We start from the raw sequence: 288358 nt of genomic DNA on the forward strand, positions 1-288358 counted from the left end.
ACTGTGCTATTACTGGTTTGTATCAACAACTTTTTCATTTTTTCTTATCACTAAACACTAGGGTTTATGATTACAGTAATTTTACGTTAAGAGGAGCACACATTTTCAATATCAATTTAAATTGATATGTTCAACTTTTTGGCCCATAGCAAGGTCTGCAGAGAAAAAAGAAAAATATTGTATGGATTTAAAGTAAAAATAACATGTATACAATAGATACAACATGTGTATAATAGATACAACATGTATATAATAGATACAACATGTATATAATAAATACAACATGTATAAAATAAATACAACATGTGTATAATAAATACAACATGTATATAATAGATACAACATGTGTATAAAAATACAACATGTATATAATAGATACAACTTGTATATAATAGATACAAAATGTATATAGTAGATACAACATGTATATAATAGATACAACTTGTATATAATAGATACAACATGTATATAATAGATACAACATGTATATAATAGATACAACATGTATATAGTAGATACAACAGGTATATAATAGATACAAAATGTACATAATAGATACAAAATGTATATAATAGATAAAACATGTATACAATAGATACAAAATGTATATAATAAATACAACATGTATATAATAGATACCTCAGATACCCCTATACCTCGTTTTTTTTTCTCCCAAGTGCAGCAAGAGAAAAAGCGACACTTTTAAGGTTAAGTATGGGACTCGTTATTCAAATCGAACTTGAGACTTTGCACTATTTTGATGTTTCACGTTATATGAGATTTCTTATGAATTACAATGCAAAAACATTCCATAAATTTGTTACGTTAAGGGGAGTTTATGCAAAAGGATATCTACGTTATAGGAGCGTCTACTGTAATTAGTATCAGTGGTAGTTATTTAGTATAACTATAACTATTAGTAGCAGTTATGGCATTAGCATTTTTTACGTAATACTAATTTATGTAAACGAAGGTTTATGTTATAGGGGTGTCCACTGTACATGATATGCTGCGCATGACTAGCCTTTGTTCTTCAGTCATCATTTGGTTTGTGAACTTCTTGCAGGATTTTAGTTTGCTAGAAAACAATGTTTTGAACTCAGGTAAAGCAGCCTGTGTCAGGCCATTTTAACCCAAGCCTGCAGTTTGTACTAGACTTGGTGAAATATAACCAAACTTTTCCATAGCTTAAAGATCTATAAAATACATATTTTATGTTCAGTAGTAAGTTGGAATCATAAAACAATCATTTACTTTACTTTGTAAATACTATTTCTGCTACTCATCTAAACTTCTACCTTTCTTGACTTATCTCTTTGACACCTGCTGACAGCTGCTGACACCTGCTACTCGCATTTGGATATTTAAAGGATGAAGTCAAGCTTCAACTTTTATAAGGTGGACAACCTCAAATAAAAGCAGAGCTTAGTTTCACCAGCGGCTCATACCTGGCTGTAAATAAAAATTGCTGTTCGACACCGAACACTGTCATGTAATAAAAGATTTGACAAAGCCTTCATAATGTCTAACAGTTTATTTAAAAAATGCAAACTTTAAATCTTCATGTTACTACAAATATTATTAAAAATTTATATTTTTCGTTGCCAACTCAAATTAGAGAAGACATTATAAAATGAAAATAGGTAATGCATGTCATTTAATTCTCAGGAAATTTCTCTGTGGGATGGAATTAAAGGTTCAGATACTAATATTTTGTTAGCAATCTGCATTTAATTCATCTCATGAACCTCTAAACCTTTTGTTAAACACTACAGTGGTGGTCTAGTTTTATAAAATAAGTATAAACCTTTTAATATATTATTTATCTATACATTTCAATATTGTTATATATGTTCGTGCTATTGAACCACATGTTACATCCCAACATTTATCTTATTTTTTATTGAATAAAACTAAATAGCTACATAGAACACTCTTTAACTTAGTAAAAACTATCATAGAGTATCCGCTAAAGGGGCCAATTCTTGATGGTTTATGAAGCGATGTTACAAAGCTGTTCAAATAATAACGGAACACAACAGTTCATTGTTTCTAGCTAACGCTATACTATTATTTGAAGTGCACATAATAACTAGCAGAAGAAACTGTCCAGCTTAACTCGTTAGTGAACAATTATTATATACCTCTAATTATCTGCAACTACATGTACATAAAATATTTTAAGCAAAAGTTGTCTGCCCCTAGAAAACAAGTATACAATTCCAACTGGGAATTAAGCACCAATGAGCTATTAGCAAGCGCTATAGGACCGCCTCCTGCTTGTCATAAGCGCTTCTGTTGATAGTTTGTAAGAGTAATACAATTAATAGATATAGCATGCTTTATAGAACAAGTAGTAGTGAAAATAACAGAGCAAAATTATATTAAGACTACAAGGTATTATTGCAGTGCGTGTCGAATAGAAAGAATGTTCATGCTGTTGAAGCAGTGAGGAATACCAAGAATGAGAACATAGGAGAAGCCAAGGAGGTATCATTACGTTGCAAGAAGATAGTGGTGAGTAAAGACGACTTTTATTCGTCTAGAATAGCATGTTCATGCACTTTAGTTTAGTTATTTGAGGAATGAGAGAAAGCTTATGACCAATTCTGCATTTTTAAATGTGTATAACATAGAGTTTAACATAGCTGCTGACAGCCTATAAGGTATCAAAGTTTGCTGTTGCTCATAAGAACTGAAAAACTTGCTGGGAGTTGAAGTTATTTGGGAAGGCACTACATAAGGAATCAGAGAATTCTTATTTGGCTGTGTGATAATAGGTAGAGCATGTTTTTACCGTGTTTCTGGCTAGATAATGACACGCAGAAATTTGTTTCCTTGGCAACGAGTAAAAGATGACTACCAGCCCAGACTCTGCACCTGGCTGTTACACACATTAGTTTTGTGTTTGGTACACTTCAATCAGCTGGTGCCATGATAAACGAGGAGAAATTCACATCAACGGCTCATCTGTAGCCTAATGACAACCCAAAATATGCACATCTGCTTAAGGCTCAATTACACGCCGTCTTATTATTCTCTATTTCTCTTCCTTCATGTGGTCAGCTTGTTTTCACCTTTTCTTAGCACAGCTCAGCGGTGTGAGGTCTTGTGGTTACATGTGTCGCGCAAGATAATCAGATCATGGATATTTAACAACCACCTGCAGAGTCTGCCAGTATCATTAAGAAGCCTCTGCCTAGAGTGTATAAGAAAAAACAAAGGTGACTTGATTAACAGACATCTCGAGATATAAAAGATTTTTAGCCATAATTTATAAAAAAAACTTGCGACGAATAATCATCGCGTATGACTAGTAGAAAACTTATATTAGTTAATAACCTAGTGACAAGCTGCAGTCGACTTGTGTTTGAGTAAAAACAAGACTTAAAACTGTCAACTGGCTATTGATGTCTTAATGCTTACCCATAATTCATTTCTTTTTATGTAAGAATTTTAGGCCATCTACTAGGGACTATTGTGAAGTAACCCAAAGCATTATAACATATTTGGCGCCCAAATTCCTAACTCTGACTGTGACACGCTAGCGTTGTAAAATTTCCAAATGAAAATTTTGTGCAATGAGCTATATTTTTAACTGATAATGAATGCCTGTCAATGAGCATTACCGCTAATACTGTTATAATGAGGGATCAAGGCATTACTTTCAGCCTGTTCTACGCCGATTTGCAGCCACTTGCTGGCATGACATGATCAGGTGAAATTTGATACGCTTTACTCACTCATTATTACTCCCCATCGTTCCTATTTGTCCCACAATACTATCTAATTGAGGTAAGGCGCTTGTCAAACTCCTTCCTAAAATATGTCATACAGCACGCACGCTAGAGCACCTGCATTCTCATGCCATGCTAATGGAGTCGGCATGCAAGTACTGAAAGTAGGTAGTTTTTCATGTCATTCTGGATCACCTGCTAATTTTCCTAAAACTACGCATTAACCACTAGCAAACATTGAGGTCTCTTCGAGTTCTAGACTAGTGCACTCAAATACTATGATAATAAAGTTGGAAGATTTTTTGTGCAAATTTATTGCTGCTCGAGGCAGGGGATTAAGGGAAATATGCACCTAAGAATTGATGATTCTCTGCCTAGTTAATAGGTCTATGTGGTTTTATGATGCTACTTATCAGCTAGCAATCATAAATTTTCCTGCACAGGTGATAACTTATATTTGTTTTAATTAAATAGCTAAGCTTCACCTTGTTTTGTAGAAAGAGGAAGGTGAAAGATTTCTACAAGAAGGATAAGATGTGGCCGGCACTCGCACTACTCGCAGGTTAGAATGATTATCAACAATCATAGAGTGCTTTCACTTTTAGTTCTTTCGAGTGGTTTCATTTTAGTTTCATATTTCATTTGCTAAGAGAATTTTAACTAGTTGCTGACGTACGTAATTGAATGAATGATATGGAAGCCTACTACAAGTACTTACGTTACATCCCGTACTAATGGCATCTCGTCACTCAAAAATTATACTAAAATTTGATGATGATTAGACTGTTCCGGAAATGTTTTTAACAAATATGACCCAATCATTTATTTGGTGTTATATTTTTTGCACCTAGTCGGTTCCGCCTGATTGAAATATTTGTAATAAGACTTGGCTAGAGCAATTTTCTCTCTCATTTCCTTAGCACCACCTTTAAACCGACATCTGATAGCAATTACTACCATAATTACGACGCAGACACGAAGGCCTCTACCAAAGGGTGTCATGTACAAGTACCTGCTCACACTTCTTTAAGCTATAAACTCTCCTGCATAATCTGTCAGTGGTGGAGCAGCTGAGATTGCATCTACTAGGCATCATCTCAAGGCTACTAGTTAGAGATAGTCTAAGGAATAAGGTTAACTCAGTTGAATCACACGTCTGTGTCTGTTGCCTAGTCGCAGAGCCTGTTGTCTAATTCCTCTGTAAAACTAGCTGACACTGAGTTGGTGTCGCTGGATCCACTCCTGGTCTTGGCAGCTTGGCATCTGCAGGCTTAGTTACGCTAAGTGGCCCTTTTTTCTTTCTTTCATCAGTGCTATAGCTCCATCCAATTAATAATTACCCCTAAATCGCTCCACTCAACTCTCTCCTTGATTTTAGCCACTTAGAGACAAAACACTCAAAAATGCATCTTCTTCTAACAATCCTTTAATTAGCTTGTGCGTTGACCCGTCTTTTAAGCAAACATTTAATTTAGCTAACCAAAGAACGATCAGAAACACAAGCCAGAGACGGTATGAAAAAAGCTCATTATTAATAAACAATTTTGTAATAAATGTTTTTCCACTCAGCAGAAATACTAAGAGTTAGGTTCTAAATGTCATTGTTTTTGCTTTTGTAGAAAGGTAGAAACTACATTCATATTTTATAGTCATTTTGACACTTTGATAAATTTATAAATTTTTAAAATGTGAAGTTATAAACTTAACTTCTTAACTAGTCTAGTTATTTGCATGTGAGTTGCCTAATATGTATGTTCTAAGGAGCATGTGAGTTGGAATTGAATAGCATATGAATTACTTGACATGTGAGTTTGAATTGAATAGCATGTGAATTACTTGACATGTGAGTTTGAATTGAACAGCATGTGAATTACTTGACATGTGAGTTTGAATTGAATAGCATGTGAATTACTTGACATGTGAGTTTGAATTGAATAGCATGTGAATTACTTGACATGTGAGTTTGAATTGAATAGCATGTGAATTACTTGACAAGTGAGTTTAAATTGAATAGCATGTGAATTACTTGACATGTGAGTTTGAATTGTATAGCATGTGAATTACTTGACATGTGAGTTTGAATTGAATAGCATGTGAATTACTTGACAAGTGAGTTTGAATTGTATAGCATGTGAATTACTTGACAAGTGAGTTTGAATTGAATAGCATGTGAATTACTTGACAAGTGAGTAGTAGTGGGACATATGAGTTATTCAACAAGTATGTGTGTAGTATGAGTTACAGGAATTATGAGTTGACATGCGTCTGAGGTACTTGGTAGAAATGACATGATTTGCCCCTTAGTTGACATACAAATGTCAGTATCCAATATTAAAAGCTGTCTGGCATATGAGAATACTGAATGTAAGTTAGATATGAGCCTGGCAGGCACTCAAATAGAAAATCACATCACATGCACGACTGCTTTCTCCTTGTTCTTCAGCATCAACTGCTTTTGTGCTTTCCTGACTCATTTTAGTGAAAAGATTCACTTTCTTTGTGTGAATGCCGCAGAACAGTTTCCTTCCATAGAGTGACATCCGAGTGTCTCCTTGTTTAGCCGAGTCTAATTTACGTCTATTGTGAAGTTGACAGCGCTCTCTGTCAGCAGCCATGCTTCTATGCTTGCCAACTGCTGCCTCATTCAAGCAGTATCAATATTTGGGTGTCAGTAATGGTAGTGGCATTTTGCTGCCGTGTCTATTGGGTGGTCTGCTCTTGCTGGCAGCGTACATTACCCACTGACAGCTAATTGCTGACCTGACTGCTGCTTCTGGCAGCATTCAGGTGATGATGGATTGCAAATTGCAGTCAGTTTTATTGCCACATTATTTTAACAGAAAGGATGTGAAGTCTTATATGAACAGTTCGGTGAAATGAATCTGTGGTTACCCAGCTATATTTTTGGAATCTATCGCATTTTAGCAGCATTTTAGGCATGGATATTAAAGTGTTAAAGAGCTTGTTCCCTGCCTTGCTAAATACCGCAGCTCCCCAGGTCTCAGTACTGGCAGCATTCTCGGGTACAAACTGGTCATTGTTTTCTTCTCTAATAGTAGCTCAAATAGGGAGGCAGCGGGTGGCTCAAAGTCAGCTAGTCAACTAGTTTTAACTACAGCTCTCCTAAATGAATTAGACAACTTTGCTCTTTGTTGAACGGAGGCTGATCATAGCCGGATAACTCCAGTCTCTAATCTGTAAAAATACCTGCTACTCCTGCCCTAAAAGCCAATCGAATTTCTATTACCTGAAGTTGTACCAGACTGACTACAAGACAGCAGCAAATGCTTGGCATTGACTCAATGAAAAACATTCACTTATTCGGTTTTGAATAAGTGAAAAATAATACAGCTGAACAAATGAGGAGCGATTATATTGGAGGTTGATAGGAATTGTGTTGGCTTACAGGAAATTAAAACTGTACTCAGTTGCTCCGAGCTCATGGTATTTGTAGCAATTGAACACCTGATTGGCTTATTGATTCATTGGGGTTTCTTAATGCTGTTCCATTCATGTGCTAGTGTGTGGCGGGCAAAGTGATGGAGTTCCTCTCTCACAACCTAGTTTATATTTGTCTTACTGATAAAGCGACCCGTAATAACCCGAGTTCCTCTCCTACTACCTAGTTTATACCTGTCTTATTAATAAAGCGACCCCTAATAACTAGAGTTCTTCTCCTACAACCTAGTTTATACCTGTCTTATTGATAAAGTGACCCGTAATAACCCGAGTTCCTCTCCTACAACCTAGTTTATACTTATCCTATTGATAAAGCCACCCGTAATAAACCAACGTATCGCTTTTGAATCTCTAAGCCAGGTAGTTATTCTGACTTACCAGAGTGAAAAGTTGAGCCAAAACTAAGAGAGAAGGTGGGGAAAAGGGGTGGAAGAAAGGTGAACGAAAATGAGGGGGGAAGAAGAGGTAGAATGACTTGAGGACAAAGCAAAACTTTGTCATACCAATATTTGGTTTATGGCAGGAAAACATGATTGGAGTGGCCATATGGCTATACAAAACAATCAAATGTGCAGATGTTTCTCTTCACAATGTTTATATTAGATAACGACTTGTGTCCGATACCTGCATGAGTTGTATATTGGCCAATAAAACTATTGGTCAAGGCCAATGAAATTACTCGTATCTATTTCTTTGAAAAGTAGAAATTTTTTGTAACTTTGAAAAAGAACTGTGGTTCAAGTTATGGACACACTAAACCAGTAAGTTCCAACCAACAGGTTGGTCTTGTGAACGATTGTGTCTGAAGGGATTTTATGTATCCTCATACATCGCTCCTCCCGTCTGCCACCTCTCACTCTCCATACCCTGTCACTTCTTTATCTCACCGCCTGTATCAGTTACCTCTTCCCTCTGTAATATGCCACTCCATTTGCCGATCCTCTACCATTACTGCGCTATATCTCTCCGTCTCCTCTTCTACCCGTCATCTCGTGCCGGATCCATCTTATAATACCCCTCAGTTGTGTCTTTCTGCTTCAAAAAAGCCATGCGACGTAGATAACAGGCCAAATGTCATAAACCTAGCTCACACTCTCGTTCTGAGACATTTCTAATCACAAGGACAGTTTTAAACAAGCCAAAGAACACAGAGAGCAAAAGAGAGTAGTCGTGACTTATTCTAGAACTCCCAACCTGCAAACAACAGGTTGAGGTTCAAAAAGGGTCACTGAGGAATGACATCCAGCCTTAAATTCTGCAGCTGGGCATTTCTCCAGTCGTTGAGAACTCTGTAATGTCCAGCCAAGATCGCAGAGTCATTGTTTGTACAACAATGGCTCTTCAAAAACACACGTAGTCTCTGCTTGCAGTGAGCTAAGCAGTCATCATACTTGATCTACGAAGGCTGCTCACAAATATCAAAAGAACACACAAGTACTTTGTAACAAAAAGTGAAACGAAAACATTATATAAAGTACTAAAGCCATCATCCAGTTACTGAGTGTTGGTTAATTTGCGTTCTCACACACTTGTATAGCATCAATTACAGGTTTGCTGCGCGTTTGAGGCCTGCGGATTCTATTTGTGTTTTTCAATGGGTCTATTGTATGTCGGTGAATTGCCCTTTCTCATTAATAATGCTATCTGCATCTAATGTGGCATCAATTAGTCTTCAGCTGCTTCAAATGCTAACCACCTATTGCACAGAATCTAATCTATTCTCTCGTCTTCACATTCCATCTAGTATCTACAAATCTACATAAATATTTACCTTATTTTAGTCATGTAATCTCTTCAATATTATTGTGAAGTCACTGCCCAGATAGGTACCAATTTCCTTGTATGCCGTATTGCAGCTTCCAATTGCTCAACTTAAAATCCACAAAAATATTAACCAATTTTATGTCAACCATCTTTAAAAGCTACAGCCATGGACAAAACTTCACACAGTTACCAACGCTTTTTGTCTCACAAGAAATGCATGTTTTATTGAATGCACACACCGCTAGTACATAAATACCATGACTGAGCGTGGTAAACAGCCACTTTTTGCAGAAGGTATTAATTTTCTCTTTTATATTTAGCTAATATTTCTGCACAACAATTTTAAGCTTACCTTGACATATACGCGGCAGTGCTTTGTGTACGGACTGTCTTCTTGGATTCGCCGTGTGTCTCTCATCTATAGTTCCTTTTTCTAAAGCAAAGACACTATCTCAGCGTCATTTGAGATACCTTTTGTATTCTTGTTTTAACAGAAAATTGACATTTCACTTAGGTTTTAGTGAATGCGAGATAGTGTTGTTATTGCAAAGCAACTCAGAACAACTGTGTTATCGATTTCTCTACCAGTGGTCATCAGGTTACAAGCGTGGCAACCATAGGCCTTCCCTGCTCAGCCTCATTGACACCCTGCCTCACATCAAACGCATTGATTGAATGAATGTTTGACAGTATCTGCCATTTTTTTACTTTTAACTTTTTGGTGACTCGGGTTAGTTTGAAGGTGAGTTTCACACTCAAATATTTTAGCTTTGAAGAGTCAGCCTGAAAACAACATGGTCGTACATCGTATCAAAGTTTAGACAACTTTTGAAAGATTGCTAATAAACAACTGACAAATCTCACCTCTTTCATCTCTATCAGAAATAGTTACAAAATATTTTAACAACTTTTAACAAATCTAGTTTTCAAAATGAAATTCTTAAAAAAATTTTTAAAACAAAAAAAGTGACAGAACAGTTTTCAAAAACTGTGTAATATGTCTTAATTCAGAGAAATAAGCTGTTTACTGCATAGTACCCAAGTGCACAAAAATCAAAAAAGTTTACAAAACGATTTCAATAAAACTTTATAATTGAGGGAGGTATTTGGCCTTTTGCAGCTGTACGCAGTATGGATTACCACCAGACATTCTGATATTTTTGTAATTACAAAATAAAGGCCTTCGCTGTGTCATTGCCTCCTACTCATTTGTCTAATTAGCTGTGAACAGTGATTAGGCTGAGATTCTTCCTATGTCATGCTTTCCCTGGCGTGCTTGGCAAGTGAGTTCACTTATGCTAACCATTATTTCCTGGTTGACAAATGCGTGTAACCTTGTACCTTGAGAGACCAGATTCCGTTTGTCATACAAAGGAGAACCGAAGCTAGTCTGTAGGACAACGCTTGGATAATGCAGGAACTCAGGCTAAAGCGATTGACATAAAACCATTGACTTACATAATCTGCGTTAGATGATAGAGGATGTGTGGCATACCACTGCCTGTAAATGTCAATGTCATATAACAAGCTGCATCAAATGTGATATGGCTGTTAAAGGTGTACCTGAGCACCATGTTCTCATATATTTGCTAATTAGGTTATAAGGTTGAATTACGCAGTTGGTTTGTAAAAGCACCTATGTTGCCATAAAATACCATGTTTTACTTTTGAAAAATATATTTACCCTGTTTTATAGCTGATGGTATTTTTGCTGAATACTTTATAATAATATATAGAAAGGCCCATAAATTGAAAACCACAAAAATATTTTCATTTTATTTACTTTTTATTTTTATTGTAGGCCTACGTATGATTCGGGAACATGGTTTCCATAGTTCTTTGACTGGTTTCATAGTGAGCCTGGGTCCCATTTAACTACCAAGTTTTTACATAATTTAATACTACCAGAGCCCTTTTCTTAAGCCTGGTTTCCATATGACAGCGCAAGACGCGTGACAAGGCGCATGACGTCGTGTGTAGGCTGACTGTGATGTGGAAACATCAACGCACGACGATCGTGCGACGTGCGTACGTTGATCGCAAGGATCCAACAGAATGGATCCTTGCGATGGGTGCGCGCGATGATGTATCCCACAATACACCGCTCGACCTTTTCAACCTATCCCATAATTCAAACGGAGGACTGTTTTCCGAATAAATCTGTCTCCCGTACGAAAAAGTAAAAGAAGTTATCCACCCTGTTCAATGCAAGCATGGCGCTAAAAAAACACTGCATCGCAGCCCAAGAAATGCATTGCGCACGATCACTGGGCCACGCACGATCATTGCGCTGTCGTATGGAAACCAGGCTTTAGAATTTGTGCCATTCCTAAGTGCGCTGCTTTCATCTTAGACAATTCTCATTTCTATTACTTATATTGTTATTGCTCATGTTTTACTCTATCATGTACAAACCTTTTATCGAAATCTTTAATTTTTTTATAGAATATACGCTGTTCTTAATGGAGTAGATATTATTTATTATTATTATTATGCGCTGCAAGCCTTAACAAGGCTGTTGTTGGTGGCTATAACTAATTACTGTTAGTAGTTTTACTCACTTAGTGACCAGCCACCACATCGCTGATGACTTTTCTCATAATCCTCTTTGACTCCATCACAGTTCACCTTGACATCTCTCAGCAAATGCCCTCAGCATTGCTGTACTTTCTTCACCTGTCCCTCCAAGGTATTCACTCCATCACCCATACAGCCAACAAAAAGATGAGTTTTGGTTTTGGTCTTATTTCCTTACCTCAAATGCCATTATTATTATTATTATTATTATTATAAAAGTTTTTCTTCACAGTCGTGTGGTGGTAGGTGACTGGTTTTAGTCCATGTTGAGTCCGGGCCTTAACAAAAGGCCAAAGGATCCAACATCTTTCTTAATTCCACTAAGAGAGGACCTGCCTCAATATGGGAGCTGTTCTTAAGATGGCTGTCTTTTATTATTATTATTATTATTATTTCATTTAAAGGATGGGTCTTTTTACATACCTTGTTTACTATCATTATCTGAAGCAGTCAGAGTAGGAGAAGATAAGCCTTACAACCCTGAATGACACAGATATAGGCTCGATCTCATCTGCCACGCATAAAGCCTTATCATCTGTTGACTTTGTTGGCCCTTATCACCATTTGACACCTAATGACTAGCTTTGGCTATCGTGTGAGCTTTTTCATTTTATTCCGGAGTATTCCAGCACCTGCTGTATCATGGATACGCTTTATTTCATCACTCTTTGATCACTTAGAAGAAACAAATTGAGCCTACGGCTCTGCATTAACCATCTGAAATGCAAATTGAAAGCTTTTTGAAAAGTTTGTAAATTTCTAACCAGAATTGCATAATGTTAACTCAATAGCTATTCATGTTCTGGATCAAAGGCTTTTTGCACGTTGAAGTCTTTTAGATGTTCGTTTGCCTGAGGCTACTGTAAGCTGGTTTATTACCACTCTTAGAGTTTTTCATGCTTTAAGACTGAGGTCCTGAAAAAACTATATTTGGTCTAATTTTGTGAGCTAACTTTTGTAATGTTTTTAAGGTTAGACTTGAAATAATACCAAAGTATTATGGGTTCCATCGTTATGCTATCTGATATGGACAGTGTGTACGGCACAGATAAATGTGTAACTAGATATTTGCTGTTTAAAATACTCAAATTGTATCTCCAATCTGCCTTACTATTAATTACACTCCTAGTTTCCCAAAAAAAAAACAGTACACCTTATACCAGACACCAACACCTTACCAATTCACATTATAGAACAGCTTTATGCATTGGAGCTCTTTCTTCCAATACGCATCATTTACTTTACTATTTTTAATCTAATTTTTGTCTCATGGTCTAATTTGTTTTGAACAGCATTAGCCAATGATAATAAAGTTGAAATCTGTCTGTATTCATTTAAAAAAGCTGTCCTAAAATGTATTCAAATTATTTTCAAATTTTTAATGTGGGGGGATAACGCTTTGTTCTATAATATTTACTGACTATTCTCGTGAACAACTCTGGTCTACCATTTTCAATCAACTGCATAGATAACTTCCTTTCCAAGCTACACTCAACTCTTGCGCACTGACTCAATATATTTATAGGCTGGACTGAGTCATAGAGTCTCCCTTGGCACAACAGCGTATATCTACGCTATCAATTGGTGGGCAAATGTGTTTATGCTTACAACGGCTGGTTCATGTTCTTGATAAGCTGTCCACAGTTTCACACACTCTTCTCCGCTGCTAATATCAGCTCTTAGTACAGGGTACAAGTTCGATGACATCGCCTTGCCTGATCAAGACTTTCCGCTAACCTTTGAGCTTCCTGCATCTATGCAGTCTGCAATGTTTTTTAGCCCCTGCCCTTCATGAAAATATAAGTTATTTTTCAGTTGGTCGATGATATCGCAATCTGTTTCATGCCGCAATGTCTCGACCTGATGATTGCCAAAATAATAAATGTAGTGGTGTGCCAAGGTCAGTTGTAACAATAGGTGACTATGCCTCGTGTGAACTTGTTTGAGAGTTGTCTGTTCTCTTTACTACATTGTGAGGTTATGGCCATTTTTTGGCAGTTTGTCCAGCTCTCTTTTATGAGCAATATTTTCTATACAGGACCAATCTTTCGAATCGTACTATAGTCTAATTGCTTCGATCTAATTAATTTATTTTAATATTTGCTGGTGTGATGTTGATTTATGGCTATATTTTAGTCAAATCTTCATTATCAATTTTTTCTTAGTGAAATTTGTGTCATGAAAAGTGGCATGATATTCACTCAGTAAGGTTAAGGTCAAGGAGTTTTATTAAAGCTGACATTGCTTGTGTACAACAATACTACTCGGGTCTCAATACTATAGAGCTGTATGAACATTTATAAACAGAAATCTAAAAAACTATCTATTTCTTGTCCAGCTGTTGTCCCTCTCGCTCAGCTGTGCAAATAAATGTTGACTGTCATACAATTAAAAAAGATTGCTCGCAGTTAAACAAATTCCTTCTGAGATTAACTTCAAAAAGTATCTCAAATGTGTTCTTTTTGAGAAAATTAATCAATTGTGTGACATATTTTTATCATGTCCTGTTAAAAGCCGGTAATCTACTTCCAAAATTACAAAAAAGCTAAGAGAATTAGAGAGTTTGGTAGAGAGGTAAGATGGATAAACTGGATCTAATGGTATGCTCAGTTCACGCCCATTATTCTCCAGCATCTACATCCCTATGAATGCGTTATCTTGCCAACATGCGAGATTTATCTTCCTTATCAGCCTGTCTTTTCACACCTGTGCTGGTCTTCCTATCAACTCTTCTACAAATATTTAAACTATTGCTCCAAGGATTTCAGTTTGCTATCGCTAGGTAACAATAGCCAGACGGTATCTTACCTGATAGCAGACTCACGAATGAGAGAATTACTCGAACTCTTGGTGCCCTGCACAACTCTCATGGTTTATACATTCACAATCATATACGTACCGTTCACTTTCTTATACTTACCATTTCTCTAATGTACACCAACCTTAGAGTTCATTTTGTGCTTAAAACTGTCATTGCATAATATTGATAGAATTAATTTATTTCTTTTGCAGCCTGCTATGCAACATTGGTTGGAGGGCAAGAGTCAACCACCCTCTCTACAACATTGGCTTCTAGGTAGGCGGGCTACATATAATTTGTACAACCTGCTGTTTTTAAGAAGTTAATAGGCGACTTGTTTATTCCATTTACTATTTGTCAGTTAAAACTCAAATGATATGAGCGAAAGTTTGTCACGGCCAGTGCTTCCCAGGCCAGCCCCCAGGCATTATCTTTACGTAAATTTTCCAGCAGTACTCATAAATCCATAATTGATCAAATTGGCCATAACTCAAGAGCGTCAAAGTCAAAACAATTCCGATCAGCTGACAGCCGATGACATCTGCACCTGTACTTTACTTATTCTTTGTTTTTCCTTTGTCCAACTCAAAACCAGCTGATGTAAAAATACTTACTAGCAGAAAACTTGTTTTCTCAACAAACTCATTGATACCAAAAGTTACCACTCTCTCCGACTAGAGGTAAAATGATGTTTTAGTGTCGCTCTGATCTGTAGAGCCAAATCAAAACTCAGTTTTCCTTTACTGGATTAATCTAAGTATTAGGTGATGTTCCACTCACATCTATTTATTTTAACAAATGATCATGTATTGTTGCAAATGTTCCGTACTTCATGCTAGAATTCTTAGCTGTCTAAATTAGACACAAACGGCTAATTATTCTGTTTTTTTTATAAAAAATTAATTTCTCTTTTAGAAAATGATGTTGCTCATGATATTAAAGAATATACCATAAATAAAATTAGGGCTGCATGAACTGTCTATATAACCCCTGAGAGAGTGTATACACATGTGCGAGCAGATGTTTAAAAGCAACGGTATCCAATATTGAATTTTGTGACAAGACAGAAAAATTTATCAAGCATTATAGTTTTTTATATATTTTATTTATTATGTCCACTGCATTGCCTGTATGTTGATTGGCTCTTGAATAAAATGGTTTGTAAAGATCAGACAACTTCCTTCCGCCGTTCTGGCAGCGTCCTCATCTACTGCAAGCCTTTTGACTGGAGCCCGTGTCTTTTCATCATCAGGCAATAGTAGTTGTCTAGACAACTTTTCCAAATGAAAATATTTTCAATAGTCAGCAGGCAGCATCAGGGTAGACATTACGGTGTTGAAAGTGGTGATATTGATCTACCTCGCTACCTATACTTCTGAAGATTATGAATTTCCTATGACAGTAGATGAGTGGGGTTCTTCTCTGACTCACTTCTCTAGACACTCTAATCAATATTTCAAATATATTGTAGCGGAAATGAAGGACTGGAAGGACTGGATAATCTCTGTGAGTATCGCTGAGTCTATACCAAAACATTATTAAATGCTCAACACTTTTTTCTTTAGACTTCTTAGCCTTTGGCACTAAACTATATGTATTTCTGATAATCTTCAAACATTAATGTACTCTTTACGCTACAGATCACATTCTATCAATCTGACCAAGATTTGCAGAAAAGGATCATTAGCTTACCAAATGGGTCAGCAGGTAAATGGGTCAGCAGCTTGACATGAAGTCTTTTTCAGTAATCCAAGAAAACCTTTGAAAAAATTATTATCTAGTCTCAAGTTGCCAAATAAACGTTTTTCTCTACCTGCTCACGATTTAAGATCTTGGTATGTTAGCAGACGCGCCTGAACAGACTGCAATATGACGCTACGATATCTGATAGTCATTGCTGACATTCAGCTTTGACATCTCCCTTGTCACTTTTTGTATTATGTCTATAGAGTCAAGATGGTCTGTTTACACAAAACCTGTCCCCTTGAGCTGTAAGCCATTAGTCTATACAGCAGCTACTGTAACAGATGACACATTTATATGAGTTAACAGAGGAATTGAGGTTACTTCAGAGTCACTCAAAAATCTACCTTCAAATAACAACATACTAGCGGGTTTAAATAACAAAGTACTAACTGGCTTTTCAATGACAAAAACTTCATTTTTCTTACACATTTAAATTGTTGTAAAGAAAATAAATAATAGTTTGGGAACTGGTTACCAAAATATACAATGTTGGATAATTATCTTCAACTGCTAACATTAAGATTTAATAATAATACTATATATAATTTAATAATAATACTATATATAATTTAATAATAATACTATATATCAAACTAAGCTAGCCATTGTTAGACTTGCAGTAAAATAAATACTTTCTACAAGTGTTTTATTATTTAGTTCTTGAACTGCAGATAGTTGGCAATGTCTAGTTGCGAGGATCAAATGCAACAGTAAATTTGAAAATTAAAATATTTATCAGATTTCAAGGTTTTTCCTGTTCAGTTAGTAAAACTTGATTGATAATAGCTCAAGACAGTTTATGAAACTGTACAGTTACCTAAAGTAGTAAAATTAGATAAAAATGATTTCATAGAAAAATGAAGACATGCAGATCTGACCATCTCAATTTACTTTAAGTTCTAACACAAGCAGTGAAATTCAATAACCGCCACTACATTCTGTCAAAGAACCCGCAGTAATAGTACACATGTGAGTAACTGTTAGCCCAAACACTTCCTACAGAAAGGCACGCAGTTGTAACTTTGAAGACTCTATGAAAACTAAACATCTATGAATTCTTCATACAACGAAATGATAGTTTTCGTGGATTCTTCAAGGTCATAAACTGCGTACCTTGAGCATTGAACATTTATAAATTCTTTACGCTACCAAAGGATAAAGCTGAGTATGATGTTGATATCGACTCGGCTGCACGTAGAATATATATATTGCTGCCAGCGCCATTCTTAGAGACATCGTATAGCGTACACAAACTTCACATTTTATACAAATAACATTTCAGAGTTTTACTGTTTTGTGATAATTGAAGAGCTAAGGTGCAGTCACCAGAGGTGGTATATCTCCTGTACAAAAGTGTTAATTCTTTAGATAATGATTAATAGTGATATTTGTCAATGCTAACACCTCCCCGTGGTTGTTTTTCTGGTTGGCAGCAACTTTATCATTATTTAGTCGGTCGTGTCTATTGTTAGTCATTTCTAATTGTATGGGTTGTTTTTATTGTTAGTCAGCCACTCGGCTTACACTTTGCACTCCTTTTATTCTTTTGTACTAGGTTGACAATGTCATTCAAATCTATTCCATCACCGTGTAGTCCCCTGGCACCGGGTCATACATGACTTGTGTACATTGCTAATAACTTCTCCTATCAGCTTATTTATTTCTGCTAACTTTTTGTTTGACCTATAGAGGATCAGTTGAATATATCGCGTCCCACTCCAGTTTCTTCTGTAATCCAGAGAATAGTTTCTCTTCACACCTAGAGATAGGCGAATAACACATCAGGTCGCTAGTAGACGAGAATATCACAGATGCAAAACAAGTTCGTTTCCGATATAATAAATATAATCTTTCCGCCATCTATATTATTTATCTCAGTAGGCTGGGCAGAGAAAAAGGTTCAGAGTCTATTTTGAGACACAGGTCGATCCTATTACATTGTATTGTCTGTCGAGCGGTTGAATTGAGTGATACATACCAGGGATTAGTAAAGAATGCGAGATTAAAGTGATTACTATGATAAATGTCTGTAACAGTCGTGTATCACGAACAAATTAGCCTTAGGCACCTGTAACAAAACTTAAGCTAGGGTGATCATGTCTGTCATTACTATTGAATTAGATATAAGAGCTGCCTCTCTTTCGTGAGAAAACATTCAACTCTTTATTAAGGTAATATTAGTCGCATTCCCTGCATCTAGACTTGGTTTCTCCAGTTCAAACCCACATTTCATGAATTTTAGTTTACATCGACATAGATGAGCCTATGAGTGCCAAGGTGCTAGAAGAAGGGAAAAGGCTGACACTCGAGTGCCTGATCACAGGCCGACCGACACCGACTTACAGGTGGTTTAAAGACGGCCTCAGGATCTCATCCTCTAACAATCGCTATATTATAACCGACGTCGATTGGGGCAACAGGTTGGTGCTCTACGCCGAAGATTTGAGGTCAAGGCTCAATCTGACTGATTAGAGTTGGATGTGCCTTGTTCTGTAGCGTCTCTAAACTATAATATCCTTGCAAGCTAATAACCCTAATAGTTTCATCCTGTTTGCACTAAACAAACGTTCAGCTGGCTCATCATTGGTAGATATCTCCTCAGCCAGTACTTTATCAAGTGATGACTACTTATGACTTGATTAGCTAAGTTGGAGTACTTGACACTTTCAAGTGTTTGCTCTCCGGTTTAATAGCCGAGTCAGCGTGGCTTTCTATAGGCTGCTAGATCTGTACCCAGTTACGAATCGGCTGACTCCTCCCATCCTCGGCAGTCTCAGGGCTATGACTAACATAGTTAACAGCAACAGCGCATGGTCCACATTACTTGGCAGTTTATCTCTTTTGATGAGGACCTCATTAAGGGGATCAGAATACATCTGTAGATGTGGTTTATTTAACTGGCTCATCTCATCATAAAACAGGCATCAAAATCAGATCTTAAGCTTAACCTGCTCAGTTTTTCAAAATATGAAAAAATTATCTTCCGCTTAGTTTTACTGCGAAGAGTATTGACAGAACTATGGCTGCCGTAGATTGCCTGTCAATCAGTCCACTCTCAGCAGCAGAATTCTATACTGAGATAGTAGCTTGGATGATGCAGACAGCCGGAAGAAAACATTGCCCGACTGGTCTAGCTAGCAGGTGTCTTGTCATCTTATTACCTAGCAACAGTGATTCTACAAAGGCGTTTCAAAAAAACAACTTTTTCATGTTCTTTTAGACTGAGAATTTCTCGCACCAGTGTTGCAGATTCGGGACAGTACCTGTGTGAAGCGCAAAACGTCCAAGGCATAAAGAACACCTCAGCGCTTATCACTATTACACCAGGTTAGCCTCGGTATCTATGTACAGTCTCTAAAAGGTGTTGCTACATAGGACAGCATTCTTCTATACAAGCACCATTGCAATGACCAATATATTTTATATCAGACTTGATGGCTTCTGCACCAAGTTCAACACGCTTGTGTTTGTTTTGAATACTTTTGCATTCCATATATATCTCATTAGCCAATCGCAATAGTGATGAGCAAATCTATCACATTTTTAAAGGTTCTTGGCATGGTAAAACTAAGATTTTGGCATTTTATTTAATGTTGATCAAATAGAGATTAATGTTCAAACAAATTTTCTTAGTGGAACAAAAACTTTTAAATATTTTTCCCTTAAAAAAGCAACTTTTAGCAGCGCTTACAGCTTGTTAACCACAAACAATAGCCTTAAAATAATAGTACAGATCGTATCCTAATTACTCAAGCCGATAACTATTTCTTATATAACGATCTTCTGGATAAATAAAAGGATTTTAAAAAGTTCTATCAAAAAGTGAACCCACACAGCAATTTTCACTCAAGACTTTTTCAATGTCCTGACATGGCCCAGTCTAAATTAGTCCTAACAAACAAGAGTCAACTGTAACATCGAGAGTCAACTGTAACAACGAGGGTCAACTGTAACATCGAGGGTCAACTTTAATATCGAGGCGAGGGTCAACTGTAATATCGAGAGTCAACTGAAATATCCAGGGTCAACTGTAATATCGAGGGTCAACTGTAATATCGAGCAATCCTAATATATATTAAAAAGTTTTTGAAGTGATAAGATTAAGATTGTAGCATTTAATTTAAATTTAATCACTATAGAAAGAATTTTATTAAGAATGACTTTAACCATGCAATTTGATTAGCTAATATAGACTATGTACCTAAAAGAATGATTCCCCTCTTCATGCATCTTTGTAACAGAAACTTCAACAAGATGCAGCGGTGTATAAGTTTAACAGCTCAGATATAGTTTCAATGAGATATCACCAACTCTCGCAATAGTCTGTTTGGTTGAACTTTGAGATTGAAAAGGTAATCGTTGAGCATTGTCTAATTTTGCTGAACTTAAGCGAACTGGAGGAATGCTTTGCTTGTTTCGGCAGAGCAGCGGATATTGTGTTTGCTGTTATATGCACACCTGGTACGAAAGACAATGCTCACTGGGTGGTTCGAGTAATCTATGCTAAACATTTTCTGTGTGTACTGAGAGTACCGAGTTGGCGGTAACACAACCTCAAAATTAACTTGCAACAGCTGAGACCCTGTTAGTCTAGTATAAGCTAATCCGCTGTAATTTATGGTAGCATTAGAATAGCACAGACATCTCAGTGGTTAAATACTTTACGCAATAAGCGGTACACTCAGGTGCTGACAAGGAGAACTCCACAGCTTTCACCACCAGTACTGGCCTGAATTAGTATTCTCAAATGAGAAAATAAAAATTTGTATGGGCCACGGGAAGTAGCTGCCCAAACAAAACAATATTACAAAAAAGTCATTTCGAAGTAATATGTAATACTTAGAAATAGTGTGACGCGTACTGAATGTATTAAATGGTCAAATGGTCTACAGAGTGACAACCACTGCTAAGTGAGTTAGAATGAACATATAAACATCCGGATTTTGTATTGATGTCGCATCGACTGCTGTTCAACAGGACAGGAAGTGGATAAAGTTTGACATTAGCTTCTATTTATTTCTTTCGCACACTCCTCTTGATTAATAATTGATGAGCAACTTCAGAAGCAGATGCTAGTCTAAATAGAAGGCCTCATTATTTCCATCTACAGCAAGCACTTTCATAACATGTCAGTTGGGATGAGTGTTGATGAGAACACTCGGCCACTTCTGTCCACCATTGCTGCTCTTAGGTGACATGATACACCCAAGTATCTCTTACTCTCCGTTCTTCCTCGATGACCTACTACTATCCGTTAGTGTGTTTTGTTGTTGCTAGAACACGCACAATGTTAGTGTGTTTTGTTGTTACTAGAACACACACAATGTTAGTGTGTTTTGTTGTTACTAGAACACACACAATGTTAGTGTGTTTTGTTGTTGCTAGAACACACAAAATGTTAGTGTGTTTTGTTGTTGCTAGAACACACACAATGTTAGTGTGTTTTGTTGTTGCTAGAACACACACAATGTTAGTGTGTTTTGTTGTTACTAAAAAACATTGTCGAATAAGTAATAATTGATGTTCTGACTTTGTTGTAGTTGCACGAACCTCACCGCGACCTTATTCTGTTCAGCCAACAATAACTTCGAGGTATGTAAGTTGCAGCTGCTGTCTCAGCAGTCAGCATTCCTCGGTTTAGCCATTAGACTTTGCAGCTGACAAAAATGTCACGATGTGAACTTGAGGGTAATATATAGTTTCAACTGATATGTTTGAGTCAGTTGTTATGTACAGTATACATAAACTTGTCATGTTTACAAACAAAATGAGTTGATATCAGTAAAAGGGTTCCGGAGCAAGGTTTTGAGCAAAACATATAATTTATGAAATATTATTCATGATGGTTCCAGCCGTTCGTTTTATTTGCTGTCAATTCTGATGAGCTTACCAAAAGCTGACCTTCAGACTGGCTCTATTTATCATCGCTACTGATATCATTTTGTTTAATTTCTTTAACGACCTTTACTTGCAAATGTTAATCACTGATATTAGCAAAAAATGAACAAAATACATTAACATAGTAATTTTGTTTACAGAGATGTAGCCGCACCATTTTGTCAATTGTATAAAGTATCATACTGCGCTGGCTTCCTCGAAACCAAAGACATCTATGTTACTTCGAGACGTGACCAAAACCAAGGAGAGATCAATGTGATTAGTAAGTGATTCTTTCACTATTCAGCAGAATTCTAGGCGGTAGTTTATCATCTGTAGTCTTAGCTTCTTATCTATGCCAGCTGGAAATGTTTAAATTTTGTGGTTAATTTTCTTACCACTAAACTGATTTGACATTTGAGGGAAGGTAGTGAAATATCTCAGGGCGATGAAAAGAAAGATAATTTGTATGTCAGCATAACAGCTGTTGACTCATGTGGCTCATCAAACGGGAAGACGCTGATACTAAGTTTCCATATACGTATTGATAGTGTAGTGAAACCGGGTGCGCTGGCTCTGCAGCTCTATGCCGGGCCGACAAGTAAACCATGTTTCCATTTGGTGCTATGGTAGAGTGATGGTTGTACAACACCTTATGCCTGCGTATGAAGCAACAGGAAAACATGACATATGCGCACGCACAGGTGCGACACCAACGGTCGTTAAAGACGGTTCCATGGAACAAAGGTGGTGTATCGCACATTTGTTCACTTCCAAACAACGACGCAGAATAAGACCGACACGCTGTTTCCATGATGGCGTCGCAGAACCATATGGGGCGTGTCAAAAGACTATTGCTGTATGGAAACTTAGTAAAAGCTAATCTTTAGCTGCGCTCTTGCTCATATAAAACTTACTTTAAAATAAGGAGTTGTTTGCTCACAGCTATAGAATAATATTGTGTAACTAATTGATACCTTTTTGTTTTTATAAAAGGGATCTCTTATTTAACAAGAGATTTTTTATTAATGTGTAGAAATCTTTTCTATTAATTGACTCTTCGGTGCTTGAAGCATACTTATAATTTTTAATAATAATTGTTAATATAATAATCATTATAATAGTAATTAATTATTATAATAATTATAATAGTATTAAAATATTATTATAACTACAGTCAAACATGGATAACTCGTCCACGGGTAGCTCGAACACATGGTTAATTCGAACATTTCCTTTGGTCCGTTCCCACGCAATGATAAATTGCTATATATAACTCGAACTCAACACTGTTAATTCGAACTGTTTTTTTGCCCAACAGCTGCTGAAACGGTTGTTTTCGCTTTAGAAAATCACTTTATTCAAAGCCATAGAGGTAAACTTCATCTTTTCGTAATTCATAAGCGTCGTTATTACCACCATCGGCAAAATATTTTTGTCAACGACTTTTCTAAAAGTTTGGTGAAATTTGATTTATACTGCGATACGATGAATAGTACGGGCTAGCCGGGTCACGCGCGCAAGAATTTTCGCCACGCACATACAAAACAAAAATCGCATGTTGTTTTGTATGTGCGTGGCGAAAATCCTTGAGTGCGTGACTCGGCTAGCCCGTGATGAATATTTTTCCGACGTTGATTCCGTGTTGAATCAACGTCGGAATGTTGAATGTTTAAAACGTCTTAAAAAATGTTGTAATTAAACGTATACGTTGTCTGAGCTACAAAAAACTATTCATCGTTTGACCTAAACACAGAATACGTGTGTACATTCAATAAGTATCTATTAAAAAAGCGTGAGTGATATAGAATGTACCGTAAAACCTCGTAAAACTTCTAATTGAACTGCCTCGGAGTGTTGCTCTCAACGAATCCCAGGTAAAGTAAGGTAATCTGCATAAACTTCAAGAAAAAACGGCAAAATTGATCGTGGGTAAAACCCCAAAAGAAAAAAATGTCTTTTCTTTTGAGCATTTCAACAACGATCAAGTTTTGCCAATGTCAATCTGAAAAACGTCCTGGCAATAACATCACCTCAAACAACAAACCAATCTCAAGTGATAGAAAAATCTCTATACTTTTTCATGAAAACGTTTTAAACTTTACATTAGAAGCATTTAATTTGAAACAAGCCATTTGTGCTTTTGATTTATATTATAGTTTGTATATGTACATGTATCTACTAATAAATAAGTAAATATATAGACTTGTGACAGTGCTCTGATAACTTGAATGCTCTGATAATTCGAACACTTTTGCTCGGTCCCTTGAAGTTCGAGTTATCCATGTTTGACTGTATATTATTATAATTATATAATATTATAATTATATAGAATTATAATAATAAATATTGTAATTATAATATATATATAAATTTATAATATAATTATTATTATATTACATATTATAATATAATAGTATATAAATAATTATATTATATTTGAATGATAGATGTTAGAGAAGTTATGTACTCTTTAAACTATTTTGATGCTGTTGACAGACATGGTAGCAGAGCTGACTGCCAGAGAGGTGCTCGCAAACACTCGCTGCTTTGAAAAAAGTGTTGAAGCAGCATGTTATGTTCAAATGCCAATTTGTGTCGAGAGGCAAGGGAAGCCGCCCGTACCAAGAAGACTGTGCAAGCAAGAGTGCATGGCTCTCTATCAGCTTTGCAAGGATGACTTTAAAGGTTGACTATAAGATTTTATGACCATTTTTTCAATTGCTTCACGAGGTGCAATTTTATACTAAATTATACAATACATATACAATATGTACAATTCGATACTATACACTATGTTTTTTATGTAAAACTCTTGGCAAGACCTTTTAAAACAATAATAAGTCAGCACATAAATTACTAGGAAATACTAATGCGAATATTCTTTGAAGATTCGAGCTCCCAGAACAGTGGCTACAGACCTGCACATCTATCCTCAGACAAGCAAAATATGTTTGCTTTTACCTTAACAAATTGAACATTTCATTTTAATTGTTTTACAATAATTGTATTGGTATTCTTGTATTGCAATACTTGTATTGCAATACTTGTATTGCAATACTTGTATTGCAATACTTGTATTGCAACATGAGCATTACAAAGAATATTCGCATTAGTACTTCCTAGTAATTTATGTGCTGACTTATTATTGTTTTAAAAGGTCTTGCCAAGCCAAGAGCTTTACATAAAAACAGTGTATAGTATCGAAATTTACATATTGCATATATTGTATGTATATTGTATAATTTGTATTGCAACATGAGCATTGCAATACTTGTATTGCAATACTTGTATTGCAATATTTGTATTGTAATGCTCATTATGCAAGTCAAGTATTGCAATACAAGTATTGCAATACAAGTAATGCAATACAAGAATTACAATACAATTATTGTAAGACAATTAAAATAAAATGTTTAATTTGTTAAGGTAAAAGCAAACATATTTTGCATGTCTGAGGATAGATGTGCAGGTCTGTAGCCACTGTTCTGGGAGCTCGAATTTTCACAGAATATTCGCATTAGTATTTCCTAGTAAATTATGTGCTGACTTATATTTGCTTTAAAAGATCATGCCAAGAGTTTTACATAAAAACAGTGTATAGTATCGAATTGTACATATTGTATATATTGTATATATATTGTATAATTTGTATTGCAACATGAGCATTGCAATACTTATAACTTGCAATACTTATATTGCAGTTATTGTATTGCAATGCTTATGTTACAATGCTTGTAATGCATTTATTGAATTGCAATGCTTATGTTACAATACTTGTAATGCAGTTCTTGTATTGCAATGCTTATGCTGTAATACTTGTAATGCACTTCTTGGAGTGCAATGCTCATGTTACAATACTTGTAATGCCCTTCTTGAATTGCAATGCTTATGATGTAATACTTGTATTGCAACTCTTGTATTGCAATTCTTGAATCATAGTGATTGTGTTGCAATGCTTTTATTAAAATGCTTGTATTGCAATACTTGCATAGCAATCTTTCTCTTGCAATACCTGTGTTACAATGCTTTTGTCGTAGTGTTTGTATTGTTGCACTTGTATTCAGTGCTAATGGTGGTAATGCATTGTTTATACTTATTAACTTGTATTGCTGTGTTTATAAAGCATTACTTAAAGAGTAGTGTCTGTATTGCAGTTATTGTATCGCACTAGTTTTATTGCAGACAACAATGACTGGAGCGTGCTTCCTGATTGCTCCCCTCTTGATGACAATGCAGGATGCATCCACATTGGCCTCACGGTTATCAGTAGTAAGTTTTAATTTTATTCACTTTACGTACTGCCAGCCATCTGCATTTTTTAACTTATTCTATGCCAATTTTGCATCGAAATGATTGACTGTAAATTGTGAATTTTGCTACTTGTACATAATTATCTTTTAAATCAGCAGCAACCAAATCTAGTTCATAATTTATATTTTCAAAATTGCTAAAATCGTTTAAGACCACACTCAAGTCAGCTAACACCAAAAATAATTTGTAGACCGTTATATCAAATTAAACCGTTATTATATGAATTTTTTCAAAAAGCCACAAGTAATATCCGAATGACATACTAAAAACCCTTGTTTATCTGATTTATATGGCACTAAAGTTCCTTCAGACTAATTACTTTTCTCTTCATTTTTTAAACGCGTCTGCAACTACTTAAAACTGCAAAATTCAAACTCAAAATCATGCTGTTAGCCTTTGATCAATGTTATCTGAAGAAGACCAAATTTAGTGTCTCTAGTTTATAACTACTCTCTCAGACACACAGGCTCTCTCAGACACACAGGCTCTCTCAGGCACAGAGGTACACTTCAAATCTTGAGCTTTTGAATAGAATATAGCTATATAGAGTCATCAAAAACAATCTGAAAAAGTATTTTCCTTCTAATACTTATCATCACACGCGAGTGAAAAGTCTACACGCTGTCATGATGAGACAACTACGCTGTCATGATGAGACAACTAGGCAGCATAATGAATCTCACCTGGAAAGATAAGGTCAAGGACAGCAAAATTCTAAAATGGGCTGACCTCCCATTCTTGGCAGATATCCTGCTAAAAAAGGTCTAAGATGGCTGGGATATGTGTGCAGGATGAGTTATGAGTGATTACCAAGACAGCTATTGTATTCACAACTCTATGAAGGAAAGAGGAATCGGGGCAGATCCAGACTGAGAGACAAAAATGTAAAAAAGTAACATGAGCTGAGGGAACTAGACATAAATAGATGACAAGAGAAGGTGAAAACCAGAGCTACTCGGAAGTCTGTGATGAAACTTAAACCATAGAACAGCCATTGTCTAAATGACTAACTGCAAGAGAGACAGAGATTTATAACCATTCCCTTTTAACCTTTTTGTGTATTTATTAGACTAGTCAGTAATACCGTTTTAACTAACTTGGATTGCTATAGAATTGGCTATATTCTGCACACTCAACCCGTGAGTGTCAAAATGCTAAACATCTATAATACGAACATTTAAATATGTCCAAATTGGTTGTTGATCTTCAGGTTAGTCATCACTTTAGCAAATCTTCTGACACCGGCAGCTTACGTTCGACACTTTGAAGCCTGAGATAGTCGGAGTGCTGTTTTCTCATCAGCACGAGGAAGCTCGGCTGCCTCGTTTCTTTTTGTTTTACTCACTTCCGATTTAGGTAGAAATACCAAATTTTGGACAATATGTGAGTGATGAGTTTTCAGCAGAATTCTGATGTTTCATGCTGATTGCAATACTACTTATTGAAACATTGCCAAAATTCTAAAGACATTTTAAACTGGTTGAGAAATGTAAAATGGCTGCCGACAGGACATTTTTTTATAATGACACACTCATAGCAGTTTTTAATGATTAAGGCTCAGAAATAGACAAAACTAGAAAGCTTCTCAGCAACTAGAGCTTTACACTAAAACTAATAATTGTTTTTCTATGCATATGAAACACGAAGCCTCTATCAGATTCTGGAGTAATACAATAATACATTTTTTCAGTTACCTCTAGAACATAACTTTTTGAGGTTGTAAAATAAAAACTATTCGCTCTATATGATGCCTGTATTTTTCATTGTGTTCTACAAGCTTACAGCTTCAAAAGGGTATACAGTATAAAAAAGTATACCTATACCTTATGCTATCCTAAGTACTTTCTTTTGTTTATCATTGACTTCTATAAGCGCTAAGGTTCATTATGATATTCAGTTCAGAAGGAGTTGTGCTACCCTAAGTGCTTTCACAGTCAGTGGAAAGTTGTTAATACTATCCAGCATCAGAGTACCTGCTTGTATGAACTAGACTAGGTATCAAAGTGTTAAAGCAATTAAATATTTATTATTTATGCATAAGGAATACATAATGTTTATTTATTATTTAAAAACATGCTAGAATACTACAAGCTAGCTGTTAAGGCAAATATGGCCAATAGCACAGTGATCGCTTCCAATATGATATCACGAAAACGACGTACAGTGAATAGCGCGGGTACGACTCCTATACCAATACTCAATATACCCTTCTTGTTATAACAGGCTGTTAAAATCATTGGGCTTAGGTTACAAATAAATTACCATACCTGAGAAGTTTTACTGTGAAGACAAGACCTGTTTAGCTCTCATTCTCATTTGATTCTTATCACCTTTAGCTGAGAGTCCAGACGAGGAAGAGGTAAAAGATGTGATGGACAACATAATGAAGGTTGTGCTGCCGGTAGGGCTGTTGGTGCTGCTAGTAGTTGCCATCATAATAGTAGTAACTTGTATATGCAGAAGGAGGAGAAAACTCCCAGGTAAGTTCAACTAATAACCACCGTTATGAAATGTGTACTCTATGATACGGATGGTTGTATATAAGAAGCAATTACGGTTTAGTCAGCAATTATAGTGGAGCTAAAGTTACTCCCCTAGGGAATACGTTAGTCATAAGATGGTAGTTAGACATTCCAATGAGTCTGAGTAATTCAATCATTCATTATTTTGCAACAGCGATGGGTCAGCGAGTACTTATATATATAATTTGTAATTAAATATGATTTCACTGTAGCATAAATGCATTTAATGTACTAGTCTATGATTTTATAGGGTGGATATTTGATATACCATCTCAGGTTCTTCTTAATCGTTTCTGCATGATATATGATGAGAGAATTTCTATTTTAGGTAATTCAGTTCCATCAAGCAATGGTAGCCAAGGGAAAAGTGTTGAGCTGAGTAGTCTAAGTGACAGGGCCGCACCCGTATATATCAAAGACATCTCATTGGATAATATCAATATGTTGCAAGAACTCGGAGAGAGCAGTTATGGTAAAGTTTATCATGGACAGGTTTTTGGACTGTATGGCACCAACACGGCTTCTACGGTTTTCATCAAATGCTTGCAAGAGAAGGCAAATCCCGAGCAGCAGGCAAACTTCAAGGAAGAAATGCTGAGCATGTCAGAGTTGAGACACCAGCATGTCGTCTCACTGCTGGGGATAAGCACCAAGGGCATCACCCAGTGCCTCCTCTATGAGCACCTTCAACTGGGTGACTTCCGACAGTTCCTTCTGAGTCAGCAGTCAAGAGGTAATAGTCTCACTTGCAAAGAACTCATGTACATAATAACTCAGGTAGCTTCTGCTCTCGAGTATCTATCTAGCCTACTATATATCCACAAGGATGTCGCCGCACACAATGTGATTGTCAGCCATAATTTAAATGTAAAGCTCTCCAATCTGAACATTATTCATGGTGTACACTCTGCCAACTACAGTACACTCCACAATTGTCTCCTCCCTATAAGATGGCTTCCTGCGGAGTCAATAACGTATAACAAGTTCAGTAAGGAAACCGATGTCTATTCTTATGGCGTTTTTATGTGGGAGGCCTTCAGTGGCGCACAGCAGCCGTACGCTAGTTTCACCAATCAGGAAGTAATCGAGATGGTCAGATCGAGGCAGTTGCTGGCATGTCCCAATCAGTGTCCGTCTCGTCTGTATTCACTCATGGTTGAGTGCTGGCATGAAGTGCCTGACAAGCGGCCTTCTGCTAAAGAAGTGCATCAGAAACTAAGAGCGTGGTATTTGGACAATACATATGCAATAAGCACTACGACTGGGCCATCCATCTCCGCATCCGGGTCAACCTGTACGGCGCCATCACATCATAGCAGTACAGGAATTCCTGCAAGCAACCCTAATATTAATCACAACATGGAGGTGCAAGGGAGTAGAAATGGAATGAATGACGGAATAATGAAACCAGGATACCTAAAGGAAGACCCAGCACCCTACTACAGTACAATTGATTCATCATATGAGCCACACAATGGCCGACATACGCCAAGCAGTTCCTCCTTTGACAATGCGTCCGAGTATACGGACTCGACCAACCCACCTCTTATAAATAACAAGCAGCCTCCTAACTATTACGCCGCCTCTACACCTTCCCACAGGTACGCCAGCCTTAGCAGACGCCAGCCTGAAACTGATTTTGCTACGCAGACTACGCCACTCTTCTCACAGATTGACCAAGTGTGAAACATTCATATTCTCCGATGTTTCTTTTCTCTTTGAAGCAGTTGAAACGGTGATAAGTGTTCACCTTCCCATCAACCGCGAGCTATCCTTGTGGATATCCTGGTGCCATCTTGAATAGTCATACCAAAACCTAGCTTTTTATCTATTGTACACCTGCTGCTATTATTTATATTCACATTGAAGAAAGGTTGAGACAATCAGCCACCCAAGTATTGGAAAGTCTCTCAGCCAAGAACTGAGGCTATCAAAACTTTGTATTTATAAAGAAATGTGTTGTACAAGTATAGAAGATTTAGATTCTGTGCAATTGTTTGGTGAAGCCCTGCAGTTGTGTCCCCTGCATTTGTCTTTGCTAGCCGTATTTGTACATGACATTATTGTCCTTTTGTTTTGTACTTTATTAAACCAGTAGAGAATAAGAACAGAACTATCAACCAGTCTATATGTAGATGCAGACGCGCATATTTCTGTGGGTCCCAGTGAAAGCAGTAAAATTAAATATAATTGAAATAGTTCATGAGTAAATAATTTTTTTAAATTTTCATACAGCAATTCGTGTATAATCAGAAATAGTATTTTATCTGATCTTTCGAGCAGAAAACATTGATGATTTGTACTATTTCCAACAAAAACTGCGAAATTCAGAACGGAGTTGATGCATTAACCCAACATTCTAAAATTTCATGACAAAAACTCCCTGTTTTACAGTCTACTTGGAGGAAGAGCAATATGTATTACAGATATTCCAAGTGCTAAACAGTCCACTATATACAATATGCCAGGCTTGCTTTCATCACCAACTCTCAGACAATCAATAATTGAGGCATTAGTGGGCTGCCTGCGGGTGGGTCACCTTTCTTTCGACTCCTGCCAAGTATTTCTCTGGTATCCCTGCTGCCCTGTAAATATTCAAAGATTCATATGAAACACAGCACACACCTAATGATAAAAGAAAAATCATGTGAACACAACTCCACATGAGCTCATCACACCTAACACATAATGTATATATTAACTATAATTGTTTAGTCTCGCTAGGAGGTGAACAGCGTTGTACGTACTTGAGCTCTCCTAGTTTCTTCCTTTTAACCTCATCAAGTTTGAGACGTCGTAGTCTAGCCTCCTCATCCAGGCGCACACCCTCTTCAAAGAAAGCGTTTCTCTCTGATATCTTCACCTGTTCTTTCTCCCTTATTTGGTCCAGAACATCATTTCTGTGTACCACGCGGTTCTTGTGTTGAATCTCCTCCTCACGTTGCTCCTTTTCTATCAGCTCTTTCTGTGCCCTACAGGTAGAGCAGTTAAAAAATGTAACATAGTCGTAGCATAAACATTAAACATAGCATGGACAGTGTAGACTACATGGTTACTTGAGCTCTCATGACTAACTAGCCTATGGCGTGTTAGTATTAAGTAATCACTTCAAGGTCACATTTGTGGTCAGTGAGGTGCTATGTATGTAGGTGTTCCTGAGTGTGACAGAGCCTGTTCGAAACACAGGATGGTTTATAGTGCAACATATGATAGCTACATCTGTGTATGAATTACAACTCTTGCAGCTGCCTAACTTATTCTCAAAGAACTTGACTGAACAATAAACTAATACTGTATATACAAGCTGCTAGTGAAACTGAAGTTTTAAGACATTTAGCAACCTAAGTGATGGTAATCAATGTCTTAATTTTGTGTGCTCCATGTGCAGAGGTTTGCAACATGGTGCATAGCGTTAGTCTTCAAGTCAAGACCTTTCCATCAAGTACAAACGCATCCTGGTTTAAAGTGGGTTCAAGGACTATACTTGAAGCAGCATATATATGTGCTGTCAAAAGTTAAAGATATTTAAGCTGCAAGGTGGTGGTTACTTCTTTAGACAGCTTGACTACCAAAATAGTGAACTGCAATTTGAACGCGAACTACGTGTATAATATTTTTATAAAACAACTCAACTTGACCTAGAATTCTACTTGAAGATACAAATTAGTGATTAGATATACCAAAGCTAGTAGCACTTACCGAAGGACTCGCTCAAAATCATTGCGCTCTCTCTGTGCCTGAACCGCCAAAAAGTGCTCTTTCTGTTCCATCTGCTGAGACCGAGCCTGCTTGAGTGACGCCTCCACCATGGCCTTCTTTCGAGCCTCTTCCGACTCTTTGCGCCTCCATTCTCTTTCCGCTTGCTCAGCTGCGCGCTTAGCTCTCAACGCATCTCTCGTTGCTTGCTCATCTTGAGCCCTTTCTTGAAGACCTCTCAGTCGCGCTGTCTCCTTCTCCTTCTCTATGCGAATCTTCTCCTGCAGTTTAATAAGCCCTACTTTAGTTTGCAACGTGATAACAGATATGCCCTTTAGCCAGATATACACGCATATATGAGAAGTTATCTACACATACATGCTCATGCATAGCGGAATCCTTATGAGCACATACGGTACAATATGTACAGCAATTGTAATTTGCATGCAGTCTATATGTACATACGCTAAGTTGCGTGTATCTATAATTGTGCATAGTAAGTTATGCATAGCAGTAAGTTATATATTCCTTAAAGCAATGAACTAGGCTACAAATTATATTTTATAATTTGTAGCCTAGTTATTTGCTAAGCTAAGGAAGCTGAGTTAGATCTAAAATGGCTAATCCACAAATGAGAGAGAATATAAAACTTTTCAGAGAATATAAAACTGTTTTTACAGCCTAAAAATAGTTGAATACCTGAATATATAACATCGAAACAACAACCAATTTAAATCTCTGCAGATTCAATTGTTACAACAACTGGTTGATTAATAACAAAAAATAACAAGTTTATTATTTGGTTTTGTTATGTTTACAGTAAGCCTAGTGCTTTGTTTATTTTGTTATCATTAATACTTACATGAGATTTTATAAATGTAAAAAATTTTATGAGAGAAATCGGTAGTGTCGCTATTTCTATTATCATTTAATAAATGTTTCAACAAAGAAAAACAAAAAATAAAGCTTTTTAGCGCAGCAATCAACTACAATCATAAAGCGTTGTAGTAAAAATGTATCAGGTTTAAAAATGTATCGCTTTTTATTCATTTTGCAAATGAGTGAAACACGGCTAAGACCTTTGAAACCTTTAAAACAAAACTTCATTTCTATATCCTAGGTTTTGATTTAATTTAAAGGTGAATCAAATCTAAAATGCTTCACATTTCAATTGCATTATCTCTGATAGCTGTCTTGTTGTCTATTTTAAAATGTGTAAATGGCAATCCAAGAAATATATATACATTTCTATTATTTCAACACCAAACCTTTTCTACTAGCAAATGGGATGGGAGATAATATCATTTTTGTTTTTTTTCCTCATCTATTTTCTATTATGTATGTACATCAAGGCTCCATTAACCTCTTCATACTGACCTACCTACATTGATTCGCCCACACTCTCCTCTCCATATTGACCTGCCTACACCAACCTGGTGACACTGACCTGTTCACATTAACCTGCCCCACTGAACTGCCCACACCAACCTACCCACACTGACCTGCTCACACCCACCTGCTGACATGGGCCTGTTTACATAGCCCTGCCCATACTGATCTACACACATTGCCCTGCTCACACTGATGTGCACACACTGCCTTGCTCACACTGATGTGCACAAATTGCCTTGCTCACATTGATGCGCACACATTGCCTTGTTCACACTGACATGCCCACATTGCCTTGCTCACACTGACCTGCGCACATTGCCACTGACCTGCTCACGCTCATAGGCAGCTTCTCTCTCTGCCTTTTCCTGTTGATACTCCAAAACCCTCAGTTCCAAAATTTTGTCCTGCTCAGCTTGCAATTTCTTCCTTTCTAAGAGAGCATCATTTGCAGCATTCAGCTGGTCCTACAATTATGACAGACAATAATAGTGCTTTTTGTTCATTCTACAGACACCTCCCTTGTTTAATAGACATAATAGAGAGAGAGAGAGGTGTGAGTGAGAGGACTCCTTGAATCCATTGTTATTCCTCGGTTATCACAAGTTTTCACCACTTTTTTGAATTCTCTACTAATGCTTCTGCATATCGAACCATAAAGCAATAAACACGTGTATGATGCCTGTGTAAAGGAAATAAGTTAGATGAGATGCGTGAAATGCTGACCCGAAGTAGATGCTGCTCGGCTGCCTTTTTCTCCAATTTGTTCCTGTCTTCCTCCATTAGTTTCTCAAGATACTTTTGCATCTGTATGTTTTCCTGATCCTTCCTTTCAAGCTCGAACAGTCGCTCTTGTTCATTCTCTGATATCTGCTCCAGAATCTGAGTCGCTCCAATCAGCCTACATGACAGCATAACACACGTATCAAAAGGTCTAAGTCAGGGCCGGTTTCTAAACATTACCTAACAAGGGATAAAAATGTTCCTCTTGCAGCTGTACATTCCACTCTTTTCTATGATCAATTATTTATTGTTAGTTCATAGCAACTCTTGTGCATAAAAATTATATTTGTAATATCACAAAGGAGGGCTGTCAAAATATCCGAAACAACTGGAATGGGTAAATATAAACAGATTAGTATACTAATAGATGAGCTTTAGAAAATTTTGGAATTAATTGCAACGTTATAAATCAAATCTTACTATAATAAGAGTAGCGTTTGTCCAGGCAAAAGAGTTAAGAAAAAAATTGCCTCGCACAGAAATTGAACCCATATACTGCAATTTATAGTCCGGCGCTCCAACCATTACACCACTTGACGAATTAATCATGCATTGACTCATTACCCATTACGATCTCTCACAGTGCACGGAGCTGCTTAGTGTAGTAGTAGTGACAACACTAAATAGTTTACCTTTCCTCTCTTCGTTTTCTCTCGATCTCTTCCTGCATGGCGATGGCATTCAATCGATCAATTTCCATCATTTGATCTAACCTCTTCTCTTCCACTTGCATTTCTCCATTGATCACCTTCTTTTCCAAAATTTGTGCATCTCGAATAGCATGACATTTTGCATTCAATATCATCTACAAATAAAATAAGTAGATCGTTGTTATTCCACTAACCTATGACTCAAGGAAAGACTCATCCGTTTACTTCAACCTTTTCCAATACACCGTACACACGAAGGTGTACTTGCTTTCACTTGTTTATAATCGAATATGCAAATTTAGCTCAATATTCCTTTGTTGCTATGGCTCTTGGTACAACTATAGCTGTAGTTCTCAACCCTAACAACATTCAGTAGATTTACTCCGCACCTCATTCAGGTTCTTTATTTCATCTTCTTGCTCTTGTCTCTGCTCGTTTGCCTTTTCAAGGAGGTGTTGAGCTCTTTCCTTAGCCTCTTCCTCAAGGTCATTCAATGGTTCGTTGTGCTGACGCTGAAGCTCCATTGATTGCAAAAAGTTTTTTCTGTCTTGAGCTGCCATCTGTAAAATAACCAAAATGTGAATGTCATTTTGTTATACTTCAATTAGCTGTACCAAAATGAAGAGCATCAAAGCAAAACTGACACATAATAATAAAAATAATAACAATAAAAGTGTCTACCATTTTTTCTTCTTTGTCCTTTTTCATATGTTCTTCTTTAGCAGCTTTTTCAGCCTTTGTCAGCACCCTAGCTCTGTCTTTGAGTTGTAAAAAGTCAAAATAGCCAAGGACACACGATTCACCTGACGGATCAGATTCTGGAACTCTAAATAATATAAAAATAATTTTAGCTTATTTTTAGCACCGTAGTACTATAAATGATGCAACAGTATATTGTAACTAAATCAAAACTTTAAAGTTGCTTTTGATTCAAAAACATGTGATGCAATGCGAACTAACAAAAACAAGGGGGAAATTTTTTTGTAAAAGCCACAAAAATTTTATCATACTTCAGTAGGAAATTCAGGCAATTTACATTTTTAATGCTGCCAAAAAGATGGCTATAAGCCAACTCAAATTGGGAAATTATTACAGTTTTGACAACCGCTAATCTAATGAAACATGCAAAGAAAGAACTCACATGAGATTTCTTATCAAATCTTTGGTTATCACTTGCACCGTCTCTTTTTTGACTTTTCTAGTTCCTGATTTTCTTTGGGGAGCTGCAGGAGCAAACATCTCTTCTTCTAGAACTGGCTTAGTCGTGCTAACATTCTTTGCTGATTTACCAAACAAACTTTCATCAACTTGTGATTTGTGACTAACAGTTCTATATTGTCTTGTTTTGGCTCTGTTAGAACGCGTGCTGCCAGCACTGCTGTGCATGCTGATCGCGCTTCCCGGCTGAAATGGACGTATTAGCGCATCAAACAAACGGCATTTCATATTTTATCTGTGGTAAATACTTTGGCTTGTCCCATACGAGCGTGCATTAAACATCGTTCAAAAATGTTATAACACTACACCTATTATACTACTAAAACATAACGTTCGAATGTCAACTCTTTTTTATAATCTACCTTAGTTGAGAATAGTTACGTATGGTGTTCACAATCTATTACACTGATGATGATATGGCAAATAATTCTAGAGCTGATAGCATCTTTCCACACAAACTTTACTACAGAACCATTTAAAAGTCTAATGAACTTACCATTTTGATGCTTGAATTGACAGCAAGCAAATGTTTCTCTTATCGTTATAAGATTTTGTGCGCGAAAAAATCTACAACAGCCACTGGATTCTCCGTTACTAACTTTGTTGCTACCTTATCGCTAAGCAAGCGCAATGAAAACGGATGTTGTCGTGTCTCCGTAGCGACGGATTTAATATGGAGTTGTGTTCTGTTTCATGACCTAGTTTCGGCCATTTAATAACGTGACGTCAAGGTTCTTAATCGCTGCCTAGTATTAAATATTTTTATTGTGAAAGTCTAGTAGTTCGAAACTAATTTTACATTGCTTCTTTGTTGCAGTCTGTGTATTGAATAAACTAAATTCTAATAGAATAGTTGATTGCTTGTATGTCAGCAATTTATGGTGGAAAAGGTATACCACCCTTGCTTGGAGTATTCGTATATCGTGTTATGTCTTATGTTATGATCACGTTAATTACAAATTTGCTCAATCGTTTTTGTGCCTTTACCTTCGAGCCTTTTTAGCAATAATTTTATATTTGGTATGTTAAATCGAGTTATGGTAGTCAAAAAATCAAATGATTTGTGTGGTGCATTGTCTCACAATTACAAATCAACAACAATCCTCAATATTATAGTGAAGAACTGTTGTCGATATGCTTCGCGGAAGAACTCTTTCTTAAATTATAATTATCATGGCTCGTTTTTTTCTGCAAAGGGTATAATTTGTTATTATTTAGTAAATGTTTTAGCTATGTGTTAAATAAGCACTAAACTATGACTTCACTATATGACTGAAGAGTTTATCATCCTAACACCAATAATGTGTATATTGCATCACAAAATATTTACTGCTTGATTGAGAAAAAGTCTGTACTTGGCAAAGTTAGTTACAGTAACTCCATTTATAGTTGATTAATAATTATTGTTTTTACTGACGTTTACTCGATTTCCTTTTCCAAGATTTACTACTAGTAGCCAAGTTCAAAATTTTCTCTGATTATACTGAAAGAGACAGTTGGATGTTATTGCTTATTTTTCAAAATTGCCAATAATGTTTCATAGCACTCTACACCAATAGATAATGTGATCTGGTGTTGTTTGTCTAGTTACATTCATTGTTGCAGGTTAAAACACGTACGACTGCTGAGCAGCATGGCTGACAAACAGGCTGCAGGAGACAGCAGTATGACAGCCGTTGGCCCATCAACTAGGCAGCGATTCTCTCTCATCTCTCTTTTTGCTGGTAATCAAAGCTCATCACGGGCATCCTTTAAAGAAAAGAAGCACAAAAATGGAAGGAAGGTAGTGCATTTAGTAGCACCAATGTGTTTAAGCTAAACTTGCCTCAATCATTCGGGGCAGGTGATGTTGCAATTAATGTTATTCTTCTTTGCTATTATGCTTGTCAAATAGACAAGATAAAAATATTAATGGTGTAAACGTCTTTTCTTAAATTGTCATGTGTTGAATTATCGATGATGATTACTCTTAACCGAGCAAATAAGCGGAGTAGATCTACTTGTAGATCTACTTGATCTGTTTTTGTAGGGAAAGTCCAAATCTATTGGTGACTCACAGTCTTCCACTTCCGCTACCCCTACAGAAGTGCACACGGCTACACCCCCTTCTCGAACTAGACTTGACTCTTCAGGGGTGGAGCTAAGAGAATGCCCTCTCTGTTATGATGAGTTATTGGCTAGCGACTACCCAGAGATGAGTCTTACGTGCGGCCACATGTCATGCGCAGGTTGCCTACGTGAGTACCTGCGCATCGAAGTGAGAGAGAGCAGAGTTGATATTTCCTGTCCGGAGTGCAAGGAGAAGATGCACCCGGCTGACATTCACAAGCTCCTGAGGGATGATGCGGTGAGCAGATCAAAGTATGAGGAGTTCATGGTGCGAAGGGTGCTTGTCACTGACCCTGACACACGGTGGTGCCCAGCGCCGGACTGTGGGTAAGTAATAGCCACTTCATCGCTAATCCCTAACTCCATACATTTCATAGCCTTTCATTATAAAAAACATCAAAGATAATTTGATTGGCAAATCAAGAAGAAAATACTTGAAAGTCGCTGATTTTGTATAAAAAAGTTTCCAACCTAGAATTCTATTAGATATGAGATGAAAATATGAAGATAAACAGTTGTACAAGACATGAATAGTGAATGCATTTAGCCCATTGCATAAGCTGAGGTGTAGGGGCTTATAATAGAGGTTTTTTATTAGTAAAAAACTTTGTTAGCATTCACTTTTATTGGGTTTGATGGTAGCTGGCAATAAGGATATGATGAAGGTGAGAAAAAATGTGTTGACTGCTTTTGTTTCTGTTGCCCTAGATTCTTCAAAGGGTACAAGCTATGATGGGAATGAACCACAAAAGTAACCCTTGCCTTAGTACTTAACTATATTATGTCTATTTGTGAGTGCATGTTTGCTCAGTTGAAAGAATTTCATATTTAATATATATGTAGATGATCCTTACTGATCCTTGCTAATCTATCACGCTTCACATTTTGTGTATTCAAGCCATGCAGATTCTGCAATGCGTGACCAGCCGCTTGCCACTTACATTTGTATTACTTGGCAACGGTGACCCCTCTGCTCACAACATGCCGTGGATGAGAGGTAAATTAGGGTCAAATATTGGATGCAGTATTTCTCAGTTATATAACACTATGTTGCTAGGACTGTTGTTTCATACCATTCAGACTGAGCAATCTTACCAGCTTTGTCATTCCTTAATCGCAATATTTCCATGATGCAGGTTTGGAGTTGTGCGCACGTTGAGTTGCCATGCGTTGTGGGCGTTTTATTAAAAAAAATAATGATTCCTATGCCAGTGGTCGCAGTTGTGCATTCGGAACTGCTAACATTGAAGTAAAAGTGACCGAAATGTGGAAAATGTTTAAAATGGAATAGTTTGCGTGGCATTTTCTTGCGCACCATCCGAAAGTGCCGTTTCCATCTTTCACAAGAATGAAACAATTTGGTATAAATTTATGAGTAATAAAACTCACTTGACTTGCGGATTTTTGTTGTTTCTATCTCGCGGATGATGCAAACTTGAGTATTAGCCTCATCATGGAAACATAGTGATCGTAATTGGTTGTTGCTAGTGTCAGCTAGCTCCCTATGTCGACAGGGCTACACAACTCACTGGTCTTTCTGCTGCTTTCTTTGATTATGCCATACCCATGATTTTCACACCTCTCAAGAGAATGTTGTTATATTGTAGCTATGCAGTGATTGCTGCCGGCTGCGCTTCGTGTCCAATGTTGAAGTGTCAGCGACCAGGCTGTGACACGCAGTTCTGCTATCACTGCAAGCAAGAGTGGCATGCAAACCAGACCTGCGATGCTGCCAGACTTGAGAGATTTCCTATTATGAGATTGTCTCTCTCAGATGTCAGGAGTCTAGCGAGGACGGGTAAGGGTGTCTCTATTCACCTCTATTCACCCCACCTACCCACTTGCAGTTGCTCACACGTAGGCCAGTGGTACTTATAGTGACACTTATAGTGGCACTATGGTACATTTATATTCCCTGGTTTTATTGTGAGTTTGCTTCATGTAGACTACAAGCTCTTCTGTGGCGGCGAATCATATGTTCCCAACTCTTCCTCTCCTGATGGTTGTCCTACTCTACAGCTGCCCAGTGTGTTGGTTTCTGAGCTCTGCCTTTGAGGTTGCCTTGGCCACAGGTTGAAGAGTTTGAAATTGTAGTCAAAGGAGCTGACCATAGCTGTATAGATGCTGTGGTCGGAGTGGTCTGCTTTCTGTGTAACCAGTACTAGCTAAATAGTCCTACCCGGGTTTACTTAATTGTTGAAATAGCAAACTTTCATGGAAATCTAACCAGCAACCAGTTGTTGTACACCATCCTTTGCTCACCAGTCGTATTCATGCTGGTGTTCCTAAATCTTAGGGTGCTTGTTCAGACTCTATCTGCCTATTAGACGCTATTGACTGGCATCTGCATGCCCTTGCAATGCTCTGAGCACATTAAATATCTATCCGCATTCCAAAGTGCCGAGAATAACTGGTAAAAGCGTAAATTAATTTTAGAACATTTCAGAACTGTGTAAGTGCTCCTCCGACAGTATCTGTTCCGATGAATAATTGTTCCACCATACTCCGTCTCCATTATTCTTTACGAGACGTGTCATTGAAACTGCCTCGACTTATTAAGCGTAAGAACCCTAGGATGTGTTTGCCTTTTTATTAACAGTTGTATTATGACTTTTGAAAGATTAATCAGCAGATTTTGGAAAAATAGGGAATTTAACTGGTTTGTAAAGTTTTGCCGAATGTAGGTGTTAACCATTTTGTTGGAGGAAAGAAACATTTCAAACCATATGCTTTAGCACAAAGTGAATCTTATCCAGTGCTATGGAGGCTGTTCATTCACTTGTCAAGTAGCTGCCACAGCTTTTACAAGCTATTTGTATTTATTACTATTATCATCGATGCTATTATCATCAAGGTTTTACAGCTTCTAGATCTATAACTTAGTTGAGACTAGTCCAATAATGATGCAATGGTATTTAAGCCGTTCTTAGGGCATGTTTAAAGGTGGCTGTGTTGTGGTTGTTGTTGATGGCTATCATCTGAAAAAACATTGCTATGAAATATGTTTTTCCAACGATATATGTGTTTCTCACTAGTACATATGCTGTTGGGTGCGATTACCAACCAAAGTCGCTCATTATTTCTCTAGTGTTGTTCAACTTTTAAGTTACCCCCTACAGAGTGTAAGGCTACTGCATATTACCTATAAACTCTTTGTGAAACCGGCTATGATCCTGTTGGGAATTGATACCCGGAACCCGCTATCATATTTTCCATGGCTCGTTCCAACTATTAGAGTCTGTTAGAGTTGTGATAGATATGCTCAGTCCGTTGATCCAACCCCATATGCTGTCAATATTTAGTGATTCAGAAAGCAAGAGCTGCAGGGCTAGCTTATGATATCTCAGTGATATGCATCCCACGAGAAGTCGAGAAGTCCATGGGCTGTGTACTCCTATTATAGCCGTACTACTATAGCCTGTGGTGTGGTAGTAAAGATCTTCGTAGTGTCACCACCTTGTACAAGGTGTTAGAATGTCTACACATCGTCAGTAGGCAATCACTGTGAACAGTGCTGACACCAGTCTGTTTCTACTGTCAGACTATTTCGTGAAAAAGTGTTACACGTTCTGAGTTGCCTCGAACAAACAAGCTCTCTGCTACACCTAAGTGATCCCCGCCTCCCATAGACTTTCAAATCTTCAAAACCCTATCTGCCATTTTAGATAATGTATGCGCTAAAGCCATTTAAAAATATGATAATCTAGAGATAGCTTGAAAACATAAAAACCAGCTCACAAGAAGGTTCTGTTAAAATTAGAATCCTATCTATACATACTGTCAGCATTGATCGAGTGCTTTGATTTACATTTGATCGCTCTCATTTTTACTCACTGTGGTTCTATTGTGCAGATGATGTGGATTTGGAATTGTGCGCACATTGAGTTACCGTGCGATAAGTATTCCAATGGACATTCGCTCGTTGCGGATTAATGCGAGCGCTTTGTTACAAAAAGATAAGATAATGAATTCTACGAATTCTATGTCTCGTGGAAATGCTCAAATCAAAATAGATATGACTAAAATATGGAAAATGTTTAAATTGGAATAGCCAAGATTTTTTTGCGTATCATTCGTAAGTGCCGTTTCTGTCTTTTGTAAGCATGAAACTTCCGACAAAAATTTGCAAGCAACAAAACTCTTAGGATTGTCTACTAAGTACCTCCACTCTCATCTCTCCCGTTGTTTTTCTTGTCGAGTGCCAATATATTGCTATTCATAACCGCCACACACAGTCGATGTAATCCAATCCACTATATCTCTCCATCTCACATGTCAAAAAAACTCAGTCTTAAATTACAGGGAGTCGTTCAGCCATTGAATTAATCGAACCCGCCGTCAACTTCTCCTTCCTCATGGCTCACTACACTACCATCTTGCCCAGCTCATGTCTCTACCAGCTGAAGCTAGCTGCACCTTTTAAAATGCAGTGCTTCAGATAAATTCATTTGTAGGTGATTTATCTAGCTTACGAATGACATGCCTGTGGTGTGTTGCAGTGACAAGATTGCACGCTTCACCAATTTACTTAATGTTTTATTATAAAACAACTGTTAATATTCATAAGGCTTGGCTATGTTTGTTCATTCTTTTTCAGTCTTAGTCGCTGCTGATACTTTTTGGGGTATTTGGACAGCATTTCATCATACCATTACCAGAAACGCATTTTACACGCAATGGTCTCAATTTTGTTTTTGATATATTTTAGCGGATGAATACAAATCTTGTCCACGATGTAAAACTATGATAAACAAGATGGATGACGGGTCATGTAATCACATGACTTGCTCGATTTGTGGTGCTCAATTCTGTTGGCTTTGTCTCAAAGAAGCCTCGGATCTACATTATCTCAGGTAGGATGGGTCACTGTCATCCCAATCACCCCTTTGGGGGCATTCAGAGAGCACATTATTTTAGTTGTCTTTTATTGTACTTTGAACAGTTATAGTAACAGTGTTCAGCGTGACTCCTATAAGGAAATAGTTTGAATAGTATCAATATTGATATAAGGATAATCATACTGACAGTTATTACTTTCATACATTCAATTTTGTTAAGGATTTCGACAATTGTTTCGCTACGTTTTAACTTTCAGTAGACTTTTGTTAAAAGTGCAGGTTACAATTGATCTTTTGTAAGATTGAAGAGCGTGGTAGAGAAAAACTTACACAGACGTTTGATTTGCACTTTTACATTGTATAGTCTGTGATAAGGACATAGTACAGCTTGAGATGAACAAAATTTCATCATTAGGCTATCATAGAAGTGAACAACTCTCTCATCTGAAATCATGAAGAACTATGGTATATATCATATATCTTAAAGTTTGTCATTTAGTATGCCCAGCTATAGCCGATTTAAATCTAGTGATGAAAAATCCGTATTGTAGACGATTTGATCTCGGATTTGCCTGTTCACAAGGTAGTAAGCCAATCCATTGAGCTACATGGGATGCAATGGATTCATTAGGCGATATAAGTCATTATCTACATGTAGGTTAAATTACGCATAGCGACTCTTCGTTACGCGCAACGTCACTAAAACCTGCTCTCACACTCTTTTTAAGTTTAGCAATACGGATACTAGCTTACTCAAATTAGCCAATGGCAACTAGATTACCAGCCACTGTTTATAAGCTGTTTTTAATACCCATGCAACACCGGACATTCATCTAGGATACATATATATATCGGTAGTTTTTACCTGATAAGAGCAGACCTATATCTACTTGTATTTCTAGTGATTAACCAACAGCTAAGTGATCTTTATTCTCTATATTATACTGTATATACAGTCAAACATGGATAACTCAAACTTCACGGGACCGAGCGAAAGTGTTCGAATTATCAGAGCGTTCAACTTATCAGAGCACTGTCACAAGTCCATTTATTTATTTATTAGTAGATACATGTACATATACAAACTAAAATATAAATCAAAAGCATAAATGGCTTGTTTCAAATTAAATGCTTCTAATGTAAAGTTTAAAAATTTTTTATCAAAAAGTATAGAGATTTTTCCATCACTTGAGATTGGTTTGTTGTTTGAGGTGATGTTATTGCCAGGACATTTTTTAGATTGACATTGGCAAAACTTGATCGTTGTTGAAATGCTCAGAAGAAAAGACATCTTTTTCTTTTGAGCCTTTTAACCAAGATCAATTTTGCCGATTTTTCTTGAAGTTAATGCGAAGGTTATCTCACTTTTCCTTGCTTCCTAAGGGCCATCGCTAAGCGGATGTTTGGTAAAAATCAAATTTCACCAAACCGTTTGAAAAGTCGTTGACAAAAATATTTTGCCGATGGCGGTAATAACGACGCCTATGAACTACGAAAAGTTGAGGTTTACCTCTATGGCTTGGAATAAAGGGATTTTCTAAAGCGATAACAACCGTTTCGGTAGCCGTTGGGCAAAAAACTGTTCGAGTTAACAAAGCTGAGGTCGAGTTATCTAAAACAATTTATCATTACGTGGGAGCGGACCAAAAAAACCATTTGAGTTAACCATGTGTTCGAGCTATCCGTGGACGAGTTATCCATGTGTTCGAGCTATCCGAGGGCGAGTTGTCCAAGTGTTCGAGCTATCCGTGGGCGAATTATCCAAGTGGTTAAAGCTTTGTGATATTATTAGTATAACAGAAGGGCAACGTTATGCTGCGCTATTTTTCTGCTGTGTATGTTTAAAGCAGTAAGCACTTATTTGTTTTGCCAATTTAGTTTTGAAGCAGCAAGTATTGATGCACATTATAATTGTTGTAAGGGCTGCCCGGGTGTCCACCCTCAAATACTGAAGCTGGTAGTTGACCGGTCATATTTCATAATGACACAAGACTAACAATAGCCCCAATAAAATCATTTTACATTCGCAATCTTTGAAGAAACCAGGGTTCATGTAATGAAAGCTAAATTTACATTCATAACCACTCATAGAATTTATTTGAAAATGATTCATTAGATTTTTTTTATTCAGATACAATATAGCTATTTAACTAGTAGATAGGTCACTGGAGTGTTAGGATAATATGTGAAGGTACCATGGTTACATCGGAGTGGAAAGCATCTTCGAGTCTAAGCAGGATACGCTGAATCTGAAGCATAGGCCTATTAGCTAATTGCAGGCAATGAAGTGAGCAGTTATTAAAGCATATACACTGCTCACTGCAGTGCTGAACGTTTCACCGTAAATGAGGTGTCTACTGTTACCCTGGCTTGTGCTGAGATAAATATATAGTCTTAAAGATAACTACATGTACTTGCAATATAATAAACTGTATGGGTTCCAAGTTTGGAATGTGTTATCTTTGTATGTTGCAGCCCATCTGGATGTACTTTCTGGGGTAAGAAGCCATGGAGTAAAAAGAAGAAGATATTATGGCAGCTCGGCACACTGGTCGGAGCTCCAATAGGCATAGCTCTTATTGCTGGCCTCTCTGTCCCAGTTCTCATCTTTGGTTTGCCTATATGGGCAGCAAGAAAGGTAAGCCTTCTGTCCCACCCTATCCCTGTATAGGGCTTGAGTGCTCAGTTGACACCTGACATGTGATTACTTACACTTGTCACGTGATTACCTACACTTGTCATGTGATTATTTACACTTGTCATGTGATTACTGACACTTGTCATGTGATTACTGACACTTGTCATGTGATTACTGACACCCTGCTAAAACAGTGGCAATTTGCTCTCACGAGTAAACCAAATAAAATAGATCTAGTCTATCTCTGGATGACTAGCAAATCAACTTTGTACCTCAATATGATTAATCGTGCTGAATATTTTGGCTCTGTTATCTGTAGTCACAAGTTTGATCTATCAGGAATCTGTATCTTTCACCTTTTTTAAGGTTGATTGCAGCAAAATTTACATTACAGTTATTTGGTATCAAAAGGTTCGCCGTGTCTTACTCTGCTGAGTTGTAGGTTCAAATTATGTGGAAATGTGATTAACAACCTTTTAAAAACTCAAAAATGAACAATTAATCGCAGCCAGCACGGAAAAGCCGTAGGTTGGAATCCCTCTCAAAACGGCTCAAATGTGGTATAGTTGAACACGAAGTGCTTCTGTTTACACTTTCATGCAACCTCGTTTGTCGAAATATTCTCACAAATAAACTTCACGCATTCAATAAAACTATGTCTATTGTCCTCACTCGTCTATTTCATTATCACTGTAATGCTGGCACTTTGACCTAGCCTAGAAATTAGTTTAATTTCTTAACCTTAGCTCGGGGGGGGGGGGGTGTGCATATGATAAACATGAGGAGCTTATTGGTCATCCGTGATGGTTAAAAAATGCTGCAGAAGTTGTTCACGCCATTTGGCGGAAAATATGGGTCACAAGGTCAGGTAATGACTACATGATTAGACCAGGCTGAAACGAGATGGTAAGGTAGTGAGCATCTATATTTGATATGGGCTTTCCGGTAGAACCCGGAGTGTTTGTCATAAACTAGTGCTACGAGAAGTGTTATATTGAGCCTTTTATTGGCCTTTCATTTCACGTAATAACATCACGCGTCAAAACAATAACCACGTCGAGTTGAGTACGTCATCAAAATAAGGGATTCCAGCTTACAGCCGTTTTTTTAACTGTTCATTTTTAAGAGCTTGTAATCACATTTCCACATATTTGGCACCTTCAACACAGCAGAGTAAGACATGGTGAATCTTTAGATACTAAATAACTGTAATGTGAATTTTGTTGCAAGTCAACCTTTAAGTTATTGTAATCACTATCCAGTTTTCACTGTTTCACGGTGCTTCCTTTGTATTGAACTTTGTACAGGTCTCTTATCTGGCTATCATGTTTACTATACCAATATGGTGTGTGCCAGTTTTCAGTGGTGTATGTTTATTGCTGAGCTCCAATTAAATGGTTACCTTGACCCCTAAAGCCTGGTTCTCATATACGTCGCAAAGCACCGGTGACAGCACAGCAGGCTATTAGCGGTGAAATGGGAACCTATGTGCTGGGTACTGCCGAGGACCATCGGTAGTTGCCGACGGCAGCGCAATAGTTTAGCACTGTTCAAATTTCGCAAAAGGCCGCAGGCATAACCTTCCTGAAATGCACTGCACGGGTGAAGGTCACCATTATAGAAACGGCATGGCGAGCGAACATTTTATTTGATTACGCGATTGTGTTTAGCAATGCAGCTTTTATGTGAACAGATGCCGCCTAGCGTCACAAGCGTTTTGCTGCACAAGTTACCGCTGAAGTCCCGCAATCGATATGGGAACCAGGCTTAACATTCAATATTATAATTAGCTCTACTCACTAAGTCATATGATTGGTGGGAGACAAGCCTCCATGTTTGGTTGAATAAAAACTGCATGTGTTTAGTGGGATATAATACTTCATGTGATTGGTTAGACACTAACTTTCATGAGGTAGGTGGTATACAAACCCCTGTGTGATTGGTGGGTAATAAGATTACTGGTGTTCTTCAAAATCACTATGAACATGGTTTATATATAACGGTGTACTGTCATTGATGAACTTGATGTCACATTTAGTAGATGTGAGTTTTCAATATGTTACAGCTGTACCAGAGGAGCAAAAACTATAACAAACACAAGAGGAATGCCATAATCACATTTGGTACAATTGGAGCTTTTATAGCAAGTCCAGTGGTAGCTGGTGTTACAATTGGTATGTGTACAGTTAAGGTTTTTGGTTAGTAGCCGTTATCTCAATATGTATAATGGTTGCAGTTGAAACCATATAACTACTCCAGTAGGCTACTACAGTAGGCGTTTCTACAAATAAATAATTCATTCCAGGAACGTTTATGTTATAAGGATTCTACATCATACGAACTGTAAAATACATGCAAATTGTCTTATTCATTCCAAGATTTTTCCCAACTCACCCCTTTGGCCATACAAACAAGGAAAAACTAGACTTAACTTTTTAATTTGTGTGCTGCATTGCAAATGCAGTAGTATTAGTTTGCATCAACAACTTTTCTCCTTTTTCTGATCAATTTAACTGGTGTTATAGACTATGATTATGTTTATTTTACAATAAGTTGGTGGGAATCGCACATCTTCGATGTCCATTTACGATTTGATTATATTTCTAGACAGCAAAGTCTGTTCTGCAAAGTAAAACTAATAACAAATATTTTACACGTCTGCAATAAAGCAACACAAAAATATATTTTTCTTATGAAAAGAGCAGTGTCTTCTGTTCATTGTCTTTGTATCCAGGGGTCAAGGTTAGGATAAAAGATAACTTTCGCCGATACTCCAATTCGTGATATTCAGATTGGTAGACCGACGCTATAACACCTGCGCCAATCGATCTCCTTCAAATATTGATGAATAATTGTGCAGAGCTACCTATTCTCTGTTTTGTTGACATATCTGACGATCTGTCACAACGAACTATAAGGTCATGAAAGTTCTATGTATAATAGATACAATGCTATACGAACGTCTTTTTTTCTTGCACGTTATAGTTATCACAATTTTCCTTATCTGGAGTTTACGTTATAGGAGGTATATCTTATGGGAGCGCCTACTGTATTAGAATTGGTTTGTTACACTAAGCTTGATAGGTTCATCCCAAAATGCCAAATCAATGACAGCTGTTGAAGTTGTTTGCACCTCGGCAGTTTCAAGCAAGTGTCTAACTAAATCCTTCATTATAGAGATAAAGGTTTGTGCAAATTTTTTAATTTGTAGACTAGAAAGGATGAAAAAAACCTTGTATACAGCGACCTAAACCTATTTCTGCCACGTATGTCAGCCAAAGTTTTTCAGCAAAACTTAATTCCATGAAAACATGCAAAAGATTCCGTAGTGAAATTGTTAACACTTGTAGTTTGCACAGAAAATAATTTTGCACTGGTATGCAACAGAGCGATGCAACATTTTGGTAAAGAAATATCGACGTTTTTGATCAGAATCGTAGTTAGGCTATAAGGACTGGGCAGGTTGATTAAGACTGGAAGAGTTCGTGTCACCCAATATTGTAGCTATACTTTTATGTTACGATTATGGTCGCCCAGCCATTCCTTTTCCTCAATTTTAATCTCTTCCAGTCAGCCGGCAAATAATTTGAAATATATTTCTATTGCAAAAAGCTAGAAAAAAGCTAAATTATCCACCAAGGAGCTAGTTAAGACTCGAGGAGGCTGGAGCTAAGCTAGTGAAAAGGGAGCTATATCTAGGGTCAAAGAGTTAAATTGGTATCACTGGTTATGACTGCACTGCATGAGTAGAGCATTTGATATTTGTAGTATTCGCAGTATATGATATGATCTCATTGGCCAATTATAATTACACCCAAAGCCAAAGATGGTCTGCGTGCATGAGTTTGACACATTTGTTTTATGGTTCCATGTGTCAGCATCCAGTAGTTATATTATATGCTTGTCTAGCCATAGGAGTGCCCGTGATGCTTGCCTATGTATACGGTGTTGTGCCTTACTCTCTCTGTCGTGGAGGAACCTGCGGAGTGAAGAATGATGGCGGAACTTTTTCCTTTGACTTTGGCAGCAGCAACGATGAAAGTGCCGGTTAGTTGTTCTTTCTTTACATTTGCTTCACTTAGAGGGGCATTGAGACCAACTATAGCTTTAGCAATTTGCTGATTATTATAAAGGTGCCAACTCGTTGGTGAGTTGGCCTTTTATGTTTAACATACATGGTTTTGCAAATTCCATGACACGCTCACAGTTAGCAAGTTGAATGCTATCACTCGTAAACAAATGCATCGATGAAATATTTAATTATATACTCGCTACTATTTGGGCTTGACAGTGATTGACTCTCGGAGGAGACCTAACCAGTTAGCGCTATATTCTTGCTGCAGTTGTTTTTTAATCGTTTACACTTTGACGGTCTTTGTAGCTTATTAAAAAGTTTCAAATACCTGCCAAAAACCATTGGAGTGTAGATGGGCTTCAACAACCTTGGCAGGCTGCTTTGGTTTGTTACCTGGCAATCACAAGCTTTTTATGATATATGAGCTGCGATGTGGCCGGACTGTCAAGTTATTGGAAACCATATGCACAGAACCTGTTTGATTATTTATTTTAACTGGAGTCGCTTTAGGCAATCCAATTGGGTGTCACATATTCTGGTGAAAGAGGCCGTGCTCATGATTCTTTACAGCTTTTCTCCGCCAGTTGCATGGATGAGAGCCTGTGGCCCCAACAGTAAGCCTGTGGCTCCTATCACTAACTAAAGGAGTTATATCAGCTTTTCATGAGAGTTATTGCTAGATTTCATCAATATTATCGTTGCCCAAAACCATAGGTGATCGGATGTTGGCAAGCAAAATAAGTGATTATTATTTACAGCTTTTTAAGAGAAGTGTAATCTCCTAGCATACATACATCTACTAGATACATTCCTGGTCTTCATCGGATCGTGTAATGCTTAGGAAAGCTAAAAACAATAGATTTTGAGATTCCGATATTGTATAAGAGTAAAATGGAATTCGTCAGAAAAGAGTTAGAGTCATGTAGACAGAATTTGTATTGAAAGGTTTTTTCTGGCACTCCGCAGTGTTTTTCTTTTTAGGCCGAGGCAATGATGGTGCCTTTCTAGTACCAAACCCTTCAATAGGTCTTGGCAGCATTGGAGAGAATTCGCTGGCTACAGGCTATGCTCTCAGTGCCAGTGGAGTCCAGATGGATAGAGCTGGCTTACCTGATGACCAAAGTGATACAAAGTCAGCGAGCATGAAGAATATGGTTGGTCTGAGTATCACCGGCAGCATCTATGAGCCTGACGGTGGGCTCCACCAGAAGTGAGTCCTAGTTGTACCTCATATAGGCTTTTTCCGTCAGCGTTTATATGTGCTTGTACATGTATATAGAGTCGTGTGGGTTTCACCACCATATAGCATACACTTAGTTACCATGACTGAACTGTAAATAGCCTTCATGCAGTCTCAAGTGGCCAGTTGACCTAGATGCAAATATTGTCTATGAGCGTGATTCTATGGACTGGGTAGTACTAATCCATCTATGATCACATTGCTGTATTCTTTGTGTATGAATACAGCAATTCAAATATTATTATTATTAATCTTATGTTCAAATAAGATTTATTTGAACTTAACCCAAATAAAGTCCATTGTCCAGACAAAGTGTAATAATGGTGATGCCTAACAAAGTTGTTTATTGGGAACAAGATTGTATATTTATAGAGCCAAGGCTTGGTTTGACATTTAACAAATTGTTTAGCAATGTCAACCCCCTCTTTACCCTTCTACTGCAGCCTTCAGCCACTAAGGTTATAATTTTGTACTAAATAAGTTTTCAATGATCTCAACATTTTATTATTTAAAACTAGTAGCATAGCGCGCATTTGCTTTGATTTCCAATGGATGCTATGAGAGTATACATAGTTTATGTATACTCTCATATAAACTACGTATGTAGTTTATATATGTGTATGTACACGTACATACGCTAGGAGAGTAATCAGTCCCAGTAAAGGTTACAGTATATTGCATAACCTGGTACACAGATACTGTCCATAGTGTTTATTCCAAGTAAGACATTTATTAAAGTTCGTTCTTATTTTAGTTCTTAGACTAACACAGCATCATTATGTAGGTAATCGAAAGTCGTGCACCCTGTAATAATATTCTCTTTGTCTGGCGTAGTTCTATCTGTTTTTATCTGTGACAAGACAGTTTTACACCTTCGGTATCTATGTTTATATGGCCAATATATTGAAGCCATTGTCAAGGGGATGTTGACGGTGCATTTATGACATGTGAAGATTGCCTTGGACAGGTGTCACTAACCTCGTGAACTTTGCAGTATTTCATCATTGCAGGTTTGGCACGCTTAGCTGCATTTAATAGTGTTCAATGATTAACAGAGAGCACGGTTACTTAGGAGGTTCTAGTATCTATACATAGGCATTTTCTCTTGCCAGCTTGTCTTGTATATATAGTTAGATTGCCTGTTGTAAGGCATTTGGCAGCCACCTCGCTTTTAGGAAAAATATTCTCAGTCAGGTTTCCTTGTACTCGTGACACAACAGAATGTGACGCTCTCACCGTAGGTTGGAGATCAGGGCTGATGTGAGTCTCCGGCCGACGGGATGCGGAGAGAGAAAGAACAGTATCGACTCACAGACATTCAGTCAGGCTGACAGTCGCTCACTCCGCTCTTTTGGCCAATCTGATAATCGCTCTCACGTCTCATTCACTGCGGACAATGCCAGTATGAAGGCCTTGGCTGGCTCTATCTGCGCTCCGAGGTTCACCTTTTACCATACATGTCTAATCATAGCTTTGCCTGAAACACTCTTTCAAGTCCTTTTTTGGCATTTGCACCCTGCCAAATATTTCAATATTTGTGTAGATAGAGCCTGATGATTGTTCCTTAGTGAGAATGTTGTATTTCCTGCTTCTCCATCATCTGCCTACTCATCAACATCTGTGGTCAACTTGAAGTCTCTTCATCATTGTCTGCACTGTGTGGTGGGAAACATGAGTTTATAAGGGATATAAAGGAGGTCAAGGGCAGAAACTAAGCGTAGACATTAGAAAGTGAGAGTAACGTTTAGAAAAACCGTAACACGATGACCATATGCAACAGAATTGAATTTTGTGACTTTTATTCAGTGATTAGTCGACTGGCACTGAAATTGAAAAGCTTGAAGCTGAACAGTTTCGACCATTCACTACTGGGGTTGGGAGTCGGACAACTGGATCTTGAGTTTAATCAGATGAAGTAGTATTAATAGTGAATACAATTGTCACTTGATGTTATGACCAGTTTATTCACATTGTTCGTCATCTGGAAAAAAAAGTGCATGAAAGTAGAACAGCAATTAGTAGCAGCCATCTTGTACTCCTGAGGCGTCTACGAGTTATTCGCAACAAAAACAGTTTTCATCCTTTTTCATGTATTGCTTTTTATCCTCTCAGAAGGCTCTTCGGTGCAGGTCTGTGTTATAGTTCATGGGAACTTCACCTCTTGCTTCACGGCATTGGCTATACTCTGCATTGGTTAGATGCGTAGCAGACTCGTAAAGGTGTGATCTAAAATTTCAGAATTGTCTCCTTTGGCCTGCCTTTTATTTGATGGTGTGTTCCAAATTTGTCAACTACACGTTTGTCCTGTGTGCCCACACAATACTTCTAATATATATTTTTTTCAAATTGACATTTTTGTATTTTTGGTGCAAGTAAAAATCGGAAATTTTACACATACCTTATAAGTTAAGTGTATACTTGTTTGTTAAAAACATTATGGCAATACTAAACATTGCTGCCTTTTGCACTTGCAATAGTCTTTTTCTTTTATATTGCTCTTATTGATACACAGATGCGTATTATTGACTTATATTACTTAATAAAATATAAGGTGTAGTAACAACGCACCTGTTAGTGTATTAGTAGCAGAAATAGTTTTAGATATGAATAATAGGCGACAGATTAGGTGGAGATTATTAACCTGATGACTCGGCTATTCATTGTAGGGAGAGGGAACTTGGTTTTCCCCAAGAGGTGATGTCAGACACGCGCGGCAAGAGCTGCATGAAAGGAGAGCATGGCTCGCCCACTTCTAATCGGAGTGTTTCTTTTGCGGCGCATGACAAGAAAGTCAATTCTAAAACTAAACATTCATCAAAGAGACGACGTGATTTGGAGAAGGCTGAAAAGTTGAGTGTACATAGTCTGGACACTGTGTCCAATGGTTCTGGTGACCTCGTACCCGTTAATAAACGGTGCACCGAGTACAAGCCCAGGTGTTCCGACCTACCCCAGCTTACTCTATCAGAAATAGGTCAACGGGGTGTGTCTGACATAATTCATAAAGGCATAAGTGATGATGGCTATATGGAAAGTAGCTCAGGTCCTCAAATGACTGTTGTGCAGGTAGATCAACTAGGTGTATCATCGGTGGCGTGCCAGGGTGTTACTAGCAGCCTGAGTTCAAAGCATGGTGCAGAGAAAGGCCTTGGTTATATTAAAGAAGACCACAGCTAATAATGAAGTGGTAATCTTATTTATTTATTTTTGTGCTGTAAAAAAATTTGCCTTACCAATATTTGTAAATATCTATACTGTACACTGTAAGCATTCATATCAAGATTGTCCTGGCTTGGCTGCTAGCACCAAGGATACTCTGTGCTTTTGTACGCTAAATATTGCTCGAGCTGAGTGGATCTGACATTCCACTCACCATTGACCAATAGAGAGCCACAATCACCACACCTTCATTTCCCAACTCTTTGAATTGTGCGTCTTCAACGCTATATTTTTTACTATGACAAACGTATTTTCCACGTATTCTAGTTGCTGAAGCTGAGCTGTAAGTCTCATTAACTGTGACAAGGGCTGTCATTGCACTTGCAGAGCTCTCTCTCTCTCTCTACATATGTGCTATGAGAATGAGCGATTTTTACGTTGTGCCCACATTTTTATTAACTTCATTTTATTTTTGCTTCAATAAACATATCTCATACATATATCTATTGGAATGTTTTTCTTATTATATATGTATATGCCCAAACCATTGTGTTGGAGTTATTTGTTCACCTTTTTGAGTAGATGACTCCTAGAAGGCAGCACTTCCGTAATTCAATATTGGAAGCACTGTTATGTATGATCCTTGACATAAGTACAAATTTTATAAACTAATTAAAAAGGGGATGTTTGCCTATGGTAGATATTTTAACAAAGAATTTTGCAGTCCATAGGGAGAGTTTGAAAAGAGTTGGAAGGGTTTTATATGGAGTAGATATTTTCGACATAGCCAATAAATCTGCTTTATTTGTTGTTATAGACTGTATGCCGTTAGGTAACACATTCAGACAGTGCTTGCTGCTTCGATGAAGGAATAATTTTTTTTGCAGGAAATAATTTTGCAACTGCCCCTCCAGGATACCATTCAGCCTTGTTGAAAGTTTCAGAGACCCAGACTGGCCTACCAAATGTTTTAGGAGTTGTCTCATAATGTATGACCTTTGCAAGAAAGTCAATGTTGATAAAAATGTCTCCATCCTGCGTGTAATGACACAGCGCCATACGATTTCTAGTGATTTTTGGGCGGCTTGCATACAAACCACCTTAAAAAATTATAAACATCTATTACCAGTATGAACTTTAAAATCCTGGAAAAGTTTAGAATTTACATTCAACCTGTTTGCAACCAATTATATATATTTCTTAGACTTTGTACAACTTCTTTGAAGTACAAGTAGCCAATATATTTCCCCCTACTTATCAAAATATTTGGGAAATCAATAATTATGACCTCTCATTCAATTATATTATTAGATTGTCAAATGTCACTTCTTATTGACGTAGTGCTTCATAGCAACAAATTTTGAAGCATTCTAGTACATGAATGATACTTTTATGAATGTATATTTTTACCTCCTTTACCATGAATCCAATAGTAACTCAGGCAAATTTGGCTTGCAAATTGATTGAAATTGTTACTGTTTCATGCCAAGTGTGAAAGTGACAACATAACATTGTTGTTTAAGAATCTTGAAAAGCACTTGCATATAGTACTCAGTTTGTAGGTTTGGGATGTCATTCTATTTTTATTGAAATTTTATATCGAGGAACATATTGAACCTCCATGGTTATGGAAGATGAGCTCGTGATGAGGTTTAATGCATGATATTGTGGGAAATGTAATAACATTAAATTTATATGTGAATAAAATATTTATTAAAATAGATAGCGAAAATGTGACTGCCACGAGATCTCTTTTACAGACCCGCAGACAAATAGCTGTTTTGACTGCTTGTTTTTTCAGAAATAATTGAGTTTGGCAATGGGCTAGCCTTGCTAAATTGTTACTATAATTCAATATATGACAATAGTGTAAAATGGGTTACATAAGTGAACATTCTTTTAGCATCAATGAACCTTGTTAGTTTTATGATGCGTTGAGCATCGAAATAAATATACGTATTTATTAAAATCAATTTGTTGATTGAAAAGTGTTGCAATGATAACTGGCTACCCTGAACTAGCTCAGAACTGATCACGATACCTGATAGAATTGCAACTACGTGTCTGTAAATTTTATGTAACTAGGAGTTTATGATGGTTCTCAAATTCACACCCAACCTTTCGCTTCTATTAATGTTTTTTTAGAATGGAGTTGTGCACCACCGAACAAGTGACCTACACACACTGCTGTAATAGAGTGATGACATCATCATTGCTGTTTCTACATACACCGCGATTGCTCATCGCGTGGCTGCCATCACTCATTTCAGAATTTAGTGGCTTTTAGGTATTGCATTTTTAAAAACATGGTAAACAAACAGTTCAATATTGTTTTAGACATTTTTACATCTTACAACAGTTACAATGACATGAATAGATACACGAATGTTGTAGTGGTAGATTTACCACCTGAATTGAGCTATCAAACTTCATAATTGGAAAGCCTGTGCAATGAAAGTTTATAACGCTTTTAATGAGCCTCGATGTCTACATGATATGTTACATCGACTACATGATATGTTACATGGACTACATGATATCTTACATGGACTACATGATATCTTACATGGACTACATGATATCTTACATGGACTACATGATAGATAATGACAGATATTATATCGATGTTATAATCTACACTCAACAACCTGCTACCAAAGCATTTCAAGGCTTGCATTGATAGTTTGTAGATAGAAACTAGCTAGACTGCACCAGACATTTTACTAGTCGTACAAAGCTGAAACAAATATTCTCTTCACAGATCAAGGTAGTCTTGCTTGCTTAGCCAGCTTGGACAAATCCAATTGATAGTTATTTTGCAAAGGTTTTTTAAAAGTAACCACAAAGTATGACAGTAGTTAAAATAACATAAATATGGCTGAAGAGCATGCAAAGTGATCTTACATCGTAGAAATTAATAAATCATAGCAAAACAATATTGCTGCCACCCAAGAAAAAATATTCGTGCATGCCATTTATTAGTTAACATAAAATCACAGCTATTTCAGGAGTCTTCCCATCGAGTGGCAGATAACTCCAAAAATTGATAACAAAATACCAGTACTACTGCACGCATCCGGCGGTCATGTTCTGCAGACTTTGGGTTTTGTCAGTTAAATAGAGCTTGTTCAGTACCATGACAGCTTCAGTTGCAGCCTACAACAAGACTGGCCAACTAAAGAAGGAGAACCTTACATAAGAAGAGTAAGTATCATGTTTAGGTTTCATGTTGTGCATTGATATGTTCATGATGGCCTCATAACACAAGTCATGTCAAAATCTTGGATGGAGATTTGTTAAGAAATATCTACCCAACCATAGAAAATTTTCAAAATTGATCCAAAGTGCATCACACAAGCTTTATAACATGGATGTACAAAACATCTTGCAATCAGGTCAGGCAGCATCATTACACGAAGTTCATTAACACTGACAATCAATATTTTGGATTGTTTGCTGCCTGCTGTAATTAGGAATGACGAACTAACTTCAGTAAACTAAAACAAAGGCAAGATTGTTTATAGCAGACGAGTAGCAATGTAGCGTGAATGGATCAATGCCATGCATTGCAACACTAGTTACGGTATCATGTACTAAATATGGACTACAGGTATTTTAACCTTTTGTGTAATATTTTCATACTGCCTGTATTCTAAAGCTTTATCCTGTTTTTGTTAGCTTCACGCAGACATCAAATTTGTGTCACAATTTTGTTGTTTACACGTGATTGTAACAAGTTTATGTAGATGCGAACTTTCACTTTGTCATCACTCATTATGCACGGAGAGAAAATGTTTCAAAATAATTTGGATTGATAAAGGTGGTGATATAACACAGCTAAGCTCTATTAAATGATGAAACAAACAGCTCATTTAAGAAGGTTTGTTAAGATGGTGACAGGTTGACAACTACTGGTATAGAGCTTCAACCTCAGGTACGAAAATGTAAAAAGATTTATCAGGTGGAAGTGTTGTCTTCCCTCGTATAATAGTACACCTGTTTACGTAGTCCTGCTAGCTCATAATACTTATAAAACTGCTGAAATATACACTTACAAGAAGTGAATTAGTAGCGTACTAACATGTGATTAAACTACCAATCAGAACTCAGTTTCAACAGCCAAACTAACTAAGCAGAACTAACTAGCCCAAGAATCAGAATAGTTAGGGTTAGCCGTAGAGCAGTTAGAAATTGTTCAATCGAAACATTAGCAGCAACAAGAGCAGCGTTTATACCATTACTATTCCTCAGTTTGTATCTCCTTTCCAGAAGGGGATGCCGGCTTTTCCGTCTCTAGTTCCACGCAATCCTCCTGCCACTGTAGGTCGTAATGCAATAACCATACCAGTAGAATGTGACATCAATTTACAAAACAAACCTTACTGAATAGGATTCTGAAAAAGAGTTTATATAAAGAGCAGACAACTCTTCCTAAGCTATAACTGAAGTGAGAGCGGCATATGAGCAGACAACTCACTCCAAGCTTTTTGTCTGTATCGAATGCAGTGCTAAGGTAAAAAACTTACCCTAAGCTTACGCTTGGCATTGAATTGCTTGAGTTTCGTCTGTGTTTCCTCCATATGATCGACCTTCGCAGTACCCTTGACCCAAGAATGGGCTAAAGCCTGTGAGGCTGTCAGTCGCTTGCTTGGATCAAATACTAAAAGCTTCTTCACGAGATCCTGCCACATACACAGATAACTTGAATAGGATTCTTAGTGAAGAGTCGCAGATGTACTAGGTATTTAACGTACTGCTCATACAACTAGGGTTGTCTACAAAAATCAGTCTGAAGATCTTATTGACATTTAAACAGAAGCATAAAATGTTTTATTGGTTATTTCTTGAAGGAACAGCAGGCATACTGTGTCAGCTATAAATACGTACAAGTAAATCAATCAAAACCTTTCCATTCACACACGCAACTCTACAGAAAACAGTCCAAAATGTGTGACTGCTCTTGGTGAGCCATTGGTCAGAAATAAGAATATTGGCACAAATAGTTTTGAGATTAGGGTAACTAGCAATGTTGTAAACTGCTAAAAACTTCTTCTGAAAGCAAGAACAGCAGTAGAACACAATAATCTAAGAGTTCAGAGAATGTCTAGTGCATCAACTAGCAGTGATTGACAGCGACAACTTCAAGAGAGAAAATAGTCAGAAAATCTCCAGTCTCACCTTTGCATTCTCACTTATATCATTCCACCATGGCTCATGGAAATGGTATTCACATTTTAGTATCTTTTTAAACATAGCCTGTTCTCCTTCATCCGAGTAGAAGGGTTCATAGCCACACAGTCTACAGGTAATGGCATCATAACATGACAGCTGTAGCCAAAAGTAATAGTGGTGACAGTAGATGCTAGCATGCATAGTTGAATGTTCAAGCTGATTATATAACAGCTAGAGTATGTAGTGTATATATGTAGGGTGTTCCTAGACAGCACCGCACCTGGAAAAGAGATATCCATAAGGACTGCATAGCTTGTCCTAATAACACGTGACCTAATAACACCGTGACCTAACAACGTGGCCTAATAACAACTTGGCCTAATAACAACGTGGCCTAATAACAACGTGACCTAATAACAACGTGACCTAATAACAACGTAGCCTAATAACATCGTGACCTAATAATAATGTGACCTAATAACACCGTGACCTAATAACAACGTGACTTAATAACAACGTGGCCTAATAACACCGTGACATAATAACAGTGTGACCTAATAACACCGTGACCTAATAACACCGTGACCTAATAACAACGTGACCTAATAACAACGTGGCATAACCAGGAATGAATAGGAATTAAATGTGAGTGGAAATTTAGAGAAACGATCGTGGAAAATTTTGTTAATAGAAAAGGCCAAGTTGCAGAAACTTTGAAAACAGAGAACTAGTGTGATAGTATTTCATTTGGGTGTCATTGTGGTAAGGAGGGGACAACTCCATCTTTATACAGTAGTTAACAAGTTATGTAACTTCTATGTCAATCCAATTTTAGTGATAACCTACCAACACGCTCACACACACAAGCACACACATCAAATACTCACAAAATGTATGTGATGACTCCAATGCTCCACATATCCACAGCGGGAGTGTATTTGCTGCCGGTAAGGATTTCTGGGGCTGCAACAAGCAAAAGCAGCCATGAAGCTCCAGTTCACAGAGTACTTTACTACACAAATTGTAGGGCAAACAAGTCTGGTGACTGAATCAGAGCAGAGAGGGACAATAGCTTACCACAGTATCCAGGAGTTCCACAGACAGTCTGCATCTGCACTTCTGGTCCAATTATCTTTGATAGACCAAAGTCAGCTGAAATTATAGTAATAAAAAGGATGGTTTTAGATTGCAAAACAATCAACTTATAAGTTGGTAAGGTATTGTAGGCTAACACATGTAGATAAACTTGAAGGTAGCTGAGGCTAATTACAATGGTAGAACCATGGCGTGATATAAACATATGTAAGAATTAAATATTTGCACAAAACTTACAATTGCTCTGCTGGACATCAGCACACATTTCTCTAACGATTACGAGTATTATTATAACTAGCAGCTGATGCAAACTCACCGATTTTTAAAGGGGAGTCTTCCGCGACGCTCTCGTATAACAAGTTTTCAGGCTACAACAAGCAGAGAATTTGAAATTTGCATTCCGTATACAGGTAAGTTATTACTTCAAACCTACACATACATCCGTTTGTTATTTATAGTCGCAGGGGATTTCTGTACTACCAAATACATTTTTCATCTAAAATAAAACAAGGTAAAAAAAGTTTGAACATAGAGAGAAAGTTTTAATAATAGCAATAATGATACTTGTGCCGAAGACTAACTTTCTACTAACATACTTGCTAGCGGCAGCTTAAGGTAGTATCAGTGTCAGCTCACTAGAAGCAATGGAAGGCAGTTAACGGCGGAGGCATCAACTGACTAGCCTACCGCACAAATGAATATGGATTTCTAAATTGAATAAAACTTCATTTAATTATCTTTTAACTGCACCCTTGAGGTAAAAGATAAAAGTCAAGAGCGGCAGATGACAGTGAACTGAGGGCATGCGTGAGCTCTACAGTATCTGACACTTCCTGTTTGGTTTGTAAAACCATAATTACTGTCACACGGGAGACTCTGCTGTCTCCTCTCACTTGACGTACATCCTGTATTTTGATTGCCTTTTTGCAAACAGCCATCCTACAGTAAGCGTTATCCAACTTGACCATCTCATGGCTTATTTCACTTAATCTGTGTAAAAAGTCATTTTATGAATTTTACCAAGTGCTACACAGAGGTGTAACAAAAATATATGTCGGCCACTCACGGCCTCAGACTGCCCAACAAAAGTTTTTTGGTATTACGAACCCTTTGGGCAGTGAATCGCTGACTTTTTGGCAAATGTTAATAAGGAAGGTCAAGGTGAAAATTAATAAGGAATTATGAGCTTAAAAGGTCAGCTCGGTCTACAGCTCCTAATGAAACATAGAATGCCTCGAGTTTCACGGGAAAGGTAAATGAAGCATGAAAGTTATAAAGATTTATGCTCTATTAACATCTACTGCCAATTTTCTTGCAATGTAGATTTTTTTAGCAAAAACCTTTAAAAACTAAATGAACTAGGAAGGAGCATTAGTTTTAGTACAAACCTTTAGATCTCTGTGAACAACATCATTCTCATGAAGATACTACAACAAAGACCACACGCTACAAAGCGCATAGCGACAAGGTAGAAACAAAAGAGAACAAATCAAAAACTTACAAGAAATAAGTTGATCAAGGCAATCAGTCAACCAATGCCATGATGAAAAGAAATAGAATGCATGTTGACTTTTGCATTTGGAACAAAAAAATTGAGGACTGAAAGGAGAACTCGCAACACTTGTACACCCTAACAGTGTCTAGTTATAGGAGTTTTAACACTGCAAAGCAACTTACTTTTATGGCATTCAACATCTCCTTGACACATACAGATGCGTCTTTCTCTGTATAAAAACCTCTTGTCACAATTCTAAAACAAACATTTCATCTACATACTAAGTCTATAGCCATCAGCGAGTAAAAAAAGAATATGAACCACTGACTCTGTGCATATGTATGAGGAATCCTGTCCATACCTGTCAAACAGTTCCCCTCCAGTGACCAACTCTAGAACTAGATGAATCTGTGTTGGAGTTTCAAATATTTCTTTTAGACGAATCTAGTAAAAAATATGTTTAAAATATTTAAAGTATATTTAATGTCATATTGTCCGTAAATAAGCAATCTAAGCCATGTAAACAATGCTTTGTAGTTGTCAGCACTTTCTCTGCTTGCTCATCACATGGAAGTGAAGACATACTCAACTTACCACATTAGTGTGTTTAATTTTTAGCAAAACACCACACTCTGTCTTGACTACCTTTTTGTCTACCTACAAAAAAAGTGTTCGAACCTAGCATTCATATTAAGAAAATGGGTAAAGTATAATCTATTTCACAATGTTTGAACAGAAACGAAATGTGTAGCATATGACATTGGCTGATTGAAAATTGTACTAGGAATACTCTTTCCCAAGCATGGATGAGCTCTTGGATGAGCGATGAGAAAAATTCCCACAACACGATGATTTCCTTTTTGTGTAACAACCTTCCTTCCTTTAGAGCTTCTAGTTATAATCAATATAAACAGACAAACGTTCTGGAGAGCATCACGCAATGCAACATATATACAATTTCATAAGGATTATCTACTGTCTTCATGATTGGCTGTTGTGATGCTGAACGTCAGTAGGCAGTCATGTTAACACCGACAGAACAATGAGGCGCATCATTCTCAAGTGAACCAAAACAGTCTGAATAGATGTGAAGAAAAAAAGGTAGTTGGCTTTGTATTCTATTGAAACAATCAATTGAGACAGTCAATGGCTGAGACCGAGTCAGTATTAACTACTGGTCTTCCAGCTACAAGAGCCATTCGCCGACACTGGTGTATTGGGTCTGTTTTGGCAGTGAAGGCAGCCAAATAATTACCAAAAAGCAGCTAAATGCACATTATTTTAAATCATATTGCACATCAATTACATATTGGTATTCTACAAATGAGCTTTTTGCTGAAGTACATTTGATGTTAACAACATACAAATGTATGTTGTTACATAAGTACGGTTTGTAGACATACAGGAAATAAAATGAGTTATAAAGCTGTGTATGCGTGTAGCTGTGAGGCTTTGACAAGTCAATCAAAATCAGTTCCTATACACTCGAATTATTTGCTAAATCATTACTAGCTGTGTAAGCTACTAAGTAAACTATTGTCAGGCCAGACTTACATATAAGAGAGTTCTATAACAAACTTGAAAAACTTCAGCCAGCTACCAACCTTTTTGTTGATGATTTTGACAGCCCATGGCTGCCCAGTGCCTTTCTGCTCACATCTGTAGACTGTCGATGTCGCACCCCTGTAATAGCAATGCGCTGTAGCCGAAAAATATCAGCATTTCAAGATATTTTATGATGCCCACGCTATGAGACTGTAATAGGAGATAACAAGCTTTTATTTGACTCGCTTTATTAAAACAGAATTATACCACACTGGCATCCACCAGCAAAAGCGCGCGCACATGCATGTTACAGAACTTGCCAGATTTTCTCAAGTATTGCAGCTGTAGAACTTGTACAGCCCACAAAAACTTTGAATCTAATTAATGCACCACATACACTTTGCGATGAGAGCTACTTTTATTGTACATTCTTTATACTAACTCCTTAATTCTAACTGAAAGGTACCCATATAAGTAAGAGCTCTCATCAACTTTAGATTAATAATGATGAACAGTGCATCACATTATCATTCATAAATTCTCACGAGGTGAGGTGAGTGAACTGATAGTTAACAATACAATCTCTAGCAAAATAAGGGATGACTGATCAGTACACTGAACTTTTGCCTAAGCCAGTAGTATCTGAATTCAGTCACCTTGTCTTTGTGTCATAATGAGACAAATGAATTTAAACACAACTTCTAATACACTTGAAACTTCATAAAAAAATCCTTAAATAATTAAAGGTTTAAACAGGAGAAATATTAAGCAGTAAAAATGGAAGGGTTAGTTACTTGAACACAAATTAACTGAATACTAAGTTCTTAAACATTTATGAAATGAGTTTGTTGTTTGGTCTTTGTGAGGTCGTCAACCGGTGGCATCAAGGCTTAACAGATGCATACATATTAATAAACTATTTCAAGTACAACAGTACCTTTAAGTTTTTTTAATATTAATTAATAATATTAAAAATTACACAACAAAAGTATTAGTTCATAATAATTATCTTTTCTTACAGGATGCAGAAATTGGAACACATTGTTATGCAGTAATAATAATGATGTTACCAAAAATAAATACTCTCTGCTAGACGGGTTATTGCTAACTTCGAAATAACCTGTTGATCTATACTCGTTCTTCATTAAAATACTACTTTTCTTAAAAAAGAACTTTCACATTTTGGCGCTGGTTTTGTTTTCAATAAGCATACAACACATTTTTCATACAGATGTTGTTAATGATAATCTATCTTCTTACCGACAAAAATCTAGGCTAGATTTTTACTGCTAAAACGAGTAGGGTTTCCGTGGCATAATAGTTACTCCAACACTTTCTAATTGGCTGGTCCCAATTCAGAGTTTCATTTTTCATGTCGAAGCACTCAAGCACCTTACCATTACTAAAAGCTTCGTTTCTTGATAGCCGTTTTCAAAATCTATTACAATTTGTCAGCATGACCGTTTTAAGAAATACAATCAGCGCAGGAACTAACAATATGAACTTTGTTTACGTAAGACATAAAGGCAGAGCTTATACAAGAAATGGTGGTCAATGTTTTGATTTCAAGCCTAGTTCACATAAATAAAGCATAGTGTAATATATTAATCTCTGTAAGCTAAATACCTAAGTTTTAACATTTATTGTAGTAGTAGTCGTCAAGAGCAAAATTCTATAGACTAGAAAGCTACAAACACCCAAAGGAAAAAAATGTTTCAAAGCAACTTAGTATAAAAATGTATAAATTTTTAAACTATTTGCATGTAATTTAAAATAATATTTCATGAGTCAAAAATTCAGTAACAATGTCGTATTGTTACTGAATTTGTTATGTAAAAAATAATATGTATCGATAGTCTATATAAAAAGAAACTGCATTGTAGTATGCTTGACGACATACTTTCCTAATTCTTTGCCTAGAGTATAGAATTCTTCAAAAGTTCTGTCTTTGACACTGTCTTCAATCCAATAATCTTGAATCTTTTCCTTGGGCATCCCCATAATTATGAGCTACCAACGTTATCACAACAATCCGCCTTACTATGTATCGAGCATGCCGTAAATGTAACAAGTTTATCGGTGACCTTGGTAATTGTAGGCACGTGACTACCGAGCAGCATTCTATTGGCGAGACTCAAGTCCGATAATAACAACAACAGAACAACTAGCCTGTTTTAGCTCAACTTTTGGTAGCAGACAACTCCTAGTCTATAAACTAGGTACGTAGCTTGATGACCAACTATTAATTGGTCTACTCAAGCCTAGAAGTTGAAAATCTATATTATATAGCATACACTTCCTAAAATTGGTACGCACTTAATTATACAATCTTTAAAAGTAATAACTGACTTAGTTTTTAATTCTTCTAATTTTAACTAGAAGCACAGCCTTGTTTATTTGTGTCTACTTATAGCTGACACCTTGCCATTAACAAGTGACAGTTTATTTTACATCAACTATTTTGCTACTAAGCAGTTTCAAAATGAAAAGTCATTTATAGCAAAAAGATATTTTATTTTGATACAATAGGCACCATAATTTGTTAATCAGTTTTTTCCATTTTCACCTAAAAAGTTACAGCTAAAATGTGAGGAGCGTTTTTGAATTCTTATTACATAACAAGTTAGTTATAATTACATAACAGGTTGGGGGTGATTTTGACATGATCAGTTATAAGCTTCAAAACATTGTTTTTATACATTTACATTTATACATTTACATTTATACCTTTACATTTATACCTTTACATTTATACATTTACATTTATACATTTACATTTGTACCTTAACATTTATACATATACATTTATACACTTACATTTATATGTTTACATTTATAGACTTACATTTATACATTTATACCTTTACATTTATACCTTAACATTTATACATTTACATTTGTACATTTACATTCATAAATTTACATTTATACACTTACATTTATATATTTACATTTATACATTTACATTTATACACTTACCTTTATACATGTACATTTATACCTTTACATTTATACATTTTTCCGTTTATAAGTTTAGACATTTATACGTTTATACGTTTATACGCTTATACATTTATACATTTACACGCTTACATTTATTTACATTTGAATGACCAATGCATAGCTGTAAAATATAGACGCACTTTTCGGTATTGTATAGCTTCATAATAGTTTTTTGAGTTTTAATAAGTCTGCACACTTCTTTAACCTAAAAATTTTATCAACTACTAAGTAATTACCATGTTGGTATTGACATGTTGGAAAGAAAAACTATTGACAAGCTTTTATCTAAATAATTGAGTTCAAATAAGAATGCACTTTGGTCTTTAAATTCAATAGATTTTTTTAAAAACTTACTACAGTTTTTTGTGTCAAAGTGTTTGCTTTAGGTTCTTCCACAGTATGTATGTATACATGTATACATACATATGTATACATTTGTATGTATATATGTATACATATATACATACATATGTATACACATAAAATATACATTTGTATGTACATATGTATATATATTCTGCTGAAGTAAATATTATCCAAAAGATAATTATCTAAAGTAAAGCAAGTAAAGCTTACAAATCTTGAGGCTAAGATCTGGAGACGAGTGCTAAAACTCCCAGGTCTCTGGTAAGAGACCAGAGCTTGAGCAGACATTACCACCCACTTGGGCCAACCGCGATGAGGAAACTATTTTTTACATATATAGATATACACGTATATATATATAGTATATATATAGTATATATATATACTATATATATACTATATATATATGTATATATATGTATATATATATATATATATATATATATATATATATATATATATATATATATATATATATATATGATGAGCAAATCGACTGGCACACGAAACCTCTTCATGGTGCTTACCACCAACAAATATCTAAGGTTGGCGATCTTCACCAGACATATATGTGGCTGAACAAAGGAAACCTAACGGCCAATACAGAGTCGCTAATCATGGCAGCCCAGGAGCAAGTGCTCCCAACAAGGCAACTCCAAACGAAAATCTATCACACTAGAGACGATCCTAGATGCAGACTGTGCAAAGATGCACCTGAGACTATCCAACACATCATCAGTGGATGCAAGCAGCTAGCAGGAAACGCATACACTGAGCGGCATAATCATGTCGCAGGTGTTGTGTATAGAAGTCTATGTGATGAGTATGGCCTTAATAAACCACAACACTGGTGGGAAGCTCCTGGTAAGGTCAATGAATATGACTGCGCTAAGATCCTCTGGGACTTCTACATCCGAACTGACAAGCATGTCCTAGCAAACCAACCAGATATAGTGGTGGTAGACAAGGAGAACAAGAGGGCTACTATAATAGATATAGCAGTACCCAATGACTACAATATAGCCAGCAAAAAAAAAGAAAAGGCAGAGAAATATCTCCCTCTTGGAGAAGAGATTGAAAAATGCTGGAATGTAAGAACAACTGTAATCCCAGTAGTCATTGGGGCACTGGGCGCAATAACACCGGCACATAAAATGTGGCTTGCCCAAATACCAAAAACAATCAACTCAGGTGAGTTGCAGAAAAGTGCGCTATTGGGAACAGTTAAGATCTTGAGGCGAGTGCTCAAACTCCCAGGTCTCTGGTAGGAGACCCGAGTTAGAGCAGAATTTACCACCCATACGGGGTATCCGGGGTGAGGAAACAATTTATATATATATATATATACATATATATATATGTACTATATATATATATATATGTATATATATATATAGTATAGCTGAACACGTTTAGTAATGACTATGATTTGGTTGTTGTAGGGAGTTGTCTGACCTTCACTTTTCTGTAGTAACTTCTCATTAATAACCTCATTCATTCCACCACGCAGAAGGTTTGGCTGCAGAGAAACTCCCATGTACTACTAGTTTTGATTGTGTCATTGGTTAATAAAAGAGAACTCACAAAAACATTAATTATGAATGTAACAGCGGTGCAAAGACCGAAATCAGTTGCATTGTGCAGGTCCCTATTTGTATGCTGTTTATCTTCTTTCATGAGCTACAATAAAATTTGCTGCTTTCTCTTTTGTTGAATTCTCGATCATTTGTTATTAACTTGTGCTATTTTATTAATTACAATATGTGGTAATTTTGTGTTATTGGAAAAAGCTCGCGGGATTTCATTGTGATGGAATATACTTTTAATATCTCTACATGTGCTAATTCAAGTGGTTCAACAGTCAGCGCCCAGCTAGTTATACCAGAGTGAATGATTGTCGTTTTAGCATGTATTATTAGCAATCAAAAAACTTAAGACGAGCTGGCCTCCCATCCATGGTGGACATTTTTATAGGGAAAGGCGTAAGTTGGCGAGGATATGTGCACAGGGTGGGTCATGAGCAATTGCCCAGACAATTATTACATTCACAACTCTACGAAGGAAAGAGAAATCAGGGTAGGCTCAAGCTGAACTACAAAGCTGTAGCTGAGTGTAACATGAAGCTGAGGGAACTAGACACCAACATAAGGCAAGAAAAGGCGGAAAACCGAGCTGCATGAAAGTCTGTGATAAAGCCTAAACCATAAGGCAGTCATTGTCGAGGCTACCGACTGTGAGAGAGTGAGAAAGAGTGAGAGAGAGTGAGCAAGAGAAAGAGAGAGAGAGAGAGAAAGAGTGAGAGAAAGAGAGTGAGACAAAGAGAGAGAGAGAGAGAGAGAGAGAGAGAGAGAGAGAGAGAGAGAGAGAGGAGAGAGAGAGAGAAAAAAAGAGAGAGAGACAAAGAGAAAGAGAGAGAGAGGAGAGAGAGAGAGAGAGAAAAAAAGAGAGAGAGACAAAGAGAAAGAGAGAGAAAGAGAGTGCGAAAGAGAGAGAGAGAAAGAGAGAGAAAGAGAGAGAAAGAGAGAGAGAGTGAGAAAGAGAGAGAGAAAGAGAGAGAGTGAAAGAAAGAGAGAGATAAAGAGAGAGAGAGAGAGAGAGAGAGAGAGAAAGAGAGGGAGAGAGAGAAAGAGAGAAAGAGAGAGAGAGAAAGACAGACAGAAAGAGAGAGAGAGACAGAAAGAGAGAGTGAGAAAGAGAGAGAGAGGGGTAAAGAAAGAAAGAGAGGTAAAGAGTGAAAGAGAGAGGGTCAGCAAGAGTCATTCATATACATCTGGTTCTCTGTACACCTACAACCAGCTCATAAGAATTTTGAATTCCTAGTGAGGCTGGGAAAGCAATAGACCAATAGACACGCCCTTTCAATTTACTAGAATGTGTTTGAATAGTTGGACTATTCACGGCATGAGCCGCTTGGAAAATCAATTGAAAAGGCTTTATTGAGATGCAAATGAGGAGCAGATTATGGTCTTGGACGGCATTCTTTCACGATCAATATTAACTTTAACTCGAGTGAAAGTAGATTGCACGTACCGTACTAGCTCCGGCAAACTTACTATTCAACTAACTTAGGCCAACAGTGAGACACTCATTGAAGGATTAGAGCTAGTGTACATAGATCTCTAACTCGAAGAGACAGCGCGGAAGAATCAGTGTTATAACTAACTCATTGAGAGGTGATTCGGTAAGTTGATCGATATTGTAATAGATTCCATAGTTACACTTGTATCATTTTAATAAACAGACAGAAGGAAAAAGAGGTGAATTTTAAGATTACGCTTCTGCTGCCCAATAAGCAATCAACAGTAATTTATAGACCTATAGAATTATTGAGTATAAAAGTTGTATTCATCACCGGCTTATGACATTGTAATAATTAATAATAAGAATAGGCTCAAAAAGTACTATGTACTTTTAATAAATACTAATAATTGTGGAATCAGTTTTGTTTAAATTACTTTTTCATATTAGCATGTTCAATGTTAACATGTAGTGGGGAGGTGGTGCTATATTTTGTAAATGTTTTTATGCTTATATCTTAATAGACCCCTATATTATAGTCTCGCATTTCTGAGAGCGCATCAAATATTAGTGCATTATTTCAAATTGTATCGAGTTTAACCCAGTTGATTGCATGAAGAGAGGAGACAACTACATGTCCAATGAACATGTCTTATTATCTATTGAACATTGTACAGTAGTTTACTTTGTTTGCTTTCTCAAAGTCAATGATGATGTTATAAGTTAAGCATGTATTTTTAAAAATATCTTTATAGTGGTTTGTATAGGATAACTGTGCATCATTGTTTGTCTGAGTTATGTCCATTTCAGGTATTTGAGGGTTATGCTGCCTTGAAAGGCATAGAAGATTAAAAGATGGATGGAAAGCTCTTTTCGGCGCTTTTTTTCGGGCTACTTCTCGTTTCACCATCTTTTGCTGATCTGATAGTCACAGGCGCTTCTGGTGCAAAAGGTGAGAAGGGAATGCCTGGAGATCAGGGTGCTACCGGAGTCATAGGTGACCCTGGAGAGGTAGGAGAAACAGGCGCAACTGGTTTAAAGGTAAGTTAAGCACAATGCATTTTATATAATGATATTAGTATGTCTGCTAGGTGTGCTAAATAAGAAAAACTGTAGCCAGCGTAGAGCTCATCGAGTAAGGAGTTACCTATTTTCTGTCATTACAAGCAATGAGGTGGCTGCCCCGACAGCTCGCAGAACTCTCGGAAAAAGCATTTGAACTTAAGCTATGTTACTAACGATTCTGTTTAGCTGCTATAGATGAAGCGATATCGGTTTTAGCAGATTAGCAACTATACCTTACAAATCAGCAACTAGCTATTACAGAAACCAGTGAGAGCCAAAGCAAGGTGAGTAGACATTTACTAATACACCAGGACTGGTCTTGTCTGATATCACAGGGAATGGCCGGTCAAAAAGGAGAATTAGGTTCCACTGGGTCAACAGGCTCCCAAGGTGAACCTGGCTCATCAGGTAATACTGGACAACCTGGTTCATCTGGAATTGTGGGCCAGCCTGGACCACCGGGCATAACTGGAGGAACAGGAGGAACAGGAGAATTGGGTATTCAAGGCCCTGGGGGAGATCAAGGGGACACTGGTAAGTGCTGCTGTATCACCCGTCAATATAGGTAAATTCATATGTACATGTAGCCAATACAAATTAGGTCAATCTGGCTGTGTGATCAATCTACAACATTACATCATGAAATAGAAATATAATATGTTTATGTGAATAACAGTTTAAAATGTGAAATATTGTGTTACAATGCATTGTGGAGAACAGAAGAATCATGAACTGTTGACATATGGTGTGGTTCATCTTGAATCATAAAGAATAGCTTATGTTCTATGATTGTAGGTCGTAAGGGCGAACAGGGACCCCAAGCTGGTGCTGGTCAACAAGGAGAACCCGGAGATAATGGACCTGATGGTGAAAAAGGAGGGCGAGGGATGAAGGGTTTACCAGGAGAAAAAGGTCTTCCCGGTTTACCCGGTCCCAAAGGAGAAGGTGATCTATTAACAATGTTCTTACGTCATGCGAGGCAATGATGTCTAAGTGAAAATAAAATATAATAGAGTAGAATGGTAGTTGCATCCTTTGGATTGTATTTGCAGGCGTAGTTGATTGGTGTGTGGATGCTGTGTGTCCAACAAATGCCACGTGTGAGAACACTCTTCTCGGATTTGATTGTTCATGTCCTGCAGGATATACTTACAACAAGGACTCCAACACCTGTGATGGTTAGTACTTATTTAAAGACACAATCGTCACTTTTTAGAGTGGAGAAGAACATTTAGTAATGATATTAACACACTGCAATGTAGTCTTTCATCATTATCTCTGGTTTGCATAGGGACAATAGTGTAAGTTAATATGGGAACTTGTGAACAGAGTAGTAAGAGAATGTCAGGTGTGCAGACGAGTTGATCTGGCTCTGTCTATACTAGGTACTACTAGGTACCAGCTCATCACATCTAAAAAATAACAGAAACATTATGATAATTAAATAACTAAGATATAATAATCAAATAATTAAAAATACAGCTATAGTAAAAGCATTTTATAAGATGAAGTTGCAGCCTCGGCTGAGCTGTTTATGAAATCTTACTGGAGTCCAAAAAATAGAACACTATCAACTACTAGGTACTACTAGAGTCCTTGAAATAGAGTACTATCAACTACTAGGTACCACTAGAGTCCTTGAAATAGACCACTATCAACTACTAGGTACTACTAGAGTCCTTGAAATAGAGTACTATCAACTACTAGGTACTCCTAGAGTCCTTGAAATAGAACACTATCAACTACTAGGTACTCCTAGAGTCCTTGAAATAGAACACTATCAACTACTAGGTACTACTAGAGTCCTTGAAATAGAACACTATCAACTACTAGGTACTACTAGAGTCCTTGAAATAGAGCACTATCAACTACTAGGTACTACTAGAGTCCTTGAAATAGAACACTATCAACTACTAGGTACTACTGGAGTCCTTGAAATAGAGCACTATCAACTACTAGGTACTACTACAGTCCTTGAAATAGAACACTGTCAACTACTAGGTAGTACTAGAGTTCTTGAAATAGAACACTATCAACTACTAGGTACTACTAGAGTCCTTGAAATAGAACACTATCAACTACTAGGTACTACTAAAGTTCTTGAAATAGAACACTATCAACTACTAGATACTACCAGAGTCCTTGAAATAGAACACTATCAACTACTAGGTACTCCTAGAGTCCTTGAAATAGAGCACTATCAACTCCTAGGTACTACTAGAGTCCTTGAAATAGAACACTATCAACTACTAGGTACTCCTAGAGTCCTTGAAAAAGAACACTATCAACTACTAGGTACTACTACAGTCCTTGAAATAGAACACTGTCAACTACTAGGTAGTACTAGAGTTCTTGAAATAGAACACTATCAACTACTAGATACTACTAGAGTCCTTGAAATAGAACACTATCAACTACTAGGTACTACTAGAGTCCTTGAAATAGAACACTATCAACTACTAGGTACTACCAGAGTCCTTGAAATAGAGCACTATCAACTACTAGGTACTACTGGAGTCCTTGAAATAGAGTACTATCAACTACTAGGTACTCCTAGAGTCCTTGAAATAGAACACTATCAACTACTAGGTACTACTAGAGTCCTTGAAATAGAACACTATCAACTACTAGGTACTCCTAGAGTCCTTGAAAAAGAACACTATCAACTACTAGGTACTACTACAGTCCTTAAAATAGAACACTATCAACTACTAGGTACTACACGAGTCCTTGAACTAGAGCACGATCAACTTGAGAATTTTTAAACCATATAGCCAAAGGTGCACACATAAATATATATAATTCATTTTTGAATACTTGAAATGTTAAAATCGAACTACTTTTGAGTTCCAAAAGGACGAACTATACTGACTTGCCTATTATTGTTGTATAATAAGTTGGTATAATAAGCTTTTTATTTCGTCCTTTAGTATTACATATGTTATGTATACAAAATTGTGTTTTTAGTCTAGTTATAGTAAAGTAGGTATAATTCACTTTTAGTAGCTTATTACTTTGAAAATTAAATAATTAATTTTTGAGTTGCTGACCCGCTCCAGAAAGAAAACAATAAGTGTTTGGTTTGTTATTTTGGTAAAAATACATTTGCAAAATGAAAATAAAAAAGATTTTCTATTCGATTCCTTAAACAATATTAAAATTATATTTGCAATGCAATCAAGATTAATTATCAACAACCTTCACATATATTCTAATTTTATTACAAATAAAAATATGTGAACTGGATCAACAGGCTTGTACTATGTTTTTCGCCTTTCCATGGCCTGCCTTTATGTTTGGTTTAAATAAATTTCTTGACAGAGGGTCAAGAAATAATAAATGCTGTAGTATGCTTAGTGTAAGAGCAATTTACCTAGGCGTAGTTCTAACCGCTCCTATAACTCAATGAACAAATACAGAATGTATGCAGATTATTGCTTACTCACTGCTAAGTTCCAATTCCAGCACTACCGTGTGCATTTATTAAGAAGGAAGCCATATTATTTTCACTGTGGTAGGTGAATTTAATGCAAATAAGAAACTGTGTCAGAATGTTTTGATACATTGTCAGTGAATTTAGATACTGCACTGGTAATTTTAAGAACAGGTGTGGTTCAATAGTTAGGGCGCCGGCTTATGATCACTAGGGCAGTGGTTCAAGTCCCATAAGGACCGTTGTTGGTGTTAGGAAGGGCATCCAACCATGATTGCTCCTGTGCCAAATCTGGTCAGGTTATTGGTGACTAAACCGGTTTCCCCATCTGCACTCCAACATGGATGAGGAGGGAAGTTAGCAACCCTGCAGGGCGGACAAAGACAAAGAGGGCCTGACAAAGAGCGGAGAGCCTCCTTTGTCAGCAATGACCAATTAGCTAGAGATGGTGTATCAATAAAAACACCCAACAGAAGGCAATGACAAACCACAGTTTAAACTTGTCAAGAACAGACATGGTTATAGGGAGAACTATGATTACCTATGTCCTCACAGGACATGGTACTTAGAGAGAGGCTAGTGGATTTAAAGATCGTGAAAGGGAGTCGAGCTATTGCGCTAATGAATTTAGATACTGTACCAGTGAAGTCATACATCTGGTAGTGGTTCTTAGATACATAGATTCTAGATTAGTGTTTTAGATGCCGAATCAACTGATTGAAATAGTGAGCAAAAGAATTTAGGTGTCGTATCAAGGAGTTCATATACTTTGCCTTTTCATATACCAGTTTTTCGGGAAGCTCTACCCTCATTGTAGTTCATTAAATTTGAGGACAGTAAATTTAGATACTCTACCAAAGAATTTAGACACCGCACCAGCGAATTTAAATAGCGCATTGGTGAATTTAGATACTATGCCCAGAACTTTAGATGTGGTATGGTTAAATTACGCAAACAGGAAAGATGTTCCCTAAAGAGTTGACTGCCTTTCATAAAGAAGTTCAACATAGAGACTTCTTGTACTCTATCTCACAATATGTTAAACAATACACGGCCATGTTCTGTCAGCTTCTATTGATAAGGAACAACAGCAAGTCAATTGCACTGTTCATTTGAGTTGTTTACTATAAAGTTCTTTTCACAAGTTTGATATGTTACCATTAATCAGTTTAAATTTTTAAAACCATTCAATTGGCGTTCCTTCAGCTCTTGTAGGTGGAAATAATAGTCTCAGTAAATTAGAATATTCAGTCAGCATATCAACTGCAATGATCCTAGCTATCTTCCACAATCTAACCACATCGACCGGACTTTGTTGTTCAGACATTGCGCAAGTGGGCTGAGCTGATCTATGGCCTGAAAGCATACAAGAATGTTTTAGTAACTTCTCAACCAAAGCAATAACAAAAGCGATAAATTGAGGTGTACACATTTCTACATCACAAGTAATGAGATACCCTGACTCACTTATCTGGGTGGAGCATTATATTCACTGCCTCCGTCTTTGTGTACATAACCCATAGGAAATAATGAGGAGTCCAACACCAGGTACAGACATGTACATACATTAGGTACACATCAGCTACACACACTGTACCTGACAACCGCCTGAAGTAGATTTGAATTTGGCAGTTATCTATTCTCAGTGTTAACGCTAGAACACGAACATCTACACGAAATCTGTAGTAAAGCTTACAGTCAACCAATATGTAAACGAGCTCATTCTAGAAGCAGTAATTAGAAATTGTCAACACATTATGGAAGTTATTTTAGTACTTTATGCTACCGCACCTTGCGCTGGCTTCGATCAAGTCTAGGGATCAACATGGCTTTAAATAGTAAAAATTCACTTCCGAGTAAACATGTTATAGTACTGAAGCTACACACTATATTGACGGAGAGCCAGCATTTTCCGGCTTTCTTTGGACTAACAAAATGTACAGTGAGTCATAATGTCTGTCACTCAGCTCTACATTGCAGATATCAATGAGTGTCTAGAAACGTATGGAAACTGTGACAACTTTTGCCAAAATACTGCGGGATCTTATTCATGTGAATGCAGAGAGGCAGGCTTCAAGTTATCCTCCTTGGATAAACACTCTTGTATAGGTTAGTATTTCACATGGATCGAATTTGATGCCACAGATAGTTGTATTTCAATGTTGCCATCAAAGGAAAAAAGCCAAAGCTTGTAATCAAATGTAACGCTTTAGAAAACTTGTTAATCAAGCCTGTATAACACTGGTAGTACTGCAGCGGTAAGACAAGGGTGTGTCAATGACCACTCATACCATAAAAAAGTATATTTAGTCTGCAAATAAGATTGTTTGTGAATAAACCCAAAGTAATTGCTTTAAGTAGCAGCTTACGATGACAAGAAGCTCATATCTGTTAGTTGAAGGACAGAAAAGAGTGACCGTAAGACATCAAGACATGAACATTACAAAAGGGCTTTGCCAGTGGCATATCAAATAATTTTCATTTAGTTGGTCTGCTAAAAACCATTTTCAGATTTCCATCAGTGGTATCCAAACATTCCCACCTTCGGGTGCATTTAGACACATATGATATATTTTCTCTATAAATCCTTCCAAGCAAAACCATACTAAAACTAATGCTTCTAATGGTTTTAGATATAGATGAATGTGAAACAGAGTCTCTATGTGGAGAGAACACAGAATCAGTAAAATGTGTCAACACATATGGAAGTTACGTATGTGTAGATTTGACACCCATTGCAGGTGAGTGCAATGCCAAAGACGGCGCATAAGCATGTCCTTGTCTGCATGGAGTGTATGTTAATATGTTAGACAACTGCATGAATTGTCATTGCGTGCTTCAATACATTTAATAAGTGCAGCTTAGAAGCCTGACATGTTGTAGATGTCACCCCGGATGCACAGCTCGGCGGCATGGACGGTGAAGACATGGTAAATGAACTCATGATTATCATACTGGTGGTGTGGGCAGCCTGCCTCACAGTGCTCTTCATAGTCATTATTATCTGTCTCCTAATTAGGAGACAAGATTATATAAACGAACAGAAAGGCAAAGCAGGAATTCGCAATTGAATGTGATAGGTACCAATGCTCAACTCATCAGATTTGCTGTGAGGAGTTGCTCCCCTTCAAAAGCCATATGGCTGAAACCTGTGGCACACACGGAAGCAGGAACATGAATATATGTATATAATTACACAAACAAGTGAGTTATCATTGACAGCTGTTCGATTAACCTACTTGCTGTAAAGAACCAAGAAGAATAAAATGACCTTGACAGCAATCCTCTTCAATACAAATTAATAATAGTCCAGCCTGAGCCTAACTAGCGACAAACGTGTTCCTAACCTATGACATTCGCAAGATATCGCTTCACAAATAAATTTTCCAGGCTAAATTGAGGCTTCTCTTCAGCGGAGAAGTCTACCAGAAGTGCTTGTATCCAAGAGCACAATTCGCCCAGACCTTATATACTGTTTGCCATGAAAGATATGCGTGCGTGTCGACTACAAGTTCATTTCCAATGGATTTTCCTTAAATTATATATTTGTAAACTTTTTCAACTTTGTATAGTAACAATAATTTTATATTCTACCATGATAATGCAATTTTGTGGCTCATTGAATATACCTTAATAAAAAGACAGATGCAACTTTGAATAAAAAACCCATTAACGATCAACAAATAAATCTAATATAATAATGCATATAATAAGCCCCGAGGGATAATCCATCAGGCTGAGCGGTATTACCAGATCCGAGGGATAATCCATCAGGCTGAGCAGTATTACCCGACCCGAGGGATAATCCATCAGGCTGAGCAGTATTACCAGACCCGAGGGATAATCCATCAGGCTGAGCAGTATTACCCGACCCGAGGGATAATCCATCAGGCTGAGCAGTATTACCAGACCCGAGGGATAATCCATCAGGCTGAGCAGTATTACCAGACCCGAGGGATAATCTATCAGGCTGAGCATAATTACCAGACCAGTGTTTGTCGTTTTGCAATACGAGACAAGTCTTAACAGTGCTTATGTAGCGACCACGCTTCAGACTCTTTCTAAAACTCATCGCGTCTGATAGCTCTTTGCTGTAAGTTATGCATATCATTTATTCTCCTATATAAGCTAACATATAATTATATGTGTCACAATTAATTTTAATTAATTAATCTCAGAAATATGAAAGGCAGCAAATTATTCATAAACACCTATCTAATCTGAAGATACTCACTGGAAAATCTAAGGACACTCAAGAACAGCTGTAGAAGATTCGGGCGTAGAAATGCTCACACAGGGTGTTGTTATACATAGTAGTATATTGTGAATTCATAGTTGAACAATTGAAGAGGCAGGCAAGTGCCTCTCCTCGTGAATAGGGACAGTAGAATAGAGCCTACCGCAAACATTGCCTCATCCTAAACAGCCGCAATACATGAATCATGCATGAAAACGGATGACGTAGATCGGGTAGGTGTATCGTACAATATATACAGAGGTACATATTAAGCACATCCCAGCTAGAATCATATACATGTACACAGTAGCTACAACTATATACATTAATAATATATAATAAGCGTATAGACAGTTTGGACAATACTAAGTAGACTGTCAGCCTGTCTATGAATCCTTTGTGACTGTTCTTACACATCTCTTCAACAAGTGAGCAGTACATAGGATTAGTTAGAGCACCATGAGGAGGTCGATGATGGTAGTCTATCAACATTCCCCGCAGTTAACTATAACACATTTCTGATTAGGCTTGCCTGACTTGTTGCCCACTGCCTGCAACGTAAATGTTGGAGTAAGAACTTATGCTGGTGAAGGAATTACCTATGCAGAAACTGGTAGACAGATCAGAATGGACAACTTAAGAGTTATGTCCCTTGAACAAAAGAAGGCAACTCCTACTGGATGGCTCAAACGACAAGAGTATAATAAATTGCGGCTTAGATTAAATGGATTTAATAATAATACTGCTGACCTCCATGGCGCGTACCACATCCATTCCAGAAACAACTTTTCCAAAAACAACATGTTTACCATCCAACCTGTAATTATGAATGCAGGTACATAAAGACAGAAGCATACAAGAGCGAATTGATGAGAAGAAATGGGCTAACATAAGTAGATATATGAGCTGTCGAGGGACTCACCAATCAGTCTTTTCTGTACAGATAAAAAACTGAGAACCATTAGAATTGGGACCACTATTGGCCATTGAAAGAGTACCTGCAAGCATAACACAACTTGTGAATAACTTCTGATAGATTTTGAATAACATGAAATCCCGAGTAAACATCTTGACATTGCTAGTAAATAGCATAATATCACCAGTAAATGACATGATATCACTAGTAAATAACATGACATCACTAGCAAATAACATGACATCACTAATAAATAATATGACGTCACTAGTAAATAACATGACATCACTAGTAAATAACATGAAATCACTAGTAAATAACATGAAATCACTAGTAAATTACATAAAATCATTAGTAAATAACATGAAATCACTAGTAAATAACATGAAATCACTAGTAAATAACATGAAATCACTAGTAAATAACATGAAATCACTAGTAAATAAAATGACATCACTAGTAAATAACATGAAATCACTAGTAAATAACATGAAATCACTAATAAATAACATGAAATCACTAGTAAATAACATGAAATCACTAATAAATAACATGAAATCACTAGTAAATAACATGAAATCACTAGTAAATAACATGAAATCACTAGTAAATAACATGAAATCACTAGTAAATAACATGAAATCACTAGTAAATAACATGACATAATTAGTAAATAACATGAAATCACTAGTAAATAATAAGACATCACTAGTGAATAACATGAAATCACTAAAAAATCAGTAGGCACAAGTAAGCTTACCAGCTGTCAGATGCTTTAATGTGAAGTTTTCGTCATCAAACTTTCGGCCGTATATGGACTTGCCTCCAGTACCATTATGGTTGGTGAAGTCTCCCCCTTGACACATCTGAAGAAGGCTATAGGAAACTCAACAACTATTATACTGGTACAAATGGAGACAGAAATTTTAACACAAAATCAAAATAGAGAAGCGGAAAGGATACAAATTGTGGAATGATCCGGTGAAAACTGCTGCCTTTGTATCCGAAGCCCTTTTCGTGCGTACAGAGACACCGGAAGTTTTCTACAAAGAAATCCCCCAAAACACTCATAGGTGAGTAGGTGGCGGTTTAACTCACCAAATGTTAACTGATGTCATAAAGGTAAGAGATGTTTTATAGAAGCACCTCACAATTGTGTCTATTCCAATTGTGCCATTTACTGAGTGTGAATATTATTATTTTGATACAATGCCAAGGACAGACTTGTTTCTTGACCAAGCGAGAGTACAAAGCAATGCTCCTATAATAAATATGACAAGAACAGCGAGGAGAAAAGGCAGTACTTTAAAATGCCAGAAGAATAATACAATGAGATAATCAGCTGTTAATGTTAGCTGTCATTAAGTGTAACCCTCAGTGTTATAATGAAGGAACTTGTAATCTAAAGAACTAACCAAGTAATATCTTTGATGACAATGATAAATTACATCATGGTACAGATAAGCTGACTAAAATATTCCCCGACTGAAACAAAAGTAAACACATTCCACAGGCTGTAAATCTATTGGCATTTTCCTCAACTGATTATGACAAGGATAATCCCTAAGACAGGGGTCCAACAGCAAAGCAAAAGTGACAGATAAAGAAGATGGCTGGATGTAATACTAAAAATGCCCGATTATGGTAAATGCCATGACCCAGCGGTCTAGGAAGCCTGATCTGCAAACAACAGGTCAAGGTTCAATCCCCAAAAATGCCACTGGTGGTGACCAGCATGACATCCAACCTTTAAAGGTTGACTTGCAACAAAATTCTCATTAGTTATTTAATATGAAAAGATTCACCATGTCTTAATCTGTTGTGTTGTAGGTGCAAAATATGTGGAAAGGTGATTACAAGATCTTAAAAGCTAAAAGACGAACAGAAAATCACAGCCACACGAGACCGCCGTAGTTTGGATTCTCTTTCCAAAACGGCTCAAATGTGACGTAGATGTGAGAGATGGTTTCTGTTTACACTTTCATGCAACCTTATTCGTCGAAATATTTTCACAAATATACTTCATGCATTCAATAAACCATTTCTATTGTTCTTACGCGTCTGTTTTATCGTCATCGTAATGCTGTCACTATTAGCAATGATATCCTATAACTTACCGTAAAAATTTGTTTAATTCTTTAGCCTTAGCTTGAAGGAGTACATATCATTGTCGGACAATCATGACGAGCCTGTTGGTCACTTGTGATAATCGAAAAGTGCTGCAGAAATTATTTGCGAAGTATTGGGTCACATGATCAGATTACGACTTGCCGATTAGACCAAACCGAAACAAAACTGTAAAGTAGCGAGCATCTATATTTGATACGGGGTCTTCGGTAAAACCCGAAGTGTTTGTGATAAACTAGTGCTACGATAAGTTTCATATTGAGCTTTTTATTGGCCTTTTATTTGACGTGAGAACATCACGTGACAACACGATAACCAAATTTCATGGCTACGTCATCGAAATAAAGAGATTCCAATCTACGGCGGCTTTTCCTTTTTGAGCTTTTAAGAGCTTGTAATCACATTTCCACATATTTGGCACCTACAACACAACAGAGTAAGACATGGTGAATCTTTTGATACCAAATAACTGTAATGTGAATTTTATTGCAAGTCAACCTGTAAGTGTCAAATTTCTCTCTGCAAACGGGCATGTCTCCAGTCGTCAAGGTTCCCTTGCCACTAGGGTCAGACATGTTTAGCCAAGTTCACAGAGCCATTGTTTGTACAACTTGACTCTTCAAAAATGCACACACAGCCTCTGCTTGCAGTAAACTAAGCAGGCGTCATACATAATCTTCAAGGAATCGCTCACACATGGTAAGGACGGCGTGTTCAATCAGTATTCTGTGTCACCATCTATTGTTGGTACTTTGTCAAAATGTCTTCATACTACTGGAGTGAACAAGTTAATTAAATTCACTTATTTAACTAACATCAAAACTTAGTGGACCTCTTGGCTTTCTCTGTATCAAAAGTCAAATTCGCTATATCCGTGGCGGTGAATGATGCATAGAAAATATGGACGACTATGCTCATCAGCATTTAGTAGCGTAGAAATCACAATTGAACGTTTAAAACTGTTAAAACAATTACAGATGTTTTTTTACAGCTCGTTAGGGAGCTACACAATATAACCATAAGGAGGGTATAGGGAGGGTATAGCAATCAACTTGTAGTTTATAATATAATGATCATGAGCCAACCTGTAATGTGGCAAATAAAACAGTAACGACTTCTCCATGGCTGCTTTGTAACATTTTAAAACTTCAATTTTATCAAGAAAACGCACAGGGTAAGAATAACAACACCTACCTGCAGTGCGGGGCACCACGTCCGCTCTTAACTCTATCACTATTCTACCAGCCTGCTTGTTGCCCATCTGTATGTCAAAGTAAACCCGTGGGTTGGCCCCAGATCGAGATGTCAGCACCTGACTAACCTCCTACAAAGTAGTGACATGATTACTAATTCCTTTGCTACCTACTGATTCCAACCTGAACTGACAACATGTTGTCTTAAACCAGTAACTACAACATCTGCCCCACCAAGAACAACTAAGTAACAAGGTTCTATTTGCTAGCTGTTATTAGTAGAAAGCAGTACATTATATCAACTTTTTTCGACAGCTGGCAGACAGGACTGGTGATACCACTATAGGGAAATAACTTCAATTCTAACAGACAGGGCTGGTGATACCACTATAGGGAGATAACTTCAATTCTAGCAGACAGGACTCGTGACACCCTATAGGGAGATAACTTCAATTCTAACAGACAGGACTGGTGATACCTTATAGAGAACTAATTTCAACTCTAAAGACAGAACTGGTGATACCCTATAGAGGTAATTTTAACTCTAACTTTGAACTCAAACTCTTAGCCTAGAGTTGTTATGAGCGAGGCTGTTCATATGCTGCACTAAGAACAAATAAATCTGATTACCTAAAAAGCTTCTGTCTATGCAGTGATTAAAACTTGTCTGGTTTTCTAGTTGGAGAGATATTTGCTCCTTTGACAATTTACTTTCTGCAGATCTTTTCAACCAGAGCTTTCATAGGAATATCTGAACACTACTGTTTTTATTTGTCTAATGATGATTTGTAGAACCCATTCTTCAAGAAATAAATGTGATAACAAAAGCATCATCTAAAGATGAAATATTTTTTAGGTTTGCGCATTTCCATACATGAAAAAATCTACATAGGGCTCATAGTGTTGGTTTGTTGAGCCAGACCATCATGCGATCATGGCTAGATCATCTAACCAACAAAACATGACAATAACTGCAACTTGTAAACTGAATTCTACCACAGTATTTTAGTCTAAGGGGAAATATGAATTGCATTTAATAAAAAATATTTTTGTTTTGTATTGTGTCAGTTGTGTATTAACATCAGATCTCATGGCATTTTTTACTTAAGTTACTAAAGACACTGATAATTTCCCAAGAAAGCAACGCCTAAGTTGTCTGTTAGTTGCAAACTACATGTATTATTAATCTAAATTCAGAGTAGAACCTCTAGAGATGTATACATTTGTAACAATAAGCAAAGCTAGGTGCAAAGTTGAAGAGGTTTGGACTAATGAGACTACCAATGTCTAACAGAGAGATATCGGTATGTATGGCTTTCTAACGTTATGAATATATTCTAGAAAAAATGTATGATTCTATGGTGGAGCAGGCTGGTGAGTGAGTCTCCACAAATCGTCTAGTCTTTTAGCTACTTGGTCAGTATGTAGCTGTAAGTGACTTACACGACAGCACTAAATTGTGCCTTTACAGGTAAGTGCTGATATGAGTCACCACATAAATTTATGTAGTTAGAAGCTAAAGGGGTTGGCAAAGCACTCACATCCAACACGCAGCAACATTGACTCAAATGATAAGCCGCAAACATGCTAAGCATGGAAATTGCGAGAAATTGATATTCACAAACAATAAGACCTTGACCTCTACCCACCTCAGTTGTTTTATCTGTTGAGCCCTTTTCAGACTCTTCAGTCTCCGCCTTTTCCTCGCCCTCTAGAAGAGTGGCTCCAGCGTGTTTCTGCAACCACGAGTCCTCGGACCAGACTGTAAAAAGGTTTAAGCGCAGATGTTAGAAGATAACATACATATTGCACAGGATTTTCACGCTGTTCCTTTACTCCGCTCCACACCTAAACTCTGAGAAACAACGCGGCATGTTTCAGAAAACGAATATATTTACTTTCGCTTGCAAGGCATACAGAATACAACATTAGCAAGAAAGTACAAATCGAACACTCTAGCTTGCTTTTCAGTTCCCTCTTGTAGAGGTGGAAGGCTCCCCCCTTTCATGTCATCTGTGCTGAGCTAGCCAGGCTGAGCCAAGTCGTCCGGGCATGAGTTGGTCTAGCATCCGTCACAGAAGATAACATATTAGAATGGCATTAAAAAGGAAGCATACATAGTTGATTACCTGGTTTAGAGCCATGGCCTTCCTTCATCTTCATGGGTTTAGCTAAGTTCACTCGTATTGTTCTTCCAAACAACTCCGAGTCATTCTAAAAATTGATCTACATATAAATAGAGGACTATATACTTACATATAAATAGAGTACTATATACTTACATATAAATAGAGCACTATATACCTACATATAAATATTAATAGTACTATATACCTACATATAAATAGAGTACTATATACCTACATATAAATAGAGTACTATATACCTACATAAAAATAGAGTACTCCACTACTCTGACAGTTGTCTTCCCTATAGAAGCAGTAACTCATGTACAACTCTACTCTAAACTAATCTACAGCACTGTTAGAAATTATGAGTTTGTCTGAAATTTTGTAACATTGAATATGCTCACCATGTTATCCATGGCAGCAGCCGCATCTTCTTGTAGCTCAAATTCCACAAATGCAAAACCTCTGTGCTTTTCTACAACAGTTGTTTCAGCTATAACCTGCCTAACCCAACTAGTTGCAACTCATCAGTGTCAAACTTAGCAGTGTCAAACTTAGCAGTGTCAATTGCCACCCAATATAGTGAACAAGCTAGATTTTCAAATTTGTACATAAACCTGAACAGCTGTTACATATGCTATATAACTAAGATAAAGGATGAAAAACCTTCAATTCAAAGTGATTAGTTAGTTTCTAACTTTGGCGGTCAACATTTTCTTCTAAAACATTGGAAAGCATAAGCCAGCATGCCTCACACATAGTTAGAAATGTCTCTATTTAATCACAAGCATAAAACTGGAAAGTTAAAAGTGTTAGTGTACATGTCTAACTATAATGAGAAATAACATGCCATGATGGCATGTCCATGCCATCATGTCATGTCCACAATATTCTAGCAATAAGCTTTGTTTGAAAGTAGAAAAATGTGCAGGACAAAGGAGAGCTATTTAACACAAAATTTTTGTAGAGAAACATACATCAAAAACCTGTGAACTAATATTACTAACCAAATTCAAATTGAAAATTCCAGCTATTAAAGACCATAAGGAAAGGGCAAAGATGCCAATTATTAAGCAGCAAAAAGGGGCATATATGAGTACTAAGACAAGCAGCATCAAAGTTTTTTCGTAGCATTTCAATTCGAATGGTAAGTACTCAGTCAGTTTCCTCTAGTTAATATCATGAATCTATTAATGGAGTTCTTCCGGAGAATAAAAAAACTTAGTTAGATTAAAAGTTGAGAAAAGCTTTAGAATTCCATAACAAAAGAGATAGGGTGATCAAAAACTCTTGCAGAGTTCATTCTTAGATGAGTGGCACTATCATTATCATGCCAAGCCTAGAAATTGAAACAAATCCTCAATTAATAGACGACTTAGTAAATGATTGAGTAATTATTTTAAAAAATCATTTTTTCTTGAACAAATCAATCAAACTGAACAATTAAAAACAAGTAAACCTGTGTAAGGTTAGTAGCATGGAACTGTTGCATACCAAGTGAACATCAGGGTAACTGTTTATGCAAATATGCTGATAGAGATGATCACTTTAGGAAAAACCAACTCACGTCATTTAAAATAGAAACCAACCTGTTTCATAGTCAAGCGGAATATTTATGTCTATGATTCCACCAAATGGAATGAAGGCAGCCTCCAATATTTTCTCATCTACTTCTTCTGCTAATCCACCTAGAATTTTTATTGTGTCTCAAAACAGTAGACAATTGTAGACAGTCAAGTACACTAATTACAACAATCCCCATTGCTCTACGAAAACGGATTGGTGGGTCAAAGACACTTTTTTCAAATGCGAACGTGTTAATGATAGAGAATAGGTATACCTGTAGTACTAGTAAATGGGAAAAAGTCACCAATGTACAGAAAAAAAACCGTGTTATTTTACAAAACTAGCCATATTTAAACTATGAACAATTCAGCTCTTACCAACATAAACCAGCTTTTTATTAGTCTGTGGAGCTGACATAGTCAACGGGTACAGTACAGTAGCTCTCAAAACCGCTAAGCCGCTCACTGGCAATTTTGAAATCTATAAAAAATAAAAATCGCCCAAATGTTTCGTAATTAATAATTTCTAAAACGATATAAATTTATCAGAAGGGCGATTGTAAGACGAGTTAACAACCTATTTAGCTTAACCGATGGCTAGCCAAGATATACATTCATTTCCTAACATAGGTTTTGTACAAGTATCGCGTGAATACGGGCTATTGGCCGTTAATCGTATGCGAAATTTCGGTAGCATTTTAGGATATGATGCTAGGACACCGCTTCTAATCCTGATATTGCTAGGGCTCATTATAATTGACACCCGCTGATTACAAACAATTTATTCGAACACAATAATGTTTTATTAGTTTATAAATGAACAAACATTTTCAATAATAATATGTATGCTGTGGTTTTAATTGCTAAAATTAAAATTTTGTATAGCAGCATCAGTTTTGAAGCAATTCCAAATATTTCCAGTAAATATACGAGCTTAATTCTAAACTTGTGTGCCATGGTTCTATTTGTTATTAGTTTTTCGAAATAAGCTACAGCCATTGAATGTCAAGTCAAAGGTGATTTTAAATCGATTGTTGGTCAAAAAGAATAGGTTGGTGTATCAACAAAAGCTTTGTATCACTGTATCAACTGTATCAATCTGTATTTGTATCACAATATGTATAGTGGACTGGTATAGACAATCCACTATACATATATCTTTAGTTATTCCTTTGTGTATAATCATAATATATGTATAATATGACTAGCCATTATATAATCATGTGTTGAGGGGGGTGCCTGTTTTCTGCGAGCTAGAATTCATTGTAACTCTTATATGACTAGCCACTTAAGATAGCTTACACATGGACTTTACCCTTTTGGACCTGCAAAGACCTGCCCTCTAAGGTGTAAATACTTATGTACATATGGTTATATTCATTCTTGTGCACAATAGAAAACAAACTTGTAAATTTTTCTACAAACCTTAACTAGCTAGCGATAATATGCAATGTACCAGCGTTCTCAGTTAACCAGCAAGCATCATCGTCAATACGTGATTAGGTTGGCAATCTTCTAAATTGCACCAGCATCACAGGGCACCAACAAATATAATTTTCAATAAGCGACTAGGCTGGTAATCTCCTAAATAGCGCTAGCGTCACAATGCATCAGCAGGACAATTGTAGCTCCCTAGCCATTTCCATTTGTCAGGACTCTAAGGAAGCTGTATTTTTTCTTTAAAAGCAGCAGCAAGTTTGGAGTTGCTATCTCTGCAAACAGAGGGTCAGAGACCGGCCAACCTCCTTAAACCTGCCAACCAAACAAAATTCACTTCATTGGTGGCAGCAGTGGGATCCTGGACAAGAAGGCAGAAGACCCAGACACAAAATGCTAAGAAGGAAAACGACACATACAACCAATGAACCACAACAATTGAGTGAAGAAATTGAAAAGAGGGCGGCAAGCCGAATCACCCAAGCTCTGCACCCCAATAGCGCAAAGGGAAAATGACCTTAGCCCAGTGAAGGAGCTATTGCTCAACTAACACAAATGAATACCAGGAAATCTAAGTTCAAGCCTGCCCAGCTCAGTGCTGCCACTGATGTAGAGCTATTCATTTCACAATTTAATGATGTAGTAAAAGCTAACCTTTGGAATGACAGAGAAACCACTCTACATCTCCAAGCCTGCATGGATATACCGGCAACATAATCTGGAAGAGGGCAGACATCAACAGAGATTTAGGACAGCATGCGGGCAGTATAGCATGACAGCCAGAGACCGTCTAGATCAAAGCACCCCGACACAAAACCTACATGACCACAGAGCTGAGATATATTCAATAGACTACTCAACATTGCATACCTCAAAACGGATGACTTTCTGAATTCAGACTGTGGTGGAGAAGTTCTAGAAAGGACTAAACCGCACCAGGTTACATCAACACTAACACCTACTTGCCATGGCTCATCACACTATATCAGATGCAGTGCAGATAGCAGGATACCAAAACTGATGTGAACACAGTAGTCGACCCGGAGAAATGGGTCGAACATGTGCAAATCATCAATAAGCATCAAGCATCGTCAAGCATCATTGTCAATAAATGTAGGTTAGCTTCTCCTAAATTGCACCAGCGCCACTGTACACCAGCAGAACAGTTGTATCTATCTGGCCATTTCTACTTGTCAGGACCTAAAGGAAGTAGTATTTTTTCTTGAAAAGCCACATCAAGTTTGTAGTTGCGATCTCTGCGAACAGAGGGTCAAGGATCGGAAAACTTCCCTTAACTTGCTAATCAAAGTCCACATCAGTGGACTTAGCACCCTGGTGTAAATTTCTCTAACTTCATCAATGCTTCTAACTTTGTAAGCTCTTGGAATCTCAATAGAGAAGATGATCTCTTTTTCATAGAGTTGTCCAACTATTTGAATCAAGCTGTTTTTCATCTATATGAGCAGGAAATTTCGAGTACCTACTGAAGCTTTTAGACTGCACCTAACAGCTGTTGGCGCTGCTTATAGCCTATCTACCTTTTCTTCTGAAGAGAGAGTTATTTTTTCCGACAGCAGCCTTCTTAGTGAATGGGCAATAACTATAAGCTGCTACTAGTATGACTGGTATATACTTCTCAACTGACTGTGCTACTGGCATTTTTTATTATATCAAATAGTAAAAGCATGTGCTTTAGAATAAACAACATAAAAGTTGTATAATTAATGTGAAAAATTGCTACAAGTTGATTTGTGAGTATTACCCTAGCCATTACACTTTCTGTAACGAAATACTGCTCAAAGAGGAGCACTAACCAAGTTCATCATGCCTTGTCAATATTTCAGTCCTATTAAGATGACATTAGCTAACAGACGACCGCAAAAGAATAGTTGTCAATTTGCTGAATTTTGCTACATTTTCTTTATAGGCTAAGATCAAGGTTTTTCTGATCAGTAACTGTTGTAAATACATAGCTATTTAGTGACTTCCATTGTGATAAAGGTCAAGAGGCAGACAAAATTAATTTATGATAGTGATTTCACACTGTTATGGAGAAAGAAAGGCATACATATATATTTGTTTCAAGTGCTTTTATTGGCTACCCAATAAAAGTGTCTAGCCTTGTAATGCATTGTAAGAATTTTATGTGACATTGCTACACTAACATAGAAATTGTGTGTGGTTTCATTTTATTTAAAAAATAAAGTGACAAACGGTATAAAATATTGTTGAAGAAACGATTTCTCGGAAGTCTAACGTATGTTTTGAAATGCTGAGGACTAACAGCAACATCTCATGCACTTATATTAAATAACTGTTTAATATTCTTCCCACATAGTTTTTATAGTAGGTTTTACATAAGTTATTTAAATATTGTAGTCGAATTGCAATAAAAAAAATTCTAGAAAGTTGCTGTGAAGTTTGCACTAAAATAGTAATAGTTTTTGTTGCTACCAATTTTATAGCTTTGCCGATAAAGACATTTTTCTTTGTTCACGTGTCCTCAATGGAACATTGCAAGTTAGTAGCATCCAACAGTCACAGCAATTCATCAAAATTGCTGCCTTCTGAACATTAGATGATAGAAATTATTTTTAATTAAAGATTCGCTGTTGTTTTGGAGCAAACAAAATTTTTGGGAAGGTTGACTTTCAAGCTATATATTATTACACTTCTTAAAGATGTATGATAAGCAAAAGATTTTCATGTTTCTTAAACAAAATGGTTGCATATAATTCCAACTGATTCTGTCTTCTCATGCATTGTAAATTTCATTAAAGGTCACGCATACAAAGTAGGCCATGATAGGAAGATAGTGTTGGTATTCAGCAGATTTTTAGAGCCTTGAACAGTGAACAAGTTTGCAAGTTTAAATGATGCACAAATTTAAGAAGAAAATGGCAGCGTATACAGCAGCTGCGGTTGATGGTGATTTTGGTATCTTTAGGTGTCTTTATTGCGGTAGTAACAATAGATGCACCAGTCAATGCAGATCTACCTTCATGTAATTGTTAGTCATCTGCAGGCCGCTCTCCATGTCAATCGTTATCTGTATACTTGTTGGGAGATTTGCGTGGGAGTAATTCCGTGCATGCATGTGTTTTAATGCTGTCCGTTTGTTAAATTGCTGCAGTCTCCTAATCCTCGCTACACGCAGCTGACAAGTGCTTATTTTGTTGTTATAGAAAAGTGTTTCATCACCAGCTCCTTTCTCTTATTCTTGAAACCGAATCTCTGCTATGTCGCTAGTAGTTAGCAAGTCTAAACGGAAGGCTGTTTCTCAACAAAAAAGACATCCAAAACCAGATTGGGATGTAAGTTTACCCCTAAAAACATTACATGTATGAATGAGTGTGAACACTCTGATAAATACTTGGAGTAGAGGTTGTGTTCATTTGTATACATGTGTATATATATATGTATATATATATAATTAATCTCCACGTGAATTGTATTGCAATGGTTATTATTCATTGTATTTAAAGAATAGAGAAAGCATAATATTATTATGCTTTATTATTTATCCTGAGGTGCTGACTGATGTTCTAAAAAAAGAATCAAAGAGATTGACCAACCAGAAGCTGAGATATAGCCAGCCAAACACAGGTCTACCAAAAAACATAAGTGTTTTGGTAATCATCAATATATGACGTATGAAATTGACTTGTGTGCCATTGGTCAATTAAGCCAACTAATGCGCTCTCCTATAACAATCACGGCGTTTTAATTGGTTTAATCCCTGGAAGTATAGAACAATCAAATTGGGCCTAACAATCATTGCTCTGAGAATTCCGAACCAGTCCCTCTGACGTGTAGATTAGTTTTAGAATAAAATAATTACACGCATCTATCATTTCGCAACATTCTGCTATCACTTTCTACAAATTATATTAGTTACATCATTTATTCTATACACAGTTATATTATTATTTTGTATAGTATGCATTATGATTATTATATTAATCATAAAAAATAATCATAGATAAGATAATAGATCAATAGAAAAATCAAATCAAAAGTTATCGTTTTCTTTTCTTTTCTTACAGCAAGAGCAGCACGGTCAAGTTTTTCTTTTTAAGATTATGGCTGTAGTGAACTTACAGTCTGTTAATAGTGACGATAATCATGAAAATCAACTGAATGCTGCAGTAGATACACAGTAGAAAAATGATGATTGAACAAAAATTTACATTCCCATTTCTTATTCTAAACGAAATGCAACCGCGGATGTCGCATATAGACTATACACGCGTCGTTTGTTGAACAGAGGATCTTCGGAGCATATCCGTGGAGGTCGAGTTAAAATTTGAAGCCCAATAGTCAAAATCTGCTCTTCTGTTTTGAAAAATCACGGCGAGGGGTTGTGGGCAATGCCTTTACCACACAATGTTTGCTTGATTTTCTTGAGAAACCAGAGCTAGTCTGTAAATTATTTACTATCGCGAGAAGCGTTTCACATCTCGTAGCCAAAACAATCATACGTAACGGCGGTAAGGGTGCGCAACTCCAGCACATGAAAATTAAGTCGATTTTATACGTCACAGTTTTCGGGATTTTCGAAGGGTTTTCCTCTGATTCTTTATTAGGTAGACCTGTGTTTGGCTGGCTATATCTCAGCTTTTAGTGGGTCAATTTCCTTGATTCTTTTTTTAGAACATCTGTCAACACCTCAAGATAACTAATAAAGCATAATAATATTATGCTTTCTCTATTCTTTAATGATAACAGGGCGTAGTACAATGTGAGATGTAACACAGGTTGAAGTGGCAATACAGTCTGAGCTATGGGGTAGTGTCAAAGTTAGCCTATTGAGTATGGTGTGCTTAGGTGATGCGATTGTAATTAGGTTGATGTAATTTTAATTAGATTGTAACTTAGTTGTAATTAGGTGTCTTATAGACTGAGGTGTCACACAAACTGAGGTGTCACACAGACTAAAGCGTTCACAAACCGGGTGTTGTTCAAACTGCGGTGTCACACAGATGAGGTGTCACACATATCGAGGTGTAATAGAAACTGAGGTGTTGCTCAAACTGAGGTGGCACACAGACTAAGGTGTCAAACAAACTGAGGTGTCACACATTTTGAAGTGTCACACATCCCGAGATGAAATTCATCCTTAGGTGTCACGCAACCTGACACCTGAGGGTGTGTCACGCAGACTAAGGTGTTGTGCTGAGTGAGGTTTCAAGCGTGACAAGATGAAGTTTAACAGAGCCTGACATGGGTTGGCATGTGCTCGGTGAAGTGTGATATATCTGAATTAGATGAGATTATAGACAGTTTTTCATTTTAGTTTACGGTGAATGACTTAACAGAACTGAGAGCTACACCAGAAGAAGTGGTGAGTAGGTGTCCATCTGGGTCAATGTGGTCCAGTTCACTCATTTTTTGCTGTTCCAAAATTGCTTGATTGCCAATAAGGCTGTGATATAGATGTATAGGCTATGCAAGTCAGTTTTTTGTTTTGGCACTATCACAGGCTAGGAGGCAAGAGGCTCATAGGAGTAAGAACTTGGAGCTGGTTAGGAAGGCAGCAATTGAGAAAAGAATAGGCAAGTGCTTTCTCCACCCAAATAAGTTCCCTACTTCAATAATCTTTCATTTTCAAGCTTTTCACTCTTCGAGATCTTTGCAAGAAAATGCCTTGCACATAAATGGTTGCTGTTTTCCGCAGCCGCTACACACAGCCTATCATCATGTTTCAACTTTTATTTCTTTCCGGCAGCATCAGCGAGACGACAGGGACTGAGTGACTTCACTAATAGGTCTGGGTCAGGAAATGCTTTTCTGAGAGAGATCCTCTACAATAACGGCGAGTTCAACCAGCTGGCGGATGATACATCAAAAGCCCTGCAAGTGGCGCATGATATTTTTGGAGATGAAGCTAGGGTGAGTATTACCATATGACAGTAATCCTTAGACTAACTTTGTCATATACATCAAGCAGAGAAGAAAACAAAAAGGTACCTAACTTTAAGACATATGTGGTATTTGTCACACCAACAGAGTAAGCTCTCTATATATGAAGTCATGTTAACTTTTTTGCTGAGATAATCAATGCTAGTTGCCACTTTCATGTTTGTTTACTGATGATTGAAAGCTCTGTTGTAGAGATATAAAGCTATACCTGCTATCACTTCCATCAATAGTGATGACGAGGAAAATGCAATTTATCACAGCAGGTAATTTGACGCAGGGTAATAGTAACTCCATAGTTTTTGTCAATCGCATCCTTACCAAATAGGTTTTCATTATATTCTCCAGTTATACAGTCATAAATCGAAATACGGGCTAAATGCGTTCTGGGACTGAGATCGTATCTCAAAGCAATATTTCATATATAAAATAACTAAATACACATTAATCCATTCCTATACTATGAAAAACCACCTAAAGACAGGATATTACGATAGAAAAACATGTTTTCAATTGTTGTAATTCACTACCTATGCTCACAAAGTAACAAATATCTATTTAGTGGTTATAATCTGCAATAAAATGTAACATTATTATGTACAGTACTGTGTGGAGTTCTTACTTTCAAGAGAGACATAGTGGCTAACGGCAGTGTTCGAGAGACTTGACAGCAACGTGTTCGGTGCACTAGAATTTCGTGACACTACTTAACGTAAACTTTTAGTTTAACTTCAATGAATTTAGCTTACCAAACAGGCACTTGAAGCTAATTTTTAATCTTTTACTAACCTTAAGTCTAATTTTCGCTTTGTTTGATTTTTCATTATCTTTTTCTGGTTTGGCGCTTTTTGCCTCGCTTTCACAATAACTTTTAGCCGGTCTTTTTAAAACTGTTTTAAAATTGATTCGCCGAAAAGGATCAAGCGATGCTGTTCTCGAAAATGGTCTCTCGCATACTTGGCCATTTAGTGGCCATCGAGAGCCGCCTCATATCTCAAAGGTTTCTTGTATCTCAAGGCAGAAACTTGCTCCAAATTTTGCTCGTATTTTGATTGTTTCTTATGTTGGGCCTTCGTGTGTTGAGATATCAGTGTATGTCTATGAGTGATTTACTACCTAGGTTAACTCTATGAAGTGTGTGAGCTCTATGTTTAGATCAGCCGTAACTGATGGCTTAATAAAGTCATCTACTAAGGAACAGACCAAGTTGGAGAAACTGAGCAACTCTGTGATGAAACGAACTGCACTGAATGAGACATACTCAGCTTCCTCTTCTTCATCTTCTGCTTCCTCCTCGCGGCATCAGAGCAGAGAGTGTTCAGGTACGGCCTGTAATAGCTTCTCTTTTCAGCATTATAACTGCACTAAGTTTCCACAGCTACATTCTTGTGTAATGCGCTTTTTTAGACGTAGAAACGGAGAATCTTCCCCCAGAGCGCAAAACCTGTGAGACAACACCCATCGTGGACCACCCACCTCGCATCGACTTACAAAGGTTTCAGAGGCTGATCGACCAAGAAAATCTCAGCACAATAGCGAGTGAATCATCAGCCGCTCCAACTGCGACTAGGGAGAGGGAGTTGTGTTCCCAGAAGTCTCCAAATAATCCAAAACATACAGTGGAGACTACACAGGCCGGAGGTATTGTTCAATGTTTTACATGAGGCTGTTTTTGTTTTTACCACAGCTACTTGCGTCAGCTGGTGAGTGCTTGCTGGGCATTTCTCATCAACCGGTTGGCTTTAATACTATATCCATGTGACCAGAATAACTAATCCGCATTGTTTGTTGTTGACATTATTATGTTATCTCCATTCTTCCTGTTATTGTTATTAGTGCTAGAAGGCATTATATTGTGTTGATCGTAATTTCAGAAAAGCAGCGAAAGAAAACTCCGAAAAAAAGAAAGTCCTTACCGTCTGCAGAGAGTACAGATCTTTCAAGTGTGGGTATATTGCCATTTCGTTGTCAACACTTTTTATCTTTCCAGTCTGACCATCTTTCTTACTCTCCGCTCTAGATCTCTCTGCCTATCAACGCTAGCATTTCCTTTTAGCTACATACAAGTTTTTATCTGCAGTTACTCAGTCAGTTGGAGGCAAGCTTGCAAACGTATGAGAGGGATTACTCTGTGACAGGGCACAACTCTACAGCATCAAGCGTTTCCTCTAGTCTCTGTACATCGACATTCACTGTATCTCTTATGAGTGTGCTTCACAGGCTGCTTGGCTACTTTGGTCAGGTAAAGCCATTTGCTATTTATTGTCAGTGTGTAATATATATGTACAGCTGCTGTGTGCTGGTCTATATTAACATGTTGTCAGGGTGTAATACATATGTACAGCTGCTGTGTGCTGGTCTATATTAACATGTTGTCAGGGTGTAATATATATGTACAGCTGCTGTGTGCTGGTCTATATTAACATGTTGTCAGTGTGTAATATATATGTACAGCTGCTGTGTGCTGGTCTATATTAACATGTTGTCAGGGTGTAATATATATGTACAGCTGCTGTGTGCTGGTCTATATTAACATGTTGTCAGTGTGTAGTACATATGTACAGCTGCTGTGTGCTGGTCTATATTAACATGTTGTCAGGGTGTAATATATATGTACAGCTGCTGTGTGCTGGTCTATATTAACATGTTGTCAGGGTGTAATACATATGTACAGCTGCTGTGTGCTGCTCTATATTAACATGTTGTCAGTGTGTAATATATATGTACAGCTGCTGTGTGCTGGTCTATATTGACATGTTGTCATGATATTGTACATATGTACAGCTGCTGTGTGCTGCTCTATATTAACATGTTGTCAGTTGTGTAATATATATGTACAGCTGCTGTGTGCTGGTCTATATTGACATGTTGTCATGATATTGTACATATGTGCAGCTGCAAGAAAAACTAAGAGAGGAAAAAAGAGATAGAGTGATTAAGGATCAGCAGATGCTGGACCTCACTAACAGAACAGATCTACTCACCAAGGTATATGTTTTTCTTAGGACTGCATTCGCTTTAGGGTGACTCAGCCTGAGATCTTAACGATGTGCAATAGCCTTAATACTTGTTTGCTATAGGAGTTGATAGAAACTCAGCAGCAGTTCCATGTTGTGCTTGATGAGCTCACAAGAGTGAAAACTGACCAGCGACAAGAAATAGACACGATAAAGGTTCGCTTTAGTTCTTTAATACACATCTATGCTTTTCTCAGACAAAAACTCTCTATACAGCAAGTGGAACTGAAATATATCGCATAGTGGCACTGAGATTTAGCTTCTACTCCTTGTTTGCTACAGGCCACACTTGCTCGAGTATCCAAGGGTGGAACTGTTCACAGTGTCCATGTTACACAACCTCAGTCTACAACTGTTTGTGGCGGGCAGTCTAAGGTAACTCCCGCACTTTCACTTCGGCCATCAGCTTCTCCTACTAAAGTCACGACATACAAGGAGTTTGAAGGTAGTCATGAGCAAATGAAGCTACTCGACTCGAGCCGGCTGCCCTACTGCTCGCCTACGAAGGTGTCAGCTCCTACGACAGCAGTAGTAGAGAACCTTCCTCTATCTCCGGAGCCAACAGGAAGTAAATTTTTAGTTCTCATAGCCTGTGCTTCATCGGTGTGTTTTAATATTAATATAATTGTAACTAATCTAACTTCTTAAATTTATGCTGTTCTCATATTACAGCTCCAGGAGTCATCTCAGAGTCTGATGATGGGCTGACACTGGAGCAAAAGATAAGTCAACTCAGGGGAGACCACCAGGAAACACTGGTATGTCTGTTACATGAGCCACTGAAAGGGAGTACGGAATGATATAAGGGCACTTGTAGGATTTTTGTTAAATGTATGAGCCGTTTATTCGATCAGAGAGGGGTGACTAACAGATGAGGTTGAGTCCTTTGGCTCAAATTCTTACCTGCATGTGGTGCAATTAAGTAGTCGAGATATAGCAGTTGTGGAGGTTTGTTATTGGTTAACTAGGTGATATGTTGGAGGTGCAGTCACTCACTGTTGTTCATGTCTGTTGACACTGCATTCTGCCCTTGCACTTTTCTGAGAATGTTAAAAAGTTAGTACATATATGATGGTTTGAAATGCGATTTACGCTGGTAATTTTTCAGTGAGTTTCATCGTTGAAAAATACAAGTGTAGAGTCCAATGGTAACACACCTAAATACGTATAAATGAGCACCTCCAGATCCAACAAATCACCTAGCAAACAAATCACTCCAACTATTACATCTCAACTACTCAACGATATCACTTGCAGGTGAGAGCTTGAGTCAATGGATACAATCTCATGATACCGAGCCCAACCTGGAGGGTTCGTGACAGAAGCACCTAAGGTGCCAGAGATGTGAAAAAATATTTGTGCCAAGCGTTGTCACTCGTGACAGGCACATGCCAACATACATGTGTCATACATGTATTATATACGTATATGCAGATGTACATATATTTGAACAAATTAGTCAAGTCAAGAGAGAAATAGGCGGAGGCATTCTGTAACGACTCCTAACAGTGAGAGTTGATTGACTAGCCAATTATGAGTCTGCATTAGCTAATGGCTGTAATCTAGTGAAATACTACTTAATATATCAAACATGTCAAGTTAATGCTTTCCAAGATGTATTTTGGATATTAAAAATCGTAGTAAATTTTCCTGTAAAAAAACACTATTATGTTAAGTTTGTTCTGCAGCCAAAAACCTGAAATATAATTAGGCAATTACACATAGCCTTAAAACAAATGCATTATAGAGAACCATATCAACGACTAAACTTTAGATTGGAAACATAAATAGTCTCTCTATCGCAGTTGGTCGTTTTGACAGTGACTCTCATATGGTTTAGGCTCTATCATTGACCTCCATGCAGCTCTGGTTCTCACCTTTTCTTGCCATTCGCTTGTGTTTAGTTCCCTCAACTTCATGTTGCGCTCAGCTACAGCTTTGTATTTCAGTCTGGGTCCGCCTTTTTCTATAAAACTGCATGCGAAAGGAAAGGTGTTATGGAACACTAGCTTTTACATCACTAGAGTCCCTCTCTCGCCAGTGCAAAGATGTGAATCATCGGGCAGGAAAAGGCTTGCTTAAAAGTTTAAAAAACTCCAAAAATCTGTATATATTTCTCAGTTGGTCATATGTGTGTCGTTCCAGCTATAGCTTTAACGATCTTGGAACTAAAATTCCGCGTTCTGATGGATTTGAATCCCCGACAAATGCATCTGCAAGTTTCTTATCTAGGCGCTCTACCACTGAGCTATGATCGCATATTGATCAAAGACGTTATCATATACGATATATCGTATGCACATGTTAATTATTTTAGAATGTTAAGAAATATTTTCAGTTAAGTTCAATTACTATATCAAGGCCAATTCTTCTCAGGCGGACAATTATACAGTATTATCTTCGTAGGAAGAGCCTCGACATTCTTTCTCCGTTCGGTCAGACTAAGGCAATACGATATCTCATTTTTACATTTGAACCAGTATCGAGAGGTACTAGTATCGTTATATTCAAAGTTTTGATGGATAGCTTCTGGTGGAACAGTAACCTTTTTTATACCCACACACTTCTATGCAAGAATTTTTATTATTAATTCAACATATTCAGAATTTTTTTGTCTTCTCAGTTCTTATTAATTGTATCATTACGAATCATCTTTTATCACAAAACTAACTTAATTTAGTTATTACTTGCTAATTATTTCACATTTACATCTAAGCATTTTATATTCTTTTATTTTGTTTAATTTATTTGACATGCACAAAACATTTTCCTCATGAAATGAAGTTTAAAAGTTACAGTTGTTTGACAAGGTTTGAAACCTTTACAGTTGTTTTTATTTTCTCTCAAATTATTTCAACTACACAAAACACTTTTTTCATAACATGTAGTTTGAAAGTTAGAATGGCAAATGTTGTTATATGTTAAATACAAGTCAATTTTCTGTGCAAAGACTTTTTCATTACTATGGCAACGCTGGGTGATACCGCTATTCTTAAAAATAGAGTAAGAATAAATAAAAATATATTTTTGTACTTTTGGTAAAAAATGAAAAGGAGGTGTTGATTCAGTGAAGGGTACATTTGAGGGAACGGCTGACTATTAGTTATATACAGCTTGACTTACTCTAACTTGGACTTGGTGACATTTAAACTAGTATATATATGTATAAACAAGTATATATATATGTTTAAACTAGTATATATATAAACAAGTATATATATATATATATATATATGTTTAAACTAGTAAAGCTTGTATATATATTGTTTGTATGTTTCGTATTTTAATTTTCATTAGAAACTTGAAAAGTTATGTTGAAAATTGCTTTGGGTATGGAGTTGAATATTTGTTTAAAAATTTATATCAAGTGTTAATAAATGTTCTCGTGTGAAGGTTATCGTAACCACGGGCTTGATGATATACATTAAGCCTAAGCATATATGATAAGCTGGCTTGACTGTATATCATACATGCACAAAGTGGCCAGTGTGAATCTGCTGTCTAAACGCTGTATAGAAGGAAACCAAGCAGGTCTTAATAGCGAGCAGGTAAAGTATAGCAGAAACAATATGTCAGGGCTTTGGTTGAGCTTGATGGAAAGAGATCGGATCAGAAATATGCGTTTAGGATAAAATTCTAAATGCAGATTGTTGTTTATGGTGATGCTGTGATTGTAGGAAAGATTCCGCAAGCTTGGAGAGGAGATGCAAAAAGAACACCCCAAGACAGCAGCATTTTGGCTCACAGATAACTTGTGAAGAAGTGGAGTGCGTTGTCATGATAATGAACTATGTGTCAGGGAAGCGCAGCATGTGATATCCTAGTTAAATATGTTATTAATCAGCACAATTAGGAGTGGTTTTCATTCATTAAACTCTCTTGTTTGTACCAAACATGGTCTACAAGCTGTGACAAGAGTGGATAATTCTAAATACACCCACAAGTGTTGAGCTGCCTGGCAATTCTCACGTTCACTGCATCATTTTGTATTTTCTTATTTTACACTTCTGCCTCATAATGTAGGCGCCGAGTTGCTAACTGTAGTTCTAGGGTGATCTGTATTTATTTGCTGAATATAAAGTCAACCAATTGCTAATAAAGCATTTCTCTTTGTTCTCCAAACTTGTTTGCCTTTGACTGTAATCTTAGTAATTAAGACCTGTTGTACTGAAGTTACCTTCTCTCTCTCCTATGGCCAGGGAGAACATTTCATCAGCGACACAGCTGTTGCCTGGAGTCTAGCCCAGAATCTGGTGATTGTCTACATGGCTAATGGATTATAAATATGCAAACTAGAGATAGCCTGTTTTGCCAAGCATTGTGCAAAAACATGCTTGGTCTCTTAGAATAATCAACAATTTCCCCACTGGCAATAGCTGACCTCTGGCATGCCAAAGCAATTGTCAGTTTGTGAGCGAGCTGAGCCCAGGGGGGCAGGGTCAATCATGCTCACCCTGTTAACATGCCTATGGCACTTAGCCAATGTTACTACCCTCCTTTTCTCTCATATTGTTCTGACTTGGCAGCTGCCCTGGCTGGTGATTCTATATAACATTGAAGGATATAACATTGAAGGATATAACATTGAAGGATATGAGCAGTTATGTGACCAGAGTTGCTGATTAACTACTTTACATGGCATTCAATGTCTTTGATTTACTCACATTTCATTTTTGGAACCAGGCAATGCTTCTACAAAGGCCAACAGATGGATCTGTGCCTTTTCTGGTTGAAAAAAGTATATCCGTGTCCACTATCTGGTTTTGAGATGCTATTCCATTAGTCACAGACAGGAAGGCAAATTAAATACCACCATCAGCGATAACTATCTTTAGTAAATTAGTTCACCACCGCAAAGCCCAAAACCACAGCTCAAGGTCATTTAAGTGTGTGTAGCCCGGAGAACAATAGTAGAAACATGACAGAGACATTGGGTGACATCGCTATTGTTTATCAGATATGGGAGTGATGTTTTTGCAATGATCCCATTAAGTGGGTACAAAGGTCCAATATACTGGTATCACAAATCTAATTGTTGGAAACGACCTGTTTCCTAGCTGCCATTTAATAATTCAATTAGTGGATGGTATTTCCAGAATATCCCCTTCTAATATCTGCGTAATCCATCAGTGTGATGACAATTCTCCAGTCACTGTCAAGTCTAGTGCTATTTTTAAGCGTGCCTGGCAGAATTTATGAACAACAAGTCAAGCTAACAAGAATGAAAGTAGATTAATCAAACACCCAGGCGGTTCTCAAGCCATTTGCAACAACCTTCATTATATTTGTGAATACCCAGGATTGTACTAAAGCTGTGGTGTATAAAAAGGGATAACCGCATATTCAGTGTTTTTAAAATATCACAATCTCAATTCTACCACAATAATCAAATATGAAGCAGCTTCAGTTGTTCTATAAAAATAACTAGCGAAATAAAATATCAAGCAAGCGGTATAAAAATATCAGACAAATATCTATAACAAATAGAAAATAATGATAATGACAGAGATAATGACTAAAGCAAGTAAAAGTATAAACCGGTATCTATTTCTGAGAGACCTAATGTTTCTGTCAATATAAAGTCGTACTGTTTAGTACCACCAACTAGTATCTGTGATGGGCACCTGCGACTAGTTGGCGTTAGCCATTGTGTGACTTGTGCCACTAACTAGTATCTGTCATGGGTACCTGCCACTAGTTAGCAATAGCCATTGGTGACTTGTGCCGCTAACTATTATCTGTCATGGGTACCTGCCACTAGTTGGCGTTAGCCATTGCATGATTTTATAAAAGCTAACTACACAAATTTTTGCAGTTTGTGAGATATGATAGTGAAAGTTCTGAAATCTAGTCATAAGTCTCCACATATGAGATTAGACACGAATGGGTTGTGTAGATATAGAGATAAAAGGAGATACATGTATAGAGGACTAGTGCTTGTTGCTGCACAGGTGGCATATAGGCCACCAGTAGAAGTACGGGCCCATAAATGAGCAATAGAGTTTTGGCATCAATACAAGCTATGGCAAAAAACAGCGTCACACACTAGTCATTGTCCTAACACTAAGATAAATTGGCATATACTGCGCCAATAAGCACACGTGATATACTGTTCACACAATACTAATCAGGCTGCTCATCACTCAAAACATCTGAGCATTGCAGAGATATCTTCTATAACAGAGCCCCCATGATCTTGTCAAAGAGACCAATAGGTGGAACATTTTTAAGTAGATCAACCGATCTCATGCGAGATCGTCAGTGCAATCGCTAGGCAATTACACATTTCGTATCCCAACCTACTGCATACCCTCAACCTTGGCACCTGTAGCCTCAGGTTCACTACATTGAGCTCGATGAGCTGCAAGTCTGTACTCTGGATCATTGGCAATACAATAGTTTTCCACATACCACACAGTGTTGTGCCTGCAATTCAAACAGTTTGCACATTCCATTGGATGTTCTATACCATATGCCATACAGAGGACTGCTCGAATACAAATAGCTCACATGACTGTCATTGTTCTGCATACCATACAAACAGTATCATTTTATAACCAGTTTTTCTGATTGATCATAACCTAAAATTCTGATTGTAATACTGTAAAAGAATTGCAATAGAACGATACTGTAATTGTAAAACATTGAATCACTGATCATGAATTTCATACACATTACGTAGTCGATATTTCAATGTTTCATTCATACAAATAAAAAGACAAAACACTAAATATCATACTATTTTATTGCTATTGTATTGAGACTTACTTGAAACACTTCTTGAGAATCTGATGTATGGTTTTTTTCGCTTTTATCTCGGCTGACATGGAAACAAAGAATGAGATGAAGAATGTAATGCCACAGCATATAGTAATCACCTCCTCCTTCGTCAGTGGGGCATCAGTTGGAACAGACCTCTGAAGCATAGTGGAGTTGTGTTATCATACATACCTACATCTATGATCTCTGGGTCCAACCCTTTGAGTAAATGCCTGAACAAATGCAGGGGGCTGTATATTTGTTAACTGTTAACCGACCACTTGTTTAAGATTGCAGAAATAGTATCGGCAGCATTCACTGTACAAAGTTGTAAGCATTTGGAACTTTATATTAAAAAACCCTTTCATGTTTGTCAGAAAACTAAGATTGAAGCTAGCACCCTTCTTGATCATTTTTTATCAAATCTTACTCATTCAAGCAATCGTCAGTCAAGTATTGCATGTAATTTGAACTGCTCAATATATTCAGTCTATACCAGGGGTTTCCAACCAGGGCGGAATTCCCCCTGGGGGAATTTTGAATATACAAGGAAGAAAAAGAGGTGTCTGATTTGTTAAATTTTTAATTTATGTCCTGCAGTGCCGCGTGAGTTTGGGTCTCATGATTTAACATTTTGGTTTTATCTATAACACTAGTTGCTAATGATGAGCTACTAGTTAGAACCCAGATATATAGAAACACTTCCATCCAGATTTTGATTGGATAGTAAGTTAACCTAGTCATAAACCAATTCATCGCCATGCCGAAAGTCATGTATTATTGCTGTGTATTGTATGCATGCTGTATAAAAATTAATAATATGTTGTTAAATGTTTAGATATGTACAATAAAATGGGATTATAATTTGTATCAGTTGTTTTTAGTTTTGTGAGTTAAAAGTGTGGGGGGAATCAAATTTATGAAAAGGCATAAGGGGGAGCTGAATGAAAAAGGTTGGGAACCCCTGGTCTAGACCTTCAATCGATGCAGTCCTGAGTGCAGGACTTGCCACAAAAAACTGGTGCTATTCTTATATTTGCCTGGGTTCTTAGTATTATAGAACACCAGTCCATAAAACTTTACATGCATTAAAACAAGAAGTACAGGAAAGGTTTTAGTGTCAAATTCAAAATTCCAGCTTCAGTGAGATTATCAAAATTTTAAGCAGTTAAGATCGGAACCTGACACAACCAGTTTCAATGCACGGAAACTGTGTACAATGACACTTAGCTCCACACGTCTCTGGCTGGTTTGGCTGCCCAACCGCTAAAGCAAGGCTATAAACTGCTCAGCATATATACAGAAACAGTAGGTTAACACTATTGAAGTTTACAGAACAATAACAAAGGTGACCCGTGAAGTTAGTGTTAGCAGATATTGAAAATATAAACGTTCAGGTGCGACAATTACTGTTATTACACGAAACACCTGAGGGCACCCTAGATTGAAAAACTCTTAGGAGCGCTCCAAATAAGAGAGTTTTTTTCTGAGGCACTTCACAGACGAGCCGGCGACTGAATCCCCCGAGCAGGGTGTCCCAAATGCGAAAGGAAGTGAAGGGCTTCACTGCTCTGTAGTTTATACAGCAGTGTTTGCTATTAACGCACGAGTATCCCCTTTTTGCTATGGGAAAGTATGTTTAACTACGAATCAAACTATTTGGCACTGTCATACACTTCACTTAAGTAAAACATATCACCAATGGCTATTGTGTTTACAATATTCTACTGACATACACTTCAGTAAAACATATCATCAATGGCTATTGTGTTTACAATATTCTACTGTCATACACTTCAGTAAAACATATCATCAATGGCTATTGTGTTTACAATATTCTACTGACATACACCTCAGTAAAACATATAATCAATGGCTATTGTGTTTACAATATTCTACTGACATACACCTCAGTAAAACATATCACCAATAGCTATTGTGTTTACAATATTCAACTGACATACACTTCAGTAAAACATATAATCAATGGCTATTGTGTATACACTATTCTACTGACATAATTTTGTAATAAACATCATGAAACTTTGGGTAAACCGACTCATATAACTTTTTTTAAAATTTTTCCTATGATACTCATGCAGTGCTCAGCATTAATTGTACTGCTATACATAGAACAAAGGTTTTAATCAGTAAATAGACTCACCATGTATCGATAAACAAAGTACACAACTCACTGAAGTACACAACTCACTGAAGATCCACCCATCTAACCACAAATTCACTATTTCCTCTTTAGAATATATAAACAACACTCAACATAATTCTCACTGTTAAACTAGGTACAAAATGTTAGAAACCTCAAACTGTTTGAGACTTGTACAAAGCACAGAAAATTTTGAAAATTAGAATAAAAAAGAATAACCGGTAAAAAAATCTATAGTCACCAAATAGTTATCGAAAGGTGAGAAGAATACGGAGAAAAAAGGTCTGAACCAAACAAAAGGGCTGGATGTGTACATAAAGATCTAATATAAAAATAAAAGTATATATATGCAGCCTATATATACTGTATAGAGGTCTATGCTAAATTAAAGATCACATAGTCTAAAGTGCACTAGCGCCCGTATCTTTATCTGTCTCATGCAACGCCAAGGCTACAGTAGACCGATAGGCCCTTCCATTTACTCAATTTTAATTGAAGGTCGTGTGACGATAAAATATTTTTATCTGACGACCAAACACGAGCGAAGCGATTGTTTGGGAGCTTTATGATAAATGCATATGCGCACACAACTCCCGAAAAATTATCCGTCAACAGCCGTGACCAAACCCTTGTACTGAAATCCCATCAAAAAATTTAACCATTTTTGTGTAGTCATTTAAGTATAATAATGATACACAACACATATAAACATATTTAAATGTGTTACCAAGTCTTTGAAAAGTTGACGCAATATCCTAAAACTAACCCATCTGATCGGATTATACATAAATAGACAGATTAATTTGGCCTAAAATTGCAATAAAAACTTGACAAGCCTTTTTTTAATCAAAATTAAGACGGGCCAACGAAACGCTGATAAGGCCGTGCGACAGAGAGTAGAACTATTAAGTCGTGCGCATTTCACGAAAAAAACATGCACAATTTACCAGTCTATGGCATTGTCCAATTGCTGAAGGTTTCTGTAATTAACGTAGAAGTACTGAAAAGTAATCGTTTCTTTTTTGCCGATTCTACCGGACTCTGACATTTTGGACACTTATGAGTACTTTGGTATTCCAACTGATGTCCAAAGCAGTGAAATTAAGGAAAATGATATTTTTCTAACGATTCTTATAAGTTTATTACAACATTTAATTGTAAGAATAATTATTCGATTTTATAAGATTATTATAAGATTTAGTTATAAGAATAATCATTCGAATTTACAAGATCGAAGTATACAGTGACCGATGGTGTGCAATATGTTACTGTTATTATTTTTCTAAAGATTTTGTTGATGATACTGCGGCTGTGCCCAATATCGCGGTACTGCCAAGCCATTTTTAATATCTGCAAAATTAAGTAATAGACCTACATTTTCTTATAGATATACATCTATTTCTATGACAACCAGATAAAATCAGGTTAGATTTTTAAATTCAGCATAATTTTTTAGATATAAATACAGAAATCTAGATAAATATCACAACTTCTTGATATTGGTTGCTATGACCAATGATATACAGCCCCCCCAGCCTGTGTATATTACACAGCAGCTTGCCATTTTACTTTTAATATTGCATTTCTCCTATTGCAGAAAAGAGATATAAACATATAATCTTTTCCTTTCATTATTGCTGTTTGTTGTACATAATAACACCCAGTACATTACAGCTACCATTGCAGCTATCATTGCAGTTCTCCCATTGCACTGCAGTTCCATTTGACTGCTAATATTGCATTTCTCAACCGGCAGTACCCTTTCTTTTTCCATTATCACTTTGGTCGTGGGCTGTATGACAGGGGAATTTCTAGTTGATTATTACTTTATTTATTCAGGTTGTTATATATAAAGAAGCTTTTGCGCATTTCATTTTTATGTAGTATTATGTAATGTGTTTTAATACTAGATGTAATCACTTGAAGTATTTATTGCTGTTTTAAGCTATGGAACAAAATAACTGAATTATCATAAGAGCTTTTGCTCCAAGATATATGTACAATGACCTTGACATACGAAGCAAATATCAAAAAGGATTAACATCATACGACGATGTTTGACTGTATTGGTATGTATTTCAGCCAGCAACAGAGACATGTAAGTCTTGCTCCAAATATTGTAAGGTAACACAACTCTCCCCTCATTCATAGAGCCGCTACTGCTCATCTTGCTACAATAACTGCTGAGAGAAGTATTTCATCCCATACATACTGGTGGCTCACAGCCTCCAATAATAAATCGCTGCACTGCTAACGGTATAACGCAACACTAAACGAGATAATGAGCTGCCAGGGCAGCCTGTGAGGAATGCTGCTCCCTGCATGTTGGTCATTTGCTATGCAGAATGCTAAGTGAAAGCTATGCAAAATAATACTAGGTAAAGAAAACCAGCCAGTAACAGGCATTTTTTTCTACGATGAAAGCAAAAGTCCTTATGACGGATGATATAGCAACAAACAAGCAAGCAGCTCGCAATAAAATCAATCATTTACCAATATTCTTGAAAAATAATTTGCGAGGGAAATTGATGGAACTGCAAAAAAGGAAGCGGAGCAGAAGGCACTCACCGGCTGCTCATTGTCAGTGATGAAGCAAAGGACTGTAGCTACAGCACATGTTATCATCACAACCAAACTGACTGCAAAGACCAGGTGCAATATTCTGTCCCTGAGTGCAACTTTTGGCCATTTCCAGTCTCGGTACTAAAAATCAAATACTTTGCAATCAGCCCACATTGATATATATTCCTAAACAAAGAATAATAGATATAACTTTTCAAATGCATAGTAATGGCGGAGATATTTCCTGTAAATTATATATACAAGTCTGGTATTCCTTTGCAGGGGTCAAGCGTCTAAGAAGGAAACTTTCCATGCAATTATATGGAATGAGCTAGTTTCTTTTTTCGATGTTTTCAATGAAGATATAAAATTATTACCTTAACAAACTTGTGTTTTCTGTAGATGTATCCGCAAAGCTCACAAAATGAAGCTCGTCCAATCCTTCTATGCTTCCTATTAGAGATATCAATCCACTTCTGTAACAAGTTACTCCTCAATGACACTAGTTATAAAAAAAATAAAATAAAACAATAAACGAAATATGTTGACAATTTGTTTTGCAGATATTGCGCATAGATTCTTTTAGCTGAGATGTCTTAGTGTCCACCTAATCTCTTGACTTTCGCAACTACCTATTCAAATTAATGGAATCATGTGGACAATAAACTTACATATAACATTTAAACTGTTTTTTTATTAGTGTTTAATATTACATAATACTAAGTGACCGAGATTTGTAATATATTATAAATTAATAGCTTAAAACAAATGATAGAACATCTCTAATACCAAAACTAAGGCTATCACTGCACTTACTAGCAAACAGCTTGCATGGATGTGCTTGAGGCTGCCATCACATCTGCAGGGAGTTATGAGGGGAAGATCAGTTTCTGCAGGACACTGACAGATGCGACACAACGGTGTCAAAGAAGAAAGAGTAGAAGAGAATGGAGTAAGTTCATAATTTACTGAAACGTTATTAAATGTAAAAGTAGGCAAGTTGTGGCCGGCAGCCATTGACTGCTGACTGCTAAAGAGATACAAGGCTTCTCGTCGTTGATTCATCTCATCCACAGATACCATGCTAGCATTATCTGATAGAATATAGCCCGCAGTAATTGGTGCTGGTTGTAGTGAAATTCTGTCTTCTATTCGTGCAGATGGTACTAGTAAAGCAGACTGCAACTGATTATCATCAGCAACCTTCTCTTCAAGGTTGGTCTGGGTAAGAGTATTGTCATTCTGATTGTTGCCCGTGGGCATTGTGAGTATAGTCTGCTTTTCTTCCATTGTCGATTCACTTGCCATTAGTCATTATTCTGTCACACTGTAAGACATGGCAACTTGACATGTAATTGTAGACTTTGGTATTTTCGGTCTAATGCTGAGGACCATTAAAACTAAAAACTGATACAAAACATATTTAGCATAAGAGTCAATTTTTAGTAAAAATCACTAGCTGAGCTAAGTGTTCAACTGTGGTAATACCCAATAATTAGTGCCAATATATCAACTAAATAAATAAACTATACTTACAAAGTTACAAATGTCAAGATGCAGCTGAATTGAAACCGTAGACGATCGAAATAACTACCGTGCTTCTTCTAGTGTAGTCCTAATAAGTTGTTAGAGTAAAGCATAGCAATATTAAAAGATAAGTGGTGACGCTTTGCAATAATAAATCCACCACAACCGATCTGGTAACGGCATTCCAGTCATCTCGTTATCTACAACCGGTCACGGCCAGTTACTGCTGTCGGATAGAATGTTTTGATTTTGCAATGAAGTGTTATAATCGATATATTACCACTACTTGTAGGACGCATTAGTAGTCATTGTTGCAGTAGTATCTTCGCTAGCCATAAATAATATACTATATTAGTGTTATTTTCCGATGTTATTAGCGTTGAAGAAGTCCTCGCAACTGAGTATAAAACGAAAAAAAGCGCGGATATGACATCGCTTTGAACTTATAAAATACATATCTACTGTAGAAAGTCTAGCAGTGAACTAACTAGAGACTGGCAGAACACAAGCAATATTAAAGCACATTCAATTACCGTTAGAAAACGCCCAATTGCTGCTGGGTGGAAGTGCTGCAAGACAAGAAAGAAGCCACTGGTAAAAGCTAGTTTCCATCCGAAAATTCGTACGGCGCGTTGTAGGCAGAGAAAAAATCCGTTCCCACCAGAAAAGTTTTGCAGCAGGTCCGCTTGATTCTTTCTCACACCCATCTTGCGTGTATTTGTTTGAGAAAGTAATCAATTTGATGGCAAGGTACCTCATGAGCTTCTAATGCAAAAGCTTTCTACTATACAATGTATTAACAGTTATTGGATACATTATACGTTATTGGATACATGACTTCTTGTCTGAGCGAAATCAATATGTGGTGCTCAATGGAGTTAAATCTTCTGTTCTGCCTGTGACCTCAGAAGTACCACAAGAATCTGTATTAGGGCCTACGCTCTTCTTAGTGTACAGCAATGACCTCCCAGTTCGCATAGACTGCTCAGTAAGTCTATTTAAGTCTATATAAGTCTACGACTTTTAGGATACTTAGTGAAGAGGATAAGCATTCAACACTGAACAGTTCATACGACCAACTTATTAACCAATCCGAGATTCACATTCAAACTCGAACAAACAGTAAAGGACTACCATCATACATACATGCCACTAAAAGTGAATACTTTAACAGCTTTCTACCTAGAACCATAAGAGACATTAAAAATCCTACTAATAACCACTCAGCTAAAACATTGTAAACTTATATAGCAAGTTAAGCTTGCACTACTGACTAGCGTTAAACTCAATTACTCGAAAATTGAAAACCACTGAAACAATAAATTAAATAATATGGGGCACACCACTTCCACAGTAAGTGGTCTAGTGTGAAGACAACTACGAGGTAATAAATAACCATGATCTATTTAGAGTAGTGCATCATCTTCCTTTTGCTACAACCCCAAACTGAGGCGAGTAGTTGCTGAGTAGAGTCTTGTTGTAAATTGATGAAACAACCCCAACAACCTGTGCATCGCTAGCCTGTATGTAAACCCCTGTTTGGCTTGTATACAGGCTAGTACATCCCAGAAAAAGAACACAAAGTTCAGCAACAATTGTTATCGGGCTTGTTTCCTCTGGGTGTTCTTGTGTTGTGTAGTTAATGCAAGGAATTCCCTTATACGATGACACCTACACAACACCAATGATTGATTATTCCTGCACTCCTGACTATGTTATGAGTGTATGTTCAATTATTTCTGTGGTGTATTAATCTTACTGAGATGGTCAAGTGTTACTGGCTTAGTCTGTGAGGCTTAGTCTAGATTTCAATGCAACCTTAGCTATGTCAGTACCGAGATAGTGTTTGGTATCAAAGATTTATTTTATTCTTAAAACCAACACCTTAATTACACAAATAACGAAATTCTGGAATGAATAGAATAATAACAATAGTATAGTATAAGCTAAGTAATAAGTATACCATTACAGTAAACAGCTGCTATGCGCTTAAGCTAGACTCGTACATCTACGAGGCGGCGAATGCAAAAGAGGATGAACAATTGTAACTGTCCTCTTTTATAGATGTCTCTATTAGCCTGTGAGCATATGTCTGGGTATTCAGGCTGATATCTAGATGTAATTGGGGGGTTGATATGTGATTGGACACTGTCTCTGAGTACGTCATTTGTTAGGTGCGGGTCGAATAGAAGATGATGCATTGATGGGATGTTTCGCCTCCGCCAAGATGGTTGGCGCTTGTGTACGTCAAGGGAAATGTATCGGATTAGGAAGGGGATTATAAGTTCTTGTTATTATCATCATGTAGGGCAGTATCTGATACATGTAAATGTCTCCAGTCACCTCTGGCTGGTTCTAGCTGTCAATTGATGTCTTTTTTTCATAGATTATTACTTCCACATGGAGGTTCTAATCTGTTGGTAGATAAGTATATGATGATTATCTTTTCCCTATGGTACCAATTGTTCTGTTTGTTGAATATTGCATACATCTCTGGTCATCTCAGGGTTGTATCCTGTTGACATCTGGATTCATTCGTATCTCCATATAACACTTGTTTATTAGGCCTATTTATTACAAGAATTATTTTATTACGAAATATTTGCGTTAATATCCCAAACCCCACCCCTTTATCTCCTTGTTAATGTTGTCATTTAATGTGTGAGAGGTTGAGTGTGATGGAAAACTGTTGATTGTGGCTGCCTAGATTTATTAAGACGGAAGGTTAGCTTAAATCTCAGTCAATCCATAATTAGAACAGGTCTAGCCAAAAGCAAGGAATAATGTTATTCCTAGTTAAAAGTGAGTACAGTGTACCATATTTATACCCTGCACATCATTACCAGTTTCTTTGAAACAATTGCAGCTGTACCTTGTGCCTTTTTTCTTGTCAGCATCACCCTTTAGAACAAGATGGCATGGGTCAGTAGATATGCAGAAGGACTAGATGTTTCTTAGTAGCAGTCTTCCTATTCCTAAAATCCTGTTACAGTACTCATGTTGTTTGTTTGCAGCTTATAGACGGTGGCTACTTCATTACGATGTATACTGTATGTGCATTCGGCAATTTAGGTGATCTCCAAACATACATAAAAGAGTATGAGCTGAGACACACGGTAAAATATGTAGTCAAGCAGCAAGACATTAGCAAGCTTTACTGTTCCACTCAATGCTGGTACGCTCTAAAACTGAGGTTACTTGCAAGTTTGAACATGTATACGCAGTGACGGTTACACACACGCACACACACACACACATATATATATACAGTGTATATATATATATATATATATACAGTATATATAATGTTCAATCAGGCCTACTCGAGCTAGCATTGTGTCTTGAGTTACAGATTTTATTGCATGTGTAGCAAGCGTGATTGATCAGCCTTCTGTTTTTATTTGGTGATATTACACTAGGTTTTTCAATTTAGGTACTAATAGCGTACAAATCATTGAACCCTTAAAAGATGACGCAAATTATAGATATATATATATATATAAACCAACTTTGCTTCTGTTTGGGGTGCTCTAATTTTTTGTTTAATTAATCTTCAGTGCAGAAAGTTTTGCAAAGAAGTTAAGGCGTTTCATCGGAAAGAACTCAAGTACGATTGTTAGTTTGAAGATAATGTTTAGCAAACATGGCCAAAATATCAACAGAAGGAAGAAATAGCCATGCAAAGACAAAGTGCAAGTGAGTGACATAGCGGTATCTTTGTGTATAAGGGGATGACGTACTGCACTCATGATAGATGTCAATAAAAATGCTACTTTTCTACATTTATCAGACTAGTCTGTTATTTTTGCCAAAATTATAATATGCATTTTGTTAATATAGAAAATGAATTGCTACTTTTTGTTGTTTCAGAATTATCTTGGTATCTGCTTCACTCAGCAAATTCATGCTTCGTTGTGTCATATGAAATATCTATTTAACTGTGCTGTAGATAGAGATTAATTCTGATCATCCATCAGTGAGAAAACGGCGAACCCTGGTTCAGGGCACGATAAAGATGGATTGCCCTGCCAGATTGACAATAAAAAGAATAGTCAAAATTGTGCTCCTCAAAAGTTACAGATGAGATATTGTGGTCCACGAGCCAAACAACAGGTTGAGTGAGCACTATGGACCTATGATATCATTATCAACAACTACATCTTCTTACTCTACAGTATCTATAAATGTGTTGGTTTTTGTTTGCACATATGCGAAATCAATTACATTGAAATAAAATATGCATGTTAGGCCAGCATAACTGACACAAGGTCTGTGTTATATTCACACTGTCTTAGATATAAAGAGGAAGGGCTCATTCACTACCTCACTCATAGAAAAGCTCAAAAGAAATTAAATACCAATAAATCTATAAACAACTATTGGTGTATCTCTCAACATATGTACACTAGAAAAACATTGAAAATATTAAACATACTACGCTGATGGCTTCTGGTACTAATCGACCATGATGGAAACAGAAAAAAGCGCCTCCCTTCTCATACAAATGAAATATTACAAAATATAAACAGAAGTAATACTTGTTGATACAAGCAGATTTAAAACTTCATGACCATATAGAACAAGTTTATACATATATATATATATATATATATATATAGACAATTGTTTTTCAGTTGTTTTCATTTTCTTTCCTAATTTGTTTCAACTACACAAAACACTACTTATGATATGAAGTTTGAAAGTTAGCATGGTAAATGTTGTTATATGTTAAATACAAATCAATTTTCTGTCCAAAGGCTTTTTTATTACCCAGGCAACGCCGGGTAGTACAGCTAGTCTTTATACATATGCCATAATGTAAATCTTGCATCATGTATGTAAATAATCTAACCTAAAGAATCACACCTACATTGCCATTCATGATCCACAGCACTAATTGTTAAGATTGAGCAAGGTGTGCTAGAGTCATTTGTTCTGTTGCTGCCCTACTGGCCGTCTGTGGTTTGCATTGGAGTCTGAGGTCACTGCACTTCCTGAGAGTTAGGTGTGCTGCACTGATTGCCTGACGCCTGCCGGCCAATCACGATGGGTTTGGGTAACAAGCAACTTGGGTGGTTTTTTTTTTGGATGGGAAATAGTTGAACTTAGCAAGCCAAACAAACAGATAGCGTACAAGTTACTGATACACGGAATCAAATCTAAATAGGATTATCAGAGAACAGGTTAGCTTCTCTTTTATACATTATTATTGTTTTGCTATTTGTTCATTAATATTATGCTATTGCCATATAGTAATTTGATATATAATTTCAAGTTTATTATGCCATATTATATCGTGTACTATCCTGTATTTTTAACCTTACAGGTTTCACGGTTTTATAAAATAAAGAACAAAATCAGTGAAATCAATCCTCACACGTAATCCCTCTAACAGAAGTTTTTGAGTTTGACGAAAACTCTACAGTGAAACCCCGTCCTCAACACAGAAAAGTGGGGATATGAAGAAACAGCTGCTCTGCTAGCAGGCCTAAAGAGCTAAACGCGAGATTAACCAACTGTCTAACCCGCCACAGTGTATAGGAAAAATACACAAGAGCTAAACACGAGATAAACCAACTGCCTAACCAGCCACAGTGTATAGGAAAAATACACCAAAGCTAAACAAAAGTTCAACTAATTGGAACGTAAAAGAAAGGACACAGTTAAGCTAAACAAAGTCAATCTGCCACAGTGTACAAACATACACAAGAGCAGCAAACCAGAGACTCTCAAGCTAGTCAACCGGCCGCAGTGTGCAACGAAATGACACAAGAGCCAAGTAAACAGTAATCAGCCACAGTGTATGAGAAATCTACACAAGAGCTAAACAGTTGCAGCGAATAAGATAAACTGTAAATAACACCAGAACCTCTCAAGATAGTCAACCAGCCACAGTGTATAATTAAGGAGCCTACACAAGAGCTAAATGAACAATTGCGACGAGTAACAACAAACTGTATCCAGTACAACTATTCCAAGGCAGACCGATAAACTAAACAGCAATACCAGCTGTAATACCTCTAACAGTGACAATTTTCTACCAGGAGAAATAGGAAAGGTAAACAGCCCACATCAAAGACCGGTAAGATCTGACTAAACCACACAATCTAATAATAGCAACGTGATAGGCCTACGTAACAAGATATACGTGATTCAACCGGCAGTAAGTGAATGACCCTTATTAGTTGTACAACATTGACAATACTTGATTAAGAAATCAGTCAACTTATTAGATTAAAAATTTAATTTGCACCTTGAATTACTGGAAATTTTTCATTTTGAATTTATTGGAAATTTTTCATTGAGAATTGTAAACCATCTATAGTTGCTTAGGACCCAGATCTATTGCCTTGGCTAACGGCATTGTGTTGGGTTGTTACCAGTGGCATGGCTAACGCTACGGAGGGTGCGGATGCGCTCAGTGGGGACGACGGTGCAGTTGGGTCAGATGCATCGCGGGATTCAGGAGGTAGTGGGGAGGACTTAGCCTTTAGTACACCTTGTGAAATCTCTAGCACTCCACCTGATCACACTAATCAAACCATGCTTGTAGCTAGCGCGCCAGAACGAGGCGCACGATCAAAGCAAATACAGAAACTTTCTAATATTGGCAGAGAAAGCAAAATCTCAGAATTAAACCTCAAACTTACGAAACTAATTATGAGCCAGTACAAATACATTGATAACAGGCAACGTGAGTTAGCGGAAGGAGCTTCTTTTGACTTTTTGTGTGATGTTTATGATACCATAGAGGCTAAGATTGTGGAGGTGTGCAGTATGTATGAGTTAAACGTGCTTTGTAATACACATTCAGATTCCAATAAAATGATTGAAAAAATAAAACCCATGTATAATGATTTGGTAAACGCAGCAGAAACCTTGAAAACATCTATCGACAAGCTAATTGATGAACTAGAGGAGCAGGAAGCAGAAGAGGCTCAACAAAGAATCGAACAAGCCAACAGAGAGATCGAGGAGCAAGCCAAACTGTTGGAGGAGCTTGTCCAACAGAGACAGATGAATCCTATTCAACCACCCACGCGCAGATCAACACCACTTACACGTGCTCAGGTGAGGGAAACAGGACCTACCCAATCAGAGCAACTCAGGAATGAACCACTAAACAATGAGTCTCCACAATCAACCACTGACATAGAGCAACGGCTATCCCTTACTGCCACAAGCGACGTCGAGGAAAGAAGAACCAATATTCCACTGCACCTAGACAAGAGAGAAAAAATCACACCCTTACCAAGACATAGTTCGGTTTCCAGCGAGCCCGGATCTTTAGCTGTGGAACAACTGACTGCCAGCCTAACAGCGGCCTTTGGAGGATTCAGAAATTCGGTCGAGCCTGCAGTATTTGAGGGAAATGTATTGGAATACAACGATTGGGAAGTTGACCTAGATACTTACCTACGCGTCGAACGAATAGAGGGAAGTCACAGACTCCGACATCTAAAGAAGTTTCTTGGAGGACCAGCCAAAACATGTGTAGAAGGCCATTTTGCAACCAACACTAGCGAGGCCTACCTGGCTGCTAGAGCAACATTGAAAGAGCGCTATGGAAATGAACACAACATTGCTCGATCATTCCGAATGAAACTAACAAACTGGCCAAGAATCTCTCCAAGAGATGGACAAGGACTTGGAGATTTTCTCGGACACCTGAAAAGTGCAATGAGCTCAATCAAGACACTTCGAGTACTCGACGACTACCTGAAAAATGAAAAGATGATCGAAAAGCTACCTGAATGGCTAAAACTGAAATGGATACACCTTGTAGCTAAGGCCGAGTCTACCAAGGAACAATATCCTGACTTTCAAGAGTTTGCGCAATTTATCAATGAAGAAGCACACATAATGACATTGCCAATATCCCAATCGCTGTCAAACCACGCCAACAAACCTAAAGAGAAAACGAGCTCGACAACATCAAGCTCCCGATCATCCACAACTCAAGTTAAAGGAGCGCAACAACGAGACAGGTCTACACCACATCCAAAAGCAATTAGAAGCTTTGTTACCACAACCGAAAGCAAAAAGGGATGTATTTGCTGCGGATTCACAAACCACAGCAGCTCGGACTGCTATCGATTGCAAGAAAGGACAAAGCCTGAAAAGGAAGAATTCATTCGCAAGAATGGGTTATGTTTCAAATGCCTGGAATCTGGGCACAGATCCAGGGATTGTGATAAGAGGCTAAAATGTCTCAAGTGCCAAAAGGGACACGCAACGGCCAACCACGAAAATAATTGGAGCGACAATCACTACCAAGAAAGAAGACCCTTAGGCAACAATCAGACCAACAAACCTGAAAACAAGGCTAAAACGTCGCCCAAAGAACCTGAAAAACAGAAGACTTTGAAAACTCATAGCACAAGCAAGACACTAAACTGCCAAGCTAATGGATTGAAAAGCAGCTTAATAAACATGGCTGTGCCAGTTTACATCTCAATGGGTACAGGCAGACAAATGCTCGTTTATGCTCTCCTCGACAACATGTCGGATGCATGTTACATATCAAAAGACGTTCTTAAAATTCTTAGACGTTCTTAAACAGAAAGGAACGTGACTATTCACACCATCAACGGACCTGTCACAGAAGACATAGAGCGGTACGGCGACATAATATTGCGCGGGTATTTTACCAACAGCTACGCACACATCAGTGCTTACAAGCGTGATGGAAAATATTGCAATAAAGATCAACTACTGACAAATAAAAAGGCTAAAAAACTCGATCACCTAAAAGACATTGCCAATCAGATACCCTCATTTCTGGATATCCCAGTTGGGCTTCTGATAGGGATGGACTCCACTGAAGTGATTCAACCACTTGAAACCAGACCAGCAACAAGTTGCAAGGCTGGAAAAGCCTATGGTGTGAAGACACTGTTTGGGTGGACCATGTGCGGTGGGTCCATAAAATCAACGGAGAAAACCAAGGGCAGAGCAGCCTATAAAGCAAATATATCCAAAGAAATACAGCTACTCAGTATATTAGAACGGGACTTTCAAGAAACTAATGAAGAATCGTACGTCTCACAAGACGACATGAAATTCATAAAAACACTCGAGTCCTCAACCATCCAAAATCAAGCTGGCAATAACGTAATGCCACTGCCATTCAAATCAGAACTGCCCAAACTGCCTAACAACAGAAAGCAAGCACTGAGTTGCTTGGAGATCCTACTCCGGAAGTTTTCTACCAACCCTAAATACCAAGCAGAGTATGCGACTTTCATAGAAAATCTAATAGAGGCAGGGCATGCCGAAGAAGCACCGCCCACAACAGCAAACGGACAGGTGTGGTACATACCCCATTTTGGGGTTAGACACAAACAGAAGCAAAAATTACGGGTGGTGTTCGACGCCAGTGCCAAGTTTGGCGGAGTTTCACTGAATGATATGCTCCTATCTGGGCCAGACCACATGAATTCTCTACTCGGAATCCTCCTCAGATTTCGGAGAGAACCCATAGCAGTAACATGTGACATCGAACAGATGTTTCACAACTTTCTAGTAGCACCAGACCACAGAGACTACTTTAGATTCCTGTGGGTCGATAAGAACCTGAAGACAATAAAGGACTACAGAATGAATGTTCATTTGTTCGGCGCAACATCTTCCCCAGGCGTGGCTACCTTTGGCCTGCGCAAGCTAGCGGATGACTACAGGACACTCTCATTAACCGCGTCAAATTTTCTGAAAGACGGCTTTTATGTCGACGATGGGGTTACAAGTGTGACAACTTCAGCGGAGGCCAAAGCCCTAATTCATGAGGCAAGACAAATATGTGCATGGGGCAACATAAGACTTCACAAGTTCCTCTCAAACAACAAGGAGGTCTTAGATTCAGTGCCGGTCTCTGAGCACGGTGAATCAACAAAAACCATGAACATGTTCACAGATCAACTGCCAAATCAAAGGACTCTGGGAATGGGGTGGTGTTTAGAAAATGACACATTCTTTGATATCCCAGAATCTGCAAATAAACCGTCGACAAAAAGAGGTTTGCTCTCAACCATCGCGCAGATCTATGATCCCCTAGGCCTCATATCTCCCTTTATCTTAAAAGGGAAGCGTGTACTGCAGAAAGTAGTTTCCTCAGAACTGTCCTGGGATCAGCTTATATGCCCGGAAGACAAACAAGAATGGGACAATTGGAAAAATGACCTTACTGAGCTTGCTAGGTTAAGAATTCCGCGATGTCACAAATTAGCTGGTAATGTGATTACTACAGAAACTCATCACTTTAGTGATGCCAGCCTTACTGGGTATGGAGCTTGCTCTTACATCAGGCAACTGACTGATGGCGGCACAATCAGGTGCGATTTGATTTTAGCCAAATCTCGAGTAGCCCCTCAGAAAAGCACAACAATTCCTAGGCTTGAGCTGCAAGCAGCAGTGCTAGCCACAAGGCTGGCAAACACCCTGCGCAAGGAATTAAAGATGAAAATCGACAGAGAGATTTTCTGGACCGACTCTAAAGTCGTTCTAGGCTACATTTACAACGACGTTAAGAAGTTTCACCTGTATGTCGCTAACAGAGTGAGTGAGATCAGGTCAACTGAACCTCCACAATGGAACTACGTTCCCACGCAAATGAATCCAGCGGATGTAGCATCTCGCGGAACATCTGCGAAAGAGATCATGGAGGATAAAAGGCGGTTCAAGAGACCACAATTTCTTAGCAAGTCTAACATACCAGACTTCATCAAAGGAAATCAAGTAGAAAAGGTGATTGACGAGATGAACCCAGAAGTACGAGCCAAGGTACTAGCCACGATGGCAACAACTAACACTAGTAGTGTCGTCGAGATATTCAAACGGTACAGCAGTTGGGAAAAATTGGTGCGTAGTATAGCAATATTGAAGAGCTGTGGTAAACAAAGAAAACTGAAACTCAAAAAATTGAGTACCAGCGATTTGGAGGAAACCAAAGAATTCATAATAGCAGCTGTTCAAACAGCCCATTACCCTCTGAAGGAGAAGGAGGCGTCTTTACGAAAACTCAACCCGAAGATTGATAACATGGGTATTGTACGTGTTGGTGGGAGAGCCTCAGCTTCTACAACACTTACCTACCAACAAAAACATCCGATCATCATTCCCAAACGTTCCCATCTAGCCTACCTACTGACAAAACATTATCATGAAAAAATATCTCATCTTGGATGCAGAAGCACCCTAGCTGCAATTAGGGATGCCGGAATATGGATCGTAAACGGACCCTGACAATTCAAGAGCTTACTGGCCAATTGTGTCAGCTGTGCTTGGCTGAGAAAACAGCCTAAAACCCAACTTATGGGCGAGCTCCCCAAAGAAAGGCTAGAACCTATACCACCATTCACAAGCATAGCAATGGATGTCTTTGGACCTTACTATATTAAAGACAGACGTACTGAACTCAAAAGGAGGGGACTCCTAATAACATGCCTCTATTCAAGAGCCATACACGTAGAGATCTTAGAGGATATGAGCTCAGACTCAATTATACAAGCATTGAGATGCTTCATGGCGCTAAGAGGACCAGTACAGGTGATCCATTGCGACAATGGAACAAATTTTGTCAGTGCAAATAACGAAATGAAAAAGAAGTTAGAAACAGCCAGCGTAGAAATGAAGCATTATCTACTGCAGAATCGCATCCATTTCAAATTCAACACACCAAGCGCAAGCCACCAAGGAGGTGCTGCAGAGCGAATGATCCGCTCGGTAAGAGCAGTATTAAACTCCATGGCCATGAAATTGAAGAACAGACTGGACACCAAAACACTGAGAACCTTCTTTTACGAAGCCGGAAATATCAATAATCGCCCTTTGGCAACAACCTCAACTGACAACCCTGAAGACAACGTAATAACACCAAATCATATCTTAACCATGAAAAACAAGCTACTGCTAGCACCCCCTCCTGGACACTTCTCAGATGATGACCTGTACAGTTCTAGGCGATGGAAGGCAGCTCAACTAGCAGCAGAAGATTTCTGGAAGGCGTGGAGAACCGAGTATTTACAAAGCATTACAATCAGACAAAAGTGGAGAAATGCCAAGGAGAATGTCAAAGATGGAGATGTAGTATTGATTAAAGACGAGAATGCCGCAAGAAGTGACTGAAAAATAGGAAGCGTGACAGAAGTGGCCCCAGGAGCGGATGGCCTAGTTCGAAACATAACAATAACTTTGGGAAACCGATTTCTGGACAAAAAGGGATTACCATTGGAACCACCTACAGTTCTAAAACGACCAATACAAAAGGTTGTGTACTATTGCGTGAATAATCATATTAACCTCCTACTTTATTAATACTATGTTCAGTTTTTTAGAAATAATAAATAAATAAAACGTTTACTCATTAAATTTCGCATAGGAATTTAGGTGGGAGTGTTAAGATTGAGCAAGGTGTGCTAGAGTCATTTGTTCTGTTGTTGCCCTACTGGCCAGCTATGGTTTGCATTTGAATCTGAGGTCACTGCACTTCCTGAAAGTTAGGTGTGCTGCGCTGATTGCCTGACGCCTGCCGGCCAATCACGAAGGGTTTGGGTAACAAGCAACTTGGGTGGTTTTTTTTTTTGATGGAAACAGTTGAACTTAGCAAGCCAAACAAACAGATAGCGTACAAGTTACTGATACACGGAATCAAATCTAAATGGGATTATCAGAGAACAGGTTAGCTTCTCTTTTATACATTATTATTGTTTTGCTATTTGTTCATTAATATTACGCTATTGCTAATTAGTAATTTGATATATAATTTCAAGTTTATTATGCCATATTATATGTTGTACTATCCTGTATTTTTAATCTTACAGGTTTCACGGTTTTATAAAATAAAGAACAAAATCAGTGAAATCAATCCTCACACGTAATCCCACTAACAGAAGTTTTTGAGTTTGACGAAAACTCTACACTAATGAAAGGGTTAAAATCTGTGCGTTTCATAATGATGCACCAACGGTGAAACCACTCGTTGCAACTGCGACACAATACCATCTCTCCACCAAGTAAGTCCAAATCGATGCTGTCATGAGGCCTTCAACATGTGCAGAATCGCTAAATTGAACATAGGTTGGCTTGCTAACAGAAATTACGAAAATCAAATTATAAATATTCTTTTCATCATCAAAATATTTTTCCAGTGATTTGATCATTCACTATGAATAATGAAATACCACCTGCAAGGGAGTAGTTTTAATAATTGAAAAAGCCCCACTACTTTCTCATTTCACGCACTGCTAAAATTGATGGCGGCACCTCAAGACCAACTGTCGACTTTTCCACAAATCATGCATTGTGTATATACAATTTATAAAGAGCAGAAGTCTAATTGAAACACCCCTTCCACTATGTTTCAACATGCAGAAAGCCGCTTAGTGGAAATTTTGAGGGATAATTGAAACACCCCAGGTGTTTTGTGAAGTTTGCCATCTATACCAAGGGGTTTGTTGAGGTAGGCGAAAAACTGATGTGATTATTCGCATGGCTGTATTAATTATTTCTTACCTTGTCACGGATGGTGTGGGCCCTGGTCTGTTTGACCTTTGATGGCTGTTGTAATCAAGGGAACGAGGTCCATTCATTCTGCTGGAAAGCAGGCCACAACATGAGCCCTGAGTTTCTGCTGACCAAATGCAGTTTTGCGGAGGTTCCAAATAAGGTTTCAACCCAGTACATAATTACAAATAGGCCACAATCGGTGGAGCCGTTTTGTGCTTGAACTGATTCAACCACCACTGCCAACTGCTTGCCAGGATGTTTCTCCAAGCCATCAAAGCGACAACCATAATGTAGTAAAACATTTTTCCGCACAAACTGTAGAAATAAAATTGGTTGCTATCCAACAGAAACAATGGCTTTCATATGACATTTAATTTATTGCAAGTAAAAGTTTCAATGGGAAAAATATTTTTATTAGTAGGTGGATAAGGTGGCCATCTTGAGTGACTACATCGGGCCACTGTTTGCAGATGAGCTTTTAGCAAGGGCCAACATTATCTTCACAAAAACATTAATTTGGGCCCAGGATTCGGCTATAGTCTGGAGTTACCTGAAAACAAAACAGAATCCGAAAATGTTGAAAAAGGATTCACATCTATGAGTGCTTTTATATAAAAAATTTCCCTACACGGGCAGTATACTGTGTTTATCGGTAAAACACTTTAATCCCTAATCTAAACTAAGATAACTAAAGGTATAGACAGCTACACATACAGTGCATACAAGCAAATGTACATGTATATGCTAAATATCAAGGTGTTGTTACGACGAAGAACTTCAAATAGCTACTAGTATGTAAATACAAGTGTGAATACATTAAAATATGCAACATGGGTATTTAACTCCCAACTGATTTAAACCATATATATGTGCATTTCTCTTAAATCACACAAATTTAACACAGAAATATTCTGTTCACCTGGCTCACCTATTGGTAGCTAAACTGAAAAACCTAGTGTAATATCACTAAACAAAAATAGAAGGCTGATCAATCACGCTTGCTATACATGCAAAAAATACTAACTTATGCTAAATTGTACTCACTTTTGGTTAGGAATAATACTTTTCATTTCTTCTGGCTAGGCCTGTCCTGGTTATTGATAACTGGAATTTGAGCTAACCTGTGAGCAGTCACAATCAAAAGTTTGCCACCACAATCAGCCTGTCACGTAACAAATGGTAAAGAAGGAAGTGGAAGAAGAGGGATGAGTGTTTAAGATATTACCACAAATGTTTCGGAATAAAATAATAAATGCAAGCCAAACAGGGGGTTTATATACAGACTAGTGACGCAGTGGTGGTTGCTGTTTCATCAATTACAATAAGGCTTTACTTAAAAGGTTGACTTGCTACAAAATTCACTTTACAGTTATTTGGTATCAAAAGATTCACCATGTCTTACTCTGTTGTGTTGTAGGTGCCAAATATGTGGAAAGGTGATTACAAGCTCTTAAAAGCTCAAAAATGAACAGAAAATCGCAGCCACACGAGACCGCTGTAGTTTGGATTCTCTTTCCAAAACGGCTCAAATGTGATGTAGTTGTGAGAGATGGTTTCTGTTTACACTTTCATGCAACCATATTCGTCGAAATATTCTCACAAACATACTTCACGCATTCAATAAAACTATGTCTATTGTTCTTACGCGTTTGTTTTATCGTCATCGTAATGCTGTCACTTTTAGCAGTGATATCTTATAACTTACCGTAAAAATTCGTTTAATTTTCTAGCCTTAGCTTGAAGGAGTACATATCATTGTCTGATCATCATGACGAGCCTGTTGGTCACTTGTGATAATCGAAAAGTGCTGCAAAAATTATTTGCGAAGTATTGGGTCACATGATTAGATTACGACTTGCCGATTAGACCAAACCGAAACAAAACTGTAAAGTAGCGAGCATCTATATTTGATACGGGGTCTTCGGTAAAACCCGAAGTGTTTTCATAAACTAGTACTACAATAAGTTTTATGAACATCACGTGGCAAGACAATAACCAAATTTCATGGCTACGTCATCGAAATAAAGAGATTCCAATCTATGGGAGCTTTTCGTTTTTGAGCTTTTAAGAGCTTGTAATCACATTTTCACATATTTGGCACACAACAGAGTAAGACATGGTGAATCTTTTGATACCAAATAACTGTAATGTGAATTTTGTTGCAAGTCAACCTTTAACAACTATTCACCTCAGGCTGGTAGTGAAATGAGTATAAAATATACTGCTCAACAGTATACCACTCGAGTCCACACCACAAGACTCTTAAGTTGGCAGTATACCACTCTAATTTCATAATACACCACTCTCAACTTAACAACATGCTACTCTTAAGTCAGCAACACACCACTCTCAAGTTGGCAGTATACTACTCTAAGTCTATAATACACCACTCTCAAGTTGGCAATATACTACTCCAAGTCTATAATACACCACTCTCAAGTTGGCAATATATTACTCCAAGTCTATAATACACCACTCTCAAGTCGGCAATATACTACTCCAAGTCAGCAATACACCACTTTCAAGTCGACAATACAGAATACACCACTGTAAGTTGACAATATACTACTCGAAGTCAATGATACACGATTCAGTCAACAATACATCACTCTAAGAGTCTAAGTCAACTATATATCACTCTTAATCAACAATGAAGATTATGCATAATGTATTTTCGATAAATGATCGTTAGTTATTTTTTCAACTCAGTACTTGCAGCGTGGGAATGAGAAAAGAATATGTTCACGGTTTGTAGCTAATTAAAGCGAAAAGGAGACTTCTGATGGGAGCGAAAAATCATTTCACCGTATATACCGTGGCCACACAACTTTTCTGACGGCAACTAGCTTTTACCAAAGCCACTGGTAACAGAGAAACAATGGTGCAATCGATTGAAGAGGGCGTGTCTGTGCAAGACATGACGTGTGGACCAGTGAAAGAGAAGGCTTTTCTCCAATGAATCTATTTTTTTTGTAACTAACCACTCTGGTTTGCAATATGTTAGAAGACGACTAGGAGAAGCTTTCAAGCCATGGTGTATTACCCCAACAGTAAAGCATCCTGCATCAGTAATGGTTTGGGGCTGTGCGGCGGCATCAGAAGTTAAACGGCTCCACTTTGTACTTGGCATAATGATTGGAGAAAAATATATCAAAACCATGCAAAGTAAGATGTTACCAAGTGCTAGGACATTGTTTGGTGAAGGTTCAACTGACTGGTGGTTACAGGATGACAATGCCCTCTGCCACCGTGCTAAGAAAGTCAAAGAGTGGATGCAACAAAAGTCAGCTCATTGCCATGGTCAGCTCAAAGCCTAAATTTGAATCCCGTTGAAAATCTGTGGCAACTTTATTAATCAAGACTAAGCCCAAGGCTAAGAAAGAGCTAATGGAGGGTCTTGTGAAAGCTTGGCACAGAGTAATTAGGCTAAAAAAATTGAAAAGGTTGGTTGTATCAATCCCCAACCACTGTCGTCTTGTCATAAAGAACAAAGGCTGGCCAATTAACTGCTGAAACTACCAAGCTTCAGTAATCACCTCCAGTCTTTTATAGAGAGTATTTATACACCCATTGGCCTTTTTTAGGGCCACCAACTTGATCAAAGAGTTGTTCACCTTTGAAAATTATTTAGTAGATTGCATAATTGCATGCATTAAACAATAGAGCTGCCTATTGTTTTAATTATTAAATTAGCAAGTTGATAATTAGAATAATCTGATAGAGGATACTCTCAGCATGAGAATTATACTAATTTATTCACTGCAGCTATATTTTAAGCTGCATAACAACCATTTGAAGTTTAAAATTGTAAATACTTTAGAGGTGGCTCCAGTGTTCGAAATGGGGGGGGTACGCAGGGGTACGGCGTACCCCTAAGAAGAATTAGTGGGGGTACTCCCTAGGATGCGTACCCCCTCATATAAGGTTGCTCATATCTTATTAAATGCGGTAAAACCGGAATAAAGTGAAATATTCACACAACGTTTTTTTCCTTTTCTTTTCGAACTTATATTATCTCGAGTTCATTACACCGAAAACGGTGCGCGTTTTCGGAACGAGAAAATCACACTACTAATCTTTAATTTCTTTAGTCAGTTTTTTTGCTATTATAGCGGATCAACTAGATTGCTTTGTTAAAAACCTGAGAACCGATCAGTCTTCTATCAACCAACACAATCGACGGGACCCTGTGTCGGCCGCCCTGTGGAACCCTCGAATAGCTTATGATTAATCATTGCTTGAATTCTTCTCTTGTGTTTTGGATGGTAGTTTTGAATAAATTCTTGCTTATTATACTAGTTTCTTCGTTTCTTTCAATACATAATGAAACAGCATGCATGGGCCAATAGATAACTTCTTTAAAGGTGAGTAAGAATTAGTGACTGTCATGAATTTCGAGTCTGTATTTAAAAAATAGTGAGTGACTGAGCTTATCATATAATAATATTTATGGTGGCTTGGAGATGGGACTGTCTTGTGTCTGGGGTCTGCGTGGACTGTCCATAGGGTTTTTTGACTCACTCACATCACAACCTGGAGTCTCCATAGTCATAGAGCACACAGGTTGTGCAGCTAAGCCCACTTTTAATTTCTTACTGAACACAACAGGGTTTTAAGTTATGGAAAACAGCATAATTTAGGGGCATTCATGCTAAAAAAATTTCCAGGGGAGTACCCCTGGACCCTCCTCTACTGAGATGGTGCAGCGCCCTGCTCAGACTCACCCTGTGAGTGACACTACCCTCCTGGCATGACAGAGAGTACCCCCAAGAATCTACACTTCAGACACTGGGAAAGTCATGTGCTCCAAGTCATCACAGTCATGTGCTCCATACTTTTGCACATGACTGTACGTTAACGGGTGCAAGTGTGAGAAATAATGCTTTTCAGAGCTACCCATTATTGTTATAAACACTAAAATAAAAAACGTTAAATGGAAAAACATCAAATAGGTTTTAGCAAGCACTAACTGTAAATAATAATTTCAAGCTCCTACAGGTTAGGGCTATAAGTAAAGCAGTTGCTTCCACATATTTTCGGAGGGAGAAGATAACTCGCAATCAACCTGAAATCAAAATACATGTAATTTGTAACGTATGTACATTATATTATGTTTATCGAAAGCAAAACTGCGATTTTATTTGAGTTTTTGATCTGACAGCCGCATTTTGGCCTTTGCTCAAATAGCATTAATTATTGTACGATACCACTTTTTTAAAACGATATAGAACTCCGTATAATATTATCAAGACAAACAAAAGACTATAAGAGGACGATAATTTACTTTATCAAAAATAATTCAACATAATTGCAATTTCACCACATCCCAATATTTTAATAGATTACGTTGTGCAAAACAGTTCTCAGTCAGAAAAAGTACGAGTGTTCGTTACAATCACTCCTGGCTAATCATAAATATTTATGCTTTAACATTGCGATAAGGTCCAATCTATGGTTTAATATCTCTATTGTTTAATGCTTGAGTGATGAGCATGCACTGATCACAGTAGGTAACTCACATTTAAACTAAAAAAACTTGCCATATGCGCAGCAGATAGAATAGCTCTAAGCTAGATAAAATTTGCATCTTCAGCTACTCAAAAAGCAAAAAGATGCTTGTTATTAAGTGGGTAAGTTATACATGTAGATGCCAGATGGTGGATGGCAGCAGTTAGTGGAAAGTTCAGCTTTCAATACCAAAACAGAGCAAACTGAGTAAAGCTGAATAAGTCCTTTTTTGTGTGATTGTACTGACCCTAAACTTTGTCACTTTTGTGGATTAAGTAAAGGTTTTGTCCCTTTTTCATGACTATAAGAAACAAGATGTACTCCATTAATTCTGACCTTTAAATGTTTAATGTCTTATTACTTGATAATTTGAAAATTTTAATGTGAAAATTATAGTAAGTCATTCCTGTTTATGGAATGATTTTAATGAGCAGTTTTCACTTTCTTATTACAGGAGTTATTGTCTCATTATCTGTCTTCCAGTTTATCTTTAAGTCTGCCAATGATTAATCGATCAGTTTGCTGTTAGCATTTTTTAGTTACTAACCAGGATTGCATATCTCAATACGTACATAGTTCCAAAGTAAAGTGAAACCTATTCTATTGCTATTAAAAAACATTTTACATGCACGAGTGATTTATGTGCAAGTTGCCACTTTTAAGAGAAGACAACTCTATGATTTGAAAAGGCTATTGTGTTATGGTGAAGCAATATGATACCAGCGCAATGTCAGATATATGGACATACAATTTATGTGGAATGCTTAGAATGAGGATGAGTAACCCTATCAATCATAAAGACTATGTAATAGAAGTTATAAACAGTTTGTCTTTACAGGAAGTTGTAGACCAACATTAGAATTGTTGTTAGACAAAATGGTGAAACTGCTGGAAAAAGAAACAAAGATTTCTGTACAGACAAAATAGCAAATCTTCATTATCTATTTATTGAATTTTTTTTCTGTTTGTAGTAAACAATCACTCAGGGCCCAATTTTTCTTTTTATTTAAAACCAAATATGTTAGAAACTGATTTAACTGCAATCAAATCACTTGGGAATGTCACATAATATTTTTCAATTGTCAACCTGATGTTCACAATTCAGTTAGAATTATGTATGGTTAGAAGTATGTTTAGAAAATATTTGACAAATTTTTAGTATAGTCTACATACATCTAAATATAGTCTGAGGATTCTACATGTATAAGTATGGTCTAGGACTCTAGGTAGAGTCTAAGTGCAGTCTACATTATATAGATATAGTCTGGGTATAGTCTAGAGATACTCTAGGAATAAGCAAGGTACATTTTAGTTGGAGTGTGAGTTGGCATGCATTTACCGTAAAACCTCTAATTGAATGCCATAGCGCTCTATTTTTTTACCCTTCTTCTCTAGTGACGGTCAATTAGAAATGGCGTTCAAATAGAGGCTGGTGTTGTATCTATCAAATGGTTCGTCAGAATTTTTGGAAGATAAATTATGCCCTTTTATGGGCAAAGCGAATGTCGCCTATATTTTGTTCTTTTTTTGGTGGAGCGGTATTAAACATTTTGGATACATTATATCTACTAACTGACCTCTAACTTGTCAAAGATCTCTCAATAAAATATGGATCGGGAAACCGAGAAATATCTTTACCAGTTGTTATCTATTGCTTCCAATTAATCTGCGATGATATTATAGCCAGTGCCCTGCTTTGCAATTTGTTGGAGCTTTCAATTTTTATTTTATTCTAAATTTGAAGGCAAATTTTTATTTTATATCTATATTTAGCAATGTTGAGTAAAAGATCATTGCACTCATTGATATGTTCGCTACAGTTTGCAGACAAAACTAACTTTTTATGTACAATAGAAGAGTAGTTATGACTGTCGATTTGTTGTAAGCCGGTTAAGATAACCGCAAGGAAGCTATCAAATAATATGCTATAAATCTGCAAATTTTTAAGTTATATAATGATAATCAAATGATACAAATATGTATATTCATGAGCAAATGACATAAACGGACCATACTTATATTACATACAGAAATAAAAATTAACGTTTTGAAAACAAAAATATTTGAATCGTTTGCTCGGATAGCTGCGTTCTGATTGTTGCTTTTGATAGAACAAACAACTTCTAGTTGTCCAATTCCTCCACAATAGCTCCTTTTCCGCGTTGCATTTAGTACAAATGCAAAGCATAAAAGTTTGCTTGCTAAATTCAACCTTTCTCCTAAAACTAGTCGTTCTTCTACCATCATGAATGTAAACTGTTTTTATATACATGTACTTTGAAGTATCAAGACTGCGCTAAACATGGAATTACTATTAGCCTGAGAGAGTTATTAATTACTTCTATGGTGTTGCTTTCAAAGTTTTAATAAAAAAGCGAAAAGCTTTGAGGTTGGACAACGAGAGAATTGATTGTTATTGATGTGAGCGATTTATTATTAGTACGGTTTCGTGGACACTTATCTACAGATCAATTGATATTATGGGCTCGAAAAGATCAAATAATGTCAGAGCGGCGGTCAAATGGAGGTGGCGTTCTATTAAAGAGTGGCGTTCCATTTTTCAACCCTTCTCTCAGGGTGGCAATCAAATGAAGATGGCTTTCAAATAAAGGTGGTGTTCAGTTAGAGGTTTTACGGTATGTAAATTTATTAAAATTTTTAGGTTTTAACATTTTAAGCTTGCTAATAAATTTATATATATATATATATATATATCTTTGCTAGTTTTTAGCTCAGAACTAACTGGTTAAATCTAAAAGAGCAATGGATATCTCAGAAAATTCAAAGCAGTCTATTTTTTCTGAACACTACTGTATAGTCTGAGTAGTTTAAGTACAGATGAGGTATGACTTAATAAGAGTCTATATATGGTATGTGTACAGTCTTATAAGAGATTCAGTTCAAGAATTACTATAGTTTGACAGTGGTTAGAATAAATATCTAATATACACTTTTATAAGAACCCATAGCAAATAGCAACTGCTCACTGACCATACTCATTGCAATAAAAAGAACAGCCAAATATGAGTTTTAAGCAAGAACCAAGGCTCCTGCACACTACCATACTTGTGGTATCTTGTAGTATGAAGATGCTACTATATAATACCATACTCATGGTATACCAAAATACTGTCTCGGTGTACCAAGATGTGACCATAAAGTACCATACTTATGCCGTATCAAAGTTTTCATACAGACCCATGCTTGTAATATACATGTAACAAGAGGCATCTATACAGTACCATACTCGTGATATATACAATGAAAATTATATTTGGAATGCCAGAATTGGTGTCCATGAGATCGTAAACTTCCTATTCATCAATAAAAATCTTTTGTAGACACTCTATATGTATTTGACAACGAGATAACTGATAAATTTCAAATAACTGAAAACATTCTTGAAAGAAACAAAATCTATATTTTAATTGATTTTAAGATTATAGAGCCAAAAAACATCTAATGAAGGAAAAGTTTACTGTGCAGTATTTTACAGTACACTGAACAAGGTCTACAACGGGTACGAAAGTGCACCCACCCTTACTAGAGAACAACAGTAATACCCTTTGCAGTATACACAGTGTACACAGTACTGGAGACAGATATGTGTACACTAGGCAGTACCTGGTAGGATTTCTTCCAAGAACAAATAAGCGAAGGTCAGCGCTACACGCTATTCTTGGCATGCGGAAATATCATTGGTCTCCTGCCAAGAACTTCCGATGAGAGAAGTGTGGGAAAGAGTCAACACGCTTCACAACAACCTAGTACTTGGCTACAAGAATCTTGCGTCACCATATGACTGGCGCCAGAGCAAACGCTGTGGTGAGAGCTGAGAACTGTGCACTATATTCTCACCTGGTCAGAAATATGTCTTATGACGCGTTATCTTACATTACAGAGTATGCCTGCCAATAGTCAATGAAACAGTCAATCGTTTACCTGTGTTACCTGCTGTCTATTGTAGCGTGTCCCTGGTAGCTTGTTTTGTTACATGTCACTTGTTAGTTGTCACCAGTTGTTCGTTTATAACTGTCACCTGTTGTCCATTGCCAGCTGTTACCACTTGCTGATTTATAACTGTCACCTGTTTCCATTGCCAGCTGTTACCAGTTGCTCATTTATAACTGTCACCTGTTTCCATTGCCAGCTGTCAGGTTTGTCAAAAATTGAGATTTTTACCAATTTCACTATATCTTTCATTCTAGTATGTGATAATACAGTCCATCGACGATCTATTTGTCATCACTCAGTGCCCTTGTTTGATTGCTGCATTTTATTCGGATGTGTTTCTCAGAATAACTTGTTAAACTTTTAGCAAGCGAGTAAACATTTGGAAGTGTTGATAGCGGCTTGAGAGTTATTTCCAGAAACTAAAAAGTAACCTTAACTGCTAGTCATGCGATGTCTTTGAGTCCACCTTGTATAGTTTATGGCAACAATCTTACCTAATTCTAAGGAATGATTTCTAGTAGATGATTGAGTGACTTTTCTTGCTAATAGAAAGCGTAGTATTATTAATTTGATATAACACGCACTCACTACTATCAATATTTTTATACGGCAGAGCTATCAATATTGTAGATTCATGGATGTGCATGAAAACAAAAAAACTCTAACATGGTATGACAGTGAAGTGTCTGGAAGGTGTTCCATATGCAAAACATACTATCAAAACTTTTGTATAACAGCTTGGTTGGGACTTGCAAGTTGATGAGTTGAGTCGGGTAGTCTCTCAGGTTATTATCAGTGTTTCCGAGAACTCTCCTGCTCCCCCCCCCCCCGTATCAGTGTACCAACTGTTTTTACGATATTAAGGCTACCTGATTTAGTTCTGCTCGTTATTACTTATAGACAAACTTTTGTTTTGCAATCATAAAATTTGAACATCATTTGATGATCACAATCATACTCCAGCTCACGACACTTCCACCAATCACATCGCAAAGCCTTTAAACCCATTGCCTTATCCTAAACTTTGTCATTTGTGTTACAGATTTCAAAATCCTGCGTAACCTATGCCCTAATTATTTAAACTTATTCTTCAACATGTATGATAAAAATTATTTTCTACTCTGTGACACCAACACACTACATCCACCTGCGTGTATTTCAGTTTATGAACTTTTTGTTATTACAACCTACAATTCACTCTCCTGATCTGTAGTAATACTAAAGTACCAACTTTTAAAACACTTTTGTTCAAATCAATCAATAACTCGTTATTTCTGTTTTCTCATTTTTGTTTCGGCGTGTAACAAAAAACATTACTTTGTTGGCGACTAAATTGTACTTTCATCATTGACATAGAAATGGACATACCAACAAACACACAGTTCTAATTCTGATGCAAGTTCTGAAATCAACTCCATAAGTTATACAGGTACAAGTTTTATTGGATTTCATCAAAATAGAGATTCTATAAAGCAGAGAGTATCAAGGTAAACAGAGAGCGCCCTGACTGCGATCAGAGAGAATATGAAACTAGTAATTGCCGATGCGCACGCATATTCACAGTAAGTGCTGGCATTGGCTCGGAAAATTGTATGTTGTTAAAGCTATCTACATGCGGTCAGCAAAAAGTTAAAATAAAAACAGCTTTTCTGAAGCTGATAAACTTGTAAGTTATATATGATAAATTAGGACATCATCTAAAGCATAAGTTATATCACAATGAATAAAAAAATAGGCAAAGAATTCTGTGCAGAATAAGTGTGTAGGTTTCAAAATTGGCATGTTCTTATCCATTTAGCACTCTAGCGCCACTTGGAATGCCTATTTCCCTTACTCATATCACATGTGCTGCCAAAGCAGATCACTCTTTTAATATCAATCGGGTACCACTACAAACCGCAAATCGCTCAGCATTTTTAAAGGGTCTGTTAAAAAAGAGACAACAAAAAATTAGATTCATGTGATTTAGCATTCTCTTACCAACCTATACAGAGAGTTACTGGTATATAATGTACAGAATAAATACACGCGTGAAGCGGTACGCTAGGTACGCTGTTTGACTATTGATCATCATCAGCATACTCCAATGTAGTGTATCTCAAAGGAGATTTTTCGTTGCAAGTCACCTGATCGTCGGTCGATATAAGATAGTCAGCAACAAACTTGGACTCTATAAAAGCCAAAACCGTAAATTTATACAGTGAGATATTGCTGTCAGGTAACAAGGGTCTATTACTTTAGTAAAGTAGATAAGCATGAGGAAAATAAGCTGAATACTGATTGAATATTGATCAAATACTGATCGAATATTAATCGAATATTGATTGAATATTGATTGAATATTGATTGAATACTGATTGGCTATGTTTATAAAACATGCACATATTTTCTTTTAATAACATTTAATAATTTTCATTTTAAACGAGCCATTTTTGTGAATAATTTTTGTGTTGAGAGTCAAAACAGAAGCCTATTGGAGAAGAAAAGTATCGCTAGGAGAGAGCTGAAGAGCAATGCACAGATTTGAAAAGTCTATAAACAGCAACAAACTGTTGCTAGTCCTCTGAGCTGAACTGGTTGTATCCTCTTAAGAATGGGTTGTGCCCTTTTATGCACTAGTCAGCTCAAGTTTTTGTATCCGCTACTTGCTATTTGATCTTTTTGGCCCCTTCGGATGCGGTAGATATGATAGATTGAAATAGACTATTAGCATAGATATTGGTTGAAGCTAGAAATGCTGCATTTACTCAGGATCTCAAATAAAGTTCTACTCAAAACATTTGCTATACTTCGGCAGTAAACATTAGATAGCTTACCTGAGCTAGGCAAGAAGGAGACTGTCAATGGATGTAGTTCACTGTCATCTTCAGAGCCAGTAGATATGCTCGTGGAACCATGGCAAACCCGTTGATTCTGTGCCGCCATCTTCAAGTCTAAATTCTATAATAAGAACAGTATTTGAACGCGTCTTCTTTTTAACTGGTGAAAAATTTTCAACTATTGTCAGAAATATTTGAAAAATAAACGAATATTTATTCAGAAGTGTCTGAAGTCTGCAAGCATTGAAGGTTTACTACTCACCACTTCGCCACTTTCTAGCATCTTCTCCAAAGAATATTTGAGCTCCTTGAACGAAGGTCGGGTGGCAGGATCATAGTCCCAGCATTTTCTCATCAATGTGTACCTAACAAGTCCAAATACAATAAGGACTTTGACTTATTTCCTGTACAGACAATTGTGTTACAACATCGCTTGCAAAATTAACAAAATTCAATATTTTGCTGTTAGGCTTGAAGCATAACTTCTAGAACTTTCTAGAACCCTTTTCAACCTGTTCATCATTGTTCAACACTGTTCGTCAATGTTCAACATTGGTTCATCATTGTTCGACACTGCTAAACACTGTTAAGCACAATTAAACACTTGTTAAACACCGCTAAAACTGCTAAAAATGTTTAATACAGTAAAACACTGCTCAACAATGTTTGCCAATGTTCAACACTGTTAAACATTGGTAAACATTTCAATTTATCTCTATTATTTACATAGATATCTTCTTGCCGAAGTGTCACACCCCCAGCTTCTCTACAACTCTCTGTACTGGAATATGTTTATGTATTCAGTAGATTAGAAGCTTACAGAGATGGCAGCAATTGGGAACATAATATGTCTTAAGACAAGAGATTTATTTATTTATTTATTTGAGGCAGCATCATGAAAAGAACAACTGTGGTATTTTCTATTTTAATAAAACAATAATACGCTAGCAGTGCCATGAGAGATCATCATGTGTAATAAATATGTGTACAATTATTCTATCATGTTGCAAGGCAGCTGAGTAGTGTAGTGGTTAGTGCACTGGTTTATCGAGCCAAATATTTGAGCTCAATTTCTGTGTGATGCCATTTTTCCTAACACTCCAAGTTTAGCTTCGGACAGACAAACAGACAGACAGACAGACATGGCTTTAATTATAGTAAAAACAAAGGTTTGTAATTCTAATAAAATTGATAAGTTCATTGAAAGAATGATTAAGCGTGCTCAGTAATTTGGTGGCAGCAGTGGGCAAGGAAGCAATGTAGTAGAATATAGGAAACTACCCAAATGATCATCATGGTTTTAATTTAATAATCATGGGATCACAATACTTTTATAGACTGGGTGGTTTAAAAGTTATGACAATTTATATGCGCCCTTGCCAAATATTAGGTTATATTGAATATTTAATTGTGTTCCAGTAAAAAAATAATTTGGTAATGATAAAGTTACATTAAGATTTTCTGTTGATATGCCAAGCATAATATCCAGCTCAAAGCATTGTGGTCAGTGACAGTTAAAAAAATTATTGTTTTAGTTAAACTGGACTCTGTCACAGCTGCATACAGCTGCCTGTTAGCTAGGTGCATGTGGAACTGAGAAAGAATGATTACTTACAAAGCTGTGGAGCACGTATCAGGACGATCCATACGGTAGCCTTCTTGGAGTAAGTTGTACATTCTCTCGGCGGGTATGCCAGGATATGGAGTGGCACCCAGAGTGCTAATCTCCCACAGCACTATACCAAATGACCACCTACATACATATAGGCTTTTATTCGAAGCACTTAACTCTAGCAGAATTACTAACAAATTTGACTGCTTGTATTAGAAGGAGGATAGTAGGTGAAGTAAAATATATGTTACCAACAAAACTATCTTCTGCTGTAATGACTAGACGGAAAGATGAACACCACACTTTAAAATATGATGAAAAATAAAGGGAACTCATGTCTGTATTATATCACGTATTTTTTGAATTTTTTTGTGATTTTTGTATGGAATAATTTGGCATAAATCTCTGTTTTAAATTAAATAATTGCTAATAGAGTAACATATATAGCGGCGATTGAAAAATGCTGGCGTGTAAGAACAACTGTAATTCTGGCAGTCATTGGAGCTTTGGATGTAATAACGCCTGCATGTCAAATGTGGCTTGGCCAAACACCGACCACAATCAATTCAAGTCAGTGCCAAAAAGGCGCGCTTTTGGGAACTGCTAAGATCTTGAGGCGAGTGCTCAAACTCCCAAGCTCTAGTAGGAGACCCGGGCTTGAGTAGATATTACCAGCGGATATTACCAAGTAGATGTTAATCAGAGGGGGAGAGAAAACAATTTATATATTCAATGTTACCAAAGTAGCTTAGAGCCGATCAGGAAGGGAGTACAATTTAGGCTGGTAAAAACAAAATGAGAAAAAAACTCTTGCACTTGACTAACTCTAACTATAGTGAAAGAATAAAATAGTTTTAATGTACTTTTGTTACATATTGCAGGAAATAATCTAAATACATACACATCACTTTTCGTCGTGTATATTTGGTGGTACAGAGACTCCGGGGCCATCCATTTGACTGGTATTCGGCCTTGACCCTTCTTCTTATAAGCATCTTCTTCATAGATATCTTTGGTCATGCCAAAGTCTGATATTTTTATGACATTGTCAGTAGCGATTAGTATGTTTCTTGTGGCAAGATCTCTGTGAACCAGCTGAAACATTTTGAAGTGTATAAGTTTGACTATAATAAAGCTATTCCATGTTGGGTATTCTATAAAAATTACATTTCTCTTCGACAATATTCATAACAAATAATTGGATTGGATAGTACGATGTAGATTGTAGTCGTGCTAGAAGTAAACTAAAGGAAGATTAGCCCGAGTGAGTTGACATAAACTGGTAAGACACCTGCATGCGCTAAGTGAGAAATAAAACACAACATTGTGAATACCCTTACCCCAACCAGGTTGATTCCAGCCTGGAACATGAACCTTTCACTCAGAGATGTGTCAAAGGCATAACCGATTTTAGTGAAAACCAGAAAAAAGTCCACCAAATGTTTCAATGTGAATGAAAAATATACAATAGGAACACAAATGTCACAAGTGGCGGACCAGAGATTGTGAGATAGTCAGATGCCCATACAGTAATAATAATAAGATGACATAGTGACAAAGTGATGCGAAAGCTACAAACAAGTTGCTTGAATAGACCTAGTAACATAGAAAATGAAAAATGCATAAATAAAAAAAGGAAAAAGCAGAAATAAAGATATTATAGATTAGAGACAAGAAACAAATGAACAAAGATTGTAAGGAAAAAACCTGAATTCCCGGGCATTGTAAGATGGGTTTGATCATTCCCTACCTTTATCTCAGAGAGGTACTGCATGCCTTTGCTAATCTGGCCGGAGAAATCCATCAACTGATTTGCATGGTCTGCATAAAATCGGGTCGCACCATTGATATAGGCTGGTTCCTCGGTTCTGATGCGACGCAGGTAGTTTTTTAGAGAACCGTGTTCGCAATACTCTACCACAAGATGAAAGGGGCCATTCAAGGTGGCAGCTCCGATAAGTTTAATAACATTGGGATGATCAACTTCTTTCAGCAATGTGTACTCTGAGAGGAGGTCTCCAAACTCAACTCTGCTCGCACCATCTGAACAATGTGAACACCCATTTACAGGTCTCGCTAATGGCTACGGCATAAGTTAGGAATGACAACTTTAAGACAATAGTTAAGGCAGACAGGCTATTTTAACCAACTGAGCAATAGTAGTTCTATGATGTTACCTTTCAACATTTTTACGGCAGCTGGCAACCAATCGCTTAGCAAGCATTTCCTGTACTGAGCTTTCAGTACCCTTCCAAACTCCCCTTCTCCTATGTAGTCGCCGATGAGAAGGTGATCACGGGACAACTCCCATTTCTCATCATACTACAAATCATAAAGGTCAAGGTTAAATATGAACTTGCACAAAATCTTTAGAAAATTTTATCAGAAAGTATCGGTATTTTTCTATTATTTATGGTGCTTGAGGTGATCTGATTGCCAGGGCGATTCAAGATTAAAATGCTATAACTTGATCGCAGTTAAAACGCTCAGATCCGGCAAAGTGCAAATTGCAAAGAGACCAACAGAATAGAGACGTGTAACGATTCAATTTGAACGCAATAGTCGATATCAACTATCGCAATAATTACAACCAATGACGTCATTTTGCAGAAAGTTTTTCTTTAGACATTTTAATTGCGATTAAATTTTATCAATTTTAATCTTGAAACATTCTGGCAGTCAGATCACCTCAAACATCAAAAACAATCGCAAACGATAGAAAAATACTGATACTTTCTGATAAAATTTACAAAGATTTTGTGTCAGTTCATCTTTAAGGAAAGCCAAGGAGTTTTTGTTCTTTCCAGCCATGATACCATAGGAGATACACAGAGATACACAGAGATAAGATACGCACTATTTCCATGGTGCCAGTGTTGAGGTATGGGTGAGCCTGTGGCCAGTCGCTGAATGCAGAGATTATAGTCGACGGAGTGCTCCCCTCATAGTCTGGGCATGAAGTGAAGTGGAGATTCAGATTGTTGCCAGTTACCCTCCAATCATTGATGTTGGCAGCCACTGTTGTACAAGCAAGAGATAGTCTAACAAGTCTATGAGCCGTCAGAAACACTAGCATCAGCTCCTCGGTTATCTCAAGGTTTTCTTGGCATTAACAGCATTTTAACTTTATATAAATGTATAAAAGTTTATATAAAGTTAATATGAATAACTTAATATAAACTTTTATACGTTCATATATATATAACTTAGATATATATATAACAGTTATATATATAACTTTAATAGTTATGAAGAATGGTTCTATAAACTGTAATTACAGTAGTAAATGCATTTTCAATTTAAAACAGTTTGGTTAAGCCCGATAAAAATATAAAATAGTATACGAATTAACTTTGATATTCAGACTAGTTAGGTGATCAACTCACGTTTGTGATTTTTTAATCTGTGCCAAAGGACAACGACAACTATGATGACAATGAGAATAGCTAACGCAATGGCAATGGGAACCATGCACTCGACTCCACATCCTACTGTGGCGTCGTCTGTTTCTGTTGATCCTAGAAAAGGTAGACGATAGAATAATTAGAACAAGAAGCATGATGGCCTCGAGGTAAAAGTCATGAAAAGTGTTCTCATACCCTGTTCCATGCCCTTGTGAGATACATGTAAAAAACTTGCCGTGAAAATGTCAAAATAAGATAAATAAAAGTCATAAGGAACCAATACTAAAAAGTAAAAGAACCAACTTTTAGTCATACAAATTATTACAGATATTCTCTACAATAGAAGATCTGATGGGTATGTTGAAATAATAAAATAAGCAAAAAGAGGAGGAAGTAGAAATAGCAGTTTTCAGGAGAGAGAGAGAGAGAGAGAGAGAGAGAGAGAGAGAGGGAGAGAGGGAGAGAGGGAGAGAGGGAGAGAGGGAGAGAGCAAGCTGGCACTGCCGAGTTATAGAGTCTCTTCTAAAGGACACGATAATCATGACTAACTGTAGTCCAGACAACTAAAAGGAAGAATTCTTCATAGACATTGAAGAACTGCTACAGCTCAGTATATTTGTGGTGATTATGTATACGTTGTACCAGCAGCAGTTTCTGTACTTTACGCACACTGCTCGTTGCTGCTGAAATGGCCGAGGGTATGCCAGGAGCAATCATAGAGGCCAAATGATACCCATAAACATAAATTTATTTTCTATACATCACTTTCAACACAGTTATTCATTGGTGGTGAAGACCAATTGCTAAATCATTAACAATGTTCAGCATTAACTAAGCGTATTTGTTAGAAAGCAGCCAATAAAGATAGAATGTTATGAGGATTTCTGGCTACATTTTAATAATGCATTGCTGATCATTGCTGATATGCTGACTTTCACTGAGTCTTCTACCACTCCATGCTGACGTACCAACCATCATTACTGTAGTTCTTCTACATTTACATGTACTCTACAGGTACTCTACAGGCACTCTTTCAAAAGGAATTCAATTGTTTTATTCATAATTTTAGGCTAAACAAAAGCTTTGTATTAAAATTAGACAAGCCTAGTATACAGAAGTATTTTGACATGCGTCTGTCCCAACATACAAGAAATTTAAGATAAGAGGAAAGCTCTGTACAACGTTTTGCTCCGAGATACGAGAAACATTTGAGATACGAGCATATGAGATGGTTCCTAATGCAGTCGTTAGGTGGCCGAGAATGCGAGAGGCTGCTCGCGAGAATAGCATGACTCGGTCATGAAAAAGTTTTAGAAAGGCCAGCTAAAAGTGAAGATGAAAGCGAGGCTGAAAGAGCTGGGAAAAGAAGAAAAGTAAAGAACTGAAAATGAAAACCAAATTAGAATTAAATTCTGTGTCAGTTAAGATTTAAACTTAGCTTCAAGTGTATGTTTAGCAAGCTAAGTTCATTTGAATTAAATCAAAATTTTATGTTACGTAGTGTCACAAAATTATAGCGTAACGAATGTGTTGCCGTCAAGTCTCTCTCACACCGCTGTTAACCATTACCATCTGCCTTGATGTTAAGAACTCCATAAAGTACTGCACATAATAATGCCACATTCTATTGTAGATCATAACCACTAAATAGGTATTTGTTACCTTTTGAGTATAGGTGGTGAAATAGAATAATTAAAACTAATTAAAAAAAAATAATAAAAAAAATAGAAAAAAATAATTAAAACATGTTTTATATTGTGATATCTTGATTTTAGGTGTTTTTTTATAGGGTGGCAACGGATTTATTTTTATTTAACCATTTTTATGGAGAAAAAATTGATTTGACATCCGAGCTTGGTCTCGGAATGTATTAAGCTGGGATCTCAAGGTTACTGCATACTTAATCATTTATCAAACAATGGAGAATTACTTACCCTTGCTTCTGACACCGCTGCTGTTAAACCGATTATCATCAGTAGTCGTCCAGTAGACATCAACATCTAAGAGATTTTCTGGTACACATTGGCAGTACTTGACATTGTTAGTACAGTAGCACACACCTGAGTGGCATATGCCGACAGAGCCCTTGCGACAGAGCTTGTTGGTAACAACGTTATACCAGGCCTGATTATCTGCAAAGTATTCAACAGTTTGTACTAGTTGATGCAATTGTAGGGGCAGTTGCACCTAATGTGCTGAGTTATTATACAATTAGAGTTATTATACACTAGAGTCAAACGAGAATATGTAGCAAACAAAGTGTATAGAGATTGTATTCCTGCAATGTGTATAGATGCACTGATATAAATAAGTTATTATTCTATAAGTGATTTATAGTTGACTTAAGTTGGTTGCCATTGAAGTGTAAAACTGACAAAAAACTGGCAGAAAACTTACAAAAGACTGTCAGAAAACTGGCAGAAAACTGGCAGAAAACTGACAGGAAACTGACAGAAAACTGACAGTGTAGTGACAGGAAACTGACAGGAAACTAACAGGAAACTGACAAATCGTGTATGTGAACAGATGTGAAATACAAATGAAAATATTTTATTTAGTTAGACTAATTGCCGCTTGACTTATCTGAATCATGGCCACGTGTGGGCGGAGTTACAAACTATCCAATGTGAACCAGACAGAAAGAGACAGCATGCAGAAGCAGCGAACTCGTGTCATCTCCTACCTAAACAGTCTTGTGGGCAGATGGCTTTGTCGAGGTTTTCGTACTCACTGCACTCTCTGTCAGCACAAGTGTCTGATGACACACAGGTAGAAAAGTTAGAGTTGTCTGGCAGTAATACGACCTTCCACTGACAGCGAAAAGATCCAATCCCGCTGCTACTCTCACAGTCATCCACATACTTGTAGTCAGCACAGCTTACTGTCAGCAAAAGAAAGGTAAGAGTTATTTGTGTGATCAGTAATATCCGTTAGCCTGTGAGCTCAGCTGAACTTTAATTTTCTGAAAGGTGGCCATGTGCTACCAGCTGTTATCAAAGTAGTACTTATTAGTAAAGGTTACATCATAAGAAGTAATCATAAGAGACAAAAGGTTCTAACTCATTGCGTACCCATACCCGTACCGGTGCCACGTAGTGCGGCTCCGTACAATGTTTTCATATGGTCAAGAGCTGCGTGGTGCATCTTCAGTAAGCTTCATATAAAATGTTTTCGTTTGGTGTGTAGTTAGTTTACTGGCCTAATTTGTTCATAAATGAAAGGAAACCAATTTTCTGCATGCGATGAGCCAATAGAAAACATGTTAACAGCTCAAGCTGAGCTGAGTTTCGGTTTGCAAAAACATCAATTTATTATTGCGGTTTCCTCTTTGCAATCACAAGCTGTGTCAGATCAATTGAATTTTGGCGATTATCTATTGTGTAGTAGTCCTAGAGGCAGTGATTGTTTTATTTTAAACAATGATAATGATGCCATAAGCTATAGTAATAGCGATAGCCCTTCTGACGTGGCATACACCCAAGTTATTACTCATGGTAGTACAGATAGGGCCAACAAAATGTCCAAGCAAACTCTACAACACAGACTTACTCTGTAGATTTACTTTTATTGCATTGGCTGATGTAAATTTGGTATCAAATTATTTTCGGTAAACCTTGTATTTAAAAAATTATGACAACTTATATGCGCCAATGTCAAAGATTAGGTTTTACAGAATTGAACTATAGCGAGTCAAAACAAATTGACTTACCTAGCTTAGTGGTGTTTGTGACCAGCTCATCTGCTGCTTCAAGGTTAAGGTAAACAAGAGTACTTCTGCTGCCGCTGTTTTTCTGAGAAACTGTCACGTTGAATATAATTGTATTATTGCCACACTGAGACAGCTGTTCTGTGTTATTCACATAGATGACTCCTTGGTGAGGCGTCACATCCAAAGCTCCTTTACAACTCTCTGAACCGAAATATGTACTCAGTTCAAAGATGAGAAATTTGCTGGTTTCATTCAGAACTTGCATAATCTACAAATAAATTCTGAGAATAACACACTTACTCCCACGATATTTTAGATAGACTTTAGATTACAGCTACGAAGCTGTCAGGTGTTGTTTTACTTCTTTACCTGAGTATAAACTGGAGCATTCTTGACTATGTTTACTTCATATTTGTCTGGCAGCAGGAGGTTTTGCAAAGCATCCACATCAGTGTATGTAAGGTTGAACTTGAAGATGACCTAATGAAAATACACATAGAAATGTCTCGTTCGCCCTCATTCACCTCAAACCCAACTAACATGACACAAGCTATTGTTTATACGTAATAAAGCTTCCTGTAACAGCTGATCAAATAAATCGCTCAACTGTTGTTTATTACACTTATGAGGCACTTAGCTAAATCACTAAATATCACTGTCCACAACAGCCTAGAAAAACTACAGGAGTTGTCTTATCTTTCAAAGTCTCATTATCTTTAGTACGCAGACATTTATGGACAAGAGCAAGTAGCGATAGTTTGCTATTACTGTATACTAGTACACTTGCAGTCTGGTATGCCATGAGAGATCGTCAGGTGTAATAGCTATATGAACAATTATTCATCCAATGCTGCCGAATGGTTGAGTGGTGCAGTTGTTAAGTATACAGTAAGTGCAGGATACCAAGCCGTAAGTTGGGAGTTCAAATCCTGCGCAATGTAATATTTTTTCTCAACTTCCAACTGTGAAGTTAGATGGGTGAATGAGCATGGCTCTTATTATATTAAAGATTGTCATATAATTCACATAAAATTCATGCCTAAAAAGCAATAAGCTTTTAGCTAGATATCAGTTTGTGTCGCCAGGTTGTTGGTATGTCCAACTCTTCAATTTTTTTTCTGATTTACACTTCTAAGACAGCCATGAATGATTTTTATTATTATCCCCTTTTGCTGAAGCTTTATTCATTCAAAAGCATATAGAACTAGAATGGCTTATTAGTTAATAAAAGTGATGTATTCTACATGTATCTACTATCTTTGCTTATAATGGAAACAAAGGGGTTTTCACAAAGGCAGCATCTAAGTTCTAGAGATACAAACACACTAGCGAGTTTAAGAGATTTTCTGAGGCGAGGTAAGTAAATGCGATTGAGTTTCAATTACCCCAACCTGCTCTACCGTTACTAAGCAAATGTAGGCGTGAGACCCAGTAATTGGATTGGTCAATCAATAGAAAAACTGTGTCAACTGTGACGTAACTACAAAACAATTTACAGTACATATATCGAGAGGTATATCAAAATGGCGAGAGTGACTAGTTTTGTACAATCGAAGCAACTCTGACTACAAAAATACTTCTGTAAAACAACAACTAGATGAAGTTTAGTTAAAGCCATGAAGTCAGGTAATAGTAAATCATGACATCTTGCTCTACAGCAATATCAGAGGATGATAAAAAGCAAAAATAAAGACATATTGTTTTATTAGTAATTTGTAATATTTTACTACTCAATTTAGAAATCAAGAAAACTAAAATAAAATAGACAGGAAACTAGTAGTAAACCGACAGAAAACTTATAGGAAACTGACAAGAAACTGACAGGAAACTGACAAGAAACTGACAGGAAACTGACAAGAAACCAATTCTATTTAATTTAGTATTTTGTACAGTCTTTTTTAAATATAACGTCAAGCAATCAGCAAAAGAAATTTTTGTATATCTTTTTCAGTAGATTGACAACTGCATAATTGGTTACCAATATGGATGCTCTGTCTCGCCTGCAACTCGTAGCAAGTGTTTCAAGTCAGGGTTTTGTCACCCTGTCAAGAGAACTCGCACAATGAAAATGCATGAGCAACAACTTGCTAATGCATTCATATCATTATTATACGTTCTAAGTCTATTTGCCAAATCTCTGATGCTACATTATCCAGGGTCACAGCGCATGAGCTCAGCAAATTAGGTGTTTTGATAAAATGCTCATGCACTAGAACAAAATCAATGCACTCCTACGAACTAATGTTATTTAGCAAATACATAGACTATATATAGCAAAGTTCCCACTGCAAACCACCATTTCATTCATACAATCATTATTCAGGTTACCAAAATGCGTCAGCATTTGTCTCGCACATTCGAGAGAAGTAATGATTTGTAGACACGGAACACCTTGATAAAGATCTGAGTGACATACGAACGGAGGTATTCACCTAATTACGCTATCTCTAACACGTGATTATATAAAGGATCCATTGTCACAGCATCAGTCTTGCTATTTGACTCAAGTACGCTTCCATTCACAAAGGGGCAAACTCTTATATCTATACTTCTAAATAATAATACTTCTTCTGCTTTAATAATTTCTTTATTATTTGAAACTTGAAATGATTTCATTAGGTTTTATCTTTGAAGAATTGATACTATTTCTTATCATTTCAGCCATAGAGTTTCTATCAAAATGAACTGTCAATAGATTTATGATACATCAAGATTTATTTAGTGTATGAAATTTTTAATAATTTTTAATGGGGAATGGCTACTACAAGAAACCTTGTTTGCTCATCTGAAGCCATGGTTGGATGTGGAGAAAAAAATATTCCATCCTACAGGACTTGAACTACCAACAGTCATCTTTGTAGCCCGAAACTAATACCTGCTTCAAGTAGACACTTTTGGGAATTATTTTGCAGATAGTTACATGCATTCTCTCTGCTTTATTAGCACCCCTGACCTCTGACCTCTGACAGCACACTGTACAACCTCTGACAGTACATGGGACAACCTCTGATAGTACACTGGACAACTTCTGACAGTACACTGAACAACCTCTGACAGTACGCTGGACAACCTCTGATAGTACACTGGACAACCTCTGACAGTACATGGGACAACCTCTGACAGTATACTGGACAACCTCTGATAGTACATGGGACAACCTCTGATAGTACATGGGACAACCTCTGACAGTGCACCGGACAAACTCTGATAGTACACTGGACAACCTCTGACAGTACACTGAACAACCTCTGACAGCACACTGGACAACCTCTGACAGCACATGGGACTACCTCTGACAGTACACTGGACAACCTCTGACAGTACACTGGACAACCTCTGACAGTACACTGGACAACCTCTGATAGTACACTGGACAACTTCTGACAGTACACTGGACAACCTCTGATAGTACACTGGACAACCTCTGACAGTACACTGAACAACCTCTGACAGCACACTGGACAACCTCTGACAGCACATGGGACTACCTCTGACAGTACACTGGACAACCTCTGACAGTACACTGGACAACCTCTGATAGTACACTGGACAACTTCTGACAGTACACTGAACAACCTCTGACAGTACGCTGGACAACCTCTGATAGTACACTGGACAACCTCTGACAGTACATGGGACAACCTCTGACAGTATACTGGACAACCTCTGATAGTACATGGGACAACCTCTGATAGTAAATGGGACAACCTCTGACAGTGCACCGGACAACCTCTGATAGTACACTGGACAACCTCTGACAGTACACTGAACTACCTCTGACAGTACACTGGACAACCTCTGACAGTACACTGAACAACCTCTGACAGTACGCTGGACAACCTCTGATAGTACACTGGACAACCTCTGACAGTACATGGGACAACCTCTGACAGTATACTGGACAACCTCTGATAGTACATGGGACAACCTCTGATAGTACACTGGACAACCTCTGACAGTACACTGAACAACCTCTGACAGCACACTGGACAACCTCTGACAGCACATGGGACTACCTCTGACAGTACACTGGACAACCTCTGACAGTACACTGGACAACCTCTGACAGTACACTGGACAACCTCTGACAGTACACTGGACAACCTCTGATAGTACACTGGACAACTTCTGACAGTACACTGGACAACCTCTGATAGTACACTGGACAACCTCTGACAGCACATGGGACTACCTCTGACAGTACACTGGACAACCTCTGACAGTACACTGGACAACCTCTGACAGTACACTGGACAACCTCTGACAGTACACTGAACAACCTCTGACAGTACGCTGGACAACCTCTGATAGTACACTGGACAACCTCTGACAGTACATGGGACAACCTCTGACAGTATACTGGACAACCTCTGATAGTACATGGGACAACCTCTGATAGTACATGGGACAACCTCTGGCAGTGCACCGGACAACCTCTGATAGTACACTGGACAACCTCTGACAGTACACTGAACAACCTCTGACAGCACACTGGACAACCTCTGACAGCACATGGGACTACCTCTGACAGTACACTGGACAACCTCTGACAGTACACTGGACAACCTCTGACAGTACACTGGACAACCTCTGACAGTACACTGGACAACCTCTGATAGTACACTGGACAACTTCTGACAGTACACTGGACAACCTCTGACAGTACACTGGACAACCTCTGACAGTACACTGGACAACCTCTGACAGTACACTGAACAACCTCTGACAGCACACTGGACAGCCTCTGACAGCACATGGGACTACCTCTGACAGTACACTGGACAACCTCTGACAGTACACTGGACAACCTCTGACAGTACACTGGACAACCACTGATAGTACACTGGACAACCTCTGATAGTACACTGGACAACCTCTGGCAGTACACTGAACAACCCCTGACAGTACACTGAACAACCTCTGACAGTACACTGGACTGCCAGGGGACTAGTTTTTAATAACACCAGACATTTTATCAACTTATAAAACAATACAGCGAATTGTTGTAAACTGTATATGAACAATATACAAAATGAAGTGTTTGCATTTTGTCATGTGTGTCCAGAGAATAGCGATGTCAACTGTGGAAAACTATTGGCTATTAAAATAATAGTTCGATATTGTTTTTGACATAGCATTGGTTCGGCATATCGGAGTTGTATTACCACTTATGGTAAGGCAGAAATGATTTCCTTTTAGAAATTTTATTCTAGTCGCAATTGTAGTATGCAAGCTAAGCATGTACTACTTATGATAAGTAAATACTGCCTTTTGCGTTTGTTTTTTGAAAAATTTTCAAAAGCTTTATTTATATTCAGTACCTATTTTTTAGTTTTTCCTTTTCAAATGTGCCGTTTCAATTTAAACGCGTTCAATTTCTTGTTCGACTTCTATTTGCATTGACTATTGATATAGAGTTTTGATGTAGAGAGTCAATAAGATTCAGTTTTGTAGCTAGCTGGCAGTAGATACAAAACTACTATTAGAGGGCACTAGTTACATTCTTCTGCAGTTTCCATAAATCAATTATTAAAAATATGTTATTGAAAGCATCATAGAATCACATTATAATAAGAAGAGACCTGCCGCTCACCCCTATTATACAGCCTATTATATATCTATTGACATATACAAAAGGTTTGTTCGTAACTTTTAGACCTAAACATCCCTTAGACAAGTTAATTATAAACTTATTGTAACTGAGCTTGTCTTACAGACTTACAGTGTTGAGAGTTTCATTGCCAACTCCACGGATATCGATGTTGAGATCAGTAAAGACAACATCTATTTCTGTTGATGACGTGATCCGAGTTGTGTTCGCTGCAGTAACGGCTGCAAGGAAAATGTTATTAGATATTAATCATGTAAGGGCACTTTTCATATATATAACTTATGCATCATCAGGAGCAAAAGCATGCGCCTGCCGTAAGAAAGGATGTAGCAGATGATATCTTGTAAGGGTTAGAAATCATGAGTCAGCCTGAGACCTTAATTCATCATTAGAGAACTACACATTTGTTAGGGGAAGACAATCCCTTGAAAATACTGAAACCAGACAACTTACTGACATATCCAAATGCCCTTGTTCCCTGTTTGCGAGTTTGTAGAGAGGACATTATAAGCTGGTCATGATAATCATTTGGTTTTTTTACTTTCCACTTGTCAGTAGAACCGACCGGATCAAACATTACTGTTAGCATCATCTTATCATTCTCCTGTAAAGTTACATAAAGCTATTTGTGCGTTCAAGGCTGTCAATATAGTAGTATCACTTTTTATTGATATTAGTCGTCAACGACAAAATTAAGTTGTTCATTACTTGCTGCCATCTTGTCTTTCAATTTTAATAAAAAAAAGCTGTATACTCACTTCTTAAAAGTATCTAGAAATCAGGCTAAAGATTCTGCATATAATATATGCAGAATAATAATTATACATTATTATTAATAGTATTAATATTATAATATCTTACTATTATAGTATATTATAATATCAGCAGTTTTGTATTGCAGTATTTTTGGCTATCTAGATTCAGCTCTCTCAATATCCACCATTTGTGATCACTACCTTCTCTAATTCCTCCTCTTCCCACTCCTCATTAGCTTCAATCTTTATATGTCACAACTGCTGCCTCTCCCGACTACTACCAATCACAACTCAGCATTCGTTGCCACCCGTCTTATCTGCCATTTTGCCATTTTTCGCAACTACTACTTACAAAAACTGAAGGTAAAAACCATAGGACAATGCCCTAAAATCAAATAACATTTGTGAAGCACTTCACAAATAGTATTTTGACTTTGGGTAAACCTTGTGGCACATATCTATAAATGAACTTACACAAAATTTACGTAGATTTTATCAGAAAGTATCAGTATTTTTCTATTATTTGCAACTGTTTTTGATGTTTGAGGTGATCTGATTGCCAGGATGTTTCAAGGTTAAAATTGACAAAACTTGAGCAGCTAAATTCAGTTAAATTCAGTTAAAAGGCAGTTAAACTCAATCGCGGTTAAAATGCTAAAAAGCAAAATGTGTGCCGAAATGACTTCACTAGTTGGGCGGCTGCCTGTCTCTCTCATTATTGATGTCGGCTACTGCAATCAAGTTGCAGCGATTCGCGTCTCTATTCGGTCGGTCTCTTTGCCAACATGCAATTATAAACGTCGCAATCACACATTTGCCTGAATCTGAGCGTTTTAACTATTGATCAAGTTTTTTCGATTTTAATCTTGATACATCCTAGCTTTCAGATCATCTCAAACATCAAAAACAATCTCAAATAATAGAAAAATGCCGATACTTTCTTATAAAATACACTAATGCTAACTTTCAATGTTAATGCTATTACTTTCAATATTAAATGCTATTGATATTTAATGCTATTGATATTTAAATGCTATTAAATACTTTTAATGTCAATGTTACTTTCAGATAAAATCTACTAAAATTTTGAATAAGTTCATCTTTAAGGATTTTGTAGCAATCTATTCATAGAGAGTATTCATAGAGCGATCTATTCATAGAGAGCTAATCAATTGTTTTCTGACGCGTATAAGCTTTGCTTCTCAGCAAGGGTTCATTGATTTTATTTTAGCAAAGGTAGCATACGGTTTGGCGTGAACTTGTTCTAAGACCTGTATCCAAATGAAGCTTGTTAGGCCCAAGGAACAAATTCTAATGAGTGCTGGTGAAAAGCAGTTAATTGAAGCACTGAAGCCCTACACGGGTTCACCTGAATCTTGTCAAACGGGAAATTGGCCTTAGAATGCTCGACAGATCCGTAAACCTCTATTACCAAAAATGAGACTATTTTGGTTATTTCTATATCTTATTATAAATTAGTAAGATGAGCATTGTGCACGAGTTTTATTTTATAATTACACTTTATAATTGCTGTTCAATAATCGTTAATTCAACCAACAACCTGCCATGGAAAATGATGGTCAAGTGTAGGAATGCAATAGATGTTACAATTACTAGATACTGGAACGGAGGCGTTTTATTGCGACTAAACTAGGAGACTTTTAGAACGAACCAATCAAAACTTTTCTTGCTGACCATTAAGCTTTTAAGCGATTTGAGTTTGGCAGCATGCCAGCTTACTTTTTGTAAAACACCTAAACCGGTTATTTCACCACCAAAGAATTATTAAACAGACACAGTGAACTAGATTTATTCTAAACATTAGGTGCTAGACTGTCTCAAAGTGCCATGTTTTGCTGTCAGAAAAACATGACAGCCTGTTTAAAAATGGTGGCTCTGGAAGAAAAACATGAGAAAGCATTTCCTACTACTACCCACCAGAAAGGAGCCATGATGGTTGGCATCCACTAAACGGTCGTACTGCACAAACGAAGTATGAAGGCGTTTGATGAGTGCATAAGGGGCCTGGTCAGCTTGATTGATTACATTCACATTAATGTTCACTTCCTGTCCTCTCTCTTTGCATATCAGCTGACCAACAACAGTCCTTGACTCTTCGTAGTCTAGTTCTGAGATGACCAACCAATTATCTACAATGGTCAACCTTCCATCGCCACCTATAAAATAGTTTATATAAATGCTATAATTATGGAACGATCTGGAAGTTTTAGACCAAAGTAAAAGCAGCTAGGCTGTAGGCAGCAGCCAGCAGGTATTTTATTTTTAAAAAAATCGCCAACTTATGCTTGATGTTTCTATAGCTGCTTTTGTATGACATGTTTTGACAAAGGAAATGCTGTGAATGTTTAAAAGATTCATGCACAAAGATAATATTTTGCGGGTGGTAGTAGATATGCCCCAGCTGTCAGTATTAAAATAAAGCTGTTTTTATGTGAAATAGCATGCAATATACCTATTTGAGATACTATTAGGTTTATATAAGGTGAATGTTAGTGCTAGCACTGATTTAAGTACTTTTTATACTCAGCTACCTTCCTTCATGTAGTCTACAAGCATGATTTTCACATATTTTCTAAGCCACTGCATGGTTTACCAATGCAATAGCACCTGTGAAGTTAACTGTTCTCTCTAGTCACAGGTGTAAGATTCTTTTACGGCAAAGTAAACATAAGCAAGTGTTGCCCGACTTCATTTATTTCCTACTCTATATGTAATCACATTGTCAGCGGTCATAAGTCAGACTCATCGAGCTGGTAATCTCGTTGAACACTTTGTGGGTGGAAGCGATAAAAAAATCGACATGACCCGTACACACTTAATTTAATAAATCTCGATGATAACACGTTGACTCAATTTAGCAGTAGTCATGATGTCACGCAATGACCGAGGACTAGTATTACGCTCATTTTCATAAAGCTTATGTATCTTGTAAAACATGACACACGATGATATGCAACACATAATGAAATGTGACACATAATGACATGTGACACATGATGACATGTGACACACAATAATATAAGATGCATGATGACATGCGATGCCTGATGATATGAGACGCATGATGACATGCTACACACGATGACATGTGACGCATGATGACATGCAATACATGCTGACACGCGACGCATGATTACATGCGACGCATGATGAAACACGACACATGATGACGTGTGACACACGATGATATGCAACACATAATGACATGTGACACATGATGACATGTGACACACAATAATATAAGACGCATGATGACATGCGATGCCTGATGATATGAGACGCAAGATGACACGCTACGCACGATGACATGTGACGCACGATGACATGCAATACATGCTGACACGCGACGCATGATTACATGCGACGCATGATGAAACACGACACATGATGACGTGTGACACACGATGATATGCAACACATAATGACATGTGACACATGATGACATGTGACACACAATAATATAAGACGCATGATGACATGCGATGCCTGATGATATGAGACGCATGATGACACGCTACGCACGATGACATGAGACGCATGATGACATGCAACGCCTTATAACATGCATCACATGATGACATGCTAAACACGATGATATGCGATGCATGATGACATGCAGCGAACGATGACATGAGACATATGATGACACAGGACACAGGATGAATGGCTTAGGAGGTGTGCAAAAGTAGGATAAATGATTGTTTTAGCTGATAGTATGACCTATGACCTTACTAAACGAGCTTACTGTTTCTGATGATGAGCTTTGAGAATGACAAAAAGTATACTCATTAATAGTCTAATTAACCATTGAGACAATAATCAGTGCAAAAAGTTTCTAAGCAAACTGAACACGCTACTTTCGTTTCTGATGCTACCAAAACAGGTGGCGAGTACATCGATGCATAAACTAGCTGTGTTTGTGAGTTTAGAATATACCTGATTTAAATGTGCTTACATGTACAGCTGTTGTACGCATTTGTTCGATCTTGAGCGTGTGCCAAAGGCCCACCCTCTCCTATATTTAATAACAGCTACCAGAATGGTTCTCCAGTTGGGCAATAACGTTGCCTCAGGTAAAACTATTGTAACATGAGGTTGAATGGCACACCCAAATATGTGAGAGTTAATTCATGACATTGGAGAGTTTCTGGGCTGTCAATCAGCTAAATTTGCAGTTTTTGCTTTTATTATGTAAATAACAAAAACCCACTACGTTATTGCGTCAGCCCCTCTAACATTACCCGTTGTGGTAAATGTTTTCTATTTGTAAATATTATGTTGCAAAGAGGCGCCATCAGTGCTATTTTCACCCCGGACATGAATGGGCTGATCGTACATGACTAACAACATCTATGTCAAGCTATGGAATTTATTACAGGTTGATGAGGCTTTTCAATGCTGACTAAAAACCTTGGAATCTTCCCTCAACCGACGAAATAGAATGATTTTTAAATTTGTTATCCGCCGAGATCTAAAATGTTGTAAGAAACAGATTGCATTACATTCTCTCATTCTCATTTTGGTAACAAGACCATAATCGATTAAGGTTTAAGGGTGGAGTAAAATATTATTGCTTATGGGAACTTGGGCTAGCTTCCTGCATCGTAAACCATTTGCCGTCTCGGCATCCTCAGTATTACGTGTATTAACTCTTCAATAGAAATTTTGTTCTGTTGATTATGTGAAGGACTAGTCTAGGGGGAGGTTGAGTTTAATTAATCCAACTACAGGAAATGCATTAGACTCTAGCAGACGGATTGGCCGAGTCCCAAGAGCTGCTCAAACATGTAATCAAATAATCTCAAGAAACCCTTGACAAGCGGCTCTCTAAAGCCGGCCCCGTATCAACACGGCTTATCTACCATGCGTTCTAACTTCCTATGAATTAGCAACTATATAGCTAGAATTGTTACAAAAAATTTTAGCTTCTTATGAACTAGCAATTATATAGCAAAAATTATATAGCAAAAATTGCTACAATTGAACTAGGAATTTGAATTACCATTATAGTTGAAGAAATGATAGGGACAGACAGACCTACCATAATTGAAGGAAGAATAGGAACAGACCCACCTACCATAATTGAAGGAAGAATAGGAACAGACCCACCTACCATAATTGAAGGAAGAATAGGAACAGACTCACCTACCATAATTGAAGGAAGAATAGGAACAGACCCACCTACCATATTTGAAGGAAGAATGGAGACAGACCTACCTAATAGCTGGTAGCCATTTCTCTCGCTACATCCTTTGCTTCTGATGAATACAAGCTTCTGAGGAGGCAGGTTCTCTGCCCTACTCACACTGATGTCTCTCATGCTCATGCCGGAACAAGAACACACGTCTGTTGTGAGGACAAGCTGTACCTGAGTGGTTGTTTCCTCGCCAGCATCAGCTCTGGCTGTTACTGTATAGTTTTTTATAATCCCTGCAGTTAAAAAAAAAGTTGGTCATATATACTGACTGATTTCTTTTTGAAATTTTGATATCTGCGGACTTTAAGATTGGTGTTGGTTGAGGCCCAAAGATCCATCCTATGTGTAACATGCGCAGTACGTATTGTTCTCCTTGTTGGAGGGCTTACAAGGAAATAACAAGACATTGCATCATTGTAGCCAGGATATAAGGGCGACATACAATTTCTGCAATCAGTACAGAAAACAAACCAAACTGAATAGAGATCTAAGATAACTGATTTTATAAACGGCAACATAAAGTTCCTCCCTCGCGTTACGAGACACATGAATGAAAAGCAAGCGCCGTGATGTAGTATCCAATCGGCATTGAGCTAAAAGTTGCGTGCATAAACATAATTAATATTGTTGTTATTTAACCAATATATACAGCAGACTGAGTGTCAGTAGTGATAAGCTTTGATATCAAGTTTACAATAAATTTAGACGTGAAATTACAATGATATCTCAAGTTGATAGAGGTATTCGAATGTTAGCTATGTTCTAATTAAAGAACAGCAGTGGTGTAACGAAACTGAGCTAGGGTTGATAAGCAATGAAGGTACACGACTCAACAAATACGAAAGCCTGTTATGAAATTACAGACTAATAAAATCGCTGCCAATGTTTCACATTTACAACAAACCTATGCTACGCTAAGCCAGCATGGTGACAGATTGTTAGCCTTTTGCTTCAGTTTGCAATAATTATAGTATTTTGTAAAACAGCCCAAAACTGTGACTATGCAGGCCAATGCATGGCAATGATGCGGTACCAGATATTTCTTATCACTTATAGACTAGGGTCAGCATGTAGGTTTTCTTATAGACTAGGGTCAGCATGTAGGTTTTCTTATAGACTAGGGTCAGCATGTAGGTTTTCTTATAGACTAGGGTCAGCATGTAGGTTTTCTTATAGACTAGGGTCAGCATGTAAGTTTTCTTATAGACTAGGGTCAGCATGTAAGTTTTCTTTTAAATTTTTTCCTATCATGAACTTGTTATTAGCCAATTCCGTAAGCAATTATGGTTACGCTTTATGGTTTTTTAAAAAGTTAACAAAAATGGTAAACTCTTCATTATGATAATTTTCCAGAAGTACAAATAGGAAAGATCATTACAGATACAGATTTTAAAAGCATCAGTAGGTAGTTCAGTATGATGATGTTTGTTTGTATTCTTTTGAAGTTCTTCGGTCTCATTAGCTAATTCACTATAAAAACAAAAATTCAACTATTTCAATCATTCATTTTGCGGCTAAAACTATAAAGAGATAGTAAAATAATCATCAACCAGTCGATTTATTAGTTGATATACACTCTGTACGGGTATATTTAAAAATACACAGTGCATATACATCATGAAGAATACCTTGACAAGCATTATTTGCCTGTACAATCACTCAATATATGAATATCTCTAACTCTGCGCACATCATTTTAAAATTTACTTTGTGATTAGAGGCCTGCTCTACAGACTGTAGCTTCAGTTTTATTTATTTTCCATGATGGGCAGAAGTTTTACTAAATTTTTGTAGATATGATTGTACGGTATAACGTACACATGTATGCAGCTGTTTAGCTAAAGTTAACATAATCATGCAGCGTGTATATGTAGGAGGATTTTATTACATGCATGCTACCTATAGACTATATTAGACACATGCTACATATAGATTGCATTAGACACATGCTATCAATAGATTATACTAGACACGTGCTACCTATAGATTATACAAGAAACAAGCTGCTTATAGATTATACTAAAAACATGCTGCCTATAGATTACACTGGACATATGCTGTCTATAGATTATACTGGACACATGCTAAATATAGCTTATACTAGAAACATGTTGCCTGTAGATTATAGTGGACATACGCTGTCTATAGATTATACTGGACACATGCTAAATATAGATTATACTAGAAACATGCTACCTATAGATTATACTAGAAACATGCTGCCTGTAGATTACACTGGACATACGCTGTCTATAGATTATACTGGACACATGCTAAATATAGATTTTACTAGAAACATGCTACCTATAGATCATACTAGAAACATGCTACCTATAGATTACACTGGACACATGCTGCCAATAGGTTATCGGCTAAAATATGAATCTTTAGAGAATTATATATTTGAAGTTTCCGTTTAAACAGCCTGGAGACTGCTAAAACAAAGTACATAGAAATACGATGAGTGAACAACACAACATAGATAAGAGTCAAAGATGCTGATGGATGGCTGCTCTTCCAGCAAACCATTTGGCAAGTTTTTCATTAAACAGATTATGTAAAAGTATATCAGATGAGTCTTATTGTTTCAGTGGCTTTAATACCCAGACTATTGTAGTTACGGCTAGTGCAGAGAGATTCACCCGAGGGTGAGTTCGGTTGAATGATGAGTCTACTCACCAGACTGTCAAAAGTCATTTAGCAATTCATATGAATCAAAGTGCGTGTGAGCGACTGAACATGAGCCCTGTTTATTACCTCGTATGCTAAAGGCTAATCGGACGTTTACAGCTGTTTCATTGCTCACCATTAACTGATGGTATGGAGGTATTTCTCCACTGCAGCTCACCACTCTCTCCATCAATGTCTACATATGGATTGCTGTCTAATCTGTAGGTAATATTGGCATCTCGGATATCTGACAATGCTGCCACCTGCCCAACTATGTCTCCCGGTTTAGTTTGGGCTTCAAAACTCACTCGATAATGTTTCAGAGGAAACTGCAGGGCTGTCGTTGATGCTGGGAAATAGTAAATGGTAGCACGAATATAGAACAGCATGACTTACATGTATATGTTACTGGAAGGTCTCAAGATGCAATCTTTATTTTGGCATAAACAGGCAACATTTTGTTTCCACAAGTTGTTACTGCATAAATATTGTTGTCTGCACTTCCACTATTTGCTATCTAGTGTTTCCATGAAACTTATATATCTAAATGCTTATGATAACAGAGTTTTTGGTTCCATCGATATTTACTTCTTTTGTCTGCGCAGTATCTAAACTTTATAAATAAGAGCCAATCTCGGTCCTTTAACTTGATCAAGTAACTTCTTAAAGGTTAATTGACAGCATTTTAAAATTTCATTTATTTATACCACTATAATCATAATACTTGATTTTTCAGCAATGGTTTTGATGCTAGAAAAACAAAAAACAGTTTCGGAGACAAAACACTCATGATGCATTCTCCAAGATGTGAGGAGGTCACACTTTCGGTAAAACACAGACTTAAGAATTACGATTTCAACGGCAGCGATGAACCAATTCGTGACCACGAGACAAAGGCAAAATTCTTCTCATTTAGCCACCATGCTACATTGTTATGGTTACCCAACATGGCAGATAATCATAACATAAGGTTGAAGCAGATCTGATAAATATCAAAGAAATCTGTGCTGTATTCATACATGTCCCAGCATCTTTCGAGTGGTAGTTATAGAATTAACACCGATTGGTTTGTGCGTACATTTTGCGGATTGCGCTTGCACAAAACTCTTCCTTCATACAAATGGGTAATTTAAAAATCTGTTCGTAAAAATTTATTTTTCTTGGAAGTCATCGGTTTAAATATATTAATGCATGCTATGATTTCACGAGTAAAGAATTGAACAGACAATTTTTAGACAATCAAGATAAAAAATAAGCGACTTTAATGGAACTATGTAGCAGCTGTCTCAGGTTGGTACTTTGCAAATGACGCAAATCTTTTGTTCAATTATCACAATTTGAAAATGTTGATAAAACCTGACATTAGCACAAAATTACACAAAAATATTATTAAAACCTCAATCTGTAACGTTATCTGCTGCTATTAATGCAATAATATTTTGTGCTGGCAGTAAACCTTTAAAAGTATTGCTGTTAATGTTTCTATGCATAAGGGTATGCGCAGGAAGGAGCGTGTCTTGTAAACAGATGCTTGTAGACAGTTAAAGGTTGGAGGCTATGGTAACTGCCCGCTTGCCATAAAATCAATATTTAGAAGACAACTCTAAATTTAAAGATAATCATTGTCTTCCTCTATTAAAAATGAATTATTCTTCATGTTTCTCACTGAGGTATGCATCAAAGATATATTGTTAACTAATGGTGCAAAATGACCAATCATTGAGGATTCATAAAATTACACGAGAGCATTACAAGAAATTACATAAATTTCATAAACTAGGAATCTACTGAATTACAAGAAAGCTCTCCTTGCTCGTCATCTACAAACATACAGACAGCTTTTTGTAAGAGACTATTTTGCAGCATTCAGATGAGCAAGTTATTTCTGAGTACTATGTCTCTTTATGATAAACAACACAGAGTACAAATTATGTATTTTAAACGAAAGCCATAATTTCTTTTGTGATGTTCTTCAACATATAAAGTATATCGACTTACGGAAACTCATTTCTTACCAACAACTCTCGTAAACTACATTATATGCAGCTCCTTAAGGTTACAGATTCTAGCGCTAGCGCACCATACGAGGGTGTCTGTTGCGAGGTGTTTAGGCGGAAGTATTGAAATTCTTCAAAGCTTACGTAACTCGCCTCTGCTGACCGACAGATATCCTCGGCTTCTAGTAAACACAGTATGATTCCCATAGAAAAACAGTAGATATTTACCTTCGTTTACAAACATAGAATAGTTGTTATAGCCTAAGTACACACGCACGCATGCGTACTTCACTGCATGGCCGGAGCCATTGTAACCTTTCTAACATTATAATCTCAGATGCTTGCATCGTAAATGCCATTTAAACTAAACAACTCCATAAACATCTGAGTATTTCGTCTACTAACACCCGTGAATATCATTTTACAGCACTTTATATACTGTTTTTTCGCTTCGCCAAGCTGACTTGAGGCACAAAGTTGGAGATGGTTCAACCACCCACGCCGGAGTAAAAGTTTGCATACAAACATTTTGGTTCCTGGCATGGGACCAAAGCACATATATATATCATAATTATGGAAGTTGAGAATTCCAGCACAGTTCTGTTACGTCAAGGAATACGGATATAGAGTCAGCCGCAGAGATACACTCACATCGTGCAAATGTTAACAGCGCCGTCAACGGTAGCCTTAGATACAAATGTTTGCCGAAGTTGGTGGTGATGGCTGTGTAACAGGCTGCCACGGGTTAATTGACTGTTCAGCAGTGATCATTATGAGCTTTTTTAACATTTGCTGAACGGCATTAGTTAAAATGCTAATGCTGTCAGATAAACAGCGGCAGGCTTGTAGTTACATTAGTCCTTGTATCTTCTCCAGGAGCCTTTGGCTGCTTTATAGCAACACATTCATCAGTCACCAAATTTTATTCCAACTGGAATTTCTGCATTTCTCGAAAATGAAAAAAAAGAAACGAAACAAACTTGTCTTTTCCAAAAAAAAATTAAGACTAATAATTGTTAAAATTAGTAGAAATCTGTACTAAATATAACTATTAAGAAGCCATAGAAGCTGTAGCAAATAGAGCACTAAGCTAAGCACCACTGAGATTGCTTTCCGTGCCTACCTTCTATCACTATATTATAGAGAACTTTAGCTAAAGAGAATAAAAGGCTCCTGCTATTGTTGTCTCTTGGCACTGATTTGTGACAATTGCTGGTTGCAAAGAGCGCCTTGATGAGCTGTCATCATTGTTGACTTGCCAGAGCAAGTGCCCTTCATTTATTAACTCGTGGCTTAAGAGTGGAATGGGTGAATTTGGTGAATGATGTTTGTTTATAATACCGGCACATGTGATATTTATGCAAACACAAAGAGAGAGGAAAGCCATTTTTCATGGCCTCAGATGTGCCATGGTTCCTGTACACATAAGGATGTGTCTATGCTGCCAATAGAGCCAAGTATCACGAGAAGGAGCTCGCCAGGTGATTCAATATTACTAAGAAGTAACTCAGATCACAAGGGGCTTTCTTTATTCCTTTTTATTCGATTGACATTTAAAAATAGACATTGCGGTGAATTAACTACAAGTTGCAAGATTACGAGGGCTGCGTGTCAAAGTACTTCAACCAAACCATCAACAAATCATCTAGACCACAGGCTTTCTCTTCGCTGTTGACCGCAATACAGCCAGCAACATGGTTATGTTTGATCACCTTGCATTTGATGAATATCAAAGAGTATCTTAATTCAATAAAAGGCCATTTGTGACCACAATGAAGCAGAACTTGATTCTTTTTGCATCTCCTTAGCTCGCTCGTCAGTTTAGCAATAACCATTTACTGTGAGTAGCTATTTTAAAGCAAAAGAAAATTATATTGTTTGAATTATGCTAAACTATTCTAACTTTGTTCAAAAAAAGGAAGGGTAAGATGGCATTATCTATAATTTATTCCTTTTTTCCCAACAAAACACTACTCCTCATACCAGACACCAACATCTTACCAATTTTCATTATAAAACAGCGTTATGCAAAAGAGCTTTTTTTTCAATACTCATCATTTACTTTACCATTTTTTGTTTTTGTCTCATGGTCTAATTTTTTACACAGCATTGACCAGTGTATATAAAGTTAATATCTACCTATCTCTACTAGTAAATACCTTAATCAGAACTTTTTCGCTCTAAAACCGCAGTGTGTTAAATTATAGACTAGCAGTCTGTCTGGACAACCTGAATATTACCACAGTCTGATTGGACAACCTGAATATTACCAAACGAAACACAATAAATATCGTTTTAAGATGATCATCGCTGTCAACTTTAAAAAAGAAGAGATAACTCTTACCTGCAGCCAAGAGAAATAGAACAGTCAGACTCGAGGATAGCAAACTTCGAGACATGACGTTACTGCAGCAGTCGTTCAACAACTGCTTTTGTGAAAGCAGGAAAGAAAGAGTCACTGTTTAACAGCAACTGTTGAGCCTTCTGCCACGCTTCACTTCTGACAGGTATTGTAAGTGCTCTGACATAAAGTATCTAACAGCGGCAGAGAATAAAGATGCTTCTGAATCGACCAATCATTGCGAAGTAATCACCTGTGGAGCGTGCCATAATGCTCTATGGCGCTAAGCTGGCCTAGCTAGCTCCTCCTACTTGTTTCTGACAGCTACATGGTCTCAAGGAATGATGATTTTTGTTAGTGTATCAAGTTTTGTAAACAACGATAAATATTGCAGTGAGTCATAAACCTTTGTAGGAACAAAAGAGAAAATCTGCGCAGTGCGATGAAAATTGAAATCTGAGCCATTCAATTGTGACTGTGAAAGACACCGGAGCTTGTTGCTTTACTTTATAATAGCGAAGGTCTTTTCAAAGAAGAACTGCAAACACCAAATTTAATTTGTGAATATTCAATGATCATCTGATAAGATATAGATTATTCTGCTTGACCTCTAATTAAAATGTTAAAAGGTGATTATAGATTCGCTTGTTAAAGGAGCTGGTTATTATTTGGATTAGCCTGCAAGCGTCTGTATTTTTAACTAATCTATAGCCTATATTGCAGGCTTATCCAGAGTGTAACATCCTAGTCAATTGTTGGTTCAACATAGATCTCTACAAGCCAAAAATATAACCATAGACAGAACTTGATCAACACAAGTAATTTTTTTATACAATGAAAGATTGACCCTGTTGACAAAACATCGTTAATGAAAAAAGAGCATTTCTGACAGATATAATATATATGTATAATATATATATATGTATATATATTAATATATACATGTATATATATATTAATATATCTAGATATGTACATTATATATATATATATTACATATCTATATGTATACCTTGTTCAACCGACCTTCGCAAGGACATTCAAGCTCACCTTCAGTTCACCTTCAAAAGGACCGACCTTGTTAACTGACGCTTCACAAGGTCGGTCCTTTTAATTCGAATCCAGGCAATCTCATTTTATGCATTGCCATACGTCTGAGTAATAACTTTAGTGGTCACTCAAATGGTGTGTCAAGGCCATATATATACATATTTATATTATATATATATATATATACATTTATATATAATATATACTTATATAAATAGATATATTATATATTTATACATATATTAATATATATGTATATATATGACCTCGACACACCATTTGAGTGACCACTAAAGTTATTACTCAGACGTATGGCAATGCATAAAATGAGATCGCCTGGATTCAAATTAAAAGGATCAACCTAGTGAAGCGTCAATGAACAACTAACAAATATCATAAATTTACATTTTGTAGCAAATCGATTAACTTTTGGTCATGAACAGTGGCGATTTGTGGGCCTGTTTTTTGTTTCCTTGCAAGGGTTGCTCAAGGCCTTTAGGCTGACTCTCTGTCTCACTCAAACAACTTGATCTTTTCTTAAACTTATCATAAACTGACAGAACTAGCAGAAATAGTTACTGTTGAAATACTATACTATACCTTTACTATAATAAGAGAGTAGCTGTCCACCTGTCTGTCTGAAGCTACACTAAGAGCAAAGGTTGGGACACAAACGATTGCCAGAAGAATTGAACCCAGATACGAGTAATTTCCAGCCAAGCGCAATACCCACTTCACCACTGGACAACCTTGCTTCATTTTGGAATAACTATGCACATAGTTATTACACATGATGATCTCTCATACCGTACAGGACTACCAGTGCACTAGTTCATTTAGTTGTAGTAGCAAACATTAAGATGCGTGTACACTAGCCGGCCATTGGAAAGAAATGCCACAATCTTGGTTGGCCAATAAATTTGGAAAAGCTTTATTCTCAGCTGATTAAAGTTGTTTTAAAAAGTCAGCCGAACTGCAGTTTAAACTAATTGTCTAAATTGCGACAACCAATTAGAGCAGATCAAATGCAATTTCATTTTCAAATGTATTCGTGCGTGAAACATTATTCGGTAGTGTAAATTGGCCGATGTAATCATTTGCAAAACAATTTGGTAGTGTCAAAAATCAACCGCAAGCTAATAACAGATTACTAGCTAGTGTGCATGTAGTTTCACTTAGCGTGAAAAAGAATGAAGGCTTCACAACTCTATTGCGTGCTTTGAGTTTTGTTTATTTAATCGTTGTTCAGTTTTTATGAGCCAAGTCTATGGATTAGACCACATGTTGTTGATTTGAGACCAAGTAACCTTCCTGTCATAATCTTTAGAAGAAAAAACGCAAAATCTCACAGGTAATCTGTTTGGTAAATTTACATATTTTGCTGTTTGTGGTGGGCACTAAAACTTGGTTAAAGTGGTGAAGCCCATAAGCGGTAGAGTTGAACAGCTGCAGGGAACCCACCATCACATGTCACATTATGGCTCACATTATGTCACATTATTGAAGTCTTACAGCGTGAGCGTTAAATGAAAGGGGGTTAAACTGCTGAAAGAAATTAAGTTTTACATACTTTAATCAATACTGGCATTTGAAACTTTTGATTCCCCGGTGGAAGGAGAGAGGATGTCAAACTTCCGCTGTACATAGAGAGCCGATTTAAAGGCGTGAAAATGTTTGTTTGTCAGGTGAGTTTTAAGCATCCTCTCTTGAGACCCTCATACAGTTCAGTTCCTTTCTTTTTCCCAGTGGCATGAAAAAATCCTTTACAGAGTCAACCATTCAATATAAGATATAGACAAGGGTAAGTAATGTCACACATATGTGGGTGGTCTGATGATAGCTTAGGCACATCTCAACTTTAGTTATCACATACCACCATGAGGTCTAGCTGCTCAATAAATAGTTGACAACCTGCTCCAACATGCCATTACCCTTTACCCTACATGGTGGTCACTGCTTTCAACATTTATTTACTCCACCTAGCATTGGTGTCAATTTTCCTAACTGTTCCTTAGACTCTCCACAGCACACTTTCATACCAGTACTATAAACCAGTTCACTGCAACACTATTTTAATACATCGCAACTTGAGCATACTGTGGTGTACTCCGTACTCACTATTCCATACACAAGTTTTAGTCCTACCACACATCTGGTTGATATCTTGTTGACATCTATGCCATAAACTCTATGTTGATTTGTAAGACGATGAATCTCCTTGATACTTGAATGCCCTTTAGGTTCTAAAGTAATACTGAACTTTAAATAATTCCTGTTAGTTCAACATTTCTATAGTTTTAAGTAAATCCCGCAGATTCTCCCTTGAATAGTGCAGATGTTTGTGTATGTACTGCGTCTTAAAAATAGCGGAGAGCAAAACTGCATTTCTTCACATGTATGGATGTGGACAATCAAACGACAGATGTGTTGAGTGCATTGTCATAAGCCTTCAAGCAATCTATTGATGCTGTGAGGAGATAGAGTAAACAGGCAATCAGGTGTTTTATAGAATCTACTTCCTGACAGAGAGTGAAATCACTAGTTGAATACAGAGGTACAACTATTATCTGCCAGTGCATCAGCTTTCAGCAGAATCACTGCAATCATTCAATGTACCGGCATACCCTGTGATCTACTCTGCACACTCAGACGTCTTGCTATTAATTTGAAAGCATATACTGAAAATCAACACTATCTATGCTTACTTGTGTTTTAGAACCTGTGTGTGTGAATTTATTGCATTATAATGAAAGAAAACATTAAAATACAAACCTAACATAATATTAGCAAAAGGAACTGCCAGATGGTTATACACTAGAGACAAGGGAGCCCAGTAGCATTTGTACGTAGTAGAAACACACTACTTCCTGTATTCATCTCATGCAACCTCCCATTCAAGCTGTAACATTCCCACAGGTGTTCAGTCAGTTTAATCTTCAATGTACCATGAGCCAAATCTTTATAATATTTATTATACAGTGCCGCAGCTGAATACATGTACAATATTGATCTCCTCCCTTTTTTTGTCTCAAAACTGTTTATATATAAAGCATTGCTGAACTTTAACCTATTGTTATGTTCACAGCAAATAACCATGAAACCCAATACTGTACTTCTACATGTTGAGTTAATGTTTTTGTCTTTGAATGTGATGTCCACTTAGTAACCACTCCAATAAATGGCTGTTGTCGCGTTCATGGCTTCTTTAGGTTCAACAGTTCATGACCTGGCTGCTAAACATAACGGCTAAAGTATGCCATTGACAACCAAAGTTATAATCCTAGAGCAACACTTGGGGGATCTGCTTGTCAGCATCTGAACACAGATGTATAATTCAACCGTAGTGTGTTAGCTAAAACCTTAATTTGACCAACCTTTAACTGAACTATACCACTATACTAATTCGCTATATCCATCTACAAGTACCTGGGCATTGAAGCCAAAATATGTCTCAAATACTTTGCTGACTCAAAAAACAACCGAAGCTGCGAGTCAGAATTTTCGATAGTGTTCATGAGTGAGCAGAAGAAACCAGAGTATTTTTCAAATAATAACGTCTACATTCGACTCTTAGCTGCTTGTGAGTACGGAAAACTACTCAACTCTTTCGAATTACACAGTAGTCTAAATATTTAGGTACAGTGATGCGCTTTATCAATGCAATGCGCTTTAGATAAAAATAAACCAACCAAAATAGCTTGAATCATATGTAAAGAATGCTAGGAGTGATAATCAAGTGGCTGCTGATGTGAAACCGCTGCCTCAAATATTTAAAATTCAAAGGTTTCCAAACGACCTTAATCCAGTGACCTACCAAACGCTTCCTTCATTTGACTGTTGAAAGTTGAATCAACATCAAGCATCTCAACATTGAAACGCAGTATCATAAAGGACTCGTAGTTATATTTGAACTACAGCATATTGCAATCGATTGCAGGAGATTGAGAAAGAAATATTATTCAATAGTTTATTTTGTGGCACAATTTTTCCACTAAATAAGTCACACAAGTGTTCACAAGGGTGCGATGATGATAACCAGCGAGTGAGACGCTTCAATCAGTGTAGAAGAGATGAACAACCACTCAGTGTCAAGCCTTTGCTTGTTTCAGTCCATGAAATATGGTTGTCCACCCTTGCTTCTTCTCTCTGTCAGGATCTCGACACCGTTTTCTGTGCACAACAGTGTCTGCTCAAACTGAGCGGATCTCTTTCCATCGATTGTCACTGAAGTCCAGTCATCAGGCCAGGTGGCATCTCTGAATGAGCCTAAACACATAAAGAAATAATTAGAAATTGAAAAAAAATTTTTCTTTCAAAATATAGCAACAAGAGAGTTTTCTGACATCAACCGACCACGCGTGTCAGAAGTAGCAGATAGTAGCAGGTGTGTCAGAAGTAGCAGATAATATAAATTGAAAAAGCAAGTAGTGCCAACTTATGAAAATTATAGCTCCTAGACATTGCCCAAAATATGCAAGCCACAAAACGTAAATATCAATATAGTAGAGAAAAGCGCACAAGAAAAGACGGCCTTCCCATGATGCATTAGTAAGAAATTACTGGTTGATGCAAGTAGTTGGTGGACTAAACAGACAACAAAGCTTTGCCTGGTAGAGTACACAGAGACTAGGCTTTTCTAAGGTGCATTTAAATTTGTAAGTTTTGACATAGCAATAGCTCATGTGTTAATAGTCAACCATCATGTACGATCATATCTACAAACAAAGTTGTTGACATATGATGTAGTTTAAAACGAGATTTCAAATTTTACATACAAGATCTGAGACTAAAATGCAAAAATAATAAGCATAGCATATACATTAAATTACCTTATACATAATTATATAATATAAATTAAAGTAATTTAAAATAAATCGGTATATGTTCAGTGACTGTCCTCAATTTTCCCATACTTCTCGTACTATCAACAATAAATTAAAAATGTTGATAATTAAATGGAATGAATTACTACTAGAAACCAATCGTCCCACTATACCAGTGGCTAAATGAGATACAAAAGATGACCTTTCAACTCAAACCCTGCAATCTTGGTGAGACAAAATTCTATGGTTTATCAATTAATTCGTATCAAGCTTAAATCTTGAATAGATACTGCTGCAGCAATACGACAGCTGTAATATATATTAGCTCTTCTACAATGGCTCTCTAGAAATGTCAACTATGTCTTTAGTAACTGTAGTAATCCTGAGTCTTGGTAGTGAACTATGGCTGTCCATAGAAGTTAATTACCATAGAATGTCAACTGCGATAAGTTAAGGAAAAAGGTGAGAACACGTGCTAGCAAACATACATGGACTATTACAGTGGCCCGACTTTAGAAGAAAAAATTTCGTGAGAGTCAAACAATATATTTTAGGAAAAAACTAGACAGAGTGACCATAGAGTACTCCTTGGGTATAATGTCAACAATATATAACAGTAAAGAGCGCAGCTAAACTGAGACTAAAGAATAGGCAGACGAGAAATCGGCACGCGCAGCCTGCAGCCGGAGTAGATGGTGTGTATCGAGTATCAACACTCAATTAGATATTATATCCAGCTAATTGCCTGCCACCCAATGCCGCTAAAGTTTGGCAGGTAGTTATATAACACTAAAATAATTAATTGCTCCGAGCGAAAATGTGAAACAATTTAAATTTGAGCAAAGGCTGCCTCTGACAGCTTGAATTAAAGGGATGCTGGAGGATTGGAGTAGAATTAAGAATGCCAATAATCGACAGCAAGGATTATGTGAGACTCAGACGTACAGACTGCAACGTGTTTGCTGACTGCATAGTTTTCAAAGGTTTCGCGAGTCAATTATATCGAATGATGCGTGGCTGAACAGGATAATCAAAATGTTTCATGAATATAAATTTTGTTAGATTTTGTTTCAATAGTTACTTGTTGATAAACAACTTAATCAGGCATCATTTTACACAAAGAACCAGACAGAAATCCTGACTATAATTAGTAAGGAGCTATCAGCCGATTTCAATGTAAAAAGTTTACTAGAAACACACCAGAAAGTCAAAAAATTTTGGCAGGCGCTTAGATATACTGGGACTCACAGTAATGGCTACATACGTTCTGCATTATGACCTCACGGTTTGCAAACTTGGAATATGATAAATTAAAATGTTGAAGATGAAAGGAGAAATACAGATCTTTACTATCAGTACACTAAACATGCAAGTGCAACTTGCAATTGTTTATACATGCAATGAATATATGTTTGTAGAATGGGTTCCATTACTCAAATAATACTGTTACTTCCTAGTAACACAGAAGATACAATGGGGTTGGCCTTCATAGCCTCTACACTGACTATCATTCCTTGCAACCAGCATATAGAACTACCTGATAGGTGCTTTTAGATATATCGCAATGAATATTCATGTCTTCTACAGAAATTCATTATTATTAGAATAATAAAAATATCTTAGAATATTCTTCCTGTTCCTAAATAACAAACTGCAATGTAATACGAATATAAGCACAACTTATCGAATGTTAATACCACTACCAATCATGAGGTAAAACCAAAACGAATAACTGTAGCTGTGCAGTTTATCAACAGTATGCTGACATCTTGAACTTCAGCAAAGATATCCACTTGTTCTGACTAAAATTAATCTATTTCTGCCCTGAAAAAACATACACATGTACCAGATACACACTTTATTGCACACAAACTGTACCACACACACTTTATCGCGCGCGCGCAAGCACACACGCACACACTATATCCATGCAGCACCAATTCAAAAGCCAGCTTCTTTCACCCACAGCAGCGGAGTAATGACGACTCTCCTGTAGAGCTTTATGATTCCAACCCAACCAATTCGAGCTGCTTATGAAAAATAGATGATTGATTTGAATGATAATAGAAAGGAGTCATAATTGTTAAAACAGCATTTTAATACATTAACAACAAGAAACAATATTTTTAAGCAAAATAGTAATAACAAGAAATAATATTTCTAAGCAAAATACAAGGATAGTGTGAAAGGTGTAATGATCTCAACTACCTCTGCCCTGATCAGCAGTAACAGGTGGGCAGCAAGTGTCATCACTTGTGAAATTAACACACAGCTGAATAATGTTGTTAGTCACTTTATTATTGCCATAATAATTAATTGTGTCATAAACTGCATTCTATAAACCTGCCACAGGATGACAGCAATGCTTGCTTATCTGATACAAGCTTCCATTCAAAGACTCCTCTCGTGTGCTTGCTTAGAATATCAAGGCAAATACATAATGTATAGTCAATGGCAGTCGCGTGATCAGCACTCAGGGCTCAGCGACTGAACTGGGAACAAGGCACCACCTTACTGGTGACTCACCTAAACCATCCTCATATGGGATGATTTCACCTGTCCACCTGGCACTAGATTCACTTTAGCTCAAGTATGCCTCAATACTTTTAATCTTCTTTTCTCACAACTATCCAGCGGGCTTTGCCATGAGTTCAATTTGTAAATGTAAAATTTACTCTAATTTATAAAATTTACTTCACTATAAACAATAAAATTCAATTTTTGATAAATAACGCAACCATTAAAAAGAATTATTTTTTTAAAGTAAGCAAACGCGTACATGTTCGGTCTATGACTTATTACAATTCTCATGATTATTTTTCTAGAGTTTATGAGGAATTTAACAATACGAACACGCATGCAAACATCTACATGTATTACGATATTGGCAGCAGTTATTTTTATATACAGGTATATAAAACAGCATTAGTATAAACATTGAAGAGATTCAACATAGTTATGCTTTTGGTACAAGCATATCTATAGTTATATGACATTTATTCCTTAACATTGGAACGTATTGTCAACATGACCTATGCTATATATACATCGGACAGATTTAGCAAAAAATGAATCGGCCAACTATTTAACCATTTTCGATTATTGGCCAATGAAAAACTGGCCAAACAACAGTTCAAAATTCAGTTTGCTTATGCTCAATTTTCAAACGATAATTCTGTCACAATAACCAATCAGGTGACACTCCAAGACCAAACGAAGACAAAAACACACTTCGCATGAATGTTCTATAATTTTATAATGACAATACGCAGTTAAACAGATTCAGTCTTAAATCTAATATTTTACTGTATATAAATTCCACTTTATCATTGCATGTGCGTCTGTTTGTATGTTTGTCTGTTTGTCTGTCAGTCAGCCTGCCTAAATGCTATACATTTTTTTTGCCTGATTTTATCACGCATATGCTTCATGCTTTCCACCAAGTCACTGAAAATATGTTTGTTTCAAAACTCTGTCTGGTTCCTGAAAATCAGCCACTTAAACACCAACCTGCAGAGCATCTGATTATAAATGATAGAAAATCCAGACATCGCGGGACCTGCTGCTAATTAATGATAAAGATTTGTCATCTAAACAGCTTAGACCAGGTTTTCTAAAGGCATCAGATATGCTGAGTAGCCCAGTTGTCATCGCGTGTATGCCGACGACAAAAATAATTGGCTCCAAATTACTTCAAGTTGTCTACTCTCAATAGCTGGTTTATAATAGATATACCTCATTAGAACCTAGTCTAGACATCTATGTCAAGGTCTGAATGTACTAAATAATAAAAATGATGAGTGACCAGGAACTGTGAAGGAGTGCTATACAAATATCGAATGCTCTCTAAATGCACCATAACGCTCCAAGTCTCACATACGAGTCTCATCTTTACAAGGAAGGTGCTCTACAAGGAGTGCTCATCTTTACTGGAAGGTCTCAAGATGCAATCTTTATTTTGGCATAAACAGCAACATTTTGTTTCCACAAGTTGTTACTGCATAAATATTGTTGTCTGCACTTCCACTATTTGCTATCTAGTGTTTCCATGAAACTTATATATCTAAATGCTTATGATAACAGAGTTTTTGGTTCCATCGATATTTACTTCTTTTGTCTGCGCAGTATCTAAATCGCGCGCACGCACCCACACACACACACACACACGCTATATCCATGCAGTGACCATGCCAGCTTCTTTCACCCACAGCAGCGGAGTAACGACGCCTCTCCTGTAGAGCTTTATGATTCCAACCCAACCAATTCGAGCTGCTTATGAAATTATTGATTTGAATGATAATAGAAAGGAGTCATAATTGTTAAAACAGCATTATAATACATTAACAACAAGAAATAGTATTTCTAAGCAACATACAAGGATGGTGTGAAAGGTGTAATTAGACTAACAGATCTCAACCACCTCTGCGCTGATCAGCAGTAACAGGTGGGCAAGGAGATAGTTTTTTAGAACTTGACGATAGCAATAGTGAGGTTTTATAATGTGATAATTGATGATATTAGGTACCACCCACTGCACAGAAAACATCAAGAAAATTCACATCAGATAGCTGTGGGATAAAAAAAAAACTGTGCAAACTCATGCCTGAGACCTAGCCCTAAAAACTTGAATTTAAAAAATTCCTTGAATTGGATTGAACTGGAAACCAGCACTGGATTTATATTTAAGAGTAGGTTAAATCTAGAACCTGGATTATGAATCACAGATAGGTAACTCACGAAGAAGAGATGGAAGTAAAAAACTTACCTGCAGAAATCATAGGCTCAATCGTAAATGTATGCCCAGGCTTCATAATGCCAACAGCCTTGTTCTCTAGAAAAGGCAACATTTTAGTGGTAAGTGGCACACAACAAATGATAAAAAATTGTTTCTAAAGAAAAGTAAAGGAATTTACTAGGGACTGATGACCATATACAGAAAGGAAGAAACCATTGCACTAATTTTTGCTGATAGCGATGGGACAGCTGGAAACTACCGCAGTTTTCATAGTAGCACCATTAACATAAAAAGCACAGCGAGGCGCAAGGGCATGCTCATACATAGCACAAATTACTACAAATGCTAGCAATAGAACTATATGCTTCTTTGGCTCACAAATTTCATAGAATGAATGCCAAAACAATGGTAATGTCTAATTAATGCAGGGGTAATGGCTTAGCCAGAACCTACAATGAGGGAAATTAATCTATTTTAAGGAAGGAGAAAGTTTGAAAGAGTCAAAACAGACATTAAGACACTTACTGACTTACATTAAGACATTAAGGCACTTACTGGCGTAGTGAGGCACTGTCGGAGAAGTATGAAACAAGCTGTAAAATAGAAAAAGAAACACCACATACAGCCTGAGCTACAGCAAACTAAAAGCATCGAATATTTTTATTAGTAATGTATTGTACAGATATACGCTACTTCAAACATCTAAATAGACATAATTATCACCATAAAAATTGAAAATGATGAACAGAAAATCAATAGAATGATGGAGCACGATGCATAAAAAACTTCAGTCCATTTGATGGTACAGAACACTCACTTGTTTGTATACTATTTGATGGTACAGAACACTCACTTGTTTGTATACTATTTGAGGTTGTGTACAATATGATTAAGGGATTTCTAAATCAACTAATAGATGAGCCACGCATAAAATTTCCAAACTGTGATAGTGCAAAATATAGCTCACCATAAAGTAGACAACTTATATATACATTGTAATCCTCTTAGAAATAAATACAGGTATGCAAATACAGCATGTAGGTAATGGTTCGTGAATACAGGTGTGTAAATACAGATATGTAGCTACTGGCGCACGAATGTAAATTTGAAAAGGAAAGTGTGTAAATACAGGTAAGGTACATCTATATTTACAAATCTCAAAGTGTGTTTATGTGTGTGCGTAGTTCAGTATGTCCAGTTTTAGCTATTAAAATCTTGGAATTACAATTTCGCATCCTGCTGGATTTGAACTCACGAAGATTGCAACTACTAGTTTGAAAATAAAATTGTCTAACCACGAGTCTACGAAGTCTTTTGTATTTCGAAGCTCGTACTATATACTGGATACACCCTTTTCCCAATTTCACATTAATTGAAACTCTATGAACCCTATAAAATACGATGCTTTTCCGTGAACTTCTATTTCCGGTTTTTCGTAAGGCTCAATTGCTAAATTGCGGTCAAGGTTAATACTTTTCACGCAGACAATTGTATTATCTCGAGTAGGAATAGCCTGTACATTCTCTCTCCATTAGGTCAGACAAAGGCAGTGTGATGTCTCATTTTTACATTTGTACCAATAGCGAGATGTACTAGTATCATCGTATTCAAAGTATTGATGGATAGCTTCTGCTGGAACAGTAACCTTTTTTATACACACATGGTAACCTTTTTTATATGCATCAATTGTTATTATTAATTCAACATATTAAGGATTGTTATTTCGTTTCGCAGTTTGTATTAATTGTATCATTATTAAATCATCTTTTAATGTTATCATAGCAAAACAGAGTTCATTTAGCTACTACTTGCTAATTATTTCACATTTATATTTAAACACTTTTATAGTTTTTTTATTTTGTTTCTTAATTTATTTGACCTGCGCAAAACATTTTCCTCCTGATTGAAGTTTGACGGTTACAGTCGTTTGACAAAGTTTGAACACCTTTACAGTTGTTTTATTTTTTGTCTTAATTTATTTAAACTGCACAAAACACTTTTCTCATGGTATGAAGTTTGAGAATTAGAATGGCAACTGTTATTATGTTAAATAAAAATAAATTTTCTGTGCAAAGAGTTTTATTACTAGTATACAAATATATGCAGATACAGGAGAGTTGATGCCAGTGTAAATATACACACACACACATATATATATATTCATATATACATGTAGATATATGTGTAGATATATATATATATCTGACAAGGGAGATAAATCCCATTGCCAATGAGTGTTGACTTCTTACCATAAAACAACTAAATTGCCTCACAGAATTTAAGAAAGCCAATGTACTGACACTACATATATATAATTATATATATTGTAAAACCTCTAATTAAATGCCACCTCTATTTGACTGCCACTGCGAGAAAAGGTTTGAAAAATAGAGCGCCACCTTCTATTTCAACAGCACCTCCATTTGACCGCCGCTTTGACTATCTTTGATCTTTATGAACCCATAATATCAAGTGAAAGTTAGAAAAGTGTTCACAAAATCGTATTATTAATGAATCGTTCAGATTAATAACAATCAATTCTCTCGTTGTCTAACCCCAAAGCTTTTCACTTTTTCCGTTAAAACTTTGAAAGCAACACCATAGAAATAATTAATAACAGTTTCAGGCTAATAGTAGTTCCTTGTTTAACGCCGTTTTAATACTTCGAAGAGCATGCATATAAAAATGGTTCGCAAGTTTTGGGGCGAAGATTACGCTTAGCGAGCATTCATTTAGCATTTGTGCTAAATGCAGTGCGTAAAAGTTTTGCTCAGCCAAAAAATTGTTTAGACGCTAATATCGACTCGTTCAGCAGTGCAGAAGAAGAGTTGAGGCCAGAAGATATTGTGGAAGGCATTGGACAACTAAAAGATGTTCATTCCCTCAAAAGCAACAATCAGAATGAATGCAGGTATCCGAGCAAACGATGAAAATATTTTTGTTTTAAAAACGTTAAGGTTTGTTTCTGCATGTAATATAAGTCTGGTTCGTTTATGTCACTTGTTCATGAATATATATATATACATACATAATATATATATACATACATGTATATATATATACATACATAATATATATACATAATTGTATCATTTGATAGATTATTATTGTGCAGACTTACATGTATATATAGACTTATAAATATGCAGATTTATAGCATGTTATTTAATAGCATCCTTGCAGCTATCTTAACACGGCTTACAATGGATCGATGCTCATAACTCCACTTCCATTGCACATAAAAAGCTAGTTTTGGCTGGAAACCGTAGCAAACGTATCAGTGAGTGCAATGAGCCTTTATCCAACAATGTTAAATATAGATATAAAATAAAAATATGTTTTCAAATTTAGAATGAAATAAAAACTGAAAATGCCAACAAATTGCAAAGAAGGACACAGGCTATAATATCATCGCACGTCAATTGCAAGCAATAGATATCAACTGGCAGAGATATTTCTCGGTTTCTCAATGCACATTTTATTAACAGATCTTTGAAAAATTGGAGGTAAGTTAGCAGATTTATTGCATCCAAAAGGTTTAATATTGCTCCACCGAAAAAAGAGAGCAAAATGTAGGCGGCATTCGCTTTGCCCATAACAGAGGTAAATCTATCTTCAAAAAATTTTGATGAACCATTTGAAAAACAGATCGCCAGCCTCTATTTCAACGCCTTCTCCAATTGACTGCCACTATTATAGAGAAAAGATTGAAAAATAGAGCACCAAGGCATTCAATTAGAGATTTTACTGTATATATAATGTATACATAGCCATATAGATACAAATTTGTAGACATGTTATACAAATACATTTGCATAGGGAGAAAGAAATGTAGACGCTTTTGTGTAGAAGATACAGCCATGCTGATATGTAAACATAACAATTTAGATACATAATGAGAATTCAGGTACATACAGGTACAGGAGTGTAGATGTAGGCATTTAGATGTAGTGTGTATATATGTAGGAATATACATACAGGTATATACATGTACGTATATATGCATACAGGTGCATATATATACAGTTATATTGAAGCAGGCACATAGATACAGGTATATAGATACAAGCATATACAGTCAAACATGGATAACTCGAACTTCACGGGACCGAGTGAAAGTGTTCGAATTATCAGAGCGTTCAAGTTATTAGAGCACTGTCACAAGTCCATGTATTTACTTATTTATTAGTAGATACGTGTACATATACAAACTATAATATAAATCAAAAGCACAAATGGCTTGTTTCAAATTAAATGCTTCTAATGTAAAGTTTAAAACGTTTTTATCAAAAAGTATAGAGATTTTTCTATCACTTGAGATTGGTTTGTTGTTTGAGGTGATGTTATTGCCAGGACGTTTTTTAGATTGACATTGGCAAAACTTGATCGTTGTTGAAATGCTCAAAAGAAAAGACATCTATTTGTTTTGAGCGTTTTACCCACGATCAATTTTGCCGATGTTTCTTGAAGTTTATGCAAAGATTACCTCACTTTACCTTGCTTCTGAAGGCGATCGCTAGGCAGATGTTTGGTATAAATCAAATTTCATCAAACCTTTAGAAAAGCCGTTGACAAAAATATTTTGCCGATGGTAGTAATGACGACGCCTATGATTTACGAAAAGTTGAGGATTACCTCTATGGCTTGGAATAAAGTGATTTTCTAAAGCGATAACAACCGTTTCGGTAGCCGTTGGGCAGAAAACAGTCCGAGTTAACAGTGTTGAGTTCGAGTTATCTATAGCAATTTATCATTACGTGGGAACGGACCAAAGAACCCGTTCGAATTAACCATGTGTTCGAGCTATCCGAGGGCGAATTATCCATGTTTGACTGTATATGCAGGTATATAGATACAGGTGTGTAGATACAAGCATATAGATACAGGTGGGTAGATACAAGCATATAGATACAGGTGGGTAGATACAAGCATATAGATACAGGTGGGTAGATATAAGCATATAGATACAGGTGGGTAGATACAAGCATATATATACAGGTGGGTAGATACAAGCATATAGATACAGGTGGGTATATACAAGCATATATATGCAGGTATATAGATACAATCATATATATACAGGTGGGTAGATACAAGCATATAGATATAGGTGGGTAGATACAAGCATATAGATACAGGTGGGTAAATACTAGCATATAGATACAGGTGTGTAGATACAAGCATATAGATACAGGTAGGTAGATACAAGCATATAGATACAAGTGGGTAGATACAAGCATATAGATACAGGTGTGTAGATACAAGCATATAGATACAGGTAGGTAGATACAAGCATATAGATACAGGTGGGTAGATACCAGTATACTGCAGAAAGCGCCACATAAGAAGATTAACACAATAGAAAAAGGTCAGCAGGCAATTAAAGACTCATACGTATATAAGAGCTAGCGAAATTGGGCTCTGCTGCTAGGCTATAGGATAATTAACACACTAAATGACAAATGCTAATTATTTATCTCAAGAAGATACAGTGTTATAGTCTAGGCTTTGTTTATGCTGCTGGAGTGTGCACTGACTAGCTGGAAAAGTAGAAAGGTCAGCTTAGCTGACAACTTAAAATTCTTACAACAAAGACATTAGCCTGACTGGACAAAGCTTGTTTAGATATTTAGATGTGGTTACATGTGATCGTACAAACTTCATACAATCATAACTTTCACTTATTTTGACGAACATGTTGAAACCAATACAGAATCGCCTCCCTCGGTCTGCACTCCAATTACACACATTTAATCCGGACAATCTGATAATTCAAAACGTCTAGAGCAAAAAATTGTCTTTCAACTTTTTGCTCTGAACCTTATATAGACTAGTGCGCTGTCAGTGCCCTGCGTTGTGAGAGATCATGTGTAATAATTATGTACACAATTATTCCGTGATGCTGCAAGGTGGTCCAGTTGATAGTGTGCTTGACTGCAAAGCCAGATATCCGATTTCAATTCCCATGCAATGCATTTTTTCCCTACCTTCTAAAGGCTGGTTCACACTACATCGCCGTCGATTTTACAATACTTCGATGATAACCATGTTTACACTATCACAAACCTATCCGCGTTTGCATCAGTGAGGTAGTGTTTTCAATTTTCATTTAAAATTTTCGCAAAGAAACCTTTTTGTTTTCGCGTGACTGAAATCAAATACTCGTCCCGCAGCAACGGTCATAAACGGAAATAAATCACGCTATCAGCGACCACGGATTACCATTGCCGAAACGGTTCACATTTGAAAGGCGTTTCTCGATGCTTAGGGAAAGATGGAGAAAGTTTGATAGCGGCAAATATTTCTGACGTATCCACATTGCTTCGTTGATGCCATCAGTTTACGGTTCACATAAACGATGATGAACGCCGAAATAAAAGCGCTGACATACGACGATATAGTGTGAACCAACCTAAGTGTGGCATCGGATAGACACAATTTTTATTATAGCAAAGATTATAATATGGCACGGAGTGAAGATCTGGAGTTGGCAGCACCATTGCATAACCTGCAGATCAAGGGAGGCAATTCTGAATTAGTTTCAACAAATCTATATGGAAAAGTTATGACAGTATAAAGTTTGTACAATTCCTGTGTGCAACCATATTTAAGCATTATGAAAGCTTTTCATTTCTAGAGCAACTAATATGTAAGTGTGATAAAAATAAAAATTGACATAACATTAAACTTTGCTGGCTTTCGAATTAGTGTAGCAGTGGTATAATATAGCTCATCATGACAGACAGTGAAACATATAAATTAATTATGAACGCGCTTCCATGAAATTAGGTGAAACAACGCTGTAACTCTAACTACCGTAAAACGTCTATTTGACCGTCACTATAAAAGGGTTGAAAAATAAAATGCCACTCTTTAATTGAACGCCACTTCTATTTGACAACCACTTCGACATTCTTTGATCTTTACGAACATATAATAGCAAGTGATCAGTAGAAAAATGTCCACAGAATTGTGCTAATAAGGATTAGGTTACATCATTTAACATTAATTCTTTCGTGGTTGCTGTTCATATCGAAGACCGTTTTTTAACTCCAAAGCTTTATGGTTTTATCTTCAGAACATTGAAAGCAACTCTACAGAAATAAGTAATAACTGTATCAGGCTAGTAAAAGTTCCTTGTTTAACGCGGTCTTGATGCTTAGACGTATATGAAAAATGGGTGGGTAACTATGGAATCTGTACTACTATTTTAGACTAAAACTTGTGGCTAGCAAGCATGCTTAGTGTGCAAGCCATGACATTCCGCTAAAACTTTCCTATTGCGTAAAAGTTTTGCTCTGAATAAAAATTTTTTGGATGCTAATATCGCCTAGTTTAACAAGGTAGAAAAAAGTTGTGGTCAGAAAATCTTTAACACTTGTGAAAAGTATTGAACAACCAAAAAAGATGAAATGGGTCCAAATGAAAGCGACAATCAGAACACAACTACCTGAGAAAATGATACAAATATTTTTGTTTCAAAAATGTTAGTTTGTGTTTCTACATGTATTATTCATACAGTTTGCTGATGTCACTTGTTCTTGAATGTATATTTGTAGCACTTGATAGTTTATTATTATTATATAACTTATAAATTTGCAGATTTATAGCATATTATTTGATAGCATCATTGATGTTATCTAAACTCAGCTTTCGATAGGTCGACACTCATAAAACTTCTTCTATTGCACATAAAAAGCCAGTTTTGGGCTGCAAACTAGCAAACATATCAATGAGTACAATGAGCTTTTATGCAACCTCGTTAAATCTATACATGTAAATCTCAGTATTTGTCTGTATTATGTTTGTCTGTCTGTGCCTGCAGCTCTGGATATGAACTCGGAACCTCCCGGTCTGCAGGCAGGTGTTCTACCCGATACACTTGACTGTCCTTACGTTTATATTAAATCTTATCTATCCATATTTAAAATCTATCCAAACGGCGATGTTTTCCGGCATTGCATCGGTTCGGCATATCGGAGTTGTATTACCACCTTTACTTCTATCCATGATTGCAAGTTACAAGCCAAGTATACATGTATTTTATATTATTAATTAACTTAACCTTCTGCGTTTGTTTTTCTCTTTCTTAATTTGTCACTTTCAAATGTTCCATTTCAATTTACACATTTTTAATTTCCGGTTCTACTAGCCACTATTCCTAAGGTCAATCGGTAAAAACTAAAAACTTTTTATATGGACAACCGTATGTTGCGTTATCTTGAATAGAAATTGTCTCGACATTCTCTCTGCATTCGGTCAGACAAGGTATCCTCATGCACTTTGCTGCTTCAGGGATATCCTCAGATGCTTCCGATATCTCATTTTTACGTTTGTACCAGTACAGCTGTATTCAAAATTTTGATGGATAACGTCTGCTGCAACAGTGACCTTTCTTACTGTCTGTACTCTTCTATGTACTCATCGTTACTATTAATTCAACATAATCATGATCTTTATTTTGTTTTTTATAAGTTCGTATTAATTGTATAAGTAGCAAGTCATTTTTCATTGTAATAGAACAGACTTTATCTAGCCATTACTTCCTAATTATTTCACATTTAAACACCTTAACAGTTGTTTTATTATTTCTCTTATCTTATTTCAACAAAACCTTTATTTCATGATATGAAATTTAAAAGTTAAAGTTGTTTGAAAAAGTTTTGAAACTTAACCGTTGTTTTGTTTTTAAAAAATTTATTTGAACTGCACAAAACACTTTTCTCAAGATATGAAGTTTGAAAGTTGGAATAGTAACTGTTGCTATATGCTAAATAAAAATAAATGTTCTGTGCAAAGCCATTTTTATTACCCTGGCAACGCCGGGTATTCGTCTAGTTAGATCTAACATTAAAACAAATGTATTATATAAAGTTTCCAAATTTTTATATGAATTTTTTACAAATATATTTATAAAGTAATAATTCGTAATAAAAAGTTCTATTGTTACATCAGTTTAAAAACACACAAATAAAAGTGTAGAACCTGAGCAACACACGGGTTCAATAGTAACATAAGAGGCATAAGCGGCGTGACTTGCCTTAAATTACACTAGACATAGTTTAAACTAACTTACTTTTGGATCATTTTCACTTTGTTTTGATTTTTTACCGGCTTTTTCTACTTGTACTCCCAAAACTGATGTTTTAAGTTGTTTCAAAACAAATTTTGAAACAAATATTTGCTCAGCTTTACATTGTATGCTAACATACCGTACTTTTCGGACTATTAGCCGCTACTTTTTTCTGACGATTTGAGCCATGCGGCTTATATAAGGGTGCGGCTATTTTGTGGCTTTTTCTTTCACCGCTAGGGCGCATTAACCAGAATCTCCAGTTAGTGCGCCTCTAGCGGTGAAAAAATAAAACGAAACAATGCCTAACGGTATTGTTCCGTTAGGCACTAGGTTAAAAAGTGTCGGTTAATACGAAACAGTGACTAACGGCACTGTTTCGTTTTAAACAGCAAAGTTGCTGCCGCGTTAAAAAGCACCGTCCTGAGTTCTGCGGCCTATACAAAGGTGCGACCTATGCATTGTTTTATTATCATTCTTTGAAAAATAAAGCAGATGCGGCTTATATAGGGGTGCGGTTTATAGTCCGAAAAGTACGGTACTCATATGCGCAGGCAAATCGCAAGTTTATGTCTGACAGTACACTTCCTTAGAGATACTTGGAGACGTGCTCATTTGATCACTGCTACTGTAGTATATATACACTTACACAGTGCGACCGAAGCACATATCATATACATACTTACTCATTGATACCATGACCACAGTAAGTCCGCACAACTGAAAATGAGTTGGCTGAGGCATGTTTTGTAATTACATTTCCAACTTCTCTGTATTTTTCTCCAGGCTTCACTAAAATACAACCGATTATATACAGTGAAACACGGCCAGATCAAACTTCAGTAGATTGTCCAAGAGGCTTACTATAACAATAGTTCACTATAAACAAGTTTACATACATGTATGTTGTTTGGGCAATACAAGTTTCTTTACATTACATTTACATACAATGTAAGATAAAAATTCACATTGAGAGACATAATACATGATTAATTCAGAGTATAACGTAAGCATACATACAGCAAGCTAGAATTATGTAGTCTAAACATGACTGACACTAAATACTGCAGCTAGTTACTAAAACAAATCAGCTATCACCAGCTGTGACAACACCAATAAACTCTCTTGTGATTTGTTACAAATGAATTAGTTTATCACCATTTCAATACTGACAGAATATTTTGATGCCACTATGATTAATGTATGAGTTTGATTGCTTAGTGACATTTTTTGCAAATCCATGATAGGCTTAATCAAGAAAATAATAATACTTTACTGTAAAACGGTCCAAGTTGAAACTTCCTTAAACAAAAAATATCAACATTTAATTAGCATATAAGCAATTTAAACCACAAACATCAAAATAAATGAGTGCTTAGCTAAACTATTCGATGATATGAAAGGAGAGTCAGAGGCGTACCTTCAATTGCAAAAACATTTTAGTCAGGTCAAAACTTCCCCAGCTAAGTGAACGCGCATTTAAAGTTTTTAGAACTGGAGTTATCTTCTTTTACAACTTTCCAGCAGTCACACTGCAACAGCTTAGTTTGGTATTATACATTCAGTTTCTGTGCTAACTGATAACAGAACTATAATTTGTGCTTTTTCACCGACAGAATGCTATTTAACATGTTATCCTCTCTCTACAGTGCATACCAACAAACTGTTAGACTTGGTAATGAGAGCTTTCAAATGGCCCCAAATACCCACAAAGGGGTCAATAGCAACCAATAACAAAGTATTTGTTATTTGCAAAATCCAAGTATTTTAAGAGTTATGCAAAACAAAATAAAATAAATGCCAACTTCTGCAGTGGCACACAAATAAAGGTTTGCTATAATAAGACCATCAGTTCATTCATATCTAACAGCATTTAAGGCCAACAATAAAATGTTTAGAAATATTATAAAATCAGGCTTGACAGCAGAATATGACTTCAATGTAATCATATACAAAGAACCGATACAAAACTGATACAACTATATCTAACGACAACAAGAGAGTATATCTAAACAGGAAGTCAGCATAAAAGTTGACACTCGGTCAATTGTAAGCCTTTATCCTTCATTTTTTAACAAATGACTTGAGAAATACAGCACACATTCAACATTACTAATAACACAGAGGACGGGTGTTCAAATTACTAATAACACAAAGTTGCTAAAAGTAATGATAAGTAAAATGGAAGAGTGAATATAAATTTTAATTTTTAATCTTTCAATTGAGAACAAGTGAGCGGTAACTTACACTAAAAACCTGGCAGAGAAAGAAAACATTGTTGTTTTTCATGTATGAATGCAAATATCACATGTAACCATTAGCTAGTGATTCTCGTAGTTTTTAGATAGACCGTATTGTCATATCTTGTTGGAATAGTTAGCCTCATTTAAATTGCCATGCTGAAATCTCTAAGGCTGATTATTCAACCATTAAAATTCTTGACACTGTGACTATGACGAAAGAGCTAACCCATCTTTACTCCGTCTTATGTGTGGTGCCCTCAGACATACCAGTCATAAAAAATGGGTAACATAAAGTAAAATCAACTATATAAAATAGATCTATTCAAACAGACAGACTAACAAAACTACGTACCTATATCGACAGACTTATAGAGGCACGCACCTACAATGTATATCGATAGACTTATAGAGGCACGTACCTATATCAACAGACTTATAGAGGCACGCACCTACAATGTATATCGATATACTTATAGAGGCACGTACCTATATCGATAGACATATAGAGGCATGTACCTATATCGATCGACTTATAGAGGCATGTACCTATATCGATAGACTTATAGAGGCATGTACCTATATCGATAGACTTATAGAGGCATGTACCTATATCGATAGACTTATAGAGGCCCGTACCTATATCGATAGACTTATAGAGGCATGTACCTATATCGATAGACTTATAGAGGCATGTACCTATATCGATAGACTTATAGAGGCATGTACCTATATCGATAGACATATAGAGGCATGTACCTATATCAATAGACTTATAGAGGCCTGTACCTATATCGATAGACTTATAGAGGCCCGTACCTATATCGATAGACTTATAGAGGCATGTACCTATATCGATAGACTTATAGAGGCATGTACCTATATCGATAGACTTATAGAGGCCCGTACCTATATCGATAGACATATAGAGGCATGTACCTATATCAATAGACTTATAGAAGCACGTACCTATATCGATAGACTTATAGAGGCACTCATGAGCAACTTGAACAAGTTTCTTGCTCTGCTCATCCACATTACCAACAAACAAGGTCTCATTTAGATCTCCATGAAAGCCTCTATGGTAGGCAGTTACATCAACTGTGTGGAGAAAAGATATGGCAAGTTAGCACTGCATATTACAGAGAAAGTAGCAAGCAACTTTTAATATATCTGAACACTATAAATGCAATTTGACAAACCAATACACAATAAATCGCACCAATAAAAACACAAGATGTTCAACCTAAAATAAAAATGAGAAGTTCAATAAATTTGCTAACACATGTCTAATTTTTTCTTAAAAGACCTATGATAAACTTATGCATGCAGTGCTCTAAATTGATTGTTAAAAAACTGAGAAGCTTGCACACTTACTATTAACCAAGTCCCCATCTTCCAACTTCCTGTTATCCGGTATGCCGTGACAAATGCATTCATTCACTGACCTGTCAACCACGGATATAATTGAGAACGTAATGTTCAACCATGCTACATTTTAGCAGTAATACAACATTAATTTTTTGGAAACAAGAAGCATCTGCTAAACAAATTTAATTGGCGCAATGTTATATACAGCACTGTAAATAAATTTAAGTCAAAGAACGTTTATTGTTCCAAGGTCATTGTCTAATGGCACTCGAAGGGCTCATTTTAAACCACCTAATTCTATAAGATGACAGGCTAAAAACCAATTAAGAGATATTGGTTGAAGTAAGCAATGGATTCACAAACTAATGCTTTCTTTCTTCACTGAAATGCTGCTAAAGCAATCGTCTTACCAATCATATCTGTCAAGAAGCCACACAGTACTTAACACCAAATGTTAGCTACACTTGTACATACGTGCAGCATGACTTGGGGAATTTGTGATAATTCAGTGGAGAGGGATAACTCTCCCTTTCCACAGTAGCTTCATGCACTATCCTATCCAACTCGTCTGTAGTAACACCAACAGCGACAGCAGCTGCCCCTTCGTCAAGTATCTCCCTTGATATCTACAAGAAACTACCAAAGGTCTAAAATTCTGACAGGATTAGCAGAATTAGAACATTATTTACTTGTTACAAGCATTATTATTATTATTTACCTGCTACAAGCATTATTATTATTATTTACTTGTTACAAGCATTATTATTATTATTTACCTGTTACAAGCATTGTTGTTTTTTTCTTATTTTTGAAGATATATGGCCTTAACTCTCTTTGCAACCCATTTAATTTTTATACTGGGACACAATTAAATATCCCAGGAAACCTAATATTTGGCAATGGGGTATATAAGTCATCACAACCTTTGAACCTGTCTATAAAAATACATTATGATAACAAATTAATCAATATTGACATTTTTATGGTTGTTTGAAATAGAATGACTGTCACTAGTACTATTAATCATGAGAGAATCATTAGAAGTCAAAAAATCTACGAATTGTGAAACCTTAGTAGTTGTAATGCGTCTTTGTGTCGCAGCATGAAAATACTCACCCGGCCGACAACTCGCATAGCTTCAATCTCTTCATCGTTTAAAACTTTCATACAGCGGGCCATCTTTGCCTCCCGCTCACCAGCCGGAAATCCTTGAAGAGATCAACAACCAGGATAAAAAAATGAAGAGAGAGACAGAGAGAGAAGCTTTACACTGTAAAAACTTTCCATAAGCATCTCGGCTAATCAAACTACTACATATATTGCCATTTGGGTGTGTATGTTAAAAATTAATGCATCATAATGAGTGGCAGATATATAAATTACTATACGCTCAACTAAGAGTTGGTTTTACCCAAAAGTGTACAGAGTAAAAATACTTGACATATTTACGGAACATGAAGCCGTACCCTCTGGGTGGTCTGCATAGTCGGGTCGAGCGATGTGAGCAGGAACTAACCTCTTCTTAGACTGCAGTATGAAAAAAAACAGATACAAGAAAAACTTACAAATACTTTTGACACAATATCACCAATCAAAGTCATATAGCATTTATTAATACTAAGTACAATAATAGGTGGCTCATCTCTAAAGTTTAGCAAGTGACAGGAAACATGTATATGCATTCAAACTTCAAAGTAACTTACCAAAGGATACACAGGCCTTAAAGGGCCTGTAAATTTATAATTAGGCCAAGGGTTGGTCTGCTCCAAGACTCTATTGACAGTCTCCAAAGCGGACTCTGAAAACATTGTGACGTACAGACTAACTTTTCAAAAACAAGAACAACAAAAAGTCTATTACTGAGGATCAATATATCGCAACACGATTTGCAATGATAGATAACATACATCACAAAATAAAAACTAATGTTTATAAAACCTATCTCCATATAACAAGCAATAGTAAACCTGCCAAAGTGCAACATAACTGTAAGCTTTAACCAATATAGTACAATATTATTTGCGATTGCTAAGCGATGAATTGCACTCTCTCATGTGAATACTCACTGGTCTTTTGATGAACTTTTTTGTGTTCCACCCAACTGCCTTTAAAGCAATCCTTACAACAAAAAGAACAAAGAAAAAAAATTAAGAGTCTTACTAGAACCAAAATTTTAAAGGTCTCATACTATAAGCTAATATTTGTCATGACATATAGCCTATACGTCACTATCGATGTTATGAGACAAAAATGATATGTACAAAGTTACAAGCATGTACAAGAATACAGGTTAGTAAAAAACCTCAAAAGGTAAAGATTCATGGTCATTGTCTAAAGTTTAGACTCTAAAGTATCACTCAAAATGCTTTCATATTCATATATTCGTTGTTGTATACACCTAGCTGTATATACCTCAGCTGTATATTGGAGAATATTTTGTTTATCATTATAACTACTTTGACTATGACTGTTACAAACTAGGATACATGACTAGCAAGTCACTTTGTTGATGACAAAGGAAAACTATACAAAAAATGCTGAATTATAAGCAAATTGTGAGTTCTGTGATTACGATGTTTTCATTCAAAACTGCACATGACAAAAATAACTTGTGTTGGGCTTCGTTCAGAACGCAATACAAACTGAGAATGGCAACATACATGCATTTTGTTCAAAACGAGCTCGTAGGTGGATAAAAGATGAACAGATTACAATGGTTAAAAGTGATGTACAATAAGCGAAGGCACTTATGCTACATATCTTAATATATTATATGATAAGCGTGCAATATAACTTTAACTACTTCTTCTTTAGTTTGTCTCGTAACGTAACCCTTTCATGAAACCTCTTAATCAATAGTTCAGAACTAATATAAACGAGCTTTAAATAGTACAAGGATTAAAATATGAGCCAAATTGTAACATTAACTCCTAAATTAAATCAAATAGCACATAATTAGTTTCAGAGTAAACCTACAATGAGTAAAGGAATAAACTACAAAGCCATTTTCATATCACCTAGTCTCTGACCTGATTGCAAAAGAAATTATCCAAACCCAATTTTAGGCAGGTCGGGCATTGAAGCTTTGCTTCTTTTTCACAACCAGGCGTTTGGCAAGTTTTCATTTTGTTTTCAATAAGTTGCAATTTAACAGTACGGCTAGGTGACTTCAATGATTAATTAAGAGCAACGTTCCTCATGGTTTACATCCAGCGCACAGTGCAGCGTTGCGTATTCGGGTCTTTTACAACTAAGTATTGCCTTTGTCATATCCCGTATTTCTGCTTATTTTCGTCGGATTTAGTGGAATGTTTAAACGGAAACTCGTTCAATTGGTAACCAGGTAACACGAAAACAAGTCAATAGCCGATCCATTAGATGGCAAAGAGCCCTTCTCGGTAGGAGATCTCAAAGTGCATATAAGTCTTGACAGTATAACAAAATTTATTATAATGGCTGCTAAAGGCTCAATAGAAAAAGAGCCAATGAATTTTGTGCATAAAAATGCAATACTTTGTGAAACAGTCAACAAAGAGAACAGAACGCAAAAACTATATACTAATTACAGCATCAACCCGTTCAAGCCACGTAAGTGAAACCGATCAACATGTAAGGAGCGATATTTGCGCTAATTTTAAAGACTTGTTAAATTAGTCATGGGTTTATTTGTAAAAAAAATTTTTGTACTTTCATAAATTTTTTTACAGTTCATGTGATAGCGGGTAAACCAAACTCTAAGTACGATAGCGAAGATGGAGAGGAAGACCCTCACTTTAAAAAAATCATAGCTAGAGCTAATCAAGAACCCACCAAAAAGTTTACTACTCCGCAAACAGAGGCACAAGAAATTGGTTGGGTAACAAGACCACTGGTGAGTTTGCTTTAGCAGTTTTACAGAACAAATATTAATTTTAATCACACCGACGCTTGAAATCTTAATTAGTCATGTCAAGTGCATCAAAACATAATTGAGTACAATGTGAATAAACGGCAGCATTCCCTATCTATATGTACGAGTAAAACTAGCTTTCTTATTATTGGGATCTATGTGTAAAAACAAGCGGTGCAAAGTCATACTACTTTCTCTCATTAGGTGGTTCTATCTTTTTATATTTTTACATACATTCACGTGTTCATAATTAACAGAGTTGCATGGGACGGACAAGCCCTATCCATACAAGCCTTAAATTAAAAGATGGGGCATATGAATGCTAGTAAACCAAATTTGGAATTCTGTTTGCTTGCATTCGTTATGATAGACCTAAGCTTATCCAAACCATAGGCCAGTGTAAGACAATGAGCCTCGAGACAGTCTCTGAAAACTAGATCTAAAACACAACGATATGAATTGCATAGGCATTGCATTTGCATTAATGACATCTTTCTGGAGTGCCTCAGTCTTGCTGATAACAAATTTTTGCAGCATTTTCTATTTGTAAAAGATATGCTGTTATGGCATATCCAACTAACAAACTAAATGTGAAAAATGGACACAGTGAGTTGACACTTCAAACACGCTTTGATTAGCACGATGCCTGATCAAGTTTGGCGTGATGCAAACAATCACTCAATAGGGTTGATTTAGTAATCATATAAAATAAAAATTGCTTGCCTTTTTGGGAGAATTGATCAGACAAAAGCCATTATTTATGCAAATATATTGTTTACCCATTCTGTATAGCCTCAAAATATGTATATTAAGATAATCACAAGTGGGAAAAGTCAGATGATCAGACAAATTGTATATGTAGATGTAGAATGGGATTACCTACTTGTTGTGTACTTAATGTTTACATACTTTGACAACACAGCTAGAAAAGGACAGAGGAGACAGACGGCTAAGCTTTCCACACCAAATGTCAGAGATGACAAAATATATGGAAACCTTCTGGAGAATTGAAGAAGCAAAGAAAATCAACACGGATGCCAATACAACTTGAGATGAAAACTAAACAAACTGACCATAGAACCAGTTAGAAATGACAAGACATTTAGCACTGGCTTGTATACCACTCTGTACAAAGCAATGGTTTATTTGGTATATACACCGGCTTAGTGCATCATTTATCACAACTCCAGTATGTAATACAGGAATATAACACCGAATGACTGAATACACTTGGTAAAAGGAATGACTGCACTGTTAGTGTTAGGAAACTGGCGTGAAGTCAGAATACTTAACAAACCAAGCTTATGTCCATATACTAACGCTTATTCTTCATTTGTTGTCGTTTTGACTTTCCAGGCCTTGTGTTTGATTTCTTCTTTCCTTTACCCTAAACAAAAGATAAATATATTACATAATATCTGTACAAATAACATCTCCAAGTATGAGTAAACAACAAAAACATAATTTAGTATGCAAAAAAAAACAAACAAATGTAAGATAGAAAACAACGCATGCATCGCGAGAACCAATGTTGAAACGCACACTACCTCTAATAGACTAAATATTATCCAGAAAAGATAGAATTCAGTTTTCTACATCTCATAGGCAGTTTACCAACTGCCTATGAGATGGTGATCCAGAACGCAAGCTCCACCAATGTGATAGCATACACAGGCATGCGAGACATGAGGAATCTGAGGCTAGTTTAGAAAGAAGCTACAAACCTTAGGATTGTATCCTTTACTATTCTTACTGACACTGTAGTCTCTTGAGTCATTGTAGCTGTCCTTTGTATTGCTCTTTGATCTCTTTTTTTGCCCACCAAACCCAAACTTTTGGTTCTTCCAATCTCTCCGCTTATTAGACCTAGGGCTACAACAGAATAGGAAGCTATGTCTGGCACCCAACTTCATTAACAACAAAACATACGTACCAGCAAAACTACACCAAGTTCAAGTGATAACGTTAAAACCTTTTTATTATGCAGCCCATCAGCTCTGGAAATTTTGTTACGTTGTATGTATGGGCCACGTAATTGTGCTTTATCAGACAGACTCTAAGCATGAGTCCCTAGTATGGGCATTCTCTAATACACACTCTAATACCTTCTCTAATACACGCATAGACAGATGACATGTAATTAAACTAGACACTACTGGCATTCAAAGAGACTTTTATGACCTAAATAAATGTAAATACTGGGTTTAGCACATTTTTCCTCATGTTAATGACTGACAGAATAAAGGATTTACAGTAGACACCTACAAAAAGGATTTACAGTGGACACGTACAAAAAGGATTTACAGTGGACACCTACTTGTTAGCTGCTAGCTGCTTTTTTGCACCAGCTTTGCTCTTCTGTGGCTTCTCCATGTCTCCCTCCAAGAAGTCTAGTCTGTCTTGCTGGCCTAAAATAAGGAAATTGAACATGCTAGCAGAGACAACCTCTCCAGACATCTCACCTTAAAACAACATCTGCTGCATCTGTATACCATTATATGCAGGAAAAGACAATACAGCCGATGACCATGCATTTGTACATGGCGACCAAGGACTGAGAGAAGCACAAGATAAAAGAGAAGACAATTACTGACCTTTTCGGTATTTTTTCACTTGCTCAAGCATCTCCTTTTTATTCTTTTGCCGAGACTTGAGAACTTCGACTTGCACCTGAAGAACAGGTTAACATGTAGGTATACATAAATAACCAAGCAATGCAGTCATCCCATACATCAAAGCACATGATATGCAGTTCAGTGATTCGCAGACCACACGCCCTAATAGATAACAATACATAAAAAGGTGTAATAGTCCGCAGAGATTGGCATACAAGAAACAACAAATAAGAGAGCACCTTCACAGCTTACAGTAATGATAGATCAAGGAATACAATTAATAGCAGATATAGAACAGTGGCATGCAACCAACCAAAACATTGCAGAAAACCCAGCATTTGACTGAACGAAGCACACAAAGAACAGCAAATAGACTATGTTCTAACAGTGTCGCGCGTGAACACAATACGATTAATAATTAGTTGTAGTCTAATTCCAGAAGACATGCAATGTGCAGTCTGTAGCCGCAAGCCTCAGTACCCCAGCTTTATCAATTGTCATGTACAGGTAAATACTAACCTTTTTGCCCATTTTCTTCATTTCTCTCAATTTCTTTGCCTTCTCAGATCTCTCAGCTGCTATACTTGTTGCTAGTAACTTTTCTCTTACCTGAGGACAATATAATGATATTGTAATACTAACAACCGAGAGGAGTGAGCGCATGCCTGACAACCATCTCACAGTGGTAACAAGCTAATAAACAATGTTTTGAAACATCTAAAAACTATGAAATATGTGAATGTGTATATGCCAACAAAGCAAAGGAGCCGTCTATGCATTTGTCATAAAAACTTAATGTCTCACACACAGATTTACATTCGAGTAAACCTCTTCGCCGCTACTATTATTAACCGTGTTCACGATGCGTAAGTTTGTGTCAATCTGCAAACCATCCGCATCATGGAAACGGCAAAAGTGCGCAAGTAAAACGAGTTTTGTTACTCGCAAATCCTTATCGACCGTTTCATGCTTGCGAATGATGGAAAGGGCGAATATGATGCGCAAGAAGCTGCCCCCACAGACTAATCCATGCTAAACATTTTCCCACTCAAGTTGATTTTATTTTTATCTTAACAGTTTCGAGTGCGCTCATGTTCCGGAATGCTGCTAAGCGTGACAAGACTGCGTCACTAATTATTGACCTACGAGTCAATAGCAAGCAATCTTGTCTTTTTAACAACACGTTAACCCTCATCATGTGAACGTCCATTGAACCGCGTATCATAAAGTAACTCAACGAGTGCACAACTCCAAATCATACGCGTCATGGAAACAAAGAGCTTGAGCCTAAAACTACCCCTATCTCAGCATCTGACTAATGCTTTCTGACTGAGAGAGGGGCAATGCATTTTGGCCAGATTTTGTCAGCGACGCGAAAAGAGTAGAGACGAACATCAGTGTAACTCATGGCAATAATCAGCAGCAACTACCATCCTATGAGGTATTATATCTATTCCGACTGGAAAGTGACCATGCACAGACAAACCCACCTTCTTCATGTGCTCATCTGACTTGACCATCTGTGCAAAGTAATCCTCTGGTCGTTTGGTAGGTACACGTAGTTTGTGGAGACGAGGTAGTGCTAGGAGTATAGCTTCCTTGGCCTGTGTATAGCTGTATCGGAAGCAACTTGATAAGACAAACTCCAAAATAGAACTATGATAATGGCAGCAGATTGAAGAGAGACATAGTAACTGTCCGAGTTACAACCTGCACGACTTGTGTTCATATTCAGCAGACTCAGTCTTGTTCAATCATGAAGTAGATAACATCACGAAAAAATTGAAACACGAAATATTGTAAGCACAAAGAAAGTGTAGATAAATCCAAAAAGTTAGTTTTAGTTTTTTCCTTTTTTGCATGAATGTCTTACTTTTTATATTTGGTACTATTATATTATTTGGTATTATATGAGTTACTTTGTATTGTCGGTTGCTAATATAAAGCATTTAGGATGGATTTACTGCTCTGCATTATATGTCTTTGAGTATACACCTTGAATGTATACAGTGTGAGTTGTGACTGTGTCGACTTATGACCGGCTGGTCGGAACTGATCCAAGTCATGACTCCTACAGTCAGTGCACAGTATCTACAAATTATTAGCGACTAAAGACTGCAGCGATTTTAGAACAGCAGACTGCTTTTTATTCATTTCAGCACACAATTATAACTATCTCCGCAATCTTACATCACATGTCCGCTTTCATATGCAGAAACACAGTTAGATATTTCGACAAAATTTTGACAAATATAGCAATAGCCACCTACTGTTCCTGTATCAACTAAGATATAATTTGTACTGGAAAATGGTTAGCGTAAAACATTAAATTCCTGAACTGCTTTATTACTGCAGACAAGCAACCAAATCCAATTTTTGTGACGAAAATTAAACTTTGTTTCAAGGTTTATTGCAATAAACATGGTAATATGTTGATGTTTGCCTTTTTAATAGAATATTTTGTAACCATACAATTTTTAATGCTTTTAGTTGATAGAGAATTTTGTACCGAATGAGAGATTTTTTTTCTGAAGTTGTTATTATGCAAAATATTACAAGAGCAAAGGCTAACAACTTGCTTTCTGCTAAACATAAAAGGAGTGTTTTGTCTGATGCCAAATGACTCAATGAAGCTGCATATTGGCCATATGAGTAATATACACGTACAGTATATATATTTTTTGCCAATGCATTGAAGCTATTTTATAGTGGCCTGACCTATTTATGAAAGAAAATAAATTATTCGCCTTCAAAAGAAGTTAACAATACATTAATTGTTATTTTAATACAAATGCCTAACACTAGAAATTCCACTGTCATAGAGCCCACGATCAAAGTGATAATGGAAAAAAAGGGTGCTGATGGTTGAGAAATGCAATATTAGCAGTCAAATGGCACTGCAGTGCAATAGGATAACTGCAATGGTAGCTGTAATGTACTAGGTGTGGGTGTTATTATATACAACAAACAGCAATAATGAAAGGAAAAGTTTATATGTTTATATCTCTCTCCTGCAATAGGAGAAATGCAATATTGGCCAATATTAGAAGTAAAATGCACTGATATTATTAGAATAACCAATATTATTAATATAGTAATAATATAAAACCAATGCACAATTTTGTTTACATTTCAAAACGTCATAGCTAACAATATCAAGAAATTGTGATATTTATATAGATTTTTAAAAAATCTATTTAATAGTGTTTGGTCATGACAAACAGCAATAATGATAGGAAAAGATTATATGTTTATATCTCTCCCGCTGCAATAGGAGAAATGCAATATTAGAAGTAAAATGCACTGATATTATTAGAATAACCAATATTATTAATATAGTAATACAATAATAATAGAAAACCAATGCACAATTTTGTTTATATTTCAAAACGTCATAGTTAACAATATCAAGAAGTTGTGATATTTATATAGATTTCTAGAAAATCTATTTAACAAAACTATTTAAAAAAAAAAATAACAGTAACACATTGCCCATCACCGATGTTGTTAGTGTGACTATAACACTTCAATAGTCATCCAAACTTATAATTAAATATTGTAATAATCTCATAAGAATCGTTAGAAAAAAATATCATCGTCATTTCAACAACCAGCACTGCCATTTTTTTTTTCCATTATCACTTATTCCATTATCATGTCGTGGGCTGTATGGCAGGGGAATTTCAATTGTAATAATCTCATAAGAATTGTTAGAAAAAAAAATATCGTCATTTCCTTTACTTACACTGTGTTGGACATCAGTTAGAATACCAAAGTACTCAAAAGTGTCTAAAATGTCAGTTACTTTGAAATTGGCAAAAATGAAACGATTTCAGTACTCCTACGTTAATTACAGAAACCTTCAGCAATTCGACAATGCTATAGACTGGTGAAATGTGCACGTTATTTTTTCGTGAAATGCGCACGACTTAATGGTTCTATTCTCTGTTGCTCGGCGTTTCAATTGCCGGTCTTAATTTTGATAAAAGAAAGACTTAGCAAGTTTTAATAACGATTTTCGGCCAAATTAATCTGTCTATTTGTGTATAATCCGTTCAGATGGGTAAGTTTTAGGGTTAAATTTGTTGATGGGATTTCGGAACAAGGGTTTGCGACGTTGTTGATGAATAATTTTTGTGAGTTGTGTGCACATGCATTTATCATAAAAATTTTTAAACATTCGCTCTGCTCGTTTGGTCGTGGGAATACACCTGTTATCAAATGTATTGAATCAAACAATGCTCCTCATATAGAACTACCGGAAGCCGAGTAGTATGACTTGGTACAGCATTTGCATATGGCCAAGAGCGATGTGGTGCTACTTTAGCAGGCTTCCTACAAAACGTCTGATTAGTGGGTAGTTCATTAATTGATTTATCGCATATGTATTTCAACGAAAAAAAAAACAATTATCTGCATGCACCGAGTCAATAGAAATATGTTTACAATCCATCCTGAGCGTAGTATTGCTTTGTTGTTTATCGCAGTTTTTTTTAGCAATGACCAGCTGTGTCAGACACATTACAACTACAGAAGTTTCACTAATTGTAGATCAATGGACTCTGGGTGATTATATATTGAAGAATACTGAGTGTGATTATTTTATTTTTAACAGTAATAATAATGTTGTAAGCTGTAATAATATTGATAACACATCCGACTTGGACATGCTCACAGTAATAACGAAAATGGCTGAAAAGGTGCAACACCTTTGTGGCATTTTTTGACATCAGCTGATGTAAAATTTTATGCTGATCGATTTGGTATCGAAACATTTTTTTATAGACTGTGATTTTTATAGTCTGGTTCATAAATTATGACAATTTCTATGCGCCATTGTCAAATATTGCATTGTACCAAATATGTAATTATGTCGCGATGAAGAAATTAATTTAGTAGCGAAAGTGTTAACATTGTTTGCTAGTACTATGACAGCCTGAATACTCATACATACATGTACAATGACCTGAATACTAATAGAATTACGTGCTCAGCTTAAAATTATTCTGAAAGATACGTTTTACAAGGTTTTTCAAAAGTATTTGAGCAGCTTGTTAGTAGTTTTTAGTACTTATACAATTTTAACATTATCTGACACCAGTATACTGTAAATATGAATGAAGGTTTGCCAATAAATAGGCTAGTAGGCAAGCTAAGTAATGAATTTTCTGCTATTGATTATGTAAACTCGACTTCTATTGCATGTAAAACATACATTACATTGGGCTATAATAAAAAAAGGAGTGCAGCAGTGAGCGCAGTGATTTCAGTGGTTTGCATGAAGGAAGCAGCAGTGAGATTGTCATATGCTTTAAGAGGCTAATACAAGTCTACCAAGTCTTACAACTGCAACTCTCTCTGAAAGTCGTCATGAGTGGAGTCGTCTTTCCCTTCCTCGTCTTCAGCTTCATGCTCTGTTGTGATATCTAGCCGTTCAATCCAGTCGAGACTAGCTCGACTCAATAATTTCAGTTTTGCCTCCAGACCACTCTGCAATGTAGAAACTTGTTGCAAACGCTTAAAAAATTACTTACACCAATAAGATGACATCTAAAAAACAAGAAACTTAGATCCTAATTGCTCACTAGTGCATTAGGCTATGGAACTTACATATGCTGTCCCTTATATCAGAATTTCATACTGCCCCTAATTCATGTTTACTACTGCATCACTAGTAAACATCAACTATGACATCACTTTTGATGATACAAATCTTTGTAAAAATTTATGTCAACCAATGGTAGGAAACAGGACATGTGTTTTTTTATCCTTTCTGAAATACCTTTTTGTGGCGGTATGTTTGGTTGAGCTAATGACGGTAGTAACTTATACAATGACCAAACCTAGCTGTTGCATCTTGTAATAAATAGATACACAGGTTTCAATCTCAACTCAGCCCACATTTTGTATCAGACACGATCGACTTAGTATTAAAAAATTTGGGCTCAAACTTCCATCACTCAATATATAATGTGCTGCTAGCAGACATTTAGACATAACCATAGCAACACATGAATGAAGTCTAGCATCCCTTAGGTGTAACTTTTTATGTAAACCATATCGTTATTAAAATTTTATGCCTGAATATTACCATAACTTACGATTGAAAATTACATCCTTTTCAAGTTATCTAGAAACGCAATGCCAAGTCGTAACTCTACATTACCACAAAAATAAGAATTCTACACAAGTTCTGGTATTCTATTTAGAAATGATCTCTCACGTAAAGAATTACACTGAAAGTGTTCTTTTTGTGTATGACGAAGAAGTGCAACAAGCCTACTTACAATATCATTGATGATTTTTTCTTTTGGTGTCAACTCTTTATAAGTTCCAGACTGTAGATCTCCCCTCGCAAAAGCTTTTTGCAGCTGCAAGGTATGAATAGTGAGCTGTGAGAATGCTTCAAAATATTTACTCAACAGTAAACAATCTTGGATAAATACACATAACAATCAAATATATAATAAGACATCGATATAAATGTAATTTATCTAAGTCAAAAAAGGTGTCCTCATAATTAAAGGTTAAACGTAACTTTTAACAGAACTGGTAAACCAGGAGTGAATTGTTTAGATGCTTGAGCATAATAGAAGGGTTCAAAGTCAGCATGGTTCACGACCAATGACATGTTTAACAGGTGCTTCTTTATGCTGCATACATAGTCACCCATACTAAATGTTGAGCAGTGATTTGTCTTCTTTCTTCAGCAAATGACATGTATTGAAGATGTGCAACTAGAGGAGACCACTGGCTCCAAAAGAATTTTACACATGGTATATCGAGTATTTTTTCTGCCATGTTGTACATGAAATCTTACTTAAGACAATTATATTTATCCTTGGTGCTTGTGACTTGAAGTCAGGTTACTCGCTAAGGCAAACTTTTTAGACATATCACCAGTTTCCCCGAACTCCCATAAGCAAAGGGTATTGTCAAAAGGGCATTCGAAAGCATGAAGGAAATCATCAAAAAAGGAACAGAACTATATTTGACAAACAGGCTTTCTCCACTAAAATTATCTCTTTCAGTTGAATTGCTACCGGGTCGTTGTCGATTGAACACCCACAACCCTTGGGACAGGCGTAGCAAAAATGGTCATAAATAGTATTCAAACAAAATATCACTTATGTATTTACATATTACAAACAATTGAATGTTTCAAAGTGAATGATAGCAAAAAATAATCTAGTGTTGGCTAAATTATGTGCCTATTAGGCCATAGAAGCTATTGGATTCATGAGTCATACAACTATTTTCATGTAGGTTCCTTGGAATGTCATACCAAAATATTATTTGCATAACGAATTGAATTATTTTGTTTTACATCCATTTAATCACCATTACTTCTATTGTTTTGCAATTTTCTATTTAGCAGGTACTGGATTAGAGCCTACAACCAGCTTGAAAAATGCTGTACACCGTAGTATCTTTTTCAAGATTAATGCTTTATGTTAAGTTGCCATATTCTCGCATTATTGTAAAAGAAAAGATTTTTATACAATGCAGTCCCTGGTTGAATGAATACCTACCATCCACTGTCGTTCACCAGTTTTCATTTTCGGTATCAACATGCTAACACATACCAAATACAAAACTATGCTAAAGATAGAGTTTGTATTTGTAATGGTTGCTTATTCAAATAAAGCATAGCAAAGGTTAGGTGTAGACCTATTTTTGCAACTAATGTATATTTTCACAAATAAGCATTTGATGTAAAAGAGTAAATTTGTTGGTATCCTCTTGATCTTTTTGTATATGACAACATCACATACTCTTGCAAACCGCAAATGTAGAATTATATAAAACACCAAAATACATAGCACACATGAGGATAATCTTTTGATTAGTCTGGCTAAAAGCTATATATTATTTTTATTTCGATTTATTCAAACATATCACTGAAGTTTTAAGATGTCCTTAAGCCAGTCCATACACTGCCACACTAGTGCTCTGTTCACCAGTTAAATGGCGAAGAGCATCAAGTATCACACAGCCCACCATATGTACTACGATGAGGAAAGGCTTTCATATTGTCTGTGAATGCTCGCAAAGATCTGCTGGCCTCAACCAGTCTTCCACAAATTATGATAGCATTAAGTAAACCATACCTCTTCGTCTGAGTCTAAAATATCATCATCTTCAGAAGAATCTTCCATCCTTGCCTGCTTCCGCTTCATAGCACCCAATTGATCTATCTGTATTTAGTCGTTCAATATATATATACCTAATTCTGAAAAGGTTAACAACGCGTGTTTCCAAAAAGAAGTTAGCGGTGTCACAATTATATACTAAAGGATTTTAGCAGAGAACGGCGTATGCGATTGCGCCCTTCAAAAGATGATTAGTACGAAAGCTAGAAAAACTGCTAGGTGACGTTCTATGCGCTGTTTACTCAGGTCAGGTATAATTGCAGTGGCTCAAAACCTGGTCAGTTTCTGGGTCGTTTTGTAGAGGTGGAGCTTAATCCGGAAATGCAAATGTTTTGTCGGCACTAAGCGACGAGGTTTTAAGCGAGTGCCAACGTTTAGTCGGTTAGAAATTGAGTCTGTAATCTTTTTATTTTTGTAACAAAATAAGGCATAAACGTCGTTTTAGACAAATCTTTAATCAAAAATATGAGATCTTTCATCAAACTAGCATAACGTATTCACATAGTTGTTTATCGTAGTTTTGTCGTGTTAAGACGAAATAGTAACATGCTCACGAAACGGAAAAAAATCTTCTCAAAAATACATCATTAATTATTCTGTATTCGTTTATACAGTGTGTATGAAAAATATCTTACATACGTTGTAATATGATTGCACTTACATGTATGTAACGCGGTATTATATAAGTTATTGAATATTTGTGATTATGTTCTAACCAAATAAAATGCACATTGAAACAATTGTCTACCCTGCTACCATTCTGAGAGCTAAAGAAGATTTTATTTCATTTTAGTGTAACTATTTATGTTAGCGTATCGTAAGACAAAGATTGTGAAAAGGCAACAGAAGACATTAGTCTATCTTATCTTTACTACAAACACCGACTTCTCCAACAACTAACTTTATTTAGATTTTGAACATGACCGCACTCTGTAGGTATTCATTTGTCAATTTGCTTATATATTTATTATTTATGTACAGCATTGTGTGACCAAAAATTTTTTCTTGATTTGTTGGGCAAAAAATATTTTCTTACTGTTGGCATGATGATGTATTTTCTTGCTCCAATATAAATAATGCATGTGGCAATTGTTGTGCATCATTGTTAGCAGCTTTCCCGTTATCTCCACAAGCACAATGTAGCCAATTCTGGAAAATCAGAGGGCAGCACACAAAAAAACCTTTAGCATGATGTATATCTATCGGCATTGCTGACGTTGTACAACATACATTGTTTGAAAAGTCGATGCGCAATGACAAAATGTCTGGTGATGGACCACTGGAACAATGATGGGAAGTAGGTTGTTTTAGTTATCGGACGAATCTATCATGATAAATTGTAAAGTTTAATAATTTTACTTTATTTGACATAAAAAGAAAATGTTGCACATAACTTAATTACTACCACATCAGCACCAAAGCCATAAAAGGCCTTTAACAAGCACAAATGAGAACAGAATAACACAGTAGAAAAGAGCTACATATACTACATGTAGATATGTGAAAATAAGTGAATATAAGTTTGGGTTATTTAAAAAAAAATCAGTGTTGAAAATCCTGAATGTTTTATGTATGTAGGTATGTTTTAATTTGATCAATATATTCACTCAAAATTGAGCACAGTACAAGCTGAAACAGTTCGAGTTTTTGCATATAAAAGTATTCCTATCTAGAACAAGTTTGTTCTCTATGGCTGCAGATGAATTGGCAATGAGGTGGAGGGCACGCCAGATGCTGTCTGGCGTGACCTCCCTTCATTGCCAGTTCACCCACAGCTATAGAGAACAAACTTGTTCTATGCCTATCTAGATATTGCATGTATTAGAAAGCCTCAGGAAGCCTTTTTGCTCTGTCATTTCTTACTCCCTGCAAACTCCTCTTGAAAATCCTTGATCTAAAATAAAAACAATCATAGCATGTGTATTTACATCTCCTTGAACTTGTAAAGTACTGTGAATGCAGTAATCAAGTGGCATTATTTGCGACGATTTTTGACTTTGACAGGAATATTATTTGTTAATTTAATGAAGTAGATTGGAAAGTTACATTGGACATTGTGATTAGCTGGAAGTTAATTTGGCGATCTCAAAGAACCGGGCAAATCTGCTTTTGCTAGTTCCTGACTTTATTACTGTTTTTACAGTAGTTTTATTTCACAATTATTTCCTGGCTTCATATATCTTCTCCGATCCTACATTGCTCAACCGACTTAGCCCATAGAGTTGACTTGTAGAAGACAACAGCGAAATTAGTCCAAGTACTCAGTCTATGAATCGGATGGTGTTGTGGCACCTTGTTATCAATTTCTCAAAGAGTTGATAATAACTCCAGAGATGCTCCCAAATCCTGATTAGAGATTTGCAAATTACATCAAATCACCAATCAGGAGATTGGCATCAAAGCACCATAAAAATGGATTACCCAGTTTGTAAATTAAATCAAATTAAGACCATCAATTACATAGTGGATAATGGTTTTAATTTCATTTTATTTGAAAGCTGAGCAGTCACCCTTCTAAGTGATTTGATTTGGAGCAAAACGCATGCCAGCGATTTGATATGCTTTACAAATCTGGAATCAAAGATTTGGGAACATCGCTGCACAACTCTCTCCAATTCAGACACTGAGCACTTACACTAAAGTGACACGAAAGCATCATGCAACAGGGTTCTAATTTTAAAACTGCGTTACTGAATAGTACCACTCACCGGACTGTTAGGTATGAAAGTAACATCAGGTGTCTGAGTTACATCTATAATGCTGTCGTTTGTGGCATTTTGTAGATGCTCCCCACATTTATGGAAGCTTGCATAGCCTCTGCTCTTACTCCTACCCGTCCTGAGCAAGCACTGCATTTCCTCCTTATCTTGAGCTATAAATCAGAATGCTCAAGGCATTGAACGTTTGGCTGGGTGTGAACAGGCAGCTTAACAAATATCGCAGTTGGCAGCAAATAATTTGTTTCTAAAACCTAATCCTGCCTACACAAGGAGTTCTTCTGCATTATCCTACTATAACTTCCCGTTTTTCTAGCTACTAATCTAGGGCTATAAATGGCTTGAAGATCCGCCTACCAATAAAATTCCACATTTAACCATAATTAATATTGCACGATTTGCCTAAAATTTGATTGCTGGTTATGTGAGTGAGTACCTCGGTGTTACTATCAGATGTATTGTCTTGAGGATGCGGTCTCTTTGTTGGATTCTGTGACTAAAAATGTAAACAATACGTAAATTATGTATATCGACACCATGTGACAACATATATGAATTTATGCACATGCATAGCATATTTATATTTGTGGGCACAATCTAACTAAATTCAAATTGGCAAAAGAGTCCAAACAAAGGCCTTGTTGCAGGGCTCCAAAATAAGCATTCATTTTATCTTGCTTTTAATGATTGTTTTTGCAAATTTTAGGTGTAAAATATTAATGTAAAATAAAATATTACGTCCAAGTTTAACCAAAGGTGTGAACTGCGATATAATACTATCTGGCGCATGTGTGAGGCCTCGGGATGAGAAATTCTTAAGAAAAATGAGACAGATTGCCGTAAACTTCACTGGCTATTGGGTCAAGGATATGGTATCTGAGCATTCCAATCAAGTCCTTGTTTCTTTGCAATTCTACCAAATTTCTATGAGAGTGTAGATGAATTAAAATAAGAGAAAATGTTTTTGAACTTTGATGTACTGTGAGACCGAAAGCAAAGTATCGAATACAGCTTAGACATGTCGCAACCCTCACAGTAGTGTAGACTTAGATTTACTGCATTCTCTGATTTCGGCTTACAAGAATATAAATGTGCACGCACGCTTTTGTTACAAGATAGCTATTTCAGAAATAAGACAAATTAAAATCCATAAAAGTAATAAATATTATTTATCATCTCTATGTAAAATCCATACTATACTATCTGTGCATTTGCAAAGACATGGAAGGATAGCCCTGTCTAAATATATTGGACATACAATGACCGAGTTTTGCTGTCCAAAAATATCCCTTATAATAGGCTGAGTAAAATATTCTTGGTGTACCGGTAACTTACCCTCCGCTGTTCTTTGTACTTTTCCTTCTGGGTTTGCTGTCTTTCAGGGCTGTACATGCAGCCATACTCTTTTTCTTCGCCATACTCTTTTTCTTTGCCATACATACATAAATAACCTTGACTGTCATGAATGACGTTCTTACCTCTCCAAATATCTTCACCTTGCTAAATTAGAGCAGATAAAATTTTAAAATTAAGAAACATGGTACAGATTTTTTAGATTCAATGGCTGAAGACGTTGTAGGTTTTTAGCCTTACTTGATTGCTAACACTCAATTGGGAACTAACTGCTGCATGTATATGATGCTTGATACATTTATTGCTTGCTTGATTGTAGTTATTAATATATACAATGATTTTTAATGTCATTTCAATTGCATGCCAATGCTTGTACACTGAAGCCCATGTATATCTTCTAATCAAGGCCGCACTATAAGCTTGATTGTAATCCATTGCATGTCTGTATATACACGAATATCCACTTCGTCAAATTAAGCTTAAGAGTTGAGTGTCTATAGAGAGTAATCCTTTAATGCTGAGAGGTAGATGGTGTGTATCCAGTGTGAGTTGCTAGTGAACTGAAGAAAATTGTGTCAACTCTGCTTCAAGTAGGGCCTGTGACGTGATAGATCACATGGTACAAAAACAAACCAAAAAGGGCTTCATAAAACTGCAGCATAAAAACATATAAGCTACTATTGACATGTACTTCTATTGCACAACAACCAAGCATAGGCCTACATTTTACAATCAAGGTTACACTTCACAATCAAGGTTACACTAAAATATCCGAGGTATAAAATGTTCATTTTCAACACAAGATCACAAATTAGGCAGTGGAGAAAAAGTGCTTTAAGGATATGAGATTACCTTCAAAAAGTCTTTCATGCTTGTTGAATATGCCGTCCTCATGGTTTGTGTAAAACTTGTTGCCATATTCGATTTCATGGGCTTTGATGGCTTGCTCAGCCTCGTCTAACAATGAGGCAAGAAGGAGCGGCATAATGCTTAAATGCACTGCAATTAAAAAATATATTTGGTAGGCCCTCAGGCTCCTCGTAGAAGTTGACTGTCGTCAACGATCATGTCATTCAGCTATCGAGGCTTCGATAACCTACCGACATGATTGCCGACTACAGGCACGGGAGGCCTGTAGGTAGGCCTATATAGAAGATGAAATGATGAATACAAAAAGTCAGTTATGAATACATGATGACCCACTGAGGTCTTCTTTTAGGGTTGAAGCAATATGAATATGCAGTGCATTTCAATTAATTTTTTAAGACAAATTGCAAGCAGTAAGCGACTCTGACTACTGAGGACTACTGATCACAGGCAGGCTGTCTAGTCCAAAAATATAACTGCCCTGCATTGCAGAAGACTACAAAAACTTGCTTTACCTTGCCTTCTCTCCTACACTTTTTGTGAATCAAACAGATGAGATACAGCCTAGGCCTGGCGGTGCTACTGACAGCGCACCATTGTAGTAACAAGTTCAAATAAAATTTGAGATACACAATTAAATGGTTGTTCTTTAGGTAGCTACATACTGTCATTGTTTCAAAATGTACTACAGTTGAGACTTGGTAGTAATATAAAGTTAGTTGTTAAAAAAGTGTGTGCTTGCAGCAAATACAGTAAAGATAAGAAACTGATGTCTTCTGTTGCCTTCATTTTTACAATCAATGCCTAACGAGATGCTAATACTAATATTTACAGTGAAATAAAATAGAATCATTTTAGGCTCTCAGAATGGTAACAAAGTGGACAACCGTTTTAATGTGCATTTTATTTGTTCAGAACACAATCGTAACTTTTCAATATTTTATGTAATACCGCTTTACAAAAGTGTATTCATATTAAAAAAATATAAAACTATTTTTCAAATATAAACGAATACAGAATAATTAATGGTGTATTTTTGAGAAGATTTTTCTGTTTTGTGAGCGTGTTACCATTTATTCTTAACAAGAAAAAACTACGATAAACAGCTATGTAAATACTCTATGTTATTTTGCTAAAAGAACTCATATTTTTAATTAAAAATTTGCTTGGAAAAGATGCTTACGTGATATTTTGTTAAACAAAAAGATAACTACTCGATTTCTCAACAACTAAACGTTTGCAGTGGTTCGACTAACTTTAAAGCTTTTGTATTTCCGGATTAAGCTCCACCCCTACAAAACGACCCAGAAACTGACCAGGTTTTGAGCCACTGCAATTATACCTGACCGTTTAGGTCAACTCATACGACGCTATGAGCAGACAACCCTTCTTTGAATGCTGTGCGAGTTAGTCTCAATAGTAGAATTATACGTACATGTATGTGTGAAAGAGGTTTGGCAGGTTGAACAAATTTAAGGCTGGTACATTTAAGGAAATAGTTCTGTGTATTATATATTGTAATACCTTCAAAGGAGATGGTTTGGTAGTTTATCTGTTTTGGCGTGCAACACAATGGAAACGCAGTGGATTGATATAGACAGTTTAATGATAAATATTATGTAACCATTATTCAATAAAGGATACAGAGGTTGCCGCACAACAAAGCCATAAGTCAAACTAAACTACCACTGAGTTACACACACTAATAACAATATGGCTACAATCATAAACAAAAGACAACAAAAAAAACATTTACATAATTTTGAAAATACTATATACAACTTTACATATACACAAAGCGGCATGTAGATCACCAAATTATCTGCCACCACGACCACCAACAGTAACCAGACAACTCCAATTGGCAACACAAGTTGCCATACAGCAGAGTTGAATGACACAAGTTTGAGAAACAAGCAATCCGATAGTGCTGGACTGTATGTAAGTCTCCATTTCTCATTCTTGAACGAAAGTTTTCTCTACATCAACTCTTACTGCCTAAAAGCATGAACTTGGCATATATTCTATAATACTGTTAATTCTGAACAACTGAGGAGGAAATCTGTGTGAATACTTATCTGATTCCAGAGCAAGGCTAAAGTATTGAAATTTATTGCAAGCATTTACACATTGCATTCATCTGATGGTACCAAAGCATTCATTCTACATATTACAAGTTCTTGGAAGCATCTTAGACTAAAGAGATCCGCAGGTTTACATCTCAACTTAGTTTAACATCGTGCATCACACACGAACTACAGAAAATTAAAAAAATATTTTCTCCCAATTCTGATACATTAACTGTCAGATTGAGACAGTTTACCTCCATTTTAACCCGTAATACATTTCCAATACTAGTTGAAACCATGCTAAATGGCTCGATCCAAATAATTAAGCAAAGGGCAGTATGCCTACAGCTACAAAACCATAAAAAGAAATTTTCTTTCTTAAAATCTAACCTTTAGTCTGTTAACATCTGCGCGACGAATCGTGCGTAATGCGGGCAGAGGGTAGCCATGTTCGAGCAACTTTTCATAGCCCTTCAGACCACAAACAGCAAAGAGCTCATTAGCACGATTTATTGTGTCCAAATGCCACTTCAAGCCTTGCGTTGAGCTTCTGGTGAGGGCTTCAAGCTGGTCAGCATTGAAAAGAGTTGTAAGTTGGAGCTGTTGCTGGTTAAGAATATCTTCTGCTCGCCGTGCTTTCTGCTTAGCCTGAATAGAAAACTTAGCTATCTCATACCAAACATTAACAGTGTTTGTAATATATTAAAATCTTTTAGCAATGTAGATAGTGAAGAGACGATGAAATATAAAATAAAACTATATCTCCATCTTACAAAAGTCGGGCTGTGGTCATTTGATAACAATAGGAAAGTTTTTTGTATGGTAGTTGCTGTGTGTGATCCATGAGTAAGGATTTGTATGGACACAGCGAGGCATGAAATTACATTGTCACAACTTTTATGTTTGTAGAATTGTAGCCCTCCCAGACACTATTCCTATCAACATATTTAAACCTGCAACTTTAAAAAGAAACCATAACTAAGACTCTTTGGAATTTTAATAACGTCAAAATAAAGAAATATTTTTCCTATATCCAATCGAACACCAATAATATTGATGATCAATTGCTCTTGAACCAACATGTAAGCAAACTATCAAAATGTTTCTAGTGTCAAAATTTACACTTTTCCAACCAATTATGAAAAACTGACATATCCATGAATTATAAACAACATGCAAGCACAAGTGTATCCAAACATATCATCATCAATTACCTAAAGGCTAACAACAAATGAAGTTTATTCGTTCCTGACTGGTAACGCTGGTACTAAAGTTGTCGTTTCTATTCGATTGTAACTTTGATGCTATTTTTTTACCTGTTGTAAGAACCTACAACAATGTTTGCTAACATTTATTAAAAGATATGATGGCTGCTCTAAGAGAAGCAGGCCTGAATCTGAAGTCTTGCAGAAGCAAGAAACACAAATCAATTAAAAAAATTCCCATCCAATTTTACTCAAAACAAGAAATGATCAAAAGCTTATACAGTAAAGAACTTCACTGCTCAGCTTGAGTGTTTGTCAAACACATGGCTATGCGTTAAGCTCTCTTATAATCACACCATACTTTACCGCATCCTATCTACATGATATCACTCGCAGTACAGCGACCTATTGTATCAAGCATGTGAGTACATTACTTACAATATTTATCTCCTTTCGGAGACTCTCCGCTTTTTCGGCGGTGGACTCACAGCATGAGGTGCCTACATTCTTGGTTCTCAAAGTTGATAGACAAATGCGGTCAACATCTACACAATAAGAGCAAGTTAGGATGAGTAGCTGTGGTGTGAGAACATGTGCTACCAAAAGCATGATAGCAAGTTAGGATGAGTAGCAGTGGTGTGAGAACATGTGCTACCAAAAGCATGATCGTTGCTACAGTAAAGATGGGACAAGTACAAGCCGAACAGGCGACATAGTTTTCTAATTGAAAGTCATACTCTGTATATTAAGATTTTATAAAATGGTCTTGTATTTGAAATTTATATTGATAAAATTAGGTAAATTAAATCACAGAGTAAAATAAGTTGAAAAAAGAATTGCAGAGTTGTTACCCCAGTCTGCAACAATATGAAGTAACAATAAGCTATTTAGGTCTATAGCTAGGTCTCCTAGCAACTATGGCATATATTGCTACTATTATATTCATAACAACATGATTAAAAATAATAGGCTTTCTATGTAATAGAACTACATTGCGAATGAGACACATTTTCGTATTGCTTTTATACGAAGTATTTCCAGTGTCTTGTGACCTTTTGAGATGTCAGAGAAAGGAGTTGTAAATCTTTGACCTAAATGACACTTAATGCCAAAAGAAACGATTTTTCCAATACTCCAGCAAACATTAATAATATTGATATTTATATAAGAATTCTGTAGCTGACAAGCAAACTCTGTCAAGGTTTGAAGTATTAAAATTTACATTTTTTCGTTCAAGTATATATGGTTGGCATAAAAACACTTTCATGATAAAATTTCATTGCAGTGGTCATATCCATGGATTATAAACAACATCCACGCATGAGTATATCCAAACATCTCATGATAAATTTCCAAAAGCTAACACTAAACAAAGCCTGAACTGAAGCAATGCATCTGCAACTTTATTAATTCCCAACTGGTAACTGTGAAAAGTGTAAAAGTTGTCAGTATGATTTGAGCGTAACTTCATTTCACTGGCTAAATCCGATAATAGTTAATCATGCCGTTTGGAAACAAAATAAGAGGAAAAAACAAAACAAAAGGAAAAAATAAAATAATAGCTCAAGAAGTTAATAGTAGCTAAAAAAGAAATTTTTATGCTATAAGGATTTTCTAGACATAGGACAGGATGTTTGTTTGGTGTGCCCAGTGGCTTCTATTGGTAGGGTGTAGCTATGAAGTGGTTTGGTACATGTATATGAAATAGTCTGTTAGAGTACTTCACACAGCAAAGATTCAGAGATGATAAAAGTTCATCAAGCCCAAGGACCTCTAATCATTGGTCATAATTCTCCGTGAAGGCACCATTACTCAAACAAAATTTTTGTAGTCCTTCCAGCTTCTGAATATATTTATCTGATGAATACAAAAACCAGCAAGGACCTGTTTACGATAAGGTGGATAATACTCTGCTCTAGCAAAGCAGTCATTGACTTCTTGATTTTATGCCTAATTTTTAGAGACTGATTATGGTGTGAGTATCGCATCTAGTCTTGGATACTATATATTCAACATGATCGGAAAAGCATAGATGTTTATTAAATTGAATGCCAAATAGTTTTACTTAATGACTTTCTTATATATTTGTATTGATTATCAAGATTGATTAATGATTTATAGATTTTCGGGGTGAAAGTGATAGAGAGTGACTGTACAGTGTTAAAACTTAAAAGTCAAGGATTTAACATCTCACCATTAAGCTGCATAGTTGGTGGCATACTTATGAACATAATTAGTGATGTACGTGCATTCATCCCGGTGATATGCACCTACACAGTTAAAGCAGACTTTGTCATTGGGACAAGATGCTGCTATGTGTTTGTATTGATGGCATTGGTAATGTCTAGTGATTGATGATTTAATATATTCCTGAACCCCAAAAGCTAAGTTATTAGAACGCACTCTGTCTGTTTTTGCTTTAGTTATGGTGAGCTAAATATTACCTTGATAAATCAGGTAAGTTTTCTGGCTTTAGTTATTCTGGATATTGACGTTACCCTAAATCCATTTTGTTCGAGGTCACTAATAAGCTTGGCATCTTCTATTAATATGAACGCCTTTGATCACCTCTATTAAACTCGCACCCAGATTACTTGAGTGATTTCCTGACTCGAGTTTCCAAATATGTCTGGTGACCATTTATTTAAAGCTGTATCTACCATCCTCTCCTCACCAAAATAGAAGTAGAACTTTTTTGAAGTAGTTATTGTTGCTTCTACTGATCTTCTCGACCATAACTTATCTCGATCTTCTCCACCTAACGCCACCACAATAATATTAGCATCACTTTCTACAGAATGGTGATACGGTGGAATAGGATGGTACAATATCGCTTCTCGTGTTTCATCATTTGGCTATTCACCAGCATAAAAATGGCATCTTTGCTAGCAGCTTTTACCATAGTATCAATGGTTGATGCTTGGTCATTGATCTCACAGCGATCAACAACACCTGTGTGTGTGTGGGCACGTGTTTGTGTGCATGTTTGTGCGAGTGTGTATGTATAATGTGTGTGCGTAACAGGCTCGGTGAGCAACAAGACCTGCCTCCTAAAGTTCTTCATGGTTTACTGACATGCTGACTTTATAGAGTCATTTAACTCATTCGTCTTCTACTCTGGTATGTCTGCCATGATACCTTGGTAAACTTGCATAAACATATCATTGTTATATTTCTTTGCACTTGTGTGGTTCACTAATACAATATTTGTGGTGTTATAGAAGTTAATTGTGAAATAGACATATTGGATATTTTGTTCGTTGTATCTGACAATCTTGGTATGTGTGACTAGTCAAAATTCGTCCATATATTTACAATATATTTACCCTGCATTCTCAATTCCCGATATGCATATACAAAAGAAAAAAATATCACTGGTATTCATAGCTTGCAGAGCTGTACTGACTAACTATTTGAAGATCATTGAAATTCTCTTCCACAGTCAGTTCACTTAGAAATGCAGCTGGTTGTTCGCTCAATCCATCTTTTTGTCTAGGGTTTTTGCTCTATATATCGCGCATGATGGGATATTCTCTGCAGATGGTGTTTGTGTATCCTGTGATAGACGCCCTGTAGTGTAAGGCGCTTGTAGTTTTATTTTAGATATTTTTTTCATAAAAGTATGTAATCATTTGTTTATCTTGGTTTATTTACTAGGAAACAGAAGAATTCTGTTGATAAGCATCGTATAATTAGGATCTAAACTGCACCTTACGAGCAGAGGTGTTGGGTTTAAAAGGTCAGACCACGTCAACTATGATTTCATAAACAGAAGAGGAAAGAGATACAAAAATCAACTGCAAGTGTGTTTTGAAAATTTAGTGTAAGCTGTATGTATGTATGCCAAAACAAGTGTTGAAGTTGCGTTTACGGTTAACTACTGTGTTGACTGATAAATAGACCTTAAAATCTAATGACTATTGACGGTTTATGAGCTATTTACCTCACTCTTCACCCACTTCAAAATAGATGTTTGATACAAAAAGTTAATAATTCATGTAGAATGTTGGAAATGAACATTCAGCATAGCTCGCTGTAATATTTTTTAGATTTTAACATGGAAAGAAAAATGATATGAACGTTTGTTGATTTGTTTGTTTGACAAATATGGATGATCCTATCAACAAATTAAAGCTTATCCATGCTAGAAAAAGATGGTTTTTGAAAAACAACACTTATTAACTAATCAGTTATAACAAAAACATGTCGTAGAGCGACTTAGAGGGAAACATGTCGTAGAGCGACTTAGAGGGAAACATGTCGTAGAGCGACTTAGAGGGAAACATGTCGTAGAGCGACTTAGAGGGAAACATGTCGTAGAGCGACTTAGAGGGAAACATGTCGTAGAGCGACTTAGAAGGAAACATGTCGTGGAGCGACTTAGAGGGAAACATGTCGTGGAGCGACTTAGAGGGAAACATGTCGTGGAGCGACTTAGAGGGAAACATGTCGTGGAGCGACTTAGAGGGAAACATGTCGTGGAGCGACTTAGAGGGAAACATGTCGTAGAGCGACTTAGAGGGAAACATGTCGTAGAGCGACTTAGAGGGAAACATGTCGTAGAGCGACTTAGAGGGAAACATGTCGTAGAGCGACTTAGAGGGAAACATGTCGTAGAGCGACTTAGAGGGAAACATGTCGTAGAGCGACTTAGAGGGAAACATGTCGTAGAGCGACTTAGAGGGAAACATGTCGTAGAGCGACTTAGAGGGAAACATGTCGTAGAGCGACTTAGAGGGAAACATGTCGTAGAGCGACTTAGAGGGAAACATGTCGTAGAGCGACTTAGAGGGAAACATGTCGTAGAGCGACTTAGAGGGAAACATGTCGTAGAGCGACTTAGAGGGAAACATGTCGTAGAGCGACTTAGAGGGAAACATGTCGTAGAGCGACTTAGAGGGAAACATGTCGTAGAGCGACTTAGAGGGAAACATGTCGTAGAGCGACTTAGAGGGAAACATGTCGTGGAGCGACTTAGAGGGAAACATGTCGTGGAGCGACTTAGAGGGAAACATGTCGTAGAGCGACTTAGAGGGAAACATGTCGTAGAGCGACTTAGAGGGAAACATGTCGTAGAGCGACTTAGAGGGAAACATGTCGTAGAGCGACTTAGAGGGAAACATGTCGTAGAGCGACTTAGAGGGAAACATGTCGTAGAGCGACTTAGAGGGAAACATGTCGTAGAGCGACTTAGAGGGAAACATGTCGTAGAGCGACTTAGAGGGAAACATGTCGTAGAGCGACTTAGAGGGAAACATGTCGTAGAGCGACTTAGAGGGAAACATGTCGTAGAGCGACTTAGAGGGAAACATGTCGTAGAGCGACTTAGAGGGAAACATGTCGTAGAGCGACTTAGAGGGAAAGAATATCAAACTCACGGATGATTTTCTTAATAGGCTTTGATGAACGAGCTGCTATCGAAGCAGGTGTTTTGCCATTTTTTGCTTCAGCTGCTGTAGTCCGAGTAGGAACAGGGTCCGCAGGAGCATCTGATACTGCGCCTGACAAATAACCATAACCGAGTCTCAGAATCTAACAAATAACAACTAACTAAAAATTTGTGAGTTTAAAAGCGCCTATGCAAGTATACCCCTAATCTTGCTATTTAGTAAAAACAGCTATATAGGAATTACGATGCTGTTGTAAAAACATTTAATAATCATGGTAGCTCACACATCTTAAAACTCTTTTTTAAAGGTTGACTTGCAACAAAATTCACATTACAGTTATTTGGTATCAAAAGATTCACCATGTCTTACTCTGTTGTGTTGTAGGTGCCAAATATGTGGAAATGTGATTACAAGCTCTTAAAAGCTCAAAAACGAAAAGCCGCCGTAGATTGGAATCTGTTTATTTCTCTGACGAATTCATTACAGTTTGGTTATCGTCTTGTCACGTGATGTTCTCACATGAATTAAAAGGCCAATAAAAAGTTCAATATAAAACTTATCGTAGCACTAGTTTATGACAAACACTTCGGGTTTTAGCAAAAAAGCCCTTACCAAATATACATGTAGATGCTCTCTAGTTTACAGTTTTGTTTCGGCATTATCTAATCGTCAAGTCGTAATCTGATCATGTGACCCAATACTTCGCAAATAATTTTTGCAGCACTTTTCGATTATCACAGGTAACCAACAGGCTCGTCATGATTATCAGACAATGATATGTACTCTTTCGAGCTAAGGTTAAAAAGTTTAACGAATTTTTACGGTAAGTTATAAGGTACCAGTGCTAAAAGTGACAGCATTACAATGATGATAAAACAGACGCGTAAGAACAATAGACATGGTTTTACTGAATGCGTGAAGTATATTTGTGAAAATATTTCAACGAATGAGGTTGCATGAAAGTGTAAACAGAAACCATCCTGTAACAACTACGTCCCATTTGAGCCGTATTGGAAAGCGAATCCAAACTACGGCGGTCTCGTGTGGATGCGATTAACTGTTCGTTTTTTAACTTTTAAAAGCTTGTAATCACATTCCCATATATTTTGCACCTACAACACAACAGAGTAAGACATGGTGAATCTTATGACATCAAATAAATGTAATGTGAATTTTGTGGCAAGTCAACCTTTAACGAACAGATTTTGCAAATATATGCCATGTGATATACATGTAATTTGTTCTTTATGTGATAGATATTGCTAAACCCTTACAGCATGTACAAATGGTAAAATGAGAACATTTAGATTTATGCGACTGCTACAAAACCAATAACTTACTTTTGTGGCTATTTTACAGATGTGCAAATAATAATATATAATAATATATTATTTTACAGGTGTACAAATAATAATATATAATAATATATTATTTTACAGATGTGCAAATAATAATATATAATAATATATTATTTTACAGGTGTGTAAATACTAAGAACAAGCAATCACCATATAATAGACCAAGCAGAGCCTTGCAGATACCAGCTGCAACTTTTAAATCATGCTATGCTAATACTATGATGGTGCGATGACACACGCTAGGGACCTATTACGAATATACCAACATACGCTATCTTACCTTTACCACTTACTCAGTTTTAATTTCCATATCGATAGATAACCAACAGTATCCAGACGCAGTTTGAAACTAGTATGGTACATTTAATTCTACTATCTACCACTGTCATGTAGTTGACTAAACTATAAATAAAGGTGTTAGTCTATTGACTGAGCAATACGAGTGAAAGCAGCCCATGATATACTTGAATTGCCTCTATCTGTGAATGCATAATCCCGATAGATTATCATTAAATCAATTGATATCCTGTATAAGATGAACAAGAAAAACACTGACATATGACCAGGCATCACAGCTGTGTCGTAGGACAAGAATTGAATTGTTGATCACCTTTTTCTTCATTCATATCTTTATTATCTTCTGTAGAGTCATCAGCAACCTTCTTGGAGTTACCAATTCTATGCGCCTTTGGCGGGAAAGTGAACAACGTTGGTATTGCCTGATGTACAAGTCTCTTCCTTCCATCTATTCGTCTTTGTTCATACTGATTTGATTCAAAATGCACCTGAAAAAATGAAATATCCCATCACTAACTGAATTAAAAAATTTGACAAGATTTTTCGCAGGAAAAAACACTAGTTTTACAAGAGATTTTTTCTAACAAAGGGTCACAATCTGCTAAAAAATATCTGTGTGCTTCAGCATTTTATACTACTGTATATATCATGTTATGATATGACAGTATTGAATCATGACAGTTACATGACACAATCTTGCATTGTCGTTTGGTGGTTGGGATCTTCGGGTCATCTGAAACCACTTATCTCTCAAGTCAGGATCTCGTGGAAAGCGGTACATAGTGTAGCCCTGAGTTGACCGATTCTTGCAAGCCCAGCAAGATACCATCTTCACTTCACTGAATCATAAAACTGAAAATTAAACAGAGAAAGTTAACAATCAGAATCAAATAATTATACTATAAAACATCGATACTTGCCCTCACTAAACTGAAAAACCCTAGTCCATTAACTATAGCAAAAGTAATTTGAATGCTTAAATCACTTAAAACAGTGTGTTAGATTGAAATGCATTAAAATAAATTTATAGTGAGTTCTTAAAATCAATTTTTGACTAATGATTTTCTTATGTCTAATGAAAAACTTCCTTTACATCTATGCTGTAATGCAGAAATAATCTATTAGAAGGCTATTATGATTATTTGTTTTTCCTGAAAAAGAAATAAAAGGGACGATATAAAAAATAAAACTAAGTACACATAGAAAAATGGCGCGTAGACAAATATGGCATGGCCTCCAAAAGTATATATATATATATGGTAATTTGGAAGACTAAATACATTTAAAAGCTTTTTTAATACTAAGAGGGAAGACATGATGAAGTTAGATTCTAATTAGGAAATTGGATGGACTTTAAATATGTTAAAAGTAAAGTTGGTCTAAGCCATGTGCAGCTCACGAATCACATCCTTGATGGGCAAAAAATTCATACAGGTTCCAAACTGCTAAAAATTTAGACTTTTCTACCTTTCAGAAAGTTCTCATAATAAGTATTTCTGTTTTGCCAAAATTAGTGAGCAATTTTAAACCTTAAATTGGAATAATGGGAATTATGTTATATAATTTTGAGATAAGCATACGACTTTCTAGGAATAAGCCACTAACTATGCATAATTCCTTAAAGTGGTAAAGTTGAGCAGTGAAAATATGAAAATTTTAGTAGATTGTCTAATAAAATGAGAATTTTCGAATGACATGTTTTTCTGGGTAATGAACCAATATTCTACAGTGTAGTTTTTAATTACGATGCTCATATCTAAAATTTGTCTCATATCTCAAGGCCCAAATTTGCTTGGAATTTTCCTTGTATCTCAAACTGCGTGAAATATCTCAAATGTGTCAGGACTTTCATATCCATAGTAAACTGTATATATTCTTTTGGTGCTCTTTGATTTAAAACTCAAGATGTTTCATTTTGACAAAAAATAGAGAACTCAGTAGTTACAAAAAATTCAACTTTAATGCACAAAGCGAGAATGTATTAAATATAATGCCGATTTGTAGCATAACAACAAACCTAAATCATTAGGCAATGACCTCAAAAACTATAATAAAACATACGAAAGCGTTTTGCGTGTCAAAAATTGTTACTGGTGACAGCTCGCCCCCAATAAAAAAGAGAGATTGTAGCAAAATCATAAACAAATAAATTGAAATTTCTATAAACAACTACATAATAAGCTACACAAAAAAAGAGTGTAATCTAAATATTGTGGTTTATAAGAAAGCAAAGATTCCAAAAGTACTTAAAAATCACATCCAATATAGCTTTACAGCAGTAGAAAATTGCAACTGTGAAGCTTATATGGCCGAAAGGTAATACAAATCTTAGAGTTGTGAGTGATCGCACACGACGATGGCTAGCTTAAAAACCAGATTTTGACCTAGCAGGAGATCTTGCAATTTGCCATTTGCACAACTTAGCAGGTCAAGCATTGTGTACTCTTTAAAGAAGTGTAAAAATAAATATCGGTATGCAGAGCTCATTATGCAGGCAAAAGGAACAACTCATCAAACAGCTCAGCAAACAAATTTTAATGAGGCAGACTTTTACATACACCAAGTTCATACCCAGCGTGTGGGAAAGATTGCTTCAAAAGGAGGCAAAATGAATCGATTCTCAAAACAATGCTATGTTACAAAGAAACAAAGTGAACATACAAAAGAAGGGACAAGACTAAGAAAACAGCTGACTGAAACTACAGTAAAACTTCAACTTACGAGTACTCCACTGTACGAGAAATTTGAGATACGAGCTAGCTTTTAAGCAAGTTTTAGCACTAACATACGAGCCATGTTTGAGATACGAGCACGTGAGTCAGTTGCCAAGTATGCCGGAGGTGTTTTATGAGAACAGCATCACTCTGTATTTTTTAACTGCTCAGGTTATACTTTTGTACCGTGTTTTTGTGCGTGATTTTCAGTGCATAATTATGTGAATTAAAAGTACTGTGCGTAGACCAAAAGTTTACCAGTAAAATGAAAGATAATGCAAAGAAAAAGCAAATGATAACAATTGATATTAAACGGAAAATTATTGAAAAATATGCGAAATGTGTATGTGTGATTGAGCTAGCTCAGCAATATGACCGAAATACATCCACAATTATCAAACAGAAGGATTATATTCAGGGCATTTAGTTCGCAAAAGGACTAACCATAGTTTCTAAACGGCGCAGCGATATTCACGACTGCTCACGCATGAGATAAAAAATAAATTGGCCGGTAACAGCGTAACTGAAACGATGCTATGTGAAAAGGCCGGTGCTATCTATCAAAACTATAAAAATATAAATTCGGACAAGTTGGCTAGTGGTCGTGCAGTAACCCTTTCTGACGACACCTGTGCTCGTCCTAATCGCAACATGTTGAAAGGGCGACAAAGGCAAACGTTCTTAGATAGGTTTATCTTAAAATGGCCGGCTAGTCGTGAAAGCGAAACAAAGGAAAAATTAGCTAACCAGCGAGCAACTTAAAACTATGAACGCCGAAGAAATTTTAATTATGTTAAGTTAAAAATGAAAGTTTGCTTTTAGGTTTGCTTCTAAGTCTGTCTTTTAAGACTTTGATTAAATCCAAATTTATCAAAGTCAACTGTTGTAATGAAGGATAACTTATATCTCCCTCTCGGACAAATGCTAGCGTTAGCTGCTATTGTAGGTATTTAATTTTACATTTTAATTAATCACATTTCCTTGCATTATTTTTTATTTGTTGCTTTTTGAAAGCATGTGGTAAGTTGGGACAATAACCAACATGTTCTTTCTGTTACAATATCTTGTTTTGAGTGCTTTATTTGCATTTTTATGGTATGGAAACCAATCAATATATATTTAATTGTTCTATATATAAATAAATTGCACCAACATGCGAGTAAATTGACATACGAGCTCAGTCTCGTAAGTCGAAGTATGACTGTATTCAACAGACTCAGGTGAGCAGAGCGATAACCTTCATTTCAAAAGACTGAAAGCAGCTGTCAGTGCTAGAAGTAAAATTGGAAAAAGCATCGTGTCAAATTGAGTTTTAACTAAATACAGAAGCTACTTGCAAAGTGCTCAACACCAAGGACTAAAGATGATTGAAAAAACCTTTAAAGGCAAATACAAAAATAACTTACTATTTGTGGTGCCAATTGGAAATTAGAGACAATGAGCAGTTGGCGAAAACAAAATTTCTGAGGTTACATGTAGGTCTTGTACATCTCAGCCAGTTATCGATGATCCCATGTCTAAACAAGAAACTGCTGCATTTTGCAAAACCCCATTGCGACGAGGCGAAAATGTTTCATTAGTGATTCTCTTGATCATTTGGCTAAAAAATGCCACATGTGCCCGGAAAATGCCAATGGGAAAGTGTATGCATTGGATGCTCACCACAAAGCAGTACATTAGACACAGCCTCACCAATGGTGAACACAATTGTTAAAGATAAAGTTTTCAAATCACTAGTAGATACCGAATGTCAACAAAGTTTAATAAGCTAAATTCATTTGAGTTAACTTCAACGTTTATGCTATGTGTTTAGGAACGATGAAGAAAGGAAATGGGAAGGAAAGAACTTTCTACGGTCCGTACTATGCATGGTACATTGTAATGTTACATTTTATTGCAGATCATAACCACTAAATTTACTGTAGGTAACTATAGTTACTAAGGTTAACATATTATTTTGTTACTAATTTTTAATATGTACAGTACATACATAAAATTTTGTTGATTTTTGCCAGGGGTGTTTGCCTTAAATAATTACTATAGATTTCTGTATTCCTCTATATGACATTTTCGCCTTTATAATGCCAACACTGGAACGAATCAGTCATATGGTGAGGGCCCACCCGTGTATTAATATTACCTTTTGCATTTGTTACTTTTTTTGAAAATTTTTAAAAGCTGTTTTTTACCACTACATCCTTTTTTTTTATTTGTAATTTTAAAATGTGCCATTTCAATTTTAAATGCCTTGTTACACTCGTATTTCCGATTTCGATAAATCTGTAAAAGCTAAATGCTTTTCACGTTGGCAATTGTATTCTCTCAAGTAAGAACTGCCTCTACATTCTGTCTGTTTCGTCAGACAAAGTATCAGACTAAGAGAGTGCGATATCTCATTTTTTATGTTTGTACCAGTATCGAGAGGTACCAGTATCATCCATCAAAACTTATAATACAACATGCTTCTGCTGCGACAGTAACCTTTATTATATAAAGACCTCCATGAACTCATTGTTTATTTTTTCTCTCAATTTATTTGAACTGCACAAAAATACTTTTTTCATGATACAAAGTTTAAAAGTTAGAATGGTAAATGTTGTATCTGTTAAATAAAAATAGGTTTTCTGTGCAAAGACCTTATTACCCATTCATCAAAGCTTTGAATATAACGATGTCTTGCTGCAACAGTAACCTTTTTATACACACACTTCCATTAACTCATTGTTTATTTTTTTTCTTAATTTATTTGAACTGAACAAAAATACTTTTCTCATATGAAGTCTAAAAGTTGGAATCGTAAATGTTGCATACGTTAAGGGTTTACTTGCAACAAAATTCACATAACTGGTGTTTGGTATCAAAAGGCTCACCATGTTTTACTCGGCTGTGTTTTAGGTGCAAAATATGTGGAAATGTGATTACAAGCTCCTAAAAGTTCAAAAATGAACAGTTATCGCAGCCATCACAAAAACGTCGTAGTTTAGAATCTCTTTATTTCGATGATACTCTCAAGCATTGTGGTTTTTCAAACAATTGAAAGATCAATAAAAGGCTCAATATAAAATGTCTCGTAGCACTAGTTTATGACAAATACTTCGGGTTCTACTGGGAAGCCAATATCAAATCTAGATGCTCGCTACTTTACAGTTTTGTTTCGGCTTGGTCTAATCGTAATCTGATCGTGTGACCCATAGTTCCTGCCAAATAGTGCAAACAATTTCTGCAGTATTTTTCGACTATCACAAGTGACCAACAAGCTCCTCATGTTTATCACAGGATGATATGCACTTCTTCGAGCTAAGGTTAAAAAATCAAATGATTTTTTAGGGTAGGTTTTGAGATATCAGTGCTCAAAGTGACAGCATTACGATGATGATGAAATAGACGCATAATGACAATAGACATGGTTTTATTGAATGCGCGAAGTATATTTGTGAAAATATTTTGACGAATGAAGTTGCATGAAAGTGTAAACAGAAGCCATCGTGTTTAACTACCTCCCATTTGAGTCATTTTGGAAAGGGATTAACTGTTCACTTTTTAGCTTGTAAGAGCTTGTAATCACATTTCCACATATTTTGCACCTACAAAACAGCAGAGTAAAACATGGTGAATTATTTGATACCAAATAACTGTAATATGAATTTTGTTGCAAGTCAACCTTTAAATAAAAATTTGTTTTCAGCGCAAAACTTTTTTATTACCCAGACAATGCTGGGCATTCATTTAGATTATATATACATGTATATATATGTATATATTTTTGAGCCATCACAAAGCAATTTAGTGTTCTAGGGAGACAACAAGTGAAGAGCCGAGACAAAACGAGGTAAAGCCTAATGAACTATGTAGAGGAACCCTATAATGACGGTTTCACTTTTCAACCTTTATGTTGCTACGTACATACTCTTACTCTTCTACTTTAGTGCGTACTAAAGCTTGTGGCGCAAGTGGTGATGTGATATCTACTACAATGTTATTTCTTGAATGCTTTACTTTAGTTATTCAGTTTGCTATTTTATTTCCTCGCCTCCACATATCAATTGAGTGACAACATTAGCAAAAATCGCAAGTTTATAAAACCACAGGGTAACTGAGATAATCGCTTTGACAACTATAATAATAAATAGGATGCAGTGCAATACACAGAGATGAGCAATTGATTCATAGATTCTGTTTGCAATGTTGTTGCTATATTGGCAACTAGTTTTAATTTTTATGGATTTTAACTAGGATTTTAATTCAGTTTATGGTAAAAAGCTGTTATAAAAGGTTGAAGTCTTTGCATACACTGTAGGTGGGTCACTGCTAGTTGTAGCTCTGGTGATCGGAGTGATGTTGTATGGAAATATCTTGAAAACAAAATACCAACAAGGAATGCAGCCTGACCACAAGATAAGCATATAATACTTACAAGCAGCAAGACGCCCAAAGACATCGAACGATCCAATAATTAGAAAACTTCAGAAGCAAATTAGAAACTTCAAAATGGGAGAAATCAATCATAAAAACTGATTCAATGACAGCTGGAAAAAATTGTCAAAGGGATGTAGAAACAATTAAATCTACCAACCATTACCTGAAAACCACAAAAAAACGTTGGGGACGAACCAAATGATTACACTTATCCCAACCTGCCATCTTCTGTCAGACACCCCCTAGATCACAGAAGTAAGTCATGGGCTCCACCCTACATGTCTACACCATGTACACCAGCTGAAAACTTACACAAACAAGATATCTCTGCACACCTGACATAAAGCATTGAACCTTAACACTCAACCTACTCCCACAGACTAGCTTTATCACATGGTAGACATCTATGAAAGTGAACAGCTCCAATGACTCAGTCTTTTTTCTGAGGGCCTCTTTAAACGCTTCCCCACCTTTCTCTCATGCTTGTAGAGTTTCTTTCCCCCACATACCGAAACCCTATTTATGGACTGTCACGACTCTCGTTTGACTGTCGAAACTCACAGCCATACAGGATTGAGCAAACAAACATGGACAACCGTTTGAGTATGGATATAACTTTCATTAGCTATTCTAACCTTTTGTCATTAACATTATCATTTAGAAGTTTGTTAGCTGTGTATTTCAGCTGTTTGACTGATACAATAAAGAAGTAACTTTTACTGGTAAATATCAGTTTTGCTTACAATAGCTTAACACCCTCACTAGTACCTGGACCACTAATAATCAAATTAGTTCTCATGGGCTACGCAAAAGGGCACAAACTGAACATAGTCAAAATGGCATAAAATGACAAAGCCACTTCAACAATGACGTTGTGTGTATTCGGATAAGTTATGCATACCCTAAATTATCCCTAAACACTTATAACAGTGTCTTTAGTTTTACTGTTTATCAATTCATGTATACATACATACATGCTTATACATCTTACGCTTAGGAATAAGTGCAAGTGTCTGTGTAGGTGTTATTCTAGTATACTCATTTCGACAATATACTTAATTGTTTAGAACATACTCGATTGTTATTTGCTTGCTCTTCACTTACAGCAATGCTATACAGCCCCCCATGCAATGGGGGGCTGTATATCATTGTTTACAGTAACGCTTAGCTAATAAACAGTAATAAAAAACATCAAACCTATTTGGTAGCAGCTATTACAGTTGTACGCGAAAGCTATACTCACTCAGGATGAGACAGCTGTGTTCAAAATCCACTAGCCAGTAGGCAATCAAAGCAGATTTTCACTCCATTTACTTCGCTGGTATTATTATTTAAACGTATAATTATAGTAAAATATTTAGGTCTGATATGCGATCAATTGGCTTTTACGATGTTGTATGGAAATACTGCGAAAACAACATACCAATAGGGAATGTAGCCAGACCACACGATAAACATATAATGCGTACAAGCAGCAAGACGCCTAAAAGATGTCAAAAGAACCAATAATTGAAAACGTCCAAAGAAAATTAGAAACTTCCGAATTGGAAGAAATCAGTCATGGAAACTGCATCAGCACCGCCTGTGGAAACCACCAAAGGGAAGTGGAAGCAATTAAACCTATCAACCACCTTCACCAGAAAACCACCAGAGAAACATTAGAGACAAATCAAATGAGTGCACACATATAGATCTGCCACCCGTGTCAAACATGACCTAGATACCAGGAGAAAGTCACGGGCTCCACCCTACACGCCGACATCACGTGCACCAGCTGAAGACTTACGCAAAGAATATATTTTCATACGCCTGACAGAAAGCATTGAACATTAACACTCAACCTACATCCTAAGGCTAACCATTCCACATGCCCGACATCTATAAAAGAGAAAAGCTCCAATGACTCAGCATCTCTATCTCCATCTCTATCTCCAGCTCTAGCTTGAGCTCTGGCTCTCTTTCTTCCCGAAGACCTCCTTAGACGCTTTCCCATCTACCTGCTGAGGAGCCTCTCTCCCCCTTCTCTACCGATGGAGCCACCTTCTCCTTCATCAGCTGAGCCTCTTCTACACCACTATCTCAACTGCTGACACTCTCTACATATGGCCTCTCACGACTCTCGTTTGACTGTCGAAACTCACAGCTGTACAGGATGGTGTGTAATCGTGTTTTGAGGTCTTATGTAGCCTGACGATGTCTAAGGCAATGGTGGGACAAGTCGAGGTAAGTGATGCTTTTGCCATGGTATTAAAGCTATCAGATTAACAGCTTTATTGGCTTCTCGGTGCTATGACATATAAGCTATACGGCAATTCACGGATCAGCTTATTCTACAGTGTCGTAGCAAGGTATGTACCTGCACGTTATTTAACATGGCGTCGTAGGCAGGATACTGTGCCGTTACATTAACTAATTGAGGGGTGTTATTATACTGTGTCGTTCTATTATATCGTTGAGGGTTGGTAATATTAATTAGTAACACTATTGCGTGTCGTAGCGTCATTCGGGTAGGTGATTGTTATTTATTTGGGTCGCCACATTGTATCAGTAGTGAAGTAGCCTTATCGTAGCAGTGCTATAGTGATTCCTTGTGTTAATTGTTAGGTGTGTCGAAAGTGGTTGTTGTTGTGTGCGATTATGGCTGCTAGACAGCTAGATGTTAGTGTATTTCCTAAGTTGAGGCTAGATAATGGAAACGTCTCTAGTTCCTTTAAGTCTTGGCTTAGTGAGTTTGAGGTTGCGTGTGAGCTTACTTCGTTCCGTATGGATAATACTGAAGGTGGTGTTCCATTTTTTGCGGAGAGGACTAAGCTGTTAGTTTTATTGGGCGCTATCGGTAGCAGAGGAATGGAGTTACTGAGAAGCTTAGGGTTTGATCTTGCCAGCCAGGCAGCTGATGCTTACCAAACAGCTTTAAATCTTTTGAGAGGTCATTATGAGAGAAAGGAAAGTGTTTTTGTGAGAACGATGAGATTTGTTACGATTTCACAGGCTTTAGAGAAGAAGAGAGAGAGAGTACTTGGTGAGAGTGGAAAATTTAAGTAGAGATATGGATTTTGGTGATGGTAATGATGATTTGAGGCAGCGCTTCTGTGTAGTTTTAGCAATGAATGGTTTGTGTGATTCCAGTGCTAGGAAAGAGTTAATGCAGAAGACTGACTTAACTTGGAAGCAATTATCTAACAGATTGAAAGCTAGACATTTAGCTAGAGAATCAGAATCTGTTATCAGTGGTGCTAAGAGAGATATCAAAGTGGAATCTAGTGACAGTAGTTCTGTTGCACCTGTTTGCCGAGTTTCTAGGAAGAGTGAAAAATCTCATAAGGAGCGTTTTAGTTATAGGCTGCCTTGGAGAGATAGTTCAGGTAGTGATAGATCTGACACCTTTTCACCTGGGTGGAGAGGTAGGCAAAGGTATAAAAAGTCAGCGCCTAGACGATATAATTCCCCTGCTAGAAGTATTATTTGCTTTGCTTGTAATAGGGAAGGACATCATGTTAGGGATTGCTCGAGTGCTAGGTGCTATGTTTGTTCAAAGAGAGGTCACATTTCTAAGGATTGTCCTCGCAACAAGTGTATTGAAAGACAAGAGTCTAGACGTGATTGTAAGAGATATAGCAGCAGTGGTAGTAGTAGAAGCCCATCAGGGGATCGGTACAAGTCTAGTAGACAAAGTAGGAGTTTTAGAAAAAGTCCACATAGAGTGAGATTCACCAAAAGCAATAAAGATGGGCTATGTAGTAGTGACATTAAACAAGTTTTAAAAGTAAATGGGAAAAATGTTGAGTTTACACTCGATACAGGAGCAGAGGTTTCTACGATAACAGAAGAGACTAGTAAAATGCTTGGCCTGAGTTTGAGCAAAACTGAACGTAGTATATATAGCGCAGATGAATCTTCTTTATCTGTAGCTGGAATTTGTAAAGTTGAAACCAGAAGCACTTTTAGGTCAGTCGACATTTCCGTGTATGTTTTAACAGGTTCTAGGAAAAATCTTTTAGGATTACATGAGTTACATCAGCTAAAATTGCTTGACATTAATAGTATGTGCAAAGATGATTTTGACCAAAGGGAGTTTCCTGATGTTTTTCAGGGTTTTAAAATGAATTTGAAGAAAAATATGGAACCTAAGTGTTTAACACCCAAACCAATGGTGTCTGGTCTTAAGGATCAAGCTGAAAGAGAATTAGACATAATGTCAGCTAGTAAATCAATTTCTCGATCTGGTGCTAGTTATGCCGGTGTAATAAAGAACAGTGGAAAAGTTCAGAAAGTCTCTATATTGAACAAAGTTAATGAGTTTTTGGATGAAATAGAAAGCGACAACTTTTTGGAGGAGAATAACTTTGAGGAGAAAAGGAAAAATATTAGGTTAAGGAGAGAGAGGTTACAGCGCAGGTTTGAGGAGCAGATTAGAGAGTTAGAGAAGGAGGAAATGGAATTGAGTGAGGAGTATGAGAGCTCTGTCGCCCTCCAAGGCGTCTTAGCTGAAATGGCCAAGGTGAAAGCCTGTTTGCCCGCTAGATTTGCGAAGGCTAGGCCGGCGGTGGACAGCGCTTCTGCCGGCGCCTATGCTTAAGCAGAGAAGGCTGCTGGACCTGGCTCTTGTAATCCAAGCCTGGAGGGCGATTCCAGGGAGGAAAGCTTGAGTGCGGAGAAGGCCAGGGTGGAAACTGTAGGCGTCGCTAAAAGCTCCATGGATGAGTCTTTTGAGACCCCAGGGTTGTATAAAAGCAGCAAGCCTGTCAGTACGACAGATGCCTGCACTGGACAAGAAGAGTCCAAGACCCTTGACCTAGCTGCAGAGGAAGAGTCCTTGGGAAGCGAAGGAGATGATAGAGTATTTGGGATAAAAGGAAAATTGTAGTTTTAATTTTGGAAGTTTGTAACTTGATTGGAAATGACAATATATGAAATTAGGATCTTCTGAGGTGGCCTTTTCCTAGGAGAGGGGGCATGGTGTGTAATTGTGTTTTGAGGTCTTATGTAGCCTAACGATGTCTAAGGCAATGGTGAGACAAGTCGAGGTAAGTGATGCTTTTGCCATGGTATTAAAGCTATCAGATTAACAGCTTTAATGGCTTCTTGGTGCTATGACATATAAGCTATACGGCAACTCACGGATCAGCTTATTCTACAGTGTCATATCAAGGTATGCACCTGCACGTTATTTAACACAGGACTGATCAACAAGCATAGACGACCGTTCGAGTAAGAATGTAATTTTTATTAGCTTTTCTGATTGTTTGCCATTAACATTACTGTTTTAGAATTTTGTTAGTTGTGTATTTAATTGTTTGACTTATAGTAAAGAAGTAAGTTTGACTGGTAGATATTAGTATTGCTTAAAATAGCTTAACACCTTCACTATACCTGAACCAGTAATAATTAAATTAGTTCTCACAAGCTAATCAAAAGTACACAAACTAAACATAGTCAAAATATAATAATATGAAAAGCAAATTCAACACTGATGTTGCGTGTGAATTCGGATGAGTTATGCATAACATAATTTCTCCACAACCACACATAACAACGATAAATAGCCTAGCACAGACGATATAAAAATGTAGTTATCCCAGTAGCAATCAGTGAAACCGTTTGAGTGTCTTGCCATTTCATTGTCACTTTTTAAAAATATCATAGCGGTTAATTTCATTATGAACGAATGCATTTTATTTCTAATGCACGATTTTAATTGATTTTCCTCAAGGATAATTAATTATAATTTGGGATAGGTATAACCTAAGTGGAAGATTAACTCTTCCACCAAGGGTGTAACCCTAGGCTTCTACTGACTTACTGAACCTAATTTTTTTAAATCTAGAGAGCGATAACCTGTTTTATAATGTCTAGTTATTGAACGACCAAATCACCAATTTTCGGACTCGAACAAGATCAGAAGTTATCGTTAGCTAAACGATTGAAAATGAAGAATCGCGAAATTGAAGACTGTCCTGCGAACGAATGTGTTCGCCAAACGGTGATTTGTGAAAACTCGTGCGATGTCGCGATTATGTCGCTCAGGCGTCGCCCAAAGCAGTATACAGTATAGCACCTTGCGCACCATACGGATCGTATTACGCATAGATATAGTAAACCCAAAGATATAGTAAACCCATTACGTATTACGCATATTCTCTCGGTTGCGGGGTAACAAGCTTGGCGCAGAAATTCATAGACGGCAGTTTAGCTTCAACCAGTACGCCGCGATCAAATACAGATCGTCATCGTTGAACGAAATCGTCGTAAAACAGGTTAGACCAAGAGTTACCATTCGATCATGTGCTACTTTTTTTCTTTTATACGTTAAAACCATATTTACTGTTTTGTGGATGTATGATGTTTGTATTAATTGTTCTTACGTTAAACGTTAGTATTCGTTTTTCAACATGTTGATAGTATGCGTAATGCGTTAATTCTAAGCTGCATGTTGGTAGAAGCGTGTCACCAATCTAACACGACACAAGATGAATAACATAAATTGGGTCTGACCCATAGCCAATAATATATGAACAATAAAAAAGTATTAATATGTTTGGGTTCGATTTCCAGTGAATAAGCAAAACGACTTGCCTGACTGAGCACTTGTATTAGAATCACCAAGTTCCGCACACAGGCCTGCTAACCCAAGATTGGGGCAATGTTTGAGATTTGGTTTTTGGGGCAATTGATGTATCAATGATAGTATTGTTGTATAAATATATACACTTACATGTGATTGAAGCGAAGAAGGCCCCCGGTCGCGAAATTTGTTTTCCCAAACAGGTTTACATGTGGCAGTAAAATTTTGGCTCCTGATTGGTTTTAGTAATTGAGTTTTAGTAATCAAATCCTACATCATTACATTAAGTCAATAGTTATAATTAGAGAGGAACACAAAATTCCAAAATTTTATTCAAAATGGCTTAAATTAATGAGTTTTAAGTGAGCGCCTCTTACGTTTTAACAGCACTTTTTGAATGATAACATAATTTTTACTACGTTATTTAGAATTTTGTGTTCCTTTCTAATTATAACTATTGATTTCTAATGTAATGATGTAGGTTTTGGTTACTAAAACCCAATTGCTAAAACCAATCAGGAGCCAAGATTTTACTGCCGTAAGTAAACCTGTTTGGGAAAAAAAATTTCGCCCACACCCCCCCCCCCCCCCGTCTGGTTCTCCCCACGCTTATATACTCCTCTCGCAACTCCCTGTAACTACCTTGACCTCAGACATTAGCGTAGCTCGAGGCCCACCAATCCGATTATACAACATGCCCTTTTTATTTTTTGTACGGGCCACTAATCCTTCCAGAACCTAACCTGTACTGCCTTGAGCTCAGACACCAATATAGCCTGAGCCTAACAATTCCCATAATACAACACACCCTTTCTTTTTGTTCTGGGCCACCCCATCACTACCAACAAGCAGACGTAGTAACTTACCTTCCTTGTGTCACTCGTTACCTGACTCCGTTAGGGCAGTCCCAATAGGCTCTGGCTTGTCTGACCCTGTGCCACTGTCTAAAATACTCTACTCGTTACTCTCCTCCATTGCCAGTCTGCACTGGCTTTTCCATCACTCTGACCTCTGCCGCTACCAATACTTTCACCGTGACCACTGTCACTACCAACACTACTTCCACCAACATCTCCAACACTACTTCCACCAACCCCGACTAGCCCGGAGTCTTTTGGTTGGGTCAGTAATGACTCCTCAACCTCAACTCCGTCTCTTCCGTCTTTACCTTGCTCTCCCCAATAAGAGGCAGGCTTGACAAGCCTCCTGTGGGAGGTCTCCACCTGGGCCGTAACCGGCTGCACAGGGGATGGCACCACAGAACTGGGAGTTGGCATGGGCCCAGACCTATGTAGCTCGACCTCACCTGCCACCAGTGCAGGTCTGCTATCAGCAACTCTCCTCTGAACCTCGGCTAACTTCTGCACAACTACCCTGAATGCCTTGACATTTTCCAACTCCATGACTGCTGCCTCATGTATGGCTTTTAGCTTAGCCAATTTCTCCTTCGACTTCCTCCACACCTCCTTTTCCTCTCTTTCAATCTCTGCTACCTTTCTCTCATGACCATCTCTGTCTAACATTCCATTGCTGGATACCTCAGCTAAAAAAGAGCAAACCTTTTCCATTACAGACACTGGTTCAGCTACTTTCTTAGCACCATCACTTACCTCATCATGACTGTGTTTTCTATCATACCCCATAGACACTTGCACATCTCTGGTACCTTGGGCTGTCCCCCATTGACTACCAATTTCTACGTATCCGCTACTCTTCACTTCCTTGGTTTTACAAGTCCACCAATCTTGACCTGTGTGACCTTTCTTAACTTTGCTCTCTCTGTCAGACTTATTTGTCAGGTTTTGCAACTTGACATCATCTGAAACATAACTTGACCCAGCAATAATGGTTCTCGACGAAAACGGCTTAACTGGCTTAATTCTTCTACACTCCTTAACAGGCTCAAACTTACTTTCGCATAACGCGTTTACAACAGCAAATAATTTTAGCTGCTTCAACTCAGTTATGCCCAAAAAGTTTGTTCTCAATCCTTTCACCACATGAACTTCAGCTTCTATATGCCTGTCTTTACTTTCCAAATGAACTATTACACTTCCAACCACTTTTAACTCACTACCATCAGTGGTTTCTAAATCTGTCAACGGTTTCTTTAACTGTAGGTTCAACTTATTGGCTGTTGCCTCGGTTACTATTGACACCTCAGCCCCAGTATCAAACGTAAACTCCACATTTACTCCATTAACTTCTAAATACTGCACAATTCCCTGGCCTAGTCATTGATCTCCACCATATTTATCTCTATAACCAGAGAATCTAACACTTCTGCCCTTACTATTATCCCGGTACCCTTCATCATACCGGCTAGTCTCGCGCCTCTCCTTATACCTATTAATACTGTTGTCCCTGTACCTACTTAGCCTGTCTCTCGTCTCGCGAGGGCTTTCTCGGCCCGTGTATCTCTCCCTACTACTATCCCTGCTACCATATCGCTCATAGCTATTATCACGACTACCTCCTAATGCTACCTCGTCTGTCATAACCTGCATCTCCTCCCTTATCCCTACAATAACGGGATACATGTCCTTGCCTTCCACAAGAAAAACATTTATTGGAGGGACAACTCCTCATCTCATGACCACTACATTTGCAATTGTACCATACTCTATCTTCACTGCCTTCTCTACTATTTGCTCTATATCTAAAGACATGCCACTCCCTGCTATCGTCTCTATACTTCCTACTGTCCTTGTCCTCGTTATACTCCTGGCCTCTTGTCCCATACCTACTAGTATCATGCTCCTCACTACCATAATACCTTCTACTACTCCTAGGGCTACCTCTAGGGGAACATCTACCCACTGACTCATAGCTTCTATCTCTACCATTTCTCCGGTACTGCGCTCGCCTATCGAACTCTGATACCTTTACTACTTCCATCTCAACCTCACTTTTTAAATCAGTACTTCTACCCTGAGTTCTCAGGAATCTATCCGAGTTGTTGGCCATTTCACGAGCCCTCAGTGCTTCATGTAATAACTCCCAAGTAAGATTGGCAATCTTCATCAAGTCTCTGCTTACTTCTCTATCTCTTAACCCGTTAACCGCTACTATAAGGGCAAACCTTACCCTATCATTATTATTAGCCACCTCTGCATATCTGCTCAAACTCTCTATCCGTTGTAAATATTCTCTATCGCTTTCTCCAAGTGCCTGCCTAGCCGTAAGAAACTTATGCCCCTTTACGAACATACTCTCTTGTCTACCATAATAATCCTGCAAAACCTCCACTGCCTCTTCATAAGTAGAATTTGCACCATCTATGTTAAACCCTGCACCCCTCAATACTTCTCTACCGCTGTGCCCAATAGCTCTCAATAGTGGCACTAACCTAGCTCTACCTCTCATAATAGGCACTCTGTTGCCATCTTCATCATCTACATAACTTCTCCTCTCGACAGCACTCTCAATGCACAAATTCATCTCTTCTATAAATCGTTCCCACGAGCCATCATTAGTGTGCTCACTGAACACCAGCTTCGAAAAACCACTCTCCATCTCAACACAATACAATATATTTCTTGCCACAAATTTATTCTACCCCACTCGTATAAATTTAATGTAATTCTCACTTCCGAACACTTAATAAATATTTACACTTCACCAACACCGATGCTTCACCGCTACAACACCTCACAACACCACCCTACCTCACGTCACCTCACCTGTACGCCTGTGAAAGGGTCTAATCAACCGTTAAACTTACACCGTCACCAGAAAAAATCGCTAACGATAACGCAGAAGAAAAAAATCAGAGTTTTGTCAACTGCGCCATGTTGTATAAATATATACACTTACATATGATTGAAGCGAAGAAGGCCCCCGGTCTGGTTCTCCCCACGCTTATATACTCCTCTCGCAACTCCCTGTAATTACCTTGACCTCAGACATTAGCATAGCCCGAGGCCCACCAACCCGATTATACAACAAGTATATATAAAATTATGGAAATTGGGACAAAAACTCACTCATTTCTCACTCATTTTCATTTTTTCTCTGGTGTGATTGGGTGTTTTTCACGCCCAATGCATGAGAGTTGGCAGGCCTGTTTGCACATGGTTCAGATCTTAGTGATTCTGAAGTTCTGAACCTTATTGGTACAAGCAAATCCAGGTTCAATAAGTTAGGCGGGTGTGATTTGAAGTAATCGTACTGGCTTAACTTATGGTTGGTGTGATTACTGTATGACTTCAGATTCTGAACTCATACAGTACAAATATATAAATTATAAGGGAGCGGAAAAGAAGGTTAAGCAATCACCCAAAGAGAACCCAGGGGGAAGGTATTACATCGGTTACTCAACATGTCTAACTGAACAAACAAGCAATTACAACCCACTAAACTCACAAAAACCTACATAACACATTTACTAACAGCTAATCTCAAGCACAAATAATAATAACCTAATGATTTCAGACAAAAGTCGGACAACAACAATAAGACAAAAGACAATTATAATATGACACATACATTCAATAAGACATTTACAACAATTAGACAAAAGACACAATGATGATATGACACATACATTCAATTATGGATACACATAACTACAGTATGAAGTAATACAAACCCAGAACAGACTATCAGCATGTTATAATTTTCCGTTATAACTACATACATACGGATTGTTTGGTAGTGATGACAGGTGCGTCACAACTCTGCCGGAGTGTGTACACTTACTAGCGATGGCAAAATGTTTTGCGACATCTTTGGCTGGGCTTGGCTGTCCTTACAACGCAGTGTAGAAGGCAACGTTATCGAGGTGTTTAGACAGGTGTGATTAGGCGATTAAAAACAGACTGGGGATCGGGATGTGATAATTGAGGGATTTGGTTTAGTCGAGGGTCTGATCAATACAGGTGTTTATGGCATTGAGGAGAGCATTTGTGGGGTTCGTCTTACACAAGTTCTATCTGGTATGCATATTATGTATGAGCTATCCATGAGGCTTTAAGGTACTATCTTGGCCTGAGCACTATACTCTTTGTCTGTATGCACTTTCATGGTATCCCGAGTCTGTAATGAGACAAGGCATTCGTTTGTCTAAAATAGCCGGTGTTCTGCATATATGAGCAGAGCCATGTATATATAGTGGACCCAAGGTTACAGTGCCCCTACATTACAGGTTTTTTTCCTTACGATATGGAACACAAAGTTTCTTTAGCCCCTTGTTACGTCATTTTCCTTACCATACACCATCAACTTGGTTCCAATTTGACCAGCATCGCTCAGCCTTTTTTGTCGAATTAGTTTAAAAAAAGTTTTAATAAGGTTGACTAAAAGTTATGGTAAATCATAGTAAACGTAAGGCAAAAGGTGTCACGCTGGAAACAGATAACAAAAATTTAAGACAGAAAAATGTACGTAAGTGTAGTAAAATAATGAAACTTTGCTTTAAATGTGTGTTTAGTAAGCTAAATTAATTTAAATTAAATTCAGAGTTTCTGTTAAGTTTCTGTCACAAAAGTTTAATGTACGGAACGCATTGCAGTCAAGTCTCTCTCACACTGCCGTTAGCCTACATCTGTCTCGAAGGCAAGAACTCCTACAATATACGTAGTGATGTGACATTTTATTGCAGATCATAACCACTGAATAGGTAACTATAGTTACAAAAGTTATTATCCTATTTGAAAAAACTCTTCGGAGTAGGGTGGAAAAAACTTTCACTTTTGGTGTATCTACAAAAGTATGATGCGTTTCTGAAACCAACTCACTTGTGCTCTGCTGAAACCAACAGAGTGCGCTGGATCCAACTCTTCGTAAAATCAACTTGCTGAAACCAGCTCGAAGCAGCTAAACCCAACTCATTTGTGCTATGCTGAAACAGACAGAGCGTGCTAAAACCAATGCTTCCTAAAATACAACCTGCTGAAACCAACAGGAGGGAACTCAACTGTTTGTATGAACAATAATTATTCAATAATCTAATTATTGTTGCAATATTGTCTGATCTTGATGCTAGTCATTTAGTAACGATGAGAAAAAATATTTCTCCGACAAATAAATGATTTTAAGATAGTAATAATATCATGTGTCTTTTTCGAGAGCCAAACACAAGCTTTCCTGCCTAACAAATTGCAGCAGTATTTATAGTGTATAAGCAGGCGAGCTAGAGCTCAACAGTTATTGGTCAAACTGACCAATTACATCGCTTTGCTGACTGTCGACTATGCAAGTTTTTCGCAGTCGCGACAATAAAAAATTGAGTGACAATTACCCATAATGGTGCAACTAACTAGACACCAACAAAAAGCTTGTGAAAAATTACACTCAAGTAAAGAACAGTACTCTCGAGAAACAGTAATACATAGACTGAAAAAAAAATACAAAACCTTGCCTCGAGAAAATGGATAAACAAAAACAGAAAAATAGTACATGAAGAAACTTTAGCTGCTAGAATTAATAGGAACACACTTGTAATATTTCAATAGCCATTCACGATCATAAATTAATTTTACAAACATGCAAACAGTACGAATAAGTTTGTTAAAGATTGTTAATTGCATAAAAACTTTTCTAAATCTTGGTCAAAGGCATCTGTCCTTTTTTCTAGGTCAACCTCTGTCTCAGACGTTTTTCGTTTATATATACCGGTTGGTTGCCACGTCTTTTTCTCAGTCTATTAGAAATGAATGTCTCTCTCCAGTTTGGCCTACTCTGCGGAGTTGCTCCTCAATGGCCTTCTTAATCTTTCATGATTTTTAGGTTCACTACACTATCCTCCCCTGAGACATGATTCTGTCCCAGAATGGCACCACTTCTCCAGCAGACATCTAATTGGTAATCCTGTAGATGTAGAGGCAATTTGATAGTACGAGGCCAAGCTGATGTAGCAATGGAAAGCCTCTCCTTTTATGCTTCTGTATGTTCCTGAGATGAAGAGATGCGTGGCTCCTTCCCCTCTGAGTCAGGGTTGATCAGTTGGCTCAAATGGGCTTTCTCCACAGTTTTCTGTAGTGTGCATTTCATTACATTTCATACGTCTGGTATAGTAAACACTTGGTGATGGTGTAGGGATCAACATATTTTAGTTTAAGCTTGTCTCGCCTCTTTCAAGTGAAAAATGATTTCAGCCAAACTTTGGCTCTAACCGAAAAAGTGGCCGGTTCGTTGCCTGTATCTGTCCGATTGTTCCACTGTTGTTGATGCAGCTTCTTATCTACTAGGTGTATATCCATTCTTGTACCTCTAGAGCGTACTGGTCTGTGGTCATTTTCTCTGTCTCTGGCTTATCCATAAGAACGTACGCCGGCCCTCTCTCCCCAACATTAAGTAGTTAGTGGTTTCAAAGAGTGTCCGATGGAGATGCCTTTACTGCTCTCATACATTTGAGGCAACAGCTCATCCCACTCTTTGTGTTTAGCTTCAGCAATGAATTACTGAGAGTTCGGTTCAACCTCTCAATTACCGAATTCCTCTGCGCTAGGAAGGGTGATGTTCGGGTCTTCTGACAGCCCCATAGTTTACAGCATTCGTCAAATAGCTCGATTGAAATTGACTCTCTCTATTGCTATGAATCATTTCGAGGATGCCAAGTAGATAAAAAACTTGCTCTTCCTGGGCCCATGCTACGGTGTTGGCCCTCCCATTTCGAATTGGTATAGCGTCATACCACCTAGTGAAATGATTGGCTAGTACCAGTATTTGGGTATTCAATCGAGTAGTCTCTAAAAAGGGTCCACAGATATCAATGGCAACTACTTGCCACAGTTTTCTAGCATGCAGGTGATTCTGCACTCATTGGTGCCAGTGGTGAGTTGCCTTAGACTGTTGACAGTGCACACAGCCCGCAGCCATGCGGCACATCATACCTGACATCCTGACCAGTACCACACGAGCTGTAGCTGAGCGAGGGTTTTGTTAAATCTAAGATGAGCCTCCTGTTGAGTTGTCCGGATTGCTTTCTTTCAGTAGCTGTATGAACAAATGGCCAATAGTTCCCGCTGCTCATGATTTAGTAAATGAACACGCAATGCTGTTCTTATCTAGAAGAAGGTGCTCTTGCATGGTGGCAAGCTTCTGCGTTACAGATTCATCCAACTTGGAGTCATACAACCGGCTATATCACACTGCCTTATCTGTGGATAAGGCAGACTGTATCTGTGGACCATGTTGCTGTGCCATAGCCAAATCATTCAATAGTGACAGATTGTTGATCTGCCATTTTTCATTGGGCTGTAGAGGTTCATACCGACGGCTGACCAGACATTGCTGTCGACTGAGACTCAGCATTATTATGCTTTTGACCTTTTTGGTGTGTCAGCTCAAAGTCATACTCTGACAATGTCTCAAGCCATTGAGCCAGCTGTCTAGTAGACGATGGTGTTTTTAACAGTCAAACGAGAGACGTGATTAGTACAGCCGTAGAGCTGAGGTCGAAAGTGTTTCACAGACTTCGTGATAGCCAACAGTTTCCTTCGAGTGATGCAGTAGTTAGCTTCAGTCTGAGCAAGCATTTTTGAGTAGTAGTAGATTACTCGCTTCTCGCCATCTTGTACTTGTGACAGGACTGTCCTACTGATAACGTCACTGGCTTCTGTATTCAATAGGGTCGGCAGATCATAGCAAGGATATGCAAGAACAGGGGCCAGGTTCAAACAAATTTGCAATTTGTTAAATGTCTGTCATACTTTTTCTGGTCATATAGTCATACTGGTCATGTTTTTGTCATACTAGTGTTTAGATCTTGTTTATTCGTGTTACATTTACTCTTGCATACCATGTTTGGCTTTAGAAATGGTTCGAGGGAATTGCTTCGCTATTATCCCACTGCTGCCACCAGTGATAAAACTCGTTGGAGTGGGATGGAAACAACTTTCACTTTTGGCATATCTATGATATGTTTCTGAAACCAACTTACTTGTGCTCTGCTGAAACCAACAAAGTGCACTGTCAGTTATTTAATAGCTGATCAGAAAGTAGTATAGTGAAAGGGTACTGGCGCTTATTTACTATAAAACCTCTATTCGAATGTGGTGGTGCTGTATTTTTTAACCCTTCCCCTATGGTGGCATGTTATTAAAAGTGACTTTCAAATAGAGTGGTGCTGTATTTTTTGACTACCTTGTCAAAATTACTTTTACCGTTCCACAACTTTCAACTGCTTTTGCTACTGCCTTCACTATCATGACAGTTTCTAGGAAATGAGTTTGTAGCATTCATGTCTCACTTCTTATACCAACTGCTTCTTTCGCTACTAGGACTCCTACTCTTATACTCATTTATACTGTAGTCTCTACTACATTTATCTCTTACATCACTATCGCTGTCTCTACCCCTATATCTTTCCATACTGTTGTCTAACAATAACATCTAATATAACATATCTGCGATAGCATAACTGTTATTGCGGCTACCCCCTGCTTACTGCTGCTACTGCCACAACATTTATCGTAACTCACTTCTTTACACCTATTTCTGCAGTCTCAGAATAAATGACCCCTTAGCCCACAAGAGAAATTTTAATGAAAATTAAATGGCAGGACCATTCCTCATCTCATGACCACTCCACTTGCAACTGCAGCAAACTCTTTCTCTACTAAGGTTTCTCCTTCCTTTTCTATATCTAGAAGTATTTCTCTCTTCGCTATTATCTCTAAAATTTCTTCTACTGTGTTTAAAACTGCTCTCAGGAACATACCTACTTTTAGAATCATACCCTCTATCACTACCTCTAGGGTACTGTGCACAACTACTTTGCTTAGCTACCTTCGTTTCAATTTCTCTCAAGCTATCTCGGTTATTCTCCGCTTTCAAAATTCTGTCAGAGTTCTGTTCAATCACTATATTCTATGTTAAATCAGCATTTTCATCGACTACCTACTCACTTATGTATCTCTCATACCATTAACTGCAACAATTAGAAGGAATTTTACTCTATCAATACCACTAGTAACTTCAGCATATCTACTCAAATTTTCAATCTCGTTGTAAAAAGTTTCTATTACTTTCACCAACTACTTGCCTAGCTGTAAGGAATTTATGCCTCCTCACAAACACGGGACATAAATCTGTCCCTGTTTATCAAAATGCTCTTGCAAAACTTCTACTGCACCTTCCTATGAGGTATGTATCCCATCTAGAGCAAACCCCGCACCTCTCAACACTTCTCTACCACCGTGGCCGATGTCTGTCAATATCGGCACTAACTTAGCGCTACCTCTTTTAATAGGTAATCTATTAACACTTTTACCTTTATAACCTTTTCTCTCAACTGCACTCTCGATTCACAAATTCATCTCCTCAACAAACTTTTCCCACCAACCATCACAATGCTCACCAAAAACAAGCTTTGGATAGCCAAACTCCATCACAGCTAATTACGCCTTCTCAATTCACATCAAAACACAATCTATTCTCAACCTCCTTTTTCTCTATGTTCGAATTCTCACCTACCTTTTCACACAAAAATAAATAAATATAAATTATAATATTCCCATGACCAAACACGAGCGAAGCGATTGGTTGGGAAATTTATGATAAATGCATATTTGCACACAACTCCCGAAAAATTATCCGTTAACAAACCCTTGTACCGAAATCTCATCAACAAATTTGACCATTTTTGTGTAGAGTCGTTTAAGTATAATAATGATACAAAACACATGTAAAAATATTTAAATATGTTACCAAGCCTTTGAAAAGTTTCCGCAATACCCTAAAACTAACCCATCTGATCGGATTATACATAAATAGACAGATTAATTTGGCCAAAAATCGCGATGAAAACTTGACAAGCGTTTTCTAATCAAATTAAGACTGGCCAATGAAACGCCAATAAGGCCGTGTGACAAATAGTAGAACTATTAAGTCGTGCGCATTTCACGAGAAAAACGTGCACATTTCACCAGTCTATAGCATTGTCTAATTGCCGAAGGTTTCTGTAATTAACGTAAAAGTACTGAAAAGTTATCGTTTCTTTTTTGCCGATTCTACGGGACTCTGACATTTTGGACACTTATCATGAGTACTTTGGTATTCCAACTGATGTCCAAAGCAGTGAAAGAAAATTACGATGATATTTTCCTAACGATTCTTATAAGATTATTACAACATTTAATTGTAAGAATAATTATTCGATTTTATAAGATTATTATGAGATTTAGTTATAAGAATAATCATTTGAATTTACAAGATCGAAGTATATAGTGACCGATGGTGTGCAATATGTTACTGTTATTATTTTTCTAAAGATTTTGTTGATGGTACTACGGCTGTGCTCAATATTGCGGTACTGTGAAGCCGGTTTTAATATCTGCAAAATTAAGTAATACATGTAGGTCTACATTTTCTTATATATATACATCTATTTGTATGACAACCAGCTAAAATCTGTTTAGATTTTTAAATTCAGCATAATTCTTTAGATATAAATACAAAAATCTCGATAAATATCACACCTTCTTGATATTGGTTGCTATGACCAATGATATACAGCCCCCCAGCTATATATAATTATATATATGTATATTACACAGCAGCTTGCTATTTTACTTCTAATATTGCATTTCTCCTATTGCAGGGAGAGATATAAACATGTAATCTTTTCCTTTCATTATTGCTGTTTGTTGTACATGATAACACCCAGTACATTACAGCTACCATTGCAGTTCTCCTATTGCACTGCAGTGCCATTTGACTGCTAATATTGCATTTTTCAACCAGCAGTACCCTTTCTTTTTCTATTATCACTTTGGTCGTGGGCTGTATGACAGAGGAGTTTCTAGTTTATTAATATATAATAATATTGTAAATAATATAATTACAAATTCTTAATACAATTAATAGTTATACAATTAATATAATAATATAGCAATAATATAATATCAATAATATAATTACAAATAATGCAGCAATATAATCCTACAATTCCTTTTTCACAAATAATAAATAAATTTAAATATTCCATCTCTCACCTGCACTTCTACACTCACACCTCTGTATCGACACCTCACCACTCCTCCACTGCACCTCTCCTATACCTCACGTAACCTTACCTGCATGCCCATTATAGGGTACTGACACACGCTATTGCCAATCAAATGCCAGTAGCTACTCTTTTTAGTTACCGATATTGAGTTAAATGGAAAATGTAGTTTCGTCAATTGCACCGTGTTTTATAGAGAGAAGCCACTTACGTGTGATAACTTCAAAAAATCACCAATCTGTATCTCTTTTTCCACTCATATATTGCTTTGCTATTTAATCCTCCGACCTCTTCTACTTATTGTAACTGCTGAAACCACTAGCCACTGCCCTGACCTCAGACATCAATGTAGTCTGGACCTCGTAACCCTGATCATTCGACACCGACCCACCAGAAATGAACCGATGAGCGGAAAGAGAAGGAAAATTGAAAGTAGATATGAAAAAAGAGTTGATGATATGCAACAAAAAAACTGCATTTTTTTGTTTTTATGTGCATTTTTATATTTTAAACTTTTGTGCTAGTTTGTATTTTTGGTTTCCAATAAGAATTCTGTGTAATCCATTTTCTTTACCTCATTTCATTGATTTATTATTGTTATCTTATTATTTAGCATAACAATCAAAAGGTATTGAATATTTTGCACACCCTGGTTATGTTTTACAATGAGGCCACAAACAAAATATTTTAGCTGAATTTACGCTCTACATTGTGTGTACGTAGGTATATACTGTGAATATACACTCTACATTGTGTGTACGTAGGTATATACTGTGAATGTACGCTCTACATTGTGTGCCCGTGGGTATATACTGTGAATTTACACTCTAAATTGTGTGTAGGTGGGTATATACTGTGAGTTTACACTCTAAATTGTGTTTAGGTGGGTATATACTGTGAATTTACACTCTACATTGTGTGCCCGTGGGTATATACTGTGAATGTACACTCTACATTGTGTGCCCATGGATATATACTGTGAATTTACACTCTACATTGTGTGCCCGTGGGTATATACTGTGAATTTACACTCTGCATTGTGTGTACGTGGGTATATACTGTGAATTTACACTCTACATTGTATGTACGAGGGTATATACCCCAGGGCTGATACTCTCCCCTAAAAGGCCCATTAGGTTCGGCCCAAAATCACGTTTTAGGGGGGTTTTCAGACCATAGGGCACTGTCAGTGAATTTGCTACCTTAGGAGGTGTTTCCACAAGCAAGCCAGTAAAAGGGCCCATGCTCATTAAGGTTTTATTCAGCCAAAGTAATACCAAGAAATTGCACTGAAATTCCAGTCTTCATTTTAAAGCAGATTGCTGCTGCTTGCTTGCTAACAGGAAAGGAAGGGAAAAGAGACAGTCGACACTGCATCATCTTAGCAACCCTTTAGCAATATACTCAGAATGAATGATATGATATTTATTTCATTGATATTCATTATGGTTTTCTTTGTAAATGGAAATGATGATCTGATGGTTGTTTGGAGTCAGTTTTATTAATCCTTTTGCAGGCATAGCGACATTTTGTCGTTTTGCGATACTGACGTTAGTGGGCAGAGCAACTATTATGTCGCCACACAAACGGTTTATTTAAATTTATTTATGGTTAGCTAATTGCCTTTTTTGTTTTATTTTTTTACCAATAGTAAACTACAATATGTTTGTCTCTGTTAGCAACAAAAAAATAAGCCGTTTGCAGAAGAAAAAACGATCGTTTTTGCAATACTAAACAAACGAAAAATCCGAAATCAATACGTAGTTAAATAAAATTGAAAATTTTGTTTGTAGCTTTTTTTTCTTTATTAATGCATAAATCATATTGGATGTTTAGCGGGGCGTGGAACCTGGGCGCCCTCTTGGGAACTCCCAGTGTTTAGGGGGTGTATTTCAAATTGATCAACCAGGTGATTGGGGGTACAATATCCAAATTCAAATTGACCAACCAGGTGATTGGGGGTACAATATCCAAGCCTGGGCCTATCTAGGTGGGTGTTTTTTTCAGAGTATCAGCCCTGGGGTATATACTGTGAATGTACACTCTACATTGTGTGTACGTCGGTATATACTGTGAATGTACACTCTACATTGTGTGTACGTGGGTATATACTGTGAATTTACACTCTACATTGTGTGTACGTGAGTATATACTGTGAATGTACACTCTACATTGTGTGTACGTGGGCATATACTGAAATTACACTCTGCATTGTATGTACGTGGGTATATACTGTGAATGTACACTCTACATTGTATGTACGTGGGTATATACTGTGAATGTACACTCTACATTGTGTTTATGTGGGTATATACTATGAATTTACACTCTACATTGTATTTACGTGGGTATATACTGTGAATGTACACTCTACATTGTATGTACGTGGGTATATACTGTGAATGTACACTCTACATTGTGTGCCCGTGGGTATATACTGTGAATGTACACTCTACATTGTATGTACGTGGGTATATACTGTGAATGTACACTCTACATTGTATGTACATAGGTATATACTGTGAATGTACACTCTACATTGTGTGCCCGTGGGTATATATTGTGAATGTACACTCTATATTGTATGTACGTGTGTATATACTGTGAATGTACGCTCTACATTGCGTTACGTGGGTATATACTGTGAATTTACACTCTACATTGTATGTATGTGGGTATATACTGTGAATGAACACTCTACATTGTATGTACATGGGTATATACTGTGAATGTACACTCTACATTGTGTGTACGTGGGTATATACTGTGAATGTACACTCTACATTGTATGTACGTGGGTATATACTGTGAATGTACACTCTACATTGTGTGCCCGTGGGTATATACTGTGAATGTACACTCAATATTGTATGTACGTGGGTATATACTGTGAATGTACATGGTCCGAATTATGACTTATGACTTATTAACTTATAACAACTTAGGACTTATTTATCAAAACTGATATAATTCATAACTTGGATAGTGCCTGTATAAAAACAGAGAAGTCTACTATCATTGTAGTTGCCGCTAAATCTAATTTTTTTTTATCTGCTATTCAGACTCTGTTTAAATGTAAACTTTTATTTGAAACATTCGGCTAATTCTTGATTTGGTATTAATTCACTAGAAAATAATTTAAGTACACAGAGTATGTTTAACATTAGCATGTAGTATGGCTTAAAAATGTATGGTTATACAACTAGTGTATATTACATGAGCAGTACCTGTTTTTAGTAGTTCTATACTAATATTTCTCACTATATATTTTACTAGATACTATGTAGATTCTCTAATACTTTGTAGCAGTATATCAAAGATAGTACTGGTATAGTATTTATTCTGTATATAAGTCAATGAATCCATCGTTTTTTGTGACGTCATCAAGTCGTTTGCACATGCGCTCGTTCACAAAAAAGCCGCCATTTTTTGTAGAAAACGATCATTTTTCTTTGATTTATTAGTACTTTTAACTGTTGTTTTGATACTATAATAAAAAATTGCAAACAAAAACATCGTTTTCAAATTATCATTGCAAAAGCTTCGTGTTTCTAACAATAAAATTGTCTATAAAGATGGCCGACAACGATAAAATGACGTTCCGAAAAAACGAAGGTATCCTTCGTTTTTTTCGTGACGTCATAGTGAAGTGAAGTGATAGTCACATTGGCAGTACCAGTGTATTGTGATTAACACCAGATGTAGTATTTGGTATTTATATTATTATAGTACATACATGTATATAACATATACTGTCGTGATGACACATTTAAAACAACTTGTAACAAGTTAGAAGCCTCAAGGGTTTGAACTGTGTAATCACTATTCTTATTGGTTTCAGACTTGGTCTATGGAAATGAAGACAGGTTATCATGGATGTGACTCTCGATGCATTTTTAAGTGATTTCACAAATGGAAAATATTTCTCACTAGACCAAATATGTAACATTTTAAAGCGGCACCATGGGAAGGAAGAGTATTGGATCCGTAAGGTATCGGATCATAAAGAATACAACAGAGTAAGTGTGGATGTCCTGCTCACCCAAAAGAGCTTTGTTGAATTTGTTAGTTGTGTTAGACGTAGTACATGTAGTCGTAGCCATAATTTTCACATCCCTATTGTTTGAACTAATTCCATTTGTTGCAAGTTGAACTACCATTGTTCTGCTATCCCTATTACCTTGAAAGCAAATGTATCCGTTATAACATTTTGAACCCAAATTTAACCTATTTCGTCATGTCCCTTGTAGTGAAAACTTTTTGGAAAGCAAATTAGCTTTTTATTCAGTAATACTTTACACTAATTTATAATTACGGAAAACTTTAGCTTGCAAAGGAAATTTTTAGTTGTCCTATTTCATTAGTTCTAAGTCGACATACAGAAATCACATCTCATTAGTTCTAAGTAGACAGAGTTATCGTATCTCATTAGTTCCAAATAGACATAGAGTTATCATATCTCATTAGTGCTAATTAGACATGGAGTTATCATATCACTACATGTTTTAAGTAAATGCAGAGTTGTTATGGTCATAAATTAAAAAAATGTTTTATAAAGTCAGCTTATCTTGAAATTTATGAGTTCCAATCCGATCTAGGACTGTCATATCCCTAATTGTTCTAAGTATGTATAGAATTATATCCCATGTGTTCATAGTAAATATAAGTCTTGTCTCAATTATTTGGAGTTTATGTATAGAATTATTTCCCCTTGTCTGTTTTAGGTAAATGTAGAGTTTTCATACCCATTATGTATATATAGATTTTGAACTATTAAATCCCATATAAGTTATATAATATAGTAACCATAGAATTAGCATGCCTCATATGTTCTAAATACGTGTATTGAATTAGTATATTTCATTGGTTTTGGTAGGTATTCAGTTATTAAGTGCGAATTATGTTCTACATAGAATTTTCATACCCTTTTTGTTTAAAAAGGGTGTAGAAACAGGTAGGGTATGATAGGATATCTTATGTTTTAGGTGGATTATGACATGTCCTTTTGCCAATGACAAAACAAAATTTCATTTCCTGTTGAAATGATGCAGATTTAGGGTTATTCTGATTGATCAGGATGAAGGCTAGAACAGGTTGCGCATCAATTACTAATCTATATATATATATACTAGCTGCATTACCCGTCTACAGGAGCAGATTCACGGGCAGCATAAGGTTTATTGAGAGTTGGCTTTCATACCGTGAAACAACTCTAAATATGCAGTTACATCTCCCTCTCTCCATCTCTCCCTCTTTCCTCTCTCTCCCTCTCTCCCCTCTCTCTCTCTTCCTCCCTCTTCTCCCTCTTTCTCTCCCTCTCTCCTCCTCGCTCTCCCTCTCTCTCTCCTTCTCTCCCTCTTTCCCCTCTCTCCGTCTCTCCCCTTTCTCTCCTCTCCCTCTCTCCCCTCTCTCTCTCCCTCTCTCTCCCCCCCCCCTCTCCTCCTCGCTCTCCCTCTCTCTCTCCTTCTCTCCCTCTTTCCCCTTTCTCCCTCTCTCCGTCTCTCCCCTCTCTCTCTCCCTCCCTCTTCCCCCTCTCTCTCCCTCCCTCTTTCTCTCCCTCTCTCTCTCTCCTCTCCCTCTTTCCCCTCTCTCCATCTCTCCCCTCTCCCTCCCTCTTCCCCCTCTCCCTCTCTCTCCCCCTCTCTCTCTCCCCTCTCCTCCTCGCTCTCCCTCTCTCTCCCCCCTTCTCTCCCTCTCTCTCTCCCTTTCTCCCCTCTCTCCCCCTTTCTTCTCCCTCTTTCTCTCCCTTTCTATCCCTCTCTCTTTCTCCCCCCTCTCCTCCTCGCTCCCTCTTTCCCCTCTCTCCCTCCCTCTTCCCCCTCTCTCTCCCTCTCTCTCTCCCCCCTCTCCTCCTCGCTCTCCCTCTCTCTCCCCCCTTCTCTCCCTCTCTCTCTCCCCCCTCTCCTCCTTGCTCTCTCTCCCTTTCTCTCTCTCTCCCTTAGTTCAACGCAACACATGCGGATAGACAACATTTTTGGTTTTTCTGTCAGTCGTATGAAGAAACAGTTTTCGGCGTGTGCCTACTTTTGAGCAGGCGACGTATAGCTGGTCATGGCTGATGCAGGGTGACAGTAAGTCGATAGCAGCTGCTCTCTTTTCAAAATAGCGTATCGCAACCCTCGGAGTACTCGTGAAAGTTCTGTAATAGTAAGTTACAATAGGCCTACTCGTAGCTGGAAAAAAATTAGTAACTCGGCTGCTGAAGGAAATGAACATGACCCACTATCACGAACAGCGGCAAATCCAACGTTATTAAGTAGTGGAGATATCAATCAATTTATATTTGTATAAGCTATCTGCATTACTTATTAGAAGTCATCCTCTCATGTAAATTTTCTTTTAACTTTTACACAAATAATCTCAAACTAAATATGAATTGTTCACTACTATCTTGCATTCAGGATTCTTCTACAGTTTCCGTTTTATTGGATAATATGCCTGCAAATAGAGGCTTTTTGTTATTTTGTTATCAGCAAAATAAAAGATTACTAACGATCGAATCGAAAAAAAGACCGCCATATACGGTAATTTATTTATACTGCTCATATTTGGGAGTTATCGGTGACTCAATATATCGAGAAGACAACTCATACTATTAGCATATCAGTATTTATCGTCCATCCCTACGACGAATAGCAGGTTACGTATTATAATAGAGGCGTGTACTAACCGGAGATTCCCGTTAATGCGCCCTGGCGGTGAAAAAAACCACAGAAAAGACACGCCCTTATATAAAAGTAGCGGCTAATAGTCGGAAAAGTACGGTACTCTATAAGGCGGACACACACACACACACACACACACACACACACACACACACACACACACACACACACACACACACACACACACACACACACACACACACACACACACACACACACACACACACACACACACACACACACACACACACACACACACACACACACACACACACACACACACACACACACACACACACACACACACACACACACACACACACACACACACACGCAGTCTTGTAAACGCATGCAATTGGGGACGCGATATTTTTACCATCACTTTGAGGACATTTTTCATCTATCATTAAGAGCTTTAAAAAATAACATATTAAAACAGTTTTTGTTGGGTTTACAAATGCACTGATTTTTGGAGCTGTCATCTTATCCGTTTTTCAGTTATAGCTCATGAGAATTTAACACTAACTTTGGGGACATCACATCACACACATGTATGAATTTTTTATCTAATAAACGGGGACTTTTGCGTAGAGAAGATAACTCTGGCTTATTTTTGTTTTTTTCAACCATTTTGGAGTTGTCGGTATGTGATAATTTTCCCACACTTTCGTAAATGTACTTGTAAAAGTTATCCATTACTAAATTTTTCCCCAAATGTCAACTTAGAAGTTTAATAGTTCTTTATTAAACCTATTTAAAGTACTAATTCTACATATGTATGGTGCGCAAAGGTTGAATCGACCTTAGACTTTTTATGTTTAGTAATAAATTCAGTGTAATCAAGTGCTTCACAGAATTTACGGTGATCTGTTCAAGTTAAGGTTTTGAATTGCAAACAGCCAGGCCTGGGTTGCAGGCTGATGTCTATCTAGATTTAAGACTTTTCAACATTTAACGCGAGTATGTTCAAGGTAAACATTTTAACATAGTTTTCATAGAACTCTTAAGCCCTGAATAGGCAAGAAATTTAATTACTATAATCGATAAAGTATTTTGCTACATCTCATTTTATCACTACCAAAAGCAGCTATCAGAAAAATTACATTGCGCGATCATGAGTTAACTTTTTTTTTAAAAAGTAAAAATAACCAGGCAAGCAAATGTGAGTAATTTTTTTTAAATCAGGAAGCCAAATAAATGTGGATACAGTTAATTTTAGTCATACCTTTCTGTTTGGTTGCACACGATGATTACCACTTTTAATTTAAACTTTTGTGCAATTCTTCTGTTTGTAAGCCATGCATGAAAAGCCAAGCATAGGCGGAGACATATTAGAATCAAGCTTTGGAAATGAAGCATTGGTATCTCCAATATGCCTAATTTAAGCCCAATAACTTTTACCTTATAAAAATATCATTATGTTTAATAAAACGTGTTATCCGTACCAAAAATTTGCCTTCTATTACATTTTCTTAAAAATATATTGAGTTGCCTATCTTTGCAAAAACCATACATTTAATTGTAATTCTATTCAAATATTTAATAACAAGATTGACTGAACTTTTAGTGCAGATATGACCAAAAGTATGCAAAATATTTTAACCATTAGCTTGGGAGTGTTAAATAAATACTATCACTGCACACACTGATTTGAGCTATCTCGGTACTATTGAAATAAACTTTGTTCCATTTGAAGGCGTGTACGTCATTCAAATTATGTATGATACTACAGACAATGGTTTTTGAAGTACTTGGCCAGTTATTGTAACGGCAAACCGTCAAAGATAGTCTCAAATATGTTGTCATACAATTTTTCTGATGTATGATGTAAACATAAAAGAAAAGTGTGTTTGTATTAGTATACAGGTATATTAGTTATTTATGTACAATTGACAAACTATTAGAAGTGCACACGATATCACAAATTCGCTCAATGCTAGTCAAATAGGGAGTCTGTACTTTTCACCATCAACTATTTAGAGGTCAATATGAACACAAGGGAATGTTTGGTATTTTAATCAGCAAGTTTGTAACCATTAGTTTAACAAATTAGTAGAAATATTATCATGAAAATATATCCCAATATTGGTAGTAGAAAAATTATCGCAGGTGTGTATGATATTTTTACTATTGATTTTGGGACACTTACTGATTATTTTATTTGAAATCACAGTCATCATCATTCCTAATACCATTGCTGCTCGATGTTCCAAATTTAATGCCAAAATATCAACTCCAATGAATGTGTTTTTTAAGAAGTTTTCTGAGCACATTGACCAATTAAAACAGAAGAACACAGTCAGTCATAGACAATGTCAACACCATTGCAACAATATGTCCCCAATTTGATGGTAAAATTATTCTCACAGGTGTGTATGATATTTTAACCATTGATTTGGGGACATTGACTAATTATTTTATTTGAAATCACAGTCATCATCATTCCTAATACCATTGCTGCTCGATGTTCCAAATTTAATGCCAAAATATCAACTCCAATGAATGTGCTTTTTAAGAAGCTTTTTGAGCACATTGACCAATTAAAACAGAAGAACACAGTCAGTCATAGAATATGTCAACACCATTGCAACAATATGTCCCCAATTTGATGGTAAAATTATTCTGACAGGTGTGTATGATATTTTAACCATTGATTTGGGGACATTGACTGATTATTTTATTTGAAATCACAGTCATCATCATTCCTAATACCATTGCTGCTCGATGTTCCAAATTTAATGCCAAAATATCAACTCCAATGAATGTGCTTTTTAAGAAGTTTTTTGAACACATTGACCAATTAAAACAGAAGAACACAGTCAGTCATAGAATATGTCAACACCATTGCAACCATATGTCCCCAATTTGATGGTAAAATTATTCTCACAGGTGTGTATGATATTTTAGCCATTAATTTGGGGACATTGACTGATTATTTTATTTGAAATCACAGTCATCATCATTCATAATACCATTGCTGCTCGATGTTCCAAATTTAATGCCAAAATATCAACTCCAATGAATGTGCTTTTTAAGAAGCTTTTTGAGCACATTGACCAATTAAAACAGAAGAACACAGTCAGTCATAGACAACGTCAACACCATTGCAACAATATGTCCCCAATTTGATGGTAAAATTATTCTCACAGGTGTGTATGATATTTTAACCATTGATTTGGGGACATTGACTAATTATTTTATTTGAAATCACAGTCATCATCATTCCTAATACCATTGCTGCTCGATGTTCCAAATTTAATGCCAAAATATCAACTCCAATGAATGTGCTTTTTAAGAAGCTTTTTGAGCACATTGACCAATTAAAACAGAAGAACACAGTCAGTCATAGACAATGTCAACACCATTGCAACAATATGTCCCCAATTTGATGGTAAAATTATTCTCACAGGTGTGTATGATATTTTAACCATTGATTTGGGGACATTGACTAATTATTTTATTTGAAATCACAGTCATCATCATTCCTAATACCATTGCTGCTCGATGTTCCAAATTTAATGCCAAAATATCAACTCCAATGAATGTGTTTTTTAAGAAGTTTTCTGAGCACATTGACCAATTAAAACAGAAGAACACAGTCAGTCATAGAATATGTCAACACCATTGCAACAATATGTCCCCAATTTGATGGTAAAATTATTCTCACAGGTGTGTATGATATTTTAACCATTGATTTGGGGACATTGACTAATTATTTTATTTGAAATCACAGTCATCATCATTCCTAATACCATTGCTGCTCGATGATCCAAATTTAATGCCAAAATATCAATCCCAATAATTATGCTTCTTAAGCAGTTTCCTGAGCACATTGATCAATTATAACAAAAGAACACAGTCAGTCATAGAATATGTCAACACCATTGCAACGATATGTCCCCAATTTGATGGTAAAATTATTCTCACAGATGTGCATGATATTTTAACCATTGATTTGGGGACATTGACTGATTATCTTATTTGATATCACAGTCATGAATATTACTAAAACCATTGCTGCTAGATGTTCCAAATTTAATGCCAAAATACCAACCCCAATAAATATGCTTCTTAAGCAGTTTCCTGAGCACATTGATCAATTATAACAAAAGAACACAGTCAGTCATAGAATATGTCAACACCATTGCAACAATATGTCCCCAATTTGATGGTAAAATTATTCTCACAGGTGTGTATGATATTTTAACCATTGATTTGGGGACATTGACTAATTATTTTATTTGAAATCACAGTCATCATCATTCCTAATACCATTGCTGCTCGATGATCCAAATTTAATGCCAAAATATCAATCCCAATAAACATGCTTCTTAAGCAGTTTCCTGAGCACATTGACCAATTACAACACGATAACTCAGTCAGTCATAGAATATGTCAACACCATTGCAACAATATGTCCCCAATTTGATGGTAAAATTATTCTCACAGGTGTGTATGATATTTTAACCATTGATTTGGGGACATTGACTGATTATTTTATTTGAAATCACAGTCATCATCATTCCTAATACCATTGCTGCTCGATGTTCCAAATTTAATGCCAAAATATCAACTCCAATGAATGTGCTTTTTAAGAAGTTTTTTGAGCACATTGACCAATTAAAACAGAAGAACACAGTCAGTCATAGAATATGTCAACACCATTGCAACCATATGTCCCCAATTTGATGGTAAAATTATTCTCACAGGTGTGTATGATATTTTAACCATTAATTTGGGGACATTGACTGATTATTTTATTTGAAATCACAGTCATCATCATTCCTAATACCATTGCTGCTCGATGTTCCAAATTTAATGCCAAAATATCAACTCCAATGAATGTGCTTTTTAAGAAGCTTTTTGAGCACATTGACCAATTAAAACAGAAGAACACAGTCAGTCATAGACAATGTCAACACCATTGCAACAATATGTCCCCAATTTGATGGTAAAATTATTCTCACAGGTGTGTATGATATTTTAACCATTGATTTGGGGACATTGACTAATTATTTTATTTGAAATCACAGTCATCATCATTCCTAATACCATTGCTGCTCGATGATCCAAATTTAATGCCAAAATATCAATCCCAATAATTATGCTTCTTAAGCAGTTTCCTGAGCACATTGATCAATTATAACAAAAGAACACAGTCAGTCATAGAATATGTCAACACCATTGCAACCATATGTCCCCAATTTGATGGTAAAATTATTCTCACAGGTGTGTATGATATTTTAACCATTAATTTGGGGACATTGACTGATTATTTTATTTGAAATCACAGTCATCATCATTCATAATACCATTGCTGCTCGATGTTCCAAATTTAATGCCAAAATATCAACTCCAATGAATATGCTTTTTAAGCAGTTTTCTGAGCACATTGACCAATTAGAACAAAAGAACACAGTCAGTCATAGACAATGTCAACACCATTGCAGCAATATGTCCCCAATTTGATAGAAAAATTATTCTCACAGGTGTGTATGATATTTTAACCATATATTTGGGGAAATAGAACAATTATTATGTGTGAAATCACAGTCATGAACAATCAAAAAACCGTTGCTGTAAGATGGCCGTTATTTGACAGCCAAATATCTCAGACATGTTTACGCTATTTTAAACATTTGTATGGTCGCATTAACCAATTATGATCAAATAATGTGCAGTTTTAAGCCATGTAAATTCATCATGCCAAGATGTCTCAATTTGATCACAGAACTATTATCACATATGCATATGACTTTACAATTTTTTGTAAGTTCACTTACAGTCACTAATCATTTCAAAGCATCTGGGCTGTGGGAAAATCTCTCTAATTTAATAGCACAAATATCACAGGAAGTTTTAGTTATATTTGAACCATTAGCTTGAAAAAATTGATCTATAATTGTAAGTGCACACTTATTCGCCAACCATCTTAAAGCGAATGTGTGAGAAGACTTCACCAATTTTGTGCTAAAACTAATATTGCAACTGCGAATGATTTTGCTTTTATTAGTTTGAAACATTGATCAATTATTACCAATCTACACACAGTGATCAAGCATCTCATAGCTATTGTGACAAGATGTCCCCAAATAGATGCTAAAATACCATCACCAGTGTTTATAATTATGTAACTATTCTGGGAAGTTAGCCAATATGCAACTCCGCTCACAGTCGTACAACAGCTCAAAGTATCTGTAATAAAATGTCCCTATTGCTCGCTTCATTATCTCCACAAAGCTTGTATGATTTTTTAACCATTTGCTTGGGGATATTGAGCAATTATTACAAAAGCAGTTTGAGTGATATAGCATCTCAACGCCATTGTGCTATGTTGTTGCTAATTTGAGGCTTCAAATATAACCACGAGTTTGCATGATCTTTTAACCATTGGTTTGAAATAATTGTCAAAATTTACTGGTGCATAAATAGTATTAATTCATATCAAGGATGTTACAAAAAGTTTCCTTCAGTTTGTTGTTACATTTGATGACAAAGAATAAAATATCTCTAATTTGGAAAGATGAATACCGCAACAAATACTTATTATATTACAACCATTAGTTTGGAACATTACACAATGATTATAAGAGCACAATTAGTCGCCACCAATCTCAAAACATTTGTAATAAGATGTTCCCAAATTGATGGTAAAAATATCAGTGCATGAACATTTGCTTGTATGGTCATTGGTTTAAAAACATAAAGCAAATATCATAACTGTACATACAGTCATAAAATTTTTCAATGCTGTTTCAATAACTACGAATATTATCAAAACCGTTAATTAAAATACAACCATTACTTTTAGAATATTAATGAATAAATTAAGTATACTTTCATCCATAAAAAATTCATGAAACATTGAGAAATTGGAGGTGTGTTTGTTGTTTCAACGATTAATTTTGCAAACATTAGTTTAACCAAATAATAGAAATAGCATTGCGATAATATATCCTCATTTCGATTTTGGAATTATTATCATAGGTGTGTATGACATTGAACCTATTAGTTTGGGATTTTTACCAATTCTTGTACGGAAATTATTAGGTGTATTAAAAAATATTTATTTTCTTTCAAATATTAGCATGATAGAAACTATTGAGCCTATAATTGGCACAGATACACAAGACAACAACACTAATGCAATACAAATATAATATAATTTGTGTACAGCTAAAAGACAATTTTGCAACTAAAGGTGATTTGCTGTCCGCTAAGTAGGTATTTGCCAGAATTATTTATCTTCAGAATCTGTGAAACAAAATACAACCTGTCAAACACATTTCACTTGCTATGCCTGTTTGGCTTTTAATTCATATTGAAGTTTTTAAAAATAAAAATAGACAGTAACTATCAAATTCTTTAAGTATTTAATAAATTTTTAAGTATAACATTTCAACGTGAAACCTTCGGCAATATTTTACTAAGTCAGTATTGTTTATGATAATAATCATCTATGTGAGCAACATCCAATAATATGAAATATTTTGAAAAGGTGATTCGTTTTTACCGCTAACTGTTGTTCACTTTACTTTTTCGATTCAAAACGCATGGCATAATTCTTTGGCAACTGTGCAGTAAGTTGATGAATTGTGAAAGCTGTTTAGATTGGCAAATATGTACGCATGTCTTTAAAAAAATGGGCATAGTGGAAACCATGTGATATAAAATAAAAGTGAGCATGACCATCAGATGTTGCAAATAAAGTTTAAAATCTTGTGCCTAGGTAGATTTTCGACAAATTATTTGCAGTGTCTGTGAGATTTACAAGCTACCATTTCATTAACAACATGTCTCACTCACTGAATCTGCTTGGTTTTTAGCTAACCATAAAGCCGCGCACAGAATAGAATATTATAGAACTGAGTAGACAGAAAATGCTAAGTTCATTTAATATTTGTAAAGCGTCTATGCTATTGAGCACAAACTTTATAAGATTTTAGGATCTTATTTGTTTTTGATTTAGTGTACAAGCAGAAAATGTTATAATCTTGTCATTGTGCAAGAGCAGCGCTGAACTTTACTGATTGCAGTATTGAATAAGTCTCTTTGTTCCCTAAGTTTAATTGATCCTTCTTCAATATTACATAATCATAAGCAGAACAAGACATGTTCAATGTATGACAGGCAAAGTTTCAACAGTCATAAACATGTTGGCTCAGAAAACTCTCAAACAGAGCAGAAAGTTTATTAATGCTGTGAGAGTTTTTCAAAGCAATTATTAATAAAAAGGGGTGGCTATATACATGTATGAGCTACGCAAAGTAAAGTGAGATGAGTTTTCCAATCTTTAAAACTATAGGTAAGCTTTCCAACAAAGGTAGTAAATGGCCAGCTATAGAATAATTCTAAAAAAAATGTTTAGGTCAAATTAGCAATCACAATAGAACAATAAGTAGGTTATTGCACTATTGCTATTGATATCTAAAATTATTTTGTTACAATGCAATTTCTAAAAAGACTTGTGTAGTTTTTCAAACAAAATTACAAAATGACAAAACCAGAGTTTTGGCTTGTGACCTTCCTTGAGTAAAAGACCAAAAGTAATAACTTTGTCAGCAGTAATAACAAACAGTTGACAAGGATCTTCAGGCAATTTTGCAAGTGTGCTTGTGCGAATTTTTAACAAGGGATCTACCAGTTGGTAATTATTGGTGCTCAACACAAGTTTTTGTTTAACTTCGTGTCTAAATTATCAGAAATATTTTTGCAAATTGGTATCATTCCTGCAGACTTTTTATTATTATGAATTTTATAAGCAATTATCAGCCTCTCTTGCTTCATATAAAATTAGCATTGTAATTAAAACCGTTAAATATTTTTAAGTGTAGTATGTTATGGAGAGCATATCTTTAAAGAAAAAATTTCTTCTCTGGATGAGAGGCTGTGGGAAAGTCGCAAACCATATGATCTTATTATTGCCTGCAAGTAACTGTATTGCATAATTTCCTTTGTTCTATTAATAGATCTTGTTGCTGTTTGATGTTGCATCATGATTACCTGGACCCTTGCTGCTTAATGTTTAGCAGAAAATAAGTGGAAAGTAATAATATTTACTTGGTTCAGGAGATTCTCTACCAACACTGAAAGTATACCAAAACGACGGATATTAAACAAAAATTATTACAAAAACAACGACACTAGAAAACAACTTTGCAATAATCACTCACTATTAAAGTTCTTGCTGTGCAAGCCGGTACATCAACCGAACTATCTAATGTGATGCAAAAGAAAAAAACTTTGAAAGTGTGATATTCCAGCAATCAACTTTGAGAATCATGCATTTTGGGTTTAAAAGATTTTTTCCAATTGCAATTTAAATTAAAAACTAAAGCAAATCAGTAAATACATGACTTCAAACCTTCTATAGTTAGGGTGATATAATTCTATTGACTATCATAATTTTCTTTTGGTATAAGTTGCTCATGGTTAAATTGCATTAAAATTGTCAAAATACTAAATTTCTCTTGAGAAATTGAAAAAGGTTTTATAAGAAATACCCTTCATATTTGTTTTAAAATGTAACTGTTCAACTCTTTGTAAATTCGAGAGTCCAATTAAAGAATTAATTTGTGTTCCATATTACGTTTTGTTTTTCATAATGTTATCAAATAAATCATTTGACAATATTGCCCTATGTCAGTATAGTGTATGATAATAGTAGTCTATGGGAACAACATCAATTTAGATGAAATATTTTAAAAATATGATTTGTCTTGATTGTTAGCTTTTGTTCATTTTAATTTTTCTATTTAAGATGCATGTGATAACTCTTCAGAAACTATGCAGTGATTTGATGCACTGCGAAAGCTGTTTAGATAGGCAAATATGTACGCATTTCCTTAAAAGATGGGCTTAGTGAAAATCATGTGATCTGAAATGAACGTGAGCACGACTATCATTAATCCAAAACAAATGTAATATTTCCTGTTTGAGGCTAGCTAGGTGATGTTGCAAATAAAGTTTAAAACCTGGCACCTGGGTAGATTCTTAAAAACTATTTGCAGTGTCTGGGGATTTTGAAGCCACCATAGCATTTACAACATGTCTCACTTGCTGAGTCTGCTTGCATTTTAGCTAACCATAAAGCTTTGCACAGAATAGAATACTGTAGAGCAAAGTAGATAGAAAATACTAAATTCATCAAATATTTGTAAATTGTATATGCTAGCAAGAGCAAACTTTATGAGAGTAAACATTTGATTTGTCTTTGATTGGTGTATAAAGCATCAAACGTTATAATCTTGTTATTGCATATGACCATCAGTACTGAATAAGTTTCTTTGTTCTCCAGATTTAACTCCTGATTCTTCGATATTACATAATCATAAGCAAGACACTACAGGCTCAAGGTATGACAGGCAAAGATTGAGAAGCGATAACATGTTGGGTCAGACAAATCGCAAACAGCATCAAATATTCACTAATGCCGTGAGACTTTTTCAAAGTAATTATGGAAAAAAGAGCAACTATCAGTAACACAAAGTACAATTAGATGGGTTTTCCAAACATTGAAACTGTAGATAAAATTTACAACCAAAGTTGTCAATGACCAGTTATAAAATAATTCTCATAAAACTGATTAGTTCAAATTAGCAATCACAATAACAATAGAACAATAAGTAAATTATTGCACTATTGATATCTAAAATTAGTTTGCTACACTGCAATCTATAAAAAATTCTTGCGAATGTCAAATAGGATGTTTCCATGGGAAATATTTGACAACATTGACCTATGTCTGTATAGTTTATGTTAACAGTGATCTTTGTGTGCAACATCAATTCAGATGTAATATTTTGAAAATATGATCCGGCTTGATTATTACAGGTGGTTCACTTTATTTTCTCTATTTAAAACATATAACATTACTCTTTGGCGCCTGAGCAGTAATTTGATGCATTTTGAAAGCTACTTATATTGGCAAATAAGTACGCATTTTCTTAAAAAGATTGGCATAGTAAAAACAATACGATTTAAAGTGAATGTGAACATGAGTATCATTAATACAAAACAAATACAATTTGTTCTGTTTGAGGCTAACTGGGTGATATTGCAAATGAAGTTCAAAATCTCGCGCCTAGGTAAATTATTGACAAATTATTTGCAGTGTCTGTGAAATTTACAAGCTACTATTTTATTAAAAACATGTCTCACTCACTGCATCTGCTTGGTTTTTAATTAACAATAAAGCCTTGTGCCAATAGAATATTATAGAACGGAGTAAATGGAAAATAATAAACTCATTGAATATTTGTAAATTGTATAGCACAAATTTTATGGAAGTAAACATCTTATTTGTCTTTGATTTGGTGTGTAAAGCATCCAATGTTATAATCTTGTTATTACAGATGACCAGCAGTACTGAATAAGTTTCTTTGTTCTCTATATTTAACTTGTGGTTCTGCGATGTTACATAATCATAAGCAAGACACTACAGGCTAAATGTATGACAGGCAAAGGTTGAGAAGCGATAACATGTTGGCTCAAACAAATCTCAAATAGCACGAAAATTTTACCAATGCTGTGAGAGTTTTTTAAAGTAACTATTAGAAAAACAAGCAACTATGACCAACAAAAAGTTAAATGAGTCGGTTTTTCAAACATTAAAACTGTAGGTAAGCTTTCCAACAGAAGTAGTCAATGGCCCGCTATAGAATAATTCTCATAAAACTGTTTACTTCAAATTAGGAATCACGATAACAACAGCACCATAATTAATTTATTGCCCTATCGCTATTGATATCTAAAATTAGTTTGTTACAATGCAATCTATAAAAAATAATTGCAAAGTTTTTGGAACAAAATTAAAAATAGCAAAATAACAAACGTTTACCTGTAAACTTTTTTAATTAAAACAGCGCAAGTAATAACTTTGTCAAGAATAATTAAAAAAACAGTTAACAAGAAATTGCTAGCAGTTTTGCCAGTGTGATTTTGAAAATCTTTGACCAGGGATCTACTATTTGGTATTTTTTGGTGATCAACAAAAGTTTTGATTTCATTTTGTGTTTTAATTATAAAAAATGTTTTTCTTTATATTGGTCTAACTTCTTTAGATTTTTTATTGTTGTGAATTTTAACAAATAGGTAGCAGCCTCTCTTGCTTTATATAAAACAAGCAGATTGTCCAATTTTGCACGGGTAATAAAAATGACGGTTTCAAATGAAGGTGTTTTTTTTATTTCTGCGTACTGCATTTATTTCTGTGTACTTTTTATACATGTGTGTAATTTATACTGTGCCTGTTTCAGTTCTACTACAGCTCTCTACTGATTGTAATATTCTTGCTTATCATATCAATCAAGCTTATGAGAGAGTCATGTAAGTTATGCATTGTTATGTTAAAACAATGCATACTTATTATAAATGAACATACAATAAAAGACAAAAAGACACTGATATTTATATATAGATTTTCAGTATGCATTGCTTATTTGCTGAGACGTTAGCTAAGCGCATTTGGCTTTGTATCGTATAACAAACAAAGTTTCATGCATTCACTGAACTGTATTAGGCTCTTACATATATACACTACTGAAATCCAGCTAAAATTATATATGATGAATACTACAATAAAATTAAAAAAAAATTTTAATCTGTTGCATTCCCATGAACGAAGTAAAAATAAACATTAAAAAAATCATTCATGTTGACGATTATTTGCGGTCAGTATTTCACACCCATTTAACACCCCAAAAAATATTGTTATTGTTTGCGAGTATGCAAAAACACTTTGCCTTTTTGTATACCTAATTTTTTGCCAATTTCATGTGCTTGGTGGACAATGTCATGTGCAATCTCATGTGCACACTTTCACAATTATGCTATTAAAAGTTATGCATGACTTCATTTCTACTTCAAACTCAGTTCAAAAGTTCTATAGTTGCCTATGAAATCTTTGTTGAGTAATAAATATACATATTATGACACTTTTTTAATTTACTTTTAGGAACTATTAATGATGATACACATGTATGATGTACAAAGGATAACTCAGCGTTAGGCCATTAGCGATTGACATAAACAGACAACAAATTTAATTACGTTACTGAATTAATTTTGTTGCCGTATCTCATTTTATACTGCTAGCAATGCCAGTTATCAACATATTTACATTGCGTCAGCATGAGTTAACTATTATAAACAAAAGTAAAAAGAACAGGTGAGGTGATGACAAGCACTTTTTCAAAAATCCAAAAGCCAAAAAGAATTAAATATATTCATTAAATGTTGACACTGCTGCTTAGTTTTACACATTGATAACCGCAATTGATTAAACTAGAAACTTGTATAATTCCATTGTTTTCAAGTCATACATGAAAAGCAAGCCTAGGGACATAGGAGTTAAATTACAATCAAGCTTTAGATAAAAGATTGGTATTGTTAACATACTCAATATAAACTTGATGAAATATATATATTTTCTAAAACAACTATAAGTATTTTCAATGGGGAGCGATAAATGTATGGCAGAATTTTACATCTTGCTGTTTCATTCTCTAAAGATATACTACCTTGTCAAACAGCAACAAAAGTTTTTTAGTGGAGCTGATGAAAGAATACTACATAGTAAAAAAGTTCAATGATGGACCGTTGGTCTGAGAAAGAAAGAACAGAAAATTTCATTGAATTCTAACAACATACAGATCTCAGATTACAAATTTGCAGAGACACTTGAAATTGGTTTAATAATGTTTGTTTTAAACTTTTTGAACCAAAATTATCAGACATTCAAATTAACTCTTAAAATATATTTTAAATCAGAATTTTGACCATTATTATTCATAGATATAGGAAAAATGTAAACGAGTTAGAGAAAGCATTGGAGGCTACATGTTTTATTTTAATATTTTATTCAGTCTAAAAATATCAAGGAAGGATGATGTAGTAAAGTTCTTGCAAAGACATACAATGGATCAAGATTTGAAGTCAATAAAGTACATGTACAGAGATCTTATGCTTAAGACTATGTGAAATTAACCTGAGATTTTATGCAGCTATAACTTATGTAAGAAATGTACGTAATGAATTCAAACAAATCTTTTGAATAATAAAGCGCAATTTTTTTTTAATTGCGTATAAACTACAACCATACTAAAAATAAAAGCTAGTAAGTAAAGAAGGATGCATATGTGAGAATATTTGAAAAAAGTACAAGAGCTCTCAAGGATTATTAAAGGCCTGAACTATTGAAGGAAGCAAACGAGACACACTTTCAAATGTCTTCTGAGCGTGTATAACTGCTGACCAAATACATTATATTGTAAAAAAAAACTCTGCAAATGCTAAACTACAAAATACATTTGTAATGCAGAAGAGCAAATATAGCCTTTAGCTAAACATAAGTTCAAAAATAGTATAAACGCTCAATTTGCTTCTGAAGCTACATTTAAAAAAAAACTCACAAATATTGTGACTTTTCACTCACAAAAATTGTGAGTTTTCATCTCTTGTAATTTCATTCTTGTAGCAACTCGCAAATATTGTGAGTTTTTACAAGGTAGAAATTAGCTCCCCAATAAGATATAATGTCCCCAATTGTTAGGTAAAAAGTTTCTATGAGAAGAAAACTCCGAAAATATTTGCCTACTAACAAATGGAAACATGTCAAATGTGTGTAAGAATTTAACAAACTTAATGGGGACTTACATATTTTTACACACACCCACACTCACAGATGTTCTCGTACAAATGCAGGTAATTGGGGACAGTGCTCAGATTTTGTCGGGAGTTGGATTAAACTATATATTTTTTAGTTTTTTATAAGAAAAAAGGGTTTAAAAGATTGGGGACGTCCCCAATTTCCGAACGTCCCCAATTTGTCTGTTAAATTCTGGTGTGAGTCCCCAATTGCATGCATTTACAAGTTCACGCACACACACACACACACACACAACGATTGCCGTTTATATAGTAGATATATAAATCTCAGTCTGTGTGTAATTCAGTTTGTCTTGCTATAGCTATTAAAATATTGGAATGAACAATCCGTATATTAGAAGATTTGATCTCGAAACCTCCCATTCACCAAGTAAATGCCTTACCAACTTAGCTATGCGAGATTGATGGATTCATTGGGTGATATATGTCGCTACGTGGGTGAAATACGCTACCGCTTTCTGTGACGGCACAACGTAATTCTATGCGCGCTCTCACGGTTTTTATTAGTAAGCTTACTCAAATGTGCTCGGCTAATGGTAAGTGGCAGGCAACTACATTACCTCTCATTGTTTATAAGCTGATTTTTTCTACCCGGTTAACGCCAGGCATTTCGCTAGTATGTTATAAATATTGCTCACAGTTTTTGTTGATGTTCACGCTCAAATTGTTAAAAAATGATACACAGCCTCAACTATGTCCAGCAAGGGTGGAGAATCATACCCGCAGTTGTTATACCTTGGGTTTGGTTGATAGTGAGTTTGAAAAGGTTTTTAATGCTGACTAATAGATTTTAGCAATCGTAAATTTTCACATAAATGCGAATAAAATTATCTCACATTTTGGATGAACATTACGTTTCTCATACAAACTTTGTTCAATTGAGCAAAAAGTATTATTAAAGTTTTGGTAGTTTTTGTATGATGAAAACTAAAAACGATGTATTTTGATGAATTTACTCCTCAAGATTTGTCTAAAGGGTACCTACAGCATTCTATGATCCAGCATTACATCTATTTATACCAAAATAATAATGATATTTCACTTTTCAGCTATGATTTTGGCGTTACAAGAACAAAAAACAAGTTTTGGAGACAGAACCACTCGCGATGCACACATAAGGAGGTCAATTCTTTGGCAAAACATAGCCATATGATGTACAGAATGATGTTAATGCTGACCCTTAGCCAATACGTGAATGTGAAACAAAAGCACTTCTGTTGGCCGCCATTCTAAAACATTTCCCCCATTTAGTAGCTAGGGTACATGTTTTGAATACCCAACATGGCACGTAATTATAACGCAAGATCAAAGCAGATTTCACAAAACCTTATTAAAATTCATAAGTCTCGCACTAACTTTTGAAGTGGTTAGAAAATCACGCCCATTGGCTTGCGCATACATCTTGCGGAGAGTGCTGCAAGGAATTCTTCCTTCGCACAAATAAGAAATTTTTACAAATTTTTGTAAAATAATCTGTTTTTGAAAGTCAGTTTAAAACCTATTAAAGCAAGCTTTGTTTTCATGAATTACATAGCTTCGCAGCTGATGCTGGTCGATATTTTGCAAAGATCGTGAATATTTCTGTTCATGTTGAAAATTTGAAAATGTTGCTAAAACCTGGGGCAGTATTTAATCGAAATTAACCAAAAATGTTGTTCAAACCCCAATCTGTAATATTATCTGCCAGTGTAAATGCTATAAAAATATGCGTTGTCTGTTAAACTTTAATAATCGTTTTGTGTTATAATACATGCTCTGGTTTCATCATCCTGCTAAAACTGTATATTATATCTTCAATAGAACTCAGTAAGATCAGAATTGTGTCATACACCTTCAATAAAACTCAGTAGGATCAGAACTGTACTATACACCTTCAATAAAACTCAGTGAGATCAGAACTGTACCATACACCTTCAATAGAACTCAGTAAGATCAGAACTGTTTCATACACCTTCAATAGAACTCAGTAAGATCAGAACTGTGTCATACACCTTCCATAGAACTCAGTAAGATCAGAACTGTGTCATACACCTTCGATAGAACTCAGTCAGATCAGATCTGTGTCATACACCTTCAATAGAACTCAGTAAGATCAGAACTGTACTAGACACCTTCAATAGAACTCAGTGAGATCAGAACTGTACCATACACCTTCAATAGAGCTCAGTAAGATCAGAACTGTACCATACACCTTCAATAGAACTCAGTAAGATCAGAACTGTACCATACACCTTCAATAGAACTCAGTAGGATCGGAACTGTACCATACACCTTCAATAGAACTCAGTAAGATCAGAACTGTGTCATACACCTTCAATAGAACTCAGTAGGATCAGAACTGTACCATGCATCTTCAATAGAACTCAGTAAGATCAGAACTGTACCATACATCTTCAATAGAACTCAGTAAGATCAGAACTGTACCATACAACTCCATAGAACTCAGTAAGTTCAGAACTGAACCATACACCTTCAATAGAACTTGGTTTGCTTAGTAGTATTCTCACTGCCAACACATTCTATTCTTCTATTTCAGCGAACCGCCGCCTACAATCGTTGCAGCAAATTCTTTGTACCAGTTTGGGCAGCAGCTTACGATTATAAGGTGAACTGCGGGTAGGTCAGCATTTTGCAATGTTCTATTTTGTATTAATATTGTTATATTCACAAAGGAGTAATGTAATTACAGGGCTACCACCGAGGGTAGTAAGTTAAAATCAAACACGTACGATGCTCCTATTTAGAGATTGAAAAGCATTTGGGATTTGCTTTGTCTGTGAAATAAACATAGGAAGTTTACTGATAGTTATATGCCTTTTAGCTACCTATCTGTTTATTTATAAATTTGTTTTTCCTTCATCTTTGTGGTCGTGTAAGCGATGCCAAAACTCCCTGCGTTGCTAACAGTGTTCTCCAATTTCTTGCGCAATGTTCGTTGTAGATACATACTCTACCCATCTGCGCTCCAGCCACTGCACATTGTTGCATGTAGATACCCACTCTACCCATATGAGCTCCAGCCACTACATAAAGTTCTCCATAAGATAGACTTCAAAATAAAACGAGATAAAACATTAGAACGTGTTTTAAGAGTTTGCCTCTTTCCAATTGCTTTTGCAATCGATGCACTCCACAACTCTACCAACCTGAGGTGAGTGCACATCTTTGTGCTCTTTAGATAACATTAGTATGCCGGCAGTCCTGTGCGCTGGAAGCATAGACCTATTAACTATACTAGACTGGGCAATCCAATGCATCACGGCTCAGCATTGTGTCCTACTTAAATAGCCACATTCTTCACGACGTAACGTCAACGCTTTGTTCACTCGCAGCTGGTCAGGCAAGCGAGTCATCATTGTTTACATTGAAAGAATGGCAGAGACAGCTTTGTTGCTACATGTAATTTGACATAACTACTAAAGTACCCAAGATACTGGTTTAAAATTTTAGATGCAAAGCTTATACACTATGCATTTCCTGCCCTGAAAATTTGTAAACATAAAGTTGAATATTTCATATGTAAAGTACCAGTAAAAATGTATATTGATCTATTCAAAAAATATTGCAAAATTATCAATGTTGCCCTATGCTATGGGCTAACATGTCAGATAACTAAGTGTACAAACTGATTTCAAATGCATACACACTGGTAAATGGTACACTGATCGCAGTCTGCCATGAATATAAATGTTGGGTCTTAGGTGTCATGCAAACAGCATCAGAAAATAGGTTTATGTTCACTTTGTTGCTTTGTTCACTTTGCCTAGTCCAGGCCATAGTTTTAAGTAGGAAACCATTGAGAGTGGAGCAACTACCAGCACTGGAAATGATTCGAAGGTAAATTTTACTCCAATTGTTTTCAAGTGTGGTTGTGAGAGGTACCTAGATATGAAGAGCAAGAAATCTTGCGGATTTTTTTGAGATATGCATACAAATAATAGTTTTTTCCAAAAAATTTTCTTAGAGTTCATTGCTGGCACTAATATTTGAAAAGTTGCTTCGCACAAAGAGGTGTCAACCCCGGAGTAGACGAAGTGTTGCCCATTTCATGAAGATTTTCATCACCATGGCAGGTGGACATAGGCTAGTAAATGAGTATGGTGATGGCTGTGCTATATTTAGAAGTGTAGCTAAACCTAACGAAAAGATTTTTACTTTATGATGGTTGCATAAGAATGCAATTATTTACTGATTACTTTGCAGGACAAGAGGAGTAAAAAATTTTGCTGTGCATTTGGTTGTTCTAATACTCCAGCAAAAGACAGTTAACTCTGTTTCCACACCTTTCCATCGGAAGAAAAACACCTAGACTTACGCAACATATAGTTAATAGTTATAACTTTTATAATATATAACTTTTTATAATAATATTAGCATATGATATTTATTTAGCAGGCTATGTGGTACGGAACTTAAAACTCAACTGCAATGACTGCACCAGCTTTATAGCCTCCTGTCCAGATTTATGCACCAGGGATGATGCGATACTAATCAGTGTAAAAATAGAGGTGGTCTGTTTACACCTCATCCTGTCATCACAAAGATATGTCCAGGCTCAGAACAGATCATACGGCAGTGTGTCGATTTACAAGGAATCACTGCAGACATACACAAGCTGGTAGTCACAAAGACTCTTTTATTGGTTTTACAAAGCAATTTGCATCAGGAATTTCCATGCTCAAGTCACAGCGCAGCGTTATTTAAAACTATCACATCCAGATATGTCAGAATTAGAATTTACCATGAGGCTACAAAGGTAGCAGCTAACAAAAGTAATCTTAGATCAAAGCTCAGCCGACTGGTCGTCCTTAGTCATGTGTAGCTTGTCACAATGTCTAGAAAATTGCACCATTTGTAATTTGTTTTCTACGATTTTTCTGATACTGTTTGCATAACACCTAAGACCCAACATTTATGTTCATGGCAGACTGCGATCAGTGTGCCATTTACCGGTGTGTATGCATTTGAAATCAGTTTGTACACCTAGCTATGTGACATGTTAGCCCATAGCATAGGGCAACATTGATAATTTTGCAATACTTTTTGAATAGATCAATATACATTTTTACTCGCACTTTACATATGAAATATTCAACTTTATGTTTACAAATTTTCAGGGCAGGAAATGCATAGTGTATAAGCTTTGCATCTAAAATTTTAAACCAATATCTTGTGTACTTTAGTAGTTATGTCAAATTACATGTAGCAACAAAGCTGTCTCTGCCATTCTTTCAATGTAAACAATGATGACTCGCTTGCCTGACCAGCTGCGAGTGAACAAAGCGTTGACGTTACGTCGTGAAGAATGTGGCTATTTATGTCGGACACCGTGGCTTCGCATTGCCCAGTCTAGTATAGTTAATAGGTCTATGGCTGGAAGAGATCATCATGTGTAATAATCACCATCATCTGCATTGTCGTGATTTGATCTCTTGTGCTGTCTCTCCAGTTCAGGTAGCTTTGCTTATTTTATTATGTCGTTCCTTTCTATCTTTGCTGATATCTTCTGCATGTTCAAATTGCATTCCTATAGATTTTAGGTCATTTTTGATGGTCATATTTCAGATGAACGAAGGGCTACCCTTGGATTTGTTTCAGGTTGTAGTATGTGTAATAAGTATCAGCACAATTATTCCACAATGCAGCAAGGAGGTCAAGTGGTGCAGTAGTAGTGCGCTTAGCTTGGAATCCAAATATCCGAGTTTGATTCTAGTGCGAGGGAATTTTTTGCTAACGCTCATAGCGTGGCTATGGACAGACAGACGGATGGACCCGGGTTTTAATATAAACAACATTTTAGGTCTGACATGGTCTCAATATCTAGTTGGTCCTAAGGAAATTTAGAGCAAGCTATTGTACAGTAAGTTTGGGGAGTCCTTCATATACTTAACCTTCCTTGAATCATCTAGTAGCTTTAGCAGCGCAATATAGAAGATATTTTTTATCTAGACCTGTTTTTGAAGTACATGGATTTGATCTTCACATGTTAAGATGTCTATTCATTCTTTCATAGATAATCTCGTATTTTCATTATTTCAACATATTTACTATAGGTTTTAAGTGTCTTTATTGGTTTTCTAACGGGCTATATGTAGGTTATCAGGATGATATAACTATAACAGGCAGATAAATGTAAAATATGATTGTTAAACAAATGGGCATTCAATTAGTAACTAGAACAATGTTTCACCGGGATTGTAACATAGGCACAGGGCGTATTATAAAAAAAACATATTTATAATGTGGCTAGAGGAACAAGAAAAAGACTAGCTCATTATATACATTCTATATTTCTTATACACAAGAGAAAATGCAAATGTTAAAATAATATCTTGTAAAATTGCATTTACTGAAAAACCTGTATTTGAACTTCGCCTTTATTTGAACGTCACCTCTATTTGACTGCCACTATAGAAAGGCTGAAAAATAGAGCCCCACCCTTTAATTGAATGTCACCTTTATTTGACCACACTTTGACATTCTTTGATCATTACAAACACATAATAGCGAGCGATCTGTAGAAAAGTGTCCTCAAAATTTACACTAATAATGACTCGGTTACATCAATAGCAGTTAATTTTTCATTGTTTCTGTTCTTATCAAAATCTGTTTTCTAACTGCAAAGCTTAATAGTTTTTTCGGTAAAACTTTGAAAGTAACACCATAGGAATAATTAGTAACTGTATCAGGCTGATAGTAGTTTTTCTTGCTTAAAGTGGTTTTGATACTTTGACGCATACGAAAAAATGGTTAGCAATTACGATGGTATTTCGTACTTCTGTTTTGAGGCTCAAACTTCTGCTTAGCACGCATGTGCAAGCTTACGTGTGGTTTCTCTTTACTTGCGCAAAAAGTGTATTCTAAATGGCAACACGTAAAAGTTTTGTGCGGCTAAAAAAATAGCTTGGGAGCTAATATCTACTAGTTCAGCAGTGCAGATAAAGAGTTGAGGTCAGAAGACACTGTTGAAGGTATTGAACAGCCCGAAGATGATGAAATGGTTCCAAACAAAGGTAATAATCAGAATGCAACTAGCCGAGCAAACGGTGCAAATATTTTTGTTTCAAAAATTTAATTTTGGTTTTTGCATGTATTATAAATATGAGTTTGTTTATGTCACTTATGCCAACGCGTTTATTAACTCAAAAATTATTTACTGTCTGGAGTCATGGAAAAATGCTCCATTTTGTTATTTAAAAAAAGTACTAGTATCACAAAGACGTTTAATGCGCATAATACCGTACAGGATGAATTTATTCGCAGGAGTTATATTTCGCGAAAATTGTCTTTTCATGCATATTCGCGGATGAATTTATTCGCGGCTGAAAACTGCCACTCTCTAGGAAAAGTTAACTCTATTACGTCTACCAATAGTGTTAACCTTACGCATGCGTGGCTACGCGCATTGCGCGTTTTGTTTTCTATTTAGCTTACAACTACGGGTGGATCGTGCTAAGCTATAAATTCTTTGCTGCGTTCAGAGGTTTTCACGAATATTCATAGATTTGGAGGCCTTTGATGAACCAACAATTTGTGGTAAGTAATGAGTTTTTCACATTTACTAAATTAGTTGAATTTTACTTTGGTTCTTCGGTAAAACGCAATATTTATTTTTTCCATCCCTACCGCTTCATTATTTGTTGTAGTGTGAAAGAGAAATTTTTCATCATACACGGAAGAACAATGATTGCAAGGGTGGTAGATGTCATTCTTAGAAGTTCACCAATCATTCAGGGAGGTTTTGAAATTGAGGTAGAAGTGGCCGCAGCTGCTAACGAGGAGAATATATGTTTTAAAAAAGGAACAAAAACGCCTTTACGAGCACAAATCTTTGGCCAACCGGCAGAACTTTACAATAGTGAGCCACGAGGAGGGTTCTGATGATAACTTCTTTACCAGTCATGTAGTAGCGAGAGAATCGCCTTTAACATCTACCCAAGACAGTGACAGAGCTGCTATTACCAAAATAACTAGTCAGAGAGCACCATTACACGCTAGTATTCACTTATCAAGAGTACCAGTTTAATTTTATTGCTAGATAACCGCCATAATGACTAAACTGTTTATATTTACTCCATTCATCGTTTGTAAAATTTTATTTGTATTTGAAATATTTTATTTGTACACTCAAGTTTATAATAAATTATAATATATCTATACATGAAATAAAATATATAATTTAATCATGTTTGCTGCAGCGATATCAAGGAGTTGTTGTCGATGAAGGGGTCTAAGTTGACTGGTTGCTTCTCTACCAATATTCCTGCTTTGATGAATATTACTACTTGTCTCTAGTTTTCGTAATCGGAGTAGGCTGTTTCAATCTCAATCTGCAGTAAACATAAAAAAGAAAAAAATATTAACATGTGTCAAGGAAGTACAAAAACAATAGCTGAAGTATTTAATAAAAGCGATCAGTTTTTAAACAAAATAATTAACTAATGCAGTTAATTGTGGAAAAACGTATCTGCACTGCAAATCAATTACATACCATAATGTCCAGATCAGAATCATGATCGTCCTCAACTTTGATTGATGGAGTTGATTTCAATGTAAAAAGACTAGGAGAGCTTTTTTTGCGATGATGAAGCCATGCCGAACAACTTGTAAAAACCTTGAATAATTTTGTAAAGTTTGCTGCAATGGCAATAAAACTCGATGCCCGGCAATGATTTTAAAGAAGTTTTGGAACTCGGCTACGTTTAGTTCTTCTGCCTAGTGGCTACTTTCGCTATGATGCCATTCTGCATATCTTGTGACAACCTTGAATAATTTTGTAAATAAATGTGATGCATTGGCAATGGTGTTAGCTCAAAGCCCAGGCAATGATTTTAAAAATGTTTTGAAACTCAACTACGTTTAGTATTTATATTAAAAACTAACCTAGCGACTAGTTTTCAATTTGATGCAGTAGTTATTCTCCCTTGTGATTAAAAATAGAACTAATTATTCACGGAATTTAATAATTCGCGGAATCGACTGTTCGCGAAATCGCGAATTTTTAGAACCAACGAATATTTTCATCCTGTACGGTATTTAATAAACCACCACTAACTTCATCTCGATCCTTGTTGGTTCAGCTGTCTGTGTTGTCTGTTGATAAACTTTATCAGTATAAAATTCTTTTGATTGATCAATCAAAATTTTATTCAAGTGATGTCGAAACAAAGAAAGATTCACACTATAACACCAGATTTTTAGAAACCAATCTACCTTTACCATATTATGGCATATTATTTGATAGCATCATTGCAGTTATTTAAAGTCGGGTTACGATGGATTGATACCACAACTCCTTTTCTATATTACATAAAAAACCAGTTTTAGCTACAAATTGTAGCAGAAATATCAATGACTGCAATGAGCTTTCATGCAACATTGTTAAATTTATATATACTAGAAATTCCACTGTCATACAGCCCACGACCAAAGTGATATTGGAAAAAGAAAGGGTACTGATGGTTGAGAAATGCAATATTAGCAGTCAAATAGGATAATTGCAATGGTAACTGTAATGTACTGGGTGTGGGTGTTATTATATACAACAAATAGCAATAATGAAAGGAAAAGATTATATTTTTTATATCTCTACTCCTGCAAAAAGAGAAATGCAATATCAGCCAATATTAGAAGTAAAATGCACTGATGTAGATTTTTAGAAAATCTGTACTACGTAGCCATTGTTCTGTAGTCATCCAAACCTACAATTAATTATTGTAATAATTTCATTAGAACCGTTAGAAAAAATATCATCGTCTTCCCCTTTACTTACGCTGTGTTAGATTTTTAGAAAATCTGTACTACGTAGTCATTGTTCTGTATTCATCCAAACTTATAATTAATTATTGTAATAATCTCATAAGAACTGTTAAAAATATCGTCATTTCCTTTACTTATACTTCGTTGGACATCAGTTAGAATACGAAAGTACTCAAATGTGTCGGCAAATGAAAAAATTGAAATCGGCAAGAATGAAACGATTTCTGTACTCCTATGTTAATTGCCGAAACCTTCGGTAATTCGACAATGCTATAGACTGGTGAAAAGTGCACGTTTTTTTCGTGAAATGCGCAAGACTATATCGTTCTATTCTCTGTCCCTCGGCATTTCAATTTCCAGTCTTAACTTTTATTAAACCAAGCTTTTCAAGCGTTTTGTGACGATTTTCGTCCTGATAAATCTGTCTATTTATGTATAATCCGATCAGATGGGTTAGTTTTAGGAATTTGCGGTAACCTTTCAAAGGCTTGGTAACATATTTAAATAGGTTTATATGCGTTTTGTATCATTATTATACTTAAACGACTTTACTGAAAAATAGTTAAATTTGTTGATAGGATTTCGTTGCAAGGGTTTGGTGACGGCCGTTAACGGATAATTTTTCGGGAGTTGTGTGCACATGTGCATTTATCATAAATCTCCCAATCAATCGCTTCACTCTTGTTTGGTCGTGGGATAAATCTCATTGTTGGTTTTTTTGTCTTTTTGTGCACCCTATGTCGTTATAGCGATTAAAATATAGCAATGAAAAATCAGTATCACAGAGGATTTTATTTCAGAACTTCTCGTTTACAAGGCGATAAGCTAACCCATTATGCTACATGGGATGCAATGGATTCATTGGACAGATTTGAGTCATTGTCTGGGTTAAAATACGTATAGCGACTCTGCATTACGCGCAATGTCACTAAAGCTTGCTCTCATGGCTCTTATTAGTAAGTTTAGCAATACGGATACTAGCTCACTCAAATTAGCCAATGGCAACTAAATTACCTGCTACTGTTTATAAAAGGTTTTTTAACACACGTGCAACGCAGGGCGTTTGGCTAGTATAGTTAAAAATATGCTTTCAAATTTAGAATGAAATAAAAAATTGAAGACTCCAACAGATTGCAATGCCGGCTATAAGATCATAGGTTATTTCAAGCAATATACATGTACGTATATCATCTGGTAGAGCTATTCTCCGCTTCTCAATGCATATTTATTTAGAGATCTACAACAAGTTGGGGGTAAATTAGCAGATTTCTTTCATCCAAAAGGGTTAATGTCGCTCTGCCTGAAGGAGAATGCAAAATATAGGCGACATTAAGCCTGGTTTCCATATGACAGCGCAATGATCATGCGCGGCCCAGTGATCGTGCGCAATGCATTTCTTGGGCCGCGATTCAGTGTTTCCATATCGCGCGTAGGCACCATGCTTGCATTGGACAGGGTGGATAATTTCCTTAGTTTTTCATGGTAGAGACAGATTTCTTCGGAAAAACAGCCCTCCGTTGCGAAATTGCGCTGTCATAAAAAAACCAGGCTTACTCTTTCGTTTGTGAGACCGATTTCTTCGAAAAACAGGCCTCCATTTGAATTGTGGGATAGGTTGAAAAGGTCTAGCGGTGTATTGTGGGATACATCATCGCGCGCACCCATCGCAAGGATTCATTCTGTCGGATGCTTGCGATCAGCGTACGCACGTCGCGCGATCGTCATGTGTTGACGTTTCCATATCACAGCTGGCCTACGCACGACGTTGTGCGCCTTGTTGCACGCCTTGCGCTGTCATATGGAAACCAGGCTTTAGCTTCACCCGCAAAAGGGTTAAATTTATCTTTCCAAATTCTGAAGAGCTATTTGAAAAATACAACGCCACTCTTTATTTGACCATCACCTCTAATAAAGCACCACTATAGGGTTATGGTTGAAAAATAGAGTGTCATGACGTTCAAATAAAGGTTTTAAGTTAGTTTTGGGTGTTTCTCAGCTTGCATTGCATCATTAGGAGGTGCGTGAAATGCTGTTTGTGAATACAGGAGCTTTGTATTCATCGTTTCTACTACTTAACCAATGTCTTGGCAGTGTAGCCGGTTTTTAGAGAGATAAAGAGAAACTTAACAGTTTTACTACAACTCCTTCAGCAATATTAGCCTGTGTATCATTTAGTACAAAAGTTGTGACTTACAGGCAGAATCTAGGGATAACTTTGAATATCATGTAACATAAATATCAGATCACTTTTGTGACTTGCTTGTGTGCTCAGTAAACTCAAAATGAGTTTAAGTATCATAATATCCCAAAACCATATAAGCACACAATATATCTTAATCTGGTCAGGTTTCAGCTAGAGATGGATGGATAACTCCTGGTTTCGACAGTTCTCTTCCAAAAAGGGTTTGTTATGGAGTGTCTAGCACTTTTGCTGCTTCCTATCCTATAAGGCTTCTCTAAAGGCATCATTGCTTGTGGTTCCCTGGATCACTCTAGTCTCTTCTGTTCTCAGGCCCTTTGCTCATCACCCTGGAATTCTTAATGTTCTTTTTTCTGTACTGACGTTCCAACTGTCAAAGCCCTTTTTCTTTTTGCTCGACATACTGAACTTGGTGTGCTTTTACAGACAGCTAGAGGGAGTGGCTGTTTCTTGCACTTGACTACAGCAAATTCTTTCGACGTGAGTTTCCTTGGTTAGGATGTCTAAAACCATACTGGTGATGGGTTCAAGATTGGATCTACTTGTCTATTTCTCTTCTGCTTCTTTTCAACTTTTTTGTTGATCTTTGCGAGCATATTTCATTGTCATGTACCATTAATCTGAACTTGCATTGTGACTAACCAGAAATCATTGTCACATGGTCAAAAATTCTCTCTAATTTATTAAACTCAACAGTACTTTAATGCAAACAGCTGCTTACAACTTTTGCTCTCACACCAAGTAGCTTTCCCATCCTTCACAGGAAGGTATCAAGGCTGACTACAATACCAAGTGCGTCCATTGTGAAGCAAATATGTAGATCCTTCAAATGCTAAGTGCTTATGTGAAAACTCAAACTTAATTGGGTTGTGATTTGGCAGTTAGCAGAATTTCTATTCTCACTGTAACAATGCAGCTTGTTGGCTCTGTTTTAGCTTTGAAATTTAATAGTTGTTGGTTGAATACCTGAAGTTTTATTCATCAGCAAAACACGGCATGTTCATGTCTGTAACGCAAGATTTAGTACGATTGCCCCTTTTTTATGCCTTTCAAGCATAAATAGCATGTTAAATATTTTGATTGAAGGGTAGCATTGATCAATCTCGGATAGCAATCTACAATTACAGAACGTTACAAAATTACAACATTACAAAATGTTCTTAGCTGTTCTTTCACGTGTTCATTTTGGAATAGTTCCCGGCTCTTGAAAGAGAGTCAACCCATTTCAACCTATTCAACTTTTGTCCTGAGTAGCAATGTTTGAACTGATCGCATGTAAACAGAAAGGCGAAAAACTCCTTGTTTATATATACATATATACATCTAAACTGTTGTAAAAAACCCACATGCAAATATATACATGGTTTTCTGAAAGCAGTTTTTAATATTTGAGCCTCTGAAGCTCAAATATTTGAGCTTCAGAGAGTAGATTAACAAGCCCTTAAAAAAAATTTCAAACTCAGCCGCTCAAAAACGTGTGATCGCTTTGGATTTTACTATTACATTTTTTCTATGTCACTATCTGATAACAGAACGTAGAATAAACTTGCTAAATCTACATGTAGTCGTCAGGGTGTCTGATAAATGTTTATTATTTGGTCAAGGCTAGCGTCATACAAATAAACAGCCTGCATTGAAGTGATGTTTATTCATAATTTGTTTCAATTTTTGCTTATTCCGAAAAAGGTTTATACTTTCAAATGAACTGTGACCTGCATATAAATTGCGTAATGCAAAGCTTAGCAACTTATATGAAAGCTTACAGATGATCTCGATGATGAGCTAGATGATGAGTTTTATAGAAACAAGTTCACCCTTTAGGAAAGCTCCTTGATATGATTTGCTAGCAAACAAACAGCTTTTTTGTTAGGAGCAAGCAGCTCATAGCTTCAGCTTGTTCCGTACACACCTATCATAACTCGAGTTCCTTATAAAATTAGCGTATACATGCACACTACTGAACTACAAGCTTAATGCGTTCCCGGACCACGCTCATATGTCAATTCTCTCGGATCTGAAATCAATTTTTATTTATAAAATAACTAAATACAAATAGTTCATTCCACCTTCTGAAAAACGGAATACTACAATGAAAAAACATGATTTTAATTGTTCTATCATTCTATTTATTGTTCCACCTACTCTCACAAAGTTATAAATACCTATCTGGTAGTTATAATCTGCAATAAAATGTAACACTATTTTGTACAGTACTGTGTAGAGTTTTCACCTTCGAGGCAGATGGAAGCAGGAAGCAGCTAACAGCCGTGTAAGAGAGACTGACAATACGTTCAGTATGCTACACTTTTGTGACACTATGTAACATAACATAAGCATTTAACTTAAATGACTTTAGCCTACTACTTTTAGCTACACACTTGAAAATAAGTTTTAATCTTATGTTACACTAAACTTAATTCTTAGAGATGTTTGCATTTTCAGTTTTTCTCATGGCTTCGATCTTTTTGCCTCACATTTTTACTCGCTTTTGCCTTCACTTCTAGCCGGTCTTTTTAGAAATTTTTCAAACTAATCCGACGAAAAAGGCTCAGTGATTCCGTTGTTGTAAGCAATAATAACCAGAAAAATCCCATTTTGTTCATGATGATATGAGCACAAGTCTGATGAATGCCAGACCGATCAAGGTAAAAACTGATAAAGACGTTTCTTTTCAGAAGAAAGAAAAGTGGATTTCAAAGAGATCATGGCTAGAGAAATGAGTTATTTTACAGGAAAAGTTTTCATTCTACTAGGAAATGAGATGGTCTTTATATATGAACAACATAATCATTATCTTACACAGTGATTCATACTCTCAAGTTGTCATTCCTACAGGTCTGCAGCCGCAGATACTGGGTTTGCTAAACACTTCACACTGGGCAATAGTGCGCATAAGACAATATGCTTGGTGGCCAAGTCTAATCACAGACAATGAAGTTTTGGCAAAAACCTGCTAACCTTGCAGACTACTCGCAATGTTTCCTACTGAGACAGGTAGAGTGGCCCATACCCAAAAAGCCATGCGAGAGACTTCATCTGGATTTTGCAGAACCATTCTAAGGACTAATGTGACTCGTATGGTTAACTGAAAGTTTTAAATTCACATACATGTACATTGATATCCTAGAACAGGGGCTCAAAACAGCACCACTGTTGGTGTTCTGAAACAAATGTTCACCACGGAGGTTTTGCCAAAAACAGGAATCAAAGTTAACGAACCACAGTTCACAGTTAGAGAATTTGAAGACATGTGGAGAACATGAGATCAAGCATTTGACTTCAACCCCTTTCTATCCACAGTCTAATGGAGAAGCGCAGAGGTCCATTCAATCACTCAAAAAGTTTAAAAAGAGGAAAAGCAGCTAGATCTGCTCTGAAAGCAGCACTGCAGAACTTCCTTAAAACATACAGATGTTTGCCGCGCCCAGCTCTAGACTGGAAATAGTCTGCTGAAGTGCTGCATCGCCTACCTTCAAGTGTGTTGCTCTTTTCCTACATCCAATTAACCTAAGAGACCCCAGACGTAGGTCGATGTTCAGCAAAAAACTCTCAACCTACAGCATAAACACATTGTTATTTGTTAGGAGCTATGCATTTAGACCGAGATGGATAAATGAAAACATGGTTGGGCAGATTGAAAAAGTATTCAAAAGAGTACGAACAGATGAAGGAATGTGAAATAAACACCTCAACCTACTTAATTCGAGGCCTCAGCCTGAACAATCAGAGATTAGTCCAAAACCAACTACCCCGTTAAGTCCTTGACCAGAATCATATTATCCAAAAAGAAACCAATGAAGACCAGACTACAGTATTATGATGGCTCAAAAAACTGACGTCTGTAGCTGCTCAATTAAAATGAAAAAGTGATTTGTATGCAAATTACGTAATGAACTGCTTAACAAGCTACATGTACATAAAATTTTATAAATAGATGAGCTTGGTGATGGGCTATCCCGTGAGCTTTATAGAAACGAGTTCAAGAGTTCTCAGCTGGACTACTTCACGAGATCTGATACAGTTAAGATACGTAACGGAAGCTTTTTGATATGATTTACTATATAAATAGCTCAGTTTTGTTAAAAGGCAGTTCATATCTTCAGTTTGTTCTGTAGGCCTACACACATTTTGTAAGTGGAGTTTTTTTTTAGAAAAAAGCATAAATGCAACAACATCTTCATTGTTATTACGCCTACAAAGTTTACACATACACAAAGACATAACACACTGGAAATTACAAGTTGTGAGCTTTGTCGGTGCGTGGCTCCAAATATGTGGTCAATATTATTCCAGTCAATCACGATGGTATATTACAGGGAAGAAAGCTATTTTCACAGAGATATTTGCATCGAGAATGTTTACATTGCTAAGAACAAATTCCTGGATGGAGAGGCCAAACTTATGCTAACAGAAAATACAAGATCAGTGTTTCAGGAGGACTACTTTGATTCAATGAAATCCAACAGTAAACGTATGGTATGAAGATATCACGGGTGAAATTATTGTTATACTTGTAAATTTTACATTGCATTATCAACGGTGATGGAAGCATTCATGAGTGAATTGGCTGGACATGTATGTAAGCACTGGCATGAAAGGTGTGCAATGCAAATTGGAATGTTTGGCTGCGTAAAAAAATTCTTTTTCAGATTGACCTATGTAAGTCGAAAACAGGATTATATTGTATTTACTATATTAAAATGAAAGCTAAATATCTCAAATGTGGAGTTATATTTATTTGTTATATTTATATTTATTACCAGTTATCGGGATTTATCAGGCACTTGACTTTTATGTTTGGTAGTCTATCACCATTTGTTAGATGATGAAAACAGTTGGAAGGCAGAATATTATTAGTAAATAGTACATTCGACAAATGTATTCATGATTTTATCTCAAATACACGTGAAATTGTCAAATCTCATAACTGGCTACTTTGACGAATACTGTGCATACAACAGTCTATTTTGCCATAAAATATTGCTGCACACACCATCTACACAATGTAAATGAGCCGATATTCGTAACACAAATTGAGTCGACAAAAGGCTAATAATACATTAGAAGATTAGTAACATTATAGCTATTGCGCCAGCAAAAATCGACATAAATTAGATCTATGCAATTATTTTAACACCATTTAAAAGATCATTACTTTTGAAAAAATACTGCTCATGGAAAAAGTGGATCCTGAAAGATTGGCCGTATTATGCCACAAAGTAGTCGTAATGTCACAGAACAATAAATATGGCAGAAATTTTGTGGGCACACTTGGCTGAGTCATCTCTTGTTGGAACTGCCCTTGACACATCATTTGCCTGACCGCTACCAATGTTCACAGAATTAGAAGATTGAAAAATATCTATCTTGTGAAGTGTGATGGACCAGCTAACACTTATCACGACTTCACATTATACAATACTCGATCCTTTAGAATATCAATCCAAATTGTGTCATGGACACGAACCCAGAGTACCGCATGGGACATGTAACATGTAACACCAGTTTGGTAGAGTTGCCCTCTCATTAACATGCATTCAAGTGGAAAACTTGCACTTAGATCAGAGATAGTAATTTTTTATCTACACAATGATAGCAAAAATGATTGGTTTACAATAAGTCATGTGACCTGGAACAATTTTAAATCAGCTCCCTTCAAATTTGAAGCGACTTGCCAAGCACACCAGAGCTATCAAACTTGAAACATCATAGTAGGTAGTGAAATAATGTTATAGTGTAAACTAGGGTAATAATATAGAAATGCAAAATCCGTTTTTGCATTATAAAATGTAGGTATAAATTTATGTACATGTATATTGAAGTGAAATACTGAATATCCTACTTTACTTTTACAGTCTGTGTACTGTGGGGTTAATAGTTTGGGTAATGTGAGTTCCGGTGGCGGAAAAAAAATGCAGTTTGGACAAACCAGTCGATGTGATGACTTGCGACTTTGCGAATGCTGCACTCAACCTATCATTACGCACAAAGTCTGTACTAATGCTAAAACTAAGGAAGTTAAGATAACTCCCTCATAGTAGTCTGCACACAATTCTTTACGACTATCGTCTGTAACAAAATATGTTATTTTATCCTGTTTTAAATCTGTTCACAGCGGCCATACTTTATGCACCCTGACATCGACATGACGTATCCGAGCTACGATAAGAAGTATGACTGGTACTCTTTTGGCATCTGTAAGTCTTACATTTGCAGTTGTTTATGATATATAACATGATAAACCATGATATATAACATATATAACGAATAACAGATATCAGCCTTCACCTAGTTGTTGCATACTAGTAAATAACAGATATCAGCCTTCACCTAGTTGTTGATACATACTAGTAAATAACAGATATCAGTCTTCACCTAGTTGTTGATACATACTAGTAAATAACAGATATCAGTCTTCACTTAGTTGTTATTACATACTAGTAAATAACAGATATCAGCCTTCACCTAGTTGTTATTACATACTAGTAAATAACAGATATCAGCCTTCACCTAGTTGTTATTACATACTAGTAAATAACAGATATCAGTCTTCACTTAGTTGTTATTACATACTAGTAAATAACAGATATCAGCCTTCACCTAGTTGTTATTACATACTAGTAAATAACAGATATCAGCCTTCACCTAGTTGTTATTACATACTAGTAAATAACAGATATCAGCCTTCACCTAGTTGTTATTACATACTAGTAAATAACAGATATCAGCCTTCACCTAGTTGTTATTACATATTAGTAAATAACAGATATCAGTCTTCATCTAGTTGTTATTACATACTAGTAAATAACAGATATCAGCCTTCACCTAGTTGTTATTACATACTAGTAAATAACAGATATCAGTCTTCATCTAGTTGTTATTACATACTAGTAAATAACAGATATCAGCCTTCATCTAGTTGTTATTACATACTAGTAAATAACAGATATCAGCCTTCACCTAGTTGTTATTACATACTAGTAAATAACAGATATGAGCCTTCACCTAGTTGTTATTACATACTAGTAAATAACAGATATCAGCCTTCACCTAGTTGTTATTACATACTAGTAAATAACAGATATCAGCCTTCACCTAGTTGTTATTACATACTAGTAAATAACTGATATCAGCCTTCACCTAGTTGTTATTACATACTAGTAAATAACAGATATCAGTCTTCACCTAGTTGTTATTACATACTAGTAAATAATAGATATCAGCCTTCACCTAGTTGTTATTACATACTAGTAAATAACAGATATCAGCCTTCATCTAGTTGTTATTACATACTAGTAAATAACAGATATCAGCCTTCACCTAGTTGTTATTACATACTAGTAAATAACAGATATCAGCCTTCACCTAGTTGTTATTACATACTAGTAAATAACTGATATCAGCCTTCACCTAGTTGTTATTACATACTAGTAAATAACAGATATCAGTCTTCACCTAGTTGTTATTACATACTAGTAAATAATAGATATCAGCCTTCACCTAGTTGTTATTACATACTAGTAAATAACAGATATCAGCCTTCATCTAGTTGTTATTACATACTAGTAAATAACAGATATCAGCCTTCACCTAGTTGTTATTACATACTAGGAAATAACAGATATCAGTCTTCACCTAGTTGTTATTACATACTAGTAAATAATAGATATCAGCCTTCACCTAGTTGTTATTACATACTAGTAAATAACAGATATCAGCCTTCACCTAGTTGTTATTACATACTAGTAAATAACAGATATCAGTCTTCACCTAGTTGTTATTACATACTAGTAAATAACAGATATCAGCCTTCACCTAGTTGTTATTACATACTAGTAAATAACAGATATCAGCCTTCACCTAGTTGTTATTACATACTAGTAAATAACAGATATCAGTCTTCATCTAGTTGTTATTACATACTAGTAAATAACAGATATCAGTCTTCATCTAGTTGTTATTACATATTAGTAAATAACAGATATCAGCCTTCACCTAGTTGTTATTACATACTAGTAAATAACAGATATCAGCCTTCACCTAGTTGTTATTACATACTAGTAAATAACTGATATCAGCCTTCACCTAGTTGTTGTTACATACTAGTAAATAACAGATATCAGCCTTCACCTAGTTGTTATTACATACCAGTAAATAACAGATATCAGTCTTCATCTAGTTATTATTACATACTAGTAAATAACAGATATCAGCCTTCACCTAGTTGTTATTACATACTAGTAAATAACAGATATCAGTCTTCACCTAGTTGTTGTTACATACTAGTAAATAACAGATATCAGCCTTCACCTAGTTGTTATTACATACCAGTAAATAACTGATATCAGCCTTCACCTAGTTGTTGTTACATACTAGTAAATAACTGATATCAGTCTTCACCTAGTTGTTATTACATACTAGTAAATAACTGATATCAGTCTTCACCTAGTTGTTATTACATACTAGTAAATAACTGATATCAGTCTTCACCTAGTTGTTGTTAAGGAAATAACAACCAGTAAATAACAGACCTATTTGTTAATAAGGAGCAGGTCCTTTCACTCCTGGCGGGGCTGATAGCCCCTCGGGGGAACCGCCGGCACCCAGGTTCAATCCCCCCACTGCTGGGGCGGGAGTCTCGTGAGGGTTCCCGGCAGGCCCTCGGGGTATGCGACGTTGCCCATGGCCGATCCCACTCTATCGAGAGCGAGAGCCCTATCCAGGCAACTGGTCGGTACCCACGCGGCTAACGGCACTTGTTCCCTTGCCAGCTCTTTCCAAAAGGGGTCCCCGTCCCTCTCTTCAATGCTTGCGCATTGCCGGCAGTCCTAGCAGGTTTTCCTGCTCAATATATCCGCATTCCCATGGCGAGTCCCTGACCGGTGCTCCAGGATGTAGCAGAACTCCGCCAAGATCTCAAGCCACCGGACTACATGGTGTGAAGGTTCCCTCCTCCTGCATAGCCACCAGAGTGACGCGTGGTCCGTCCGTAGGAGGAACTTTTGGCCATACAGATATGGCCGAAAGTGTTTGACTGCCTTCACTACCGCAAGTAGCTCCCGTCAAGTGACGCAGTAATTGCGCTCTGAGGAGGTGAGGGTCTTGTTGTAGTAGGTATTGACTCTCTCACAGGCTACCTGTACTTGGGACAACACGGCTCCCACTCTACATCCGCTGGCATCGTTGTCCAGGATGTACTGCCTCCGAGGATCCGGATAGCCCAAGATCGGGGCGGTGCTGATGCTCTCCTTCAGTGTATTGGAAGCAGCCTGTTCTCCTTCCGCCCATTTCCAGGGCTCTCCCTTCGCAGTCAGTCGGTGCAAAAGGTGTGCTATAGTGGCGAACTCCGGGATATATTGTCGGTAGTAGCCGACCGTCCCGAGGAATCCTTGAAGTTCCCTCACTCTGCGCAGACTCGGCCACTTTGCTACTGCCTCCACCTTGTCGGGGTCTGTAGAGACTCCGCCCTGGCCTACTATGTGACCCAGGTAGCGGACCTGGGGTTGCAATAGCTCGCACTTGGAGGGCTTCAGCTTTAGTCTGGCCTTCTGGAAGAATCTGGAGTTTTTGGAAGACCTTCTCCAGCCGATGTAGATGCGTATTGAAATCCGGGGCGATGACGATAATATTATCCAGATATAGCAGCAGCATTCTCCAGCGAAGGCCATGTAGAACGCATTCCATGAGTCTTTGGAAGGTGGCGGGGGTGGACGCCAGTCTAAAAGGCAACACCTTCCACAGCCCAGACTTTGTCGAGAAAGCTGACTTCTCCTGCGCCTCTGCATCCAGGGGTACCTGCCAATACCCGCTTACCAGGTCGAGCGTGCTGAAATAGCGACTGCAGGACAGGATGTCCAGGCTGTCGTCGATCCTGGGTAGCGGGTAAGCATCCTGCTCCTTGATGGCGTTGAGACGCCAGTAGTCAATGCAGAAGCGCCACTTCCCATCCTTCTTCCGGACCAACACCACGGGGAGCACCAAGCTCCTCCGGCTGGCTCGATGAGTCCTCGTTTGAGCAGATCCTAATCCTGCCTCTCAGCCTCTGCCTCCTTCTCCAGTCCGAGTCTGTGAGGGGGCTGTCGGATTGGCCGAGTGCCCTCCTTAAGTGGAATAGAATGTTCCACCTCCGAGGTCCTTCCCACGTCGTCATCACCCGTACTAAACACGGTGGCATACCGACGCAGCAAGGTTGCCAACCTTGACATTTGTCCCATGTTCTCACAGTTCGGCTGGGCCGCCTGGAACAATTCCTCAAGGTGAGCCGGCACTCCATTGATTGAAGTCGGACCGGTGTCACACAGTAAGGGATCGTCCTCTTCGACCTGTGAGGTCTCCACTCCAGTGTACGTGCTGATAGTGGCTCCGGACCGGAAAGTCAACAGCCGCTCCATAGTGTTCAAGCAGCAGGTGATGACTTGTCCTTTGGTTCAGGCTACTGGCTATGGGAGATCCGTCGGGAAATCGCTCGATTAGTCCCATGGAGCAATAGTTCCGTGTGGTGATGCGACAGTGTATCACCATCTCTGTCCGAGCGGGAACCACTACCCCTTTATCACTTGTACTTTGCTCTGTAGCAGCCGTCCATGCCAGTCCGTGCAGACTAGCTGTCTGCCATCCACTCAAACCACCGGTTGCTCAAACTCGAGGGCGCATTGATGGGCCACAAAGAACGGCATTTCGAGAATGGCATCCTCGCTCAGTCGGCTCACTACGAAAACTTCCTCCGTCTTCACATCCCTCAAGCAGATAGTCAGATGAATTATCCTGTAAAAGGGGAGCCGCGTTCCGTCAGCTAATAGTCCGTGGCTGTCACTCTCCTCGAGTCAGCCCCGCACGGCTTCTGGCAATCGATCAAATACTTGTTTATTTATCAGATTGGTGGTACATCCGGTGTCCAGCAGGAACTGGATGGGCTACCCCTCCACTTTTTCTGGGAGGAAATAGCTGGTGGAGTGGAATCGGCGGAGGGCTTGCGCCCTAGTGGTATCCTCCAGGACATCCTCCGTGAGGCCTGGAAGGCTTCCTTTCCATGGTGGGGCGAGGTCAGTACCTCGGGCCATCCTACGTTCGGAGCAAATCTGCTGTTCCCGTGATTACCACTCCTAAGGCGGAGAAGGGGTCAGCCCTGCCGCTTTCAAGGCAGGCTTCCGACTGTCTGGTTCAGTGGGGATGGTTCTCAGTGTCTGGGGCGGAGGGGATTTGGGGGTCACCCTCCTGCGTTTCGGGTTACATCCCTGCCGTGCGCACGGAGAGGCGTAGGCAATATCCGGGACAGGGGGCTGTCCAGACTAATCTCACCCAAGGACTGGTATTAATTCCGTGTCACCACAGGCCCTTCCTGTGCATGAACTTCCCTTGGCCTAGTCTTTGCTAGTTGAGACCAGCCATCAGCCGTCGTCAAGTCCCGCGAAATCCTCTTGTATTTCCGTGTTTGTTTGGCCTTGGCACAGCCAGTAGTCGGAGCTACTGCTGTGGCCGTCCTTCGTTTCCCAAAGCCGGTTTGGTGCGGCGAGAGCAGTTCTTTCGTACATGTCCCGGTTGGCCACATCCCCAGCGAAGAGTAGCTGGCTGGCTCCTTTTCTCAGCTGGGGGCGCACCTGCTCCTGGAGCCGTTCAACTTTGTCCGTGAAGGTTTGGACCAGCCGGACTAGTCGTGCTGTAACATCGGTCTCGGCTGAGTTCACCTGGTCAGAGGTTCCTCCCTCCAGGGCTCGCACCGAAGATCCGGTGGGTCTACGCTCCCCTACTTGAATCTGGAGGTAGTCATTTCCGGCTCGTACAGCGTCCGTCAACGGGGGCGTAGGCACAGCCAACAGATGTATCTGCAGGGCATGGTCCCTTAGCAAGCTGCAGAAGGTCTCCATAGCCATGCTATTTCGGTGACGATTCAGCAGGTCCTCGTACGCAATGCGCACCAACCTCTAAACCTCCATAGCATGCTCCTGCAGCGTCGTCCTTTCCTCTCGCCTAAGGGCGTTGAGCTGGCTCAGCGCCTGCCTGACGGATAGCCCGAACATTGCTCAGAGGGCATTGAAAATGGCCTCCTGGTCCTCGGCCCGCTCACAGTCCTCAGCCCGGTCGCCAAGTGCTTCCCAGAGGTGCAATAGGGTTACTCCTTTTGTCCACTGGTTGTCGTCATCTACCTCTGTGAAGCGAACAATAAAGTATTAAACATCTCCTTTCCCAGTATACTGGGGAGTCCTGAAGCGTGGCACCGATTCCTGAGCTCTCGGCATCAGCAAAACTCGCTCTAGTGCCTTGACTAGTCGGTCGGGTCCCGGGTCAGCGCTCCTGGCTTTCCTATTGGCGATGTCTGGATTCCAGTAGGTTTCTGCTCTCCTTCCAGAGCAGTGCCTCTACTGTGTCCGCGGCTGCTGGCTCCTTTCTGGGTTTCTTCCCGTAGGAAGTTCTTCCAGTAGAAGCACACCGCTTTTTTGCGCAAGTCCTGCCGGATTCCCTAGTAGGTTTCTGCGGAGCAGTGCATCTACCGGGTCCGATTGGTAGGCTTTCCACAGCTCTTTCTGGGTTTCTTCCGAGAGGAAATTCTTTCAGTAGGAGCTTGTTGCCTCCTCAGATAAGTCTTTTTAGTAGATTTCTGCTCCCGGAGCAGTGCATCTACTAAATACAATCCTGTAGGGTTTTCAACAGCTCTCTCTGGGTTTCTTTCAGTAGGAAGTTCTTCCAGTAGGAGCGGTGTTGCCGTTTTTGGAGTTATTGGGATCGTTACCTATCCCACTGCTGTCACCAGTGTAAAGGTCTTTGCGACCTTCACGTTCCTCCA

The 288358-nt window shown here is 36.8% G+C and overlaps 17 protein-coding genes and 1 long non-coding RNA gene across 24 annotated transcripts in view; 9 read left to right on the forward strand and 9 right to left on the reverse strand.

The window, feature by feature from the left end:
* Nucleotides 1-2354: 2354 nt before the first annotated feature.
* Nucleotides 2355-30924, forward strand: LOC137385386 (inactive tyrosine-protein kinase transmembrane receptor ROR1-like). The gene is made up of 12 exons (XM_068071836.1): nt 2355-2517; nt 4235-4299; nt 14550-14613; nt 15809-15843; nt 18326-18503; nt 19304-19410; nt 21624-21675; nt 22122-22243; nt 24460-24648; nt 26146-26232; nt 28611-28754; nt 29125-30924. The coding sequence occupies exons 2-12, from the start codon at nt 4272-4274 to the stop codon at nt 30480-30482; spliced, it is 2364 nt and encodes a 787-aa protein (XP_067927937.1). The 5' UTR covers nt 2355-2517; nt 4235-4271; the 3' UTR covers nt 30483-30924.
* A 106-nt stretch (nt 30925-31030) lies between these two features.
* On the reverse strand, nt 31031-37149 carry LOC137385387 (cilia- and flagella-associated protein 45-like). Its single transcript, XM_068071837.1, has 10 exons — nt 37029-37149; nt 36456-36718; nt 35996-36140; nt 35704-35874; nt 35297-35469; nt 34608-34782; nt 34211-34348; nt 32496-32773; nt 31544-31768; nt 31031-31381 (listed from the first exon to the last, which is right to left on the reverse strand). Exons 1-10 carry the CDS (start codon nt 37029-37031, stop codon nt 31309-31311), a joined length of 1644 nt encoding a protein of 547 aa, XP_067927938.1. The 5' UTR covers nt 37032-37149; the 3' UTR covers nt 31031-31308.
* Nucleotides 37150-37313: 164 nt separating this feature from the next.
* On the forward strand, nt 37314-55135 carry LOC137386009 (E3 ubiquitin-protein ligase RNF19A-like). Its single transcript, XM_068072654.1, has 11 exons — nt 37314-37422; nt 38138-38315; nt 38562-38968; nt 40249-40439; nt 43350-43494; nt 45955-46117; nt 48183-48291; nt 50027-50164; nt 51174-51402; nt 52674-52871; nt 54099-55135. The coding sequence occupies exons 2-11, from the start codon at nt 38166-38168 to the stop codon at nt 54607-54609; spliced, it is 2241 nt and encodes a 746-aa protein (XP_067928755.1). The 5' UTR covers nt 37314-37422; nt 38138-38165; the 3' UTR covers nt 54610-55135.
* Nucleotides 55136-57205: 2070 nt separating this feature from the next.
* LOC137385388 (calcium/calmodulin-dependent protein kinase type IV-like) lies at nt 57206-65944 on the reverse strand. 3 transcript variants are annotated; one of them, XM_068071839.1, is made up of 13 exons: nt 65799-65944; nt 63954-64036; nt 62948-63006; nt 62715-62797; nt 62536-62608; nt 62247-62285; nt 61175-61226; nt 60841-60915; nt 60651-60726; nt 59770-59890; nt 59118-59273; nt 58827-58909; nt 57206-57747 (listed from the first exon to the last, which is right to left on the reverse strand). In XM_068071839.1, the coding sequence occupies exons 1-12, from the start codon at nt 65897-65899 to the stop codon at nt 58832-58834; spliced, it is 996 nt and encodes a 331-aa protein (XP_067927940.1). In that variant the 5' UTR covers nt 65900-65944; the 3' UTR covers nt 57206-57747; nt 58827-58831. The 3 variants fall into 3 exon arrangements, with proteins under 3 accessions (XP_067927940.1, XP_067927941.1, XP_067927939.1); XM_068071840.1 differs by lacking the exon at nt 58827-58909 and having other exon boundaries at nt 62948-63010; nt 63958-64036; XM_068071838.1 differs by lacking the exon at nt 58827-58909.
* A 4322-nt stretch (nt 65945-70266) lies between these two features.
* On the forward strand, nt 70267-78417 carry LOC137408383 (uncharacterized). The gene is made up of 8 exons (XM_068094898.1): nt 70267-70448; nt 71096-71326; nt 71686-71884; nt 72146-72295; nt 72403-72528; nt 76764-76892; nt 77417-77524; nt 77667-78417. Exons 2-8 carry the CDS (start codon nt 71141-71143, stop codon nt 77852-77854), a joined length of 1086 nt encoding a protein of 361 aa, XP_067950999.1. The 5' UTR covers nt 70267-70448; nt 71096-71140; the 3' UTR covers nt 77855-78417.
* A 667-nt stretch (nt 78418-79084) lies between these two features.
* LOC137385918 (peptidyl-prolyl cis-trans isomerase E-like) lies at nt 79085-102093 on the reverse strand. 2 transcript variants are annotated; one of them, XM_068072533.1, is made up of 11 exons: nt 101988-102093; nt 86975-87073; nt 85790-85860; nt 85386-85470; nt 84906-85018; nt 83258-83387; nt 80900-80979; nt 80697-80802; nt 79943-80018; nt 79771-79837; nt 79085-79571 (listed from the first exon to the last, which is right to left on the reverse strand). In XM_068072533.1, exons 1-11 carry the CDS (start codon nt 101992-101994, stop codon nt 79506-79508), a joined length of 900 nt encoding a protein of 299 aa, XP_067928634.1. In that variant the 5' UTR covers nt 101995-102093; the 3' UTR covers nt 79085-79505. The 2 variants fall into 2 exon arrangements, with proteins under 2 accessions (XP_067928634.1, XP_067928633.1); XM_068072532.1 differs by lacking the exon at nt 101988-102093 and adding an exon at nt 87329-87487.
* Nucleotides 91573-101412, forward strand: LOC137408016 (spindle and centriole-associated protein 1-like). The gene is made up of 14 exons (XM_068094410.1): nt 91573-91701; nt 93684-93731; nt 93870-93942; nt 94116-94279; nt 94502-94572; nt 95462-95628; nt 95741-95947; nt 96181-96251; nt 96387-96548; nt 97202-97294; nt 97387-97479; nt 97606-97891; nt 97996-98081; nt 101001-101412. The coding sequence occupies exons 1-14, from the start codon at nt 91627-91629 to the stop codon at nt 101079-101081; spliced, it is 1677 nt and encodes a 558-aa protein (XP_067950511.1). The 5' UTR covers nt 91573-91626; the 3' UTR covers nt 101082-101412.
* A 490-nt stretch (nt 102094-102583) lies between the features above and the next one.
* LOC137403377 (E3 ubiquitin-protein ligase MARCHF8-like) lies at nt 102584-110555 on the reverse strand. Its single transcript, XM_068089429.1, has 6 exons — nt 110353-110555; nt 109625-110135; nt 109186-109284; nt 108815-108949; nt 104092-104240; nt 102584-103749 (listed from the first exon to the last, which is right to left on the reverse strand). Exons 2-6 carry the CDS (start codon nt 110114-110116, stop codon nt 103623-103625), a joined length of 1002 nt encoding a protein of 333 aa, XP_067945530.1. The 5' UTR covers nt 110117-110135; nt 110353-110555; the 3' UTR covers nt 102584-103622.
* A 1078-nt stretch (nt 110556-111633) lies between these two features.
* On the forward strand, nt 111634-114651 carry LOC137404366 (uncharacterized). Its single transcript, XR_010979671.1, has 3 exons — nt 111634-113510; nt 113893-114031; nt 114285-114651. It is a non-coding gene; the product is annotated as an uncharacterized lncRNA (long non-coding RNA).
* A 2071-nt stretch (nt 114652-116722) lies between these two features.
* On the forward strand, nt 116723-121576 carry LOC137407809 (uncharacterized). The gene is made up of 2 exons (XM_068094215.1): nt 116723-118595; nt 119190-121576. The coding sequence occupies exons 1-2, from the start codon at nt 116723-116725 to the stop codon at nt 121574-121576; spliced, it is 4260 nt and encodes a 1419-aa protein (XP_067950316.1).
* Nucleotides 121577-121645: 69 nt separating this feature from the next.
* LOC137407890 (uncharacterized) lies at nt 121646-122458 on the forward strand. Its single transcript, XM_068094295.1, has one exon. It carries the CDS (start codon nt 121646-121648, stop codon nt 122456-122458), a length of 813 nt encoding a protein of 270 aa, XP_067950396.1.
* Nucleotides 122459-134731: 12273 nt separating this feature from the next.
* Nucleotides 134732-159487, reverse strand: LOC137407964 (proto-oncogene tyrosine-protein kinase receptor Ret-like). Its single transcript, XM_068094376.1, has 18 exons — nt 159235-159487; nt 156449-156661; nt 153149-153387; nt 150909-151056; nt 150567-150676; nt 145214-145324; nt 144845-145112; nt 143819-144016; nt 143070-143267; nt 141118-141249; nt 140589-140749; nt 139909-140053; nt 139482-139774; nt 138633-138826; nt 137735-137872; nt 136382-136484; nt 136117-136240; nt 134732-135470 (listed from the first exon to the last, which is right to left on the reverse strand). Exons 1-18 carry the CDS (start codon nt 159485-159487, stop codon nt 135361-135363), a joined length of 3138 nt encoding a protein of 1045 aa, XP_067950477.1. The 3' UTR covers nt 134732-135360.
* An 8882-nt stretch (nt 159488-168369) lies between these two features.
* Nucleotides 168370-189949, reverse strand: LOC137385648 (methionine aminopeptidase 1-like). Its single transcript, XM_068072155.1, has 12 exons — nt 189758-189949; nt 188795-188846; nt 188432-188526; nt 188195-188255; nt 187845-187936; nt 187203-187354; nt 186735-186805; nt 186327-186458; nt 183804-183909; nt 174600-174637; nt 174075-174140; nt 168370-168752 (listed from the first exon to the last, which is right to left on the reverse strand). Exons 1-12 carry the CDS (start codon nt 189851-189853, stop codon nt 168592-168594), a joined length of 1122 nt encoding a protein of 373 aa, XP_067928256.1. The 5' UTR covers nt 189854-189949; the 3' UTR covers nt 168370-168591.
* A 225-nt stretch (nt 189950-190174) lies between these two features.
* On the forward strand, nt 190175-191675 carry LOC137385650 (cilia- and flagella-associated protein 144-like). The gene is made up of 3 exons (XM_068072158.1): nt 190175-190316; nt 190436-190599; nt 191540-191675. Exons 1-3 carry the CDS (start codon nt 190181-190183, stop codon nt 191666-191668), a joined length of 429 nt encoding a protein of 142 aa, XP_067928259.1. The 5' UTR covers nt 190175-190180; the 3' UTR covers nt 191669-191675.
* Nucleotides 191676-191754: 79 nt separating this feature from the next.
* LOC137385649 (probable rRNA-processing protein EBP2) lies at nt 191755-201502 on the reverse strand. Its single transcript, XM_068072156.1, has 9 exons — nt 201344-201502; nt 199520-199603; nt 198577-198722; nt 194723-194846; nt 193752-193841; nt 193212-193287; nt 192935-193025; nt 192342-192489; nt 191755-192004 (listed from the first exon to the last, which is right to left on the reverse strand). The coding sequence occupies exons 1-9, from the start codon at nt 201410-201412 to the stop codon at nt 191933-191935; spliced, it is 900 nt and encodes a 299-aa protein (XP_067928257.1). The 5' UTR covers nt 201413-201502; the 3' UTR covers nt 191755-191932.
* A 1278-nt stretch (nt 201503-202780) lies between these two features.
* On the reverse strand, nt 202781-207580 carry LOC137409205 (uncharacterized). Its single transcript, XM_068095547.1, has 6 exons — nt 207506-207580; nt 206308-206454; nt 205438-205602; nt 204539-204598; nt 204094-204257; nt 202781-203279 (listed from the first exon to the last, which is right to left on the reverse strand). The coding sequence occupies exons 2-5, from the start codon at nt 206383-206385 to the stop codon at nt 204138-204140; spliced, it is 423 nt and encodes a 140-aa protein (XP_067951648.1). The 5' UTR covers nt 206386-206454; nt 207506-207580; the 3' UTR covers nt 202781-203279; nt 204094-204137.
* A 326-nt stretch (nt 207581-207906) lies between these two features.
* Nucleotides 207907-220835, reverse strand: LOC137404935 (uncharacterized). Its single transcript, XM_068091164.1, has 7 exons — nt 220762-220835; nt 217327-217480; nt 216955-217129; nt 214975-215097; nt 210035-210141; nt 208782-209039; nt 207907-208320 (listed from the first exon to the last, which is right to left on the reverse strand). Exons 2-7 carry the CDS (start codon nt 217468-217470, stop codon nt 208279-208281), a joined length of 849 nt encoding a protein of 282 aa, XP_067947265.1. The 5' UTR covers nt 217471-217480; nt 220762-220835; the 3' UTR covers nt 207907-208278.
* A 9168-nt stretch (nt 220836-230003) lies between these two features.
* Nucleotides 230004-288358, forward strand: part of LOC137401467 (uncharacterized) — a 123966-nt gene continuing 65611 nt past the window's right edge. For 3 of the 4 annotated variants that reach the window (XM_068087825.1, XM_068087835.1, XM_068087843.1), the window contains exons 1-6: nt 230004-230028; nt 246128-246305; nt 266155-266234; nt 266560-266769; nt 279894-280053; nt 281693-281774. In XM_068087825.1, the coding sequence (XP_067943926.1) occupies nt 246159-246305; nt 266155-266234; nt 266560-266769; nt 279894-280053; nt 281693-281774 (679 nt within the window). In that variant the 5' untranslated portion in view covers nt 230004-230028; nt 246128-246158. Of the gene's footprint in view, nt 230029-246127; nt 246306-266154; nt 266235-266559; nt 266770-276013; nt 276058-279893; nt 280054-281692; nt 281775-288358 lie in introns of those variants that run through there. The other variant, XM_068087851.1, reaches the window with a different exon arrangement.

The sequence above is a fragment of the Watersipora subatra genome, chromosome 1 (assembly GCF_963576615.1).
Source record: "Watersipora subatra chromosome 1, tzWatSuba1.1, whole genome shotgun sequence".
Taxonomy (NCBI): domain Eukaryota; kingdom Metazoa; phylum Bryozoa; class Gymnolaemata; order Cheilostomatida; family Watersiporidae; genus Watersipora; species Watersipora subatra.

What these genes read in the sequence shown, in the direction of transcription:
- LOC137385649 (XM_068072156.1), bottom strand. Translation starts at nt 201,412, where the DNA reads ATGAAGCGGAAGCAGGCAAGGATGGAAGATTCTTCTGAAGATGATGAT. An exon ending in TTTTAGACTCAGACGAAGAG is followed by an intron (nt 199,604 to 201,343) that starts GTATGGTTTACT and finishes CATACCTTGCAG; the next exon opens with CTGCAAAAAGCTTTTGCGAG. An exon ending in CAGATGAGCACATGAAGAAG is followed by an intron (nt 193,842 to 194,722) that starts GTGGGTTTGTCT and finishes TATTGTCCTCAG; the next exon opens with GTAAGAGAAAAGTTACTAGC.
- LOC137386009 (XM_068072654.1), top strand. Translation starts at nt 38,166, where the DNA reads ATGGCTGACAAACAGGCTGCAGGAGACAGCAGTATGACAGCCGTTGGC. An exon ending in CTATATGGGCAGCAAGAAAG is followed by an intron (nt 46,118 to 48,182) that starts GTAAGCCTTCTG and finishes AATATGTTACAG; the next exon opens with CTGTACCAGAGGAGCAAAAA. An exon ending in GACGGTGGGCTCCACCAGAA is followed by an intron (nt 51,403 to 52,673) that starts GTGAGTCCTAGT and finishes CTCTCACCGTAG; the next exon opens with GTTGGAGATCAGGGCTGATG.
- LOC137408016 (XM_068094410.1), top strand. Translation starts at nt 91,627, where the DNA reads ATGTCGCTAGTAGTTAGCAAGTCTAAACGGAAGGCTGTTTCTCAACAA. An exon ending in AGCAATTGAGAAAAGAATAG is followed by an intron (nt 93,943 to 94,115) that starts GCAAGTGCTTTC and finishes TCTTTCCGGCAG; the next exon opens with CATCAGCGAGACGACAGGGA. An exon ending in GGAGACTACACAGGCCGGAG is followed by an intron (nt 95,948 to 96,180) that starts GTATTGTTCAAT and finishes TCGTAATTTCAG; the next exon opens with AAAAGCAGCGAAAGAAAACT.
- LOC137409205 (XM_068095547.1), bottom strand. Translation starts at nt 206,385, where the DNA reads ATGAAATCGAATATGGCAACAAGTTTTACACAAACCATGAGGACGGCA. An exon ending in GCATGAAAGACTTTTTGAAG is followed by an intron (nt 205,603 to 206,307) that starts GTAATCTCATAT and finishes GCTCTAATTTAG; the next exon opens with CAAGGTGAAGATATTTGGAG. An exon ending in AGTACAAAGAACAGCGGAGG is followed by an intron (nt 204,599 to 205,437) that starts GTAAGTTACCGG and finishes TTACATTTTTAG; the next exon opens with TCACAGAATCCAACAAAGAG.
- LOC137407809 (XM_068094215.1), top strand. Translation starts at nt 116,723, where the DNA reads ATGGCTAACGCTACGGAGGGTGCGGATGCGCTCAGTGGGGACGACGGT. An exon ending in CAACCACGAAAATAATTGGA is followed by an intron (nt 118,596 to 119,189) that starts GCGACAATCACT and finishes AAACCAGACCAG; the next exon opens with CAACAAGTTGCAAGGCTGGA.
- LOC137408383 (XM_068094898.1), top strand. Translation starts at nt 71,141, where the DNA reads ATGGATGGAAAGCTCTTTTCGGCGCTTTTTTTCGGGCTACTTCTCGTT. An exon ending in CAGGCGCAACTGGTTTAAAG is followed by an intron (nt 71,327 to 71,685) that starts GTAAGTTAAGCA and finishes CTGATATCACAG; the next exon opens with GGAATGGCCGGTCAAAAAGG. An exon ending in ACCCGGTCCCAAAGGAGAAG is followed by an intron (nt 72,296 to 72,402) that starts GTGATCTATTAA and finishes TTGTATTTGCAG; the next exon opens with GCGTAGTTGATTGGTGTGTG.
- LOC137385650 (XM_068072158.1), top strand. Translation starts at nt 190,181, where the DNA reads ATGGCTGCTAAAGGCTCAATAGAAAAAGAGCCAATGAATTTTGTGCAT. An exon ending in CATCAACCCGTTCAAGCCAC is followed by an intron (nt 190,317 to 190,435) that starts GTAAGTGAAACC and finishes ATTTTTTTACAG; the next exon opens with TTCATGTGATAGCGGGTAAA. An exon ending in GTTGGGTAACAAGACCACTG is followed by an intron (nt 190,600 to 191,539) that starts GTGAGTTTGCTT and finishes TTGACAACACAG; the next exon opens with CTAGAAAAGGACAGAGGAGA.
- LOC137385918 (XM_068072532.1), bottom strand. Translation starts at nt 87,368, where the DNA reads ATGTCAGCTCCACAGACTAATAAAAAGCTGGTTTATGTTG. An exon ending in ACCGGATCATTCCACAATTT is followed by an intron (nt 80,803 to 80,899) that starts GTATCCTTTCCG and finishes AGCCTTCTTCAG; the next exon opens with ATGTGTCAAGGGGGAGACTT. An exon ending in TGTACAGAAAAGACTGATTG is followed by an intron (nt 79,838 to 79,942) that starts GTGAGTCCCTCG and finishes TCATAATTACAG; the next exon opens with GTTGGATGGTAAACATGTTG.
- LOC137385387 (XM_068071837.1), bottom strand. An exon ending in AGGACAAAGAAGAAAAAATG is followed by an intron (nt 35,875 to 35,995) that starts GTAGACACTTTT and finishes GTTATTTTACAG; the next exon opens with ATGGCAGCTCAAGACAGAAA. An exon ending in AAGAAACTAGGAGAGCTCAA is followed by an intron (nt 31,382 to 31,543) that starts GTACGTACAACG and finishes GAATATTTACAG; the next exon opens with GGCAGCAGGGATACCAGAGA.
- LOC137407890 (XM_068094295.1), top strand. Translation starts at nt 121,646, where the DNA reads ATGGGCGAGCTCCCCAAAGAAAGGCTAGAACCTATACCACCATTCACA.
- LOC137404935 (XM_068091164.1), bottom strand. Translation starts at nt 217,470, where the DNA reads ATGGTATCTTGCTGGGCTTGCAAGAATCGGTCAACTCAGGGCTACACT. An exon ending in AGATATGAATGAAGAAAAAG is followed by an intron (nt 215,098 to 216,954) that starts GTGATCAACAAT and finishes GTTATTTGTCAG; the next exon opens with GCGCAGTATCAGATGCTCCT. An exon ending in TCCGAAAGGAGATAAATATT is followed by an intron (nt 209,040 to 210,034) that starts GTAAGTAATGTA and finishes TTTTCTATTCAG; the next exon opens with GCTAAGCAGAAAGCACGGCG.
- LOC137385386 (XM_068071836.1), top strand. Translation starts at nt 4,272, where the DNA reads ATGTGGCCGGCACTCGCACTACTCGCAG. An exon ending in GGCACTCGCACTACTCGCAG is followed by an intron (nt 4,300 to 14,549) that starts GTTAGAATGATT and finishes TTTCTTTTGCAG; the next exon opens with CCTGCTATGCAACATTGGTT. An exon ending in AAGGAGGAGAAAACTCCCAG is followed by an intron (nt 28,755 to 29,124) that starts GTAAGTTCAACT and finishes TTTCTATTTTAG; the next exon opens with GTAATTCAGTTCCATCAAGC.
- LOC137385388 (XM_068071840.1), bottom strand. Translation starts at nt 65,899, where the DNA reads ATGGGGATGCCCAAGGAAAAGATTCAAGATTATTGGATTGAAGACAGT. An exon ending in TGGAACTCCTGGATACTGTG is followed by an intron (nt 60,727 to 60,840) that starts GTAAGCTATTGT and finishes TGCTTGTTGCAG; the next exon opens with CCCCAGAAATCCTTACCGGC. An exon ending in ATGCCAAGCGTAAGCTTAGG is followed by an intron (nt 57,748 to 59,117) that starts GTAAGTTTTTTA and finishes GTCTTGTTGTAG; the next exon opens with GCTGCAACTGAAGCTGTCAT.
- LOC137385648 (XM_068072155.1), bottom strand. Translation starts at nt 189,853, where the DNA reads ATGAAAACTTGCCAAACGCCTGGTTGTGAAAAAGAAGCAAAGCTTCAA. An exon ending in AGATGGGGACTTGGTTAATA is followed by an intron (nt 186,459 to 186,734) that starts GTAAGTGTGCAA and finishes TTCTCCACACAG; the next exon opens with TTGATGTAACTGCCTACCAT. An exon ending in TGTGGTCATGGTATCAATGA is followed by an intron (nt 174,638 to 183,803) that starts GTAAGTATGTAT and finishes TCTATTTTACAG; the next exon opens with CTTGTTTCATACTTCTCCGA.
- LOC137407964 (XM_068094376.1), bottom strand. Translation starts at nt 159,487, where the DNA reads ATGCTGTTCTATATTCGTGCTACCATTTACTATTTCCCAGCATCAACG. An exon ending in GCAATGAAACTCTCAACACT is followed by an intron (nt 145,325 to 150,566) that starts GTAAGTCTGTAA and finishes TATTTTCATTAG; the next exon opens with GTCATCTTCAAGTTCAACCT. An exon ending in TGCTAGAAAGTGGCGAAGTG is followed by an intron (nt 136,241 to 136,381) that starts GTGAGTAGTAAA and finishes TTCTTATTATAG; the next exon opens with AATTTAGACTTGAAGATGGC.
- LOC137403377 (XM_068089429.1), bottom strand. Translation starts at nt 110,116, where the DNA reads ATGGCAAGTGAATCGACAATGGAAGAAAAGCAGACTATACTCACAATG. An exon ending in TCCATGCAAGCTGTTTGCTA is followed by an intron (nt 109,285 to 109,624) that starts GTAAGTGCAGTG and finishes AACTTGTTACAG; the next exon opens with AAGTGGATTGATATCTCTAA. An exon ending in GAAAACACAAGTTTGTTAAG is followed by an intron (nt 108,950 to 109,185) that starts GTAATAATTTTA and finishes TTTGATTTTTAG; the next exon opens with TACCGAGACTGGAAATGGCC.